Source organism: Acinonyx jubatus, chromosome B2 (genome assembly GCF_027475565.1).
Source record: "Acinonyx jubatus isolate Ajub_Pintada_27869175 chromosome B2, VMU_Ajub_asm_v1.0, whole genome shotgun sequence".
Lineage (NCBI taxonomy): Eukaryota > Metazoa > Chordata > Mammalia > Carnivora > Felidae > Acinonyx > Acinonyx jubatus.
In genome coordinates, this window is record NC_069385.1 from 34,136,041 (window position 1) to 34,424,398 (window position 288,358).

At 39.9% G+C, this 288,358-nt stretch overlaps 2 protein-coding genes and 1 long non-coding RNA gene across 13 annotated transcripts; 2 read left to right on the plus strand and 1 right to left on the minus strand.

The window, feature by feature from the left end:
* Positions 1-33,953: 33,953 nt before the first annotated feature.
* Positions 33,954-90,808, plus strand: SAMD3 (sterile alpha motif domain containing 3). Of its 2 annotated transcripts, XM_053222250.1 has the most exons (11): positions 33,954-34,084; positions 34,344-34,443; positions 35,115-35,304; positions 38,664-38,771; positions 55,622-55,807; positions 56,057-56,141; positions 64,260-64,427; positions 85,376-85,576; positions 89,121-89,292; positions 90,021-90,103; positions 90,331-90,808. In XM_053222250.1, exons 2-11 carry the CDS (start codon positions 34,365-34,367, stop codon positions 90,613-90,615), a joined length of 1,557 nt encoding a protein of 518 aa, XP_053078225.1. In that variant the 5' UTR covers positions 33,954-34,084; positions 34,344-34,364; the 3' UTR covers positions 90,616-90,808. The 2 variants fall into 2 exon arrangements, with proteins under 2 accessions (XP_053078225.1, XP_026912723.2); XM_027056922.2 differs by having other exon boundaries at positions 34,004-34,443.
* Positions 90,809-93,267: 2,459 nt separating this feature from the next.
* On the minus strand, positions 93,268-220,971 carry L3MBTL3 (L3MBTL histone methyl-lysine binding protein 3). 10 transcript variants are annotated; one of them, XM_027056923.2, is made up of 24 exons: positions 219,178-219,313; positions 218,802-218,986; positions 217,185-217,250; positions 196,373-196,489; positions 189,559-189,670; positions 189,112-189,186; positions 187,465-187,624; positions 185,967-186,099; positions 183,810-183,894; positions 181,568-181,659; positions 179,322-179,426; positions 173,629-173,764; positions 171,607-171,698; positions 168,902-169,053; positions 157,116-157,192; positions 152,257-152,342; positions 149,858-149,968; positions 139,374-139,488; positions 137,954-138,056; positions 127,501-127,650; positions 115,012-115,091; positions 100,425-100,597; positions 100,144-100,206; positions 93,268-95,091 (listed from the first exon to the last, which is right to left on the minus strand). In XM_027056923.2, the coding sequence occupies exons 4-24, from the start codon at positions 196,472-196,474 to the stop codon at positions 94,948-94,950; spliced, it is 2,346 nt and encodes a 781-aa protein (XP_026912724.1). In that variant the 5' UTR covers positions 196,475-196,489; positions 217,185-217,250; positions 218,802-218,986; positions 219,178-219,313; the 3' UTR covers positions 93,268-94,947. The 10 variants fall into 10 exon arrangements, with proteins under 10 accessions (XP_026912724.1, XP_014928202.1, XP_026912725.1 ...); XM_015072716.3 differs by lacking the exons at positions 218,802-218,986; positions 219,178-219,313 and adding an exon at positions 220,835-220,919; XM_027056924.2 differs by lacking the exons at positions 218,802-218,986; positions 219,178-219,313 and adding an exon at positions 220,001-220,125.
* Positions 148,791-161,530, plus strand: LOC128315524 (uncharacterized). Its single transcript, XR_008298341.1, has 4 exons — positions 148,791-149,369; positions 155,556-156,453; positions 158,162-158,280; positions 160,994-161,530. It is a non-coding gene; the product is annotated as an uncharacterized LOC128315524 (long non-coding RNA).
* Positions 220,972-288,358: the final 67,387 nt, after the last annotated feature.

Sequence of the window (288,358 nt, forward strand, 5' to 3'; positions counted from 1 at the left end):
CAATATGGGTCAAGACTCATAATTTTTTGAAATTAGTATAGACTACGTCACGTATCTTTTGAGCTTATCATATTACTGCCTAGTCAGCGCGTCCCCTCTATTGCTTTCTCACTTTTGTTCCTTCACCCTGTCTAATAGGATCAAAACATATACCTTAAGGTACAGGTGGGTCTGCTGCACATACATGTGCACGAACCGCTGAAAGTACAGATGCTGGGGTCGCAAGACTCCAGCCGTGCTCAGGACGTTCACAGCTGCAAAATGATAAGCTAGAGTAAAAGCATCATTGAGCCTCTCTTCAGAGGCCCCAGACACCACTCCTCATAAAGGAGGTTCTGATGTATTAAAAAACAAGTCAAAGCAAAGTTATCGAAAAAAAATCTGTTTTTACCAGAAAAAGACAAATGGCTTTGGAAGAGATATGATTTGGGCAATTAGAGGATGTAATATTAAAGTCATGAAGACAAGGAAGACCTAAATCCAGGGCCTCATGTCCAAATCACACTATTAGCTAGGCCCTAACCTTTTTATTTCCTTTCCTGGGGCATCAGATAACCAGCATGATCCAGACATGGCTGTAAGGCATGCATCTGGTCCCTGCCCAAGCTGTATCACCAAGTGTTCCAGGAAAGGGAAGGAGGTCTGCAAGGACAGATATATGAACAATTAGCTCCTGGATGAGTTTTATTTTGTCTTCTTATTGTTGTTAATGTTCATCTATTTATTTTTGCAAGAGAGAGAAAGCAAGTGGAGGAGAGGCAGAGAGAGAGGGAGAGAGACAATCCCAAGCAGGCTCCACACTATCAGCAGAGAGCCCCACACGGGGCTTGATCTCATGAACCCTGAGATCATGACCTGAGCCAAAATCAAGATTTAGTGTCCCAATTTGTCTTTTCAAAAGTCCCCAGTACAATCTGGTTTTTAAAATCTAAGAGGCGCTTGGGTGGCTCAGTCAGTTAAGTGCCCGACTCTTGGTTTTAGCTCAGGTAATGATCTCACAGGTTCTTGAATTTGAGCCCTGTGTTGGGCTCCGCAATGACAAAGCAGGGCCTGCTTGGGATTCTCTCTCTCTCCTCTCCCCCATCCATGCTCTGTCTCTTTCAAAATAAATAAATAAACTAGTGTATACATATATGTATACATATATATGTATATACATGTATATACATATATATATATATATGTACACACACACACACACACATACACATACATATATATAAAATCTGGTGTTGAGGGCTCAGTCGGTTAAGCATCTAACTCTTTATTTTGGCTCAAGTCATGATCTCACAGTTTGTGGGATTCAGCCCCATGTCGGGCTCTGTGTAGACAGCATGGAGCCTGCTTGGGATTCTCTCTCTCCTTCTCTTTCTGCCCCTCGCCTGCTCCCATTCTCTCTAAATAAGTAAATAAATAAAGTTATAAAAAATCTGGTATTAGTTCTATCTCAGATGCTCTGTGAGCCAGACATAGATGATATCTTTGTCCTTGAGGGCTGGTTTTAATCAAATTTTACATTGATGGCCACCTAATAACTTAAAATTTCCTGATGCTCCAGGATTAAGAGCAGGATTCATTGCTAAGGCTTCTAGAAGGCATCTTAGCCAAACAGCTTATTAATGAAGCCCAGATTCTTTCTCTAAACCCTTCACTCCCTTACCCCCTCCCCCAAGGAGAGGCTGGCTTATTACTGCAGAGTTCTGTCCATTGGTCGAGTCAACCTTAATCTCTCAGTGCCAAATACTGCCACGCTTGGAGTCTCTTCCTTGCCTTTTCTTCTGTAGTGTGTCCCTGCCGGGCCCTTGGTGATGAACAGGCTGAGCGTGGGACAGACAGAAGCAGTGGGTAGGCCGGCACCCCCTGGTGAGAAGTCATGTACTTCCTGTGTATACCTCAGACACCCAACATTTTCCTTGTTAACAAAGTGGCCCCAACTCCTCTCCGTTGATTTTGTTTCCACACATTTTGTAACTATCAGGGGTATTCGTGAGATGTAAGAAGAGATTAAGACGTTGAAGAGGAAGAACCTGAGGGGAGATGATTCCCTGCAGGACAACTTTGATCCAGGCATTAGGTGGTCACTTGTTGGGACCACTGCTATGGCGTTTGAATAAATTTTAAAATACTGTGTTTTTTGTTAATAAAGGCAAAAAAGCAAACAAATCAAAGCCTTCAGATTGCATCATAAAAGATACCTAAAACAAAATGGTTCGTAGCAGTTCAAAATAACATGGTAACCAAAAGCATACCAAAACGAACACTAACAAAGTGAAAACCTATCTACGAATCTTAATGTCGGCCAGGTTGAAATATGGCCAAGATATTAAATTATGAAGGACAGTTGATAATACTACAGGACTTACTTCCTGCTAAATATACTATGAATTCTTTTGAATCAAATACTATAGCAGCAACAATCATAAAAGAAATGAGATACAAGCAGAAATGTACAGACACACTCCAGAGATAGACAATCGTGATGCACCCACTCATACTACGATAGATACAGTGGTCAACAAATAAGTAGAGGCATGGAAATGCTGAAGAGGCTAGAAGTTATTCTTCAGGTACTAGCCAAATATTTCTATAAAAGAAACTTACCAACTACACTGTTATCCTGAAGTGTATTTCATACAAGAAAGATGAGATACATACCTGACTTTGTTGTTGTTCTCTTATTTACCAGTTTTCAAAACATTGGGTTGTTCCCTCAGCATCTTCTAAAGGTGACTGACTCCCTGGGGTTTTCTTTGTCATTAAGAATTTTTGGTTTTAGGGGCACCTGGGTGCCTCAGCCCATTAAGTGCCTGATTTCAACTAAGGTTATGATCTCTCAGTCGGTGAGTTTGAGCCCCGTATTGGGCTCTGTACTGACAGCTCAGAGCCTGGATCCTGCTTTGGATTCTGTGTCTCCCTCTCTCTCTGTCCCTCCCCTGCTTGCACTCTGTCTCTCTTCTCTCAAAAATAAATACACATTAAAAAAAAAGAATTTATGGTTTTAATTATACTTGATGTGTTTCAATCCATTCTAGGTATTATTCATAGTAATGTTCAAATTGCCTCATCTTTGTTCATTGGGAGCATTTTCAGGCTGATTCCTGAGTCCTTCTGATAGGACAACAATAATTTTTAATAGCTCCTTCAATTTCTGATATGATAGGATGACTCAGGCTCATTTTATTCACTTCATGCCCTAGGCTGGGAGTCAGTCATTTCCTCAAGGAGAACTGGTTCCTTTGGAAATAGTTTGTATGTACGTATGTATGTATTTTTATTTTGAGACAGACAGAGACAGCACAAGTGGGGGAGGGGCAGAAAGAGAGGAGAGAGAGAATCCCAGGCTGACTCCCTACTACCAGGGCAGAGCCCGATGAGGGGCTCAAACCCACGAAGCCAATGAGATCATGATTTGAACTGAAAACAAGAGTTGAACGCTTAGCCAGCTGAACCACCCAGGTGCCCCATTTTGGAAATCATTCTTAGAGGTAATAATCTGGGTTCTAGGAGTGCTCAATGTTTCTAAGCCTTTACAGTGGTCAAAATTATATGTAAATATAATAAATTGTGAGTTCATAATGGAACTTCTCACTCAAATTTATAAGTAGAGGGGTTTTACTTAACCTTTCCAATCTCATGTTTTTATCTGCTCTCTCTCACACTTGAAATCCTATTTTCCAACAGCAACATAGTTACCCATTTAGTAGAAACATAATGGTCTTTTAAAAAAAACCAATACCAACACTGCCAATAAAGATATGATTACTGAAAACAGTTTATACATTATCCTTCTTTTAAATTTTTTTGTTCTTAGAGCATCTCCACTAGTGGTGGATATACTGTATGGTCAAATCAAGGCGTTTGGTTTTTGTTTTTGTTTTGAGAGAGAGAGGGCACAAGTGAGTGAGCGGCAGAGAAAGAGAGAAAGAGAGAGAGAATCCCACGAGGGTCAGAGAGAGAGACAGAAAGAGAGAGAGAAGTGGGGTTCACTCGACGTGGGGATCACGTTTTACCCCATGCGGGGCTCATGCTCACCTGAAGCAAGGCTCAAGCTCACTCAATGCGGGGCTCAAACTCACAAACCATGAGGTGATGACCTGAGCCAAAGTCAGATGCCTAACTGACTGAGCCAACCAGGCACCCTCCAGTTAAGGTGTTTTAAAGCCATATGAAATAATTCCACTGTGTGTAGTTATGCAACCAACTTGACATACTATTGTGTTCCTTTGCTTCATTTTGTTTTGAGTTTTTAGGGATGGCTTAAAATTTTTTTTTATTTTGTTTCATAATTACATAATATTACATGGTTTCAAAGTTAAATCTACAAAACATAGTATATATGTACTTAAAATACTTCTGTGTATAATGATTTCTTGTGTAGTTTCTAGAAGCTTAGCCTTGATCATGGTTCTCCAAAACTCTCAGTGGTTCCATAAGCCACTGAATGTTTTTTAAAAAAAAAAAAAAACCTCTTTTTCGGGGCACCTGAGTGGCTCAGTCGGTTGAGCGTCTGACTTTGGCTCAGGTCATGATCTCACTGTTTGTGGGTTCGAGCCCTGCGTCGGGCTCCGTGCTGACAGCTCAGAGCCTGGAGCCTGTTTCGGATTCTGTGTCTCCCTCTCTCTCTGCCCTCCCTCCCTCGCTCGCGCTCTGTCTCTCTCTGTCTCAAAAATAAATAAACATTAAAAATAAATTAAAAATAAAAACCTCTTTTTCTGCTTAGTCGACTAGAATTGACTTCTGTTGCTTGCAACCAAAAACCTCGCCTGACATTGGGGAATGGCGGTTGGGAGAGCAACCAGCTCCATTTGCGATTGATTCGTACTTCCCTGAGACTAACTCTGCTCGAACAAAATCTCCGTAGGTGTCGGTATGGAGAGTTATTCAAGGGCCTATTACACCTTTACCACCCTCCTACCTTGTCCTGGATTCATGTAACTAGGGGATCCCACTCAAGTGATTTGCCACAAAACAGAAAGAAATGTTTCAGGATAACTTTGAACTCCACCTCTGGACACCTCTGGAGTCCAGACACGGGAGATGCTGGACTAAGTTTGAGGTATTCACCTCACTTGTCTCCTTATATAATTCCTGCCTCACTCTGTCAGGTACCGTTTTACACACATTTTAAGAGGTTCATCATATTCCCTAAGGCATCCTCATGGCTCTGCTCCAAAGGAAGGCTGAGAAGCTTATATTCATCAAGAGTCTTCTCTTACTGTGTAGTTGTGCCCTTCCTCCTGGCAGGTGACAGTGACCTCCGATCTAAATAGAATACCACTTGCTTGCTTCAAGTCCAGTGTTAAGTCTGAACTGAGACATTACCACAGAGAAGCTGTGAGAGAAGCACCTTCTCTCATCTATACTTAGGAACGCATGGTACACTGAAAAAAGAGGGGAAGGTTGGAACACTATGCATTGGATCTGATGGAGAAATATACAGATGTTATTATCAAAATGGCATTACTTTCTCTTTCCATGCTAAGAGTCCTGCACATCTCTAGGCATTTCTGATCACAGTGTATATTTTCTACTTGTTCTTTGCTAACAGAAACACTTTTTAACTACTCTTCAAGTTACTCTAGCAGCTTCCACACAACCTTAGTTTTTATAGAAAATGCCTATGCCTGGGCGCCTGGGTGGTTCAGTGGGTCAGGCGTCGGACTTCAGCTCAGGTCATGATCTCACAGCTGGTGGGTTCGAGCCCCGTGTCGGGCTCTGTGCTGACAGCTCAGAGCCTGGAGCCTGTTTCGGATTCTGTATCTCCCTCTCTCTCTCTCTCTCTCTCTGCCCCTTCCCCATTGGCACTCTCTTTGTCTCTTAAAAATAAATAAATATTACAAAAAGAAATTTAAAAAAAGACAAAGAAAACGCCTATGCCTTAGGCTGTAATTCCCAATGTTCTGTGGATTATTTTCCTGGAGGCATTCGTAGGCATGCACCCAAACCATTCCAAAATCACATGGATTTGGGAACTTCTCCGAAGACTTTGTTCACCCTGTATGGGAATTTACACATCCCTGGAGCACGTCAGAGCATTTCAGTCACAATGCTGCCTTCCAAGCACGTATGCTAACATTCTTCATATCAGCGCCCCCCTAGAAACTGGTGTGGATGTAAAAATAGCGAATGTTTACTGAGGACTCACAAGGCGCCAAGCACAGTTCTGTAGCTTCATTCTACACCATCATCTTGGTTATTCACAACAATCCTATAAAATTGGTACTATTTTACAGATGAAAAAACTGGGGCACAGAGATATTAAATAATTTACTTAGTACTATATAACTGAGTGTACATTATATCGTAAATGAGGGAGCCGAGAATCCATCGTAGACATAATGACTTTTGAGGCCATTCTTAACTGCTACACTTGCCGCCTTCCAAAGGAAAATGCTACCAGAGAGCATCTCAATCATTTCTATGTTTTTATGACACATCTTATGAGGTCAGTGAGGCTTCAAATTGTCTGTTGTATAGAAGGTTTATCCTTTGTCAAAGGCATGAAATATTTCCCTCTGAATCAAATCATCCAATAAAACTAAATTTGCAACCAAATTAAAATATACTTCCAATGTATTAGGAGCAAATTTAACAGCCTCATTTATACAGGAAAGAACCACTATTCGAAATCTATCTCCTATTTTGCATTTGCAAACTGATTAAAATTTTGTTAGTCATTTATCTAATGAGAATTTCATGGTTACCTACTCTTTTTATCTAAGGTCATAAACAAAGAATCCAAAATCAAGTTGCAGACAATATATATTCATGAGACTGTTAGAGAATAAAACAACATTACAAGTAGCAGCAGATGAATTTTTAAAATTCTTATTACACCGTGAGTGGTGTAGTTTGTGAGTACGTGTGTGTGTGTGTGTGTGTGTGTGCGCGTGTATTTGTATGTATGTACCATGGACAGGAGACAACTTGCTCCCCAATTATTGGACCTTGGAGGAAATTACTAAGATTCATTGAGCCTCATGGTCTTTAAAAGAATTAGTGGGCTTATTTAATGTCAAGAACATAGTCCGTATTTTCCAAGGTTGAAAGAGCCCAGAATTTGGTAAGAACTCAGTTCAAATCTTGGTTCTATACTTACCAGTTTCATGACTTTGTACTAATCATTAAAACCTGCTGAGCCTAAGTTTCTTAACCTGAAAAAAAAAATGAGGATACTACCTATCTTGTAAATAGTTCAGATTAAGTGAGGTAATATATGTAAAGTACACAGCATCTCACATGATAAATGTCAGTTCCAATGTTCTGTTCCCCTCTGTCTTGTATTCTCTTGTCATCTCTTAGAAAGGAGTGGTGGACGTGGGAGTACAGGTTGGAGACAGAGGGGCCTCCTACTTGGGAGAAACCTTTGCCTCTGAAGAAACCCAGCCAAGCTTGGTGGGCTCAGAGAAGAGGAAGCAGAAAGCAGAGACCTCAGGTTCTAAAGTTTAAGGAAGAGAGGAAAAGAGGGCTTTAAAATGTCTCTCCACATATCCAACCCAACTCACCATGACAGCAAAGTAGTTCGGGATTCAAGTGGAGACATAATGTGTCCCTTCCCATGGGGGGGAGCTGTGAAGCAAAACTAGGTTCCTGAAATTGCAGGAAGGAATAACTGGTGGGGAGGCAATTGTTCTTTACCTCTGTGATGAGACGGAACCACAAATGCCTCAGTGCCACGGTACTGAGATACCCCAGGCCCTGAAGGAGCCCCGCTGGTGCCATACTGACAGCCTGCTGTGTTTTGCCCCTGACCTATCACCCCAAAGTGCCTGACACCAGCTCAAGGGAGGCTTGCTTAGCCACCAGAGGTAAGCGTGTCACCCAAGATGAAGGAAAACTATCTCCACCGCATTTTCCCATATTTTACTCCTCACAGTGTGTAGTCCGTGTCCTTATGCCTCAGCTTCCTGATTTGGACAGATGGAGTGAGTGCTCTTTGTAGGGGGGTGGTGGTGGAGGGGGTGCAGCTCCAGGCATTATTCTACAAGCCCTTCCTGGAAACTCAGCCTGGAGACTGTGCTTCCCAGATCTTTACTGACCCAGCTCCTTCTTGTTATTCCTGGATAGACAGGAGTCCTCATTTGCTTGTCATTCTCTCTCAGAATGCCTGTTTCATTTATTTTATAACACTTTTTACTATTCAAAATATCTTCTATTATTTGTTTGCTTATTTATGAGTATACTTTCCCCCACCTGAAAGCAAGCTCTAGCAAAACAGGGACTTTGCCTACTGCAGGCCAAATCTGGCCTGGTTGTTTTGTTTTTTGTTTTTTGGTTGTTTTTTGTTTTTTGTTTTTTTTTTTTTTGTAAATAAAGCTTTATTGAAGTACATCCATACACATTTATTGACACATCATCTGTTGGAGTTTTGTGCCCCAACAGCAGCATTGAGTGGTTGAGACAGATAACCATCTGGCCCAGAAAGCCTAAAATTTTCATTTTCTGGCTCTTTATAGAAAAAGTTTGCTGTCTTGTAGTTTGGTTCATTGTTCTTGCAATAGAACAGTGCTTGGTAGAGAACTGGCACTGATTAATATTTGATGAATAAATAAATAAGCACTAGACAGAGAAGTGAGGGCACCTGCTTCAGGGAAAAACTTTCCCCTTGGTAGGCTTCAGATGCTGTTGCATCGAAAGGTCACAGTAATGTAAGCAGCTGAAGAATCAGAGCAGATACTGTTTACATTTCTTTTTAAAGCTATTTTCCACTGTTTTCTATAGTTGTTGGTGGTGGTTTGGTAGGAATCAAGACTAAGGTTCCGATTATATTTTCAGAGCTACATTAAAAATCACTGGATTCGATCCAGGAATATATCAGGCTCATTAAGCAGAATTATTTTCCTCTAGCTAAAGTTATTTTAAAAGATAATGTATATCCATTATTGAAAACGTAGAAGAGGAAAAAATTACCTCGATCCCATTTCTCAAAGGACAGATGTGGACGGCATCAATGCTTTCCTTTGCAGTCTTTATCCCAAATGTGAGAAGTTTTTCAAAGTTGTATTTATATTGATATGAACATTTTTCTGCTTTGATTTTCAATTTATTTATTTTTTTTAATTTTTTTAACGTTTATTCATTTTTTGAGACAGAGAGAGACAGAGCATGAATGGGGGAAGGTCAGAGAGAGAGGGAGACACAGAATCTGAAACAGGCTCCAGGCTCTGAGCTGCCAGCACAGAGCCCGACATGGGGCTCGAACTCACGGACCTTGAGATCATGCCCTGAGCCGAAGTCGGACGCCCAACTGACTGAGCCACCCAGGCGCCCCTGATTTTCAATTTAAAATTAAAAATATTTTTGTGCGGCATTAGTGAGGGTTCATTGGTTGTGAGCCTCAGGACCAAAGAAACAGGGCATAAGTAAAAAATGAAATGCATTAGAAAGAACGGGGGTAGCAAATAGAATCAAAGGGAAATTTGTGTCGCAGGACAGGGTCTTCAAGCTGCAGCTGTTTCTAGTCTTGTGTCACTCTGATCAATGTTCCAATTCTAGACCAATAGAATCTGACTGGCCCAGCAGGAGTTCTAAGGCCCCTTCCCACTCTCCCAGACCTGCCAGGGCGCCTGGCTGTCTTTATTGACAGTTCACCAAGGGTGAATACAATAGGAAAAAGGAAGTGTGCCCCCAAGACTCCGAGGTGATGCTACCAAAAGAAGAGAAAGGGATGCAGACAGACAGATGTCCACTGTACGATGTTGTTATACATCTTCATGAATAAGTTTCTTTTTTTTTTTTATGGGATGCTTTATTGGAAAGTTATTGTCTGTTATCGTGAATTCTTTGCAAAAGGTTAGTTTTTTTTGTTTTGCTTTGTTTTTAAGTAATCTCTGCACCCATCATGGGGGCTCGAACTCACAACCCTGAGATCAGGAGTAGCACGCTCTACCAACTAAGCCTGCCTGGCGCCCCACTCTTCACAAATAAGTTTAGACTACTTTTGAAATTGATGTGAGAATCAATGACTTAAAATGCTAGAAAGAATTTTCCTTTGCCTCTGAGCCCACAGATGTCTCTGATTACTCACCTCTCTGACATTTTGCCATCTCTGAGCGTTATAGCTTATGCCAGGTAGTCCCTCTCTGACCCTCTTTGGTCACGTGATTATTTTGTTAAGACACTTTGGGACACTGTTCATTAGGTGCGAGTTATAGTGCCTGTTATACCAGCTAGCGTCATCAGCATCCAAGTCCCAGGGCTCTGGAAGAGTCCCTGCGTCCTATAGTATGAGTGGAAGAACACACTGTTTGGGGGAAGAGGAAACTTCAGGAGCCCAGATCAGCAAGAGAAGACAATGCGGAGAGAATCTCTTTCTCCTCCCATTTCCTCATGGAGAGGCACGCTACGGCCAGGCGCTGTGCTGGTAACACAGGCAACGTGGGATTGCAGTGCAGGAGAATAACTCTGCCTTCGTACAGAGCAAATGTGAGAACGGCTTTTATAGAGAAGGCGTTTGCACGCTAATTGCATTCAGGGTGACAGCTGCCCAGCACCAGAGGAAGCCAGTTGTGCTCTGGGGAGCAAACTAGGGTACAACCCCTCCTATTAAGCAAATGGGCCCCTGGTCCCAGCTAGCTCGTCATATAGCCAGTCTGACAGTCAGTATGTAAGGTGTCATGTACTTTTTTCAGGTCCAGGGCCCAAATGTTTGCTTTGTGCAAAGAAGAGAGGAGAAGTTCAGAGCAAAATTTCCCCCTCAAAACTTAAACCAACCTTTGCATATACATGTGTGGTTTTTCCCTTAGACAGTGGGATGTGCAGGCTTTTCTGCACATGTAGCGTGTTTTTCTGCCACTAACCGTGAGACCTCAGACAAGTCAGGCTCTCTTTCCTTCTGTCTGTGTCTCTGCCACGGTAATCTCACCTATAGTAGAAGTTAGTTGGACTTGATAAATCTTAGGCCCCTTTTGATCTTAACTCCTTTAAATCTGTAGCTCTGTGATGGACAAACCCTGAAATACCTCCACTGGCTAAGTTTTCTTTTCCTTCCTTTTCTTTTTTGTTAATCTTTATTTATTTATTTTGAGAGAGAGTGTGTGCACGCACAAGCAGGAGAGGGGCAGAGAGAGAGGGAGAGAGAGACTATCATGCAGGCTCCATCGGGAGCCCGATGTGGGGCTGGAACTCACTACCGAGAGATCCCAACCTGAGCCAGTATCAAGAGTCAGTCGCTTAACTGACTCAGCCACCCAGGCGCCCCTAAGTTTTCTTTAATTATGTAATATTTAAAATTTTCTTTCTAGAGTTTTACATTAAATCAGTCTAGTCTTAGAATAGCTTATAACAGGGGCGCCTGGGTAGCTCAGTCGGTTGAGTGACCGACTTCGGCTCAGGTCATGATCTCACAGTCCATGAGTTCGAGCCCAGCTCGGAGCCTGGAGCCTGCTTCAGATTCTGTGTCTCCCTCTCTCTCTGTCCCTCCCCAACTCATGCTCTGTCTCTCTCTGTCTCAGAAATAAACATTTAAAAAAAAAATTTTTTTTTAAAAGAATAGCTTATAACGTACCTCAGTGCACCTACTGACAGATACTTGCTGTAGCTGGTTTACGGCTTTTGCTCATCTCTCAGTCATGGTGACAAAACAAACCCTGCAACACTCCACACCACCGAGCAATAAGGTGAAAAGGGCGAGACAGTGGGAATCAGAACACAGAAGGCTGCAAGGGAGCTGTGCAGCTTCAGGACAGTCTCGGACATCGTCTGCTAGGGGTTTCCCAGCCACTCTCCTCTGCCTCCTACTACCTGAGAAACTGAGGGGAGAACGTTCCTCACATTGACCTCCAGCTCACACCTCTTCCTGGCCCAGACACCACGGGTCAGTCATGAGCTCCCTGTGTCCACAGGGGCATGAGGACGGCACCTGCTCAGGTTCCCCTCCATCCCATGTCCTTCCCTAGAGTCCTCTTACAGCCTTGTAGTCCTTAGAGCGAGTTTGTGTGTGTGTCCTTTTTCCTATCTTTTGCTCTTTCTTCACAAATGCCAAAGAGTAATTTCCTCTGTTGTTTTTTTTTAAATTTTTTTAAATGTTCATTTATTTTTGAGAGAGAGACACACAGAGTGTCAGTGGATGAGGGTCAGAGAGAGAGAGGGAGACACAGAATCTGAAACAGGCTCCAGGCTCTGAGCTGTCAGCCCAGAGCCCGACGCGGGGCTCGAACTCACAGACAGTGAGATCATGACCTGAGCCGAAGTCGGCCGCTTAACCGACTGAGCCACCCAGGCGCCCCCCTGTTGGGTTTTTTAAAAAAGACTTTAACATGGTCTCTGGCTTTTGTGCCTCTTTACTCACATTAATTATTTTAGTTAAAGAACTGATTTGATGGAACCAAAAGTAGTTATTTTTTATTTCCAAGCATCATTACACACTATCTTTTATAAGGAGATAAGAAGAAATACTGATATAATAAACTACCTGCCATCTTCCAAAAATATTTCCATTTTTAATATCAATTATTTGCCTAAACCGTCAACTTTGATCACATTAACATTGAGTCTCTAATTTGAAGACTGTTAGGCTTTTGTTTCTGTGCATATGGTTTTAACTGAATAAGATTAATTTGAAAAAATACTGAGATTGTTGACAATTTGGTTGTGTATATATGTGTAAAATATAGTCATATATATGACTATAGTGGACTTTATGCTATAAAACAAAATAAAAAAGTGGTGATTTAGAATGTTTTGCATCTTTAATGCTAATTAATTCCCATTGTGACCTATATGGGAAAAATCAACTAAACTGGGATTTCTTTTTTTTTTTTTTTAAAGCTTTGTAGACTTGGAATTGAAACTTATTACATAAATGTTTCTATGCACTTAACTGCATTCCATGTAATGAGCATTTTTACAAAAGTTAAATCCTCTAATCTTCACAACTAATAAACCTGAAATATCACCCAAATCAATGTTTTGGGGGTTGTGTTTTCTTTTATAGGTAGTGCCTTGTAGGGATCAGAATCAGATCTTGGTTCAAGACATGTATTAGTTGTTTGTGTTGGAAAAGTGTTTTACCTCTCTGAACTTTGCCTTTCTTATCTACACGATCAAGATGACAGCATTGATTTCAAAGGATTATGGTAAAGTGTAAACGCATATGTATGTGAAGCGTCTGGCAATCAATAATCAATAATGCTGTTATTCTTGTCGCTTAGCTACTAGTCGTTTTTAAAGCAGTCCAAAAGTCTGACCCCCATCAAAACATATCTGTATCATTTCTATCCCGTGTATGATCACTGGTAAAAGTAGGCAATTCAGAACCTCTCAGAAATTTACATCGACCCCCATTCACCCAAGTACTAAATGCCAAGTGCTTGGTGACACAGTAGGGAGGCCAGAATAAGGAACAGCAAGGAAAGAATGATACACAGGGCTGGTGCAGTACAACAGGGCGGGAGGTGATCTAACAACATGCCACTAATACCTGTATCTAAAAGTAATTTGGGGGGCGCCTGGGTGGCTTAGTCGGTTAGGCGGCCGACTTCGGCTCAGGTCATGATCTTGCAGTCCATGAGTTCCAACCCCGCGTTGGGCTCTGTGCTGACAGCTCAGAGCCTGGAACCTGTTTCAGATTCTGTGTCTCCCTCTCTCTCTGACCGCCCCCCCCCCCCGCCCCGTTCATGCTCTGTCTCTCTCTGTCTCAAAAATAAATAAACGTTAAAAAAATTTTTTTAAGTAAGTAAATAAATAAATAAATAATAAAAGTAATTTGGATAATAATAGCACAAGCTACCAGTGAGAAATTTCACGTCAAACACAGTAGTAGACTCTTGGCATACATTATTTTACTTTATCCTCACTAACCACACCTCTTGACCTCAATAGTCCATAATCAACAGATTATTGCTGAACTGCTAGGGATAGAAACATTGAAAAAAATCAATATAGGTTATTTTTTATTTAATGGGATACGTGTTAGCCGGGAACTATAATAAAACCATAGTAAAATTAAGAATTATGATGAAGATTTCTTATATTAATATTGAATTTATTTGATTTGCCTTGTTACTAGGACTGGATAAAACTGGGCAATATTTTTTTCAATCTCGATATTAATACTAACGGCTGAATCTTCTCTTAGTCAAATTCTTGTTTGTGTTCATATCAAATTTATACAAGGGAAAAGTCCTCCAGAATAACATCACATCAAAAAAAAAAATCACAAGACTTAAAAAATACATAAAAGGTATCAGGCTACCATTATTGGTTATGTAAATGAGAATACCAATGTGTTGATCCAATAAAATAGGTAACTAAAAGTACTGATTTCATGTAACCCAGCCATAATGCTTGGCGTAATTTTTATTTTTTAATTTAATTTTATTTTTTTTAGGAAGATAATTTCTTTCTTTCTTTCTTTCTTTCTTTCTTTCTTTCTTTCTTTCTTTCTTTCTTTTTTACTGGTCATCCTTTTATTTTTTTTTCAATATATGAAATTTATTGTCAAATTGGTTTCCATACAACACCCAGTGCTCATCCCAAAAGGTGCCCTCCTCAATACCCATCACCCACCCTCCCTGCCCTCCCACCCCACCCCCCCCACCCCCCTCCACAATCAACCTTCCGTTTGTTCCCAGTTTTTAAGAGTCTCTTATGCTTTGGCTCTCTCCCACTCTAACCTCTTTTTTTTTTTTCCTTCCCCTCCCCCATGGGTTCCTGTTAAGTTTCTCAGGATCCACATAAGAGTGAAAACATATGGTATCTGTCTTTCTCTGTATGGCTTATTTCACTTAGCATAACACTCTCCAGTTCCATCCATGTTGCTACAAAGGGCCATATTTCATTCTTTCTCATTGGGGTAATTTTTAAAGGCAATCATTTTCTTGGTTTCTTCTTAGTTGTAATTTGTTTAGGGTGGGGAAAGAGACCTGAGATCTAACTTCTACTTTCTAGATTTCCGGCAGGTCCCCTATTTTCAGCTCTATGTCTGCCTTCCAAGAGAAACTCCAGTTTCTAACCTGCCTCTCTTCTGCCGTGTCCAGCAGCTGGCTTCTTGCTGTCCTCTCGTACTAACACACAAACACTGCAGACACTTCAATTCTGATTCCTCTCCTCCCCAAAGTCGGTTGCCATTCACTGCGCGTCTCCATCCTTCAGAATGTGTGAGCGAGCATATCCTCTGTCCTCTACCATCTACTTTTCTGTTCTCTTTAATCTCCTGAGTTTAAGCCTGTTTCTTTACTTACTATTAGTTTTTGAGTGTTCCAAAGGCAGCAAAGGTTAACACAGATGTGTAATCTACCATATTTAATTCAAAGTTTGCAGCATAACGTTTACAGTTAAATGGTTAAAAATGGTTTGCTATTGCATTACATTTATAAATAATTTGCTTACATAGACTTAGAGAAATGAAATCAATGCATTCATTTAAAAATCCATAGTAGGGGCGCCTGGGTGGCTCAGTCGGTTGGGCGGCCGACTTCAGCTCAGGTCACGATCTCGCAGACCGTGAGTTCGAGCCCCGCGTCGGGCTCTGGGCTGATGGCTCAGAGCCTGGAGCCTGCTTCCGATTCTGTGTCTCCCTCACTCTCTGCCCCTCCCCTGTTCATGCTCTGTCTCTCTCTGTCTCAAAAATAAATAAACGTTAAAAAAAATTAAAAAAAAATCCATAGTATATGTAACTAATCGCTGATTTTGAGCATTTTGAAAGTATAATTAAAACCCCACAATTTGGGGCAGCTGGGTGTCTCAGTCAGTTAAGCGTCAGACTCTGGATTTCAGCGCAGGTCATGACTTCAGGGTGGTGAGATGGAGCCCTGCATCGGGCTCTGCATTGACAGTGCAGAGCCTGTTTCATGGTCTCGCTTCCTCCGTAAGCACCACCCTCAAAAAAAAAATCGCATAATTTAAAAATTTTTTATATTATGTGCATTAGAGTTTGACCTCTGAGTTTGAAAGCCAGCAACTTTACTTATTGGCTATTAAGCTATTTACAAATCTACATCTCAACTGCAAAATGAACATAATAATAGTACTATAAAGCTGATAATTATATGAGATAATGCCTATAAATCATTACACTGTTCCTACAACCTAGACATTTCTCAATAAATGGTATCCTTATTACTGTTACCATTATTAATTACGAACTGAAAAAAAAAGGCTCTACTGCATAATTTGAACTTTAACCAAATTTACATTTACTTGTGTTACAGACTTTTTCAAATACCATGGAGTAATTACTTTTTTCTTTAATTTTTGAGGAAACTGACTTAGATTCATTTAGAATGTTCTCTGTTTGGGAGTCTAAAGGCATGTAGTTTTAGCTGTATCTTTTGTAAACCGCAGGACACAGTCCTGGTGAAAAATCTTCCTTTTAATTTTTTTGACTACTGATATTTTGTGTTCATTCTAACAGTGACCTTATACTTAACAGATCTCAGTTTTAGATCAATGAATAGGAATTTAAGAGAAAGATTATATCATTAAAGAAGCCACTATTAAATTCAAAACTCACCACAATGTGCAAGCCCAGTAGGAAATCAAATTACTGTTTTCAAACTCAATACAAACACCTGGAATTGGTTTGTAAAAAGCATTTGTAAAAATATCAGCCTTATATTAAGGTTGAATAATGAGAGTACTGAAAGTTAGAAAGTGTACATAGAAATTGCCTTTTGTGGCATCATATACATTGTTGCCAGGCATAAATATATACATACCTTGCCAACAGAAGCTCATTTAACTATTAAAGAAAAACATTGGTATTTCCATATTTATTATCATAAAGGCAAAGTAGAAATTCAATTTGTTATTTTAAGAACTATAATTTCTACATTTATTTTCTTTAATTTTTTTTTAACATTTATTTATTATTGAGAGACAGAGACATAGCGTGAGCAGGGGAGGGGCAGAGAGAGTGGGAGACACTGAATCTGAAGCAGGCTCCAGGTTCTGAGCTGTCAGCACAGAGCCCTATGCGAGGCTCAAACTCACAAACCGTGAGATCGTGACCTGAGCCGAAGTCAGACGCTCAACGGACTGAGTCACCCAGGCGCCCCTCCATTTCTTTTTAAAGCTTACTGAAATTTCAGGGGCACGTGGGTGGCTCAGTCGGTGGTTAAGCATCTGACTTTGGTTCAGGTCATGATCTCACGGCTGGTGAGTTCGGAGCCCCACATCAGGCTCTGTGCTGACAGCCTGGAGCCTGCTTCGGATTCTGTGTCTCCCTCTCTCTCTCTGCCCTCCCTTGCTCACATTCTGTCTTTCTCTCTCAAAAATAAGTAAACATTAAAAAAATTGTTTTTAAACTTACTGAAATTTCAAACAGTTTAGAAAAATATACACAGACAAGAAAAACAAGCTTTCAGGCCCATTAGAGTGAGTGAATCTGAGACGTGGATCACCCCTTCTCATCTAGGATAAGAGAACAAGGAGGAGGGTAGAATCCAAGCAGGGTTCTCCTGTGTGATCAGGAACAACCACCTTCAAGTTTAGGTCACATCTGTTATGCAGATTTGGTAGTAGTCAGGGACATGAAACTTTTGGGGTGATGGAAATATTTTCTTGATTATGGTGATGGTTTCATTCATACACATATACATATGCATATATGTATACATATACATATATCTATAGAGTATACCTCTCTCTAATGTGTGTATATGTATACATATAGTGACATACACTCATAGACGTATGTGTGTGTATGTGAAAATCCACCAAGTGGTGCTCTTTAAATATGTGTGGTTTATTAATTAAACTTTAAGAAACATCAATTGATTTAATAAATAATTTAGTAAATATCAATTAAGCTTTCATAAAGTTGCTTTTAAAAAACCTCTTTGATACTGGGAGGAAAGAGTCAAACAATCTAATAGAGGAATATGAGCTTCACATAACAATAAATACAAATGCATCTTGAACATATGAAGAAATGATTATACGTATACGAGAAATACAAATTAAGCCTCAGCTAACTACAACACAACAGTGACAAAATTCCCACAATTTGGCAACACACAATGGTAAGAAAGGGTGAGGGTGAGGAACCACTCTCCCACATTGCTAAGAGAAATTTAAAAAAATGATAAAACCCTATGAAGGGCAATTTGGTAATTTCTCCCAAAATTTCTAACAAAATGACATGCATTTAATTTTGATCCAGCAATCATTCTCTGGGGAATATATTCAACAGATTCCTTTGCTCACAATAAATGTATGCCATTTATACATTACTATTATACACATAATTAGTAATTATATAAAGTGCAACATTGTTATCTATTAGCAAGAGTTTGGGAACAGCCCATGTGAATGAATCACTATGACACTGACCAATGAAACAATGGTGCTACATGGCTGTGGAAAAGAATAAGGATGCTCTCTGCTGTGATAGGGAAGTATTTCCAAAACTTATTTTTAATGAAAATAGCAAGGTATTTGATGTACTGTTTCTACCAAAATAAGGATACATAAGATTATATATCTGCATACAAAAATAACGAAAGAGTAGAATAAAATAAACAAGGTCACTTGCAGAAAGGGGGAATTTGGTAGAGGGAGATAAGAATGGGAACAAAAGATTTCTCTGTATTTCTTTTAAAATTATTTCAATTTTTAAGTGGATGCATTTCTAATTCAAAAATATTAGAGTATGTTTCTTATTTATCTAAAACCAAAAAACACCCTGATCAGCCTTTTTATGTCATATGTTTGTCACATGGATTTGTCAGTAAGCAGGGCACATTGTCTGATCAGCAATGGTCCAAAATCTGCATCATTGCAATCTCTAATGGAAGATTTCTTTCCCAAAGAAACTCTAAGAATTTAGGTATTTTGAGGAACATATCTGCATTTCTATCTAAATGTAATTAAACATCAAAACTTATTTCCAAAAAACCTATCAAATTATCCTAAAATGACCCTATGAATGAATGGGGTGTATTCATGTTACAGAAGATATCCATGAAGATATACACGATATACATAGAGGATATGTATATAAAGATATACATATCTTTTCATGCTAAAAAGAGATTACCCACAAACCCCATTAAAAAAAAATTTAATGTTTTTATTTTTAAGAGGAGGGGTAGGGGCAGAGAGAGAGAGAAACAGAATCCGAAACAGGCTCCAGGCTCCAAGGTGTCAGCACAGAGCCCAATGTGGGTCTCGAACCCACAAACGGTGAGCCAAATTTGGATGGTTGACCAACTGAACCACCCAGGTGCCCCAAACCCCGCTTTTTAAAGGTAAGTAATTTGGTCTTAACTGCAGAAGCAATTAGCTTATACCAGGGAGTAATGTTCCATAAAATTAATTTTTTAAATAAAGTTGAAATAAAAAAATACATTAAAAAATCAAATTAAATTTTGAAAAGTTTAAAATAAAATAAAGGATTTTTTACACCTCAAGCACTAGATTAATCTTGTATTCAGCAAGTCAGCTTCCTAGTGATAGCAATCAAGTGATTCTACTTCAGTGTTTTGATTAAAAAAGAAAACCCAGCAACCCCCAAAGGCCAAGGTCACCTTTCAGCCAGTCTTGCCTTTTAAAGTGATTCCTTCCTACGAAATGGCTGTTGAATAGAAACTCAAGCAGATGCTTGACATTTATCCTTCCACTCAACTCGGAATCCTTGATGGCCTCATTTAGTTTTCTTTCATATCGCTGGATTACTGGGAGGATGGGGTGAAGCTTTCATTAGTCTGAAAATTAAATCAAGTCATTTCCATTTTGAGCTCGAAATTTAAAGTGTCAATGATCGTTAACAATCAAGTCAGAGAGTTAAGGTTGTCTAATAATCAGGGACTTTATACAAGATGACAAATCCATTTAGGGACAATTTCCCTTTCTAGCAGCTCTCACAGTGCAAATCAAAACTCCTAACCAGCCTGTGTCATCTCCATAGTAGGCCAAAATTAACTGAGAATATTTTTTTTTTTTGTACAGGAAACGTTTTATATTTTTTTAATGTTTATATATTTATTTTGAGAAAAAGAGAGAGAGAGAGAGAGCACAAGCAGGAGAGGGGCAGAAAGAGGGAAGGAGAGTGAGAATCCCAAGAAGGCTCCACACTGTCGGCATAGAGCCTGGCGAGGGTTTGGAACTCACAAACCGTGAGATAATGACCTGAGCCAAAATTAAGAGTCAGATGCTTAACCGACCGAACCACCCAGGCGCCTCAAATTGATAACAATTTTTGTGCTGACATGGCTCCTAGCCCCCAAAAGGGACGAGTGGCCTCCGGATGACGTGTGAAGGTAAATGCCTCATTAACTCAGCTGATATCTCAGTTTGATTTTAGAAATGAATAGACAGAATTTGGCTGCAGGGGTTTGTTCTTCGGAAAGAAGTCAGACGGAAGGAAAAGTTCCTATTTTGCTCTCTCCTCTTTCTGTTTCTCTTCTTGTCTGTTTTCTCCTTTGGATGCAGAGAAGCAAAGTCAAAATTGGGCAGTGGAACATAAAACACGGCTGTCACATCTCCCCAGCCCTGCAGCCGGTCAGTCAGCTGGAGTGTTGTTGCACAATCAGATCATTTGGGGGAGTCTATGAAGAGTTCCATGACTAGGTTCTGCAGTCGACTGTGGTTGAGTTCTCCTTATGTTATTTCCTTTTTAGGCTTTGAAACCCAAAGCTTCCCAAGTGACCAGAGGGAATGAGGGCACGGGGCCCACACACCATGCTCTATGTCCACAGCAATTGCGGGTCTCACGGACTCACTGTACTCTACTCCAATGACTATCAGGATCATAAAGGATCCAGCTGACCTTTGTCCTTGGAGGATAACTTCTAAGCCCTTGGAATTTGCCAAGTGATAGAATTGTCTTTGTTGTGATTCAGTCAGGAAGCCTGCCTGTGTAATGAAACCTCAATAAAACTCTGGACGCCGAAGATTGAGTGAAACTCTCTGGTTGCAATACACTGAGTATTGTCACTCCTGGATACTGAGAGGGGACCATGTCCTGAGAGTGTGGCAGAAGCTTTGCTTCGATGTGTCTCTTCTTTGGGCTGTTGCTAATGTGTATCCCTTCCCTTTACGATAATAAAACTGATAGTACATAGCACTTTCAGTGAGTTCTGTGAGTCTTCCTAGTGAAATATTGAACCCAAAATGGTGGTGGGACCTCCGTGTTTGCAGTTGGCTGGTCAGAAGGGAGGGTACCTCTGAGGACCTCTATCTACACGACTGGTTCTGAAGTGAGGTCAGTTTTGTGGAGGTCTGACAAACGCACCGTTCTGAACCTTCCAGCCACGCCTGCCTTTGCCTGTCAGAAACTTAGCACCATAAGCTCAGCTTGTGTCACAGGAAATGCCCTGAGACATGTGTCACACCTGAAATGCCCTCTTTGTCTTCCCACTTGCCAGCCGTTCTGGTGAGCATCTTGGAAGATATTCCAGTTTGTCGTAAACCAAGAGGGCACACTTAGGAAATAGCGCTCCATGCCATTATTAAAAACACAATTAATAAAATAATCATAGGGGCTCCTGGGTGGCTCAGTCGGTTAAACTCCTGACACTTGATTTTGGCTCCGGTCATGATCTCACAGTTTGCCCATCTCATGATGGGCTCCGCAAGGAGCCTGCTTGGGATTCTTTGTCTCCCTCTCTCTCTCTGCCCCTCCCCCACTCGCACTCTCTTGGTCTCTCTCAAAATAAATAAATGTTGAAATAAATGAATAAGATAATCATAAGTGCTGAGCACCAACATTTGCTAGTTGCTTTTCGTGCACTATCACCGTCTTATGAACAGGCACAGTTCCCTTCCTTTTTACAGAAGAGGAAACTGAGACTCAGGTTATATAATTTGCCCAAGGTCATACATCCAGAGAAAGGAAAGGCCAAGCTTTAAACCTTGTCTGTCTGACTCCACTACTTGAACTCTCAGGCTGAATGCTTTCCGATCATAGTGTCTCCAATCATTCCCACAAGAAGGTATATTTCTGGAACCTAACCGCACTCAGTTTCGGTTTTTCAAGAAGCAGTTCCTGAGGGAACTCGGGAACAAGGAGACACTAGGAGAGAGGTGGAGAGATGAATCAGGGCAGGTAAGACAGCCCGTAACATGGGCTAACTAGCCTGTCACCACAAAGGTAATAGAACTGGATCCTGCCTGGCAAATCTTGAAGTTGGAGTACAACTTCTGAGATACCCACAGAGGTTGTCCCTGACCTCACAGGGGTATTTTGACACCAAATCCTGTCAGTCCATTGTTAAGAACGTTCCATTCCAGCCTGCCCTGGGCATCATGGGATCTAATTGTAAACAGAGCCCATGGGCAGTGGAAGAGAGCCTTCCCTCCACTGGAGTGGTCACACTTGAGAGGTTCTGGGGGTGCTGACAACTTGAGTGACCCCTTTCTCATGGTTAAGGGTTCAGTGACACAGAAAGGGTCTACCTGTGCTGTCCAACACAGTAGTCAGGAGCCACATGGAACTATGTAAAATTAAGTAAAATTAGATAAAATTAAAAATTCATTTTCTCAACCACATTTCATATGTTTGTCAATCATATGTGGTTAGGGACTACTACATTGGAGAGTACAAATATAGAACATTTGCAGTAATGATAAAAGTTCTATTGTTCTGCACTAGTCTGTGCTGTTATGTAAGAGGGTTTGGGGAATATCCCTTCTAGGAAGTAATTTAGCAACACACACACACACACACACACACACACATATAAAACCTTGTAATTGTTTTTGTTATTATTATTATTATTATTATTTTATCTTAGAGTGAGAGCTAGAGTGAGTGGGGGGGAGGGGCAGAAGGACAGAGAGAGAGAGAGAGAGAGAGAGAGAGAGAGAGAGAGAGAGAGAGAGAGAAACACTCAGCATGGAGCCCAACATGGGGCTCAATCCCATGACCCTGGGACTGTGACCTGAGCCAAAATCAAGAGTCGCACTCTCAACTGACTGAGCCCCCCAGGTGCCCCAGTTGTTTATACCTTTGACTGACCAACCCTAATTGGTCAAGGAACTAATCCTTGAACTATCTATGAGCCATCTATGAACAAAGATGTTCACTGTAGCATTATTTCTAATAACACATACATACAAAACCAGAAACAATTTAAATACCCAACATTTGGGGTGGGCTAATTAGATTGTGCTTCCATAAGCTGAAATGCTACCCATTAAAAATTAGATTTTAAAAAGTCGAATGAAGTGGAGAAATTCTTTTGGTATTGAAAGAGCAGACCTAGGCCCGCTGACTAGTGACTATGTCCCCAACATGGCCGCAGAAAGAAGTTCCTGCTCAAACCTCAGAACACGCCTCCTCCCCTTAAGTAACTTACCGATTGATGCATTCTTCCGAAGTCTGAGGTGGGAGGAAGGGGAGTGTGAGAGGCGTGGAAAGTGTGAGTAGAAGAGGGAGGGCTTCTCTCAGGTAGGGGCCAGAGGCAGGAGCCTTCAACCCTGTCCAGGCTTAGAATGACCTGGCAGCGTTTTACCCCTCCCCAAACCAATTAATCAGAGTCTCTGGGGATGGTGTTTGGTGCTAGGTATTTATATAGCACAGCAAGGCTGACAGCCAATGGTTAATAGGTGACCAGTGAGAAACGTTCTGTATACACTGAGGCCAAACATGTTAGAGATCCTCAGACACAGTGGTTCTTAAACTTCAGGTGCATTAGAATCTCTTGGAAGACGTGTTCAAACACAGATTGCTGAGCCCCACCCCCAGAGTTTCTGATTCAGTAGGTCTGTGACCACCAGGCTCAACATTTGCATTTTTAACAAGTTCCAGGTGACGCTGATAATTGCTGATCTGGAACCACACTTTGGCAGCCAATCAGCTGAGTCCACGACCCTTCCCCACCCAATCGGGTAAGGCCATGATCCCTATAAAACCTTTGTGCTTTTGAAACTCGCTCTCTCTCCCTGGTATCTCACCGCTGCATCGGTGCAGGTAGGGGATTGAGCTCCAGCTACCTCGAATAAAGGCTCTTTTGCTTTTGCATTGGACTCGGCTCCCTGGTGGTCTTTGGGGATCACGAATTCTGGGCATAACAGTATCAGGAGAAATGACAGAAGTAAAAAATAAAAATAACCGTGCACTATATTAAAACATTTATTACACAGTTTAAATATTTTTATCACTTACATATTTTACACATTGCCTATACCGGTCATGTTACCCCTACAGTCATAGATAAAATTTTAAAAAGTACCCACATACACAAAATTCTTGAAGTATTTGAAATCTTTATTTTCTTATCTAAGTCACTGATAATGCTCTTGAATGGATCATGAGTATGGGCTGAATTGAGAAGTGAGACACTGAAGATCTCCCCCCCAGGTTCTTACCAGAATTTTTCAGGTTTGATTATTCAACCAATTTTAAATATTCCTATCTTAGTACCTAATCCATATTTCTTTATCTTGACCACAGGATGGTAACAAGACTTCCTTAACCAGGACTGAACTTGTTTGTTCATTGAATTTATTCAGCAAACATTTGTGGGGGAGCCATCCTCCCTCAAGCAGGCAGGGTCCCCCAGGTGTGCAAACAAACAAGAGGCAGACAAACATCTCTCCAAGCTGTAAACTCAGCAGATGCCGCATCCTGGGCATGAGTAGGACAGCCCAACAGTCTCCCTGTCCCTTGTCCCCTGTCCCTGCTTGGTTCCAGCCTACTGAATGTTCCCACCAGAAAGTCCTCTGGGTTGTGACACAAATGCTCTAAGTGCAAAGAGTGTCAATATAATAGTGTTCTCCTGACGGGCTCAAAGGAACAGCTTCAGCATTTAGGTTCTCAGGATCTCTTCAGGGAACTTGGAGGAAATAAATCTGCATCCTTTTTTTAAGCTATTTAATCAACAATGTTCCGCATCACAGCTTATACTACGTGCGCAAGAATACCATACCATCGAGTCTTTATTTTAGACTTCACTTCTTAAACACAATGACACGATAGCATTTGTACAAGCAGGTACTTGTCTGATGAATCACAAGTAGAAAAAAAGAACTTCTCCAAGTATGAAACTTGCCTCCATTTCAGAGTCTACAGTAAATCTGTTTGATAGCCATTAACACTGTCACTGTGCTGAGGTTTGCTGACTCTTTTGCTTTGAACGCCTCCCCTACCAGCTACGCAATTCATTTACTCATAAAGAGCTATGCAGTGTACCAGCTAGGCAGTTTACTAGCTATGAATTTGGCCATAAGGAGCTCTTCATGTACTCATCATTGATTGATGGCTTGGTCTGTGCCAGGCATAGTAGTGAGTGCTAGAACTATAAAGTTGGATAAGATACAGTCCCTAGCCTCAAAGACGTTATAGTGGAGAAAGCCCAGGTTTATAATCAAACAGTCATATTTCTCTGTGATGAACGTCATAGCAGAACCATAACATGATGCCATGGTGCACTGAACTCATGTTCTGCCACCCTTGGTCTCTCTTAACACCTAGAACTTAATTAATTTTTTAAATAGTGTCCACACTAGGTATAAATCTCAGTCCAATAAATCAACAGTGTCATATATCAATTTGTCATTTTTTCATAGCAGTTATATATCAGTCTCTGAGTCCCTGTTCCACAAGAGTAAGGAGAAAGATAAGCAAGCTCAGTTCTTCCTAAATTTCTCCCACTCTTATTCCCTAGGGCTCTGTAATCGATACCACGACAGGGGCATTGCTAAAGTACTAAGGTTGGATGGTGGGAGAGAGGTGACATCTGGCGTTTGGTTATTGGACACACAGTTTTCCATCAAAATATCCACTGTCTTGTTGACACGGTCCTTGGGTCCAGAGGCTCACTACTACATCTGGGCTGTGCTTAAGCACAGGAAACTTGACCTTAGCCTCCCAGGTTCCCATCTGTGCCGATCACAGCATAGCATTGCTATCTCAGGCGTTGCTGTCTCCCAGAGGTGCTATTGAGAAGGCACAGGTACCTCCTTGGAGGACCCTCTAGCCTGAAAAAGTCCTCCTGCCTTTCTGTCTTACCCAGATACTCTCTCTAGGCCCAAGGAGGACCGTGGAGCACGGCCTTGTGTTTATAATAACCAGAAACACCACACTCGTTTCTGGTTTCTGCGCTGCTGTTTCTCCCCAGTGACAACAAGCCCAGAGTCTACTTGGGAAAGGGGTGGCAGTGAGGAGGGACAGTCCCAGACACATATGGGAATACTCTGCTGAGTACTGCCAGCTCACACTCCCTTGGCAGGCCTCCAGAAGAGCCTCCCTTGAGCCGACTGCCTACAGCCAAGAGGAGCCTTAAAAAGGAGATGCTTCCACGGCAGTTCTTCCTTGCTTCTGGATGTTGGTTCTGTCTGCCTCGCTTTATACTGTCCCTTCTCAGCCCTGAAGCACATCGCAATTACGGGGGAACTTAAAAAAATACTGATGCCTGTGATCCCCCTTCCAGAAATTCTCATTTAATCGGACTGTCATGGAAGCTGGCCACTGGTTTATTATTTTAAGCTCCTCAGAGATGAGCATTCAGCCAGAGGTAACCACTGGACCCTTGCTGCACCCATCCCATCCTGGTTCCCCCAAGATCCATCTTGCTATCCCGGCCCTTTGCTTATCAAACTTTTCACATTACAGCATGCAGAGAAATGTGTGTATGTGTGTGTGTGTGTGTGTGTGTGTGTGTGTGTGTATGCATGTGCACAATAGCCTAAGTAAACGAAACCACCTAAAGCCTCTGTAACCTAGAAGAGGTTCTAGTACACCATAGGGAGGGATGTAGTTCTTATCACCTGTCAATGGGTGGGAGGCAACCAGTGTGCCCACTGGGGTTGGGCAAGTCTGGATTAAGATAGGCATCCGTCCCTGGGGCGCCTGGGTGGCTCAGTCAGTTGAGCGTCCGACTTCGGCTCAGGTCATGATCTCGCTGTTCATGAGCTCAAGCCCCACGTCGAGCTCTGTGCTGACAGCTCAGGGCCTGGAGCCTGCTTCGGATTCTGTGTCTCCCTCTCTCTGCTCCTTCCCCGCTCATGCTCTGTCTCCCTCTGTCTCTCAAAAATGAATAAACGTTAAAAAAAAAAAATTAAAGATAGTCATCTGCCCCTCAGTACACAACCTGTATATAATTCCCCTCAAAGCATATTCACATGTGTATTATACATGTGTCTCTGAATTGGGATATTTGCTCAATAACCTTTGAGGTCCTGCTATGTGTCACTAGCACTCAGCACAGGGAATGCAAAGATGAAAAGACCGTTGTCATCATGCAAGGGCTTCTAGTCTCTATTAGGATGAAGGTGTTTTATAGGCCAGTATCATTCAATACTTTACTGAGCCCAGTGAAAAGTGCATTCTCATTCAATTAGCTGTGTGTCCTTGGGCAAGTCACTTAGCATTTCTAAGGCTCTCTTTTTCTCATCTAGGAAATGAAAGGATTTTGCCAGATCTGGAAGATCCATTTAAGCTCTCCATGTCTACTGATGATGTAGCAGGAAATCTGAGTTTGTTGAATAATTCCTCTGACTTCTATAACCATGAAAATCAGCTTATTAAAGCAGGGATCTGAACAGATATTTGTACAATCATGTTAATATTGGCATGATTTACAACAGTCAAAAGGTGGGAACAACCCAAATGTCCAACAAGTGGATGGATAAACAAAATGCCATATAAACATACAAAGGAATATTATCCAGACTTAAAAAGGAAGAAGATTCTCAGGGATATAGGAGAGCTGTTTCAAAGGGACACATGCACCACAATGTGTATAGCAGGACTATCAACAATAGCCAAAGTATGGAAAGAGCCCAAATGTCCATCAATGGATGAATGGATAAAGAAGATGTGGTTTATATATATATACATTGGAATATTACTTGGCAATCAAAAAGAATGAAATCTTGCCATTTGCAACTACGTGGATGGAACTGGAGGGTATTATGCTAAGCAAAATTAGTCAGAGAAAGACAAATACCATATCACTTCACTCGTATGAGGACTTTAAGACACAGAACTGATGAACATAAGGGAAGGGAAGCAAAAATAATATAAAAACAGGGAGGGGGACAAAACATAAGAGACTCTTAAATATGGAGAATGAACAGAGGGCTCCTGGAGGGGTTGTGAGAGAGTAAATGGACTAAATGGGTAAGGGGCACTAAGGAATCTACTCCTGAAATCATTGTTGCACTATATGCTAACTAATTTGGATATAAATTAAAAAAAATTTAAAATAAAAGATGGAAACAATTATCCCCCTCCCCCCCCCCCAAAATACTAGCTTTGTATGAATGAAAAGTTTGAACATCCCTGCCTTGTCTTCAGAAAAACCCAGGGCTGACAGAAGGAGGAACATTTGCCACTCGATACCAATCTTGTAGGAGAACTACAGGGTCCCTTGGCTTTCTCATCCCCACACGTCCCACGCGTGGTTTGAGCTCCACTACGTTAAGAAGATCCACCACCTTTGTGTCTTTTCCTGCCAGAAAGAGTCTCCAAAGTCAAACTGATACTCTGTGTCACAGTTGAACAGAGCCCAGCTGGACCCACAAGCTGAGCCTTAAGGGAGGGTGCTATAATTCACTGTCATGTGCTCTAACAGATGAGTGGCTCTGAAGAAACAGTCTAATAACCACAATATTTTAGTAACAGAAGACCTTGCCCTCATTCAGAACTACAAAACAAGCAATTCTCACCTGTGCTATCACATGCACGTTGAACTATGTAATAAACAGTTCACTACGCCAGTGTCTATGCTCAATAAAGGTTTGTGCATTTTCCTTCCAGAATGTACTTACCAAGAAAACAAAAGCCCCAACCCACGAGGACTTTGCATTTTTATTTACTTATTTATTTATTTATTTTTAATGTTTATATATATTTGAGAGAGAGCGAGACAGAGATTGAGAGGGGGCGGGGCAGAGAGATGGAGGCACAATCGGAAGCAGGCTCCAGACTCTGAGCCGCAGAGCCTGGAGCAGGGCTGAACCCACAACCAGTGAGGTCTTGACCTGAGCAGAAGTCCCACGCTTAACCCACTGAGCCACCCACGCTCCTCCCCCACCCGTGAGGGCTTTCTTAGACACAAAGCTTTGAGTCCTTGACTTTTGAATCAACACCTAAATTCTACTCTGTGTGTTATCATCTCTGCCTGAAACTTGCTATGGCAAGTGTTTTTCTGATCAGTATAATTTCTTCTAGGAGTTACAAAAATGTTAATAAGGAATTAAACATATTCAAGGAGATGTCACTGTGCACATACACTTACATACAGACTTACATGGGTATATCATTTTTTACCTTCTATTTTTAAAACCCCAACTCTCCTGAAAATAAAAGAAAAATTCTTCATTGAGAAAATGTTGAGAGTCATAAATTAGAAAACAAAATGCATTAAACCACTTTTACCTTTTGGTACACATTTTCCCAGTCTTTGAGCTACCTGTATATTTAGTTATATTTTTACTTCATAGTTCCTAGTATTATATTATTATAAATTATATTATAATTTATATATGATATAATATACTTATATATATTATATTGTATTATAAACTTACATTCACTTATATTTCATGACTTTCTCTGTATTGCTATTTCTCTAAAACATGATCTTTAATTACTGCATAGTATCCCATTTTAAATACAAGTTACCATAATTCAGTAGTCAATCCTATTTCTGGAAACTTAGTATGTCCAATTTCTTTGCTATTCTCACTATTGCCAGGGTGCCCATCTTTGTCCTCTTTTCTGGTAATGTCCTCAGGGTAAATTCTTAGAAATGTTATTTTGGGGTCAAAATGTAGGAGTATTTTGATGATTTTTTATTTATCTTAGTAGCCTTAAGGCTGGAGAAATTGGGATTCAAAGCCACTCTTTCCATTTACAAGCTATGGGACTTTAAGGCGAATTACTTCTATACATTACGTCTATAAATGACTTCAGCAGTTTCATCTGTAAAATGGGAATAATACAACAGAATTAGTTGTAGCAATTTATACTTCCCTGAGCAATATGGATGAGAAAGTTAGATCTCACACTCTTGCTAATCTATTTTTTTTCTTAATTTTTACCTTTTCCAGTAGAGTAAATTAAAATTAAACTTAATCATTTTTATTGTAAGAATGTTGAGTATTTTTAGGTTTTTAATTATTTAAAATTTTGCCCATTAGTTGCCCATTCCTATTTTGTATTGGCATATTTAACTTTCTTTTAATGTTTTTATTTAAATTTCAGTAATATTGGTGTACAATTTAGTGATTCGACACTTCCATAAAAACATTATATTCCTTATAATTATATATTATATATGTATACATAACATTTTTACTTTTTGGTAGCCAAATCTATCTTTTATTTTTATTTTATAATCATACTTTAGATTATTATAATTCTATTTTATTTAAATTTTATATTTAATTATTTAACTAGGAGCAATTTATCTGGGAGGTTAATCAAACTAATGAAAACATAGCAATAAGTCAGAATCCCCACACTTTGGGGACTTTTGAGTCACAAACACCCAGGTCTTTTGGTCTTTGGGTCAAATTTATGGTTTATCCTTGCTTCTGCCTAGTTGACTGTCAGAGCTAATGGGTCAGCAACACAGACTGTGATCTTCTGGGTTCTTGCTAGAGATGCAAACTGTGAGCTCTGGCTGTTAACTTGTAACAGAAGCTGTTACCTTGTAACTGAAAGCACTGGCTAGTCTGAAGATGTCAGTTCTTTCAGAATTAATTTATGAATTCCAATTAATGTTCAAACACTGTCATATGTTTTTACTTAACTATGGTACTAGTGTTTATCTGGAAGGACAAGTGGGCAAAAAGAGATAGAAATTCTTGGCAAAAGGTTCGCATTCCCCGATATTCAAAATTCCTATAAAATTACAATAAATATAGAAGCACAGTACTGGAGGGGCGCCTGGGTGAATTAGTCAGTTAAGCGCCTGGCTCTTGCTTTTGGTTCAGGAATATACAACCAAGTCAATGGCTTCCTCAAGCTTAAGTATACCTGTAAACTGAGAACTCAGTATTCCCAGCTCTCCAGTGATCTTTCAGACCTTGTCTGCTATTATTTCTTTCCATGCGTTGTCCACTCACAGGTCCCAAGACATGACTTGTTTTGGCTATTTACTTGTAGTGTATTCTATTGATTCCACCTTCTCTGCCTCCTTCACCATCTAAACTGTACTTTTTGTTCAGATTCCAAATTAAGATTCATTCAATCCATTTCCAGAGAGCGGGGAAATCTAGCCTATAATGCTTTCCGCGGCACTATCATAATTGGCTCTCGATTCTATCCTGCTTACAGACACGTCTTATGTTCTTGTGCTTGGTGGGGCTTCTAACTTCTTTATCACCATTCACCCTGCTCTGAGCTCTCTAGACAGTAACCATTTTGATGACTAAGGCAGGCTATGTATTCCAGTTGACTATTCCAGTTTTCATACCTTCTGGTCTGGTGATGGCTGGAATGAACAATGGCACAGAGTGGATGAGACGGTCTGCTTCACTGGAGTTCAGTGGTGTCATTTCTTCATGCCATGGCAAGGCTCCACTGACGGAGTTGCCTGGACACTGCCCCAGGTGACTGCCATATACCTGTTTTTGTTCCTCCACCTTCCTTCTTTTTCATGAACGGGATCTGATTTTTTGCTAAATGGCTTGCTCCTTCAAGTACAGCCACAGTAAGAGATGTTCTTTGCCAGAGCAGTATGAGATGTTGATCCAGGAGAGGACTTAGGCCACCAGCAAAGCTTTTAAAAATCCTTTTATGGGGGCACCTGGGTGGCTCAGTCGTTTAAGTGTCTAACTCTTGATCGCGGCTCAGCTCATGATCTCACAATTCGTGGGATGGAGCCCGCATCAGGGTCAGTGCTGACCACTCGAAGCCTGTTTGGGATTCTCTCTCTCTCCCTCTTTCTCTGCCCCTCCCCAGCTCATGCGTGCTCTGTCTCTCACACACACAAAATAAATAAATAAAACTTAAAAAAACATTCAAAAAATCTTTTTATTGCCTCAGCTCTGGGCCTCTGGGAAAATAAAAGGAAGAGTGCAAACGGCAAGAAAAATGAAACGTTTTCATATTTTCTTTAAAAGTGCTTATTTGTGGTTGATGCTGTTATATGCCACATCACTCTTGACCACCACATTCACGGCAGTTTGCACTATTTTCCTCTGGAGCTTTAACAAATTTATCAAATAAAACTTGCCCTTAGGTTGCTTTAGCTTACCTCTTCCTGGCTTTAATTAGATGTGATCCTGTAATATTTAATGGAAATTTATTTTATTAAAGTATAATCTAATCAAATAATGAAAATAGTTTGACCAGAGTACTCACACATAATGTTGTCTTACTCTTTCTTTATTATCGTGCCTTAAAATATTTAGTGATAACACTTGCCTCACATTATGAAATTTTTTCAGATGTTTCTGAAACTGCTGGATACGCAGTTAAGCGGCTGGATACATGTTTTCTCATTTGACTGTGTCTTCTATTCCCTTATGATGTCTAAGATCATAAATAATACACCATTGTTTATGTGAGAGGAAGTTGCAAGGTTGCTACTTAAAGATGTTACATTGTTGCCAAAGAGATATTATTTTCTTAAATATTTAGAAAACCTAATGATCAAAAACTATACTTTAATCTGAGGATGTATGTAAGAGATTATAATTTGAGAACTGTTTTGTTTTTCCCAGAGGTAGAATTAGGTAAATATCGGGGAATTTACACATATGAGAAGATTTCCAAGTACTTAGTGTATTTTCCTTTTTTTTTTTTTCCATTGATAGCCATCAATGGACAGTGCCTTCTGCTTGGCATACCTTTTAATCTTGGAGTTTAGAGAATTGTGGGTTTTTTCCTTTCCTTTTCTATTTTTTTTTAAGTCTTACTCTTCACAAGGAAGTCAGAAGTGTGACAAGAAGGTGTGATTTTTAATTTACACCAGAGTCTCGCAAATAATGACTTTTCACACCGAGCTAGTGCTGCTTAGCCTAGGGGAGGAGCTTTGTGGCTACTGTTGTCTTAGCAAATTAAATCCACTGCTGTAATTCAGCAAGACATCCTTCTATATTTAACCCTTGTTTTCGGCTTTGCAGCTCGGTGTTTGTGAATGCTTATTACTTTGTAGTGGACTTGTCTTCTAGGAAATGGATTTTGAAGGCTGTTACCTTTTCAGATTGTGCGGAGTATGAAAGGTAAACATGTTTTCCCTTTCCACCATGCTAACTGCGATGTTGGAAATTATAACTGATTCAAATGCACAAACATGAAAAATACAATAATAACAATTTTGAGAACTTCTAGCGATAAAATTGACATGCATGATCTAATAAAAATTTCTATCTTTCCTTAAGGCTCCAATTTCTCTAAGAGAAGCTTTGTCCTGTCTTTATAGAAGAGCCAGGGTCTTACTGAACACCTACCTCATTTAGATCAAGAGTTAAAATAGGAAGTAATGTTAAAAGATGAAAAGTTTTAAGTTTTTTCAGTTCCTCCCCAGTCCATTTAAAGTAATTTGGATTGAATTATAAAACACAGGGAATGAGCTGTTAAGAGAAATTTTAAAAAATTATTGAAATTGCTATACTTTTATGAGGTTTCCTAAGCAGTTGCAGAAGAGTGGCCTGTAAAAATAACTGAACAGTAAAGGAACATAACTTGCAAACTTTGTATGCACACACTCATTTCTGATTATGAACGCACTTAGTTATTTTCCCACTTTGAATTTGCCCGACACAATTTTTTTTTAAGTTTTCAATCAATGTGCTCATTTTTCCTAGTTATCTTACCAAGCATAAAGTTCTAGCACTGAATAGAATATAGAAGAGTATTAATGGAAGGAAGGAAAGAAACATTCAGATTCTTCTGAGAAATCTGGCTTCTACTTCCTCCTCCTGCTAAAACAAAGTCCTCAGAAACACTACAAGCTAGCTCTCTTTCCTAGCTGGGAATATCAAGGGGTTAAACAATCTTGGTTTACTAAGTATCTTGTCAGGCTTTTATCTGATCCTTCCTCCCTTCCTCCCTGCCTCCCCTGCCCACCCCTTTTGTAAATGTCAACCACTTCCTGATGAGCCTAGTAGTGGTGAATTTCACACCTTTCTTTTCTTTGTGAAGAAACCTGGGTGTTAATGGTACAGGATTGGGTACCATTGTACGGCTTTGGCTGTCTGTTAGTAAAGCTGAGGGATGCCTGTGGAAAAAAAGTAGGAGAAGGTGAAGAAATTTGAGAAATGAGACTAGGAAATAGGTTCAAACCGGTCTCATTTTTTTAAGAGAGTATTTGTTTTATTAGTAACTTTTAGATGTGTATTCGGAAAAGAGTAATTTTCAAGAAGCTTAGTATTGAGAGTTTAAGAGTCTGGCAGAGGGAGGAGCTGAGATTAGAGAGCTGATTGGAAAACAAAATAAAAATAAAAGAACAACAATTAGAGAGAAAAACTGAAGAATCCTTCTCTGACCTTTTATTCTACAGGTGTATTTACAGGACACAGCAATGGAAACTTGGTCAGTTGATCAGGTCTGCAGTTGGTTGGTGGAGAAAAACTTAGGAGAGCTAGTTCGTAGGTTTCAAGGTGAGTTGTTTACACTTTGAAAAAATCTTAACACAGCAGCCTAAATATTGAGTGTCCTCTCTTAACTGCTAATTACTCTCGTTGCCTAATGCATGTGAATGGGGGTGTGGAGTCCTTGCAGTAGGGAATTTTCCTTTTTCTACTGACCCTGGTAGAGTTTGCATTTGACCTAGCCTCCAGAGGAGAATGTAGTATTTCAAAAAGAGCTCAAATAAAACAAAGAATTAAGAGTTAAAATACATATTTGATATATGCATTTGGCAATTGCTTGTATCTTTAATGCAGCATGTGTTCTGTTTGGTGTGGGATTTACAAGTTTTGGATATTGCCTGGGTGGTACTAGTAAGAATGATTCTCTGAAAGATTTTTTTTTCCTTATAAAAACAATGCCTGTTGCAGAGAAATTGGAAGGGGCAGGCCTTAATGTGGAAGTAAAAAGTGTTATCGCGACTCCATGTTCTGAGACTTTCCTAGGAGCAGAGAGCAGCTGGGAATGATGCGGTATCAGTGTTCTATCTTTGTAAAACTAGAGATAATTTTGTAACTTCAGAGGACAGGTTTAGAGGATCCTTTTAACCCCAGATACAATTTTGCTTGTTCAGAGTGCTGTGTGTTATTACAATGCTTTACCAGGCAAGCGTGCAGAAACATTTTTTTTTTCTTTTTCCCAGAGGAAGAAATAAGTGGGGCTGCTCTTCTAGCACTTAATGATCGGATGGTTCAGCAACTGGTAAAGAAAATTGGGCACCAGGCTGTTCTGATGGATTTAATTAAAAAATACAAGCAGAAGAGTCAAAGACTGGAGCCCCCTGGAAGCCCTAGAGAAACAGCCCCTCTCCAGCGAGCAAAAGCTGTCTCACCGTAAGTCTGGTCCTGAATGACCTTCATGTTGAGGCTGTGCTTTCCCCAAGCACAACGTTTGGGGTTTAAAACTCTGAAAACTGGGACCATTTTCAGCTAGATGGTGTGTACAGTATTTCTAATATCTGCATCAAGGACACTTTCGCAAAGTTTTATGAATCAAGATACTTTGATACTTTTTTTTTAATGCACCACTTTTAAACACCGACTCCAGTTGTTAGGGAAGTCCTGTAAACCGGCGTTCCTATACAGAAGGCTCTGTAGCAGGTGGTTGAAGTGAAGTGTCCATACAGCAGGAGTGCGAATGGACTCCTGAAGCTTGGGTCTTAAAATCAGGTTTGGGGAAAGGTATCTCTTACTGTTCCTTTGCTTTTCCCCAAACTTGTTTATTTATTTATGTATTTATTTATTTGCCAAGGATTTCTTATAGTGACTAATTTATAATCTCCTCTAGAGGCTTGCACGGTATAATTTGCTAAAGACTCTTGCCACAATGAGTTTCTAATTTCTCCCTAGAATGCTAAATGCTAAGATCACATCCCACAAAAATCATGTAGAAAAAATTGTGGTGCCTTTGAGGTTCAGGGATGGTTTTGTTGGTTTGTTTGTTTGTTTGTTTTTATCACTGACTAATGCAGTGAAAAGGAATGATAGCAGGAATTACAAAATTAAGATGTTCACTTTACAAATCTCCGCCCCAGGATCATTTCAAGCATTCTGACTTTTTTTTTCCCCATATTTTGAGACTTTTTGCAGTTTCTAGTATTAAATAATTATTCATTAATTTTTAACAGAAGATTATGATGTTGATGAATACCAGTCTATGTCTTTAGTTTTTCAGATCGTATCTATAATAATATGTATTCCTGTCTTGTTCTTTGATAGGGAATACAATGTTAGGGACATGTGGCCTAAGTAATTTTATTTCTAGAATATTTGGTTATTTGGAACATGGAGGGGAAAAGGTAGTCTTGAAGGAATGGTCCACGATCAGCCTGAAGATTCTACCATCTGATTTATTTGAAGGATTTCTCTTAAACATTCTTTTGACATATCTATGTAAAATCACACTCATCAATATGTGACTTTTGATGAAGTTCCCATTGTATGCTTCTATTCCTTTCCAGCAAAGCGTGGGTGTGAACCTCAAACAGCTCTCAAAGTAATTCCAAGCATTCTTGGATGAGTTGGACTTTTGAGCTGGAAGTTCCCTTCAGTTGATTGGAATCTTGATATTGCTTTAGGCACAGCTTGGAAGAAAACAGACAGCCTTGTTTCCACTGCAAATCAGTTTACAGTGTTCTCTAGTAAATGAGAACTAGCAGGACTTCCAGGAAATCTGGGCTTAATTCCTGGTTCTACCACTGCCTTGCATTAAGTTAAATGTTGATACTCCTGTTGCTTCTTCTGTATGTTGTGAAAAGTAATTCAGTACCTAACTTCATGTTAATTCACTGATGTTGGTTGTAACCTAAGCTTTGAGAAAATCTTTCCTCCTTCAAATAGTCTCATTTCTTTGTTAACCTGGTTAAGGAAGCCAGTTTCAAATATTGCCAATACTTGGAACACTGGTAGTCCAGGGATTTTTGAGTGGGGGCTTTCACTCTACCCAGGAAGTAGCTTATTCACTTTAAGTATTGGTTAAATTAATCTGGTACAAAACCACAGTTGCTGGTGGGGTTATTGGTTATATTTGGTTAAGCGCTTATTGGCTATATTTGGTTATTGTCAAATATGTTGTCATTTGACAAATGTATTATCACATGGGAATCATGATAATGAAGAGTGGCATGAGAATATGCTATTTAATTAAACCCTTTCAGGAAGTGCTAAATAAAGAAAGGAACTTGGTGCAGTAGAAAGAACCCTAAAGCTGGGTATCAAAACACTTGATTTCAAACCTCTCTTCTGATGATAGCTACTCCTCTAAACTTGGAGATTTGCTTGGCTTTTTTAATTTTTATTTTTATTTTTTTGGAGTAAAGATTTTTTTTAATATGAAATTTATTGTCAAATTGGTTTCCATACAACACCCAGTGCTCATCCCAACAGGTGCCGTCCTCAGTACCCATCACCCACCCCCCCTCCCTCCCACCCCCCATCAACCCTCAGTTTGTTCTCAGTTTTTAAGAGTCTCTTATAGTTTGGCTCCCTCCCTCTCTAACTTTTTTTTTCCTTCCCCTCCCTCATAGTCTTCTTTTAAGTTTCTCAGGATCCACATAAGAGTGAAAACATATGGTATCTGTCTCTCTCTGTATGACTTATTTCACTTAGCATAACACTCTTTCCAGTTCCATCCATGTGCCTACAAAAGGCCAGATTTCATTCTTTCTCATTGCCACGTAGTATTCCATTGTGTATATAAACCACAATTTCTTTATCCATTCATCAGTTGATGGACATTTAGGCTCTTCCCATAATTTGGCTATTGTTGACAGTGCTGCTATAAACATGCTTGGTTTTTTTTAGATTCAACTGCAAAATGAAGTGGGCAGAATGAATAATGCTTAAGACTCCTTCTAAAGAGTCTATAGTGGCATTCTATATTGGAGATTGCAGATGGGTTTCGATGTGAGTGCAGATTTCTTTTAGTGGCTAATGGTTGTCTAGTATATTTTGAAAAGTATTTGTAGGCCACATCTGGAAAGGATATTTGGCATCCTATTTAGATGTGAGCAAATCATAGGAATATGTACTAGGTAGGAGTATTTACAGTTGCTCTTTGGTTGTTGTTCTTGTTGGAGCTGGTAGAAGAATCACAGGCCGCCGGAAAGTTCGAAAACCGAGCTCAGCTCCCGGCTCTGCTATTCAGTAGCTTGTGGTGGTGAGCAACTTGCTTCTCCTTCTGGGCTTCAGTTGTATCACACATAAAGTGAGGGAGTTAGTGGACTGTGGTTTGAAAGGTGTTACATTTCACAGATAATACGCGATCTCCCAAAATGGCAGAGAGTGGAGAAGCAATCGGATGGAGTTAATCACTTTTTTTTTTTTGCAGGCTAAGGATATTAACCCATAAGGATATGTTCAGTTATCGCCATCATTTCAAAGAGGACTAGATTGCCGTAAGACCATTTATAAATATGACCAGCTGGTGAGAAAAGCACTGGGAAGTGGCGTCAGCCTACCTCCTGGCGCCTATGAACCACTGCGTGAGATGACTCCAGTGCTCCCGTGTTACTTTTATTTTTTATTTTTTTCCGTTCTCTTAGTCATACCCCCAACGTGGAGCTTGGAGGTGGACACAGATGAAGGGGTCGTTATGGGCTGTCTTCTACCCTCCGTAATGGGCTGCCAGGAGATCCAGTAGTTGTGGCTCCCGTTGAACAGCTCCTAACCCAACTCTTCCTTCTTGGTGACAGGGATGAACAGTCCTCTAGCCCAACCAACCGTGGGAAGCACACACCATCTTTCTATCCAGCTGAAAACCTTGATAATGGACTAATTGACCAAAGAGTACTGAAACAGAGGTGGGGTTGCTAACTTCTAAACATTTTAAAGCCAAATGATAATATTTGTCTTTATATTTTGAGATTTCATCTGTTTCAGTGTATTTCGAAAGCGGAAACTTTTCGTTTTGCTGCAAGGGAATCTTTTATCAAGTGATGAAGAGATTTGGTAAAAGGTGACGATGAAAATTTATGAGCTTTATATTGAAAAAGTGAAGTTTTGAGATGATACCTAGCATCTTTCAAGTACATGTTAAGGAGAAAGAAGATTTCTCTGTCATAAACTGGGGTGATTGGCAATAGCCACGAAAACAGAATTTATTTAGTGAATCGTGTCCTCTAGCGTATGCCTTTTGTGGAGTCTTTGTTTTGGCTCTGAATTTTATAGTTGTGGTTGTTTTTAACTTTACTGCTCTTGATGGAGACACTGCTTTGGTAAACACTTCCATATATTCCTACGTTGGATTTTATGTGGTAGTGTATTTCAATATATGGGCTACGTTGGAACAAAGGGAAACTATAGACCTAGAGAACTAGACCCAGGAATATGAAAGTCAGACAAAGTTCTGGGGGCAGTTGCAGGTAAGATGTGGTGCAAAAGTCATGATAGCTTATACAGAATTTCCAGTTCCTGGCCTATGTGGTTCATGCACTAGTCGTGATGCATATGGTTTTCAGCCACCGACCAGCAAATGTTTTCCTTTAAATGTACTGTCATTGAAGGGAGAAGATGTCAACTTGCGTAGGAGAATAATCAGGCAATAATCAAGCTGGGGTGTGGCCCTTTATAGTTTTCACAAAACTTTTACATTACTAACTTCTTTAGTCCACAGCAGTCTTGCAGGGTGGTCGTTAGTCTCTCTTTTTTGTAAATCAATAAAACTGAGATTTAGAGAAGTCAAGAGGCTTCTGGAGAGTTTTCCCTAATATGCTATTCTCACCTCAGGCAGGATCTAGGGCCATCAGGGCAGGACCTCAGGGGACGAAGGGCTGCAGCCTCAGACCTCAGGTGCCTGGTCCCAGTAATTCCTCAAAGGCAGGAAAAAGCTGCACCTTTGATCAGGAGCGCTTGCAAAATGGGCCTCGGATCTGGGGTGCCCTCTCTGTCCTCTTTCCTTCTTCACCGTCTTCAACCTTGCGTCCCATCCCTGGGACGCCAGCTCCTGAAGATCTCTCAGCGTTAGGGCCCATCGCCTCCCCGTCTGGGGTGGTGAACAAGAAGGTGGAAGGCAATGACCTAGGTGAGACTTAGTCCCGATGGTCTTCCTATGGTTCAGAAGATGTAAATCCATTTTAAAGGTGGCTTCATTCTCCTGCTTTCTGCTCATGGGTGCTTGTTGATTTCAAGGGCTTTCCTTTGATGTGGCTCTGGGTGTATGGAATAAGCCATGAGTTCTCAACTACTCTTTCCGTTAGCTTTAGCCCCCAAAAGCAGCAGGCAGTCCCTTCTATAACTGTTCAGGTGTGAGTAGAGAGAAGAGGAGAGATGATTAGACCCAGTAGTGCGACCCTAGTACCACGGTGAATCAGTATCCAAATCTGCATGATGGGAATAATAACAATAATACTTTCTTCATGGTACTTTTGTGAGAACCATCATCTAACAAAGCCTGCCAAGTGCTGAGCACAGTGGAAACACATGGGAAATACTCAGTGTAGCACTATCACCGCTCCGGGAGCACTGTTCCAGGTGGTATTGCCACTTGCCATAGGACTTTTCTCTCCCTATTTGCTGCCAGTGGGAGGTGAGGACACAACCTTTTATGGGTTCTGTAGGTCTTTTCTCTTTTTCTAGGCCTTCTTGTGACATTTCATCCTCGTAATGGTTCTGTGATACCTGCAGGGCACGATGATTATTGCCATTTTTTTCACACGGTTGGTCAAAGGAAAACTTCCTGGACCTCATGGTAATTCTCATTCTTCATAGAACTTGGCAAGGGGGAGAAAAAAACAGACTGGCTGAGAAATGGAAAGAAATAGGAGGGTTTGGAAACCAGAGCCAATATTCCTAGACCTTTCTCTGTAATCAGTAAGTGTCTCCTAAGCTATATGACTGCCCCTCACTATCCACAAGCACCTCAGAGCTACATATGTTCAAAAAATGAACTCGTGTCCCCTGCCTTAGTATGTATTTGAGTGCAAGAGACACAAATCCACTCAAACTAACATAAGACAAGGGGGGTTTATTGTAATAAAAAACATTTCACAACACACAGAGGCAAAACATGTAAATTCTCTGGGCCTGGAGGAAGCTGTCCTTGCACTCACGGAGCCATGCGATGGCCATCTCTGTCTCTGTTCTGCTTTCCTTGTCTGCCTCATTCCCTTGCTTCTCCCTAGGAGGGTGGATTTATCCTACTACTCATGGCTGCTCTGCCGTGTGCAGACTGGCTGGCATATGAGTACCTTGCCATAGCACTGACTCCACATTAAATTCTCCCTGAAAACAGCTCAGGTTATCCTAGTCAACCAATTCAGTCTTTCAGTGTTGCTTAGTTCGGTACCCAGGGAAGGGAAACTAAGGGGTCCAGCATGGATCAGCTGTCTCCTCTTGGGCAATCAGTTGTGTTGTGGGTAGAGACAGATTAAAGACAATGTACCTAGTTTAAATATTTTCACTCCAGTTCTGCCCTTTATCTAGAGCCGTGCCTGGCATGGCACAGATTTTCTCCCTTGCCACAGCCTATCTCAGACAGGGGCTCCATCATCCAGCTCCATATCAAGGGAGCCACCCTTGATCCCTTCCTCCTGCCCATCTGCCTAGCATGTTATTCATTCAACAGGGGTTGATTAAGGGCTGTTGCATGGCTTTTGTATCAGGCTGTGTTGTTCCCTTCCCTTCCCTACCTGCTCATCTTTGAAGATTCTGCTCAAAATCCCTCTTTTAGAAGAACCTTCCATTTTGTTATTCCAGGCCGGGCAAAGAGCCCTGCATCTGTGTAGTATCCTCTATGTGTCTCTTGCTTGACTTTTAAAAGTAGTTAACGGAACTGGTCGCTTTAAAGTCTTTATTCTCTCATTAGACTGAAAGCACCTTCTGGGCAAAGACCATGCCTTATTTGTCGTTATAAACAGCGCTGGCATAGTCCTTGGCACGCAGAGTCTACGTAGGAGTTTTTAAATTGAACTGAGGGTGTGTATGATCCAGCGAAAGACTGAATGTATCTTCGTGGGGCAGGATAAATGTTTGAATAACGTCAATTTCTTTTGCGATCTGTTGATACAATTCATACTAAATATGCTGACTTTTTCACAGGGTTCAACTCCAGGAGTTTATAAGCCACTTACACATAACAGGCTAGAAAGCTTACATTGTTTGGCTCGGAGGCTTTCGTGAAGCCACGTGCTTTTAAGAGACAGGGAGGGACAGTGGAACAATTGCCCACTTTGGGCATGCACCTGCTCTGGAATCCTGCCTCCACTTGCTTGCCAGGTGGTCTCGGCACAACAGAGGGTGGGAACATCCACCTGCATGTGTAGTTCGTGAGGTCCAAATGGGACAACATATTCAAGTACCTGGCATCTATTAACACACTTTACAAGGTGGCTGTCGTTCTTGTGATATTTTTTCCATGAACACGTGCTTTCCACTCAGATTATTTGCAAACAAGAAGAAAAAGAAGGCTCCAGAGTCAAGCTGTTCACCTGACCTTGGCTAAGTCTCTACTAGAGATGTGTGTGTCCCAGGGAAACACTAGGGTGCGGTGACGTAGTGCAGGTTTTTCTGGTGATAGGTGATACCACGCTCTTTCCTGAATTGCTTAAATGCGCGTCTTTGATGTAAGGAAAGGATTATGAGGATCCATCTTAGATGTGCTCGTGACCCTTTGGAAAGAGATTTTTTTTTCAATGCCGTCCTTTGTTTTTCATTTGTACAATTTGCTTCCCTTTTAGTACTTAATAAGGCATGAAATCAAATAAAGAGGTAGAGGTTTCTTAAATGTTACTTTAAAAACACTTTGCTTAAACTTTAAGCATATGTGTGCAGATGTTTTGCTTCTCCCTTAGGTCATAATTATAAATTAGTCATGGTTTCAAGTGTATTTAAAAATCATCTTAATGATTTTTTCCTTGGTCTACATTTCCTTGGAAATGCTCAGTGATCTTACCCATCTGCCTAAGCTCAGTAAAGCAAATGGCAGTGGGTCCACACTTGATGTGTCGTCCGTCGGCTCTATCATTCAGCTCAGATAAGGACACCACAGTCATATGTGCCTCTTATCCAGTGCGCAAAAAAAAAAAAAAAAAAAAAAAGGAGGTTCAATGAAGCGCACCAAAGACAACAGGTGATAAATCGTCCCACGTCAGTGGAGCGAGGACCCTTCAGAGGGAAATGCAGGATCGCACCATCTCCCACCACAAGGTGTATAGAATCTGTACCTAAAGCATCTGTGCTTTGTAAGTATTACATTCTAACTTTAGTCCTTAATTGGAGACTCCCACAGTGCACTGAGACAGTAAATGCTATGAGGAGACCTATAGACAGAAAACTCATTTCACTTTGTTTGACCCAGAATTCTTTCTCCGTGCAACATCTGTTAATATTACAAAAAACACCTTAGGAAATACGGACTTAAAGATTTCTTCGCTAAGCCAGCATTCATTTCATATGTAAATATTTCTGTGCCAGGTACTTTGTTTAGGCACTGAGGATACAGTAGTGAACAAAGCAGACCAAACCTCCTATCCCACAGTCTAATGGAGAAGAAAAGTAAAAAAAAAATGTGACACTACATTATAATATATTTAAGTGCTATGGAGACCAATAATACAAAGGAAAGGGAGGGGTGGATAGAGAGTGAGTGGCGTGAGTGTGTGTGCGTGTGTGTGTGCACGCGTGTATTCAGGAACGTTCTATCTCAGCACTTTCAGGGAAGTCTTTTGACTTTGACCAGGTGATGCTGGAGCACAGACTCAAATGAAGCGAGGGATACTGGCTCACTAAGCTAGAACTTGGTGAGTTTCCTTCAGTGGAGGATATCTGTGGGCCCAGCCAAACAAGAACTACAGAATCAGGGGAAATTGGGCTGTCACACTGATAAATAATTCTCTGACTCCTGCGCATTCCCATTAAATCTAATATGAAGTCTTTAGAGAGCTAAAGTAAGCTTGAGTTCTAATCTTTTTTCCCTCTTTGTTCAGTCCAAAAGTTACTGAATATACATCATGAGCTAGGTGTTAGGTAGACTGTGGGTGAGGTGGAGGGCAATTTAGTCCTTACCTAGCGGACCTCCGAGTCTAGTAGGCAAGAGATATGGAAGCTAATAACTGCAATATTGGGAAAGGGATGGAGAAGTAGAAATTCACAGGGTACAGAAATAGCACAAAAGAGGGAGAAATAGGACTTCCAGGGAAGTGAGTATGGAGAAGCCCTCTGTGGGGATTTTGGACGCTGACTAGAAACTTATCTAAAGCAAAATAGGGCAGGAAAGGAAAAGGACATTCAGAGCAAAGCAAACAGCATGCACCAAGGTACAAACACCTGAAATCGTATAGGGACTTCTGTGGAGTCGGTAGTTTTGGACAGTGAGAGATAGCAGTGGAGACAATGGAGTTGGTGGAGATGGTAAGAGGTGCCATTCAAGAGGTAAGGAGGTTCCGGGCTGTGTCCATGAGCAGAGCAACTGTATATTAGGTTCACCTGCAAGATTTAAGCAAAATATATCAACGCCCTAGACCACTGCTTCTCAAGCTCTTCTGTACTTGAAAATCACCTGGGCGTTTTGTTAAAATGCAGATTCTGATTTAATAGGTCAGGAGTGGGGCCTGAGAGTCAACATTTCCAATAAGTTTCCAGGGAATGCCAGTGCGAGAGCCACTCTTGAGTAGCAAAGCACTAGACCAACAAGAATTTCTGGTGACGATTTGGGGCGCCTACGTGGCTCAGTAGGCTAAGCGTCTGACTCTTAGTTTCAGCTTAGGTCATCATTTTACAGTTGGTGAGTTCAAGCCCCATTTGGGCTTCATGCTGACAGCACAGAGTCTGCTTGGGATTCTCTCTCTCCTTTGTCTCTGCCCCTCCCCTGCTTGCTCTGTCTCTCTCTAAAAAAAGAAAAAAAAAAGAAGAATTTCTGGTGATGTACAATAGGCTAAATATTTGTGCCCCCCCCCCACATTTCATATGCTGAAACTCCAATCCCAATGTGATAGTATTTGGAAGTGGGGCTTTGGGAGGTAGTTAGGTCATGAAGGTGAATCCCATCTCATGGATGGGATTAGTGCTCTTGTAAGAAGAAGCCAGAGAACTTTCTGGCTCTCCTTCCACCATGTGAGGACAAGAAGACTGCCTGCTGTAAACCAGGAAAAGGGAAATCACCAAGAACCGAGCTGTGCCAGCACCCTGATCTCACACTTCCAGCCTCCTGAGCTGGGAGACATAAATGTTTGCTGTTTAAGCCGCCCAGTCTAATTTGTGACAGCAGCCCAAACAAAGACAGGGTGGGACCTGTACATCAGTATTTTTGAAAGTTACACACCCAATTCTAATATATAATGAGAATTGAAAACTACTGCTATGGATTACAGGGGTGTTTCATCATGTATTGAGGCAGTGATGTAGAGAAGGGACTGGAGAAGCATGAGAGAAGGAAGATGCTAGGGTGAAGTTTAAGCAAGAGATGATGACGGTCCAAGCTAAGACAGTGGTAATAGAGAAAATGATATTTAAATAGAAAATCAAGAGGACTTGATTAATTAATGCAGGTGGAGGGAAGAGTCTTGCTAGGTGGTAAGTTTTTCCTTGTATTTCAGAGCCTGAAATAATGGTGGTGCCATATCCAAATTATGGCAGAATTGCATCGTGAAGGAGATACTTAACAGTTTATTCAATAGAATTCAATGGAGTGAAGAAAAATAGATAAGTCCAGAGCTTCTTCTTACTACTTTACATATTAACATTACATGGAAGTACACACCTGATGGGAGTGAGCCTGAACGCCTGTTCAATAACACAGCCTGTCAAAGAGAGGGACTCACTATCTTTGTTCAGAATTGTCTACATTCCTCAGTGAGCCACTGAATGCCCTGAACTACTGTGACAGTCAGTGACAAATCAGATTACCTGAATCCTTACAAATGTAAAACTGTGATCTTTATGAAGCTCCATAGTAGAGGAATTGGCCAACCCCAGGCTAGATGAGCAGGTGAACAGGGCTGCTGGGAGAAGACCAAGTCACTAAAGGTCTTGCCCAAGAGGCACATGAAACAAGCACTCTGATCAGATTTGAGAAGTGAAATTTGCACAATACTCTGCACACCGCACCCCTCCCCCACCCCAAAAAAAGATGCTGTAAGGACATGACATATATTGTTCTCTGGGAGGTCCAGATCCAAAGGTCTAGTCGTATGAAGGTGGATTTTTTAAAAAGCTGCCCTGGATCCACTCAATCCTAAGTGATCATATTTTGACACTTCTAAACTACAAAATAGTAGTACTGAACCACTTTGCAACAACTAAGTAGGTAATGTCTCATTAATTTTGCTTATGTATGAAAGAGGAACAAAAATGAAAAAGGGACTCACGCATGATAGCTCTGAGACCTATTTATGGTTTTTGTGACTATCATGCTAGTAAGCATAAATATTGAAAGTATAAGCTAGAAGTTCCTGGATTTTTGTAGGGCTGCCAATAGCAAGAGGAATTGGATAATAGGAAGACGTAAAATAATTATTTACATTGGCTTCTTTTTGTGATTAGTCAAGGCCCCAAAGGCTCCTGGGTCTTTGACACTCACACTGGCAGCCAAAGACAGGGAGAATTTGAGAGGAGTGTGTCTACACTACAGCACAGGCCTGATGCCATTCACATCTCTACCCCCTTTTTGTATCTGAGTATGTGTTCACACATGCACTTCAGAAACTAAATTCGTCTGGAAGACTCACGGATTAAATGGCAGATGTGAAAGCCTGCCACTATAAAACATAAATTAAAAGCAAACATCAAAATGCTGAGAGTGTGGAGCAAGCTTTTTCTGAATGAGTGGTAGGTACCATCATTTCCGGCAACAAAAGAACATTTCCGTCACAGTCCATGTATGTCTTGCAGTGACACTGTTCACTGTTTTCAGAGGTGGCGTCTCACTTTGCTCATTGGCATGTGCCTCTTTAGAGAGTTTTGCCAAACTTCTTGTTCATCTTGTGTTCTTAGCAGTGGAAAGTCTTGCCTAGGTAAAGTAAAGCAGGCAATTGCCAGAGTACTGGCATAGAACACAGAGCAATATTTCTGTTTAACTTGTAGTTAGGTCAAGTTTGATCATTATTTTGAAGATATATATTGTAACATCCTTTTCTTTTCTAGGCTAAAGTGATAGCAGTTTCTTTAAATAGATATCTAAGCTGCTATAGCTTCCTCCCTCTTCTTCTATGTTCCAAAAACATTTAAGCTTTTAGATGTTGCTGTGGTTACATGCATTTAGTTTCAGAGTTGATCATGTAACACTGGGCTTGCCAATCTATACCATTCTCAGTGGATAAAGTCTGTAAGTTTGGGTGAGGAGAAGAAGAAAATGAAAATGAGATCTCAAAATAAAATGGTTTGTGGGACACAATCTTTCAGTCCAGTCCCTGGAAAGCATTGCAGTTGTCACAACTTTCTCTTCCCATGATGGCAGTACTACCCCTGTGCTACTTCAGATGTGAAGACCAAGCCCATTGGCCTGAATGGCCATTCTTCACAGCCACGTGATCCAGTTGTCCTTGGTTCTTTTTTCTGGAGGACCAGAAAGCTATACTATTTTATAAAATTAGAAGAGCCTCACAGTCCCTGAAGTAGTAGATTATCTCTAAATAGATGCTCCGGGAGAAGGGTGCCATTTGTTCTCTGAAGTTTAAGATAGCAGGGATGATACATGAAATGACTATGGCTCCAGAAGTCAACCAGGATTCAGATGAGTGTGATGGGAAGTTTGCCCCTGGTTCTGTAGCGAAGCCACATGGGATGCAGCTGAAGCTTGGTGAGACACTGAGAAAGTTCCTTTTTGGGAGGCTTTACTGGGGGGGTGGGGAGAGGACATTGATCATTTTGCAATTCTCCCCAGCCAGTCTAATTCTTGGATACCTTTTGTGCATACAGAAGACTCCACTCCAATCCCAGATCTGCCTCTCTAGCATTTCGGTCCCACTGGTTTGCATATCTCAAACAGAAGGACTTAGTGATGTGGAACTTCTTTTTGCTGGCACATTGGCTTGATGCCTTGCTAGTCAATGGTTCCTTTGAGGTAGGGGGGCTGTTTTTAATATAACAGAACTCTCCTTCTCGAAAGATGGCGATTTTATGTGTGAAAACAAAAATGTATGGAACTAAAGACCGTCTTTATCTGTCATAGAATATTACATTTAATATTTTATATCTCTTTCAAATGTTCCTAAATCTTTTACATTTTTGTTACAAACTGTTCCACTCAGCAAATTCATAGGGAAATCAAAACAGATGAGGAGCCAAGACAGCTCAGTACTCATGGGGCCAACATTGGACGAGGCCATGTGGGGGATTCAGATAAGGGAGACCACCTGAGAGCCAGGAGAATGGAGGAGAGTTCACCAGAAGTGCTTAAGATGAGCCTAGGAGTATGAGGAAAGCTCAGGGATTTCTGGGTGAGAGAAGCAACTACTGATACATGTATAGGGTGTTCTGCAAATATAGAAGGCTTGGTTTTTGGCTGGATCTGAGAATTCACATTGGATAATAGCTGATAATAAGATAGCACAAAATTGGACCATGTTATGAATTGTCCTAAGTATTAAGTATGATGAATTCAAATTTGGGATGTTAAGAAGTTACACACCATGAATTTTGTTTTTGTTTATAGAATCTAAAAACCTTATCACCTGCTTTATTTGTGGAGATAAGTAAAGGGAGAATGGGAAAATTTCTTTTTAAATATGAGAGTCCACTAAATTGGAAGCAAAAGCTTTGGACTCTTAAGGTGTTTTAATTCACAAAGAAATGCTGACACTTTTTGGTCTGGAGGTTCAAGAGTTTACAGTCTCCCTAAAGCAAGAGTGTCTGCTTTCATGGGGATAAAATAACTGCCAACACTCAATGGCTCTAAATGGGGTTTTTATTGCAGGGAATAGTTCCAGGTTTTTCCTTCCAAACATACATTTTTTACATTCAAATATGTTAATAAATCAGTTATTTTCTTCTTCTTGGAGAGTTCCAGGAACCCACAGGGCTGATAACTTAAGAATAGGCCCGCCTCAGGCTGCCCTTAGAAATAGGACTATTCTCAGCAAGACCAGATACTGGAGATGCTCTTGGTCGAAGAGATAAACACAGCACATTGGGTCCCTGATGGCCTATCTACCGTGTTCAATGCATAGTACATGATGGCTAGGGACAGGAGAATCCTGAATCACCCATGTCACTCAACATGTGGGTTACCTTGTAAGGAAGAAGGAAGATTATCATGCCTATAACAACTGGGAAAAGGGTGAAGTTCACATGATGAATCACAAAAGGCAAAACATCTAGTACAGTCAGGTCTCACAGGCAAAGTTTCAGCTTTCCCATACACTTGGTCTTTAAACTATGGGACTTGTAGATTTTCAGTGAAACTTCCACAGTGGCTTCTGTCTAATCCCAGCAATCTTTCAATACCTGAGGTTTTTTTTAAATTCCTTAACACATTGGGAATAGTCCCTAGAAATGTTGGATTCTTGAGTGTTTGGACTGCATGTGGCTTATACATGATGTGCAGTTATCAGATCACATCACATGATATACAGTTATCAGATCATGTAAACCCAGAGACAGCTGAGCTCCTCTGTAGATTCCAGTCATAGAAACAAAGGTAACCAGTGAGTGTTTCTTCAGAATAAACTGCTCCAAAAGATAACAGTTGAAGTGGTAGCCCAAGTGTTCATCAAATTAAGGCAAAATTTGTTATATGATTAGGACAAACATAGGAGGCCAGCAACAGTCCACTGTCCATGCAATATGTTTCTTGTCCAGCTCTGTTTTTTGTTTATACATCTTGTTTGTCTTCTCTCTAGAGACAGTAGTCCTGGGTATCCGCTTTATTATCATGGCAGGGCAACTGAGTCCTAGGAAGGGCTTCTCCATAGGAACCCGGGAGCCTGGCAAGCTACAGAGAGATGTTACTTTTGAATAGCCTCATTGACAGCTTTCTTAAGGTGTCCTGACCTCAGATAGACAGGTATGAATTGGCATAGTTTGATATGGTCATTCAATCAGACCAGGATCCAGGGGCCTAGAACTTGAGTTGCTTCTTTTTCTTGGGCATAGTTACCGTGTCAATCAAGACTGGTTTAATGTACTGGGTACCTGGGTTATGTCTTGGGTCAAAGAGCACTTGGAAGTCATTAGCCAGCTCTTTCTGGCTCTTCTACAGATTGACATGACGATATCAGTGTTTATGTAAAATTAGATAGAAGGTCAAAAGGAGAAGGTTTTATGACTCTCTAAGGGGATAAAATATGGCAACATGGAATTTAAAAAGTGAACTATTACCCTATTTTTTTTCAATCTATTTTCTCCTTATGTTTTTTGGACTGGATTATTTCTACTGTTCTGCCTTCAAGCTCACTCTATATAGAGTATATAATATATAACCTCCATTCTACTGTTTATCCTGGCTAGTACATTTTTTTTATTTCAAATTTTGTAATTTTCTCTCCTAAAATTTCTGTTTGGTTCTTTTTAATAATTTCTATTTCACTGCTAAAATGTCCTACTATTTAAATCATTCAAGCACATTTTCCTCTAAGTCACTGAACATTGTTATGCTAGCTATTTTAAAGTCCTCATCAACATCTGGATTATCTCAACATCATACTCCGTTAATTGCATTTACTCTTGAAAATGAGTCACACTTTTCTGGGACTTTGTTTATGTCACATAATTTTGGATTATATCCTAGACATTGTGAATGTTACAGTGTGGAGACTCTTGATTCTGGCTTATTCACCTGAAGAGTGTTGATTGTTGGTTAGTTTGTTTTAGCAAAACAACAAAATTTGTTGGGCTCACATTTAAAACTGTCTCTTAGGGATCGGCTCAAATCCAAGTTTAGTTCTCTTATTTGCAATGGAGCTATGCACATGTGTGGTTCCAGATCAGCCAAAGATTTGGACAGTTTAGACACAGAATTTGTAGTTCCCTCTCATTAGATGTTTCCTTTCTGAGACTCTCCTCTCCCTTTCCAGAGATGAGGTTGCCCAGACTCTGCCCACTAATTCAGCAGTCCAGAAAGATGGTGGGTTTGCTCTTAGAGTTTTAGCAGCCCTGCCTGAGGCCTGCCTTCAGGCCAAAAGTCATAAAAAGGAAATTCATTCCATGTCTTCTTTTTTTTTTTTCCAAGTGTAGACTCCTCTTCAGAATCTGCCTGTTTTTTTTTCTACTTGCCAGTGTTTTCAATTCATTTTTGTTTGCTTGTTTATTTGTTTTTGTATTTTGTCTAGTGCTAATAGTTATTATTCGAAGGATAGCTGGTTCAGTGTGAGCTAATTAGGCCATTCCAGAAGCAGAACTCTGCTGGTCAATTGCTGAAGTAGCCCACATTTGAATGCCTGGGTAAATGTAGTAACATGAACAATGGAGAGAAGTAGGCAAATACAAGAGATAAGATATAGGGAAATTTTCATGATACCCAGATGTAAAGAATTAAGATGAAAAAGACAGTGAAGTGTTAAGTCTGAGTTGCTAAGAGAAAGCGATACAATGAAAGAAACATGGAAATTGGAATGGTGTCTTAGCCCAGCTGCCATAATTAAATTGACTGGGTGGTTTAAAAAACAAATTTGTTTCTTACATTCTGGGGGCTGGAAAGTCCAAGATCAAGGTGTCAGCCAATTTCTGGTGAGAGCTGTCTTCTTGGCTTGCAAATGGCCAATATGATGGAGAAAGAGAGTGTGCTCCCTGATGTCTCTTCTTATAAGAACACTAATCCTATATATCAGGGGCTCATTTAACCTTAATTATTTCTATAAAAGTCCTCTCACCACAGCGTCATTGGGAATTAGGGCTTCAATTGTATGAATATTGGTGGGAGAGACACAATTCAGTCTACAGTAAATGGAAAACTGGTTTTGAAATGAAAAGATTATAAATCATTTTGGACATGTTGAGTATGAAATGAATAATGTACAAGTTGCTGGAGATGGAGGGCAAAGCATGGAAAAGAGATTATTGAGTTCTTGGAGAAACGGGAAGACGGGAAGCAAGTAAAATAGCATATAGGAAAATGAGAATGAAAACAGGACTGTGAAAAAGTGGTCAATTGTACTACATGTGGTTAGAAAGATCTTGAAAAAGCCATTGCCTGAAGGTCCTGAATTTGTAAATTAGGAAATCATTATCAATTTTCAAGGAGGCAGTCTTAATAAAGAGATTGGGAGGAGGTTAATGTGCAAGAGATTAAGGAAAGGCATGATGGGAGTGTTATGAGGGACATATTGGGAGCATAAATGGTGAGTTGGATTACCAGGGTAGCAAATGCAGTGAGGAACCGCTGAAAGGTTAGATATATTGTTGAGACCAAAGTGAATTCAGCCCTGCTCAGATAACCACTCCTTTCAGTTGACCACATTCATCCTCCCATCAAAGTCGTTGTGCATTAACTCTACTAAGCAAAATTATATATATTGGAGATAAAAGAAATGGTCCCTGTCCCCGGATAACACATATGCCTTTTTGGTCATTTCCAAGGCTCAGTCTCTGTCTTCTGCGCATTGAAATTTTTCCTTAGAGAGCTGGAGCTCAACTTGACCTGTTCTTAATACAGCTATCTTCCTTCCCATAGGTGAGCCCCCTAGTGTCTGCAGAATTAGATGATTTTTCACCCCAAAGTCAAACAACATTTCAAAACCAATGAACTTTCTTTCATGAGAACCTCATTTCATAATTTTTTAAAATTAATGCATATTGCAGTGATGATATTGCCATTTATCAAATGTGTCAACTTAATTGGAAGTTTTTTTTATTACAAAATAAACTCTACATATAAACTCTTTAGTGCAATAGACTTTGATTCACTTAGACTGGGATCAATCCTAGCCACTAACATTGTCTTAAAAGTCTTATAAGCTTTTCAGTTGATTTTATTGCATACCCAGGATTGAGATCCGTTGGATCAGAGGTCTTTTGTGGTGTTTTGTTGACAAGCCCTGGCACTGAGGTGGGGATAGAAGTATTAGTGTCCGCTCAGTTTGGGATTGCTTTCTGCTCTTTGCACTTGCTTAAGGGTGACTTCCACTGGTATTCTGCTCAACTCTGCCTCAATGAAGATATTACGAATAATCTTAACCTCACAGTAAAGATTTTTTTTTTTGGTTCAATGAAAATATCATTTTATGAATGGGAAACGATTGTGCCGTTATCTGCTTCTAAATTAAAGTGTGTTTTTCTTTTTTTTTTCTTTTTATTTTATAAAAATGTTTATTTACTTAATTTGAGAGACAGAGACACACACTTGTGCACTCACACAGAAGTGAGGGAGGGGCAGAGACAGGGAGAGAGAGTGTCTGGGCTGATGCTATCAGCCCAGAGCCCAACTCAGAGCTCAATCCCATGAACCACAGGATCATGACCTGAGCCGAAACCAAGAGTCAGACGCTTAACCGACTGAGCCACCCAGGTGCCCCTAGAGTGTATTTTAAATTTCTGATGAGTCCCTTTACTTGTGTAATACTTGTCTGGATTTGTATTAGATTGCATAACTTGTATTCCTCTCACTTCCAGAATACCTTGTTAAATCGCTTCAATGTAAAGAAAACAAAATGATGCCTCTGATTTTGCCTAAGAATGCTATTAAAAGCAAGCTGTAATACCTAGCTTCGATAGAGCTTGCATATACCTAGCGACAATTAGGGCATTTGACAAAAATAATACCGTGGTATATAGTCCCTACCCTTATTTTGAAGAAAAGAGACATACCGAAAAAAATATATAGAACAAGAAGGTAAAAATTGTAGCAAGCCTTATCTGCTAGCATTGGAATCCTGAAGCTACCCTCTGATGCAGTACTAAACAAGAGATCACAACCTGAAAAGCCCAAAGACGTCATGCAGCTACTTCAGCTACCAGAAACTCCTGGGGCAAAGGAGATAGAACGTACTGAAACCAAGTTTAACACCTGCACAGTTACAGCACCTTTTAAAAACTTAGAGAAGGCACAAAATACAGCAAACAAAACTTGCCTTTCTTTACACTCTTGGTCTGAGTGGGTAAGGGAGAGATCATGGGGAAAAGAAACAAGTTGTTACAATAGGAAAGGAAATCAGGATTATAGAAGAGTAATTGGCATACCATAGACACCCCCCCTCCACTCCCCCAGTTACTTTGGGTTAAATGATTGAATGAAATGAGAGAAAAACATACTGGAAATAGTTTGGGCTGAAGCACAAATGTCATCTGGGAATTGCCTGTTGCTGCGTTGGATCAAGTATTAAATTATCCATGTGCTTATTTCTGCCGGGACATATTTTCACCACTGATACAGGACTGCCAAAGAGGGGAAACAAGCAGAGAGCTTATCATGAAAAGAGAGGACAGTGCTTTCTCCTCTTTTCTTTGTCCCCCATGCTTCATTATAGCTCATGCACTTTTATAATATATGACCTCGCATTCTAAAGGAAGCCCGGCCTTTCAAAACTCATCAGAAGTTTGTTTGGACTGCTAAGGATTCCATGGGCGTGCCAGAAAATAAATCTACTTAGGCTGATTCAGGAAATCCTTCTGTTCTTTGTCTTCTACTTGGCTCGCCTCTCCTACTTCACTTCCATCCCAAAGCAAGCCTATTGCCCCTGATAAGTTGTGTGGAAATTTTCCTATAGATTCTTCTTTTTACACACTTAATGTTCAGTTATTGACTTGAGGGTTTTCAAGTGGTTCTCATATTTAATTCTATAAATAACTTTATTGGAGTATCGTTTATGTAACATGAAGTTCATCTATTTAAAATCTACAGCTCAGTTAACTCTAGCACATTTGTACAGGTGCACAGTCATTGTCACAGTCCATTTTGGAACACTTCCATCCCCCTGAATAACTCCCCTTGCGCCCCTGTGCCGTCAGTCCCCTCTCCAACCTGCAGCCCCCGGTAAACACTGATGAGCTTGATTTGGTTTCTGTAGCTATAGTTTTCTGTAGCCTTTTGTAGAAACTTCATCTGAATGTAAGTATCTGACATGTACTTTTAATTCAGAAACTACGCTTACCTTATTAGAATAGCCAAAGACTGGGGTGCCTCAGCCAACTCTTGATTTTGGCTCAGGTCATAATCCCAAGGTTGTGGGACTGAGTCCCTGTCGGGCTCTGTGCTGAGTGTGGAGCCTGCTTAAGATTCTCTCTCTTTCTCTCTCTCTCCTCTACCCTTTTCATCAGCTCACTCTTCCTCTCTCTAAAAAGAAAAAAATAAATAAAATTAAATTAAAAAATAAAAATAGATTTAAAAAGTAGCCAAAGACCAACTAAATTAAGTGGATCCTGTATTTCACTATAAACAGTAACAGAATAAATTAATTAGAAGAACTTTCTTAGTCACGCACCAAGACTTTATTTGTGTGCCTCTTTTGCTTTGCTGAGTTGCAGCTTACTCTCTTTTAGTTGGTATCTTGTTCAGTTTTGAGCCATGCATCACATGTCTTCAAGATATATGGTTCAATCTTCTTTCCAACTTTAGGCTTTATTCCAGTCTATTTTATTAAGATATTTTTTCCCCAGAACTACAAATTATTTATGTGTGTGCAAAGGGAAAGAAAACAGAGATAGCTAATGAGCCCTCCCAGACATTTGTGGCTAGATGAACGGGTGTGAGAAGGATTGATTAATTCCACATTTCTTGGGATGTAGAGAATTCATAAGTTGCATCTATTTGAAATAGAATTTCACTCTGTGTGTTTTTATTTAACAGAAGGAATGTGAAACATGTTCTAGCAAGGAATAAAGAATTGCAATGGACTAAGTCGTATGTTTTACCAGAGTTTCCCTATGATGTCAAGTGCATGTTAGCAGAACAAAAGTGTCCCGATCACAGCATGAGGATAAGGATCATTGAGTTTCTCCAGGCCGACATGACTAAGTATCTGGAAGGCTCACTGTGAGTAATAATAGGCCACACTTCGTGCTCTGGGAGAGGGTCTGTTTTCGGAGTAGAGTAGAATTCATTTGGAACCTATTTTCCTTAGATTTTGGATGACATATTAGTAATAAGTCCAACATTGCCCAATATTTGAATGTCTACATTGTTATACAGAAGGATTGGAAGAAAAGTGAGTATAATTTGGACTCATAGGAAGGAAATTGGGCTGCTTGAAGTGAAAAATGTCCTTCTTGTTGCACTGAACAGGTATCCCAGCACCCAGCAATACAATGACGTGGTCAACGCCTTGCTGCAAGCCCACCCTTTCTTGGACGAGGATGGCTGTGGCTTTGTAAGTGACCACATGGGGCCCTTCCATCCATCTCAACCCATCTTAAAATAATAGCTTTGTACTGTCCAGTCATTGTATGCCCCATTTCCCCCTCCCTCCGTCTCTGTCTGTCCATCTGTGTCTGTGTCTGTTTCTCTTTCTCTGTCTTTTCTGGCTAGTTGTCTCTATTTTGGTCTCTCTCTGATTCTGTTCCTTTGGCTCTGTCTCATTCTGTCAGTCCCTGTTTTTTTTCTTAGCTTTGGTCTCTCTCTCTCTCTGTCTTTCTCTCTCTCACCCTCCCTCCCTCCCTCCCCCACCTCTCTGTCTGGCTCTGCTCTCTTTTAAAACCTTCTGTATCTCTCTTGTATTCCTTTGCCTTTTTATTTTTAATCTTTATTTATTTATTTTGATAATAATACTTGTAACCCATATTCTCATTTCTCCAATTATTTCAAAAAGTGTTTTTAAATGGAGTTTTTAAGTGTTTATTTCTGAGAGAGCAAAAGAGAGAGAGGGAGAATGAACACAGGAGGGACAGAGAGAGATGCAGAGAGAGAATCTTAAACAGGGTATGCACTGTCAGTGCAGAACCCGATGCAGGGCTGGATCCTGTGAACCTTGAGATCATAATCTGAGTCTAAATCGAAAGTTGGATGCTTAATCAACTAAGCCACCCAGATGCCCCCCCCCACTTTGTCTTCTTTAAAAAAAAATAGACTTTTTTGATCAGTTTTAGGTTTACAGCAAGAGGAACGTACAGAGATCTCTCATGTAGCCCTGCCCCCACATGTATAGCCTCCCTCCCATTATGAATATCCCCCACAAGGGTGGTACATTTACTACAATGGGTGAATCTATATTGATGCATCATTATCACCCAAGTCCATAGTTTACATTAGGATTCATGCTCGTGGCTGTACATTCTAAAGGTTTGAACAAATATATAATGACACGTACCCATCATCACTGTATCTTACAGAGTATTTTCACGGACCTAAAAATCCCCTGTGCTCCACCTGTTCCTCCCTTCCACATCCACTTCCTTTGTCTTCTTTGTCTCTCCAACAGCATCTTTCTGTCTCTTCCTCAAAACATGTGTAATGTGGAGTCTCTAGGAAGGGTCTTTAAGGGATATAATACCCAAGTGGCACCTGGGTGGCTCAGTCAGTTGAGCGTCCAGCTCTTGATTTCAGCTCAGATCATGATCTTGGGGTTGTGGGATTGAGCCCCATGTCAGGATCTGTGCTGGGTGTGGAGCCTGCTTGGGATTCTTTCTCTTTCTTTCTTTCTTCTTTCTTTCTTTCTTTCTTTCTTTCTTTCTTTCTCTCTCTCCCTCTCTCTCTCTGCCCCTTCCCTGCTTGTGTTCTCTCTCTCAAAATGAATAATCTAAAAACTACATTAAAAAGTAAAATGTTTTTTAAAAAAAGAGAGATGTAATACCCCAAAAGAGAAGGATGTGGGGTGCCTGGGTGGCTCAGTCAGTGAAGCATCCTACCTCTGCTCAGGTCATGATCTTGCGGTCTGTGAGTTCGAGCCCTGCTTCGGGCTGTGTGCTGTCAGCTCAGAGCCTGGAGCCTGTTTCAGATTCTGTGTCTCTCTCTCTCTCTGCTCCTCCCCTGATCACGCTGTGTCTCTGTCTTTCAAAAATGAATAAATATTAAAAAAAAATTTTTTAAAAAGAGAGAAGGATGTGACACCTATACCAGGGCTATCATCACTAGAAGGAAGTGCCTTCCTTCCTCCTTTCCTTCCTTCTATTTTCTTCCTGTATTTTCAAGAAATGTTTATTATGTGGGGATAGAATCAGAATTTTCTGAGTGGGAAAGTGCCATATATATTCTTTTTTACCATCCAGCCTCAGGAAAGAGATTGGATTCCATGTCTGCAACTAGTAACTATTGAAGCCCAGACTGGAATTGAGGTATTTTTGGTTCTCGTATGACATCCTTTCTAAAGTAAGCTGCTGCATATAAAAGCATACTGCAAAATAAACCTAATTTTCTCTAAAAAAAAAAAAAACTCTATACAAAAATCCCAAAAAACTACAAAGAAAACAAACCCAGAGTCCTAACATTGATAATCACACTGATGTGGCTAACAAAATTGATTCTAAGAATGTCTTCTACACTCAAGTAGCCTATCTGCCGATGAATCAGTGTTACTGTGCATAGAGCTAGTTGCATTTTTAGAAATAATTTAAATATGCTGTTTGAATAAATTATATACTCACAGAGTTCAAAATTCAAAAGCTACAGCAGGCTATGAATGGAAAAGTCTCCCTCCCACCTCTTGTCTTCCCCCTAATTTTCCTCCCCAGAAGTAACTAATGCTATCAAAGATTCCATCCAGAGAATATTTGCATTCATGTAAGCAAATATATATTTATCTATTTACATTTTGACCTTTAGTTTCATGATTATGAAAGTGAGTCAAATAGAAAGTAATGAATAATGCTTACTTCAATTTTGTGTGCATTTTAGCCACCTCCATCCCAAGTGGCATTAATGAAAGATGGTTAACTGATATGGAGACCTGAAAAATTGCTTAGCATGTTACAGCCCATGTTTGCTTAACATGTACAGCCCATGTTACATAGAATCAAAGGGGAAACTCTGGTGCATGGTAGATATTTACCCAAATTCTCCCTGCAAGTGTGCGTGAGGTTATGTTTCTAATGTTACAGTGGAAGACAGAAATTTTCTGAGAATGTGAATGTGTGTGTGTGTGTGTGTGTGTGAGAGAGAGAGAGTGAGCACAAGTGAGCAAGCTCTTTGTCATTTTTAGGGCTAACTTTATTTGCAACTTTTTATTTTCGTAAGTCCAGACAGAAGTTGAAAGAATGCTACAATGGGCACCCATATACCCTTTTATCTAGATCAAGGTTTCTTAACCTTGGTAGTACTTATATTTTAGGCTGGATAATTCTTTGTGGTGGGGGCTGTCCTCTGCACTGTAGGTTAGTTAGCAGTATCCCTGAGTAGCCCCACCCACTCACCCAAACCATTATGACAACAGCAGTGTCTCCAAACATTGCCATGTGCATTCTGGGAAGAGGACAAAATCCTGATAATTAAGAATCACTGGGGCAGCTGGGTGGCTCAGTTGGTTGAGCCTCCAACCCTTGATTTCGGCTCAGGTCGTGATTCCAGGGTTGTGATTGAGCCTTTGAGCCCCATGTTGAGCAATGGGTTGAGTGCAGAGCCTGCTTGGGATTCTCTCTCTCTCTCTCTCTCTCTCTCTCTCACCCTCTTCCTTGTGTACTCTCTCTCTCTCTCTACAAAGAAAAAGAAATTCTTTTAAAAAGAATCACTGATTTAGACTCAGTAAGTGTTAATATTTTGCCACATTTATTTTTCTTGTCTCATATTTCTTTATTTGTTTTGGCTGGGCATTTGGAAACAAAAAACAAGTTTCAGACACCATTCCTAAATACTTCAGCATGTATCTTGTAAGGATACGGATGATCTCCTCTACAAGAACGATACCATTTTTATACCTAAGAAAATTAGCAATAATTGCATAATATGATATAATAATTACATAATAATATATATAACCCATATTCCCATTTCTCCAATTATTCCAAAATATGTTTTTGGAATGGATTTTTTACTATAAAATCTAGTCAAGGATTATTCATTGCATTTGTTTATTATGTCTTTTTAATTTCTTTTTTTTAAATGTTTTTTAAATTTATTTTTGAGAGAGAGAGAGAGGGATAGAGCATGAGCAGAGGGGCATAGACAGAAACACAGAATCCGAAGCAGGCTTCAGGCTCTGAGCTGTCAGCACAGAGTCAGACGTGGGGCTCGAACTCATGAACTGCGAAATCATGACCTGAGCCGAAGTTGGCCACCTAACTGACTGAGCCACCCTGGTGCCCCTTTAATTTCTTTTTTCTAATTTCTTTTATTTTTTTCCCTGATACTTATTTTTTGGACAAGTCTAGTCCAGTTGCCATGTAAGATGTTTCATATTCTAAGTTTGTCTGAAAGTTTCCTAAACATTATATCTGGGCTTAAAATGTGGAGCCAAAACCTGCTGGTGATGCCAGGGACTGTTTCATGTACTAGATCGGGTGCCCATAATGTCAGGACTATTTAAAAAATTTTTTTTAATGTTTATTTATTTTTGAGAGAGACAGAGACAGACTGTGAGCAGGGGAGGGGCAGAAAGAAAGGGAGACAGAATCCGGAGCAGGCTCCAGGCTCTGAGTTGTCAGCACAGAGCCTAATGCGGGGCTCAAACTCAAACCGCCAGATCATGACCTGAGCTGAAGTCAGATGCTTAACTGACTGAGCCACCCAGGTGCCCCCAGGACTATTTTTTATTTCAGAAGAATTAAAGGAGAGCTATATCCATATAGCTCTTTCCACTCTACTGCCCGCTCCCCCGCCCACCCCCCCCCGCCGCAGCCCCCAGGTGGAAGAGTATGGCTAAGGAGGATGATTATTCAGTGACATGGGATTTTCTACTGAGGCATCTGTGTAAGGAACTCATGGTGCCAGGCATGTATATGATATTATGTATATACGTATATGATATTATGCAATTATTGCTCATTTTCTTAGGTATAAAAATGGTAGATGCTCAGTAAATACTTGCCAATTTGTCTTTTCCCTGTTCCTATCAGACAGTTAATAAGAAGAGAGGGGAGAGGCTGGGAAAAAGAAATTGGCAATTGAAAAACATCCTGGGGGCGCCTGAGTGGCTCAGTCAGTTAAGTGTCCGACTTTGGCTCAGGTCATGGTCTCAAGGTTGTGAGTTTGAGCCCCGCATCAGGCTCTGTGCTGACAGCTCAGAGCCCAGAGCCTGCTTCAGATTCTGTGTCTCCCTCTCTCTCTGCCCCTGCCCTGCTCGTGCTCTAAAATAAATAAACATTAAAAAAAAATTTAAAAACCAAAAAAAAAAGAAAAAAAATCCTAACAGTTGAGTGCTATAATACTTCCCACCACATCAGCAGGTTTAGAAGGACTTCAGAGCTGTAGGAAACATGAGGGGAAAAGTGTGTTTGCATTATTTCATATTTTAAGGCTAAGAAGAATATAAACTATCCATTATTTCTGTGCTGTTGTAAAACAGTGGTGGCTGAGGGCAGACCCACAAGCTTGTGGGAGGTGATGAAGAGTCTCTGACTCATACATAGCTAGGAGCTTAATCAGAGTCAAAGCTGTCGGCTGACCTCAACCCACAGCACTCCTCTCCAGGGCTTGGAAGGTTTTATGAACAAACGTCACTTTACTTTACAAATAACTTCCATGAGTAGCTATTCATTTCAGTCTCCCAAAGCCCAGTGCAGTTTACGGCACCGGTCTGGTTGTTCTATTTTATAGCTGTGGAAACTAAGACAGAGGTTACTTGCTGACGGGTTTCTTGGCTAATACACACGAGGCCTAGACCCTGGGCCCTCCCAATGGAAGTCTTTCTTCTGAAGGGTAGGGAATAACCCATAGAAACTTAAGCCAGGGAACAAGGAATGGCAAAATCTAAGTGCTAGCCACGCTACTAATGTGATTTCAGTGGCATTCCCATTTGCCCGTGAGGAAACAGAGCTTAGAAAATGTGCCCAAAGTCACCCAGTCTTGGGCCTATTCAAGCATAGTGCACTGCCGGAAGTCAAGGGGCTGAGGAGCAGCGTTGAGGTTCAGGTTTTAAGTGTTGGGCTACTCCTCACGCACTAAGTTCCTCACCAAGCAAGGCCAAAACTCTGAGTCTTGCTTCTAGTCTGTTCCTTTGACACCTGGGTCCCTCTGCATCACAGAGAACTGACACAAGGTGTCCAATATTTGTAGTTTCAAGATGCATCAGGCACTGTGCTGGGCTTGGTGGGCAAAGCAGACATGAACCTGCCTTTGTGTGCTTACAGCCTAATGGAAGGAAAGGAAAGAGAGAAGGAAGGAAGGAGGGAGGGAAGGAAGAAGAGAAGGAAGGGGGGAAAGTAAAGAGAGGAAGAATGAAAAGAACAGAACAGAAAAGCATCACAAAGATGAAGGTAAGGCCCCAGTGTGGTAAGTGTGGACAAGCAAAGGTGAGAGCTGATGACCAAGGGAAATGAGCTTCTAGGGCCTGAGAGGTCTCCATAAAGAAGTGATGGCTGAGCTGAGATCTGGAGGCAGAGCAGGGTTAACTAGATACTAGCAGGGTCAGGGAGGACAGGGATAGAGGTTTCCAGGCCAAAATCAAAGGCCCAGCAGAGGAAGAGCATGTTGGCTCGTTGAGAAAGCCCAGTTGTGTCCCTCAGCTATTGCCCATGTCTTTGATCTCCCAAACACTGCACATGGCAGACAGATTCTGTCAGAGCTCAGATCTGAACATCTGCTTTCTCCCTCAATGTGGCCTAGGAGGACTTCTTAGCCTGGCTTTGCTGCTGGATTACCTATAAAGCCTTGAAAAATACAGACATCCAGGCTCCACTCTGACCTACTGAATCAGAATCTCTAGGGTCTGGGCCAGCAGCATTAGTGTCCTTGTGAACCTGTAAGAAATGCAGATTCTTACATACCCTGACATACCCAACCACAGACTCTGAAAGACTAGCCCAGCAACCTGTGTGTGTGTGTGTGTGTGTGTGTGTGTGTGTGTGTTTATTTTGAGAGGGGTGGGGGAAGAGCAAGCATGAGTGGGAGAGGGGCACAGAGAAAGGGAGAGAAAGATAGTCCCAAGCAGGCTCTGCACTGTCAGGACAAAGCCCAACATGGGGCTTGATTCAGGAACCGTGAGAAATCATGACTTGGGCTGAAATCAAGAGTCAGACACTTAACCGTCTGAGCCACCCAGGTGCCCCAGCAACCTGTGCCATCCTGGAATTGAGATTCGGGTTAAAGTTCGAGAACCATTGCTTTAGAGGAAGAACCCAGGACAAAAGTTCCCTATGAGATGCCGATGTAACCTATCCACTGACAGGGGTTTGAAAAGATCTGGTTCTGGATTACCATGAAGCTCCTTTATGGGGTAAGCGTGCCTTTTAGGATTGAGCTCACTTCTCTCTCTTGCCTTATTTCCTAGCCTATTCTCTGCCATTCCCCATGGTGACCTCTGCTTCCCGGTCATGCATAGCTCTTGGCAGCTTTCCAAATGGCACAAGCTATCCCTCTGTCCACTGCACAGGCTGCTTCCTCTGCCTGGAACTTCTATCTACCCCTTACCAGGCATCCCACCTGCTGTCTCCAACCCCCTGGTGTAGTTTTCTGACACTGAGATCTAAACCTCAGCTCACATGTGCCTCCTACAGGAAGGTTTCTGTGGTCTCCTAGCACAATGTAAGATAATGCTGTCTCTTCCCCTGTTATAACACTGTTCACTCTGAATTGAAATTACTCATCCCTCTGCTAGACTGAATGCTGTGTCTGCCTGAGCCCTCCTCTCTCCCAGGGAAGAAACCTGGTCTTTGTGTTTGAAAGAGCACATGCTCCACAAATATCTGGGGAATGAATGCCAATAGTATTCACCAATGGGAATTTCAAGGGATGACATGTTTAAGAAGGGAAAAAATGTTTAAGAAAATGCATCAATTCGTATCTGCATAAGCCAGTATCAGTTCTTTCTTTGAACCCAGTGGAAAAGTGGCATGTGTCGTGGAGACAGCAAAGTATGGTAGAAAACATCCAATTTGGGGCGCCTGGGTGGCTCAGTTGGTTAAACATTTGACTTCGGCTCGGGTCATGATCTCACAGTTCGTGCTCTGCATTGGGCTCTGCATTGACAGCTCAGAGCCTGGAGCCCGCTTCACATTCTGTGTGTCTCTCTCTGCCCCTCCCCTGCTTGTGTGCTCTTTCTCAAAAAATAAACAAACATTAAAAAATATTTAAAAGAATGAAAAATCAGAAATAAATCCATTTAGTTCATTATTAAAAAAAAAAGAAAACATCCAATTTTGGGAATTAGAAAACCCCAGTGTGGCATTGGGGGATATATTATTATTTTTTCGACTCTGTTTCTTTAGTTATAATTTAGAGATTATAATTTTTATGGCAATATCACAAGATTGTTGTGAAGATAAATGGAAGGATAGTTCTATTAATTTTACTATTGTGAGGTGAAAAGAGTTGCAAACCCAAGAGTGACAAAGACTGTATTGTTTATGTGGGATTATTCCAATCTCCTTGAAGAGTAACTGTCTTGTTTTGTTAATTTATGCAGTTTTTGTGGAAACGAGCTCTCAAAGATCGCTTTAAATATGTTCGAAGACCCATAGAAGATGATGAACAGGTGGTGAGAAATAAATGTAAATTTGGACACCGAAGAGGCCAGACCAAGAAATTTCTTCCTGATACAAACTCTGATGAGATTAAAATTGTCCGGATAAAAGTAAGATTGGATATTTAAATATTCTGTTTATTTGTTGACTGGTGATTAAGGCTACTAAGTAACAGCATCTACGATCACTAAAACAAAATCAGATATTCTTTTTGAAAATTGGAGGTAGGGAAATCTGTTCTGTGTGACTAATAATATGAATGATAATATTTCCAAAAGAGGGCTTCTAAAAACAGTTTGAGCAGAGTGTGTTATTCATCATCTCATGTTTATTCTTTCGCAACCTTCGAAAAACCTGAAACGCCCTTATGTTCTGGGTCTTTGAAACATTTCTCTTCCTCTCATCATAAAATATATCTTATGTTCCGGCTGTTCTTATGGTTACAGACGGTTTTAAGACTCATCTCATGGGGTAGCCTCTATCCCCAAGGTTTCAGGGAGGAAGGTAGGCCACGTGCATAGATATAAACCCCATCTGGCTCTTCCCTTGCCCAGAGAGTCCCCCGTGCCAACCCTGCAGTGCCCCAGGCCTAAGGGCCAGGCAGCGCCTGTAGATCTATCCCTCAGCAGGGGGGTTTGCTGTAAGTAATGTGCATGCAGGTCCTAATTATTGAGATCCTATAAATATCCCTACCTCAGGGCCCCCAAATATGGTCAAGAACAAAAAATGGTCCCTGCTAATAAAGTGAATGAACTCCTTAAGGAAGGATGTCCAAACTACCAAGTATAGAAGAAGTCAAATCCCATGGTGGCCAATTGTGTTTCCACCCCAATCCAACATGAATATGTAATCCTTACTCTTCGCCACAGATGCATTGATGTTAGTGATTGTACTTGGTGTAAATATTCCATTTTCGTTCTTAGCTGGTATATTTATTTGATCGAACTAGAGTAGCCGATCTTGGTTGTCTCAGTTTTATTACTACTACCTGTAAGCTCCAGGGAGCAGGAATATTTTTAAACATGTTTTGCAAAACATTCATCCCCACATCATAAAAAAGAAAAAAAAATAGATGAAGGTGTGTACATTTTAAATATCTTATAATTTTCAGTAAGATTTCCAAGTCATAGGCCAGTTAAGATAATAAAACTTCTATGCCTGCTCTTCAACGAAAAGACAGGTGAAAGGTAAAGATTTAGTGGTGTAACTTTTTAGAAGTTTTGACTGCAATATTCCAGTTATAAACAATACTCATGATAGAGGCACCTGGGTGGCTCAGTCGGTTGAGCGTCCGACTTCAGCTCAGGTCATGATCTCATGGTTCATGAGTTCAAGCCCCACATTGGGCTCACTGCTGTCAGCCTGTCAGCGCGGAGCCTGCTTTGGATCCTGTGCCCCCCTCTCTCTGCCCCTCCCTCGCTTGCGCTTTCCCCACCAAAAATAAATAATTATTTCTAAAAAAACAAATAAATAAATAATACTCATGATAACACAGAACTAGATTTATTTTAATTATCTTTTATCCTCTTAAAAATAAAAAGTCACTTTGTAAAGGGACATAATTATGTTACACATAGATTGGCTTTTTCACAAAATTTGATTTTCAGTGTACGAAACATAGAGCTCCTTTCGAAATAAATTAAAGGTCTGCAAATTCAGTTTTCCTTTTTGTTCTATGATGCACGGCCTACCAAAATTCAATGGAATGAATTAATGGTAAATCGGAAGATGAGCAATTGTCGCTAGCACTGAACTCAAGGGCACATTCGGGGAGTCAGGGATCACACAAACCAAATGGCAGCTCCTCTCTTTTGTTGACACATCATCACTGAACCAATCTCTACACTTCTCTTTCAGTTCCCTCTCAACACTTCATGTGATGACACCCTTCGCGAATCTTCCCTTCTTTTCTCCTCCCCCAGGCCCTCAAGACAAGCCTGAATCCTCAGATGAATCCTGCTAAGATCCATGCAGGGGATTTTGCTACAACACACACACACACACACACACCCAACACAGATGAATGTACCAGGGTCCGAGATGAGTTAAGTTACAACAGAATTTCGTTTTGACCTTCCTACCAGCCAGCTGGGGCAAAAAGAGATTCTAAAGTGGTCATTGTTCACACCTGAAGACACAGTGTTTTTTTCTGACAAACATATCTAATCGGTCAAGATTTACTTTTCTCCTTCTTACAAATGGAGCCACAGATGACTGATTCTTTCTAAGACTGTAACATCCGTGTCTGTGACCTGCTGTTTTCTAAAGCCCAAACCTTTAAGGAATGGGAGAAATTTTACACTCGAATATTACAGAAACAGTGTGCTTCTGTATTTTTTACCCCGAACAGTGATTAAGCGAATGGAAAAACCCTAAGAAGAATGGAAAGATAAATCCACTGAATATACCACTTATCTCGTGGAATTTTATACTTCAGATAAATTGCCTAAATTACTTCCCATCTCCAGCTTGAACTTCTGATAGCTCCTTTTCAATATCTTTAAGATTTCTGAAAATTAAAGACATTTGGATTAAGATACTTTGGTAACTTTCACATCTTTTAAACTCTCTTGCCCGGACATAATATTTCCATAATACAGAAAACAGTTATTTCCTGTGCGACAGAGCTGGAAAATGCTGATGGACGCAAGAAGTCAGGAGTCAGGCTATTTTCTCAAGGGCAGGGAAGTGGGTTTGGATGAAATAGAGGAAGGTTTTGGAAAGGAATAAAGGAGAGGAAGAGATTTTCATTTGCTTTGTTTCATTTCTGTTATTTCTCTTTTGATGGTTGGGAGAAATTTACAAAGAACTGAAGGTAGATGTCTCTGTGAAGGAAAGTGGTTTTCTTAACTTTGTCTCATGGGCTTCTGCAGATAACCCAGGCCGCTGCTGAGTTTGTTTGGGTCTGAGTATTGGCCACGGACGTTTTATCCCTAACTTTCCTCCCATCCCAATCTCCCAGGCCAGTTTAGTGCTGCTTAAACTACACTATGAAACCCAGAGTATCCACAGTGTTAAAGTGTCCACCCATGAGTCCTAAATATACCCAGGTTGCTCATATTCTGCTGCTAAGACTTATCACCACGTTGTATGGATGGCTGTACTTGTGAGAATCCCAGACTATGTTTTCAGACCAATCCTACAAAATATTGCACGTTTTGCAATGTTTAAAAATCTTTTCCCAACCCCATGACCTCATGTCGCGGCTGCTTGTATGGTCATGAAGCCAAACTCAACAGCTGTGTTATCGCTCTTACGCATCTGACTTTTAGTTTTAGGTCTAAGCAATTTGCAGCCCTGTGAATTGATAAATCTATTTCCTTTGCTTAATTGTCTTTGACTATACTTTGTCTTATGTTTATAAACAGAGGTATAATTAGATTCTCAAAATGGCAGACTTAACTGAGTAATTACATAAGTTGCTGACATCTTGTTTAAATGACGACGACACTGGCTTTAAAAGCTTACACGAATTGGGGCACCTGGGTGGCTCAGTCAGTTAGGCATCTGACTTTGGCTCGGATCATGGTCTCGCAGTTTGTGAGTTTGAGCCCCGCGTCTGGCTCTTGTGCGGACAGCTCAGAGCCTGGAGCCTGCTTTGGATTCTGTGTCTCCCTTTCTCTCTGCCCCTCCCCTGCTCGTGTTCTGTCTCTCAAAAATAAATAAATGTTTAAAAAAATTTTTTAAAGCTTACATGAATTGTATAGAGCTGCGTGGCAGGGTAGTGGAATTTTACCTTGTAGTATTTGGGTGTGTGTGAAAAATCTCAGGTGTAAATTAGAGTTGAGGGAGTCAAACTCAGTTCATGGTGTATCATGGTCATTGTCCTGTGTAAGCCTCGCTCTTGTTCTGTACATTTCTTTGTGTTCTCCTCCCTATCTGCTCTTCCCTCACTTCTGCCCTTGGGCCACCAGTCCAAAGCGTTCCGTATGCATCTTTTTATCTGTAAGTGTTCCAGTTGGGTTTATATATATATATGACTTAATGTAAATGGTATTCTAGACTTCATTCTTGTTTCACTTTTTTCACTAATACTCTCTGAGACTCTTTCACATTAGTGTATTCTAGCCCATGATTGCAGTGATTATAACGTACTGCTTACCTCAAGCCCTGTTCCTCCCCCACCAGGAGCTGTGTGGTAGGGAACACCGTCATACATGTCTGCTTCTGGCCCTACCTGTGTGTTACCTCTCTGGGTTGTGTACCCAGAAGTGGAGCTGATGGGGTGGAGGGTGTGCATTTACTGCATTTGACCACTTCCTTGCCAGATGACTTTGTCTTGTTACCACAGCCATGCGTCCCCTTGTATTCCTGCCAACCCCTGGCATTATTCAGCCTTCTAAACTTTGCCAAGTCTAAGAAGCATCAAGGGTAATCTCATTCTTGCCGTGATTTGCATTTCCCTGCATAATTAATGAGTCTGAGCATCTCCCCACATGTTTGTTAGCCTTGTGAATTTCTTCTTTTAGAAAATTCTCTCTTTAGATCCATTGCCCATTTTTTACACGAGTTAGCATCTTTTTCTTGTTAATTTGTAGGAAGCAGTCTTTCCCATGCCCTAAGCCACAAAGACGTTCTCCTACTCTTTGGTCTATTAAATTTATTGTTTTCACTTTCGTGTTCAGACCTTTAAGTCATCTGAGTCCATCTTCTGTACACTATTAAGTAGGGATCGCCACATAACGAGCCGCTTTCTCAATACCAATTACAAAACAATCCATCCTTTTCTTATCGGTTTATGGTGACACTTTTATTGTATATTAAGTTCCCAAATAGACATGGGTATGTTCTGGGCACTATCTCTATTCCATTAGTCTATCAGTCTGTTTTTAATGCCATTGCCACATTACATTTGATGACTTGGTGTTTATTACTTAGTATCGTTTAATGCTTAGTGTCCAGACATTTTTTGTTCCCTGTGGAAGATGTGTTGGGTCAGGGAAGTCCCTCAGTAGAGAGGTTTCTGATCAAATTCATCCTCATTTTTTCAGAATAAGGGGAAGGACAGGAGATCCTTCTCTCGGGAACCAGTCCCTGGGACTCCTCTGTCACATCTGCCCTCCCACAGGAGAACTAGAGCCTGGGCTAGTGGTGCCACATTCAAGTGGGAAGGCTGGGCCAAAAGAAGGTTCTGGGCATCTGTCAGCACAGGCAGCTCCGGGATAAGCTCTGTCTTGCTCACGGGGAAAGCCTTCTGTGACATGATGGGGATTCCCAGCTGGAGGAACCCTGCTCCTGTCTTCCTGGGATGGAGGTAGCGGCGGCATCTGATCTGCCTGAGGCACTGAGTGTGGATCCTTACACGGTCACAGCCTGATGCTCGTCCTTTCTTGAAATCTCTACACCAGAGGATTTCTTGGCGGTCCTCTTGGGCCTCTGCCAAATGCCCCATTTGAGACACTGGGATGTCAATAAACTTTCAAAATGCTTCAATTCTTCTTTACCGCTTTTTTGACCAATGCATGCATTTCCTTTTAGTAAGTAATTGGGGTTTCTTTCAGCCAACAGAGCCCTCAAACTATTATAAACTTTTTCTCATGGGATATAAGCAACTTTGATAATAGCCAATGCTTCTTTCAAAATTTCTTAAAAAAAAAATGGCTTCCCCCTTTCCGGTGTCCAGTTCTTTACCTTTATGGCTGATCTTTTCGTTTACTTTGAAAATCTTCTCCTCTATCTTTGTGAGGTAGAGTAACTCTAAATTGGATAGTTGGTGAAATTTTATTTTGTGTTCTTGAAGCAGGATAGAAAGGACTCTGAAGTTTCTACAGGAGCTTTGCTTCTCTCTTTCTAATTTTTTTAAAATTGCAATGAACTTTTCTCAGTTTGGGAATTTTTAATGTGATCTTTAAGTGCATAAATTATTTTATCTTTGTTAGTTAATTTAACCTGCTTTTAGTTTCTTTTTAATAGTTTTCAATAAATAACTTAATTCTATAAATCACTTTCTTCAAAACTCCCTTCAATATCATCTTCTAGGGGTCCTCATTTTATGAGGTACTTGTTATATCCCGTTCCGAGTCCTTACAATCCATGTTATCTTCTCCAGGAATAGCAGCAGTTCTAGACTTCTAGTCCCTCATTTATCATCTGCTTATTGTGGTTCTGTTCATTACTGAAACTGCCCTGTATTGAAGTCTCCAACTTTTATGATGACTGACTTGTCTCTTTCTCCCCTCAATTCTGTCAGTTTTTACCACATGAGTTTTGGGACTCAGTTATTAGGGGTATATCAGTTTATAATTGTTGTATCTTCCCAATGGGTTGGCTTTCTTCCCATTAAAAAATATCCTCCTTTGACTCTAGGAACAATTTTTGTCTCAAAGTTTATTTAGTCTGATATTAGTAGCCATTCCTTCTCTCTTTCGGTTTCTGTTTGCATGTTATACCTTTGCCCATATTTTTATCTTTAAGCAATTTGTGTCATTAAATCTCAATTAAGTCTCTAGTAGATGAGATGTAGTTGGATCATTTTTACAATCTTGTCTGCCAATCATTAAATATAGCTGCTGATAAGATAGAATTTGTGTCTCCTGTTTTGATATTTGTGTTTTATTCAGCATCTGTTGTTATTTTATTCTTTTCAAAAAAATTTTAGGGGCACCTGTGTGGCTCAGTCAGTTAAGTGGCTGACTTCAGCTCAGGTCATGATCTCACGTTGTGTGGGTTTGAGCCCCGTGTTGGGCTCTGGGCTGACAGCTTGGAGCCTGGAGCCTGGAGCCTGCTTCAGATTCTGTGTCTCCCTCTCTCTCTTTGCCCCTCCCCCACTCACACTCTCTCTCTCTCTCTCTCTCTCTCTCTCAAAATATAAATATTTTAAAAAATTAAAAAAAATTTTTTTGATGTTTATTTATTTTTGAGAGAGAGGGCAGAATGTGAGCAGGGAAGGGGCAGAAAGAGAGGGAGACACAGAATCTGAAGCAGGCTCCAGGCTCCAAGCTGTCAGCACAGAGCCCAACGCGGGGCTTGAACTCACTAACTGTGAGATCATGACCTAAGCCAAAGTCAGATGCTTAACCGACGGAGCTACCCAGGTGCCTCCATTATTTCATTCTTTAATTACTGCCTTCTTTTGTGTTAAGTAAACATTCTCTAGTGTAATAATTTAATTTCCCTTCTTGTTTACTTTAGTGTATATACATTTTTAGTTATTTCCTTAGTGGTTTCCTGGAGAAATAGAACTAACATCTTAAATTTCAGTAATCTAGTTCGGATTAATATCAATTTAATTATAATAGCATATAAATCTTTGTCCCTATATGGTTCCATCCTTCTCCCCTTTTGTGCTGTTATTGTCACATAAATAACATTTTATACATTGTATACCCAACCACATGGGTTTATAATTACAGCTTCATGCAATTGTCTTTAAATTAAGATAGGAGAAAGGGTTACAAACAGAAAATGCATTTATACTCTCTGTTATGTTTATGACCTTTGCCAATGTTCTATTTTTTCATGTGGATTTAAGTCATAGCCTAATGTTCTTCCATTTTTCTGCTAGTGACCAATTCTCTCAGTTTTTATTTTTTTGGGAATGTCTTAAATCTCTCCTTCATATTTGAAAGGTGTTCTGCTGAATATAGAATTCTTGTAGTTTATTGTTTTCTGGTTTGAGTATTGGATGTTCTGATATCTCAGTTAAGTGGTTTTGACTGTAGCCAACAGAAAATCCTTTCTAAAACCGGCCCATATTATAAGGACAGCTATGCTCTCACATTATAAAAAACTCAGAGGTAGAGGAGGGCGGGCGTTATGACTGCTCACCATTTTAACCATCTTGTCTCCTCCAGACATTCAGCACGATTGTTGCTTCTCCACTCCCTTGAAATCAGGAAATCAGGCGTGGCCACGAGACTGACTTTAACCAAGGAATATGAGTAGAAGTGACATGTTCGTGGACGATCCAGTGTGCAGTGCCCCGCTCCTCCCTTTTTCTTTATGCGCGATGTCTAACAACATTCTAGGTGGTGGAGCCAGGTCCTTGGGTGAGGAGGATGACGAGTTGGGCCCCAATATGGACATATCACAGGAGTAACAAATAAACTTCTGTTGCTTTAAGGTTCGGCCGCTGTTAGGCACAGCAGCATAACTGTGCCTATCCTGAGTGATCTCAGGGGCTCCCAGCACAGAATGTTAGGCTTTGGATCCACATCTCAGTGATTCTCTCTGTGTTGGCTTCATGAAGTGACAGGCATTTTTGAGGATCCAGCTGATCCTGCCATCCTTCCCAGGGATTTCATAGTCTGTATCTTTGTTCTATATCCGGATTTCAGAGATCTATGAGAAGTATTACCATATGTCATAATAAAAGTGCTTACAACATAGGAAAACTTTGCTTTATGTAAAAAGTACCTAGTTTTCACATATTCAGTGAATCCATTTGGAGATTCTTTCTAGTTCCTCAATACAGAGCAGATCATCTCCATTGTGACCTTGTTAAGGGCATTTCTCAGAGTCTGAAACATGGAGGAAACAAAGTAATATTGCCCCATCTGATGTGGAATATCCTATCAAACATGTCTTGGCAGTTTCTTTCAAGAGATTAACCTGTGCTTTTTATTTATTTATTTATTTATTTATTTATTTATTTATTTTAAATATGAAATTTATTGTCAAATTGGTTTCCATACACCACCCAGTGCTCATCCCAACAGATGCCCTCCTCAGTGCCCATCACCCACCCCCCCTCCCTCCCACCCCCCATCAACCCTCAGTTTGTTCTCAGTTTTTAAGAGTCTCTTATGTTTTGGCTCCCTCCCTCTCTAACCTCTTTTTTTTTCCTTCCCCTCCCCCATGGTCTTCTGTTAAGGTTTTCAAGATGCACATAAGAGTGAAAACATATGGTATGTGTCTTTCTCTGTATGACTTATTTCACTTAGCATAACACTCTTTCCAGTTCCATCCACGTGGCTACAAAGGCCATATTTCATTCTTTGTCATTGCCAAGTAGTATTCCATTGTGTATATAAACCACAATTTCTTTATCCATTCATCAGTTGATGGACATTTAGGCTCTTCCCATAATTTGGCTATTGTTGAAAGTGCTGCTATAAACATTGGGGTACAAGTGCCCCTATGCATCAGCACTCCTGTATCCCTTGGGTAAATTCCTAGCAGTGCTACTGCTGGGTCATGGGGTAGATCTATTTTTAATTTTTTGAGGAACCTCCACACTGTTTTCCGGAGTGGCTGCACCAGTTTGCATTCCCACTAACAGTGCAAGAGTGTTCCCGTTTCTCCACATCCTCGCCAGCATCTACAGTCTCCTGATTTGTTCATTTTAGCCACTCTGACTGGCGTGAGGTGGTATCTGAGTGTGGTTTTGATTTGTATTTCCCTGATGAGGAGTGACGTTGGGCATCTTTACATGTGTCTGTTAGCCATCTGGATGCCTTCTTTAGAGGACTGTCTATTCATGTTTTCTGCCCATTTCTTCACTGGATTATTTGTGTTTTGGGTGTGGAGTTTGGTGAGCTCTTTATAGATTTTGGATACTAGCCCTTTGTCCGATATGTCATTCGCAAATATCTTTTCCCATTCCGTTGGTTGCCTTTTAGTTTTGTTGATTGTTTCCTTTGTAGTGCTGAAGCTTTTTATCTTCATGGGGTCCCAATAGTTCATTTTTGCTTTTAATTCCCTTGCCTTTGGGGATGTGTCAAGTAAGAAATTGCTGTGGCTGAGGTCAGAGAGGTTTTTTCCTGCTTTCTCCTCTACGGTTTTGATTGTTTCCTGTCTCACATTCAGGTCCTTTATCCATTTTGAGTTTATTTTTGTGAATGGTGTCAGAAAGTGGTCTAGTTTCAACCTTCTGCATGTTGCTGTCCAGTTCTCCCAGCACCAATTGTTAAAGAGACTGTCTTTTTCCCATTGGATGTTCTTTCCTGCTTTGTCAAAGATTAGTTGGCCATACGTTTGTGGGTCTAGTTCTGGGGTTTCTATTCTATTCCATTGGTCTATGTGTCTGTTTTTGTGCCAATACCATGCTGTCTTGATGATTACAGCTTTGTAGTAGAGACTAAAGTCTGGGATTGTGATGCTTCCTGCTTTGGTCTTCGTCAGTATTACTTTGGCTATTCGGGGCTTTTTGTGGTTCCATACATATTTTAGGATTGCTTTTTCTAGCTTCGAGAAGAATGCTGGTGCAATTTTGATTGGGATTGCATTGAATGTGTAGATAGCTTTGGGTAGTATTGACATTTTAACAATATTTATTCTTCCAACCCATGAGCACGGAATGTCTTTCCATTTCTTTATATCTTCTTCAATTTCCTTCATAAGCTTTCTATAGTTTTCAGCATACAGATCTTTTACATCTTTGGTTAGGTTTATTCCTAGGTATTTTATGCTTCTTGATGCAATTGTGAATGGGATCAGTTTCTTTATTTGTCTTTCTGTTGCTTCATTGTTAGTGTATAAGAATGCAACTGATTTCTGTTCATTGATTTTGTATCCTGCGACTTTGCCGAATTCATGTATCAGTTCTAGCAGACTTTTGGTGGAGTCTGTCGGATTTTCCATGTATAATATCATGTCATCTGCAAAAAGTGAAAGCTTGACTTCATCATTGCCAATTTTAATGCCTTTGATTTCCTTTTGTTGTCTGATTGCTGATGCTAGAACTTCAACACTATGTTAAACAACAGTGGTGAGAGTGGAAATCCCTGCCGTGTTCCTGATCTCAGGGAGAAAGCTCTCAGTTTTTCCCCATTGAGGATGATATTAGCTGTGGGCTTTTCATAAATGGCTTTTATGATGTTTAAGTATGTTCCTTCTACCCCGACTTTCTCGAGGGTTTTTATTAAGAAAGTATGCTGAATTTTGTCAAATGCTTTTTCTGCATCGATTGACAGGATCATATGGTTCTTATCTTTTCTTTTATTAATGTGATGTATCACATTAATTGATTTGTGAATGTTGAACCAGCCCTGCATCCCAGGAATGAATCCCACTTGATCATGGTGTATAATTTTTTTTATATGCTGGTGAATTCTATTTGCTAGTATCTTATTGAGAATTTTTGCATCCTTATTCATCAGGGATATTGGCCTGTAGTTCTCTTTTTTTGCTGGGTCTCTGTCTGGTTTAGGAATCAAAGTAATGCTGGCTTCATAGAATGAGTCTGGAAGTCTTCCTTCACTTTCTATTTCTTGGAATAGCTTGAGAAAGATAGGTATTATATCTGCTTTAAATGTCTGGTAGAATTCCCCTGGGAAGCCATCTGGTCCTGGACTCTTATTTGTTGGGAGATTTTTGATAACTGATTCAGTTTCTTCGCTGGTTATGGGTCTGTTCAAGCTTTCTATTTCTTCCTGTTTGAATTTTGGAAGTGTGTGGGTGTTTAGGAATTTGTCCATTTCTTCCAGGTTGCCCAGTTTGTTGGCATATAATTTTTCATAGTATTCCCTGATAATTGCTTGTATTTCTGAGGGATTCGTTGTAATAATACCATTTTCATTCATGATTTTATCTATTTGGGTCATCTCCCTTTTCTTTTTGAGAAGCCTGGCTAGAGGTTTATCAATTTTGTTTATTTTTTCAAAAAACCAACTCTTGGTTTCCTTGATCTGCTCTACAGTTTTTTTAGATTCTATATTGTTTATTTCTGCTCCGATCTTTATTATTTCTCTTCTCTGCTGGGTTTGGGGTGTCTTTGCTGTTCTGCTTCTATTTCCTTTAGGTGTGCTGTTAGATTTTGTATTTGGGATTTTTCTTGTTTCTTGAGATAGGCCTGGATTGCAATGTATTTTCCTCTCAGGACTGCCTTCACTGCCTCCCAAAACGATTGGATTGTTGTATTTCCATTTTCATTTGTTTCCGTATATATTTTTAATTTCTTCTCTAATTGCCTGGTTGACCCATTCATTCTTTAGTAGGGTGTTCTTTAACCTCTATGCTTTTGGAGGTTTTCCAGACTTTTTCCTGTGGTTGATTTCAAGCTTCATAGCATTGTGGTCTGAAAGTATGCATGGTATGATCTCAATTCTTGTATACTTATGAAGGGCTGTTTTGTGACCCAGTATGTGATCTATTTTGGAGAATATTCCATGTGCACTCAAGAAGAAAGTATATTCTGTTGCTTTGGGATGCAGAGTTATAAATATCTGTCAAGTCCATCTGATCCAATGTATCATTCAGGGCCCTTGTTTCTTTATTGATCTTGTGTCTAGATGATCTATCCATTGTTGTAAGTGGAGTATTGAAGACCCCTGCAATTACCACATTCTTATCAATAAGGTTGCTAATGTTTGTGATTAATTGTTTTATATATTGGGGGCTCCCGTATTTGGCACATAGACATTTATAATTGTTAGCTCTTCCTGATGGATGGAACCTGTAATTACTATATAATCCCCTTCTTCATCTCTTGTTACAGCCTTTAATTTAAAGTCTAGTTTGTCTGATATAAGTATGGCTATTCCAGCTTTCTTTTGACTTCCAGTAGCATGACAGTTCTTCATCCCTCACTCTCAATCTGAAGGTGTCCTCAGGTCTAAAATGAGTCTCTTGTAGACAGCAAATAGATGGGTCTTATTTGTTTATCATTTGGATACCCTATGTCTTTTGTTTGGAGCATTTAGTCCATTTACATTCAGTGTTATTATTGAAAGATAGGGGTTTAGAGTCATGGTGATGTCTGTAGCTTTAATGCTTGTAGTGATGTCTCTGGTACTTTGTGGTCCTTGCAACATTTCACTCACAGAGTCCCCCTTAGGATCTCTTGTAGGGCAGGTTTAGTGGTGATGAATTCCTTCAATTTTTGTTTGTTTGGGAAAATCTTTATCTCTCCTTCTATTCTGAATGACAGACTTGCTGGAGAAAGGATAAAGGCTGCATTTTTTTTTTATTTCTGTTCATCACATTGAAGATTTCCTGCCATTCCTTTCTGGCCTGCCAAGTTTCAGTAGATAGATCTGTCACCAGTCTTATTGGTCTCCCTTTATATGTTTGAGTGTGTTTATCCCTAGCTGCTTTCAGAATTTTCTCTTTATCCTTGTATTTTGCCAGTTTCACTATGATATGTCATGCAGAAGACTGATTCAAGTTACATCTGAAGGGAGTTCTCTGTGCTTCTTGGATTTAAATGCCTTTTCTTTCCCCAGATCAGGGAAGTTCTCAGCTATGATTTGTTCAATCTCTCTCTCTTTCCCTCTCTCTCTTTCCTCTTTCTCTTCCTCTTCTGGAATTCCTATTATATGGATATTGTTCCATTTCATTGCATCATACTCTCCCCTCTAATTCTCTCTCTAATTCTCCCCTCATACTCCTGGATTTTTTTAATCTCTCTTTTTCTCAGCTTCTTCTTTTTCCATAATTTCACTTCTAATTCCCCTATTCTCTCCTCTGCCTCTTCAATCCGAGCTGTGGTCGCCTCCATTTTATTTTGCACTTCATTTATAGCATTTTTTTAGCTCCTCATGACTATTTCTTAGTCCGTTGATCTCTGTAGCAATAGATTCTCTGCTGGCCTGTATACTTTTTTCAAGCCCAACGATTAATTTTATGACTATTATTCTAAATTCTTGTTCCATTATGTTGCTTAAATCGGTTTTGATCAATTCGTTAGCTGTCACTACTTCCTGGAGTTTCTTTTGAGGAGAATTCTTCTGTTTCATCATTTTTAGTAGTTCCTGTGGTAGCTCCAAACTGCAGGGCACTTCCCCTGTGCTGTCTGGAGTAACATGTGTTGGTGGGCGGGGCTGCAGTCAGACCCGATGTCTGCTCCCAGCCCACCGTTGGGGCCACAGTCAGACTGGTGTGTACTTTATCTTCCCCTCTCCCAGGGGCAGGACTCACTGTGGAGTGGTGTGGCCCCTGTCTGGGCTACTTGCACACTGCCAGGCTTGTGGTGCTGCTTCGATGGGATCTGGTATATTAGATGGGGTGGATCCACAAGGTGCGCAGAGGCAGAAGGGACAGGCTTAGCTAGCTTTGCCTATGGTGGTCCCCTGCAGGAGGGGCCCTGCAGCACTGGGAGGGAGGCAGACCTGTCAGAGGGATGGATCCACAGAAGCACAGCGTTGGGCGTTTGTGCAGTGCAAGTTCGGTGATGGGAACTGATTCCCTTTGGCATTTCGGCTGGGGGGGTGGGAGAGGGAAATGGTACTTGCCAGCGCCTTTGTTCCCCCACTGAGCTGAGCTCTGTCCTCCGGGGCTCAACAACTCTCCCTCCCGTTGTCCTCTAGCCCTTCTGCTCTCTGAGCAGAGCTGTTGACTTTTAACATTCCAGATGTTAAGTCCCGCTGGCTGTCAGAACTCACAGAGTCTGGCCCCTCTGCTTTTGTAAGCCCAACTCGGGGGCTCTGCCTTGCCCAGTGGGCTGCCCCTCCCCCCCTCCCCCCCCACCCCCCCACCCTCCCCACCCCCCCACCCCCCTCCCTCCCCACCCCCCACCCCCCCTCCCTCCCGTCAGTCCGTGTAGCGCGCACCGCCTCGCCGCCCTTCCTACCCTCTTCTGTGTGCCTCTCGTCTGTGCTTGGCTCCGGAGAGTCCGTTCTGCTAGACTTCCGGCGGTTTTCTGGGTTATTTAGGCAGATGTGGGTGGAATCTAAGGGATCAGCAGGACGACGTGAGCCCAGCATCCTCCTATGCCACCATCTTCTTCTATAGTTTGCTTTTTATTTTTTTAATGTTTATTTAATGTTTATTGTGTGTGTGTGTGTGTGTGTATGTGTGTGGGGGGGGGGGAGAGAAAGGGCGGGGGAGGGGCAGAGAGAGAGGAAGAGAGAGAATCCCAAGCAGGCTCTGTGCTGTGAGCATAGAGCCCGATGTGGGGCTCAATCTCACAAACCCTGAGATCATGACTGGAGCCGAAACCAAGAGTTGGACGCTTAATCAACTGAGCCACTCAGGCGCCCCAACTTGTTCTTTTTTAAGAAAAACTGCATGATGTGCAGGACAGTGACGCGGGGTTTTAATAAATCTTGTAGGGTGTCCTCATGTCCTAAAGTCCTCCAAACATTTGCCAAGTAAATCAATCAATCAACAAACTTCCGGGTGTTCAATTACTAACACTATACTTATAATTCATTTCTATCTTAAAACCTTTTCTTTTCCCCCTTATTGGGTATACATGTACTTCATAGCTTTCAAAGTCATGAAGTCGTTTTGTGTGTTAGCTTTCCTTGGCTTAGAAGTGAAATGGAATCGGAAGTTATGCAGAAACTACTGACAGCCAAATGCTAAGAATATCTAGTTAGGTTTCTTTGGGTTTCTTTTATGGCATTTACTGTTTGCTTCTTACTGCACCTGACGCATGATGACTTATTGAACAAATACTAATCATTTTTATAGGCTTTTGCACAGATGTTTCTCTCATGGTGCAAAACTGAGCAAAACAGCCAAAGTCGAAGAAAAATGTTGACAGTTAATTGCATTCTGTATATAATGCAATTACCGCCATCAGCAGGTGGCAAATGCACTAATAATGTGAAGTTTTACAAGTCAGCTGTGCAATTGGAAGTACAGGGCAAAGTTGCTGCCATTTCTCTGCTGGTTGACTGAGCCACACGACTGAATGCCAAGCAAAGAGACTGTTCAAGTTACCTAGAGAAGCATCATTTCCAAAGCCAATTTGTTCACAATGGAACTGAAAACAGGGATGAGTGGAATTTGATATGAAGAAAACCCTAACATCTAGCCATAGCACTGTCCAGCAGAAATACCGTAGGGACCACATATGTAATTTAAAATTTTCTAGTAGCCACGTCAAAAAAAAAAAAAAGTAAAAAGAAGCGGATGGAATTGTTATACTAGTATATTTTATGTAATGCAATGTATCCACAGATTTATCATTTCAACATGTAATCATTGTGAAAACTTGTTAATGAGATGTTTACTTATTTTTGTAGACGAAGTCTTTGAAAGTCAGTGTTTCAAAGCATACATTTCAGTGTGGACTAGCCACATTTCAAGTGCTCAGTAGCCTCTTGGGGCCACCAGACTGGAACACTCAGGCAAACACACCCTTACAGGAATTGGAAGGTGAGGTGACACTCTATAGGGAACACCATAGCTACCGGGGAACATGACCACCTATTTGCTAGTGATGTTCAGAGCTACAGCCCCAAATCTTAGGTATAGCACCTTTACATAGTGCCTTTAAGTCGATTTTTGAAAAAATCTCTTTTAATGTTTATTTATTTTTGAGAGACAGACAGAGTGCAAACAGGGGAGGGGTAGAGAGAGAGGTGGGGGAGACACAATCTGAAGCAGGCTTCAGGCTCTGAACTGTCAGCACAGAGCTGGACGCGGGGCTCAAACCCTGGACAGGGGAGATCATTACGTGAGCCAAAGTTGGACGCTTAACCGGCTGAGCCACCCAGGCGCCCCTAAAGTAGATTTTTTAATGATGTACTTACAAGAATTATTAAGTTTATATAACAAGATACTTTTTTGTAAACCTACTCAGATTGCAGGATGCAGAACAAAATTATGTTTAGTAAAAGTTGAAGTGAGTTTTTATGTATCTCTGGACGGAAAGAGTTAAAATTACATCTTAAACCACTGTGTCTTACTACTTCAAAAGCAGTCTCAAGTTTCCATCCATAGCTAACTTAGAAATACTGTCCTTGGGGCACCTTGGATGGCTCAGTCGGTTGAGCTTCTGACTTTGGCTCAGGTCAAAATTGCATGGTTCCTGAGTTCGAGCCCACGTCGGCTGATTGCTGTCAGCACAGAGCCCACTTCGGATCCTCTGCCTCCCTCTATCTCTGCCTCTCCCTTGCTTGCACTCTCTCTCTCAAAAATAAATAAAACACTAAGAGAGAAGAAAAGAAATCCTGTCCTTATTTCCGTTCCAGGTGTCAGCTTACGTAAATGAGCTCTTTGCTATTCTTCCCAACTCCCTAGGAGCTGTAGGGCTGTAGGTGACTGTGGCTGGTATTGGAGTGGAGTTGCCGGGACTGGTGTGGCAAAGGAGGCGTGGCACAAGTTCATTATCCAATTTGTTTGGAGCCAACTCATGTTCTGCTTAATTTACTCTGATTCTGCTGAAGTCACAAGTCCAACACATGACCGCTACGCTTCCCTTCAATATATTGCTTGGCCAGGTGCGATCCGTTCCCTGCTTCGTGACTTTCCGTTACTTCCTGAGCACGTCCCCCCGCCCCCCACTATCTCTGCCTGCCGAGACAGACACCTAGCAGCCAATTCCTCGGCTGCTGTTCTGGACGATCCAAACTTTTCTCATTCACTGGTTCCCTCTTGCCAATGTGGACTGCCAAGGAAACCAGCCTGTCAGTACAAGGCCATCCGTCTTTTCAGAGATGTAGGGGCTACACTAAGACAGGACCCCTGGCACCTGGCCATCCACGTGCTTGAGAAAGTCACTTCCCCTTTGATAGCCCCAGTTTGTTGTGAAGCTAGCCCCAGTTTGCTCATCAGTGAAGTGAGAAGCACAGGGCAGATGATTTCTAGGTTTCTTCCGGCTCAAACAATACATCATCATTAAAAGGTGAAATTTTAAATTCCCATACAGCCCGCTCTTCCTTTGAATAAGGTACTCCAGTCTAGGATATGCCCTCCCAACATTATGTTAGCCCAATCAGGTAGGAGCTTTCTAGAAACTCTACTTTCTGTAACATTTCATGGATCGGGTGCGGGTGTTAGGGGAACACAGGACATTATGTGTATACTTGTCTGTAAATGTTGATATTAGCAGGGACGCCTGGGTGGCTCAGTTGGTTGAGCATCCAACTTTGGCTCAGGTCATGATCTCCTGGTTCGTGACTTTGAGCCCCACGTCGGACTCTGTGCTAACAGCTCAGAGCCCAGAGACTGCTTCGGATTCTGTGTCTCCTTCTCTCTCTGCCCGTCTTACTTGTGCTCTGTCTCTCTCTGTCTCTCAAAAATAAATGTAAAAAAAAATTTCTTTAATGTCGATATTAGCAATTATAGAACTTCTACATTTGAATAAAAAGAAAGCTGTTTATAGAGTTAAAATTTTTTCCTGTGCTTTTTAAAAATGAGGATTCTTTCTATTTAAAAACTTGTCATCATAGGCATTTGAGACTTACAGAAGAATATGCACAGCATTATGTATAATTTATGAGAGAAAATAAATACCACGAGGCCAAGGTTCCGCTTTAAAATTGGAACACTGTCTATACACCTTCGTATCTGCCTTTCTCTCCTCTCCCACCACCCACTTTTCTAACCCCACTGCCCTGTACTTTGAATGTTATCATTCGCCTGTTTTTGAAATCTATGTTTTGTATATGATGCCACATATGCAAGGTATCTTATGTTATTTAGTTTTGCTTCTTTTTGCAGTTTACACAATGATACGGAAACAGTATATCATCCACAACTTCTCTCTCACTCAATATATTATTGTCTCTGTATAGTTTACTTGTATAGTTCATTCTTTTTATATTGGCCTAAAAATCTACTATGATAGCAAAATACAATTTATTTGGCTATTCTTTTTTTTAAACGCTTATTTATTTTGAGAGAGAGAGAGAGAGAGAGAGAGAGAGAGAGAGAGAGAGAAAAGAGAATGAACACAAGTTGGGGAGGGCAGAGAGAGGGAGAGAGAATCCCAAGAAGATTCCCCAGTGTCAGAGCAGAGCTCAACGAGGGGCTCGAATATTATCAATGCTAATAATTATATGTACATCATTCTGAGTTTTCTCTAAAATGGTCAAATCGCATCATCTATGAATGACGACAATTTTGTTTCTATCTTTCCAATTTCTACGCCTTTTGTTTCTCTTTCTTATTGTACTATTCTGGCTAGGATCTCTAGTAAAAGGCTGATAAAGAGTAGAGTAGAGCATCTTTATCTACTTTCTGATTTTTAGGAAAATTCTTTTAACATTTCACCATTAAAAATGTGAGCCCTTGGGGCGCCTGGGTGGCTCAGTCGGTTGAGCGTCGGACTTCGGCTCAGGTCACCATCTCGCGGTCCGTGAGTTCGAGCCCCGCGTCCGGCTCTGGGCTGATGGCTCAGAGCCTGGAGCCTGCTTCCGATTCTGTGTCTCCCTCTCTCTCTGACCCTCCCCTGTTCATGCTCTGTCTCTCTGTTCCAAAAATAAATAAACGTTGAAAAAAAAATTTTTTTTTAAATATCTCTTATTTTGATGAAAGGTTTCTTTAATTTTAAAGGGGTGTTGAATTTTATACAGACATTTTTCTGCATTGTTTGAAAAGTGGTCATTTAAAAAACCTTAATGGGTTAATGCAGTATATGATATTTACACATATTTTTATAATCCAAGTTAATTATAGCACTGTCAATAGGCCACATTTCTCAAAACCTATTTCTTTTTGGTCCAAATCTTTCTATCACAGTGGTCCTAAAATTCAGATTTCACTATGAAAAGTATGTGAAATGTAATGGATAAGTCAATCATACCTCCTTTTAGTTTACATAGTCCCCTTAGTAATGTCAGACCATTGTACTTCTGGGAATAAACTGAAGTTAGTTGTTTCCTGTTCCCAATATTCATAATTTTGTTCATGGATGAAACTGACTTACAGTTTTCCTCTTATAGTGATTTTTTTCAGGTTTGGGGATTCATAGAATGGGTTGGAATCCTTCATAGAATTCCTTTTGTTTCCCCCCAAATTCCTGAAAAAAATTGCATAAATTTGGAACACTCTGTTTTGAAAGTTTAGCAGAATTTGTCTATAAAACCTTCAGGTCTTGGCAAATTCTTTGTGGAAAGACTTATGTTTTCCAGTTAAATTTATGTAACACTATAGGAATTTCTTTTTGGTAAATTATACTTATCTAGAGGTTTATTCACATGGTTTATCTTGCAAATCATCCTCTGTTCATAGAAAGTGGGTCTACCTAAAGATTTCCTAATGTTCTTGGAAGAGCCTTTATGTAGATACATTTTAGGTGATTTTTTTGTTGTTTTCATTTTTACAGGTGACATCTGCTCACATTCTGATCAGCTAGACAGTTTATCAACTTGTTAATTCAAATGCAGTTCAGCCAACTGTCACTTCAACAAATTTTTCTAGAAACACTTTTTGGCTCCTCAAACTGTCTTAGACTTTTTTTTTTAAATTTTTTTTTTTAACATTTATTTATTTTTAAGACAGAGAGAGACAGAGCATGAACGGGGGAGGGGCAGAGAGAGAGGGAGACACAGAATCGGAAACAGGTTCCAGGCTCTGAGCCATCAGCCCAGAGCCGGACGCGGGGCTCGAACTCACGGACCGCGAGATCGTGACCTGAGCCGAAGTCGGACGCTCAACCCACTGAGCCACCCAGGCGCCCCTGTCTTAGACTTTTAATAAAGATATGTGGGGTACTTCTTAGCCACCCCACCCCACCCAATATACTCAAATTTATAGTAAATATAATTGATAGTTTGATGATTTAGCATCACAAAATACCTACTGTTATTATTTTGAATTTGGATTTTATGGCATGGTGGTGCAGCTATAAAAAGGCATTTAAAAACAAAAAAATACATGGGACGCCTGGGTGGCTTAGTCGGTTAAGCGTCTGACTTCGGCTCAGGTCACAGTCTCGCGGTCCGCGAGTTCGAGCCCCGCGTCGGGCTCTGGGCTGATGGCTCAGAGCCTGGAGCCTGCTTCCAATTCTGTGTTTCCTTTTCTCTCTGCCCCTCCCCCGTTCATGCTGTGTATCTCTCTGTCTCAAAAATAAATAAACGTTAAGAAAAAAAAAAATTAAAAAAAAACCAAAAATACAAACAACAGCAACAACAAAACCTTAATTTAAAATCTATTTTTCTTTTAATATTTTGTCTTCTGAAATTTATATGAGTAGAAATAAAAAAAAATTCCTGTTAAGTGTGAACCTTCTGGATAATCTAGGTTTCCACGAAAAGGCTATGTAGAAAATGAAGTTAACTCTTAGATCTGTCAAGAGAACAGATTATAGTCCCATAAGTAATGAACTATCTGATTTGTTAAAGACTGTCCACTTGTTAACCACATTCAAGGCCACATGTAACCACAAGTGGTAACACTCACCTTAGGAGTGCATTAAGAGTGTGCAATAACAGCCTATAATTCTGAAGTGTTAAACTGCCACTTGAAAAATGGAGCATATTGATATTTTGAAAATATTTTGCAGGAAGAAACTGTTTGTTTAGATTCTGAGGCAGATGAACATATTAACTGGTTCCAGCAAGAATATATGAAGACAGAAAAGGACTGGGGAGAAATCGATAAGAGAATGAGCCGGACTTTGGAAATAAGAAGAAAGTTGATTAGCAGCAGAACACCTCTGAAGGACATTCTTAAAATGTTTCCTTTCTTAAAGTGCCCTTATCAGGTATCTTTATTTGCTTATAACACCTTCTGATTTTAATGTCCAAATTGATTTTTCTCTTTTCTTTTGGAGTGTAACAGAACTATGTAGCAAGATGGTGGGTGTGAATCTTGGTAGGGTGTGTAAGGCTCCACGGGCTACAACTAGGACCATTACAACTAGGTAAGAATTTCTGGAACATGCACTGCCTGCCTTCAGCTTCAAAGATCTCTCTGTCATTACACATATTGTGGAGGCTGGGAGACCACTACTTAGGGCTATTTTGACAGTGTGAAACATTTTCCCTTTGCATTTATTTATTTATTTAAAAAAAATCTTAATGCATTTTATTTTTTAATGGTTTCAGGAATAAAATTTAGAGATTCATCACTTACATATAACACCCTTTGCATGCAGTTAGACAATCAAGAAAGTTTACTAAGGAACTGTTAATATGCAGCTTTGCCCAATATCTATTTCCTTTATGATTCCCAATAATTTCATAAAATGGTTTTAAAATACATAAAGTTTAATAGGTAACTCCAATAACCTTCCATTTAGTTTACCTAAGGTGGCCATTAAAGGGTCCTATTACAATTTTAGTGTAATTTTATCTGTAGTACATAATGAAAGATTCACCCAAGATTTTAGCCAGTATTATTTAAGAGTAATAGCCAGGAGGCTTTGGCTATTAGAAGAGTATGCCAGATTGACAACCTGCATATTGTTTTAAATCAAAACCATTTCCAACTGAGAGCCTATAAACTTCTTAAATGTAAGCAGCATATTTTAAACATCTTCGTATAAGTTCTCCAAGTGCCCAGCAGAACAGTCTCCATGCAATACAAATGAAAAGTTGATTTTTTTGAATGCTCTGTGAATTAGTGGATGATTGGTGTCTCGGTCTGTTTGGGTTGCTATAACAAAACACCATAGACTAGATGGCTTATGAACAGCAGAAATTTACTCCCCATTGTCCTGCAGGTGGGGTGATCCAAGATGAAGGCTCTGGTAGATTTGGTGTCTGATGAGACCCTGCTTTCTGGTTCATGGATGGCATTCTCTAGCTTCTCTAACTTCACGTGGCTGAAGGGGCAATCTGGCTCTCTGGGGTCTCTTTTGTAAGGGTGGGAATCCCATTCATGAAGGCTGCATCCTCCTAACCAGGCCCTTCTCAAAGGCCTCACCTGTTAATACCATCACACTGAGCATTAGGTTTAACATAAGAATTTGTGGGGTGGGGGATAAACATTCAGTCCGTAGCAGTTGGTAAGGCTGCTGTGGACGCTGGAGTTGCAGCCTTACGGGCCTTCACTGGAGTGCAGCCTGCGCAGGTTTGTGATTAAAATACCTAAGCTATGGTTCAGCATCCTTTCAAAGAACGATAGATGAGAGTGAGTCTGAGTGGGGAGTGGACAGTGGATTTTAGACCTGAGACGGTCTCTCATGCTTTGTCTTAAGTCTCTTTTTCTCCCAACTCTTCAGGCATTTCACCCTTTATATCCAAAATATGGATTGGGATATGGTTTTTGTAATGACTGTACTACTTAATGAATAAAGTTGACTATTTTTTCAAACAAAAGAGTTGAACAGGGGGCGCCTAGGGGGCTGAGTCGGTTAAGCATCTGACGTCAGCTTAGGTCATGATCTCATGGTTCATGGGTTTGAGCCCTGTGTAGGGCTCTGCGCTGACAGCTCAGAGCCTGGAGACTGCTTCAGATTCTATGTCTCCCTCTCTCTCTCTGCCCCTCCCCTGCTCGCACTCTGTCTCTCTCGCTCAAAAATAAATATAAAAAAAAAAAAAAAGAGTTGAACATTTTAGCTTTCTTCAGGGAGTACCTCCCAAACTAAGCCTTGTGTGGCCAGCTGGGATTTACAAAATTTGTAAAACCCTTGCTGTGCTTCCTAAAATAAAAGCAAACTTGACCTTACTTACAAATACCCAGTTAATGAACAGTCCCTATAGCCAGACAGCTGCTCCTGCTCCAAACTATTCCCACCACTTGTTGCTACTGATACTACCATTGTGTAGCGCTATGAGCTTAGGGAGCTTATGGCACAGGTATGGCCGAAGAGAAGTGGCCAGTGTAGGACACTGGACCAAGGAGTTTACATGGACCCTTCATCACCATCTGCACTCATCAATCTCCTCCTGTGAAAACACTGTCTTTCAAGAGAAAGTGGGATGCTAGTTAGACACTAAGATTTCAGCCCTTGGTCTGCTTGTTGCTACAGAGGTATTATGGCTCTAAAATTTCTCACTGAACAAAGCGAGGATATATACCTTTGCAAAAATGTGTGCGTGTGCACACACACACATACACACATCTGCATCTGCTTATGTATCTATACATAAGTATTAAACACCATGAGTTCACATTTATGCCTTCAATTCCAACCCAAACCACAGGGCTTATTCTAACCTACCCTCTTTCCATACATTCGAACTCTCTTCAACAGTGAGAAACCTGACACCTATTACCCTCAATGTATTTACTTATTTCTATTGATCAGTCTTCAAGTTCATGAACCTTTCCTTTGCATTTTCCAGTATGCATTTCCTTAACCAGTGATGTTTCCATTTCAGTAAACGTTATTTTCAGTTCTGAATTTCAATTTGGTTCTTTTTTGATTTATATCCCATTTTTCTGCTGAGATGCTCCACGCCATGATATGAAATTCGCGGGTCTTACCATGTTCCCCACCATCCTAGCTTAGTGGTCCACTGAGGGTTGGCTGGTAACAGAGCCTAATGGGCATTCCAGTTTTCTGATAACTACTTCTGGACCAAATTTTTGGGCAACTGATGATCTACCAAAATGTTCAAGAAATGAACATTTGTGGGTAGTATGTAACTATTCTTTACAGAGTTTTAGGGAGAGTGATGATTACATTAATTCCTACTAGTGTGAATGATGATAAATGGTCTTATAATGCCACTCTGTCAAAAAAAAAAAAAAAGCAGGGAGGTGGCAGCGGTGGTTGGTGGAATTCTCAGAGGGAGAGTACTTAGGCAGTGGCAGGAAAAGGTGATGTTGAGTAAAGGGGTTTCCATATAGGTAAACTGGTTTTGCTGTCACTTTGTAGTCAGATCTCCTACACTTACTATTCACCACTTACTCTTGTTTCTAAAGCTCTTCCCTTTCCCTTTAGAATGCTATGGTTAGGTATTTTTTGAAGGTTTGCTTCCTAAAATCTAACAATTTTCTTATTTTGCCTCTTGTTGGGTACTGCCTAAAGAAAGAAGACCCTAGAATCTTAGCTGATCAAATAGCCAAAATATGCATACAGAAGTTGGAGCCCTCATTTAGTTGAGCCTGCATGCAAAGTTTTAATTCTATGGGCATAGAAATTTGCCATATCCATTATTTATCTTTTCCTATTTACTTCAGCCTTGCTTTCTTTTTTCCTCCTGTCATTACGTCTTTATTTCTCCACTAAAGCTACTCATGTATCTTGTATAGATTTTAAACTAGCACTCAAAGTTCAATAAAATCCTAAGGAGTTATTTACTTCCTTATAGTCAGTACATTAGCTTTTCTTGTGGTCTTTTTCTTCTTTTTTCTAGATGTTCAGAGAATTCCAGCTTCTTACAAGAATAGATATTTATAAGAAAACAAGGCACATTTTGGAATCCTATTCGGAAAATATACTGACTTCTTTTTCAGTGGTGCACAATCCAATCAATATTGCATTGCAAGAAAAACTGAAACAGCACACAGATGAAGACATGTTGAAACGTTAGTAAACCTGGGGGTGGGGCAATCTAGTCAGTTACCTGTTTAATTCAGGATAGAGAAGCTCTGTTTTGGAAATAAGTAATTCAGTGAAACAACACACAGGATAGAAAAAAGAACTTCTCAAATAGGAGGAGCCTAGGTACAGAATTAAAAGTACACTTGAGGGGCGCCTGGGTAGCTCAGTCGGTTAAGCATCTGACTTCAGCTCAGGTCATGATCTCGCGGTCCATGGGTTCGAGCCCTGCATCGGACTCTGTGCTGACAGCTCAGAGCCTGGAGGCTGCTTCGGATTCTATGTCTCCCTCTCTCTCTGCCCCTCCCCCACTCATGCTCTGTCTCTTTCTCTCTCAAAAATGAATAAACATTAAAAAATATTTTTTAAAAAAAGTACACTTGATTTGGTAAAATCCTATTTAGGGAACCAGTAACCTGTTAATTTCATAATACAATCACAAGGTAAAGCATGCTAAAATCTTCCTGGGTGATGGACAGAGAGTACAGGACTCTGATCTTCTCCTGGCCATGATCTGGAGAGCGGGACATGAGACGTAGATGTTTATTCGAAAAGGATGTTGGTTAAATGCTTGTGAAACACTGGTTCAAGAAGACTGGTTTGTTCTCTGTAGAAGCAAATGATTAAAAAACAAATCCACATTTTAAGACTGGCTTTGCTTATAATTGGCAAAAGCTTATTTTTACTTGGACTTTAAGCATGTTTACTTTGGCAGATATGAAGATGACAGCCACATGTTTGCTCCTACCAGATGTTTTTGGGGACGATCCCAGTCTTTTTGTCATCGTGAATGAGAAGGTATGTAGTATGTCAATGATTGGGCTTGACAGTTCATGTCTTCATGTGATCATTTATTCGAACGCAGGGTGGTGGCCCCTTTTGAAGTATGGTTTTGTCATATTTACCAATACGCTGCACAGCAACAAGCTCATTTATTGTAACACCACGGTTAAATTGAGGCACCTTTATGACTTAGCGATTTTCCATATCACAGAGTGGTGACTCCATTATCTATTTTTTTTCAGGTGCAAGTGTCCACACCCGTGTTAGAAGTCAAGAACCCTTTCAACACTGATGTCTGTGAATTTTCTTTGTATTTAGAAAAAGAGAAGCTCACGAAGGTGGATGACTGTGTTACGGCCTTGGCTGCTCTCATAGCTGCCTTCCATGTATTTGGAGTTGAGTGTCCAAGAGGACTGTCCCAAACCCTCAACTTCCTAGAGACGTTGATTTTTGACATGCACAGTCCCCATTTTCCTTCTATGAAAGAAAAGGAAAAGGAAATAGCGTTTCGACACCCACTTACCTAATGAGAGGCCAAATATTGCATCAGAATTGATTTCTAGGGAAACCTAAAACTTTGCAAAAAATTGTTTTGACTTAGGGTTATGGTAGAGGTAGGTATTATCTTGTGTCAAAGGATGCAAATGAATTTCAGTACCTTCTTTCTATACACTTAGATACTTGACATTCTTTGTGAAATTCTGTAATAAAATACTATTTAAGAGCAGTTTCTTTTGATTCGAGTTCTAAGAAATTCCATAGCCCAAGCTACACTTTTTTTTTTAATTTTTTTTTAACATTTATTTATTTTTGAGACAGAGACAGAGCATGAACGGGGGAGGGTCAGAGAGAGAGGGAGACACAGAACCTGAAACAGGCCCCAGGCTCTGAGCTGTCAGCACAGAGCCTGATGCGGGGCTCGAACTCACAGACTGTGAGATCATGACCCGAGCTGAAGTCAGACGCTCAACCGACTGAGCCACCCAGGCGCCCCCCCAAGCTATACTTCCAAGGGTGCGTTAGTTTTTGAAAAGCCCTACGTTTCAGATACACTCAAGTCCTTCAGATTAGAGTATGACATCTTACCCTTCGCTCAATGTGCCCAACTTTGGAAGACTTAATGCCCAGGAGCTGTACATTTGTGGCCTGTGGGCGCATACTCCCCACTTCTTTCCCCCTGCTGACCTGCCTGGCTCCAGGCATTTTGGTTTCCTTTGACCACGTTTGTTGAGAACCAAGGCTGCTTCATTCCTGGGCTCTTCTTACTGCTTGCTGAGCTCACTGGCATGGGTCCTGATCACCTGTGACCTGTGTAGCCTTCCACTGCTCCCCTCTCTTGACATGTAGTGATGGCCCTGTTCTGGTCTCCTCATAGTTTCCCCTTTTCTCTGGCTTTGACCTCCGGTGTTGGTGTCTGTCCTGGCTGCCGATCAGGTTTGTCTGGGTCTATAATATGGACCTGGCCTTTCTCTGCCAGAACCTCGTGGGCACCAGTTTCTAGACTCACTCTCCTGCCCGTCTCAGAAGTCCAGGTCCTGGTTCCTCATCCATCCAGCCCAGAGTCCCATGTTATAATTCCATTTGTTCTGTTCCTAAAGATGGTGCATAAGTAAGTACTTCTTAGGTCTGGCAAGACTTGCTGTACTCTTTTCAAGTACTTTATAAGGAAAAATGATAACACTACAGTTTCAAGGTGCCTGCCCCTTGATATCATCACCACAGTATCATCATAACTTACCAGTTTTGACAGAACAGATTGATTTAGAGACTGAAGAGATCTAAGTGTGCTAATACTTGGCAATGTGATGAGCATTTCTGGGGTTACTTCATCAAATTATTTTTTTAAAGCTTAAGAAGGGGTTTGTATGAATTATTCAAAAAATATTTTTATGACCTACATCTCTGGAAATACATTTATTCTGCAAATATTTATTCTAATATCTTTTTCTCTATAAGTTCTGTTTATTACAATGCTTAAGTCAGTGAGACAGAAGATGAAATTTCAATCAGCTGCTCCCCTTTACAATGACTGTTGACTAACTGCTTCCATGAGACTGGACAGGCAGAGGACCAATTTGATAGATGTCATTTTCACATAAACTAATCCCTATTCCATGGCTTCCACTTATTCCATTTCACTGGAATGTGCCTTTAGTTCCTTACGAACTTTATTTCCCTAAACCTCCCCCCCACCCCACCTTTTTTAGTTTCACAAGCTGTCTTATTCTTCCTCTCCCAAATGAATTTACCAAATTCTTAAAGATTCCTTTCCTTAGGAGCACACAGTGTCTGTGGCTAAAGGTCAATGAAAACTTCTCTTTGTCTCCACAGGCTGGGGAAGACAGGTAGGGGGTGGAGCCACAGGAACACTGCAGTGAGGTCTGGCTCTAAATGTGACAGACATGAGCTGACCATGAGGGCAAATCCACATTAAGCTTTATTGTCTGTTTCATTGGTACATTGATCCCCAGTGCCCAGCATGACCTTGCCACTTGGTAAATTTTCATATTGCTTCACTAACACAACCCTATTTTCTTTGGAGCCTGGGTCTACTGAATCTAGAAGTTGCATAATGGCAGCCTGTGGTCATTATTTCAACCTGCAGACGGGTCTCATTTGGTTTACACAGTGAAACTTTTTTTTTAATGTCTTTAGATGGGAAAGTCGTATCAATTTCTACATTCCCTATCCCTTTGTTTGCTTTATCCCAAGCCTGTGTCTCTCACTTCAGGGACCTCCCTGTCATCATGGTCCTATTTCCTGTATGAAACCTTAGACTACATCCCAGGGAAGGAATGGTGAAAAGGTTTCCCCTACTTGAGGTACACTGTTCCACCTAAGGATGCTTAGAAGCCTTGCCTCTAACATATAAAACCTGCTGCTTAGAATGAATATTTTAAATAACACTTAAAATTCTCTTTGTTAAAACATGCTTTAAATGAGAAAGAAAAAAATCCCCAATAGGTGTGAAACCTACTTAACCAAACAACTTATTTACTTAGGTACTTATTTATTGTCATTCTTTGCATCATCTGGGACATAACTTGACAACTTTGAATCCTGCAAATACATCCCCCATAGCTTTGTAATGCCCAAATCTTTGACACTGTTCCTGCTCTCATGTGTGAGACAAGCTTTCTAAAAAAAAAAAAAAAAAAATCATACATGTGTAAAAAAAGTATCTGCAATTAAGATTTTATTTCATTCGTGTCAGATATAACAAGTGCAACTTGAATGTACAAATTCTGAACAAAACAAAAAAGAAAAAAAACAACAACGAAAAACTTATTTCAGCAAATTCATGCAAAGAAATAAAAGGGAGGCTGCAGATACCATGGCCTTTTGAATGCCGACAAATGCAAAGGACCACTAACAGACTCCCAACGGGGGACGTCCCAGGAAGTCCCACATCAGAAAAAATGAGAGCAAGGAAGGAGAGAGGTGGAACTTGCCCCAGAATTCAGACAGCATGCTATGAACTGACTACTGACTTTTATCTTCGCCCTTGAATAAATGGCCAATTCTAGAAGTAGACATTGTCTCCAAAGGCTAATAATTTACCTTTTGTGTTGGAAAGGCAGTCTCACGAAAGAAACACTACAGCTAGCAGTTTATGGATAATCCAGGGCTTTCATTTAAAGTGCATCTGTACATTTACAGAACTTAGGGGAACCGTTCTACAGAGAATCTTTCCAAAACGGAGGTTCTTGAATAACTGCTTTGGGAAACCCCCTCCTGGATCTGTGAGCATTTACAATCTTTGTGCTGACTGGTGTTGCTCCCTCACACTCCGCCCTTTCACTAAAATCCACATACTCTCTCTTCGGCCAACTCTAAGAAAACCTTTGGGTCTGGAGGAAGAAAATCTGGGACAGAGCTCTTTATGGATTAGTGTTTCCATCAACAGATGAGCCCTTCGGCCCCTGAAAAGCACTACAGTTACGTCATGGACAATCGGAGAGAAGCTTAAGATCATCTCATAAATAGTTCAAGATCCTTACAAACAAGCCCCCCCCCACCCCGCCCCCAATATAATTGCATATTCCTTGGATACCACTGGACTCTTGTAGATACACAGGGCACCACAATGTAGAAGCCTGGATGCCATTCAAATACATCACCTAATTTATTTATATATTTTATTTTTCAATTCCATTATTTATATACACGTTTTTGGTAATTATAGTAATGATGCTGGTGAAAAGTAATTTAACATTTCATAATGCGTGCAAAAGTAAAAACACTGATTTAGAGAAAAGTAATTTTTTACATCTATTCAGCCCCAACAGATTATGACAAGCAGTTAGGCAATATCATGACTTGCAAAGTTATACTTAGCATAATGTTGCAGTTCAAAATATGGCACAGAATTAACAATACAGGTAACAGTCCCACTGGCTAAACTTGGCCAGGTCTTGACTAATTTGGTTTAAGTTGAAGTTGGATTATATAAAAAGGTTTCTGAAAGTACTGAAAAAGAAACCGTGTACATGAAAGAGGACTCAACAATGTTTACAAAATGCCAAAAGTTCTTATCCTGACCCCCCCTTTACCATAAATAATTAATGAAGTTCCCTTTCCCTCCCACCCCTCCCCCAGCCTCAAAAAGATTTACAAAGATAAATTTAGCTCAGTGAACAGAACCAAAGGATGAGTGCTCTTAGACAGTACCTGGTTAAAAGCTGAAGCACTTTCATAAGGATTCATATATATTGTCTCTTGAGGAATATAAATAATCTGATAGCGTTGCTCTTTTGAGTTTTGGAGACTTCTCGCTTAGGAGTTAGAACTGTCCTTGTGCTTTGAATAAAACATGAGCTTTAAAGCAGAAAGCTGATGGTATTCAAAATTCACCATCTTCAAAGTTCATTGTGAGAGTTCTTCTCTGCAGCTTTGAACATCAGGATAGAATTGAAAATTTTGAGAGCAGGTCCCAACTTAATGCTCATAATTTTAACAATGTCTGTTTGGGTCATGAGCAGAAAGGCTTCTCCATCAATTTGCTAAAAGGGGAGGAACAGACAAAAAGATTATGAATCGATCAGATGTAGTGTTGGGCAAATATCCAAAGTTAAGTTACCAGCTGTCCTCTGCGGAGCAGACGAGAGCTCATGTGTGCAAACATTTCCTGGTTGATGAACCTTTCTTATCTACAATAACCAAACTGGAAGCAATGTGGACTGGAAGCAAACATAAAACTCGGTCCTCTGAAAAATCAGCTCACAGGAAAATGGAAGGTGCCCGTATTTTCCCGGGATTGCTCTGACTTAGGCAATGAGTCCATAAGAATTTGGATAAATCTGGGGTGACTTAGATCCAGTTCCCATTATGGTAGATTTTAAATGCGAGTTAAGCACACAAATGTTTGTGGATATAAACAAAGGAATTCAGGCAAACATGTCAGCTGTGTGCTAACATTTTTTTTTTATTAGCTTTCCCCAGTGAAGGAAAAAAAGAAAACAGTGATAACATTCATTTTTAGAGTGGCTACAACCATTCTTTGTATGCAGAAAAAAAAGGAGTTACTAACAAGGGCAATCAACAGTGTAGATGGAGACACAGGAAATGAAGGTGATGAACGTGGTGTGGAGAGCTGTAGACTGGGTGACCACAAGAAACATCCTTCCTCCCCCTGGGTCTCTTCCAAGGCTAAACTTCTGTGCTTCTACCAGAACTAAACTTCTGGTTTAGTGGACAGAACAAAAGAATAGTCTTTTTGGTAAAAATTTTCGGGTTTGGGGACATTCTACCACCTTCAAAAACAATCATTCATTTCTCTTTCGGTTTTTCCGTTTTACACCACAAGTGAAAGAAAAGTAAAACACACTTTTGCTCTCTGCCTCAGAGTACATCACAAACCTTGACAGCAATGTACTGTTTTGGGTTGATGGTGTCTGTCCCAAATTCACCTGCTGAAGTCCTAACAGGGCCCTAAGAAGCTCAGAACGTGACCTTATTTGGAAACAGGGTCACTGCAGGTGTAATCGGTTAAGATGAGATCGTACTGGAGTAGGGTGATCCAAGATGATGGAAGTCCCTAAAAAAAAGAGGACATCTGGAGCCAGAGGCAGACACGTATAGAGGGAAGACACTGTGAGGAAAAGGTTTAACAGCATCTCCAAGTCAAGGAGGGCGGCCTGGAACAGAGGTTTTCCTCTGACCTCAGAAGGAAGCTATCCTGCTGACAACCTTGCCTTCTTGCCTTCTTCAGACCTCCAGCCTCCAGAACTGGGAGACAATACATTTCTCTTGTTTAAACTGCTGGTTTGTGGTTCTTTGTTATGGCAGCCTCAGCAAACTCATGCCACTCTAAATTCTGTAGACAGTTTACTAAATAAAGGCTGAAACAATTAAGCCCCTGTTTAAGATTTTCCTCTTTCCTCTAATAACAAAGCAAACCTGTAAATCCTTTTAACCAGTACCAGGATCATCTTATGCAACTTCAAGCAATGATTGTTTGGAAGAAGTTTCCCAATTTTCAGCAAGGAAGCATCTTAGTGTCTGTCATACCCTAGAAGGAAAGGCACTCCCACGTAAATTTCCGAGTGAAGACAAGTTCAGTGGCAGATAAGAGAAATGTTCTGTTGCTTCTTGGGGAGCATTTGCTCTGGTCTCATTTGCTTGTGCTCTGACAGTCCTCGGGTCAAGCGAGGCCAAGCAGAGAGGCAGATCTATTAACACTTCACTCAACCAAGGCAGACCTTAGTAGCATAAACGGTCTGATCGAAGTCTTCTAAGTCATTAATGAAAAGGTCAACTAACACACCGGTTCCCAAGGAGCTCATTGCAAAGACGGAATTGTTTATTATAACCTCGGGCCCTACTGAGTCTCTTGAGATTATATAAGAGTTTAACATGACAGATGACTGATGAAAAGAAACATTTAGAGAATGGCAAGGCTGGAACCTGAAAGCTAGGAGTGGGGTGAGAAGGTGAAGTTTTGGTAGATTATTTTTAAGGTTACACTGGAAAGAAAAAGTCAGCTTGAGGCGGGTGCCAGCCAGTATATTTCACACAGGCTGCTCCAACGTGTGACCATATGGACAAGCCTCATTTGGAAGGAAGTAAACTAAATTTGAGAAAGCACTTTCTAAGCACAGTGATCACCGCAGTGTAATACTGGGTTTGCTTCTGTTTGCCTTTGTGATGTATATAAACTGCTCTAACTCCAGAGATTAGAGATTAAGTATCTCGCTAACGGCCCAAAACTCTGAAGGAGGGTTTGGAACTCAGGATTCTGGCCTTCCATTTCATTACTCTTTCCAGCACTCCTGGTTCTGCTCCCCATGTTTTAACTCTGCGAATCACAGTGACATGCTGTTTGCGTGTCTTTCTCAGAGGGTAAAGGTATGAACGTGCTCACTCAACACACACTTATTAAACATCTATCACATTCCAGACACTCTTCTTGGGCCTGTGCATACAGCAAAGAATAAAAGAGATATATAAGCAAAACCAAGCAAATGAGTAAACCAAAACTCCCTATGAAGTTTATGGTCTAGTAGTGGAAGAGAGACTGTAATCAAAAAGTATGATAGGTAAGCAAATTAATTAGTAACGAACTGACAGTAATAAATTCTAAAAGGTGATCAGTGCTATGAAGAAAACCTCTGGGTGGGGAGGTGGCTGCACAGCAGGGGCAAGGATGGATGACTGAGAAGGTGGCATCTGAGCAGAGGGAGCACGGCATGTGAACGTCTGGAGGAACAGCATCCCAGGCAGGGCAGACACAAAAGGCGCCTGGACAATACGAAGAATGGCAAGGAGGTCAGTGTGTGCAACAAACAGGGTAAGCCAAGGATGGAGCAAGCCGAGGTCAGGAGGTTCTCGCCTCTCTAGAGGTCATGGCAGGCCCTTGTGAGGATTTTTGCTTTTATTCTGCTTTATTTACTGGAAGGCTACGAATGGAAGAGTGACATGATTTGACTTATTTTGAGCAGGATCATTCTGGGTAGGCTGGGAACAGACTGTAGAAGAGCAAAATTAGAAGCAGGGAGACTGGTAAGGACGTTACAGTGTTGATCCAGGTGAGTGAGGATAGGGGCTCAGAGCATAGTGGCAGTGATGAAGGCAGAGACACAGCCAGAATCCCTGTATGTTTCCAAAATACGCCCAATAGGATTTTCAACAGATTAGATGCAGAGTGTGTAAGAGAAAGTGAAGTCAAGCATGGTTCAAATCATAGCCCGTCCTAACACCTGTACTTTGCCTCTTAGAGATGACTTACCAGGGTTTAGTTAGATTTGTTTTATGGTTTACTTCTAGGCCTTAAAACCAACACCTGCTGACCTTGTGAGACATGAATTTCACAGGAATTTATAGGATGAATAAATAAAGGAATGAAGGACTATGCAAACAATCACTGTCTCGTTCCTCACAAAGAAGATCTGGCTTTGAGAACACTGTTGCTCTGTTATTTAATCTCAGTAAGATTCAAGTTCAGGTTCAAATATGTTCTTTCTTTGAATACACTTTTCTACGCCATGAAAGCATATTCAAAGAAAGAACATATTTGAACTTGAATCTTACTGAAACTAAGTAACAGAGCAAATCCATATGGATTGTCTAGATATCAACAGAACAAAAAACAGTTCTAATATAGATGTACTATAAACTTATTTTAAAAAATGTTTTATTATCTCAGGTAACAACTACATGACTTTTTTTTTTCCACAGAAAGAACAACAGCTCCCTGCAGGTGTCTAAATCTGTTCAGGGACTGAAAATTAACTGAGTGTGATCCACGAAGAACTTAGAATTTAGGAGTTAAGGAAAGAAACTCAAAATCTGAGCAACTATCAATTAAAGACCAACTAGAAAGAAGATGAAACATTCCTGAAACAAGAACATAAATCAGAAAAAAAGGATGCTGAAAATCAGATCCTTGTATACTTTAGCAGGCTTCTGTCTAAAACAAAATAATACTAATAGTATAATGATGCTGACGATGCCTGGATCCTTAGCTGTCTTGATACTCTTGCCAGGCTCTTTTTTTTTTTTTTTTTTAATTTTTAATGTTTATTTACTTTTGAGACAGAGACAGAGCATGAGCAGGGGAGGGGCAGAGAGAGAGGGAGGCACAGAATCTGAAGCAGGCTCCAGGTTCCGAGCTGTCAGCACACAGCCCGACACGGGGCTCGAACTCACGAACCACGAGATCATGACCTGAGCCGAAGTCGGACGCTTAACCGACTGCGCCACCCAGGCTCATCTTGCAAGGCTCTTAATTGAAAGTATGCTATTCTTAGCAGCTGAGGCTACACAGAGGCAAAGAAGGCATATATACTTGTAACTATAGAAAAACCTTCTGAGATTACTTGGGTCTTCTTTCGACCTTCTGGTAGCCAAGATGAGAGTGAAAACAGACTGCTCTGCTTGGAGGCGCTGACAGGCTAGGGGCTTATTTTTAAAGGGCTCCAGTGAGAACAGAGTCTGCTATACTCAAGCAGCATTACATGCACGGTAGTTAAAGCCAATTTCTTTTTTGTTTTAATGTTCAATATAGGTCATAACATTATTAAGCATCTCTTATCTTGATGTTTTGGGCAGGCAGAGGATAAACTAATCTCCCAAATGCAGACGGTAATGACTATCAGTTATTATAAACATTACTGAGATAGGTATAAGATCTAAAGGGTTGTTTTAGCAGTAACAGTAATATTTAGTATAACATTAAATGAATTTAATCTTGGTGTTGTTAAAGTGATGTTTGAAAATAAAATAATGGGAACTAATTTCACTGTATTAAAAACAAAATGTTGCTTATCTCTCTCTTTGGTTTCTTTCTGTGCTATAAGAAAATGCATGCTATTAAGGTTTTTGTGTGTGGTTTGTTTTTTAGGAACGGGTCTGGTGCTATTGCTGTGGAGCATCATAAAATGGTACAAACACTTCTGTTACATCCGATCTCATAGAAAGACATCTGTGTACAAATGACGAATGCTGCTTGTTAGACAACGCCATGCCAATCTGTTAATTTCAACACCAGCGCTCTCTTCCCTCCTCTCCCAATTCAAAACATCTAACCGTTCACTGCATTTCAGTGGGACACTTACTTCATCTTTAAATACCTTTCCGTGTTCTTCACAGCCAGGTAAGCTCTGTATGAATTCTGACACCTGTCAAAAATAAGGTAACAATTCCAGTTGAAAACAGAAGCCCGAATCTAAGTGCTACAGGTTCAAAATGTTTAACCTGCATGCGTTAGTTGTTTCTCTCAGAACAATTTCTTCCCTTTCAGGAAGAGAAACTAAGCCCCACACACATTCACTGTATCTGCTCCTGAAGCCAGAATTGCTATATCCAGTTCCTGGCAGACAAAGAAAATGAAATATACCTCATCTGTGCTCCATTTGGAAACTTTACTGGCAGGAATTCCAGCTACGGTAGGGAGAAGTTTGCTCTGCTGCTCCCAGCGCAAGGGCAGACATGGAATTGGTGATTTAAAGGACAGAAAGACAGCCGACCGGCGCTGTGCTTGTTGTAGGCTAGGTTCTTCCCGGGCACCTGCTGGATTGAAACAAACCGGAACTCACGCTCTGAAAAGGCGCAAAGACAGCCCCAAGTGCCAGGTGTCTCCCCCAAATAATGAGTTGGTGGGCGGCACCTACTTTAAGCATGCTTCCTTTCAACATTATTGCCAGTGAACAATTACACTCTCCTTTGTCCTTACAGAAGGTTAGGTCACGGTAAGAAACAACCTGTAAATTCAACTTACACGTTTGCCACATTACCCTTTATGGAAGATGTGTCACGTTAACAATGTTGCCTCTTTAATGTCTCATGAAAGATACTTGCCTCCCAGCTTTAGTGGCAAGGAAAAGGACTATCTAAGCCTCAGGAAATGGTTTTGTGTCCCTTTCAGTTGTGGATGTCCTAAAAGTAATCACCAAATTGTACATGCTCGAGTTCAGCCACTGTGGTTACCCTGTGTTACTAGACCTGTTCTTTCCTTTTAGCTCAGCCCTGGTTTCATCTTTCAATTTCTGTTTACCAATCCCATTGGCTTTTTAAATAGCCTACTTAATTTTTTTAAAGGGATATGAAATTATTGCAATAAAAATAAAACAGAAAGGCAAATGCTTTTGTCATTCTTGTATTTGTGAAGATCAAAATTAAAGCTACAAAATATTCCATTCATCTGCCAGATCTTCTGAATCCAAACATATTTACTGCTGCTCTCCTAAAACAGCCATTTCTTAGCAAATGATTTTATGTCACTGGGACTTCTAAAGTTTGTCAGTAATTCTCTCAAGATCCTTTAGAAAAGAAAACTTCTGAAAACTACTTACTCAAAGCCCATCAGAAGAAAGGCTCCTCCTCTACATTTACTCTCCTCCACCCCTACACCATCTCAGTTACAATGCTACTTCAATTTCGGGGCACCTGCGTGGCTCAGTCAGTTAAGCATCTGACTTCGGCTCAGGTCATGATCTTGCAGTTCACGAGTTTGAGCCCCACATCAGGCTCTGTGCTGACAGCTCAGAGCCTGGAGCCTGCTTTGGATTCTGTGTCTCCCTCTCTCTCTCTGCCCCTTCCCCTCTCACACTCTGTCTCTCTCTTTCTCTCAAAAATAAACATTAAAAACAATGAAAAAAACAAAAACAATGCAACTTCAATTCCACCACAAGTTTTTGCCAAATGGTTACCCAGTTTAGGCTTTTGTGTCACTGAGACTATTTCAAACTGGCTTGTATCTCTAAGATTATTTTAAGGTTTTTTTTTTTTTTTTGAAGAGTAAGCTTTACAGAAAAGTAGACAAATCGTTAAGTGTACAGCTCAAAGAATTTTCACAAAGTGAACACACCAATGTACCTAACACCAGGATCAAGAAACAACATGGCGGCACACCCAGAGCCTCCTGTGTCCCCTTCTAATTACACCCCGGCCAGCAAGGGCGACAACCACCTTCCTGACTTCTAATACCACAGGTTCTTTACCCTGCTTCTGAATTACATTCAGACAAAAATCTTGGCGTTTCTGGCTTCTTTCTCTCAACAGCAATGATTATGAGATTCATCCATATTGCTCGTTGAATGTGCTCTTTGCTGTATGGTTTTTCAATAGTTATGAACATTCCACAAGTAATTGGGAGTTAATGGACATTTTAGTTGTTTTTAATTTTTGGCTATTACCAACAGTGTTGCTTTGAACATTACCTGTACCAGTCTTTTCTTGGACACATGTATGATTTCTGTTGTGTATGTGTATATGTATATGTAGTGCGTGCGTGTGTGTGTGTATATATATATACAAATTCTGCCAGTTTTCCAAAAACAGTTATGCAATATGTATCCACTAACAGTGTAAGGGGGTTACAAATGCTTTCCATCTTCAATAACATGTGGTATTGTCAATCTTTTTACACTTTAACCATTTTGGTGAATTTGTTGTGGTATCACATGTGGTTATAATTGCAGTTGTCTGGTAACTAATGAAGTTGACAATCTTTTCCTATGCTTATTGGCCATATGGAGAACCTCCTTTGTGAATTATTTATGTTTTATGCCCGTTTTTTCCATTGGGCCATCTTGCCTTATTTCTTACTGATTTGTAGAAGATACACACACACACACACACACACACACACACACACACACACACTGGATAGGAATCCTTTGTTGGAAATAGGTATTACGACAATCCTTTGTTGGAAATTAGGTGTAAGTGAAGTTTAACTTACTTTTTTTCTTTTATGGTTAGTGCTTTTTGTAGGTCTACTGAAGAAATCTTTGCTTACCTCAAGGTCCTAAAGTTAGTCTCCTCTGTTTTTCCCTAAGTACTTTATGTTTTACCTTTCACTTGAAATTTCAATCCACCTGAAATTTATTTTGGCATGGTATGAGATAAGGATTGGCATTCCTAATGTATTTTTCCACATGGATTTCTAATTGCCCAAACATGATTTTATTGAAAAGACCACCCTGTTCCCACTGTACCACAGTGCCAGCTTTAACATAAATACGTGTCTTCAGATCCTCTCTTCTGTCCCACTGGTTTCTTTACACCAACCTACAGGTTTTAATTACTATCACTTGATAAGTGTCCTGATGTCTGTGATCTAGGTCTTTTTCAAGACTGCCACAGCTATCTTTAGCTCTCTGCACCTCCATATAAAATTTAGGATAAGCTTGTGGAAAAAAAAAAACCCGCTAGGATTTAAATGGAGATTACCACTAAATACAGACCAATCTGGTTTTGAAAAACGACTTCTTCACAATATCCAGTCTTCCAACCCAAGAACAGGGTATTTCGCTCCATTGCTTTGGAACTTCTTTATGACTTCTCTTTTATCTTTTGTCATTTTCATGTAGAGGTCTTGCTCATCTTTCGTTAATTTTATTCCTCTGTATCTCAAGTTTTCAGTTTCTTAAAAATTTTTTTCTTATTGTTCTATTGTGGCTCCTCAAAAACTTTTAAACTAGCCTAATCTGAATTTTGAATTGCTCTATTAGAAAGGAACTTAGAACTATTTAAAAAAAAAAATCTATCTGGGGCGCCTGGGTGGCGCAGTCGGTTGAGCGTCCGACTTCAGCCAGGTCACGATCTCGCGGTCCGGGAGTTCGAGCCCCGCGTCGGGCTCTGGGTTGATGGCTCAGAGCCTGGAGCCTGTTTCTGATTCTGTGTCTCCCTCTCTCTCTGCCCCTCCCCCGTTCATGCTCTGTCTCTCTCTGTCCCAAAAATAAATAAACGTTGAAAAAAAAATTAAAAAAAAAAATCTATCTTACTGAAGCTAACAGCCACTGGTCCTCGCTCTCTACCTGAGTTGAGCTCATACAGAAAAATCTACCCGCTCCACATGAATATATATATATTATATAATTATATGTATATGTGTGTGTGTGTGTGTGTGTATTCTTTTTAAATTTCCCAGAGTTCAAGATGCTTTTGTTTAGCATATATAAATACAGGGTAACTTAAAAACATTGCTTAATCTCAGACATTCCCAAGAGTTCAGCTAATTATTTGAAATATAATATTTGTGCATCTTTCATTAGGCAGGCTACTGTGAAATGGTAAGATTTCCAGTTCCACACCAGAGTAAAACCGTAGAGCCTACTCTATGGTTTGTGCTCTGATTGCTTGCCACATAAGTGTCGGTCTTTTCCAAAGCGATACATTTATTATATAACTGTTTCTATTCTATTAACACTTGCCACTGTTCCCTCCTTCACTGCAGCTCCATTCTATTTGCTGCTAAAGTTGTCTTATTCGCGGTTCATTTCTAATGTTGCTACATTATTATTCTTTAGAAAAACAACGGAGCCATTCTTAAAGAAATGACTAAAAACCATAAAGCTCCCCTATTTCTGGTGGCTCCTGCATGTCTTTGAAGCAGATAATATAAACAGGTCTAGACACATACATCATTCTAAACCTAAAACCAACTTTGCATCTTTCACTTAAGACTTTCCTTCCTTTTGCTGATTCTTTCAGGCTGATTGATGTCCTGAGGCCCAATGGTGTTTTCCAATGAATGAGGCAAAACTAGTGTTTACCAGCTATATAGAACGTTCCATCTCTTCTGAAAATAACAGTGTGTTAGCTATGATCCCAGTCCCAAAAAGAGAGAAACAACTTTACTTAAGTGAATGTGTATCTGAGTCCTTGAATGGCACACAAATGTGACTCCAGGTTTTCATTTTAACATGCGATCAGACTGAAATAAATGTGAAAGACTTTGGCTCAAGTAGGCGGCCCAGTGCCAAGAGTAAGGAAGAGGAGGTTTGAACGTGCACAATGTGCTCCAGAAAACGAAGCCCTTGTTCCAGAAGACATTTCTGCTACCACCATTTTATCACTAGGGTCATATTTCTTACCGCCCTCCTCTCAAACTATTTATCTGCATGAAAAATAACACTTTTACAAGAGTTTTCTGTATGTTTGAAGTTCCCTGAAATGAAACGTTCCCAAAGGCATACGATCTAACGTCCTTCTCCCCCTCCCCTTTGGTTTTGTGCTTCCACAGTTCTTCAGGGCTACTCAATTCTATACCACTGGGCACAGAACTGCCCGGGGATGATTTCCAAGTCTATTTCTCACTAATCCTTGCAAAAGTAAAATATTATGAGGAAAGGTTATACTTTGTTTAGAAACTGTCTAAATGGCTTTTATTGTTTTATGACTATCAAGGATATGTATTTCTGGTATAATCTGAGAAACTGAAGGAAGGATGAACAGTGAGGTGCCTGGCTCAGTCAGAAAAGCATGTGACTCTTGATCTTGGGGTCGTGAGTTCGAGCCCCATGTTGGGCACAGAGACTACTTAAGTCAATAAATTTTTTTTTTTTAATTTGGGATTTAACATTATTTTTTAGCACCTGGGTGGTTCAGTCAGCTAAACATCCGACTCTTGATGTCAGCTCAGGTCATGATTTCATGGTTTGTGGGATTGAGCCCTGTGTCAGGCTCTGTGTCAGCATGGAGCCTTCTTAGGATTCTCTGTCTCCCTCTCTCTGACCCTCCCCCTGCTTGCTCGCTCTCTCTCTCAAAATAAATAAATATTTAAAAAATAAAAAAAATAAAATAAAATAAATATTAAAAAAAAAAAAGAATTGAAAAGGGGCACCTGGTTGGCTCAGTTGGTTGAGCGTCTGACTTTGGCTCAGGTCATGATCTCGCAGTTCATGAGTTCCAGCCCCGCATCGTGCTCTGTGCTGACAGCTCAGAGCCTGGAGCCTGTTTCGGATTCTGTGTCTCCCTCTCTCTCTGCCCCTCCCCTACTGGTGCCCTGTCTCCCACTCTCTCTCAAAAATAAATATTAAAAAAAAAAAAAAGAAATAAGGAGTATACTCAACAAAAATAAACAGGATACTGAATATCTTCAAAGTGGCTCTTAGGAAGGTAAGGCCACCAATATCTCCCCTCCAATGAAAAGCAACATCTTTTTTCTTTCTTCAAAAAATGTTTCCATTCTAGTTTTCTTAGAATATACATAAATTAGGACAGAAATATTTAAGCAAATGTAAGGTAAAAATTTTTTAAGCTGGCTGAAAATGCCAAAATTACTATAGAGTAGTAATTTTAATTTGTCCTGATCCTTGGTCCAATAATTGATACATTTTATTTGCAGAACTGGGGTGTCATCCTCAAAAGTAGCAAGGTAAGAATTAAGAGAAATCTTATGGTACATTAAAATGAGAAACATAGTTCAAGGCAGAGATAAATAACAATATTCACTATGTTCATGAACAAATCAATCTACTCTCATAGTCAATCAAATGATCGCTATTTTCTCTTCTTTTTATTTATTATTATTATTTTTTTAAGTGAAACATGTATATATGTATGAGAATCAGATTGAGACAGACACTGAAGACCTCCTGGTCATGTAGAGGAGGCATTAGGACCAGAATGTTCCATCAGAAAAGAGGCAAAAGGAGAAGATTTTGTAATGCCAAATTTGAAGAGTGAAACGTAGGCAGAAATCACACAAGGGCCAGCTGCAAGTAGCTGTCAGTCTTAGAACACAGCAGCACGAAGATTCCTGACTCAACGAGCCATAGACATTGCACAGTACGGGGCTGTACTGTTAGGATCTCCAAGTACACTGTAATGTCAAACATTCACTCCCTGCACAGGACCTGCACCCCCAAGGTCAGCAGGATGCTGTGCGTCAGCAAGATCGCACCTTTTGGTGAGCCAGAAGGATGCTTTCCGTTCTCATCATTACCATCACTATGAAGTAACTACAAAACACTCAGCTCTGATGAACCTGGGGCAAGTCTTTTCTCTCACTTGAAACAGGTTCCCTGTGAGTTACTATCCTTTGACTCGACGATTCCCAGTCTCAGAGTTCATCGTAAGGACCTAATTAAGTGTAAATGTTAGCCAATCCTCTGTAAGAAAGTCACTATGGGGGTTCTCTACTGGGTACATAACTGTATCCAGAATGAAGACTACCTGTCCCAGTCACTCTTGTGGCCAGATGCGGTCACGTGACTAATGGGATATAAACAGAAGTGGTATCTGCAACATGTTGGAAATGCCGTTAAAGAATGAGAGCCCGGTAAGGGCGCCCACTACTACTTCCGTGCACTGACCCTCCTTCTGCCTGGACACAGCGGTGGTTGAATGACTAGCTCTCCAGAACCACTTCTGACCAACATGTGGCCTTGGGAGTAGACACTCTGCAGGACAGAACAACAAAACTGGATGGAGCCTGATTTCCCAGTGCTGTTGAGCACCATGAAGTCTTGGCCCACCTACCTCTGAACTTGCTCTATGTGAGACAGAAATAAGCAGCTCTTACTGGACAGAAGTCGCTTATGAGTGTTTTTTGTTTTGTTTTTTTTACATTTATTTATTTTTGAGACAGAGAGAGAGCATGAACAAGGGAGGGTCAGAGAAAGAGGGAGACACAGAATCTGAAACAGGCTCCAGGCTCTGAGCCATCAGCACAGAGCCCGATGTGGGGCTTGAACCCATGGACCGCGAGATCATGACCTGAGCCGAAGTCAGACGCTTAACTGACTGAGCCACCCAGGCGCCCCCCGCTTATGAGTGTTTTATGTCACACTCACACACAGACCTAATCCTAATCAAGACTAAGGTTTATTACTCCAACACTGTCTTATAACAGTGAGAGAGGGGAAACTCCTAGCCTAGATACCCAACAGAGAGGGGTTCATTAAATGATGCTATATTTATCCACCGAGGAAATAGTTGATATTATCTTTTAATTAGTATAAATATTTATGTGAAAATGGTTGGGATATTATAAAGTTAAAAAAACACAGGTTGTAAAGCAGTTTGTATATTACTTCAGATATAAAATGCCCCGCAAAATAGATACCAAAATTCAGGAAATTTTGGTATCTTGGAAAATAAAATCACAGGTGATTTTGGTTTTCTTTTTAATTCCCTGTATTTGCTAGTTATTCCATAATAAACATGTTATTTTGATAACGAAAGTTATATAAAACCAGAAGCTGGTAATATATAAACTAAAAAAAAAGTAACAAAAACCAGAAGCTACTTTGGTGACTTGGAAAGCGATTTACTGCCTTTTGGGGAAAGTACTGTGAAAACATCATCAATTGCTGGGCTTCCTTAATATCAGAAATAAGAAAATGTTACGTGGCTGTGGTGCCAGAGAAATAACTTGGTGAATTAATGGTTTTACTGTGATTGCATCTGTCTAGACAATTATCAAATGAGGAATATTTTCCATAGGTTGCTACCTGGAGAATGGAAAGAAAGGCCTGCCTCTACTATTCACGTCACAATTTACTATATGGAAATCATATTCAGCACTTACACTGTATCAGAAACTGTGAAAAGTCTGCCAATACGGCATATCTAGCAGACTTTCTTTCTTTTTTTAAAAAAAAAATGTTTATTTCTTTTGAGAGAGAGGGAGAGAGCTAGGGAGCCCGAGTAGAGGAGGGGCAGACAGGGAGAGAGGGAATCCTAAGCCCCGATATGGGGCTCAGTCTCACGAACTGTGAGACCATGACCTGAGCCGAATTCAAGAGTCAGGTGCTTGGCCGACTGAGCCACCCACGTGCCCCACCTTGCAGACTTCCCTGAAATGGAGTTGCCCAAAGTAGGAACTTGCAACGACAAATTTGCCCACCATGTCTCTCCTCTCAATTCTGGTTGAGGGCACAGCCAAAGCCTTGCTTTGGCTTAAGGTAGGAAAAAGTGAAGTGAAAGATTAATCCTCGTAAGAAGACCTTTCTGATAAAGGTGATCCTGAAAGAAATATCCTCCGATGTTTCACATAGAATCAAGACAATAAATCTTCAGTATGGGAACATCATCTAAACCAGCCATGAAGTCTCCCAGTAGAAACAGACTACTTTCCACTATGGTGTCCTCCCCACCACAGAGTGTGAAAACCTGCTTCCTACAGGACCGTTCCATTAAGACCCAGTAGAACCACTATATGGTGGGCTGGAGAAAGGAAGTACTCATGCTCTCTGCTACTTTCAGACTCGGCTACTTGCTATACTCTGAGTGGGGTTCCTCCTACTTCCAACTCTGCAGATGCTAAATTGACAAGCCAACAGCATAAGCTACCACTGACCTGTTGCTTGACTCATCCCTATTCCTTTAAGCCAGCGACAGAAGTTGAGACCAAAATCTCCAAATGCTTTGCTTCATTTTAGTTTCAAAACCGTGCTAGGAGGTAACTACCCGTGAGGTGAGGAACGATCCCAAAGCCACCCTGTGAGAGAGTGGCAGCGTGGATCTTTCGCCTCCTAGGGTTATAGTCAAGAGGGTGAGTTTAAGAGTCTGATAAATGTGGATTCAAATTCCTGCTCTGCCACTGGCGAGCTCTATCTTGGTGAAATCAAGGTAACAGGATCGCTGTGAGGATTACATGATATTTTTAAAATGCTTATCCCGATGTCTGGCAAATAGTAAAGTCCGCAAATGAGAGAAATTATTCCTATCTTGAAAGAAAGGCATATCGTGGAGAGTGCATTTGACATAAAAGGCAAAAATGAAAAGGAGGCAATATGCTTTCAGGCTAATATTCCATGAGTCTATAATGCTCTTAATTGTGAAAAGAATATGGCCAGACAAAAGAAATGAAATACATCTGTCAACTCCCCCGCCCCCCAATTTTTTTTAATGGCGTTACTAACTGATGACTGAATATAAAAAGGTGAACAACAGCAGTGATTGGGTAAGATAAATGGATCATAGCATCAAGGAATGGAGGTAAAATTAGCTCCAAGATACTTAATTCGGGCATGAAAGACACTTTGAGGGTCATTTCAAGGTTAACAACCAAAATAAAAAACCAACTGCTATGGAAGCAAAAAGCAAGGTTGATTTTTTATGGGAGAATCCAGCACATTACATTACAAAATAGAATTCAACTCTTTCTGCATTATCAGCAGCCCAAGAGAAAGAATACTTGCAGGAGAGAAAACAAAACTGTACCTTTCCCAGGATTACAAGAGTTTAAACATGAAGGCCAATTTATAGAATCCTTTATTAAAGGTCTTTACTACAATGATGGGAATGAATTATTAAAAAAGATAGAAGTTTAAAAAAAGGAAAAAAGTGATAAATTATATTCAGTGAAAGTCCCCAAAGGTCAAATTCAGTTGCATAGTGAGAATCATAAAAAAATAAAAGAGCTCAGGGATGCCTAGTTGGTTAAGCATCTGACACCTGATATCAGCTCAGGTCATGATCACCCACAGTCATGGGATCGAGCCCTGCGTTGAGCTCTGTGCTGAGCCTAGAGCCTATTTGAGATTGTCTATCTGCCCCCTCCCACTTGTGCTTGTTCTCTATCCAAATAAAATCAACTTAAAAAAAACAAACGGGCTTATAATTACACATATTGCAAGGAATTAACCTGAGTTAACTGAAGAAACAGGGTGGGAGGATTTTTTTAGGAGGAAGTTTTTTTTTTTTTTAATATCAATTTGCTCCCAGACTCCAAATAAAATAGTTCTCATGGACCTACTGAGTCTTAAATCCTGTTGCCGTTATAAAGAAACTTAAGGTGGCTTTTTTTCAGTCTCCTCTATCCTAAATAATACACAAACTGCACTGATCTCTCTCCTATCCCTTGCACCACCCCCCAGACAGGCTAGATTTGGGAACGGCTCCTTCCGCCACTGGAGGGATGTGATTGGGAATGACTGCTGGTGAGCATCTATGAGGTTCAAGAATGTAGTTCCGGGGTGGGGTATAGCTACCTGACCTCTAGGCTCATGTTTGAAAGAAGAATTCTACTGGTACCCAAATGGGAGTGTCATAAGTGTTCTTCACAAAAGACCTGGGAAAAATTCTCTGGATTCAAAAACGTTAAAATAGGGAACAATCACCATGGGGCCTCTGACAAAAACATCGGAAGAGGAGCACTGATTTATTTGACAGAGGAATTTCATGATTTTAGTGAAGCACAGGGGGATATGACCCCTACAAAACAAAAAAGGCTATGAAAGGGAACAAGTCAATGTAGCAAATTAAAGGGAAATAAAAACTGCCACTGCTAAAATTCATGTTAAAGACAGTAAGCAGTAGACTTGATAGAGCAAGAAGCTGAGTAAGATATTTCAACTTGAGAAACATGAGTAGAACATCAAAAAATATTTGTTATTAAAATACTTCCATATTGGTTGGTAGAGTGCCCCCTTCCAGCCCCCAATGCAGCCATGTCCTTACTGGACTTCCGAAAGATCCAGCAACTAAGCATAACTCTTGGTATAGTGGAGAGCTTCCAGAACTCTCCTCCAGAACTAAGATCAGTGTTGATGCTAATTGTCTTGTGCAAAAACCAATGGTTAAATATTTTGAACACAAATATAATCCCTTGGCTCTAACTCAAGAATAATTGGTATTACCAGTCAACAGAGAGAAAACATAGAGCATAATAACCAAAATTAGAACTGAAAGAAGTTCCTGGATTTAAAGACCAGCTGATAATCACAACATGATTTCACTATAGATGGAATTAGTTTTATGAAAGTTTTATATAAAATGTTTCAAAAATTTGATAATGAAGGAAAGATAGCAAGTTCATTTTAAGAGGCTAAAAATGGATGAGATATTAATAGTCAAATCTCACTTAGGAACATATAAGCAAAATTTCTCAAAGTGGGATGACTGGGTGGCTCAGTCAGTTAAGCATCTGACTCTCGACTTTGGTTCAGGTCACGATCTCACAGTTTGTGAGACTGAGCCCCGAGTTGTGCTCTGCTCTGGCAGCATGGAGCCTGAGATTCTCTCTCTTCTTGTCCTTCTTCCCCTTGCTTCTGTTCTCTCTCTCAAAATAAATAAATAAACTTAAAAAAAATTCTCAAATCAACTTATTTTATCAGGCCCCTTTTCTTTTACTAATAAAAAATAAGATCTTAAATAACATATGCATATTGCACTGTAGCTTTTGTAGGTGAGAGCAATAATTAAGAGCTATATGTGAACCCTAGTAGTGTTTCTGGAAAGAATAAAACAGAAAAACTCAGGCAATTCAAACAGAGAAAAACAGGACGAAAATATACAAAGTTTGAAAAGATAAAGAGAGATCACCATGCGTATCATATGTTAATCGAGCCAAATTCTCTATTAGAGAAAAATAATTCTCCAGACTCTTTCCAGAAAACAATTATTAAAATCAGCTCAGCAGATCAAATAAAAGGTTAATTCAATCACCAAGTTAGGAAGAGACTGAAGAGCTTATTAAATTATTACTCTCTCCAAAAGTTCAGAGCCTAAGATTCTATTATGAATCTATCTGAATTTTCAATGAGACAATTCCATGCAATAAACAGTCATCGCAATACTATTGCCCTCCTACCAGCGGCAGCAGCAGCTGATGCATTTAATCCTCATGACAATCCAATGATGTGGCTACTATTACTACATTAACTTTACAAAGGAGGAAAGTGAAACAGAGAGCCAGCCACACAGCCAGTAAGTGGTGGAGCCCTGACAGTAATTAAGGCTGTGCTCCTAACCGCCAACCACAAGGAAAGACAAACCTTTGTTCCAGAATCCAATATACCTTGATGACACAACCCTCACAAAGTAAATGTTTTTCTTCCTTTCTAAGTGGCCAGAAACATTTAAAATAATCAAATACTTGCATAGTGCTTACTATGTGCCAGGCACTGTTTGAAGCGAGTTGCAAATGCACTTAATTGTCACGACAAGTGGGAGGGAGTTACCATCATTATTATCCTTTTGGGTAGATAAACAGGGAGGGGGACAAAACAGAAGAGACTCTAAATAAGGAGAACAAACAGAGGGTTACTGGAGGCGTTGTGGGAGGGGGGACAGGCTATATGGGTAAGGGACACTAAGGAATCTACTCCTGAAATCATTGTTGCACTACATGCTAACTAACTTGGATGAAGAAAGAAAAGAAAGAAGGAAAGAAAGAAAGAAAGGAAGGAAGGAAGGACGGAAAGAAAGAAAGAAAGAAAGAAAGAAAGAAAGAAAGAAAGAAAGAAAGAAAGAAAGAAAGAAAGAAAGAAAGAAAAGAAAGAAAAGAAAGAAAAGAAAAGAAAAATGTTTTGAAAAATATGGCCAAGGTCACGATCTCGCGGTCCGTGAGTTCGAGCCCCACGTCAGGCTCTGGGCTGATGGCTCGGAACCTGGAGCCTGTTTCCGATTCTGTGTCTCCCTCTCTCTCTGCCCCTCCCCCGTTCATGCTCTGTCTCTCTCTCCCAAAAATAAAATAAACATTAGAAAAATATGGCCACATAGAAGAGTGAGAAAGAGTCATTAAGCTCCAATATTTAATCCTGGGTCCATCTTAGCGTCTGTTTTTTGAATTAAGGACTACATGTGTTTATTGAATTGGTTAATTACCAACAATAAATTAAAAAAAAAAAAGAAAAGAAACTGTTGAACTGATTTTCACTGCAGATTTCACTGAAACTCAATGGTGGAACCAGGATTCAGAGAGACAGAAACTACTGCTCCTAGAAGATGGTAGATGCGGGCAGGAGTGCCACGACAGACATCTCTGAGATAAGCATAGGAAGAGTTTGAATGTTAAGCCTGTGAATGTATGGAAACAACAGAGATTTGTTTAGAATTGGACTTTTTTGTTTTTAGCTGGCTCAAACTGCACTCCTATTTGGTTGGGAACCTTTAATTTGTCATCATGACTTGCTAATAAATGAGCTGAGAAAGTTTAAAAAAAAAAAAAGAAAAGAAAAGAAAAGCAGAAGCACTGAGAGGTTTTCAGTGAAATGTCCACAATCGCGCAGCTAGCAGGTAGCAGGGCAGGGATTCAACCTCTGGCCGTTGGTAGGGTTTGTATATAGGGCTACATTAAACACACCAGAACATGCTGAAGACAGCAGAGACGGAACTTTTAAATTAATCACAAATTACTGCCTTCTAAAAATCAGACATGGAAATCAAAGCATCACTTATGGAATAGGACACGGCGGGCAAACAGTCATTAGGTGCCATTCTCAAATCTTACATAATAATCTAAAGCAAAAAATACACATGAAATGCAAAGTCCCCAGGGACAATCATTAAACTCACAGTCAGGCTAACACTTTCTCATAAAAAATAATAATTTTGTGTAAATTATAAATACAATCTATACTATGACTAACAGTCATTATGATTTCATTACTTAGTTAAGCCATCATTATGTCCTTTTAGCAAAGATGTAAGACAAATTACTTTCTCCAATACGACCTAAAATATTTGTTCAAATGATTTTCTTTTCATTTTGTGGTATTAGATTAAGACCATATTAATTCCATTTGGCTTTCAATACACATTCTAAGATCAGCTTTAAGCATATGAAGCAAATGACATCAACAATCCCAATAGAAATATATGACAAGAACCAAATGTAGTATTACCCAAAGTTTATATATAATATATATTGTACAGTATGTGAGAGAAGCTGTAAATACAGATCACAGATGAATCCATATCATGATAAATTACATACAACAGCTGACCCTTGAGCAATGCAGGGGTTAAGGACACTTACCCCTGGATAGCCAAAAATCTGTGTATAACTTTTTTTTTTTAATTTGTGTATAACTTTTGATTCCCCCTGCCCCACAATTTAACTGTTAATAGCCTGTTGTTGACTAGAAGCCTTATCAATAACCTAACCAGTTGATTAACACATATTTTGTATATTATATGTATCTAATACTATATTCTTATAATAAAGTAATCTAGATAAAAGAAAATGTTATTAACAAAATCATAAAGAAGAGAAAATACATTTACAGGACTGTACCGTATTTACTAAGAAAAAAATCTGTGTATACATGGACCCACATAGTTCAAACCCATGTTGTTCAAGGTCAACTGTCTACCCTGAACAGTAAACTTTTATAGCCTGTGATAACACAACAAATCAACTAAATGAAGTTTATCTTTAATATAAAAGTGACTGCTATATTCCACTAGATTCTGATGAGTATTCATAGTAATATGCATCCCTAATACAAGATGATTATGGCTACCTCTGGCTTCATGTGATGTCCTCATTTCACTTTCTGTTCTCTCTTCAAAGTCTTCTTTGACATCATCAGGATGCTGGTCTCTGAAAAAAAATAGGTGTTCAGCACTGCATCTCACCAATTGTCTTTCTTAATTTAAAAACAAACATTACCACTACTGTGAGAAAGGATTTTTAGTTCTACTAAGATGTAACTCCTACTAATAACATCTATAAACATCCATTTTCTTCATTACCAATTTTCATTTACTGTTCTGAAAAGAGATTTTTAAAGCTAAGAACGGTATTAAGGTGAACCATGTTACGTGTTAGCAAATGTAGCTACTGAATAATTCAACTTCAAATTGGGGCATGTTTTCATGAAGAGTTTCACTGGTTACCGAACTACAATTTAAGGAAAGAAAATATTTTGAAACCCCTACCATTTAATCAAGTAGCATACAAACTACCTTAGCTCTGGGATTTGGGATTGACACTGACACTGGCCCAGGAAAAGCAAACTCAATTCTGGGAAGCTCTTCCTGGCTTAACCACGTCAAATGTGTAGGCTGTATTGATTCCGACTCTTTCTGACCAGGAATGACCTGATGCTAATCTAAACATGCCAACAATGCTGTAAAATGGAATGGAATCATTACAATCTTAATTCAGAGCTTTATCCTTAAATCAGGGACAAAAATGGCGTTAAAGGGAACTAAGCACAGACTAACTAACTCTATTTTCTTTAAAGCTAAATTTGAAGTATTTGAAATTTTTCAACCTAATCTATTCCATTCTCAGAGTTCAAAATATATCCCACTCTCCAATTTCCTGGAACTATCTAGGCTATGATACCTGGTTTACACACTTCAATGCTTTATAATACTCTATATTTATATTGTATTGTTTCTTATGTATTGTTACCTTTATAAATATATCCTGAGTTTCTTAAAGACCCTGATCATACTTCTGTTAAGTTTTAATTAAGAAAAAGGCAAATACACACGAAACCAAATGTCCCAACAAAATATAAAGAAGTTGTATTGTCTTAATTAAAAAGGCACTAATTTCATTCTCTAGCTGAACGGTGATAACACAATGATGCTAACACACTGTAAGTCTGCAATAAATACATGTTCCCTACTTCTTAGAAAGATCATTTCCAGTGACACATGTACAATTTCATTGAGATCTGAACTCCCTGGCTAAGTTCATACTAAAAACAACTTATCACAAATGCTAAAGAATACTGCTTATTTGAGAATGGGGAAGAATTACTGTTATTACAAAATAAAAACAAATCTTTTTCCAAGAGTAATAGAATTAAAAGACATAGAGGCTCTTATTCCATAAAAGTTGGGAGAGGAGGTGTATCACTGATGATTGCAGACAGAACATTAACTGAAATGATAATAGAAAAGTTTGCCTTCTCTGTAAAGACTGTGCTAAAGTTATACTTGGTAATTAGAACATGCCAAAGTCAGCTTACTATGCTTAAATTAGCTTATGTGATCTTCTAAACTTGTTTTATGCTAAATTAGAAATAATATTATTTGAGTCCATAAATCTATCCCACTAGCTATCTATTGTGACCACTGAAAAAAGTTGTTTGTGGATAACTATATTAATATTTATTAGGAAGAAAATCATACACTGCCGTGGCATAGTTTAAAATTGGCATTTTTCAAAGTAATAAAAAAAATCCCAATTACATTATTGTAGATTTCCTAAAAGTTTTAACGAATGGTTTGTGAAAGGAAAAAAAGAAAAAAAAAATAAGACAAACTTCTTTGTCTTTAGCCTTTGAGGTCAAAGGTTAACATTAAGTCTCAGAATTTTCTGAATAATTCAGCTTTCATGATCAGAACTGCCCACTAATGATAGTTTTACATTTTTGTGGTTTCAATAAAGCACAGTTTTCCTTAAAGTAAAGTAAATTTTATTAAAATAAAGTTATAAGACTTAAGTATGAAGAAAGTTCTGTTGTATTCTTATGCCCAAATACAATGCCAATGATTTATTTTATGAAACGTAAGAAAAGGACCATTTTCTAGAAGAGAATAGAGAGAGAAAAAGAAAATAAGACCTTTGACCCAAAATATTTCTTCATGCCTGGATCTGCCATAATCCATCCCAACAGAAGCAAAATGGAAGCTATCTATTTTCTTACATCATTTATGTTGCTTCATTATAGAAGGATGTTCGCTTTCCACTTTCCCTACTTTAACTCATAATATTTCACTGAATTGAACCTATATAAAACTTGGGAATATATAAACATGAATATTTATCTTTACCAAACACAGTTCAAATAAAGGACTGTAGAAGAAACGTTCACTGGATGTTTTTATTTCTACTTAATATGTTGATTCTGCTAATTCCTTAAAATTAAAAATGACTAAAAGTCCCTTGGAGGTTCTACATGATATTTCATTTAGCTAGAAAGTTGGAGGGGTGGGGCAGTGGGGTCATCTGAGCAGTCTACTAGAACAAGCATTATAAAATAAATGGATGAACAGAACCACTGAAGTAAACAGAACCCTAATTAAGCACATCCAGAAATGAAGAAGTTAATAATAAGAAAAATTTTAAGAACATACTATGTACCAAAGGCTGGCTGAGCTCTTTCTATGTCCAATATTTCATAACAATCATTGTAAGAAGGTTCTGTTAACATTATAACCCTGAAACTTAAAGAAGTCAATGCCAAATCTGTAGAGCAAGTATCATACCAGGTCTTACTGACACTAAAATCCACAATTAAATTCAATTACCTTGAAGTAGAGTCAAGGTTTCTACCCTTGCATTTTTCCAGAATACAGTACATCAGTCTCCTATTGACAATGTCAGGCATGAAGATCTTATTCTTATTTTTTTTGTATTTTATTTAAAATAAAAATTGGTTTCTCAATTGGGCAACCAGTATTTCTCTCTCCTACAAGGTTAGGATTTTCATTGCTAATTCTGACTGACTAGGTGCTGTGATGGAGCTCTTTCTCTGTGCAAAAATGAAATCCTTGATCTAGGATTCAGTTTCCTAAGCACAAAGTTATTCTAGCTGTACAGGTCTTCCAATTATGGACAAAGTACTTCCACAGTAGAACATCCACGCTCTGTGATAACACCATAATACTCTCTGGAATGTTGTACAAGATATGCTTCCTGACAGATTTTCTTCAAAAAAAAGACGACCAAAAATATTTTTATGCTGTATTTTAATACCACTGTTTTGCTCTACATAAAAACTCCTCTATTTTCTCCTCTTGATCAACACTTTCTATTGCCAACAGTTTTATTCAGGAAGGAGGTACAAGCTGATTGGGCATGGGGGTAGTGAATCGTAACACAGAGAAAGCGTGGGTACATGTATGGTCTTTGGAAGTGAACAGGCTTGGCTGCAATTTTAGCTGTGCTACTTAATTCTAAACCATCTCTAGCAAGTTCCTGAACTTCCCTACTTCTCAGCTGCACCAACTGAAAAATGAGGAAAATCCATCCTTGTCCTCATAGGCATTTTAAGGACTCAATAAATGGACAGAAAGTGCTGCACACACAGCAGCTTCCACTATTGACTAATTACTTCTATTTGGTGATAAAATTATCTACTGTCACTTGTTTTCTTTAAGTAACCTGTTTGCTTCAAGTTTTAAACTAGCTTTTAGAGTAACAGTTACCACCCAGACAGCAGCCAGACTGCCTGGGTTGTAATCCAGGTCTGCTATTTAGGTCTGTAGTAATCCAATAATCCAGTAATCCAGTAACAGACTGTAATCCAGGTCTGTTACTGTTATTTACTGTTGTGTAATCTGCAACCAAGAGAGGTTCTATGTTTTGTAGAATGGGTGTCTAATAATAGCACCTACCCCACGTGAGGTGCTAGGAAGAGTAAGTGAGCTAACGTAGGTTCAAAACACCTAGAAAAGTACCTGGAATACAGCAATTTCTCTTGAGATTTTAGAACTGTGGAGAACCCATATATTTCAACATTTCTTTAGCTTGAACTGAAATACAATCATAGGTAAAACCCTACTCAAGAACACTCTTTAGGCTTTTAATTAAGACAGTGGAATCCACTCAAGTGAAAAAATGTATTCTTTATGAGTCAGCATCCTCTTTTTCTCTGTAATTAACGTGTCATGCTTTAGCCGTCTTACTATCTTACTCTAAATATGCTTTGTAGTAATATTAGCAAAACAAACATCAGAAGGGTAAATACACAGTAAGAGGATGGCATGTGAATGCAAATAGCTGTATTTCTAGTTTGTTTATTTTTCATTTAAAAACAATCCCTAACCAATTATGCCTGTCAGTCCCCAGTAAGTTAAAAAAAAACAATATTGAAAAAAATGTGAACCGATGATTTTGCTTCAATTCAGGGATTTCAGCCATCTCTCTAAATCCAGCATGAGTCTGGTTTGGCTCCTAGCTTGAAATAACCCCGCCTTCTCTCTCCGCAGAGTTTATTCTAGTCGCACAGGGGTTTTGTTAGAGCTGAAAAGTACCTGTACTCCCCAGTAAGAGAGGAGACACAAGGAAAGTAGCAAGAGCTATAAAAAATGTAGGGATTTCTGTTTTGGACGTGAAAAGGAGGTCTCTTTGCATGCCCCCAGCATTCTTCTGCTTTTTTTAAATTTCTGGACCTAGGTCATTCACAGGTAAAAAAATCAGAGAAAGAGAATCTTAGGGTTTGTACTTTAGAGGACTCCTAAGAGTACTTGAACGGTCTCCAAATGCCTCCTACAATTGAAGAAGCAAGTGTGCGTGCACAGCTTCAGGACAAAGAGGTTACCATCTTCAACTCAGAAAAGGTGGCAAATAAAACCAGCGGGATTAAAACTTTTATGTCTATGGTTAAGATTTGAATAAAGAGTATTTTACTTTAGGTTTCTTTATTTGGTGGGGGGGTGTAGGGGCAGAGAAAGAGGGAGACAAAATCCCAAGCAGGCTCCACACTGTCATCACAAATGGTAAGATCATGACCTGAGCCAGAGATATGACCTGAGCCGAAATCAAGAGCTGGACACTTAACTGACTGAGCTGAGCCACCCAAGTGCCCCAAATTCCTTTTGGGATGCCTGGGTGGCTCAGTCAGTTAAGCATCCAACTTTGGCTCAGGTCATGATCTCGTGGTTTGTGAGTTCTAGCCCCACATGGGGCTCTGTGCTGACAGCTCAGAGCCTAGAGCCTGCTTCAGATTCTGTGTCTCCCTCTCTCTCTGCCCCTCCCCTGCTCACACTCTGTGTCTCTCTCAAAAATAAACATTAATTTAAAATAAATAAATAAATAAATACATAAATAAATAAATAAATAAATTTAAGTTCTTTTTGAGATTATACATTAGCAGTGGTTTTTTTTTAATTTAAACTTATTTATTTACTTTTATTTAAATCCAAGTTAGTTAATATACAGTGTAATCATGATTTCAGGAATAGAATTTAGTGATTCATCGTTTAAACATAACACCCAGTGCTCATCCCAACAAGTTCCCTCCTTACTGCTCATCCTTCCACCCAATACCCTGCTAGAAACACTCAGTTTCTTCTCTGTATGTAAGATACCCTTATAGTTTGTCTCCCTCTCTGTTTTTATTTTTGCTTCCCTTCCCCTATGTTCATCTGTTTTGTTTCTTAAACTCCACATATGAGTGAAATCATATATTTGTCTTTCTCTGACTGACTTATTTCTCTTAGCATAATACACTCTAGCTCCACCCAATGGCAAGATTTCATTCCTTCTGAGATGATACATTAGCAGCTGTTTTAATAGTGTTTTCATAAACATGGCCTAAGAGAGGTAAACATGGTCTACTATTTATCTAATGACTAAAAATAAAACATTTTGATTAATAAGCCTATTAAATTATTATTTAGCATAAGGAACATATGTTGGTGAAGAAAAGTAATAGAAGGAGTCAATACAGTGGATGTTACCAAAATGCCAAGGAAAAATCCTCCAGAAAACAATTCAGCAATCATCAATCAATCAATCAGTCAATCAATCCTCTTATGAAATGAAAAGCCCTAACCAGTAAGGTGAGCATTATGCAATAAAGACCCTGTATTATAGGAAGAGCAAGCCTACGTTACTTTCATGTCGCCATAGAAAAGAGAACAGATTTCATTGCTTTTCCACTATATGTAAAAGAGTTTCCTGAGTCAGAAATCAATGCCATTCGAGGAGATAAAATGAGACCCTGTTACACTACTGTTCCAGCAACTTCGCAGGCATACAACAATGACACAGTCACACACCTTACACTTTGAATGGCTGCCCTGGCATCGCAGTGGTTGGCACTAACAACTGTGAGTGTTTTAACCCAAAATGAGCTTCTCTCTGGTGCGCACTCACAACTGCACGGATTTGACTCAGATGTCCAAGAGCTGGAATACTTTTGAACTTCCACAGCTCCTGCTCCACATCTGGTAAAGCCCATTGACTGAAAGGGGATACAGGCTTTCCGTAGCCAGGTAATGGTAAGTCACCAAAAGGACTCTCTCCAGTTGCTGACGCCAAACCCTCAGGCTCAGAAAGTCTCAGAAAGCAAAACAAAGTTCGTAAAGATTCCTAATCGGCATTTGTCATCTTTTAGAACTTTTGGCTCCAAATTGATGCTATTCTCCTTGATCTTGCGGTTCTGCAAAGTAAAGAGATTTTTATATGCTTATTGTCTCACGTTTATGTCAGCTTGTTTCCCCGTCTGTATAACGAAGCGCTCCTCAGCGACAGACTAGCTCTTGGCGTGACTCGTAAACCTGATTCAGCCTCGAAACAGAAATCAGATTAACAGTTGCAACTCCTGCAACTGCTCAATGTAATTCTGAGTAGAAACGCTGGTCCTACAATTTGAGAACCCATTTTAATGGCCTATAATGAACTGAACAGACTGAAATTTTTCAGGGGATTTAGGTTAGCGATAGGCATTTGCCTTGCAAGGTAACACAAGCATTTGGCAGATATTTAAAGCATGCTTTATTACGTTTCTGGGGTTATGTCTAAGCAGGCTTCAACAACACGGGAGCTTGAAACATTCCATGATTTTTAATAGAGATAGCACCTAATTTAGAAAGGCAATTACAAGCAGCTGCAGAACAGATTTCATGAGAATAAGCCATGTGGGATAGATGCCGACGTTCCCCAATTGGCAACATGCTGAATTATTACTCCAGAGAAAGGTGTTTATCTTCAGTAATAATTCTCAAAACCTAGTATATCGATCACTTGCACCCATCTCCTGGGTGTGCGTGTTAAAAATGAACTGGGACTGGCACCTTACATTTCCTGAATTAGCATCTCTAGAGGTGATCATTCGAAAGCTGCATTTTAACAAACATCTGATGATTCTGATGCAAAACGAAGTTTGAAACCCATAGGTTTTATGAAGATCCAGAGAGATGTACACATACTTCTACCGAGCGGTAGACGTGCAGGTTACGGTTACCAGTCCTCAGGCAAGGTCCGCCATGGACTGGGAGGCCCCTGCCTCACCATCTGGCCGCCAGGAGTGCTGTGAGGGCAGAGATGAGCTGCTGCCCGCCCCCTGGCCCCCGCAGCGAGGAAAACCTCTTCCCACTGAAAACACGAGACACAACACACTCCTCACACTTCTGATGAACCAACATACAACTGAAAAGGACTGCAGACTCTCCACGCTGGGAATGCACTCATAACCCAACCATCCATTTGACGAACTGCTACAGGAAAACGGGCCTAAATATTCAGCGTGCCTACAAAAGGACTCAAGGTGATGCCATCTTAATGTGGGGCAGAGCTTCCCAGCTCGGATACCGCGAATCCCTGAGAACAAGTGCTCTGAGTTCTACAAGTTCCCTGTAGCCCTCCCAGAAGCCAAGGCCACCATCTGGTCATCCAGAGGCAGCCCCGTTCACTCCCTTGGTGCGCCATATAAAAGCGTCGTCACTTCTGTGGTATTTTCTACATGAGGCAGGAGTTAAAACGACAACAGTGTTGGAAGCACTGCCTCATTCGTAAAAGAGTGCCAGTATGTATTTGGGGGATTCATCTCATCATTTAATAATCAGCCACAGAAATCTGGTGCGGGAATCTAACAAAGTTGAGAATGCAGGTGTTTCACCAGAACAAAAAACATTACACAGCTATTGCCTTTTAGGTCATAAAACTGATAGGTCTCCTTTGAAGGCTGGTGGATGATTCAAGGTCACCCTGCATCCTTACTGTGTGCCAGGTGGTGTGCTTGGTGCTGAGGATATCTCAGGACCAGAGAAGACGTGGACTCTGCCCTTGTGGAGCTTACTGTCAAGCAAAGCACGCAGACTCAGAAGTACTGACACAAACTGTCTACAACATCGGGATGTGTGCTGTGAAGGTATGTGATGAGGAACGTGAACTACTCTAGAAGAGCAGACAACGCTTCCCCGAGGAAATGACAGTGAACCTGAAGCCTGCAAAACGAGAGACCAGCTAGGAGATGGCAGGCACGGAGACTCTAGGCAGAGAGAAAGGATGTCTGAGAACCAAGGTGGTTGAAGCGTTAAGTTTAAAAAGGAGCCTGGCAGAGAGAAGGCTGGAGAGCTGGGCACGGGCCAGACAACACAGGACCTTGCAGGCCACGTTCAGAATTAGGGTCTCAATTTCAGGAGTAATGGGAAGTCACTGAAAGTGTCAAGCAGGGAGACAGACTTCCAAAGAATTGTTTTAAATGCAGACTCTTAGGCTCTAGCCCGGAAGATTCTTCATGGGCTGACCTGGGCTCCCAAATCTGAATTCTGAGGAGGTCTCTGGGAATCTGATGCAAAGTCTAGGAGCTACTGCTGTGGAACGAGTCATCTATGGGCCCAGCCTGAGCAGACAGCCTGTGAAATAGCCCTTAAAAGAACAGTTATGGGGCACCTGGGTGGCTCAGGGGGTTGAGTGTCCAACTTTGGCTCAGGTCATGATCTTGCAGTTCATGAGTTCGAGCCCCACATTGGGTTCACTGCTGTCAGCCTGTCAGCCAAGAGCCTGCTGCAGATCCTCTCTCCCACCCCCACTTGCACTCACCCCTAAATAAATAAATAAATAAATAAATAAATAAATAAATAATAAAGGTTATTGCACGAAAGGAACACATGTTCCTCACATTGTTAATTTATCTGGCCTTGTTATGTCAGCTTCCAGATCAAAAGCAATGCCAGCAGAGCACTCATTCTGGTGACCCTCTGGCATCCGAAACGGGTGAATGGAATGGCGGAGCAGATGCTGTCAGGACAGTCGTGCTGGGGGAATCGCCGTGTGCTCCCTCCCCCAGCAGCCTCACTCTGCGGCTGGAGGTAACCAGGGCTTAAATGGCTCAGCTCCTCCATCCCTATGCTGGGAAGACTCGATGTGTGCTTTACACGGACGCCCAGAGTGTTCGCAGCAGGCCCACGTTCCTGCTGTCTCCAAGCCGTCATCGGTAACACGACAAGGCTTTCACTGCCCGTCTTCCTTTCTCCATCTCACTTCCTCACTCCCCTCCTGATGTCTGCCTCACCTCCCAAATAAACCACATGCAACCGAATCTTTGTCTCAGGGTCATCTTCTAGGCATGCAAACGGTCTCCCGCTGGGAGTGCATTTAAAAGTGCACTTAAAAGAAAAAATACAGTGCAGTCTGGCTACCAAATTTAGTGAATTATTACAAAGGATGCAAAGAAAATGTGTTAAAACCTGAATAAAAAGTTCCATCCACGTGAGTGACGAATATGGGAAAAGAAGAGAGAACATAATCTGGTATTAAGAGAATCGTCTTGACTGCCATATTCAAAGTTTAACCTAGGAATGTCAAAGAAATGGCCAACCTTTCTTTTACTCTTTTACAGTTCTTATACGGTGCAACAAGTAAGTAACCTTGCAACATGAATACAAACTAACATTTACTGAGGGCTTACTACTTACTAGTACTTACTAGTACTTACTAGAACTACTTACTAGTTCTTAGCATTGCACAGCTCACTGTTTCATCCCTAAATCCAGGTTAAAGAGATCATAATCCAAAAACTTTATATTTACTTTTAAAATGAAAAAAAATATATTAAATATGTTCATACAGATTCACTTACAGCCGAGAAGCCAGCTAACTTTTACCCTGTTAATTCTACCTTAAATCAACCACTCTCAAGCCATGAGATACACTTTTTGTTAACAACTTTTCTTTTATTAACACCTACTATATGTTGCCATCTCATGATCATTTGTATCTAAAATACCAAGTGCCATTCTGATTGGTGGGAGAACTAGTGACTGCCTGCAGTAGGAAAAACCAAAATAATCTGAAGCCAATTTTTTCAAGAATTTTAAAGAAGAAATTTAAAAATTTAAACAAGTAAATAAATCTGTGTTATTTTGAAACATGTTGTTTTTTCAAACATGCATAATGAAGCATTTAGGTTGAAATATCAAAATGTCTGCAAGCATCTCTTAAAAACACTTCTGCATAAAAAATACAGTGAGAAGAAAATCTTGGTCAAAAATGTTCACCTCAAAACCTATGGGGCCGTTTTGATTGTGTCCCTCACGTTTCCATTGACTGCATGTAACTAATCAAATCTCTCAGGTCACTTCTACTTATGAAAAAAATAAAATAAAAATAGTAAATCTGGGAGGAGAAAGACATGAAGAAATCTGAACAAAGTCTCTAAAATCATGAGTAATGGAACACTCATTTACCACAACCTGGCACCCAACAACGAAAGCAGACAACCTAAAGAAATTAATCTGAAGACACGTAAGTGTTCATTCACACAAAGTAATGGCAGGTCAGAATTCACAGACTCAAAAGACAGTATGGGTTAAAAATCCATGACGTGGAAGAATATTTAGATATGAAACATGTCATAGGTTATACAGAAAACTAAAAACGCCTCAGGTGATTCCATGAAGAACCATGAGCACACCTCATACAAGACAGGTCCCTGGAATGGTCAGATCCACTTTGATGGTTTTGACGTGACTTCTGAGTTAGAAAAAGACCCCAGAAAACCAACCCAGGAAGATTCTGCTGGGAGGAGACTCTGGTCCTAGGAATCTGGCCTGGAGCCCAGTCGGTCAGCAAAAAGCCTGTGAGCTAGGCCTGCTGGCACTTCGGAGTATTCTGCTGATATTTTAAACATTACCTTGGCTTCTGAAATCTAAACACTAGGTACTTTCACCATCTTGTGAGTCAGAATCAATGAACTCTGTATCTGTAATTATTACTATATGAATTCGTACTTTATTTGTCTTAAAGTTCCTTATATATGATATGATCTCACTTTGGAGTGCTGGGTTGGGTAAAATGAGTTTATGTTTCATTAGTCATGGATTTAAGGGTAAAAACAAAAAATCCTCTTCTTGTTATTAATTAATTAGCTCCCCCCCGCCATCCAGAGGATAAAATTGCTTTCTCTAAGAATACTGAGACTTGAAAGGCCATTACTCCAACAGCACTGCTGTGGATTTAGAATCAGATTTATTAATTAAAATGTCCACCTATATCTATCATCTATAAGAATGGAAGTTACAAAATATTTCAATAAAAAACTACATAGCCTTAGGTTTTAAAATACTCCATAAAAGAAACTTCCAAAACCTAAGTACTAAGGCATATCTTTCCACTAATCTGCTTTGTTTTTTTTTAAGTAGTGTCCTCAGTTAATGTAAGGGCACAACCTTACTTAGAGCTTAAAACATACTAACTCAACTCTACAAGTGAAATCAAAACTAAATGCCTGAGCTTATACAGTTGACCCTTTAACAACATGGGTTTGAACTAAGCAGGTCCACTTATACATGTTGTTTTTTTTTTTTTTACAATAAATATACATACACTACTGTAAATGTATTTTCTCTTATTTATGACTTTCTTATTAACATTTTCTTTTCTCTAGCTTAGTTTATTGTAAGCATACCGTATATAATACATATAACATATGAAATACGTGTTAATGAACTGCTTACATAACTGGCTAGGCTTTCAGTCAACAGTAAACAGTAGGCTATTAGTAGTTCAGTTTCTTTGGGACTCAAAGGTTATACTTGGATTTTCAACTGTGTGGGGGAAGGGGTCAGTGCCCCTAACCCTCATGTCATTCAAGGGTCAACTGTACTACAATTAACATCTTAATAATTAAAAGCAATAACATATATGTGAGTACTTGGCATGGGCATGAAAAAGAACACCCATTTTTCACAAAAAATCAGACATCTTCCTCATAAAGGATGGCTCTATATACCGACCAGTTCATTCAGAAACATGAACTGGCATGAAGTAAAATGACTGGAATTTCTAAACTTCTAACACCCTCAAAGTGTGACTAAAAGATGAATAAATAAGAAAGCCTGTCTGATTTACATATGCTTGTATAAACTCTCCATTGTTTTTTAAGTCCAACCACTTATCTCCACCATTTTACATGAAATGAAATGCATTTTCAATAATGCCCAAGAAAAGATAACCATAGAATACACAGCATCTGAGATAGAAAACCTCTTTCAACCAGAGTACTTCTAAACATCATTAATATTATCACTTTAATTACCTGATTTCAGGAGATGAAGAGATTTCATTTGTGTCTGCCCTTTTATTTCTTGGAAATGATGGACTAGCCGGAGGCATCTCACCACTTAAGCGGTCTGGGAAAATTCGGTCTTTATTCAAATTGATTTCTGAATAGGGACAGTTGGCAGCACTAAAATATTAAAAGAAAAGCACATTCTTAGAACATCCATTAGAACATACTTTAATTAAAGTGACAGGCTACAGAATATAAAACTCTAAAACTTAACTGTTATGTTTACATATGTATATATGTAGAATTAAACATACATTGTGAATATTTTTGTTTCTATTAAGGTTTATCTATTTATTTTGAGAAAGAGAGAAAGAGAAAGAGAGAGAGAGAGACAGAGGAGAGGCTGCAAGTTGGGGAGGGGCGGAGAGAGTGAGAAGGAGAGAGAAAGAATCTCAAGCAGGTTCTTTGCTGTCAACAGGGAGCCCAACGTGCGGCTCAAACTCACAAACTGTGAGATCATGACCTGAGCTGAAATCAAGAGTTGGGCACTTAACCACCTAAGCCACCAGGTGTCCCTAGTGTATGAAATATTTTATCTCTGAGACATAATTTAAGTCTATTCTGATAGAAAATATGTCTTTGCACTAGATGTTCAGAACACAACCTGATGAAATCTTTGCAACTGTGCAATGATCACTGAAGGATTCTGTCTGTATACGGTCCAAGGGCAGAGCCTGTGCGTATCTGTAGGAACAATCAGCCCCAGGGGAGAAATGCTTAAGACATCATAGGAGGGTTGGTGTCAGAGGTAGGACAGAGAAAGACTGATGGACAGATGGAGCAGATCTGCTTCCTAAAGTGATCCTTCAGGCTCAGGGTCACCATAGGCCATTTCATTTTCTTCATTTCATTTCCTGTTGGCCTCCAAAGGAAGGAGATTCCCCCATGTTCCTGTCTCCAAGCCCTGACGTACACTTGATATGCTAAGCAATACATATATTTATCTGTAGTCAATCCTGTTTCTGATAGGAAAGGAGACCAGATGCCAACTTGGATAATGACCCATCTATCTCACTTCCCTTCTATCGGTGACCCCTGGACTCCTGGTTGGTCTCTCAGATCCCATGTGGGGATTATTTCTGTTATTCATGCAAAGGAAATCTAGGTCACTAATTGTTAAATCAACATTAAGTCAGTATAATCCTCTGCCTAGGCTTCAGCTTTCCATCTTCAAAACAACTGGGCAACCTCTGAATCTCAGGCCTCCAATACATAATGAACCCCTCCAACTAAATGCTCATCCTGCCCCTCTTTTTTAGGAAGTCTCCTTGTATCTATAAGTGGTTTGGATCTTGGATAAATTATTCTAGTGTCTTATACGTTCTTTTCTTCTCTCTAGGTGATAATCACCCAGGGAAAAATTTTAAACTATGTATGTCTATTTCCACCAAGAGAACCAGATACACTCTCCTAGGAGAAGGAGGGAAGAGTTTGAAAATGCTCCTGATTCTGATAATGGCCTATGAAACCTACCACAGGTATCTTGAAAGCTAAAATACAATCTTAATTTTATTTAACTAAACATTCTGCTACACTGATACCTATGCAAAAGACAAAAATAAATAACATATGCTTACGTGTTGACAAAAATGTATATAGTGCTAACCCAACAATAAAAAAATAACTAGTAATATTTATGGAGCACTTACTATATATCAAGCACTGTGCTAAGTACATTCCGTTCAGTGTTTTACTTAATTTTCACGACACCCTATGAGGAGGGTTTCTCATGAGACAAACTAAGGCTTAAAATGCTTAGGTGGCTTGTCTTTAATTATTTCATTAATTTGTTCAAGTATTTATCAAGTATCTATTAAGTGCTAATTATCTTTCTAGGCACTGGAATCACAACAGAAAATACAATGACAAGATCTCTGCTCTCATGTCGCTGATATTCTAGGGGAAGTTGGGCACTACACAATTGCAGATATAAAGCAGACAACTTTACACAGTGACAAACGCCACTGAGTATGACTGAAGAAAGAACATGGGGCTGTCACAGGGGTCACGGGGCTGTACAGGAGGAAAGGGCTCTGTGAAGCAGCAGCCTTTGAGTGGTGCCTTCGAGGTCAGGAAGAAGCCTGCTCTGTCAACACAGAGGAAGAGCATTCTAGGAAACAGCAAGGGTAATGCCAACACAGGGAGAGCTAGGCCTGCCTGGGGGGAGATCAGCGATGGCCGAGTGTGTGAGCAAAGGGAGGGCACGCACTCGTGGCAGGCAAGGGAAGTATTGTGTAGGGCCCGGTAGGCCCTGGTCAGGAGTTCCGATGCTTGGTTTAAGTCTGAGGTGAAGCCACTGGAGGACCTTCAAATGAGGAAATGATATGATTTGATGTACAATTCAGAACAATCCCTCAGGATGCTTTGTGGAGAGAAGATTTCAAGGGGCCAGAATCCGAGCAAGAAAAGTGATATAAGAGTGAAGATATCATGGTGACTTCGATTTGGGTGGCTGAAACAGAGGCAAAGGGGCCAGTCATGGTACCTCTGCGATCCCTTCAAGGGAGCCCGTGTGTAGATGGGAAGTAAGGAATGACCTCAAACAAGGATTTAAGAATGGCCTTTAGGTTTCTGGCTTGAGGAACTGGATGGAAACAGGAACGCCTTTTCTTTTCTTTTTCTTCCCCCCTGAGATGAGAATGACGAGGACAGAGGCAGATTTGGGGACGAGATCAAGAATTGTGGCATGTTTATTAAACAATCAAGTAGACATGGTGCTTAGTAGCTCAATAAGATAAGCATACTATTTCATTCGTCTTACTCAGCATGGGCACACTACTGTAACTCATTTTTATTCATTTAGAAGTGATGGGAAGGAAAATCCAGCTCCAACCAACGTCTCTTTGGAACAATAATCCTTCGAGTACTTCATGGACCCCTTCGTGGGATTATGTGTAGTCAGTGTTTATGGACACAAGCGACAAAAACCGATTCTGCCTACGCTGAGCCGAGGTGAAGTTACTGCAAGGGCATCAGACCGCCCCCAGGAAGGCTGGGTCGTCAGGCCTGCCCAGGAAGGAAGGTCCAGCCAGCACTTGCTCCCAGACACAGTCTGCACACGATGGGGCTGCTGGGACTGAAGCCCTCACTCTCTCCGCAGACGCTCAGCCCTTTTCTATGTCCCGCCCAACCCCCAATTCCACAGCAGGTGTGATCTGCCTTCCCATCACTCGTCCTGATGGAAGACCCAGGTGACAGCCTCCACTCAGGGACATTTTGGGTTTTCTGTCCACACTGTAACTGCCACAGGCCTGAAGAAGGGGAGGAAGCCCTGTTCCCCAAGGCTCCCCTGAGGGAGGGGGAGCCCTGCCTTACTTTTACCTTGATTTCAGGCAAAACAGAACATAAAAAAAATAAAACTCTTAACAGATTTCAGGCCAAATATTATGAGGGTCGCCTCATAATAAATACGTTTAAAACCAAATTCATCATTGGGGCGCCTGGGTGGCTCAGTCGGTTAAGTGTCCGACTTCCGCTCAGGTCGTGATCTCGCAGTCCGTGAGTTCGAGCCCCGCATCGGGCTCTGTGCTGACAGCTCAGAGCCTGGAACCTGCTTCGGATTCTGTCTCTCCTTCTCTCTCTGCCCCTCCCCTGCTCGTACTCTGTCTCTCTCTGTCTCAAAAATAAATAAAAACGTAAAAAAAATTTAAAACCAAATTCATCATCTTCAATGAACTCCCTTCTTCTGAAGAAAAAAGAGAAGAAATACAGCCAGCTCCTCCCGCTATTCTCAAATCTCTGTTCCCGAGAAAGGAAACATAGTAGCCAAGCCTCACATTGTCATCTTTAACTCTGTTCTATTCTTTTTTCTTCACATTGTGTATTTTTATTGCAAATTTGTCTTCTTAGCATTTTGTGACAGCAAGAAAAAATCCACATACAAATCTTTTGAGTTCTTTTGGCAAACAAGCAGTATACTGCTATCCCTAGAATCCTGCAACCGTCATGTTTCCCTCACAGTGAAGCACCTGGCTTTCCAATTACTGAATATCTATCTGTACATCTACCTTAAGGTTTTATCAGATACGAAGAAAGTGAGGAAAATGAGAGTCCTGTTCTTAACCCCGCCCGCTCCCACACTGGGAAGATCCATGGTATTCTTAGATGGGCTACGTCCCCAACTACAGACTAGACTAGAGTCATAGTTGACAAGTCTTGGAATGTAAGATCCAGGAGAGCAGCCCCTTTACCTATCTGCTGAATAAGTGAAGGAAGAATCTCTCTCTCTCTCTCTCTCTCTCTCTCTCTCTCTCTGAGATCCCCATAGATAAACTTGGACAGCTCACAGACTGGCAAGACTGCAGACCAGGAGAAGACTTACTGTCTACATAATCTGCCTGTTTTGATTTTTAGGGCCAGAGAGGAATTCGAAACTCTCAACCTGAAGTAGAGGAAGTGATCGCAGCCCTCCACACAGGGATTTACTAATGGGTCAGGAGGATCTATCAAGGCAGGACCTATCAGTTATCGATTTTACATTAACACCCTCTCTTCTCTCGAACCCAGCATTCTCTCAGCACCTAGCATTCGGACACCTGCTATGGGATAAAGGGGGAAGCCAGTGGGTTCCCAAAGTGGGAGATGATAAAAAACAAGGTGGGTGGGGGGATGCCACAAAACGCAATTGAAGTGTGCTCCAGGGATAGGGGATGACCATCCAGAGGGGTGACCAGTGCCCTGGACAGAAATCAGGAACCTGGTCTAAACATGCTCTGCTGCTCCATCCACTCCTGGCTGATGAGTAAGCACAACTTGTGAGGCTCCGTCTTCTCACTCATAAAATGAGGATACTAACAGCAGCAATTTCCGCGGCTCGAGCACATCACACACACACGCTAGGCACTTTTCTTGCACTTTCTCACTTAACTCCCACAACCCCAGGAAGCTGCTCCTCGTCTAATGATCGTTTTGCAGATGTAGAAACGGAGCTTAAAAAAGGGAACTTGCTCAGTGTCAGTCCATCGGCTCTTGGCAGAGTCAGATGTTGAACTCTGGCTGTCCCCTGCCACACTGGATGGGGGCAGATAGTACCCTGCAATAGCAAAGAATGTCCTTATCTTTAATCTGTGACAATCCAAGCCATCTCAGTACCATCTTCTAGCCAGATGCTGCTGTCCTCTAGCTAGTATGTATTCTGCCAATACTTAACCTCTTGGCCAGTTTCCGTGTTCTCACATTTACAAAGTTCATACAGTTTTGAAAGCCAGTAACTTCACAACTCACCAGTGCCGATCAAACTTCTGTGGAGACAGTGGGTTCCCATCAGGCTTCTAATCATCTCCAGTTTCTCATGTACTAAGCAGCGTATGTCACGTATACATGGGTACACACATGTATACATATACACGCAACTCTTTACCATTACGTAGTTCCTCAGGGAGCAGAGGAGGAGATTCACGTAGGATTACACAACTATCTACCATACGAATTGAATTAGAGTACACGCTGTTCTATTAGCAAACAATTCCCTGTCAGCTCTACATACAAATATCCCACCAGCCCCTCTAAAGAGGCAGTTTTTCCCAGGAAAGACGGGTCCAGCTTATTAGAAAGGTGGAAGGACGGTCTTCTTCACTGCTCCCCACGTCACCTTTAAAATCCTTTTCATTGTGAATACGTTTATTTAAACAATTAGGTAACACCTGTGGTTTTCTAAATGATCGCATAGTCATTGTCACACTCTGTCATGACAAAAACCTGTAAAAAACATGACGCAGGCTCTATCAGGCCCCTGTGCTTTACGCGAGAGTCCAGGAGTTACAAGTAGAGACTTAAGAGCCACACAAGCCTGGGTCGAATCCTGGTTCTGCCACTGTCTGACCCTTGGGCGTGCACGTAATGATTCCAAACCTGTGTCTTCACTGGTAAACCAGAGATGACAAGAGTACCTGCTTCACAGAGCTGCTGTGAGGATTTAGTGAGATCACACAGGTAAGTGTGGCACACAGCCTGGAACACAGGAAGTCCTCAATGAACCTCACCTGTTACGATTACTCAAAAAGGAGAAGAGGAGTAACACTTAACCCCTACAACGTAAACGTGCATCAGCAAAAATAAACCACAACATTAAGAGCTCTGTAACACGACTCATCTGTGAAGCCTCTCCGCTTCCTACAGGAAAAGGGTGCTACTCCATTCACACCTCTCCAAAAATCTGTTTACACCAGACTGGCCTCCTTAGAGGTAGGGACCCTCCCTCTGTGCAGCCCGTCACCTAACTGAGCACTGACACGAAGCAGGCACTCAGTAAGTGTATGTTCGATGCATGGGTGGATGGATGCTGAAATAATATGCTGTTTAGAGTGTGCAGGTGTGTGTCCAAAGGTACTAACTTTTAAAACTTTCCATGGACTTTACCAGTACCTTTTAGAAGCTGTTGGAAATACTCTCCATTTTTTTTTCTTGTTTATTTTCTCCAAGATCAAATCTTATGTAGAAAAGATTTACTTCTGAAGGCACTAGATATGCAGAATATCTACTTTCATATAATGTTAGTTCTCTTTTCATCACTTCCCATTCTTTGACCTTTCAGTAGCCCAAATGAATGAATCACCAAAGGGAAACACCATGATAAAACCCAGATTAATGCTCCCTTGCTAGAGACAGGAGTAAGCAATCTGACTACTGAATATCCCTGGGGATAAGAATAATGTCCACATTCAACTCACTCACTGATTATTTACATTTCAACATCTGAAAACATAACACTCTCAAATTTCACTGCCGAGACACATGTTCTATTTCTAACACCTCTTACATCAAATTCAACTATTATAATTTTTCAGAGAGGCAAACAACAACTGCTAGTCAAAACATAGCCTTTTGCTTACGTGTTCATAAAATGGATTATTCTTGCTAAAAGAGCAACTTTCCTTGTTATCTAAGCAAAGAATGCATGTTTTGATTTATGTAGTTTCTCAGTAAATTAATCCAAAGAGAATTTTCTCATTATGTTTTCCTAAACACAGCATTCTCAGCAAGGACAAAAATAAGTGCCAGTGAAATGAACCTTTCAAAGAATATCCATGATGTTGCAGCTCTTCCACAGTCTACTAATGAAATGGAAAACCGGCTGTGCCTGTGAAGGATTAATATCCTTCCACATACAGAGCTCTGAGTGTTGTAAACCGGACAGCACAGCCAGGGAGACTCAGGAGAGCCAGCTGAAAGGGCCAAGAAAAATGGAAGAGACAATGCAGCAGGACCTGACAATGGCTGTTGGGTGCTTTGAACGGCATCCCGAGGCTCTTGTCAACCAATAACTCTGTCCTGGACTCACCCACAGAACTGCTAGTTGCGCCCTCCGTATGGCACAGAAACAAATGCTGCTTCTTTATCAACACATGTCTTTGAAGCCATGAGGTCTACTTCTTTGAGTGGAAGAAGGACTGGTTCCAATTCCACTGAATGGTTTCTTTTTCTTTAATGTTGATTGTTTTCTTTTGAGACAGAGTGCAAGTTGGGGAGGGGCAGAGAGAGGGAGGGAGAGAATCCCAAACAGGCTCCTCACTCAGTGCAGAGCCCGATGTGGGGCTATATCTCACAACTGTGAGGTCATGACCAGAATTGATATCAAGAGTCGAATGCTTAACTGACTGAGCCACCCAGGTGCCCCCACTGAAAGGTTTCATTACCACATTTCTCCATAAAAATCTTCCATGATTCTCCTTGTAATTTCCCCCTTCTTTTAACAAATACAAAACTGCATATCTCTGAAGAAATGCTCCAAACATAATCACTTAAACTTTGTGAAATGGCTGTGGCCCAGCTGAGGAACCCCCAGAGGTCAGTGGCACAGTTGGGAAAAGGTGGCCATAATGAGCGCCAGTCCATCAGGCAGGGGACAGGATTGTCACCAAAGACCCTGCCGTGACAGCAAACCTCTCTGTTCAGACCTAAAGCACTACTAAAGAGATGATGGACATTGCTGCACGGTGGGTTTCCTTCCCAGAAGGCCAAAACAATTCTTTTTGTAATTTTCAACTGAACCCCAATAGCGTGATCTCAATTTTCATGCAATTTTAAGACTTCTTTATTCTTTTCCTTCATAATTTAAGCAAACTACCTTCACCCCAATGAACATCTTGGGGTTGTGCAGTAGAAAGGTACATTTGACAAAGGTTCAATATTAGTTACTGCTTTGTATCTTATGTTTAAATTAAATTCTGTGTAGCTTTCATATTTCCATTAGTCCTGGAGTTCTTTGAAGGTTGGGTCTATAACTAATTCATGGAGCAGTGCCTTGTGAGACAGCCAGAGGGCAGTGGTCAACAGCACAGATAGACTGGGTGCCATTCCCTGTTCCCCTCACACCAGCTATCTCTCCAGTGCCACAGTGGCCTCATCGAAATTTGGAAAAGGCACCCCTGGGTGGCTCAGTCAGTTCAGCATCTGACTTTTTTTTTTTATATGAAATTTATTTTCAAGTTGGTTTCCATACAACACCCAGTGCTCATCCCAACAGGTGCCCTCCTCAATGCCCATCACCCACCCTCTCCTCCCTCCCACTCCCCAACAACCCTCAGATTGTTCTCAGCTTTGTTTTGTTTTTTTAATTTTAATGTTTATTTATTTTTTTTTTCGAGAGAGAGAGACAGAGTGTGAGTGGGGGAGGGGCAGAGAGAAAGGGAGACACAGAATCTGAAGCAGGCTCCAGGCTCTGAGCTGTCAGCACAGAACCCGACACGGGGCTTGAACCCACAAACCGCAAGATCATGACCTGAGCTGAAGTCGGACGCTTAACCGACTGAGCCACCCAGGTGCCCCATGTTCTCAGTTTTAAGAGTCTCTTATGGTTTGGCTCTCTCCCTCTCTAACTTTTTTTTTCCTTCCCCTCCCCCATTGTCTTCTGTTAAGTTTCTCAGGATACACACAAGAGTGAAAACATACGGTATCTGTCTTTCTCTGTATGACTTCTTGATCTCGGCTCAGGTCATGATCTCGCAGTTGTGAGCTCTAGCTTCACATCAAGCTCTGTGCTGTGGGCGCAGAGCCTACTTGAGATTCTCCCTCTCCCTCCCTCTCTCTGCCCCTCTCCACTGCACACACAAGCACTCTCTCTCTCTCAAAACAAATAAATGAACATAAAAAAAATCGGAAGAAAATAATACTAAAACTAATAGGGGTTTTTTGAAGGTTATTCATACTTGTAAAACAATTACAGCAATATGCCGTGTGGAGTAAATACATGCTCAATAAACATGAGTTATTATTGAAAAAGACTCAAAAGTATTTACTGCAGGAAATAATTTATTAGTATAAAATGGAAATTTAGCATGCTAATGAGTTATTTCTGGCATGTAGACTTAAAACATGTCTGAAAATAATCCAGCCACCTTCACTCAGCAATACTGAACAAACTTTTAAGACACGACATTTTTAACACTCTTCCAACTAATCATGTAACTCCAGGTTTGCAGTTATACAAACACTGAAAGGGATTTTTAAATGGATATCTGCAAATGTAATCAGCACCCTATGTTCACACTATTTACTCTGGAACAGACTGAATCCCATATAAACCCCACAAGGAGTGTTGCAGAAGGAAGATAAGCAATATTTGAGGATGCAGAGATGAAATAAAGAAAGAGGAGAAAATAATTACACCCATTTTACAATTCCTATGAACTCCTGGAGGCACAGGCAGCACAATCTTCAGATTTTTCAAAAGACCTGGATTCACAATGGGCACAAACTAGATAAGCAAGGGATCCCCTTCCTCACTAGGCAATCCAATTAACTTGCAGTTAGAACATTTACACTGACAAAGGATTATTTTAACACATCTCTAAACAGGTGATGCTTTTGTTCCTTGAAAACCTCAGTGTTCAGTAATATATTTTTAAATGTCTGCAAGGACCCCCACATTGCCTAAACAGTACATCAAATTTCTAATGTATAAATTTGGTTTCTTTTTGAAGTTCCTGAGGGGGTCAGAGAAAAATATTGAAAAATATTGTTTTGAATCAGTGCATAGTTTGACTACTCATATCTGTACTTCTTGTGATCTGTGCTGATAATCTGTGATAATCTCAACTCTCATTATTCAAACTGTTGCGTCCCCCAATCATACCAGATTTTACCAAACAGGGCCTGCCCTCTTCTCATTATTAACAGTCAACCCAGAGTGACTCTTTCAGAAGGTAAGTATCTATACAACTAGTCTGGCTATCAAGAAAAGGCAAATAGCTAGAGCAAACCTATTTTAAACTGTGAATGCATTTTCTCCCAGAAACACTTAACTAAAGACATACTCCTCGTTTTTCCAGGATCACCATGGTAACCACATTTTTTTTTTTTATAGAAAACTACCTCACATGTATTTAGCATGCATGGAAACCACGATCTTATACACAGGTGGGACAGGCACTCTCTATCTGACCACGTAAGGAATTCCCACTTCAGTGGCAGCACCACATACCTGTGAGGGCCCAGGTGTCTCACTCTCTTAAAATGACCAATCCCTTTACATCCTGGGGTTGAACATCCGCCATGTTCTGAAGCTTCCATTAATTCTAAGGAGCCTATAAGAAAGCAAGGGGAAGAAAAAGCGAGAAGAGAAAGGAAGGGGCATAAAGTTAACCAAAGGCTGTGAAACAAAAATTACAAATATCTTAAAAGTCTTTAAAGATTTTTCCCTATGCTTTTGTTCACACTATTGATCTTTCTTCAACAGCGAAATGGTACACTTTGATCTAACCCTCTATCAAGGCTATAAATTCCAGAAATACCTAATTGTGAATTAATGAGGAGATGCTAAACGATCTTCAAGTAAATAACATAATTAGTTTACGAATACTTGTACACTGAAAATTTCAAACATGCTACCCCCTCCGTGTTTTATAATGCTCCCTTATGCTGACCACTTATGTCCCTGTGTAATGTGTTAGACTCTGTTCTAAGCATTCCCATATATACCTCTATGAATGTATATATACACATGTATCAAGTCTTTGGTCTTGTATCATTTTGTCACATACCAGGGATAGCACCAATGTGCACTATTCTGAAACATTTTTTTCTTTGGTCTTTAACTTCATGTCTTAAAAATCTTTCCATCTCAATGATAATATTCTTTATGATTGTTGCACAGTGTCTGTATCATGAGTGCACCAGAATTTAACTAATCTTTGTTTCCAAGGTTTGTTATTTTAAATATACTGCAACAAACAGCATGCATGTGGATTTCTTTACTTTTATGCAGCTTGCACATGAACCTGGAAACAAGTGAAGCCACTAAAACAGGGGACTGCACACTAAACTTTTAAAAACCCCACGATAATCTACTGTATTTTCTACATATTTTCTGCTACAATGTATATGCTTTCCTTCAAAGTTGAAATCATAGTATGTCAAATTCCCAGTGCACATTTAAAAAAAAAAAATTGAACTTAAAGGGACTCTGCACTGAGGTTACTGTAAATCACATGCAGTTTTAAGCAACAATAGATAGGGAGAGCCCTTTTACACTCTGTCCAGTTTCTCCCAATGGTAACATTTTGCAAAACTACAGTATAAAGCCACTACTGATACATTAGACTTTAATAGCCTAAGAGAACTGTCTTCCAAAAATTCAGTACCAATTTTGAAAGGTGATGAGTCCTTCTAAATAAAAGTTTAAAAATCTACATAAACTGTGCTTTTCAAACATTATTTTTTTTTCTTTTATGTTTTTGTGACTACCACATAATGGAAAATGTGGGAAGAAGAACAGGATTCATGGAGAACAAACGTACAGGAGAGAAAACAGTAGAAAGAAAACGACAGGAGCAAAGAAAATATTAAGCACCCTACATAAGAAAATGGAAACATTCAATTTAAGTTATCCTTGCGTCTCTTACTCAAAGGAGGCTGAAGAGGATGCCCGGTTTTTGAACACCAGCCCACAGGGTGAATATCAGGGCAATCCGCATCTACCCAGTAATCATAGCAGCTGTTCCAGCCGTCAAAGTGAACCTGGAAACAAAAGGAAATTACCAGTACAATTCATAGAAAATTCCTACCATTAAAGTTCTAGCCACCATATAACCATTTTTATTTTCTTCTAAAGTATGTAGATTCAATACCAAATAACATTTTTTTAAAATTTATTTAAATTGCTTCATTTCCCCTATGCCAAAAAAGGGACTTTCGACCTATCTTCAAATGATCTGTTCGTCAATAAATGTCTTGCCAAAGACATCATTCCAGCGGTACTTTTATAGATATGTGTGTCTTCCAACACACACACAACGAGTTATGAGTACATAACGTCTTCATATGAGCCACACCAAAGAGCCAATAAATATTACTTAAGTAACAAATAAATCAGGAAGGGAGGGAGGATGGGAGTGGAGAGGAGAAAGGCAGGAGTACCTTTCACTTAAATGTCAACTCTCCCAGAATTATGCTAAAAAGGCTGTTTATTTTTTTTATTTTTATTTTTTTCAATATATGAAGTTTATTGTCAAATTGGTTTCCATACAACACCCAGTGCTCATCCCAAAAGGTGCCCTCCTCAATACCCATCACCCACCCTCCCCCCCCTCCCACCCCCCATCAACCCTCAGTTTGTTCTCAGTTTTTAAGAGTCTCTTATGCTTTGGCTCTCTCCCACTCTAACCTTTTTTTTTTCCTTCCCCTCCCCCATGGGTTTCTGTTAAGTTTCTCAGGATCCACATAAGAAAAGGCTGTTTAAACAGGGGCACCTGGGTGGTTGACTTTGGCTCTGGTCAGGATCTCATGGTCTATGAGTTCGAGCTGGCATCAGGCTCTGTGCTGACAGTACGGAGCCTGGAGCCTGCTTCGGATTCTGCATCTCCCTCTCTCTCTATCCCCACCCCCCCCCCACCCTGTTTGTACTCTGTCTCTCTGTCTCTCTCTCTCTCTCTCTCAAAAAGGAATAAACATTAAAAAAATATATTTTTAAGTCTGTTTAAACAAATTCAATGTCCTATTAGAAATACACCTGGTTTATAAAATATCTCTCCATCAAATGCATGTCTAAGTATCATTTTTTTCTCTCAGAAATAATTACACTATCTCTCGAAGACGTTTTATATGGTGGTCGGAGCCATCTTTACCAGCCACCGTGTGAAAGAGCCATTGGTGTTTCAGGCAGGGTCACTAAGGATCAGCTATGTGTCTTTTAAGTATTACATGTATTTTATTTTTTAGGATGAAAGGATATACTGAAAGGCTATATATATTTCACTATTACATCAAATTTGCCAGCTAGACCTTTTTAAGTCTGTGAATCCCTTACTAACAAGACAACAGATGCCAGATAGATAAAAAATACAAACATGTAAAACTGAATAAAAGTTCCAGAACAATGCAGGAGTGAATGTATGTAATCTCAGAGTAGGAAACCATGGTAGGCAAGATACCAAATTCAAAACTCATAAAAGACTGTTCAATTTGACTACAGGAACATTGAAAAAAAATTTTTTTAATGTCTATTTGTTTTTGAGAGGGAGAGACAGAGCGTGAGTGGGGAAGGGGCAGAGAGAGAGGGAGACACAGAATTCAAAGCAGGCTCCAGGCTCTGAGCTGTCAGCACAGAGCCTGAGGTGGGGCTTGAACTCATGAATCATGAGATCATGACCTGAGCTGAAGTCGGACACTTAACTGACTGAGCCATCTGGGCGCCCCTGACTACATGAACATTTAAAACTTCACAGTGGCAAATGTTACCACAGAAAAGGAGGAAGATCCATGAGAAACTTGAAAAACACAGTTATTATATATGTCACAATGTACTCTGTTCTTTAATTTATCCAAATATCATATATCAACATAGGAAGATTAAAAGCCCAATAGAAAGATGAAAAATAGATATAAATTGCTCATAAATAAGAAACTAAATATAAATGATTAGTAAAATATAAAATGATAATCAATTTCACTTATAACTAAAAAAAAACCCTACAAATTAAAACCACAAGATGCAATTCTTTCAACCTGCCAAAAATGTTCCATCTTGGTGATTCCCAGAGCTGGTGAGTATGAGCATAAAAAGCTTTCTCAAGGACTGCTGACAGAAGTATTAACTGGCAAGTATTTCTAGAGAGTTATTTGCAACAACAGTCACTTAAAATATATCACTTTTGACTTAATAACCTCAATAACCCAACTCATTGTAGTAGAAAACAACCAGAGTATCTACCATGAGGAGACTGGCTAACTAAATTATGGCATGTTTGTATGACAGAATAGAACAGAGTTGTTAAAGTGTGTGTGTGTGTGTGTGTGTGTGTGTGTGTGTGCGTATTTAAAATAACATCCTTTGCAATGAATCCACTTTCTCAAGCTTAGAAATCAATTAATCCTAGAATCAAAGCCCACTGAATTCCACACCTGGAAGAAACCACACGTATTATCTTAAAGAGAAGAAGAGTTCACACAGCTAGTTAGGAGGAGTAACCAAACCTAAAATTCAAGGACCCAAATAAAATTGATCATCTTCCCATACACTGAATATAAAAGCAGCACTTACAGAAAAGTACTTAGGGGTGCTGGGGTGGCTAAGTTGGTTAAGCATCAGACTTTGGCTCAGGTCATGATCTCGCGGTTCATGGGTTCGAGCTCCGTGTCAGGCTCTGTGCTGACAGCTCGGAGCCTGGAGCCTGCTTCGGATTCTGTATCTCCCTGTCTCCCTGACCCTCCCCTGCTCACACTCTGTCTCTCTCTCTCTCTCTCTCTCTCAAAAATAAACACTTGAAAACAAAAAAAAAAGTGCTTAACTCAAAGTAACCCTTTCCTTTCCCCTGATCAAAAACAGTGTTCAACTAACAGTGAGAATGACATTCATGGTAATTTTGTAAAAATATCCATTTATGCTATCAATGCCATCAATAAACGAGCAGACACAACTTAGAGTGTTTAGTAAGTTTTAAATGTTCTAATTCTCAGCTAATCAAGTGATTATTTTACTAGAAATGTGAAACTCTCATGTTTTCCAATCTTACTATTCCTAAATTCCATTTCTTTTATATTGGAATCAATGTTCACATAACCTATGTTCCATTTGTCGTATATAAACCGCTAAATTTTTAAAAATTAGGTATCTTCCTACAGCAAACATACTCAGTCCTAAGAAATAAATGGTTTTCCACCCCAGATACATTTCAGAATTACCTATGATGAAAAGGAAGAAGAAATAAAGGAAAAAGAAAAAAAAAGTGCTGAGCTTACCTAGGAGATTTTAATCCACAGCTTTGGTTTGGATTCTAGGCACACAGAGGTCGTTTACTCAACTTGTAAGTAACTCTGGTGTGCACTCAGAACTGAGACCCATGGATATCAAATTGTATACTACTGGGGCACCTGGGGGGCTCAATCTGTTCGGCATCCAACTTTTCTGGGGGCTCAATTGGTTCTGCATCCAATGTATATAAATAGTACATTATTGTACATCGATATAGTCCCTAAAACTGTTGATATCATCATAAATAAAAGGATTATTTTTAAAGTTTCCTCACACATACCTTTAAAAATGTTTATGGTAGATCTATCATATCTGGTGATGATGCCACAATGTTTCCTAGTTTTCATTAAAACTGACATCTCAGTTTGGCAATGAGAAGTCATCTGTCTAGGATTAATACACTTTAGATACTATAGATAAATCTAATACCTTCTATAATCTAGGTTGGTAGACAATCTGGAGAACTATAATAGTTTAAGGGTTCAATTTCAGAGATAAAATTTAGTTTAGATATTATGAACAGAGGTAACAATAAAATTCTGAGAAGTACCAAATATACTTAAAATGCTATTTGAAATTATGTAAAAATTAATATATGCAAACATTGATATTAATCCTAATCGAAATTCTCACTGTAGAACCTCAGATGAAATAATTGATTTAAACTTTCATCTTTCGTGGGGCATCTGGGTGGCTCAGTTGTTTAAGCGTCCAACTTCGGCTCAGGTCATGATCTCGCAGTTTGCGAGTTTGAGCCCAGTGTCAGGCTCTGTGCTGACAGCTCAGAGCCTGGAGCCTGCTCTGGATTCTGTTTCCCTTTCTCTCTGCCCCTGCCCCGCTCACACTCTGTCTCTGTCTCTCTCAAAAATAAACAAACATTCGGGGTGCCTGGGTGGCTTGGTCTGTTGAGCATCTGACTTCAGCTCAGGTCATGATCTCCAGGTTCGTGGGTTTGAGCCCCACGTCGGGCTCTGCACTGACAGCTCAGAGCCTGAAGCCTGCTTCAGATTCTGTGTCTCCCTCTCTCTCTGCCCCTCCCCCACTCATGCTCTGTCTCTCCCTCCCAAAAATAAGTAAACATTAAAAAAAATAAAAAATAAATAAATACTAAAAAAAATTTTAAACTTCATCTTTTGTAACTTTTACTTTTCAGGCACTGACATATTAAGAAGTTTTAAACAAACAAAAAATCAGACACTTGAGTAATGTTAAGTGATAGTTTTGCTCTTGCTGGGGACTATTTTGAAAAGAAATCAAATGCCTAATAACAACAAGGAAGGAAGATAAACATACAACATGAAATATTTAAAAATCTTACAAACCCCAAAAAGACACACAAAATATTTATAATACAAATGTTCCACTTTAAGTATACTTATACATAAAAGCAATTCAGCAATGATGTATTTAATAAAAATTCTAAAGAAAATAAGAGGATTATGGATCGAAGTATAGTGAAAAAGACTTACTCACACATATTTAAAATTATAGCTTAGGAAATTGGATACATTTTCACCCAGAAGCATCATTTGGACCCTTTATCAAACCTTAATACATGTTCCTGACAGCTTACCAAGAATGAGACATATAATATTTTAGAAAGCACACTATTCCTTAAAAAAAAAAAAAAAAAAAAAAAGGAAAGAGAAAAAAGATTTGGTTGGATTTTCTGTTCATGTGAAAGGCAACTCAGTAAAACACATTTTAGACCCCGGGGCTTATCTCCAATCTGTTCTGAAATTAAAGCTATATTTGAAAAGGTATAAAGCCAGAAGGACCAATGGAGAAGAAAAGTGGCTGACAGGTGAGAAGGGACAGTGATGTGTGTGGAGGGCGGAAACAGGAGGAGTGTTGACCTACAGGACAGGGTGGGTGGGTCACAGCCCAGGGGTCTGTAGAACAGGCCTGGAGCCCACTGGCTGCAGACCCCAAGGAGGACTCACTCTGGAGGCAGCACACAGGAGAGAAGGGTCCTGAAACACAGCAGTACTGACTTACAGTCAATATGGAGTAGTTACACGCCCTCGGGCTGCTCCCCCACTCCACCCACCATGGTAACTGCCCCTTCAACAACCCAGGCAAAGAGCAGACATTTATCTTGTAGAGAAAAAAATTCCCAAGGCTCTCAATTCTAGAACAGACCTGAACGGGCAATGGGCTGGACAGAAAGCACAGGCACTTGTACAACCAAGAGCCGTATATTCCCACCCAGCCCTTCTCTTTCTCGCACAGCGACCGCCACGTTCACTCTTCCCCAGGGAGGACTCTGGCAGAAACTGACAGGCTCCAGAGAAGGACCCAGATGCCAACAAATGGGAACGTCCCTGTGAAAAAGCTGGCTCTTCTGCTTTCTTACAGTGAAGTCTGCTGAAGTCTGCTGTAAGTCCCACCCATGAAAAACAGTTAACTTTATGAGTGCCTTTTCTTAATGCAGACGGTCAGTCAAGGACTTGATATTTGAGGAGAGGCTCCAATATGACAGCAGAAATTTGGAGGAAATAAGCAGAGGACAGAAGAAAAACCATCACTAGTATCCTCAGATAAGAAACAATAGTGCTTCAAGAAATAAAAAGATGATGCCATTTAAAAAGGGGGAGGAGACTAGAAAATAGGAAAAAACTCTCAAAAATTAAAAAAATCAGAATTGTAATTAAAAATGCAACATAAAAATATTTTTTAAAACATGGGGTGCCTGGGTGGCTCAGTTAAGTGGCCGGCTTCAGCTCTCTGTTGTTAGCACAGAGCCCCTTTTGGATCCTCTGTCTCCCTCTCTCTCTGCCCCTCTCCGCTCACACATTCTCTCTCTCTGAAAGATAAATAAACATTAAAAAAGTTTTTAAAAAAAGCAACCTAGGTTTCGAAAAATAGAGTAGATATCTCTCTAAACAGGTAGAATAAAAAAAATCAGAGAAGCATAAAAAGAAAGTATAAGAAAATCAAGGGGTCAATTCAAGAGGTTTAACAACCAGAGCTGCAGGACTTCCAGGAAGAGAAGACACAGGATGACAACAGGGAGTCATCAACTAGTAATACAAGAAACATGTGCAAAAACTGGAGGACATGAAACTCCACAGTAAAAAGCCTGAGTACTCTGCATGACTACTCACCCAGAGCAGAACAACTGGTATGGCCTTAGAGGTCTAAGGTCAGTCAATATGGATGTGAGAAGACAGCAGAACAAGGCTTTCAATTTCTGAGGGAAAATGGCTCCCTACCTAGAATTCTACACCTAGTCATAGTATGAATCAAATGTAAGACTAGTAATATTGATATTTCCAGATGTGCAAGGAGCCAAAAGCAGATGCTTTTCATATACCCTTTCTTAGAAAGTTACAAAAAGATGTGTTTCAACATGATAAGAGAACACTAAGAAAAACAAGTATGTGATTCAAAAAAACAGAAATAAAGAAAGAAAGCAAGAGAGAAAGAAAAGGAAAGAAAAGAAAGAAAGAAAGAAAGAAAGAAAGAAAGAAAGAAAGAAAGGAAGGAAGGAAGGAAGAAAGAGAAATAAAGAAAGAAAAGCACAACATAGTCTGCCAGCAAAGAGCAGTCTCAGGATGAAAGTTCAGGATAAGGCTTAGAGAACTACCCAGATGACCATAGGCGACTGCTAAGTTGTAGGAAAAAGAGTCAAGAAAGAAAAGATACAGACAGAAGGCTTATTAAAAATACACTTGGAGGCGCCCAGGTGGTTCAGTTGGTCAAGCATCTGACTCTTGATTTTGGTTCAGGTCATGATCTCAAGGTTTGTGGGTTCAAGCCCCAGGTTGGGCACTGTGCTGGCAGTGTGTAGAGCCTGCTTGGGATTCTCTCTCTCCCTCTCTTTCTCTGCCTCTCCCCTGCTCGTTCTCTCCTTCCCTCCCCCGCCCCCCGTCAAAAATAAATAACCATTTAAAAAAAAATACACTTGGGCTTTTGATAGAAAGACACATCAGATTTACTGGAGCACTTGTAAACGTCTGATTCTATGAGCACAGAAAATTTAAAAAACCAAAACACAAGAAATTACTGACTCCAGAAAAAAAAAAAATGTCATAAGAAAAAAACTGTTCTGCTCAGCAGCCAACGGGATTTATTTACTCATGAGAAGATGAATACAGAAGACTGAGAAAACATTTTAGAAACATGTGAAGTCGCTAGTGAAAAGATACAGTGAAGGAACGGATATGGTAAGAGCTTAATCCAGAACTACCCTAACAGGAAGGAAATACACTGGACCTAAAATTGATGGGGCTGAGACAACAGCAGAACACAGATATTATTTCAGAAAATTAGGAATAAAATGTCAGAAGCAGCAGCTAAAAAAAAAAAAAAAAAAGAAAGTTCTTGCCTGTGAGGAAGCAGAAGTGAGTGTGGGGAGGGACGGGGCCTGTAGTATGTTCTAACTCTCCCCAGAACATACAGATGAGAGCAAAAACATTTTGCTTGTTTTCTTTCAGCATCTGGTGAAATACATGAGTGTTTTAAAATGTTTACCTGTAATAACTTAAGGCATAAAATATATTATATCATGTAGCCTAAAAGGTTGATCTTATTTAGCTGAAGAGTTGATTCTATACCCGAGAAACTTAAAATATTAAGCTGCGCTAAGGACTTAGTCTCTATATACTTGCTCCTCCTGAATAATAAAGATAGGCATTCTTGCTTCGTCATCTCCCACAGCATTAGAAAAACTCCTACTGATGAAAGCTTTTTATAGTCTCAGAAGTCTGATGAATCCTGAAACTGGGTCATCGTCACCTGTTCGCTGATCTTTTGAGGACTTCATAAACACACAGGTACGTGTTCAGTGGTTCACCTTTAGCTATGAAATTTATACCACTAACAGTGAAAAGATAATTGTCAACGCCTCATAGCCAGCTCTGTTTTGGGTGTTAAACAACGAGGATGTTGTATTGGAAAGAGAATTTGGCTAACTAAAAAGTTAGTCCACACTTTTCCTATTAACTAACTGAATTACCCACTTTAGAGTACTTGACCTCTCCAGGTCAAAAACGTTCTCACATGTAAAATCAGAGTTAATCTAATTTTTTTTTTTTACTATTACAGTAATTAATATGTGTTCCTGAAGCCAGGTAACTAAAAACAAAACAAACAAAAACAAAAAACAAAACAAAAAAAAACCACACCAAAAACCTCATCATTTATAATTCATTTAGAATTATAAAAAATCATTTATAATCACTCATAATCTTAGCACCCCAAGAGAAGAACTGTCATTATTTTGGTTAAGTTTCTTTCCGTAATATTCTTTAAAAAACAATACCAGACATCATACAGAACAGTCAACCTGAGTTTTTTCACTTGCCAATATTAAATATTTTTCTTAAATATTTACCATCATATAGAGTAATTTACTTTACCTACATCTTACTGTGCTTGTTTGCAATCTTAAATACTATAAACTGCTATGTTTTCCTTATAGTTTTTATCCTTGCATATTCCCTTTGGTTAATTCTCCTAACATAAATTCCTAGGGCTGAGATTCTTGAATTAAAGGGTGAACAACCTTCAAGACTTTTGTGCTTCACCAAACTGCTCTTTAGGGGCCGAGATACGTTCTGTTCCTACCAGCTACACATGAAGAAAAATACAAGGAAATACACGAAAAAAATAAACTTTCCATGCACCTAAACCAAAACACTTATTTTCTGTTCAATTCTGACCAATTTGATTTTTAAAAATAGTATCTTGCTGAGTTCTACATTTCTTTGAATCACTAGCCTAGGTTATCTAAAAAATACTTCTAGTCCTAAAATACTCTGATTGCTTTATGACTTCTACTATCACACCAAGGACAATTAATAGGAAAATACACTTGAAAAAGGTTAACAGACTCTGCACTGTTTATAATTTCCAAACCACTGCATGATTATACAATCTTAAAAATAGCTAATTAAACATTAAAATTTCTGTTTTATACAAAACCACATTGATACACGTTTTCCATGTTCTTCTATAATTTTTTATATATTATTACAGATAGTTGAATATGTGATTTATTTTTTGTTTTTAAAGTTTTTAATGTTTATTTATTTTTGAGAGAGAGAAAGAGAGAGAGCATAAGTGGGTGAGGGGCAGAGAGGGAGACATAGAATCCGAAGCAGGCTCCAGGCTTCGAGCTGCCAGCACTGAACCCGATGTGGGGCTGGCTCTAATCTATGAACTGCGAGATCATGACCTGAATGAAGTCAGGTGCTTAACCAACTGAGCCACCCAAGCGCCACAATATTTATTTTTTTAAAGAGCATAAATTTCGACTCCTAGAGTTTAGGGCTGTGACTTAGTTCTGCCACTGCCAGAATTAATAAGTAATTCATCAACTCTTCCTGAGCCTCTGCTTCCCAGATAAAATTGTGATTGTCACATAAACCCCCTGCACTGTCACCACCACATATGTTGAATAGTGGAAGAACGCTGTTAGCTGGTAAGGGCCGGCAAGACACCACGTAGATCTAACATCTTGCTGTTTTCACAGTGAAGTAAGTGGAACGAACAGGGCTCTCATTTGAGGGCGAAGGAAACACAGAAGCCAGAACCAGAGATAACTTCTAGCTCCTCACCTGGAACCACTGTTACACTTCACTTCATCACCCGGGACACGACAGACCGAAGCCACCTTCCTGAACATTCGCTTACCCTCGGAGAGGTACTTCGCTTTTATTAATCCAAATCTGATTAAAACCTGACTTTCTTATACAATCATTTCTCTTTCCTTGTCCTATATGAAAGGGCTATCCTTCTTTACTTTTCTTCTGAAAATTCTACATCTAATATAGCCCCATCAAAATTAATCTTCAAGTTTTCAAAAAAAGAGCATTGTATTGGAGAATGACGCACTGTATTCAGAAGAAATCCCTTTCTTATCTATGACTTTTCACATTCTGAGTGTGTGCTCGGAAAAAGAAAGTAGATACAACATATTAAATGTCAGTCATAACTAAAGAGAACTTCTTGCATAGATTAAAGGAAAACACTGGATAAATACTGACAAAGATGAACAGCCACTTTATTTTCATATTCCTGTAGTCTTACTGATTTAATTCTAGGACTTCACAAATTAAGTATCTGCCGAAGTTTCCATCCAAGTTATCTTGTAACAAAAGACAAAACAGAACCACAACAGAGAACACTCACTTTTATTCGGTGATCATCCGTGTCTGCAACTGTTGCTACTCTAATAAACATAGGATTTCTCTTGTCTATGACTTCAAGCTTCATTTTTTTCTGGAATCCATGTGGAGGTTTCTGCCATACAGAAAATTTTACATGGTAAGATTCAGAGGAAGAGAAAGTAGGCTCTGTGTCACAAAGACAGAATAATAAGCTATTTACAGAATCGACCTTCAAACTCCCAAGTTCCTACAGTAGCTTTGGACCTCATTGTCCTTATCAAAAAAAACACAATCCCAAATCACACGGCCAAACCCTGAAGCAAGAGAAACAGCCTGAGCACCCAGCCGGAGGAAACAGAAAGCAAAAGACCTTAAGAGAAAATGCAAAATATTGTGGATATTTGATTAGGCATAGGGAAGGCAAGAAGTTTTTCTCATTAGTTAGAAGGAGGTGTCTTGAGGGGCGGGGCGCCTGGGTGGCTCAGTCGGTTAAGCCTCTGACTTTGGCTCAGGTCGTGATCTCACCGTTTGTGAGTTTGAGCCTTGCGTCGGGCTCTGTGCTGACAGCTCAGAGCATGGAGCCTGCTTTGGATTCTGTGTCTCCCTCTCTCTCTGCCCCTCCCCTGCTCATGCTCTGTCTCTCTCTCTCTCTCAAAAATAAATAAACATTAAAAAAAAATTCTTTTTACAAAAAGGGAGGAGGCATCTTGGCAAAAATCAACAAGCATAAAAATTATTTATGGAAACAGAAGAAAGAACATTAAAGTGGCAGAGATGTGACAGAGACTAGAAATGGCCATGAGAACAAAAAGCAGGAGACGTCTTTAGAAAAAGAAAATTAGCCATCAAAACGTATGGGATGAAATCACTCTTGTAAGAACAGGAATGAGAAAGGATACCTCTCCTCCCACACCTTAGCTAGCTCCACCTCAGGACTCAGCAGAAACCTGTAAACCTCCGGAAAAGTTGCAGGATGTCGAAGGCAAGCTCAAGGGTATGTTGGGTAAATTGCTTAAACCATCTGAGCCTCACACCCCTGTTCTGTGAAGTGGTTGTAACAAAACTGTGGCTCGGAGAATTAAGTGTGAAAATTACGCAAAGGATAAAAATCAATGCCAGGCACCTAAAGGCCAAACTAAGGAAATCGTAGTTTTCTCTCAGGTCTCAGTGTGACACGAGATATGCAGACTGATCTCGATACGATTTTATCGAGTTCAAGCAAAGAGCGATGCGGTTCTTTGTACAGCTTGAGATAAAGTTAGAGAGTCAGGTAAAAATTCCTAAGTAAGGCAGAACTCTAATTATCCATTTTTAAATCCTAAATTTACTATCAGATGGAACCATACACATTCTTTTACATGGCTTTTCTTCACGTAATATACTTCTTTTCTCAAAAATATTTCATGTTCTTTTTTTTCCTATTATTTGGGCCCATATCCCTAATTAATTCTATCATTAGAAACCCTAGCAATTTATACACAATAAATCATTTTAAAAAGTGTTACTTACGACAGACTATGCTACATTAAAAACATTCTTAAAATTCTTAACATATTCTTCTTTAAATTTATGAAAAATAGAAATAATTAAGCAAGCTGTTAGAAAAACGAAAAAAATTTAAAATGCCTCTCATCACTTATTCTTCCCTTGCCGAGAAATGAGGTTTCCTTTGAATCTTAACAAGTTATATGTAAGATGCAAGGACTCTGGGTTAGAAAGATACTACAATAAAAGCAAATGGCCTTATATTTTGATAATCAAACATGCTGATTAATAGCAATAAAAAGAAAAACAGCATGTCAGCTTGCCATAAACAAATCCAAAGGAATTCTCAAACACAATTTTTATTTTTAAAAAAAAATTTTTTTTCCCAACGTTTATTTATTTTGGGGACAGAGAGAGACAGAGCATGAACGGGCGAGGGGCAGAGAGAGAGGGAGACACAGAATCGGAAACAGGCTCCAGGCTCTGAGCCATCAGCCCAGAGCCCGACGCGGGGCTCGAACTCACGGACCGCGAGATCGTGACCTGGCTGAAGTCGGACGCTTAACCGACTGCGCCACCCAGGCGCCCCTCAAACACAATTTTTATTAGAAAACAATGTCCTGTCTTGTTTCGGTTTTTCGGAGTATCTAGCTGGAAAAACAGAAGTTCGCTGTAAGATCACAACAACTCATTCCACACCAACTCAAGCAGTTATTTTCCATGGAGACAAGTTCAAAATGAGGCCAACGACAAAAAAATCTCTGTAATAATTTTGACTTTCAAAATTGTAAGAAGTCAAAAACATCTTTTGTGGTCTTCTGTTTCCCTCCTCTTCCTCTTTCTGGCTCAGTAGTACCGTCTCTGTTCTGCAATTTCAATGAATGAACACTATTGCCAACACAAATGAGTGAAATAGTGCAAAATGTATTAACTCACCACTTTGAAAGCTCTTGCAGGGGCAGGTAAAGAATTGGTTTCTTCTAAGTATTTATCCCAAGAAAAATGTTTCACATTTGGATAACCTAAGAAAAAAGCAAACCCTGTTAGGTTTAACCAGAATGACAGAACCACAAACTGACCTATAAAATTATGAGATATTGTTACCATAATCTAGGAAATTACGTTCATGTTCCAAATAACTTTAAAGTGAATAACACACTCAGACCTAACTGTAATAATTACTTTCATCTTGATCATGACTCCTATCTTCTAAATGAAAATATAACATATACGTATATGTATAATTTATATTCTTGGTAAGTCCTATATACAGATATACATACACTAACAAAAATGCCCTTTAATGTGCAATTCTTCTTCTACTAATATAAAATCTCATGCACACAAAGACAAATGCACAGCTGTCAATGAAAAAGTGTAAAAATAAGTTTAATAACAATATAGAAAATGTGCACATATATATATAGTACATATGAAATAGAAAGCATTTATTAAAAAGAATAAAGCAGACTTACATACACTAATATGTGAAATATTCCAGATATGTCATCATACTGTTAGGTCAAACAAGCACAATCAAGTCATGGAACACTATTCATAAAATAAAATATGCAGAAAGAACTATCCCTCCTTCCTCCTGCCCCCTTTTGTTTCCTCCAGAGTCCAAAATCCATTAGGCAGACATGAGCAGGAATTAATAGTGACTCAGTGTGGTGGGAAACTGGCTACTTAAAAAGGACTGAAAATATTTGTAAATATACTGCAGATAAAGGAAGGCAGATTTCTCACTGACCGAAAAAATAGAGAAAGTAGGAAACTAGAATAAACTTTGTGGTCTTGGATATGAATTGGAGCTAAGGATATAATTCTTTGTTTTCAATGTCGAAATAGGTACAGAAATATGCATTAATATAACTTTTTTACATGAACGTATTTCCTAACTATATCCTCCGAGAGAACAGAGGCAGCGTCACCCCGTAGCCATCATCACATCCACTGTTTAGATTTTAGCTTGAATCAGGGAAAGTACGAGATAAGCCTTGCTGTGCCAGAAAGAATGAAGTTCTCAAAGAACATGTCAAAGGACATGGTAACTGACTTAAAGGGACTCCCACGGACCAAATCTGGGAAAATCGGGACATGAAAGTAAGCAATGCTGGTTATGGCTTATAACCCCTTGATGAAAATAGTAATATATGAATCCATGCAGACGGAAATAAATTAACCAATGAATAAAGAGGAAGATGAAAAAGCTATTCTTTGCAGAATAATAACAACTGCTTATGTACAAGGAATGATGGTATAAAAAATTAGCATTTAGCAACTGTCAGAATAATAATTCATACGAGAAATATCAACAGATGTTAAAACTAGTGAGTGACATGGGGATGAAGCACAGGGTATTTACACAATCTCCAAGTATCTCTCCACAAAATACTTAGTACTTACAGAGAAAAAAATAACTATGTTAGCGGAGAAGTGAAGAAGTAATTGACCACCTTGGTCAATTAACGGTAAAAGATCAATAGTGAGACAAACTGACATCCGCTCAGGATGCAGGGAGAACATGGTGCTGTTTCTGTGATGTTCCTGCCCAAATACAGAACCTGGATCCAATCACGAGGAAACGCCAAGCATACCCAAATTCAGCAGCATTCTACAAAATGACTAATCTCAAATTCCCAAACACACTGACGTCATGAAAGTCGAGGAGAGCCTAACTGAAGGAGAGTAGAGGGATATGACAACCGAGTGCAATGTCTGATCCTTTTGCTACAAATGGCATCACTGATATAACTGATGAACTTGAATGAGACTCTGGGTCAAGGGTATCGATGACTTCCATCCTATTCTTTCAACTTTTCTGTACATTTGAAATTATTTCAAAGTAAAAGCTTAAAACTTTTTTTTTAATGTTTTATTTATTTTTGAGAGAGACAGACAGAGCGCGAGTGGGGGAGGGGCAGAGAGAGGAGGAAACACAGAATCCGAAGCAGGCTCCAGGTTCTGAGCTGTCAGCACAGAGCCCAATGTAGGGCTCGAACTCACAAACTGTGAGATCATGACCTGAGCCAAAGTCAGTCACTTAACCGACTGAGCCACCCAAGCACCCCACAAAATAAAAGTTTAAAAAGTATGCAAATATATTTCTATAAATACAAATATTTTACAACATATTTTTAAGGAATGTATCTTGCCCAGTTTAAATAATATTAAAGCTGATTGTACACATATGGGTGTTTGTGTATAAACAGAGGCAGAATGATTTTTCTGGAGAGATACAAGGACAAACTCAAACTATTATGAGACAGAACAACTGTTGTCTCTATTTTCAGTCTAAATTAAAAAAAAATTTTTTTAATGTTTATTTTTGAGAGAGAGAGACAGACAGAGAGCAAGTGGGAAAGGGGCAGAGAGAGACACACACATACAGAATCCGAAGCAGGCTCCAGCCTGAGCTGTCAGCACAGAGCCTGACACGGGGCCTGAACTCATGAGCTGTGAGATCATGACTTGAGCTGAAGTCGGACGCTTAACCGACTGAGCCACCCAGGTGTCCCAAACGTTCTAAATTTTTAAAACAAGCATGTATTAATGCATAATTGGATAATTCAAGATAAAATCATTTTAAAAAGTCATAAAGGCTTTAATTTTGGAAACAGGAGATAATGCTACATATTTGGGAAAAAACATGAATGTGGGGAGTCCAGCAGGGCTGATCCATGAATTAACGGGAGGGGCAGAAGAGCTGCTGTCTAGGAACAGCAAGTGACTAGGGTCCTTCTCAGACGGGACATCAGAGACCCTGCCAGGAAGCTGCCCTCAGGGACAGGGACTGGACAAAGGGCATCTTTTTTGTCATAGCACCAAGGTAATATCAGCATAGGCCTTACAAACCGTTGACAGTTTCTTTTTAAACTTGTGTGTGTGTGTGTGTGTGTGTGTGTGTGTGTGTGTGTGTGGTAAAATATACAGCATATAAAATATATGATTTTAACCATTTTTAGGTGTACAATCAGTGGTGTTTACTCATATTGCTGTGTTTGGCACTTTTGAACATGTAATTTAGATTTTTTAAATGTGTCAGAAAGCTATGTTTTTCTTCTCTTCCGCTGATATGAAAGTCCACAGAGGGAGACAGAGGACTTGGTGATCGGCTTCGCGTTGGAAGTCAGCAATCATGCCTTACACCACCCGTTCCCACGGTACTTAAGCCAGTGCTGTGACGACATAACCAAGCACTGTTACTCACTGGTTCTGTGTTTATATACCAGACTTCTGATTATGACCATAAAGGTGGTGAAGAAAAAAAAAAAAATGGACCAATACCAAACTGGGAAATCCTTACAGCAACTCCGATGGCAACAATGACACCAGGTAAGTGTGCGATCGACATTCACTGACTGCTAACAGTGTGTGAGCCACAGGACACAGGAGAGCTGTCCAGGAAAACCTTCCAGGCAGCTCCATGTCTGAGCCAGGCATCTGTTAGTGTCTTGCTTTACTAACACTTTATGGTTTAAGTTAAAGCTCTTTCATCTTCAAAACAGCTCTACAAATCAGTGAAGGACAAGGGCTTTGGTTCCTTAACCTAGGAGAAAACTCAGAAAGCCGAAGGGACTCATCTCAGGCATCCCTGGGACGGTTGGTCCCCTGGCTGAGGAAGTGATCAGACACAAAGACACAGCACCACGGAACTGGAAACAAGCTTCCCCATGAAATCAGCTATTCAAATGGAATGAGACAAGTATCGGAAGCTCTAAACTGAGGCTTTGATGCATCTGTGCTGCTGGCAACATCCACAAATTAGCTCTTAGCCAGCCGAGGGGCTACCCTTTGCCTGTGATGACGGAAGTTTGCATCACTCACGTGAGTACCCATAAGCAACAGGGCAGCTGATGCTCTGTATCAGCTGATGGCCCTGTCTTTTCACCCAATGATAGCCCTGGCACCTTCAACAGCGACACACTTGGAAACTCACTGTCTTGGTTATGATGAAGCCAAAGAATCCGTTCTTCGGCATAAGAAAATAAACTCAACATGACATAAAACAAAGAAACAATTCGTCAGCAGGTACACTGTTCTCCATCAGAGACAGCGAAGCTGAGAAGGGGCCGCGGGGCCAGAGGCAGACGGCTGAAGTACCTGGAAACTGCAGAAAACGAACAAGAGGTACGACCAGCATAAAGGTGCAAAATCTGTTTTGGAGACTACACTCCAATAGAAAAAGGAAAACTGAATGTGTAAGTTCTGATCCAGGTTAAAAAAAAAAAAAAATCTAAAGCCTCAAGTACTCACTTAAATGTGAACATTGTACTTTTGTCACAATTGACTGTGACATGTGGGTCAAGGCTCCACCCACAAATGCGGTCCCCTATGTCCACTTCTCTACATTCACTAAAGCTTTAGACACCTGACTTCTGTGGTCAGATAATATATTTAAATGTGTATGAATGAAAAGTCTAAAAATGAATGACAACTTGGGAAATAAAGATCTTTTTAAAAAGAACTTCTCATTTTCCAAAGAAGACAACCTTTGATACTCTGTTGTGGACCAAGCCAATGTATATACTTTCAGGTGTATCAGGGGACAGCAAACTACCACCTGACCAGCTGCCTGTTCTTTGCAAGTAACGATTTACTGCAACGCAACTATGTTCATTCATTTCTTATCGTCTGGGCTGCTTTGTGCATTACAACTGGAATTGAGTAGTTGTGACAGAGATGTGTGGCCTACAAAGCCAAAGTTATGTACTATCTGGCCCTTCACAGAAAAAGTTTGCAGACTCCTGATGCATATGAAGAATAATATTAGACACATAATAAACACAAACCTGGAGGAGTAATGAGTGTCCTTCTATGTTCTTTACACCACCCGACTGGATGAATGTGTGGGCTCGATGCTTCACACCTGTAGGTTATATAAATCACAAAACTGTAACGATCAGGATCAATTCTCAAATACAAATAAATGTGTACATAAATAATCATATACACAGGCAAGCTAAAGTTATTTCAGCATCTCTAAGGGCAAACGTGCAAGAAGCACGAAGCTCGATCACCCTGGAAAAACAAACACGCTTCTATCATCTGTTAGAATGGCAGCGGCCAGGTATTAAGAGGAGGTATTCCTTTCCTTTCCTCACCTCTTTCTTCTCCTCTCTCTCATCTTTCCTTCAGTCAGGCATGTATTTTTGCAAGACCTCTTTATCACTATGCCTTATCTGGCATCTGATTCGTTGCTCCTAATCAGACTTGTTCCATGTATTCCTCATCGTACACACAACTCATTTCATTCATTCATTTGCTCACTCACTCATTCAAACACTGAGTGCTTATAATGCACCAGACACTGGGACAGGCACTGAGGAGACAGCAGCACATAAAACACATACGAAGTTCCGGCTTTTGTGGAGGCTGCGGTATTCCGGGAAGAGACAGGAAACAAATTAACAAAATAAATACTCTGGTGGCACAACGCGATGCAGACAAGAGGTGGAAGAAGGAAGCAGAGAGCAAACATGGAAAGATACTCCTTTACACAGCACAGTCACAGCGGCCTCTCAAATAAGGTGACACCTGAAGAAAGTGGAGAAAGAACTGAGCCACTCAAATGCACACTAGAAAGCCAATCCATGCAGAGAGGACGCAAGTACAAAGGCTGTGTGTGAGGTGGGAGTCTCACAGCTGGGTCAGGAACACACTGAAGGAAGCAGAGAACAGGAAATACTTTCAGGAAGGGCCTTTAGGCATGGTAAGGTCTTGGGATTTTATTCAGAGAAAAATGATGTTTACTACAGTATCATGTAGGGGGTTTTAGGCAGAAGAGTGGCATAATCTAATTCATGTTTTTAAAGTAATTATTGTGACTGTTTTGCAGACAACTAACCACATTGGAAACCGAGATGAGGCTGTGAGGAGGCTTTTGCAAGAGTTGATGATGGAGGCCTGAACCAGAGTGCTGGTGGTGAAGATAATAAGAAGCGATCATGTTTTTGGGTCTGTATTTTCAAGGAAACACCAACAGGATATACTGGTAGATTTGATACAGAATGTGAGTGATGTGAAGAAGTCAGGAACATCCCAAGGTTTGGGGCAGGGGCCACCAGAAGAATGTAGGACCATTTCCTGAGATAGGAAGACTAGAGACACAGTCTATGGCATTCCAAATGGTGAATGGAGAGGTTTTTTGCTTTTTGTTTGTTTTATCAATATGTTTGACAAACAGGTAAAGAAGCCGAACAGATAATGAGCATGAAAATCTGGAGTTCAAACACAAGATCAAAGGTAAAGATGTAACTGTGGGAGCATCAGCATTTGGGATGATGTCTAAGGTCATGAACAGAGATGAGGCCATCCAGAGAATGAGTATAGAGAGAGAACAGAAGAAGTAGGAGGCAAAGAAGCCCAAGAAGAAATGACTAGAAAATAAGAGAAGGAAAGCAAGAAGAAAGAAATCAACTAAGTTAAATGCTCACGCTAGATCAAAGAACAAGAACTGGTTACTGGATTTACCAATGTGAAGTTCATTAACATTCTTGGCAAGGGCTGTTCTGGTGGAGCTGGGAATAAGAAAGGGCAAAAGCTGGAAGAGGGTGGGTTTAAGAGAAAATGGAAGGACAGCAGACAGAGTCAGCTGGTACAGAAAACATATTCATTCAAGTAGCTGTTTTAAAAGGAAACAGAGACCTGTAACATTAGATAGCAAAAGGAAACTTTTGTTTTTTGTTTTTGTTTTTTCAAGTTGGGAGATACTCAGGGGGAAGCTGAGTGAAGAATATATGTAAATTCTCTGTACTACTTTTTTTAAAGTAAACTCTATCCCCAACGTGGGGCTCAAACTCATGACTGTGAGATCAAGCATCGCATGCTTTACCGACTGAGCCAGCCAGGCACCGCACTCTACACTATTTTTTAAGTTTAAAATTACTTTAAAATAAAACTCTTTTTAAAAGATGGGAAGTATTACTTCATTTATTCAAGAAATACATGCTGACCAACCATGATCAGTGTTCTATGTGCTAGGGCTCCCCCAGTTATCAAAAAAACCTGCCAAATCCTTTCTCCTGTTTGGATACTGGTAGAAATAATCAACAAAGAGGGATGACCTGGTGAGGAAATGGAACCCTGTGTGTGAGACTGGGCCCCTGAGGCAGGGGCAGGCACACCCACCGTCACACAGAGGGTCCTGTCGATGGGTAGAGATCAGGAATACACCCACCAGACGACAGTGGGAGCACGAGGACGCCTCCCCTGACTGTCTTTTTCTTCAATGACCAGGACACAAGGCTATCAGCGGAGAGAGAGGGTGGGAAATGGAGGTTAAGAGACGTCTGAGGGAAAAAGGAGTGGAACTGAGTGGTATGGAAGAACAGACAGGAGTCTGTTTAGTAGGATTGTGGGGCAGGCCTTAGGGCTCACCAGAGGTTAGCAGTCATGAATGTGAAGTCAGACCAGTGAGCATGTCGTGCCTTTCTCTAGCCACATTCAACCACTCAGGCACAAGCATGAGGTAGGCATAAAGTTAGTTGAACCAGGGTTGGGGTTTTGCCAGGCAAACACAACATAAGGCAGTGGAGGCTATAGTTACAAAGGAATAGTTATAACAATACTACAAAATAAATGTAGAGGCATCTAGAGACAGATCACAATTAAAATCTGTAAAGGACAAAAAAAAGAAAAAAAAGTTGGTAGAACAATCCCCATTGGTGTCCCCAAACATAAAGGGTGTAATGGAGTTAAAAAAGAAAATCAGGGCCAAACGGTCAAAATATTTAATGCATCATTAGCATACTGAAGACTGTGAAATTATACTATAAGCAAACAAGTTTCAAATTGTTTAACCTAGCATTTCCTAAAGATACTTAACTATGAAACACTGCTTTAGTGGGCAATCCATTAACATCACGTGGAACACCAGTGTTCTGTAGAACACACTTTGGAAAACAGTGGTCTAATGGATGCCAAAGAGTCCAGTGCGCTCTTTTAACCAGATCTGTTGAGTCTATCCTGAAAGATCAGCAAGTCTCAACACAGCCCTCTGGATGGAAAACTAACAGATAGAAAGCCAGAAAGGTAACACAGTGGTTAGAGTTTCTGGTGAATAAAAAACATCTTATGACTAGTGAAAAACAAAGAACATTCTAAAAAATGCTCTAGGTGAATGGGATATAGTTACCTCTTTCAAACCACCTTACACATTAGTAGTCCTGAACAGTAAGTAACAAGTGAGATGAGACAGCTCCAATTTAATGTTGATTTTTCTCGGAATTATTTCAGTGAAAAATATCTTTAAATATTTATAAAGGTTTCTTCTTTCCTCTCCCTTTATTCACTTGTTCTCTCCTACCACCCTTCCTCACACTATTATTTTTCTTAATCTATGTATTAGGGTTATGTATGTATGTGTATGTCATTATTTTAGAAATGTGAAAGGAAAGCAAGCACTGCTAGGTCAATGTGAAGTTCATACAGCAATTGGTACATTTCTTACAATGATACATTTTCATAAAATGTTAATATAATTCCTTAAAACGCATTCTGTTGTGGGAATGCGAACTGGTGTAGCCACTGTGGAAAACAATACGGAAGTTCCTCAAACAATTAAAAATAGAACTACCCTATGATCCAGTCATCATATTCTTGGTTATTTATTCACAGAATACAAAAACACTAATTCACAAGGATATATGTGTCCTTTTGTTTATTGCAGCATTGTTTACAATAGCAAAATTATGGAAGTAGCCCAAATGTCCATCACTGGATGAATGGATAAAAAAGATGAATGGATGAAGAAGGTATCCCATGATACACAATGGAATATTACTCAGCCATAAAGAAGAATGAAATCTCGCCATTTACAACAACATGGATGGATCTAGAAAGTGTAATGTTAAGCAAAAGAAGTCAGAGAAAGACAAATGCCATATGACTTCACTCAAATGTGGAATTTAAGAAACAAAACAAAGGGGAAAAAAGAGACAAACCCAAAAATGGACTTAACACTAGAGAACAAACTGATGGTTACCAGAGGGGAGGTCCGGTGAGGGGATGGGTGAAACAGGTGAACAGGATTAGGGACACATTTGTCATGATGGGAGTAATGGGTAGAACTGCTAGATCACTATATTATGCACCTGAAAGTAATATAACACTGTATGTTAACTATACTGGAAATGAAATGAAATGAAATGAAATGAAATGAAATGAAATGAAATGAAATGAATTGAAATGAAATGAAATGAATTGAAATGAATTGAAATGAAATGAAATGAAATGAATTGAAATGAAATGAAATGAAATGAAATGAAATGAAATGAATTGAAATGAAATGAATTGAAATGAATTGAAATGAAATGAAATGAAATGAAATGAAATGAATTGAAATGAAATGAATTGAAATGAAATGAAATGAAATGAAACAAAATAAAAGTATTCTGTTATAAACTGTATAAACAAGGCTATAAAGCTCTATTTCTAGCTATTCTATTCTTTTCGGAGACAATCACTCATTACAGATTATTACTCATCATGTATTGCATAAATTTCAGAGAGATTGTTTTTCTTTTAGAGAAAGGTGTTAATTCACGTAGGGCTCATTAAAAATAATAATAAAAAATATACAACATTTCTAATATTTTTCTTCAGAGTCTAATACAGCCATCAAATAGTTTTTATAATTACCTGCCAGGCTTGTGGTGATTAAAGTAAGAACATGTGACATTGCTAATTCCTTTGATTTTATTGTGTTTCTCTATAAATCGCAATTTAGGAAAATACCGTGGTGTATCTCGGCCACACGCTCCTGTACTACTTGAATCTTTAAGGTTTTAATGTTGCCTAAATATCGATCAAAGGCACCATTTAAAATAAACAGGAAGCCATCTCAAGAGAGAAAAGAGAAATAGCCCTGTTTTCATCTACTCTGTCCATCAGCCAACAACACTTCATTTAGAATAAAGCTGGAAGGCTGGGAAATCCTTTCTGCTACCAATACTGTAAAATAAGTCATCTCTTAGTCCCATCTAGTGTTCAAAACCAGAAATGTAACCAGAAAGGATTGTAATTACAGAAGAACAACTAATGGTGAAAAGTTCGGTAGTCCATCACTGTTCCTTTCTTTTGGGTTTTTAGGTATATCATCAAAGAAGTCCTGTCAAACATATTTTTTTTTTAAGTCCATTTCACAAGTACGTGCGAATTATTCATGAAGGCTGCAAAGATCCAGTCAGTCAACTGGTGGACTTTGAAAAAGGTCAGAAACCAAAGAAAGAAATCATGAAAAGCCCATGTTTATAAGGATGAGGTGAGCAGATGCTAAAATATATTCATTTCATGGAAATCTAAAGAGGATAAGTGATTTTGCCAAGCCTTCCAGGTGAAAAGAAAGAGATCCTGGTTTTATCAAGTCTTGGCCAAAAGCTGAACACAATGCACACATGCTGGGTTCTGCAAATCTAGGCAGAGAGTCAAACAAGAACAGTTCAAGATGCTTCCTTAAGGAAAATATCCAAGTCCTCATTTCAAGCCATAATGGTTTCGATTCTTTGAAGAAATACAGGACACTTGGCCTCGCCTGCTCCCTAAATCCAGGGCATGACTGTCAACTTATTTCCCAGGGACACTTTCCTGGCTCCAATATGCTAACTCTTAGGGCCTCCGTTACTCTGTGTTTCGCTGCTAAACCCCAAACCTCACAGGGCTGAGTTATCTGGTTCTTCCTTTCATCCCTAATTCATGTCCAATCCCATTCCCCACAGTGGCTGGTTTTAATATTATTAATTTGCTTCAAGCTTAAAACCTGATTCTTCACTAACACACGGACTCCGTGGAAAAGATAAAGGACATGCCACCTCATTACCCTACTCAAATTTTTGTCATTTCTTCATTTTCTCTGGGTTGAGAGGGAAGGGAGCTCATTTCTCCCCGTTAGCCCCTCCTACAGGACCAGGCATCCCAAATTACCATCCTCACGGTGGCCTCATTTCTTCAGCCTGAAAACCAAGCTCAAACCTCTCCTTGTGCAGAACACCCTGCTCTGACTGTGGACTCCCTCCGCCCTGCCACCCACCCAACAAGCAATAATCAATTTTCACCTTCAGGGCCAAACCTCTTTGCCTGAAGTCCCATACAGTCATCTCTTCAACCTTCTACAAAGTCACTCAAATAGACTAGCTGCCATTCCCCAAACATACGTTTGTCTGCTCCCTTGGGGCCTAAACACAAGCAAATACTTTCTTTGGCCAGGACTGTTCCATCCCAACATCTAAGTACCAATTCCTATCATCCTTCATGGTCCAGCTCAAATCCTACATCCTCCAATAAGCCTTCCCCAAGAACCCTCCAGTGAGTCAGTCAATCCTTCCTTCCACGTGCCCCCTCAGACAGGAAGTGGTGGGTTCTAATAACTAAGCACAAACCACCTACCCTGCAGCCTAGGCAGTGGTGTTTATGTTTCTACCCTTCCGCAGACCCTGAGCCCCTCGGGGCAGAAGTGTAGAGCTACCTACATTCCTTTCATCTCCGTAACTCATTACCTCCATCAACCCATGCTTCCCCAATGATGACAAACCTCTTAACTTTGACATTGCTCTCAGAAATTGACAATACAGGGGGTGCCTGAGTGGCTCAGTGTGTTAAGCGTCTGACTCTTGATTTTGGCTCGGGTCATGATCTCATGGTTTGTGAGTTCAAGCCCCGAGTAGGGCTCTGCACTGACCGCATGGAGCCTACTTGGGATTCTCTCTCTCCCTCTCTCTGTGCCTCCTCTGCTCTCTATCTAAATAAATAAGTAAATTTTTAAAAAGTATTAAAAAAAAGAGAAATTAACAACACGCTGCAAACTCTTCAACACTACTTTGAGGAGACACATAATATTGCTATTACTCTCAATTTATAAAGGTAAAAGAACTCCATCGCTAAAATTAAACTGAAGTTTGGAGTACACTTAGAGACAATCAGGAAAAGGTCCTAGCCCCATGCTTGTTCTACTTCGGTAACTCAGTACTTCTCGTTTTCATTGATCTACTTGTTGACTTTTCTGCCCTGCCTCACTGGGACACTGGACTGAGATTCAGGGAAAGCTGAAGCTGTAATTCCGTTGTGACGGCTATTCTACTCGATCATCTGCTAAGTCCTGCCATGCCTTCCCAGTTCCCAAAAGACCAGATCACATGCAAGTAAGAATTCCCCAAGGAAGGTTCCTTGCCAGTGTTTGGGGGAAGAGAGGGGTGCTCCTTCACACAGCATGCTCTGTCGTGGAGTCCAGTCCTCGGGCAGCAGGTGTTGAGGACAGCCTACGCACAGGGGCATCCTCACCTCAATGGCTGCTTTCCTCCCCATCTTTCAAGCCCTTTCTAGGTCTATTCTGAGATACTTAGGATTATTAATTAGTCTAATGACTGTCAAGGGGATAGAATTAAGCCGCTAACAATTACCAGGAATAAAAGCACATAGGAAACCTAGAGGTAAAGCAAGTTTTATTCTAAGATACAGTATTTTCCTTTCGTAAAAAAAAAAATGACTTCAATCCTGCATTAAGTTTCCATTTTCCTCTATGGAGGGAAAAAATGTTTTATTGCAACTAAGTATGTTTTACCACAAATGTACCCAGACTTATACAGGTGCCCCTTGAACAACAGGTGTTTGAACCGCACGGGCTCACTAACGTATTTTTTTTCAATATAGTACACTACTGTAAATGTGTTTTCCTTATGATTTTTTTACTAGCATTTTCTTTTCTCTAGCTTACTTTATTGTAAGAATACAGTAAATAATACTTTTACAAAATACAAGTTCATCAACTGGTTATGTTATCAGTAAGGCTTCCAGTCAACAGTAGGCTGCTAAGTATGGGGAGAGTCAAAACTTATACACAAATTTGCGACTGCACTGGGGGTGAGGGCTCCTACCCCCCACACTGTTCAAGGGTCAACTGTATATGTTTTCAATATCCCACTAAGGTAAAATGAGGTAAGATCACTATCCAATTCAAAGGGGAAAAAAATCTAAATAAATAAACTTTAAAAAAAAAAGGGGGGGATGCCTGGGTGGCTCAGTCGATTAAGCATCTGACTTTTGATTTCGGCTCAGGTCATGATCTTGTGGTTCATGAGTTAATGTCCCACATCAGGCTCTGCACTCAAGCCTACTTGTGATTCTCTCTGTCTGCCCCTCTCTCTGCCCCTCCCCCACTCTCACTCTCTGGCTCTCTCAAAATAAAGAAAGAAACTTCAAAGGGAAAAAAACAATCTCACTTCCCAACTATTTTAAATTGGGAAAGCGATCCAATTTGTAACCTCAATTACATACCTAAACAAGTAATTTATGCAGATAAAAACCATTCCAGAATTCAAAGATCAAAGAATATACTATTTACTAAAACTAGAGAAATTCCAGTGCACTTTAGCAATTTTCAATGTGCCTTAATTGGATATTGAGAAAGAGAACACACTGTACTCTTCTGACAATTAATAAAATATGGCTTCATGTCAATAGTATAAGTAATTCCTCAAAGTACATTCTGTCCTAAAAATAATTAGTTTGTGCTCATAAAAGTATAAAAATCAGTACTAAAAGAGATCAATTTTCTTCTCTGCTCTTTCTAAAAAAAGAATCCAGGATCTTTCCTATTCCCCAGGCATTTGGAATCAAAGAAAACTGAATGTGACAAAATCTTCCATGCTTTTCATTACTTTTTTCTAGAAGAATGTTTTTATTTTTTTATTTATTTTTTTAGAAGAATGTTTTTAAAGGAAACACACCTCATGTCAAATAAATGACTTACACTTTTAAAATTCTCTAATACTTCTAAGACCACAAAAATAACACACTAACATTTACCCATTTTGTTTAAATCAGACAAAAGCTAAAAAACAAAAATCTCCCTAAATGAATCAGAACTTTAAAACCAAAAGTGCTCATTTTAACCAACAAGTGCTTTAAAGTATCATTCTTTTTTTAAATTATAATTTATTTGAGTAATCTCTACATCCAGAATGGGGCTCAAACTCATGACCCTGAGAAGGTCACAAGCTCTTCCAACTGAGCCAGCCAGGAGCCCCTAAAGTGTCCCTTATTTTTTTTTTTTTTCAACGTTTATTTATTTTTGGGACAGAGAGAGACAGAGCATGAACGGGGGAGGGGCAGAGAGAGAGGGAGACACAGGATCGGAAACAGGCTCCAGGCTCTGAGCCATCAGCCCAGAGCCTGACGCGGGGCTCGAACTCACGGACCGCGAGATCGTGACCTGGCTGAAGTCAGACGCTTAACCGACTGCGCCACCCAGGCGCCCCTAAAGTGTCCCTTATTAATGACAGGATTGGATCTGGTCATCACTCTGGGACTGCCAACATCACAGTACATCCAACACCGGAGGGGAGAAACACATTTGACTCCAGAGCAGATTTGCAGTGTTACTAAATTTAAAGTTTTCTCATCCATTCACTCATTCAAGTTAGGTATAGATAATTTTGAATGAAACAAAAACCACCAAGAAGAACTATGAGCAACAGGGGCTCCTGGGTGGCTCAGTTGAGCGTCTGGCTTTGCTTAGGTCATGATCTTGCGGTTTGTGGGTTTGAGCCCTGCGTCGGGCTCTGTGCTGACAGCTGGGAGCCTGGAGCCTGCTTCAAATTCTGTGTCTCCCTCTCTCTCTGCCCCTCCCCCGCTCACACTCTCTCGATCTCTCTCAAAAATAAATAAACATTAAAAAGAAAAAGGACTATGAGGAACAGATGAACATGGTAAGCAATACAAGAATTCAATTAGCAAATCCAGACTATAGGAGACTCAACAGGACAAACGACGTGATATCTTCAATAAAAGTTACAAGGGGAGGGGCGCCTGGGTGGCTCAGTCAGTTAAGCATCCGGCTTCGGCTCAGATCATGATCTCGAGGTCTGTGGGTTTGAGCACCACCTCGGGCTCTGTGCTGACAGCTCAGAGCCTGGAGCCTGTTTCAGATTCTGTGTCTCCCTCTTTCTCTGACCCTCTCCTGTTCATGCTCTCTCTCTCTGTCTCAAAAATAAATAAATGTTTAAAAAAAAAAAGTTACAAGGGGAAGGGATAGAGAGGAATAGGAATCTATTAAAAGAGATCAAGTGAAACATCAGAACAATCACAAAGTGTATACCTTATATAGGACCTAATACTACCAAGCCTCAAAACAAAAACAAAAACAAAACTAAGGCAATTGGGAAGAATGGTTAAGTATTTAGTGACATTATGGCATTCATAACATTACATATTTGAAGAAAAAGAATCCTTATCTTTAAAAGATACATACTGAAATATACACAGATGAAGTGCTATGATACTGAAATCTGCTTCAGAACAATCCTGGAGTTAGGATTTTAGAAGGAATACAGAGAGAATAAGAGTGAGAAACACAAATGGTAACGGTTGTGTTAAATTGATAACCGTTAGTGTTGTATAATGGGTGTGGGTGGGTCACTATTATTCTACATTTTTTTATTCTACCTTTGTACATGCTTGAAATGGTCTATATTTCAATAAAAATGTTTATGGCAAACTGAGTAAAAAGACATCTTATGGGGAGATTATGCTTTGCAGAAAAAAGCTGAGGAAAAACACACCAAAATATTCAAAAGTACTCGACTCTGTGTGGTGTAATCATGGAACTACTTGTCTACACTTAAAAAAAAAAAATCTGTAAAAAGCATGTATAATGCATAATAGAAAGCATTTTAAAAATGTGAATGGCAAATGGCTTTCAATGCCTCTCCTTTTTAAAACAGTGTAAGGAAAACTGATGAGTGTCTAAGAATCCAATTTGAGGGGTAATGGAAATTATTGATGGTTCTACTCAATTTTTAAACGTATGCATACTAAAAAGTAAGGTTAGGAAACAAGCTTCCCTCAAATGTAGCAATACCTATACAAATTAATATTCAGTTAATACTGTAATGTTAGCCATATTTTATAAAGATATCTGTCACTGCTCTAAAATGTTCTCATCGCCAGTGTCCTAGGAAGAAATTAAACACTTCAGAAATGCCTTTCACCAGGAAACTGAATAGTAATGATCAATCAACATGAATTAGATATGGGAATCATTATTCCCATTGCTTAATCAAAATATGATGACTTTATTTTAAGTACAGTTATAGAAGTTTATAATATATTGTTCCTATTACTTAATGCAGTATATCCCAAAACTCTAAGGATTAAAAACAATATTCCTCAATTAATAGATTTGTATTTGGCAATTATAAATGGTTAAAATTGCTACGGGGAATAAAAATATGAAGGAAAATTCACATGTCTTCTCAGAAAACAATAAACGACACCCAGGATGAGGGGGGAGGTACGCACCTGCATGCACTTCTACGTGCACATGTGTTGGGAGGAAGGTACACTGTACTTCCGCAGCAGGAAGTGAGTGAAAATACAAGGCACAGAGTTAAACTGAAGGCTGCTATTTAGAAATACATGCCATGTGAAATAGGGAAAGAGTGAAAAATCTGAAATGTGAAAGAGTGGGACAGAGCACTGCTCTTTTTTGTTACAAGCTCTGCATCATCTTTGTTTTCCAACCATGCACCAAATTGACCTGAATACACCTGCGAACCAAAGCACACAGCAATGGAAAAGGTCTCACCAATAGTCATAGCTCTCATCCCAGTTGTCAAAATGTACCAGGAAACGATTGTCCACCATATCTGTCACCGTAGCAACACAGATGAACGCAGGATTCTTTTTGTCTACGGCTTCAAGCTTCATTCCAACTCGAAAGCCTGATGGGATCACTGTCTACGAAACGTGCAGATTTAATTAGAGATAAGCACACACTTAACAGCAAGATCTGCACCCTCTCTACACGTCCTGCTCCAGGACCCGGCATGCATCAGCTATGTTCACGTAATTTAAAGAGCATGTACCAGTTTTATGCCAGGTCAATTTCCAACAAGCAGCAAGAAGGGGGAAAAAAATGCCTCATTGGTACATCCAAATAACTATCTGGACCTCAAGACTAAGACACCCACAACCTCACAGAGTTTAATTAAATTTAATATGTGTTTTGGACCGCAGTTAGACAGCTATACTAGTTAGGCAAGTTTTCTTCGCCATTTAGTTCACTTTTTGTTTTTCTTCTTCTTGATTACAGACTTAACAATGAAAATTATTTCATGCAAAATATGCACTTCATCAGGCTAGAAATGCGTATGAGTCAGTACAAGTTCACTCCCATTTCTGAAATGCTCTCTCAAAAGAGTACTCTACTGAAAGTAGGTCATCTTCATACATGAGAGGCTGCAAATTATTACAACTTTTACCTAACACTACAGATATTATTCACAATAGCACCAAAAGAACTGGCTGGATACATACAGCCATTCAAAACAGTTGGTAATATAAGGAAAGCCAAACATTACCAGCCATCTGGGACGTGGAACTAAGACAATAATATAGCTCAAAAAGATTTAGTGCTTGAGGTGCAGTAAAATGTAAGCATTCCTTAGAATCTCGTGTGAGGAAATCTATCTGAACTCGGAGAAATGTACTCGGATCAGTTATGCCAATCATAACACACGAGTGTTATTTCTATCCCTCTTAAGAAAAAGCTCTGTCCAGACTTAAGTATACAGATACTATTCTAATTACTTTAAGCAGAACAGATGTTATCTCTCATTTTACTATAATTATGCAGCTATCATTCCAAAAATGTAGACAGCCACGTACTGAAAATGTTAGCATACATCCCACATGAATAGAAGGAGCAGGCGTTAATGCTGCACAGACACTGGGACAGTACATTTTAGTCCTGAAATTATTTACCAGGGTTCTGACCACAGATATTTGAATATTCTGAGGTAGACGAATCCAGAAATAGAAAAATTAATTGCTTCTTGGATACCAAACACAGAGCCCAAGATTCAGTTGTGTGCTAGCAATGCACAGAATTGAAGATGACGGTTCAAGGCAGTTAATCAAATCCCTGACTGATCTCAACATCAGAGATCCAGACAGGGATTAGGAAACGTGGAGCGGGCCACTTAAGTTTTCCACCTAACTGACCTTCCTCCCTCGTCTTGACAGAGAATAGCTGCTGACAACGCAGTATTTACATTTCAGCAATTAAGCTCTCCTCTCGATTATGAGATTTTAAAATAATAATCTGGCTCATTAGCTCTATTAGTTACCTAAGCGCGCGCGCGCGCGCGCGCGCACGCACACACACACACACACACACACACACACACACACACACACACACCTTCAGTTCTCTAATTCAACCTGGCTATGTCTAATTTGATCAGAGAATCTTTCAGCCATTAGACAGATGCTCAAAACAACTGGTTAAAATCCTTTCCTAAATGGAAGGTGTTTGGAGTGGGTGAGATGGTCTTGCCCACCCCTGATATTCATCTCCTTTTGGAGAGAATCCCATTATTGAAACATGATCGTCTCTTTCTGCAGTCTCACTCACTGTTACCTGACTGGTGAATCTGAAAGGAGGAACTCATCGTACTCTTAAGGGTAAGCTGGCCTAGAGGGCACGGAGCTTGCACTGTGCTCCTCTAGGGGCATGCTCTAGACCTGCAAGAGTGCAGGCCTGCCCTGCTCTAGTGCTCCTGGGCCTGGGTGATGGGGCGGAAGGGCCAGTACATCTCATTAATTCTAGGTCTCAGAATCAAGAAGCTCAATCGTCAGCAGACAGAGGCCATGTGGGTACTCCAACTGAGCCTTTATCCGCTATAAAAGAGGAGATTTTGGCTTTGCACCTGCTTGCTCTCTGTTAATTCCAATTAGACCAAACCTTGGACAAGGAAGAAGAGTGGAACATGATGGGCCTCTTCAGAGGTGCAACAGGGAACATGCAATGGAAAGTGGGAATACAGGTCAAAAATGGTAGGAAATACATACACATTCAGACTTTGCTTCTGTTATAGGCAAAATAAAGCTACAAGCCGGGGTGAAGGTAAATCCTCTTCCCCAGCAGTAAATCCAAACTGGGCTACATTCATCTACCACATGAATCCCATTTCAACAGTACTTGAAACACGTGACAGTAACAATAAAATATCCGAGTCAATTTAATCTGTTATGCACTTTCACTGCAAATTACACCTGGGTTTCAAACTCTGTAGCCTTCTACCATTCAATAAAACACAACAACCATGATATGCCTATAAAAAACATTGATTCACAATGATTTTAAGCTAATTTTAAAGTTTAATGAAGACTGCTCTATTTACCAAAGCAATAAAATATATTTAGTCTCTTGTTATCATTTATACTTTATCCTATCAAACACTCAAAAGTCACCTCCTTTAAAAGGAAAAGTATCTTGGATGTACTTACTATATTCTGATTTTCAAATAATGACTTGGGAGCAGCTTGGGCTTTGCATGTCTTTAGATAGGTCTGCCAATTAAATTCTTCTTCTTTATAACCTTGGATAAGCACATATATACAGATTGAGTAAAATATCAAAATATTTCACACTTAAGTTTCCATTCCCACTTTTACCTACAACTCCAACATGCTGAAATCAAATAATTGATTTTTTAAACAGACAAAACTGAACTCATAATTCAGAACTATGGATTTTTTTTTTCTTACACAGGCTGTGTTTATTCCCAACAAATTGTATTATATTTTCTGTGCTGAATGAATGATAATAGACACAAAGAAAAGGCAAAAGGAAGCAAATATGTATCATACCCAGGTACACTTCTTATTGCCAGGCTGTTTCTATCAGTATTTAGGCAGAACTACTCAGCAGTAGACTAGTGAACTGGAGGAGTCAAAATCTGGGGAAATTTATTTTTCCTATTCTATTTTGGGAGGCTAACTTGTCAGAACAAGTGGGAAGCTGGAGAAAACAGTAATAAAAGAGATAAAATCTTTTCAGCCTATCAGCACAAGAATGACAATTCAAGATTTATGAAGTAAGCATGCTGGCAAATTACAATAATGGAAATGTGCTTGCCTTAATGCTCACAATTTCACATTTAATGCTGTTAAAGCCAACATTTCCTTTAAAAAGGAAATTGAGCATTTTATTTTATCTGCTCATGTGCTCTCTTCTCCTTCCGTTACAGTTCAGAAGGCAGCATGAAAAGAATAGCTAATAATTCGCCATATACAAGAGGTCAATTTATACAAAGGCTTACAGATTTTCTTTTTCACCCTCATTTTTTCTCATTTTTTCCTCAGCCATCTGAAAATGCTAGTCTGACATTATTTTTCACTTAAAACCAAAGGATGGCTAGTCCATTAAAAAGTAACAGCCCTGAGACAGGCCAAAAATATCAAACCAGTCACCTGGATCTTTGACATCAAGTAAACAATACCAAATGTAACCCTTGAAAAGGAAGGAAATAAGATACTATTAAATACATTAGGGATGGACTGAAAAAGATGGGATCTGTTATTCTTGGATCTTTATGTAAACACGAAACAGGCAAAACCACTGGCAGACTGTATTACAAAGAACTCAGCAATAAAAATGTAATTGCTATGAGTTCAATCCCCACTTAAATCAACTTTTAGCACTACATTCTCCTTTGTAAGTGCCTAAATATTAAGATCCATAAGTTCAATTCATAATTTCTCAAGATTTTCTATATAATGAAATATCAGTAGATAAGCTCAGTCATGTAAACACGTTGGGACAAAGTTTTCAAATCTGTTTTTTCAAGGATATGTATCTTTGACCCTGAACAACACAGGTTTGCACAGTACAGGCCCACTCATCCTTATGATTTTCTTCATAACATTTCCTTTTCTCTAGCTTACTTTATTGTAAGAATACAGTGTGTAATATATGTAATTTACAAAACATATGTTAATTGACTCTGTTATACCAGTAAAGCTCCTGGGCAACAGTAGGCTGTTAGTAATTAAGTTTTTAGCAAGTCAAAAGTTACATGTGGATTTTCAACTGTGCTGGGGGTTGGCACCCCTAACCTCTGGGTTATTCGAGGATCAACTGTGTGTAGCCCCGGTTAGAGCCGGTAGGTGGGGGACTAAATGAAAAAAATCTGTAACTAAAATTTATACTCAAAATTAAGCATCAGTCAAATGTTAATTTGTATACAAATAAGTACATGGACACAGTTTACTCTCTTACGTAGGGTTCTACTTTTTACATTTCTGTCACTTTAATACACGTTTTTGGGTTTTTTTTCATGAACAATGAGCTTGAATTTGGGCCTATGTGCATCTTAACAAAGTCTGAATTCCTAAAAATTCCAAATCACCATGTAAGAAAAAAGGTTTTTTGACAATAAATTATATTTACTATAAAAAATAAGTTAACTAATAAATTAAAAAAAGTTCTTGCAGAATTTAAAGTATGAAACAAAAAAGTGACACCACCTTTTGGAGGATGGAGTTTGTGGCCAGTTTTCTCACACCACCCAACTGGGTGAATATCGAGAGCATCTGCGTTTACCCAGAAGTCATAGCAATCAGAATATCCATCAAAGTGCAGTTTTATCCGATATCCACACACCTGAAATAGGGAAGCACGAAGACTGACTAAAGGCAAACAACACCCCCCGCCAAATACCCAGAATATCTGTGTAAAATTTATTTACAAAATAAAATAAAATGTATTAATCTAAGTGCAAAAAGAAACTAACATGGACATCAAGTATGACACGGCCTATGTTAATCAAAGTACGCTCACTAACAGCCACAAAATCCAGTGAACAAACTGCCAACCTCTAAAGGCAAAGGCAACGCATTGGGAAGAGCTGAGCCGCATTGCTTTGGCCTCATTCCCAGTTGTGTCAGGAGCACACAGATCCTGGGAGAAGAATGATTTCCCCACATGTACATGTCCTCTCTCCATTCTTGATATTGTACCAGCATAAGTCACCAAGGTGAGCCGGCCGGGATGGAGCCAGCCCAGCACGGGTGCTCAGCTCCAGCAGAGTCCCGGGGTGGGCGCCCTGCCATACACCGTGTGAATGCTGGCTCCTATCCTGTATAAAGCTCTGCAGACAGGGATATGCAGCCAGACCAAGGCGGTACACGGAGGGATATCAACAGATTCTCCTCTCCACCAGTAGCTGGGTTGGGAGAAAGAAAGAAAAGCCTTCCTCAATTCACAGGTTCCCTGGAATGCCAGTAAGAACCCACTTCACGGAATGTGGGTTGAATGCTGAGGCCATACATCTGCCTAAAGGGTCCCTCTTGAGGAAGTTCTGACTTAAAAAGGTCACATGGGTTTTTGAGGCTTCAGCTGGGTCACACTCTGCCTTGGGCTCTTATGAGAAGTTCAGCCTCTCAATCTACTTCCTACTAGCACAGCAGATGTGTTCAAGTGGAACCACACAACGCACCAGACGTCTCAACACGCCAGGAGCACCTGGCCCTGTAGAAGCCGGAAGAAGAAGCTTGAGACTAGAGCACAGAACCAGGGCAATTAACAACCCCCAGATAATAAGGCAGCTGTCTATTTCCTGCCATGGCAAGTTCTCTGAAACATACTGTTAAAATTCAAGTGGCGAGGCACATGGGTGGTTCAGTCAGTTAAGCATCGGAGGGACTCTTGATTTTAACTCAGGTCACGATCTCACAGGTTTGTGAGTTCAAGCCCCAAGTCAGGCTCTGCGCTGTCAGGTGGATCCTGCTTGGGATTCTCTGCTGCTCTCTCTCCTCCTCTCCCGCTTGCATGTGCACGTGGGCACACATATGCACACGCATTCTCTCTCTCTCTCAAAATAGTAAACTTTACAAAAACTCAAGCGGTAAAACAAACTGCACAGGATGAGTCCGTTTATGAGAAAAATTACTTCTGTGTGAATCTATGTAGATTTTTATGTGTATGTGTACACGTGCCATTACGTGTGCACATACATATACGTGTAAGTATATGTACTTAAACATGCACATTTATGTATGTACTTACACGTACGTCTATAAATGTAAATTCACAGTAGTAAAACGTCTGGGAATATATGCCAAAATATTAACAATGATTTATTCTGAGGAATGGGAGTGAAAAGGGAAAGGTCAAAAGGAAATGATGGGCTTTTTATAGTTTATCTCATATGTTAGTATTTTTTCAATTGGAATGTCTTGATACGTTACATATATAAGATTTACGAGTGAGCGGACTCCTCTCCAGGGAGACTAGAGTCCCTCTGCACAGCCAAGGTGGGGTTCCAGGCAGGTACAATCCCTCGTAAACAGTAAGTGACGGCCCCCGCCCCATGTCCACCCCGTGTCCAGAAGGAGCTCGGCGGCCGCTCCTCTCTTCAGCCCCAGAGCTACGCCAACCTACTCTGGTCAATGCCCAAGAAACAAGCCTCCTGAGTGCCTTAACCCTCTAGTCCCTCTGGGTTCGACTGCTCTGAGCTTCCCCTCCCAAGTCAACCTCTCCCTCCTGGCCCCACAATCTCTCCACTGTGTCTTGTGCTCTCTGGAACCCTCTGGTTTGGTACACAACTTCCTACATCCTCAGCCTCCTTGTTCAAAAGCGTATGTCACACATCCCTGTCAAGGCTTCCCTCAGGTGGAGACTGCTCCTTCTCCCCCTCCTTCCCTCTGAGACCCAGGCGGGGTTACTGCCTCAGGCCGCGCCACACTCCAGGGTCCCTGCTCCTCTGAGTACCTTGAAATGTGGCTGCACCACCTCGTCCTTATCAGCCCACATGCTGTCCTCCCCAACATCCCTTCTCACTCATCAGACACGAAGCTCTGGCTTACTCTCTTCATCTCCATCCTGAGTGGTTCTGCCATACACACGGATGACTCATCCTCTACCTTGGCTCCTCTGCTCCCTGTATTTCCTCTCCACTTCAAACACTCTCATGAATCTTGTCCCAGGAGAAACTACACTGCCTCTCAACTATGGAAGCATCCAGCCCTGTGAAGACATCCTCCTGTTCAGCTGGCTAACCCAGCTACTCCCTATACACTTCCTCCTCAACCTCAATGAGAAGTCCAGCATCTCACGCTGGTTCTTGTGCTTTTCCCCTAGCATCCCCCGGCCACCGTGGGCCTTCCGTCCTTAGCAATCATGGAAAACATTTTCTTGCCAACATCTTTAAATTGTTGCCCCGAGGTCCTTCCCTCCTTCCCAAAATACATGCCTGACAAAATTCCATTATCCCAAGTACCCACCTAGTCTGCACCTATACCTGGTCTAGGGAATGTTGCTGGGGGGCGGGGAGGGGGAGAAGACACACACTTAACCCTTATTATTCGTGACTTCCTAGCTGCGATTTCACCTACGTGATAACATCTGTACCCACAGTGTCTGGGAACAGATGCACGCACAGAGTGGCGAAAACTGTGAGCCGCCTATCATGCGAGTTCCCGGCTCAGGTCGAAGAAGGCAATGATCTCTCTGCCTTCTTGTTTTACATCTCATTCTGTACGCCGAACATCCTGTGCACAATCTACTTACTGCTACATTTTTCACATTTGTGCTTCCTGTGGGTGATTCTGCTATTTGGAACGGCCCCCGAGCACAGTGCCGAAGCGCTGGCTGGTGCTCCTAAGTGCAAGAAGGCGATGACGCGCCTTAAGGAGAAGATGTGTGTTAGGGCAGCTTCATCAGGCGTTGAGTTATGGTGCTGTTGGCTGAGCCCCATGTTAATAAACCAACAACAGATATTAAAGAAGATGTCACTAAACACAAATATACATGAACAAGGTTACATATTGTTCGGCTGATGGAAATGTGACCAGAAGCTCCTGGGAACCTAATCCTTGAAGCAACGGTCAGGATTTGCAATTCATGGCTTACAACTACCACAAATGAGAATCACATGCACGTGGACGGCAGACACTCCCTGTTCCATCCCTGCGGTGTGGCAATCCTTCTAGATGGCCCTGTCCAGTTCTACTCCCATCCTTCACAACAGCCCTTTCACCCTCCTTCAGCTACACCTTCACGTGACCTTCCATGACAAAGAAACTCCCTCACACATCTGTCTCCAAACTAGCAGACCTGCCTGTGCATGTGCACATCCTCCCCACCCCCCACCCTGTTAGAACCTAACAGGAGAGTCCTGCTCCTGGCTAATGGGTGGGCCTCGTCATGTACTCTGGATTTCATCTTCCCATATCCCCTCCTTATCAATGATCTGCTCTCTCTGAACCTTCCAATCTTCTGCTCCCTAGTTGCTTTTTTTTCAGAATTCACTCTCCAATCTCTTCCCATTGAAAAAAAAAAAAAAAAAAAAAAAAGGGGGGGGGCGGGGAGGAAGACAAAGAAAAGTAAATAGAGACTATCTCTCAGGCTTAGGCAAACAAATTCTCATACAACTGTTAAACTTTTTTGTAACAACTGATAAACTTTTTGGAACAACAAGTAGCTGTGTGCATCAACAATTTCCATTTTAATCATGCTCACAAGGCACTGTTTGTAATAATGAGAACAATGAGAAAGTAAAGACCACTCATTTGTTCATCCATCTGAGAGAAATTAAATGAATAACAGAAAATAAGTAAAATGCACTACTACTGGATGGTGGAAAACAATATGCATGTAAAATAAATGATACACCGTCATAAAAGCAAGCTTCAGAATTGTTGTGCAATTTATATGTAAAAAAGAGAAAAATGTACATATTTTTACAAGCAGAGAAAACATTTGGAGGGAACGCAGGAAACACATAAGAGTCATTAACTCTGAGATATGGAATAAGGAAAAGAAGGTGGTGTGATAGAGAACTTTTACTTTTTATAATAAATACATATATTTATATATTTATATATATTCTTACACTAGTTGAAGTTTTCATGATGAGCAAACATTACTGTTATAATAAAAAACTGGACGAACTAAAATAGATCTCCTTCAAAATCAAGAGTTGAAACACACACACACACACACACACCCCTTAAAAAGATCCCCTTCTTTTTTACAACTAAACTTCTCAAAAGCAGTCCACACTTACTGAATCTGCTTCTACATTTACTGAACAATGCTGTCTCAACTGTTTGTGGGGAACTAGCGAAAATACTAAGCACGGTATTGTCCTATGGTACTCTCTACGTAACTATGTATCATTATTTACTGTAACTGTCATGGTCCATGTAGGAGATGTCACTGTGTTCCACAGGAGCCACACTTCTTATAAATTCCCTAAGCTACTATAGGAATACTATGATAACTGAAACTAACACACAAGACCACCTTACTCTTTTGGGGGGAATTTTCAAGTGATACATACCCCTGGCTCAAGGGAGGAAGGAAGTCGGACGCTAGCACAGGAAGAAAAAAACAAATTCTAAGAAGTGCTCTCAGGAATATACTAGACTAAGCTATATATAAATAGACTTGGACAATTTTTCCTGAAAAATTTCACAGAGATACCTCAAAATACTAAAAAAAGTATATGAGCTAGAGTATTATGCTAAGCGAAGGAAGTCAGTCAGAGAAAGACAAATACCATATGATTACACTCATATGTGGAATTTAAGAAACAAAACAGATGAACATAGAGGGGAAAAAAAGAGAGAGGGGCAAACTGTAGAGAACAAACTGAGGGTTGCTAGAGGAGAGGAGGGTGGAGGGATGGGATAAATGGGTGATGGGCATTAAGGAGGGCACTGGTTGGGATGAGAACTGGGTGTTATGTGTTAAGTGATGAATCACTAAATTCTACTCCTGAAACTAACAGTACACTATATGTTAATTAACTGGAACTTAAATAAAACTTGAAACAAAAAAACCAAAAAATTAAAAAATTAAAAGTTTATAAGTACCTATTAGTCTGTTTTTTTATATTAAGGAACCACAGTATGACCAAAGCTATGGAGTCAGATAGTGTGGGGTCAAATCCTGGTTCTACCACTTTGAGGCTGTGTGACCTTGTATATGTCACTTAGCCTCTCTGAACCTCAGTTCCTTTATCAATAAAACAGGGATGAAAAAACAGGACCTGCAAAGCTTATAAATGAATCTTACAAAGATTCAATGAGGTCACGTACAAAGCAATAAGCATCATGCCTGGTGCAAAGAAGTACTCAACAGATGGCACTTGTCCCCATTATTAAAATCCCATAACCACCATTTTATTGCAGAAATAAAGACAAAGCAAACTTACCTCAGCCACAGTGAGGACACAGTACACGGACTGATGCTCGGGGTCCACACCTTCTAATTTCATGCCAACTTTAAACCCATTTTTGTTATATGGAAAGGATTGATACTAAAATGCAAAATGACAGCAGTTTTAGTATGTTATCCTGAAGGCCTAATTAAAGTGTGAATTATTAACGTTCTTAAATAAAGACTAACCAAATACATAAACAACTCTTAAAAACCCAAAAGAAAGGGGACTTTCAACCTCACTCGTAAGAGTCATACAAAGTAAAATTACACTCAAATATATGTTACCTAATCAGATTCATAAAGATCACAATGTTTGATTACACAGTGGTGGCAAAGCTCTAGAGAAACAGGCACATACGTACATCACGAGCAGGGATTAAAGTGGCACAACCCGTAGCAATTTCACAATATCTATAAAACAGGACGTTCTGTTTGTCTCAGGAATTCTAATTCTAGGAAATCAGTGCACAGCGATATCCACATGTGTGCAAAATGACAGGTGTACAAGGCTATTCACTAAAACATACGTGTGTGTGTGTGTTGTGTGTGTGTGTGATATATGTGTCCTATACTAACACACACACACAAGCCAACCAATAGGGAGTAGCTTAACTTGTTACGGAACAGACCTAAGATGCCATACGATGCACTATTATAGAAGAATGAAGAAGGGCATAACGAACTGAGATTTCCAAACTAAATTAAAAAAAAAAAACAAAGTCTAAAAAAACACACACAGTATGTGTGACATATGCTACCCCTTGGTTGACGACAGGGAGGACAGGATCTGTGTCTGTCTGTGCTGATCTGGACACAGAATTTTGTAAGAAGGGAATATAAGAGCAAGCAATGATAATCACTTCAGGAGAGGAAGACCTGGGACCTGGAGGGTAGGGCTCTGAGGGACATACTGCATATTCTTCTGGTACTTTTATAGTGTCGATTACATGACTGTGTTACTGATTCGAGTAATTAGCTAAATTTAAGCTTTTTTTTTTTTTTACATGTAAAAAGGTCTAGTCTACAAAGAATCAAAATTACAGAAAATAATTATATAGAACAAGTTCATATGTAATTACAGTTATGTTTAAATAATATTCTCAATGTAGATGTAATCATTATAACATCGACTCTTTGTTCACTTTTTTAAAACTCCCCATGTCCGGGCACCCGGGTGGCTTAGTTGGTTAAGCGGCCAACTTTGGCTCAGGTCATGATCTTGTGGTTCGTGGGTTCAAGCCCTGCTTCGGGCTCTGTGCTGACAGCTCAGAGCCTGGAGCCTGCTTCTGATTCTGTCTCCCTTTCTCTCTGCCTCTCCTTCCCCCATGCTCGCTCGCTCTCTCTTAAAAACACATAAAACACTAAAAAATATAAAAACAAAAACTCCCTATGTTAATGCATATATACCAAGGTATCAACAGATTTATTATGTACCATGATTAAATATAATTAAATAATTTAAATCAGGGTTCAGCAAACTATCCTCTCTCAGTCAACTCCAAACCTCAACCTGTTTTTGTAAGTAAAGTTTTAGTAGACTACAGCCGTAGCCCTTCATTTATATATCGTCTATAGCTGCTTTCATTACAACAACATAACTGAGTCACTGCAACTGAGACCTGATGCCCCACAAAACCTAACACACACACCTTCTGGCTCTTTCACAGAATAAGTTTGCTGACCCCTCCCCCCCACTGCCCCTTCAGCCCAGGGGCAGCAGCCCCTACTCAGAACTTCACTTGGTGTCTATAATTCGAACTGATTTTAAATCACTTATGACAAAATGTTTTTACTACAGTTAATGTAACACGGTAACTTGCTTTTAGGTTTTTCTTGGAGAAATCATATAAACCTCAGTCACTCGTTTTTGTTTCTCCCAAAGCCATAATGTTGACACGAAATTTCATGCCGGTTTTTCTTTATCTACTAGCTTTGCAGCAATAGTAGAGGTATCCCTCTTAAAAGTCATGAATGAAATCCCAGTAAATATCGAGACGAAAGAGCATGTGCATCTGCATGTGGGCCCATCCGTGTGTGTTGGAGGACTGTGAGTACACATGCACGTCAGTTGCCCTTGGAGTTACTCCTCCGTGTAAATACACTCATGGAAACAGTATGCTTGAGAAATGATCCCAAGTCACATTTCCCAAACACATACTGGAAACATCAATGCTAATTCCAGATCAGAATTCCAGAGTCTTCTCTCTTATAGACAATGCTTTCTAGAAGCACCCATACCTCCTTGAACAGCTTTGCTGGCACTGCCACAGCTTTTTCCTCTTCCAGGTAGGACGCCCAGCACCAGGCTTTCTTTCCCTTAGGAGGCAAGCCTGAAAAGCAAGTGAGACGAAGATGATAGGGTTTCCAAATCTAGGAAGTCAAAGGGGTATCCTGTGAAGTCTCACTTCCCCAACTACTACCACGCCCGGTATTTCTCAGCCTCTTCCCAGGCCTCCCAAAGAAGCAAGAGCTAAGAAGTAAACTGTGGTGTACAACCAGTTACAACGGTAGCTGCAGAAGAACCTAGAATAAAAGAAGGAGACACAGCAGGAAACCGAGATAGAACAGTATCATGAAATGAGATGATCAAAAAATGCCTCCTGAGGGGCGACTGGGTGACTCAGTCGGTTAAGTGTCTTACTTCAGCTCAGGTCATGATCTCGCGGTTCGTGAGTTTGAGCCCTGCGTTGGGATTCTCTCTTTCTCCTTCTCTCTTCGCCCCTCCCCAACTTGAGCACATGCTCGCTCGCTCGCTCTCTCTCTCTCTCTCTCTCTCTCTCTCGCAAAATAAATAAACTTAAAAAAAATGTTTCCTGGGGCACCTGGGGTAGCTCAGTTGGTTAGGTGTCCTACTTTGGCTCAGATCATGATCTTACAGTTTCTGAGTTTGAGTCCCACATCAGGCTCACTGCTATCAGCACAGAGCCCGCTTTGGATCCCCTGATTCTCTCTCTCTCTGCCCTTACCCTGCTTGCAAGTGCTCTCTCAAAAATAAATAAACATTTGGAAAAAAAAAAAAGTTTCCTGAGATCAAGAAGCTGAGGACTGGGAAGAGGGCAGTGCACTGAGTACGTAGGGAATGGCTGCTAATCTGGGGGCGGCAGGGGGTGGGGGTGGATATCAATTTAGCAAGGGCCAGATTTTGAGCAGCAAAAGAATACAGAAGTGATAAAGATATGCAACCAGCCAGTATCACTTTTACTCTGGGTTAATTTAACAGATAATGGAAATGAGGGAAGAGTATAATAGCTTGATGGGTAGCAAAACTGGGAGAAAGGTATTTAGGGGATGAGATGTGAACGGGCTAAGATGGAGCTCGAAGAGAAAAAAATCTGAATACCTAACAGGGAAAAATAAATGACTAAAGGAACAAGGTTCCAGAAGAGTCAGGGCCCTGAAGGTAGAAGAGAAGAAGGTTAAAACATTTGTGAGGCAGAGAGCAGAGTGAGAAATTTACCCCCCTCTAATCTCAGTGATGTAAAACAGAAGGTCACGTCCCCCGAGAATGTAAACGCCAGGCTGTGTGCCTGAGGCAGGTGGGAGTAGTTCATGCTTTATTTGAGAAATGGAGGGATGAACAAGACAGGAAGGCATCCACGCAGTGAAAGGCGCACTGGGTTCATGCCCCAATCTGCAGGGACAGCATGAACAGAGAAGTCGGCAGTGGGGCTGCACAGAGTGGCGTGACCTCACGTGACACGCTGGCAGGCAGATGCTATGGGTCAACAAAGCAAGACAAAACCTGATGGAGGACGCTGAGGCCTCCATGGAAGTGGCCAAAGGGCCATGATGCACATGGAGTTCAAGTTCATCCAGTCAAGTACAAAAGGAAAGGGTCCGGGGACTGGATTTGTCATGAAAACAAAGTGATGCCCGAGGAACAATGAAAGAAGCAAAAAAGGTTCCACATCAGGAGTTTAAAGTTTGAGATCAAACATTAAAAACTTAAAATCTTAGGGGCGCCTGGGTGGCTCAGTCAGTTAAGCGTCCGACTCTTGATTTTGGCTCAGGTCATGATCTCATGGTTTGTGAGTTTGAGTCCTGGATCGGGCTCCACGCTGGTAGTGTAGAACCTGCTTGGGATTCTCTCTCTCCCTCTTTCTCTGCCCTCCCCTGCTTGTGCTCTCTCTCAAAATAAGTAAACTTAAAAAAAAAACAAAAAAAAAACCTTAAAATCTTAGGAAATAAGGACACAGGTTTTAGAAAATGCACAGAAGGAGAAAAAAACCTACTCAACAGAAAAACATAGGAAGATGTTTTCGTTTGCACTGACATTATTCAAAAGTTACTCATTTCCATTTTTTTCTTTATCTACTTCTTCAAACCCTGATTTTTATGGACAAAATTTAATCAAAGAAAGATCCAAAACAAAACCTTAATGGCCCTTGTGTACATTATAATTAAGACTAAAATGTCTACCTTTGTGAAATATTTTCCATTTCATAAAGTCACAAGTAAACCATTTCTTTCGTCAACTTACCCTGCTTTATTACAGTCGAATCACCTCGCCTTTTCCTTCGGGCTCTCTGCGAACCCCTCAGGATTCTTCCATCTTGTTTGTTTTCCTACAGCAAGAAAGGGAAATTACGATTTTACAAGCTCATGAAATTGGCACCAACGAAAAGTTAGAGAGTTGTCAGAAAGCATTATTCTTTTTTGTACTTTTCTTCAATTTCACTTTGTAAGTTTTAAAGAAAGTAAGAATATAGGTCATATGAGAACTGTGTTGCTTTTGGCCTGAGGTCATTACCAAATAAGAACGTTTCCAAGAATTACACTCTGGAACTGCACAGATACTGTTCCTGCCTTCTTGAAGCACTTTCTTCTTGTAGCTCCTTGACCACTTTGTTCTGATTTTCCTCACACCCCACTGGCCCATCTTTCTCAGTCCCTTTGCTGATGTCTCCTCCAATCCAGTCCCTTTCTCTTCTCTATCGAATCCCTCTTCCTGGGTTTTAAACATCATCTGTCTGCCAAATATCCACAGTCATATCCCCTGACCTCGTCCCTGACTCCACACTCACAAACCCGACTGCCCACCTGGGATCTCCACTTGGAAGCCTAATGAGCATCTCAAACTCCTGATTCCAAAGGACTCTAACTTCTGTACTCCAGTTTTGCCTTCCCATCTTCAATAAATGGCATCGTTATCCAGTTGACTATTCAAGCCAAAACTTGAGTTATTCCTGACTCCTCTTTCCTGATGACCCTGCCTCTAACATCTACCCTGAAATCAGTGACTTCTACCCTACACAGCCCTTTCAGCTAGTCTACTGCAATAAACTAACAGCCTTCCTTGATTCCCTTCTGTCACACAAAGCTAGAGCCATCACTTGGAAACATAAACCCTATCAACATATTCCCTTGCCTTCAACTTTCCAGTCCCAGCCCACACAAAACAGAATGAAACCCCATTATTCTGGTTTATCATAAAGCATTACATAGGCTGGACCTCTTCAGCTTCACCTTACTCCACCCTCCCTTCACCTATAAGGGTCAACCATATTGTCTTTATTTCCTCAACAAAACATATTACACATGTTCTCACCTTAGGGACTCTTCCCTAGCCACTCCATTGCCCAGGGGGCTCCTCACTCCTACTTTTACAAACCTGGCTCCTTCTTATTATCAGGATCACACAGTTCATACCACCTTCTCTGGGAGGCCTCCCTGAGAACCCAACTGGAAGCAGTGAATCAATTCTCATGCCCGCCTGTACTTCTCACCGTAGCATTTATCATAGGCTGACAGGTCTCCTGTTTATTATACGTCCCCTTAAAAGAATGTGATGTCCCTGCGAGGAGAGACCCTATTCTCCTAATGCTGTTCATCCCTGTGTTCCCAGCTCCTAGAAGAATGACTAGCAAATAATTGGTTGCTCGATATTGATCTGAAGGGAAATGCTTCAAGACCTCAAAGTTCTCTTTTCGTATAGGACCATTAATATGTACTTTAGCAATATTTATGTTTTAATTAGCACATTTGGAATTAGTTTCCCCTAAATATACCTGACATTTATATGCCATTTTGTACCTACTCACATAGTTTTATGAGATCTGTCTGCAATTTACCAAAATGGGATTGACATTTTTTGCCATCAAGAGGAATTAAAGATTCATTTGTACAACCGAAGGTTTTGCTGTTGCCTTTTCTCTCCAGTAATAAATTTCAGCACATCTTACTTCCTCACCCTAAGGAAGGAGTATTATTATTTATTATTCTCATTTTGAAATGCAGACAGTGACATACCAAAGAGGGTAGACAGGTAATTTGTTGATGGTAACACAGAGAGTCATGGAACCAGCCCTGGAAGTCAGATAACTGGCTGCAGAGCCAGCACCTTTGACCATGGTGTTACTCTCTTAAGAAGTGCCCCTGTATCAGAGCACCTGGTGGCTCAGTCGGTTAAGCGTCCAACTTTGGCTCAGGTCATGATCTCACAGTTCATGAGTTTGAATCCCACATCGGGCTCTGCACTGACAGCTCAGAGCCTGCTTCAGATTCTCTCTCTCCTTCTCTCTGCCCCTCCCTAGCTTGCCCTCTCTCTCTCTCTCTCTCTCTCTCTCTCTCAGAAATAAATAAACAACAACAACAAAAATACCCTGAGTTCTTTGGTAGTTGCGTCAGAGATACTAACCATTTCATCATCCCGATCTTCTCCATCCTCCTTGGAGTCAGCTTTCAGAGATAATTTTGGTTTCTTCTTCCGACTACACTTAGGATCTTCTTCCTCATTGTCCTCTCCTACGTCCCTTTCTTCCTTCTGATCTCTGTTGTATTTATAAACCCAAAATAATGACAGGAAAACAATACCTGTCAAACATCTACATGGTGACTATCATGCAACTTAAAAAAAAAAAAAGTCATTTGACCACCAGGAGAAGGAAAAACATTTAACCACCAGGAGAAGAGTGTAGGCATTAGGATATCATAGCTAAGGAACACCTAAAACCATTATCATATATGACTCTTCAAAGCAGAAAATGGAAACTAGCTTATATATTAATTTCAAAAGGGGATCAGTACTATATGTGAAACAGGTTCTAACAAGTTTAGAATGATTGGTGTTTCACATCTGCCATCCATACTAATAAAAGAATCAATTACTTAGAGATATTTTAGTATTCGGGGCAATTTTAATGCAAAGATCTAGCAATTATTAACAATGACAAGTGCAACTAAAAAAGGCCAAGTATAACTTTGTAAAATAAAAGTTGGCCAGCAAAAACAGACAATTCCCAGGCCTACCCTGGTTAAAATACCTGGGAAATTCCACTAAAATGTAAGTGTCAAGTCACTTATTTGTGTTATACAATTATGTGAAGAAATACACCTCGGTGATAAGCTGAACTTTGTCAGACAGTCCCCAGATGGCCGAGTCACATAGCACCACCAGCCACAGCGGACGTCCCTGTCTCGTAATCTTCAGTCTACAGAAATCTACAGTATTGTGACTCAGTAAGCCACTCTCTATGGCCATCTTCAGTCAGCTGGTTCCCAACCTGTGGAGTTTTAGCTGAGTTACTGAAGAACCCCCCCAACATAAAAACAAAACTCTGTTTCCATAAACATCAGTGCCATCAAAATGTACGTAGCCCAGAGAAATTTAAATATTCTCTTGCTAGGGGGCACTCACTGGAATCAAAAGGCTAAAGAAAGAGGCAGAGGTTGTACTTGTAGGTAGGACTTAAGCAGTACAACTAAGATCAGACATGACTGAAGTCAGGAGGTCCAGTAACAGGATCAGGGTCCATAGATCTCTAAAGGAAAAGTCTCTGGGGGAAAAAAGGAGCATGAAGGTGTGACACATGTCAGGGAGCCTCTGTATTCCTTAGCACCTTGGACTCTAAAACCCATTTTATAGGGGCGCCTGGGTGGCTCAGTCGGTTAAGCGTCCGAATTCAGCTCAGGTCATGATCTCACAGACTGTGAGTTCGAGCCCCGCATCGGGCTCTGAGCTGACAGCTCAGAGCCTGGAGCCTGCTTCAGATTCTGTCTCCCTCTCTCTCTGTCCTTCCCCTGCTCACACTCTGTCTCCTTCTCTCTCAAACATAAACATTAAAAAAAAAAAAAAATTAAAAATAAATAAATTAAAAAAAAACCCATTTTATAGATGGAACAGGGCAAAAACCTACTTGTCTTTGATATGCCGGGCACAATTCTGGCTGCAATAGTTTCCTCCAGAAAGACACTCATCTACATTGCCATACTGACAACAGTTCTCACAGAATTGAAGCCCTTCTACTTTCACTGGATCCTTCAACCTGAAAGGCATCCCAGTCTTCTCTGAAAAGACTAGAAGATGAAAAGGGGAAAAGAACAAAAACAAAAAAAACACACACAGAAAAAACAATTAGAACCATGACAGAAAACACTGCAAAACACAGTCAAACTTTTCCTTCTAATAATTTTGTTAGCAACACAATAAAAGATAATATTTGCTGAATGAATGAATGACCAACCTACTGTGCTTGGGAGGGAGAAGAGGATGGGCTTGGCAGGAACCACTCAAATCATTTACACAACAAAAAATACTCTGCAGGAAAGATAAAAGTTTGTCTAAGGCTTTTTCTACAGAGTTCAAAGTAAAATAAAGAAAATTTCATTATACTTGACTATACTTGAAGTACAGTATACTGTACTTCACTATACTTGAAGATGAAACTGTTAGTAATCTGCAGAATCCTATTTTATGGATGTATCTGACAAAAAAGGCTTATGTATGTTATTTCATGTTTACAACCTTCTGAGGAGTGGGTTTTTTCTACTAAATTGGTTAAATCGACACCTAGTTTACTTTGAAGGTAGCAGATCTCCTAAATCGTAATTATCCCAAATCATTTAGGAACTCACACCTCCTTTCCCCTGAATTGTTAGGCTCCTCATGCATTCAGCAAACATTAGGTGCCAATTTACGCTAGACACTGATAATGATAGTATAGACCTTGCCCCAGAGAGCTCACAGTCTAGAGAAGAAGACAGACAAGAAAACCAATACTTATAATAAAATGTGATACATGCAGTAATCAAAGCATGAACAAGTTCCAGGAGTAGTACAGAGGAAGAAGTCATTCACTCGGCCTGGGGTGAGGTCAGGGAAGGATTTTCTGATATAAAGCCTCAACTGGGTTTGGAAGGCCAAGAGAAATTAACCAACTGGACAAGGAGGGAAATGGCATCTGAGCCAGAAGCAGCAGCAAGAGCAAAGGCAAGGGAGTGTGAAACCACATGATGCATTGAGAGAATTCCATGGAACCCAGTGCTGCTGGCACTGCCAGAACACGGTGTACAGAGAACAGAACAGAGAGCGAAGAGACAAGGCAAGCAGGTGGGCGCGTGCCACCCAGATCCTTGTAGGCTCAGCTAAAGAGACAGTACGAAGTCAGTGAAGTGTCAGAAAAGCAATCTACAAAAGTTCCTCTGACTTGAAGGTGCGGGATAAATTAGGTGAAATTAGAAGCAGAGTGATTCTCTAGGAGGAGTCTGCAATAGTCCAGGTGAGAGCTGCTAAGGGCCTACATTAAGGCAGTGGCAGTGGTCATTAGTAGAAGAAGCCAGATCTGAGACATATTTAGGAAATAAAAACCAACAGGATGGAGCAACAGGCCATGGGGCTGGGGGAGAACGAATTCAGGATGACTCCTAGATTTCTTGCTTGTCCACTGGGGGGATGGTGCTACCATCAACTGAAATATGGGTTACAGAAGAAAGAGCAGGTTTGGGGGAAGGGGAGAAAGAAATAGAAAATGAATCGCATTTCAGACATGTGGAGTTTGAGGTACCTGTGGGACATCCAGGTGGAGATGTCCAGTAGGCAGGTGGAAATACGGGCCTGGAGCTCGGGGGAGAGGTCGGGGCTGGAGATATAGATTTGGGAGTCATCAGCATATAGGTGTTAGTTACAACCATCGGAGTAGATGAGAAAAAAGTGGCAGGCTTTTGGCTAAATCACCTGGGTAGGCTATTGCAACACTGGATTTAGTTGGTAATAATTTCCAATTAACCTTGTGCTATTACAGATCTGGCATCAGGAAAGAAGACAGTTTATAGTTATTTTAAAATATAAAAGTTGGTTCCATATGAGTTTTGTTATAGAAATTCACCTAAGAACACGTGACATGAAAATCACCCAGGATCTTCAAAGTTCCAGCCTATTGTAAAACCTAGGTAATTCTTATTTTAAAACTCTCAAAGGAAAGAAAATGGCAATGCAGACGACCCAGTCTTACCTTCCTGAGCAGTTGGTACCATCCAAGTTGTGGTAGCTGTTGCTTTTTTAACATTTTCCATCTCGCTCTCATCTGTGATAACTTCCAGGGCTCCAAACTCGTTTACCCGAAACTAGCGACAATATGGTAGAAAGAGGCAAAACTTACAAAGGTGCTCAGGACAGTAGTCATTTCATGGTGGACACAGAAAGTCTTTAAGCAAATTAGTTATACTTTAAACGTTCATTTGAGCAACTGTATCTAGGTAAGCCCTCTACCAGCAGTAAGCCCTCTGCATTTTACAGATTTGGGGATTCGGGGAAGTAAAAACAGAACAAAGCAGCAAGGTACTTCTTAAGGTACCATACAACCAGCCCTGCACTGTGCTATAGAGATGCCAGCTCACTTAATGTGGCCTATCATTCTGAACACCAGTTGTTGCTAGGACTTTTGTTTCCTACTTCATATTACTACTTCCTTAGTAACCAAAATTACTAAAAGGAGAATTACTATCTTCCCAGGAATCAACTTATCTCACCCGAGCTCACCTAAGTCCAAGAGAAGGAAATCTCTATTCTGGAAATAATGACCTGCACGCCTATATCCTTATATTCCCGGAGGTAGGTGAGGAAGGCTGAAGTGTGAGCCATGTGACCCCCAACTCTCCACTTCTTTCTCTCACTGCTCTTTGGAATTCTCCACCCCATTCACCTCTAATCCTCCAAACAACTGGTAACGTCTACGAGATCTGAACAAATCTGCTAGCTACAGGTCAATTCTATCACCAACAAGTACAGGCGTTTTGACTTCATGGACATTTTGACCCCAAATGTTGAAAATTTCCTCTCACCTCATGACAAGCTGCAAACCTAGTATGTTTCTCTAACAGCCTGGCCGTACTGTGTGTGCATGTTGAAGGCTTACCCACTATCTATGTGCAGGGACCCCTCCATCCTCTTTGAAACAACTAGGTGTACTCTCCTATTGATGAAGTTCAAAGTTTTCCATATTCCTCTGTTTTCCCATAAAATAGAATGATATTAGGGATCCACTAATTTTGACAGTTGATGAAGAACTGGAAAGTTCACAATTCAAAAGGATTATATGACTTTTCGCTTAACGTTTTTAGAGCTTTCACAGAAATATGAGTATGCAAATATGTAGCAGTTAGGCTTAAGACCTTCCATTTTGTAATCTAAAACATCTATTTAGTCAACATGCCAACAGAATCATTCACTTAACCAAACTAGATTCAGAGTACAAGTCAGAAAAAGCTGAAACAAAAATTACTAATTATTCTTTCCACCAGATAAAAACAGCACCTTAAGTAACTGTATGCACACAGTGTACAATAATTAAAAGCTTTTTAGACTGAAGAAGTTGAAATAGTTGAGGAAAGTGAAAATGGTTTCTTCTATTACATATTTCAGATACAAGTTCCCAGGTAACATGTGTATACTATACTGAGTGTGTTCGCCTAAAAATGTCAGGCTAGGAAGTGGCAAAAAGTTAAGTGGCAGGAAAGGAGCTAAATATAACTTTACTTTTGGGGGGGGAAAATAAATTTTTAAATGATCCACTCTGAAAACAGAATATTTCAAAATAAAGCTGACAGTACCATCTACTGGGCAAGAACAGAAAAAACAAGCCATAATGATTACTAATTAATGATAGTAAAGAAGAACACAGAAAATCAATTCTGAATCAAAGTTTAAAAAGGCATTAGGCATCACCTTTATAATTCAGTCCAGGTAGGTAATTTTACTTTTATTAGATGCCAATATTAATTGATACTTATTTGAAAAATACAAAATGTGAAAAATAGCACCATTTTCATCACATGCAGAATCTCCTGTGGTGTAAGTTTCCAAATTACTGCTACACTGTAAGCCACCCTGCATTTCCAACAATGAGAAAGAGAACACCACCGAGTGGAATCTTTGAATAAAAATCCAGAGTTATGACACTTGGAAGCTTTAAGCTCAAATACTTTCAAAGTTAAAAGGTAATATCCCCACAATACAACAATTAATCCTAGTTGTCTTTTCCTTATAATGTTTATTGACAGTAACTGACCTATAGCCAGAGTACAAATGAAAGATGTCATGACACTTAGGGACACAATTAACTCCTGTAAGTCAGGTATCTATAGTTGGACTTTAGGGGATTGAAGAATCCCATGAAATTCATACAGAATGATGTCATGGACACATACATATTTTTCTGGGAATAGGGTTCTTCAGTTTCATCATAGTCTCAAAGGCATCCTATAACCTTGAAAAAGTAAAGAACATTATTCTAACCAAGTTACTTTATCTCAAAAATTAACCGCAAAGTGTTTTCAAAGTATCCTGTCATATGCAAAAAAAACACAGGGATCAATTTTTTTTTTTTCTGGCTTCTCAACTTGGATTTACTGTCTTTCACAATATTAGTACTGCTGAAAATGCTGGACAACATCGGTTGTTAGGTGCTGTTAACATTACTGGAGTTCCACAAATAGCATTCCAGAAAGACTGACACATTCCCTAACATTTTTCCCCCCAATAAAACACTCAGAAATGGGTAATGCTTTCATGAATGGTTTTGGAGCCATGGAAACTTGAAATAATCACTTTTATTTCTTTTTTCAAAGTTATGAGTTCTTTTAACCTAGACATCTAAAAAGCAGCATAAAAATCTATTGAGTGACTCCATTCCAAATCAAGAACATCAAAATTATAAACTCTACAAAAGAAATTTATTAAATAAGCACATCAAACACATCAGCTGACACTGTAATTTGTTCTACTAGTGGAAACATCTAAGTCAATCAGAAAACAATTATGCCTGAAAGATACAAGGGATTGCAAAGGTTTGTTTGGCCTGGCTTGAACTACCTTTAATTGATTCAATTCTCTTTATTTTTGCTTGTAGAGGCAAAGGATCCTTTGCTTTTTGCCTATCTTTAAGAACAGATCCTTAAAAGGCACTGCTGAGGTTAGTATTTTTGTTTTATTACTTTCAATGTCAAAATATGAGTTCTATTTACCAATCTGTTTTAAGGGCAAAGATATTTGGTAACTAAAGTTTTCTGAACATTAATCACAACGAGCAAAACTGTGCACTATGAGCACAGTGTTTCCAGTTGGGTTTCTGCCCTGCTGCCGCAGGGTCTTGCTCTCAGTTAAGTGGCAACTATTCTTACTAGATAAGATGCTATCGCTCTCAGGAGTATATCTGCATTTTACTGAGGGATTCCAAATGGCTAAATCCTTATGACCCAGAGGAATAATCCTCTGTGGATAAGTTTCAGACATCATTACAAGTTCAGAGAGAGAGATTGTTTAGGGACAGGGAGCCCCAGCATGCACCTTCCCGCTACCGCTCATTGCCTGCCTGTTCTTATGGCTGGCCCTGAGATATTAGTCTACAAATACTAATTTGCCATTTTATAGAATAATTAGGCAACGGTGCAGTTTCCAAAGCTTGCTTAAACAAAAATGTCTTGTTAATGACTATAATATTCTCAAGGAGGCCCCTGGACACTTGCTGTTCTCCCCTAACACTATACTTTCTTATGCTAGTCCTTCTTTTCGATGCCCTTCTCTTTCTTGCCTGCTGTCCCTGACCCACAAAATCTTCATATAGATGCCGATCTATTTTCGGGTACCTGAAGCTCATATGACAACTACTTCCCCGAAGCCTTCCTGATCCCTCCAGCTAAAATGATACCTCTTCTAAATCGCTATAACATTTTCTCTGTATCTCTTTTGATATGAAAACATTTTCTCTCTTTAGACTATAGTATACTAGTGGTAAGAGAATCGATTCCAGTATCAGAAAAGCCTGGCTTTAGACCTAGTTCTGCCAATTATCTTGACCTTGAGCAAATGATTTAACCATTCTGGGCCTCTGTTTTCCCATCTGTAAACTGACAACAATGATAGGAACTACCTCAAAAGGATTAAATGAAAGGATTAAATACAAGGATACAGATAAAGTGTTCATCAGAGAGTAAGCTTTCTATTCTTTCCCCTACTGCACCTGAATGGAAAAAGTTTTTGCGCTCTGTTTTATATAAAAGCTGTTTAGCCTCCCTGAAAAGGGGCGAGGGAAACAGTATAAAGGAACGAAGGTTTGAAGCCTTCAACTAGACAGTTGGGCTGGAAAGGAAACAAGATGGCACTGAGGAGTGAAACGAGACACAGCCAGAGGGAAGTAGGGGCCAGACCACCAAAAACTTCTGGGGTAAACTTAAGGGGATTGACTTTGCCACGAAAGACAGGAAACTGCTAAAAGTTTTTAAGCAGAAGAGTGATATAATTTGGCCAGCAATCATGAGGCTTTTACAGAGAAACGTACTTTCAAAATGGTAATAAACCAAAGCATATAAAAACCTGTTTACATGATAAGAAACTGACTTCTATATAGTAGTTGATTGTACTGGCTGAACTAACCTGAGCTTCTTGTCTTAGGATAGCACCTTGTTTATTAGGAAATCTACATGCCTACACCCACTACAAAAAAGTAGCTTCAATAATGTAAAGTAGGGGGGCTCAGTCGGTTAAGCGGCCGACTTCGGCTCAGGTCATGATCTCGTGGTCCGTGAGTTTGAGCCCCGCGTCGGGCTCTGTGCTGACAGCTCAGAGCCTGGAGCCTGTTTCCGATTCTGTGTCTCCCTCTCTCTGACCCTCCCCCGTTCATGCTCTGTCTCTCTCTGTCTCAAAAATAAATAAACGTTAAAAAAAAAAATAAAAAAAAATAATGTAAAGTAGGCAAAGCATGATGTGAAAGAGCAAATTTCATGCTTTATTCAAAGTTCTTTTTAATATCTTAATTTTGTGAAAAATCAATTTCTCAATCAGATCTCTGAAGCAACTCAGATATTAATATTAGGAGCAACTGATTCTGAAATCCTAAATTAACACAATCAACTGACTATCTGAATCTCTTCAGATAAAAATGGTTATGAAGTAGAAATTTTTTTTCATTTTTTTTTTAGAAGTGGGGTTTCATACTGTCTACAGTACATGAAGTGAACTGGATACATGGAAATTACCCACATAATTAGATGAGCCTAAAAGTCAAATAAAATAAACCAGATTGTAATACCCACTAAGTGGCTTAATTACCTGATTACCTTAATAAAAGTAATAGGCTAATTCCTAAGATCTATTGCTTAGAAAACCTTCAGGCAATTTAAATTTCTTAGGGATTGAAAGTTCAAAACCTAACTGAACAAAAATTATAAATTTCATCATCCACCTGACATCAAAAAAAAAAGCAAGTGAGAAGAAGGGACAAAAATGTACAAGCAAAATATGAGAATAAAGCAATTTTAAAAAGGCAATTTACATAATATATCACAAAGCCAGAAAAAATACAATTTGTTAAATGTTTTCCATATGTTATATTTTTCAATCCTTATTACCACCTTGTGACATAGATTCTATTTCCTCATTTTATACATAAAGATTCTGAAACTTAGGGAATTTAAATAACTTGACAAAGCTCATATAGCTACTATGAGGCTGACATTATGAGCGTCTGGAACGGTTTTTCTTTCTAAAAAATTTCAGCACTCAATTCCCATCATATCTAATCCAGATGAACATTTGGAGAATGTTAGAGCAGATAAAGTCCTTAGCATTCATTTAATTCCTTATTTTACCAAAGAGGAAACTGGCCTGAAGAGATTGACTGACTAGTTCAAGGACATACAAAACTAAAACTAAAAACCGTATCTCCTTTTCAGAATTCACTGAACCTCACTGTGATATTTTTGTTAAGCTTAACAGATAGATATGTTGGCACATTGCACTTAATTTAACCTAACCCAACTAAAATCTGGGTATTTTTCCAGTGACAGACTGTCCAAATCTCACCACTGAAGATGAACTAGGTTGGGCTTGGCTGAAATACTCGTCAAGTAGCCACTGGATTCCAGGAAGCCAATTATTAGGGGGCAGGAATTTCTATTCGAGATAGGCCAGAACATCAAGCACTAGAGGGAAAAGCCAACTGACAGCCAGTTAGGGTGATTAGAGGTTCAAAAACCTGAGTGACCAAGTACAAACAAAGTCTAAAAGGCCACAGACAGGTTCAAGGTCCCAGAGATAGGATTAGAGCAAAAGCAAATTAGAATTGAGAGGTGGGGTGGACTGGCTTCCTGGATGAGTGCTTGCGTAACTGTTTCATAGGGCAGCAGAGGTGGGCCTAGAGTGGGTTCGGGAAGCCTTGGGAAAAGGGGCAGGATAAGCACATAGTAAAGAGGCACACTGAAGCATCATTCTCTGAAGAGAGTTCTCCTCTATATAAAAGCAGCCTGGTTTACAGGAAGGACCAGCTTTTGAACAAATGATTATATAAAAATTCATATTTATCGTATAAATAATTTAAGGGAGGAGAATAGTCCTGTCTATTCAATATTTTAATATTATCCAGTTTTCAAATGAGAAAACTAGGGCACAGGGAATGTGGTTATTCATTTAAAGTTCTCAAGTTCATTATTACAAAATATATGAAGCCAGGTCTTCTAAGCCTACCATTTCCATATTTATTGTCCGTCATGATAAAGTCAAACCAAGGGTGATCCCCTGGAAGCTATAATTCGACTTCTGCAAAATAAGCACATGCCAAAATATTCTCATCCACCACCCCAAGTGACAAAGACTTCGGCCAATTTGTCAACATTCCAAATTGTCTTGAAAATTTACTGTAGAGGTCTAAGTATCATATAAGACCTAAAGCATTATGCTTAATGCTTTTAATTCTTATTTTATATATGTAGTCCTTTTAACAAATAGCACACAGATGCACACACAGATAATTGTATTTAATAAAGACAGCTTACCTTTAAGTCACTTCCTGGTAGCGTGCCTACTCCATCTTTCCAGTCCATAACACTGAATACATCAAATTCTTGACCACTTGTGCTAGAGGCAGATTCAGTCATGATTTATTTTGGAACCTGGAAGGGGGAAAAAGGCAGATCATTAAATACTGTACGTACAGATCAGTTTTTATTTTAGTGGTCACTGCTTTGGTTTCCCTTAATTACATAATTTTCTTGATCACAATATCCTATATCCATAGATCTAGAATTAAGTGCTTTGAAAATATCACTAACATTTTTTCTAGTACAATCCCTGGTAAATTTATGTATTTTTTAAAATATTTACTTTGAGAAAGACAGAGTGTGCATGCGCACATGAGCAGGGGAGGGGCAGAGACAAGGAGAGAGAGAATCTAAGCCGGCTCCGTGCTGTCACTGCACAGCCAGTCACGGGGATCAATCACGCTGATCGTGGGAACATGACCTGAGCCGAAATCAAGAGTCACTTAACTGAGCCACCCAAGCACCCCCTAATCCCTGGTAAATTAAAGAGGAAAGAATATACCTAAAATTTGTAAAGTGTCAATGTTTCTATTCTTAAAAAAGGAATTCACCGTTTCATAGCACATTCACTTAAAACAAAAAGTCATGATATATATCAACAGAATTTCTTGCCCACTAAGTAGGGGGTTTTGTTGTTGTTTGAAGATATTGATGACAGAGTGGGTATGGATAAAGGACAAGACATTAAATGTTAATAAGCAAAATGAAACCTTTTCGATGATAAAAAAGAACAAGAAAATTCCAGTCCATTAGGACTATCATCTATGCTAATTTGTCAGTTAAGTTTGTTGTATCAATTCACAACAAATACATGGTGTGATTGACTCTCTCAGTGAATTGATTTTTTGAATTCAGTTGAGATATCCACCAATTTGAGGTTCTGGAAAATAGGAAAACAGTCTTAAAATATACAGCAAACACTAATAATAAGGCTATGTTAAGAAAACCAAGTCAACTAGCTAAACTGTGATAATCTGTTTAATTTTCATTTTTCTAAACTGCAAAACAGTTTTCCATAATCATATTGTTAGTAATTGTATTGAGACTGTTATTCTGAGACTGTTGTCTATATGGTATGGGATAAAAGAAGTAATTATGTTGGTGTCATTGATAAGCAATGGAAGATGGATTAAAGTCCTAAATTTGATGCATTTTTAAACTTTTTTTTTTTTTTTTTTTTTTTTTAGGGGCACCTGGGTGGTTCAATTGGTTAAGCGTCTGACTTCGGCTCAGATCATGATCTCATGGTTTATGGGTTCGAGCCCTGCATCAGGCTCTGTGCCAACAGCTCAGAGCCTAGAGCCTGCTTTGGATTCTGTGTCTCCCTCTTTATGCCCCTCCCCCCCTCACACTCTGTCTCTCTCAAAACTGAATAAACATTAAAAAAAATTTTTTTACAGATTTTTGCACGCAACTGGTGGAGGAACAGAGAGAGATGGAGACTGAGGCTCCGAAGCGGGCTCTGCGCTCAGAGCTGAGACCCAATGTGGAGCTCAAGCTCACAAACCATGAGATCATGACCTGAGCCAAAGTTGGACCCTTAACCAATTGAGCCACCCAGGTGTCCCTAAATTTTAATCTTTTAATGCATTTTAATCTTAAAAAAATTTGCATATTTTCTAGCCTTGCCCACTGACAGAATCCAGAAACAACCACCAATCAACAGTGATGAGCAGCCAAGTGCTCAGACTGTGGGCTCTAAATAGCACTTCTCTGAGGTCTTCCCAGAGAAGGGGCTGATTTCTGTTCAGTGGCAGGAAATGTGCAAGATGAGTCTGGAACTTCTTGTCAAAAAAAAAAAAAAAAAAAAGCAAGGAAGCTATCAAAGACAACAGAGATCATATCAAAGGAACTTAGAAACCAATCTGAAGAGGCTCCTGCTGGCCAAAGAATAGTAGCTGCATGAATTGAAACACATCAAATAAGTTTAAATCTGCGAGTTCATACTGACATTGAAAACAAACAAACAAACCAAGAACACCTACTGATCACCTTTTAAGACTACACAGCAACCAACTCATTATCTGGAAAAAGAAACAAGGATTTATCCTGTCTATATTGCATGAGATCCATGCAAACTGTATTCCAGGGTAATGCAAATCAATGGCGAGAGGAAGTTTCAGTTTAGAAAGAATCCTGCTAATAAATAAAGAAGGAATGACAGAACTGAAACATTACCATTTTCAATCCTTGATACGTTAATGGCTGCAGGCAATGGCTATCAATGACTACTAAGAATACAAACCCAACACCATCTAGGAAGTAGTCTTGCCACGAAAAAACAAAATCAAACCTAATCTTATCAAGTCCATTTGCAGGAAATACCTGAGACAAAGGAACACGTAAAAATCACACCATAAAAATATACAAAATGGGGCACCTGGGTGGTTCAGTCAGTAAAGCATCCGACTTTGGCTCAGGTCATGATCTCATGGTTCGTGAGTTCCAGCCCCATGTCAGGCTCTGTGCAGACAGCTGAGAGCCTGGATCCTGCTTCCAATTCTGTGTCTCCCTCTCTCTTTGCCCCTCCTCCCACTTGCACTCCCTCTCTCTCTCTCAAACATAAACAAACATAAAAAAAATTTTTTTTTAATATAAGAAGTAAAATTCAGACTGTCAGAAACTCTTCAGCAACATTCCTCAAAGTGTGGTCCACAGACCCTGGGAAGACCTGAGACCTTTTCAGAAGGTCCAAGAAGTCAGAATCATTTTCATAAAAATACTAACACATTATCTGCCTTCTGCACTATGCTGACATCTGCATGGATGGTACAAAAGCAACAGTGGGTGAAAGTGTCGGAGTAGCGGCTCCCAAGTAGGCAGCAGTCATTGCAGCCTTTACCGCCAGGTACTGATGGTAAACAAATGCTGGTTTCGCTAAACAGCATCCTTGATGAAGCAAAATAGTAACTTTCATTAAGTCTGGATATTTGAATACGTATCTTTTTAACATTCTGTGTGGTGAAATAGAAAGCACCCATAAAGCGCTCTGGTGCGTCAGAGTACCAAGGGAAAGCACCTGTGAACTGTCTGAGATGCAAGTTGAACAAGCGGCTTTTTTCATGGAGCGCATTTTTATTTAACAAACTATGTTTCTTCGGGTTTGGCTATGTGGCAAATATTTTGTCAAGAATAAACGAAGCGAGCCTGTTGACATCAAGGAAAACACTGACAGCATTTGTTGCTGAAGATCCATTTGAACATTCCAGGGATAATCATGATTCCAGAAAACGTGTATCCACCACCATGAGCCTGACAGCTTCCCAGTAGCCACATATTTTCTAAGGAGATGGGTGGTGATATTGATGAGCGGGATTTTTTAAATATTTTATATTTGACCTACGTCAACATCTGGGAGATTTGCATAATTCAGTGATGCAGTATTTTCCAAATAACCAATGCTTGACATCACAAAATTATGCATGAGTAAAGGATCCAATCAAAGTACGTGACAGACCGATGGATTTTAATATAACACAGTATGAAAAGTTCATTGTTAGGGTTTCAGACTACCCACTGCAACTTACCTTTAAGAAACTACCACTTGTCAACTTTTGGTGTAGTATCATAGAAGAATGTCCACCATTAAATGAAAAAAAATACTCCTCCCCTTTTCCAAACTCACATCTGTGTGAAGCAGATTTTCTTCACACACTTCAACCAAAACAACATACTGCAACAGACTGAATGCAGGAGCAGATATGAAAATCCAGCTCTCTTCTATTAAGCCAGGCATTAAAGAGATGTGCAAAAATGTAAAACGCTGCCATTTCTCTCCTTTTTTAATTTTGGAAACTATGATTACATTTCATTTAAATTGTGCAGACACATGTTAATATAATCAGTCTGCTACTGTTATTTTTAAAAGTAAATACATAGTTTAAATTACCTATTTTAATTTTGAATACAGTAGATATTAATAGATATAACCCATACAAACAACAGCTCCTTGGGGTTTTCAATCATTCTTAAGAGTGTCAAGGAGACTTGAGACCAAAGAGTATGAGAGCCACTGCTGTGTAGGATAAAAACTGGCTTTGGCCACATGGACACATACATGCACAGAAGGCACAGAGTAAAACAAACAAACAAAAAAATAGATGGAAGAGGAAATCTAAAATTTAGATTAAGAGATTTAAAAGACATTAATAAATCACAATATCATAATTTATAGATCTGTTTGGACCCTGATTTAAACTTTTTTTTTTTTAATTTTTAGGTTTTGAGAGAGAGAGAGAGAGAGAGAGCGCACATGTGCACGCAGGAGGGGGGCAGAGGGAGAGAGAGGGAGAAGCTGAAGTAGGCTCCATGCTCAGTGTGGAACCCAACCAATGCCACAACCCTGGGATCATGACCTGAGCTGAAATGAAGAGTCAGATGCTCAACCAACTAAGCCGCCCAGGCATCCCTAACCTATTTTTTAAAGAAGATGATGATGGTTAGACAGGAAGGGAAGCCTAAATGCCAGTGGCTATTTGATGATATACAAAGATGCTGCTTTTTCTAGAGGGATGATCACGGCATGCACTTTTAAAAGGAGACTTCATGCTTGTCAACTGAAATTGACAGATGGAATGATTAAGTTAGGAATTTGCCATAAATCAGTCAAGAGCGTGAAGTGGTAAAATAAAGAGGCAACGTGCTGGTAATTCTCAAGAAGTGTGAGGGACCCAGTTTATTATACTACATCTTACTTCTGTGTGTGCTTGCAAAATTCCATAAAAAAAATACATTTTAAGAGCAGTCTCTTTAGATATAGAATATATTTATTTTTAAATGGTTAATAGAAAAAAAAATAAACCTGTGTTTCTCTGAATTATAGCTATCTTTTGTTGAAGTTTATTAGACATATTCTTTCTTCCTCATTCTTTCTTCCTTTGTCCTCTTTAAATGAGCCAGTGTCAAATGTTATATATTAAGTCTGTTTCTGATCATTTCAAAATTTATACAGTCCGAATTTGAAGACGCACTAGATTTCACTACCATTAGGACTTAATCCTTAAAAGAGGAACTAAGATGTGAAGGCTTGAAGGAGATTAATTTAAGAAACAGTGAATTAGTAAGTGAATTACGACTTGTCCTTACGGTCTCTAGGACTCCTACCTAGCTTGAGATCAGCAACAAAATTGACTTCCCTTGTAAGTGCTGTAGGAGGGGCAACTTTTTCTTGATAGACAGTAGAGAGACAGAATAATTTTTCCCTTGGTGGATAAACTGGGTAAAACCCAAATGATCCATTGAAAAGCTTTACTGTTCTTTTTTAATTACAATAACATTTATTCACAGGTACTCAGTGTCAGACATAATACGTATACTTTGTAATTTATTAATTCCATTTCACCTTCCAGAAAAGGATTCAAAGCACAATTTATATATATTATTTCATTTATTTCTGTCTCACAAAAAGATGGGTTCTATTATCCTTCCAGTATACGTTGAAGAAAGTGAGTTGCAGAGTTCAGTAATTCACCCAAAAGCATATTTGGTGGCATACCCAAGATCTGAATCCAGGTCAGTCTGATTCCAATCCTGGGCTTTTTTCCCCCCAACCACTGTCTTGTCTTGTCTCAGTCTTATCCCTCTAAGAATCTGGCTAAAACCAACTTTTCTCTATGTAACTACTCAGGCATGACAAATCCAGAAACCAGTTTACTAGGGTCAAAGTGCTTGATTTATGTATATCAGTGCAATGTGTATCCTTTCAATAAAATATTATCAAATACACGCGTATTAACAAATTGTCATTAAGACACATATGCAACAGGAATCGAATTTCCCACCTAAAACACAAATGCATAAAATTCACAACAGCAAAATCCTGTCTGTGACTAGAAGGAGCAGAAAGAAGAAATAGGAAAGTCAGCACTGTACAAAACCTGCAGTAAATGCTCATGACACGTTTTTGGAAATACAAAACACTGGTAATGCTATACAGTGTACCTTATGTATAAACACATATCTAAAATTTATTAAAAAACTGTTTCCCTTCATTGTTCTAAGGTTTGTGAATATTTGTATAAAATATTTTCACATAAGAATATTTACCATGTGGTCTTTCCCATTATCTGATTTTGAAGCAAAAGGGCTACTTGCACTACCACATGAAGTCTGAAAGGCTAGGACAGATTAGGTATTTTTCTATCATCTCTTCATCAGACAGAACAGCCATCAACCAGCATGATTTTCACAGAAGCTGCTTCTTCATGACAGCCTAAGTCTCCCTCTCTGGTTTTCAGCCTCCATAAGTGTGCGCACTTGCATATATACAAAGTCCTTTCACTGCAATTAGCTGGGTTCCTAAGAATGAAGCACATTTTTTAGAAGCACAGGTTTTATGTTTTCTTTGTCACCTGGCACTATTCCACAATCCCATGGATAACTATATTCCACGGACCATAAAAAGCAGGTAGGTAATAGAGTCACTCACAGTGCAGGTCAGACAGCATTTCTCATTCTGCAGAAAATCTCATCCCAAATCTCTTGTTAATGATGCCGAGGTTTCCTAAGAAGTACCTTAAAAGTGCCCCATGAGGGATCCTCTGTGCTATCAGCCAAGATCTACCACTTTCCTCCCAATAACCTCTTCTAAATCCTAAGGATCTCCAGCCACTGCTGACGTCAAAAAGGACCACTTTGGAGTTCACATATCCAGCAAATACACCAATGCAGCTTTTGATTCCCACTAGCTTTCATATCATGGCCGGAAATGGCTAAAATCAAGGCTTCTGATGTCCAATGTGCTTCTGTGGACGCCCATTGTTAGGAGCCACCCATCGTTAGGAGCCATTGACTTTCCTGAAGGCAGACACCATTACTGCTGGCACCTATTCAGATGTATTCTACTTCCAAAGCCCCCCTCTGTGAAACAGTTCACTGTCACTTTGACTCATTTTTATTACAATCTTCTTGCCCTAAGCCTCCAACAAAAGGGCTGGAGGACAGATTAAATGACATGCAACACTGTACTCAGAATTACCTTCTGTATCTTTCTCCTGCAGGATTCCTTGTCTCCAAACCAAAGCTGTGCAACTTGCCTTTCCCTCGGGACACTGTATCTAATGGATGAACTTCCTCAGTCTCTGGAATTCTCAGCCTACCATATAACACTAGTTTGCAAGAAACATCAGGCAGTGAGGAGATCAGTTAATATTTTCAAAAATTCTGTTACGAGAATATAGGGAACCAGGCCCCCTCATGTATTGATAGTGGCATTATAAATTAAAACAACCTCTCTGGAGATCAATTTCCAAGAACGTATCCTCCAATTCAGTAGTTCTACTCACAGAAATTTATTCTATAGATACTCACGTGGGTCTGTTTGTAATGTTAAAATAACTGGAAAACAATCCAAAAGTCCATCGATTAAGGACAACTGTGGTACATCAATACAGTATATAATGCCATTAGAAAAAACAGTGAGGAAGCTCTTTACATTCTGATACAGAAAAAACTCGACGACACAAATACTCTAATTTTGTGCAAGGTATAAAAACTGCGTGCTACCATTTCTCTTTTTCTTTAAGTTTATTTATTTTGAGAGAGAGAATAAGAGAGAAAGAGAGAACAAGAGAGCAAGTGAGAGAGACAGCGCATGTGCATGCACTTTGGGGAAAGGGCAGACAGAGAGAGAGGAAGGGAGAGAGAGAGTTCCGAGCAGGCTCTGTACTTTCAGCACAGAGCCTGATGCGGGGCTCGATCTCACGAACCACAAGATCATGACGTGAGCCAAAATCAAATCAGACGCTTAAGTAAGTGAGCCACCCGGGCACTCCTACCATTTGTATAAAACAAAAGGGGAGGTGTGTGTGTGTGCGTGTACATACATACATATATGGGTGTATACATGCGCGTATATATACGTGTGTGTATTACTTGTATACGCATACGTTTTCTCTGTAAGGATTCCTCAAAAACTTCTAACAGTGGCTGCCTCCAGGAAGGAGCAATACTTTGCTGAAAAGCCTGGCATGGGAGGAAACTGTCTGGACATTCTTTCACACCTATTGACTGTTTAAATGTTTTTTAAAAGAAATAAATTAATGAAGAAATGTTTTAAAATCCTTTTCCAGGTTTATTTAGCATAGTCCACGTAATAAAAGGCATGTCTTCCCATGAAAATAGTTAGCTTGTTATTGCTGCCAACAACAGAAGCTTTAGCACAGAAGTCACTAAGGGAAGTCAACTTCCCCAAAGCTCTTGGGTAATTTAAATAGCAGGTATTTAACGATATATGCAAATGCACCAGCTCTACAGATGGATGAGAAGAGGAAGGATAGGGTTTGCTTCTCTACAATTCAGGTATCAGAAGTATACAGTAGATTCCTGGCATTCACAGACTATTTATGGTTTCTACCATTCCTGAGTAGCATCTGAAGTTCCCATGACATTTAGCAATTTGTCATTTTGCAAAGCCACAATTCTGAATGAGACATGCATAAAGCTGAGGGACGAGGACAAGCCGCTGGGTCAGCCAAGGTCCAGGTAGGCCCTTACTCACAGCACTCAGTCTTACACTACGGCCACTGTGAATAAAGAGATAAAACTCTGTTTCTTGTTAAGAAATGAAACAAACACAATTAACTGCTAGTTGATTCTAGTGTTGATGACAGAATGAGGGGCGTATGGAAATGTTTATGAAAGTGATAGGCCCTAGCCACAAAATAGAAGTTTCAGATAAATTAAAGACTGAAATGTCAAATGTAATGATGACTCAGACACATTGTGTGAACAAAACTACCAAATGCTCCAAAAGGAAGTAAGTAGAAAAGATGTGTGAATTTGTTTCAATAAGTGCTCCAGACAGTACAAAAATTGCTCATCAAGCAAGATAAGTAGTTCAGGTCTAGAGAGATCATTTACATTTTTCAGTTATACTTTTGCAATCTGAAGGAAGGAATTGTATGTTACAATGATTTCTTTCAATTTGGGAATTGGCGATTGCCTTGGGATGTATTCTTCACAGACGTCAAGAATCTACCCTTATCTTATTGTGACAAGAGATAAACAGAGTTTGTGTGTCCTTCATGATCCCCCCTTCATACAATCCCTTCATTCATCTCTGCCCTCAATGGATAAGGCGGTGGCTCTGAGTGAGGGGCTTGGACTCCCCCCGTGCTGAGCTCCTACAGCACCGGCAAGGTGATGAACCTACCTGGGGCTGAGATGACAAGATTAACAGTCCTGAGAGATAAGCCACCCAATCTAGGATGCTCAAAATAAACTGAAAGAGTGGGCACTGCCTATAAACCAAAAGTCTCAATCTGCAGATAAGGTGGGAAATAAAGATTATGAAGAAAGGCAGCTACCTATAGCCAGGCCATTCCTGCTCAAACCACAGTTTCAAAATATTATTTCTAGAAGAATGGCTAGCTAATGTTCACTAAAAGCAGTTAAATTGTTTCAATAATGCTACAGTTGCCTTTTTTAGGGTTGTATTTTGTAGCCTTATAGTTAATAGGCACATTTTTCAAAAATAAGGCGTAGAGATGATATGGCTATGAATTGGAAGTGCTTATAAGGATAAACATCACCTCAAAAGCAGAATCGGATTAAAATTCTGTCAGATGACAGAACTGAGATATCAGCACCTGGTGTTGATCAGTTTGGGTTAACAGAGCAACCTATCTTCTGTAAAGAGTCAGGAATGTTAACCCTAAAATCGTTACTGCGAACCAAACAAAAATGCAAACTATGCAGAAGAAACACAGCAAAGAGATACAGAGCAACGTGTATCAGTGAGAAAAGTCCATCTAATGCCTTGCTGCTAAGATGCCCACTTTCATACCATCAACTGAAGCTGGCTTTTTGTTTACTTTGTAGAAATCATCAGTCGCTAACCAAATGCTCTATCTGGCACACTGTGACCTACAAAAAGTCCTAATATCATTATTCGGTAACATCACCTAAAAAGCTGCTTTCCACTGCTAAACACCTTCTTAATGTGGCTTAGGAAACTGCTTTGAGCCTCCCTAACCCCACCTACCCAGCTCCTCGTCACCCTTTCACAGGTGCTCATCAAATACTTCACGGATCATCCTTAACACCTGCCATCTTCTCACCAGTCCCCCCTTCTATCCCTCAGCCTTTCCTCCACCACTTCCCTCCCTTCCTCCGCTTCCTTTCACTTGGCAAAATCTGATAATTACCTAAGGGTAGCTTCTGAGCAGTTCATCTCTGGAAGTCTCAATTCCCCCACCTATAAAGTGTGGGGAATGGAGGAACCTTTCTTAAGTGGGCACGGGTGGGGATTCCACAAGATACATCAGGTAATACCTTAGCATACTGCCTACCACATAGTAAGCGATTAATAAACTGTTCGCTTTTTATTATAATTATCTGGTTTAACAATTGAGTTCATGAAAGCTGCTCAAGTGACCTTAAAAAAAGCTAGAATTACTTTCGTTTCTTTCATTGAATTTTATTTCTATACTAGCTCTTACGGTAGAGCACTTACTCAAAATCTGCATCACAACATTCAAGATCACTACATCAAAGTAGGTATTTTATTGTTAATAATAATAATATCTCATATTTACATAGCTCCAGAGAAGACTACTAGCTTTTTTTTTAACCTTTTAATGCCTTTCATCTATTTTGCCCATCCCCTCACCGTCCTCCCCTTAGACAACCAGCATTCTGCTATTTGTACAAGACTGTTTTTTTGTTCATTTGTTTTTAGATTCCACATACAAGTGAAATCATGTGGTACTTGTGTCTCTCTGTCTGACCTGTTTTACTTAGCATTATATGCTCTGGGTCCATCCGTGTTGTCACTAATGGCAACGTCTCATTCTTTCTTTCTTTCCTTTTTTTTTTTTTTTTTTTTTTGGGCGGGTAATATTCCACCGTATATATACCACATCTTCTTTATCCATTCATCTATGGATGGACACTTGGGTTGTTTCTGTATCGTGGCTATTATAAATAAGGCTGCAATAAGCACAGGGGTGTATGTTATCTTTTCAAATTAGTGTTTTTGTCTTCTTTGGGTAAATACCTGGTAGAATTACTGGACATATATTTTTAATTTTTTGAGGAGTTCCATTATTATTTTCCACAGTGGTGGCATCAAAATGCATTCCCACCAACGATGCATGAGGGTTCCCTTTACACTACATGCTACTTCTTGTCTTTGTTATACTAGCTATTCTGACTGGTAAGAGGTGCTATCTCATTGTGGTTTTGATTTGCATTTCCTGAATGATTAGTGATGTCAAGCATATTTCATTTGTCTGATGGCCATCTGCATGTCCGCTTTGGAAAAAAGTCTAGTCAAGTCCTCTGCCCGTTTTTTAATCAGATTGGGATTTTTTTTGTTGTTGAGTTGTAGAAATTCTTTCTATACTTTGGATATCCCTTATTGGATATACCATCTACAAACATCTTCTCCCATTCAGTAGGATGTCTTTTTGTTTTGTTAATGGTTTCCTTTCTTTGTAAAAGCTTTTTATTTGTAGTCCCAATAGTTTATTTTTGCTTTTGTTTCCCGTGACTATTACCTTTCTTAACAGAACAATACCTCTGAAATGATGGAGAAGGATCCGCCATAAGCAGAGGGGGTTGGGCCTAAGGCCAGGCTCTCCCTGCCACCAGGCTGGTCTGACTACACACTGCAGGCCAGGCTAAGGCTTCGAAACAAAACTTGATGAAAGGCTAGGGCAACGTACCCCAGTCTGTCCCTCAAAACGCAACTTTTAGGAGACCATTGATTCCTGCCCTGTGATAACAAGTTTTTTGTTGGAAGAGATGTGGGATCCCCTCAGGGTCTCCAGGAGACGTACAGAGTACCTCAGCAGCAGCGCGGCAAAGCGTCCCACAGTCACTTGGCCTTGTGACTCTATTATCACAGAACATCGAATTCCATGGAGCCCTCCCACCCCCCTGCGTCCGACCTTTGGGAAAATGCTGAGCGATGGAAAATAAATTCAGGAAATGACATGAAAGGAGGTAGTGTTTTACAGGATAAAAATGTATTCATCTTTAGGTTAGATTCCACTACAGATGCCACCTTCTGACCTAGTTCCCAACCGGCATCCGAGTATTGAGATTCATAGTATCTACAACGGGGGAATGCCCTCAGGACTTGTAGCCCTTGAAGTCGAGGCTAGAGAAAGTGATTCTGAGAAAGATACGGCCTCTGACTCCTAAGGCCTGTCTACAGTTTTCTGATTCACTCTCCGATGGCCGATACCTTCGTGACATGAGACAGGTACACAGCCTGCAAGGGGAGAATGCACATACTCACAAACACAAGGCTACAAAGGGGTAATCAGACAAAGGCCATCAGCCTAATGTGCACGAAGGGGACAAAGACACACTGGAGCAGCCGGTCTCTTCCATGCTTTGTCATTTTAAAGGATCTCAATAGGGGCGCCTGGGTGGCTCAGTCGGTTAAGCAGCCGACTTCAGCTCAGGTCACGATCTCGCAGTCCGTGAGTTTGAGCCCTGCGTCGGGCTCTGGGCTGATGGCTCAGAGCCTGGAGCCTGCTTCCAATTCTGTGTCTCCCTCTCTCTCTGCCCCTCCCCCGTTCATGCTCTGTCTCTCTCTGTCTCAAAAATAAATAAAACGTTTAAAAAAAAAAATTAAACGATCTCAAGAATACCAACCAATCTGACCCTCACAACTACCTCTTAAGACTGATTACATTTTCCAGACCAGAAAACTGAAGTCACCCAGCCTAGAAACAAACTTTTATCTCCTAAGACAGTGTCCCTCAGACTATACCACAGTGCCCAGTATGTTGTATTTCAGTCAACACAGAAGCCAATCTAGGCTGGCAAGCACGGGTTCTGGAGCCAGAGTACCCATGTTTGAATCCTGGCTTCACAATTTACAAATTAGTGCGTATTTCTGGGTAGGGTACCTCACCTCTCCTGAGGCTTTGGCCCCTTCATCTATAAAATGGAATGGGAAGAGCTACTTTACAGAGATGTAAAAACTTTTTTCCAAATCATGCACGCTAAGTAGGAACAGCTGGGTGGTTCAGCTGGTTGAGCGTCCGTCCGGCTCTTGATTTCAGCTCAGGTCATGATCTCATGGTTTGTGATACTGAGCCCTGCATAGGGCTCTGTGCTGATAGTGCGGAACCCCCTTGGGATTCTCTCTCTCCCTTCCTCTCTGCTTGCGCATGCTCTCTCTCTCGCAAAATAAACAGACAAACATTAAAAAAATAAAATAAAATAAAGTTAAATTAAATTATGCATGCTGGGAGTGTTTTGCACATGGCAGACACTCAATACACAGAACTGTGGTTTTCTGAAGAAAAGAAAACAAATTGCTCTCCAGTGTCCATATTCCCTCCAAGTACCAGTTCACCCAATATCTAAAGCATACCAGCACAGAGGAATGGTAACTGCAAGGGCCAAGACCTTTGCACCACCACGCCCTACTTGATTTCTCAGGAGTCCAGAGGTAAAGGTAAAGTAAAATGGGAGGTTAAGAACAATGGCAAGGCTCTGGATTTCATGGACATGTACAATTTCCAAATGAATCTGGGAAACTGACACAAGGTCAGTAACTATTAGTTCTGCCACACTCTTATAAAGGAAAGAACATTTTAACAACCAAAAAACGTAAGAAGAACATAATCTCCGAATAACGACCCAAGAGTAGGCCATTGGCAACCTTAAGGATATTTTTGCCGAGGAAGTACAAAAGCTTCCTCACATATTAACTGTGGTTCCAGGACCTGCAAAAGGCTGGGAGGAGAAAGAGAGATGAAAACTAGAGATGGGATCCCCCCTCCCCAACCCCCCCACCCCTACCAAAAGGAGACTAGAATGAGTCTCTCTCTGTACAAGTACTGGAGTATGTGTAAGTGACATACCAGAAGTGGGACTGGGAAGAGAGAATCTATACCCCAATCACAACCCTTGTTACACTGTATCATGATGATCTACTGAGAGGAGGCTTTGGAAGAAAGAGACCTTGCTTTATTCATTTCCTTATGCCTTATGAATATCCACTGTAGGTATCAATGAAATGTATCAAATGAATGAATAAAAAGAGAAGGGGAAAATGCAACAGACTAGTTGTGGGTGGAAATTTGGGACGGGGAAATCAGAAAAAAGATCTTTATTTGTCCATCTATCTCATATTCTCCGGTGAAATTCTAACAGCTATGCTGCTAAGTATTTATTTATCTCTTTGGCAGAAGCGTAACATTACTGCTCCAAGAAACTCTCCTTATTTAAGTGTCAGTGGAGAACACATCAAAAGAAGTTAAATTCAAACCTCTTAAACAGGATTATTCAATAAGGATAAGAGAAAAATCTAAACTCACACTTGAAGCATCTCTCAACAAACACATATTGCTACAAAGAAAAATTTTCCTTTCAAATCAAGCATGACAGATACCAGCTTTGATATCCCTACTCACCCGCCTGATAAGAACTCTGAATTGCACACATCCTGGAATTGAGATCCTTTGTGGAGAGATGTGAAATTTTGCCCCCAGGGCCCAAGTTCATAGATTTGAGGCAGGCAAAACTCTAGATCATTTCAATGTGAGAAATGAAATCTCTGTACCATCAAGAACAAATCCTCTAGCATCTGGGTCTTCTGCCCACATCTATCCTTATATAGTAGATGCCTGATCTATGCTTCCTTCAAACGTGAAACTGGTTATTAGGATGGTTCCTTCTTACTGATATTTTCTCAAAACCTGTATGTCCTGGTCATGTTTTAGTGCGAAAGACCCTATGAATGCAGCCATGGTTTATCTGATTTGCTACCTTTTCTGCCATGAAGATTCTATGCAAAGGGGTAGTCACTGAAAGCAAACTTGACAAAAATCTCAACTTCCTGCCTTCCCGCTTGTTACTGTAAGAAGGATGAATTATTTGAGATTCTGTGGCCTAACCTACTTACTTCCTCTAAAGGAGGAACAGAAAATGAAAAATGCCTTTCAAGAAAAAAAAATGTACATAGAAAATGAAATCACAAACTGACATTAACAGGCCTATGGCATATTTAACACACCCTCATCAAATGCTTTCATTGGTAAGTTCATTTTCAATGTACAGAGTAGAAGATATCTCACTTTGAGGCAAAAACATCCTGACAAGTGCTATCATATCATCAACATCACTACACTAATAGGGTCATAATACAAATTTTACACCCATTAAAGGGACTCAAAGGGCATAAAAAGAACAAGAACCTGTCTGACATAGATATGTCCATGGTTATGCAAAATATGCATGAACTCAAAAAAGAAAAACTAAAAGTAGTATCTTGTTCTTTTCTCTTATTTCATTTCATAATTTTTTAAACGCTAAAAGTAGTACCTTCTTTTTTCTTACTCTGCTTCGTATTTTTTATAGAACACAGAGCTAAAATTAAGATTTACACTTGATTTCTCTTTTGTATCTAATAAAGTAGCTGTGACCAGATTTTATTTCTTTCACAGAAGTCAAGTCTACAGGTTTATGTTGATAACCATTGGTAACTAAACTCCTTATCAACAGACTGAACAGCTAGGCCTCAAATCTAGCTAACAGGAACACAAAGTGGATCTCAACCACCTGACCAGACTGACCTCTTAGGGATTTCAATTCAGAGTTCAGGGTTCAGTCAGTGTAACAGATGGGGGGGGGAAATGATCGAATGATTTTGGTGCCTGAACAATCCTACTCAAAATGTTCTCCTACCAAAGTAGTTTAATTCTGCAAAATTACACATAACGTAAAGCTACTGTCCAATCTTAAAACAGCCTGGCATGTAGTAAATGCTCAAAAAAATTTAAAGGGTGATAGAGCTTCCTTAGAGGAGAAGCAGTCCATTACCCCTTCATGAATGCATGCAGGGGTAGCCTTCTAAGTCAGACTAAAGCTCTGCCCGACGGACCGTAACTCACACACTGGAGATACTATCTGACTCCCGTTGCAACACAGAACTAGCCAATGAATAAATAGAGACTCTTCACTTCATTTGGCAAACATGAGCATACTCTTCTGGTTAAGGAGTAGAACAGTAACCATAGCACTGTTGTTGAATATATTATTAGTCATATTTCCTGTTGTTTTTTTTTTTTAATTTTGATTCCAGTACGCTACATTCAGCCCTGCCCCAAGTTTCTCACCACCAATTTCTCTCTCCCTCAATTAAATTTTCTTCCTTCCTTCTACAATCCTGCCTTCTGAGTAAACCCCATCATCTTTCAAGTTCACTTTAAAAAACGTAGGTCCCATTCTACTGACTGATTGATCTACATTTTTTTCAGAACTAACCCTGCTGCCTCATCCCATCTCTTCCTACAAAGAACAAGTGAACCTCTTTATAAATAAGCCCAGTAATTCTCAACCTAATCTGAGTTATGTTTTCTTAACAGTTTGTGATCATTTCAAGGCCATGAGCTAGGCCAAGGTGTTCTTTTCAGTACTACTCAATAATTGGTCTTTTTCTCAATGCTTGGTTTAAAAAAGAAAAAAAAAAAGGGAAAAGGAAAGAGATAGAGTTCTCTCCCCAGTATTTATTGTGATACCTGTTTGCTATTGCTTATCTTAGTAAACAAATGTGTAAGAGCAAATACATTAATCTGGAAACGTGTTTTCTTAAAACTATTCAAAGAATTGCTTTTTTGAAAATTGGAAACCTTAACAAAACAATCATAAACGAGTATCATTTTCCACGGCTCCACCCCTTTCAAACTGCATGTTATGAACTTAGACAAGTTACTAAATATCTCTGAGCACCAGATTGCTCCAAAAGTGAAATAATAATACCAAATGCTCAAAGTTTGTGAAAATATTAGACAGTACTCAGAGCCTAGAACAGTACCTGGGCAGACAGAAGGCACTCAGTATTTGTTGGATGCATGAATGGATGGATGCATGAACGAATGAATATAAAAAGTGCCCAGTTCAATGCTTGACATTCAGAAGGCACTCAACATACAATTACACCTAACATACCAACACTTGACACTGTTTTGCAGACAACAACCTCCCTCCCAGGTCCTTCCCTCAGCAACAGGTTGGACACTACACCCAGTGGTACTACCACAGTACTTACCACGTTCACCTCGACCTTTCCCAAGCACTCAACCCCAGCTTTGTTTTGTTCATCACTGTATGTGTGTGGGTTCTCCCCTCAACCAGATTTATGAACACGCTGAGGCCAAGGACTGCTGCTTTCTTTGGAGCCCTAACCCATTCGTTCATTCAACTCTGTTCTACGTGTTGATTATGTGAAGCACTCCCTACCTGAGACTTCTAAAAAATAGGTGCTCAATAAATATTAGTTGACGGACACAGAACCCTTACAGAAATAATAATAAAGTAAGCATTTTGCTACTATGTATAATACACAAGTAATTCTTCCAATCACGGTTCAAGTCACCAATTCTAGGTCCACTTCTGAGGAAGAAACGAAGACTCACGAGAAGTTCTCTCAGCCAAGATCAACCAATTTCGCTTAAGTTCTTCTGAAACATCCTTCTTCTTTCCCCCCAAGCACCCTGTCTCGTAAATGGGGAGTTTTTAAACGTCTTTCTCGATTTGACTTCATCAATCCGACTCAGTTGCATTGCAAGGGTACCTTTCCTGGTGTTTTGCTTTCCTCCCCTTGTTGCATAGCTATTGCTACAATCAGTACAAACTAGTTCATAGTCTGCCACCATTTACTCATATCCTCAAGTGTCAGTGAAATAATTTACCTTAGTAAAAAAAAAAAAAAAAAAAAACCTGAAAATATTCCCACTGGGTAATGAAGTCCTTTACAAAATATATCTTCTACGGATGCCCTGAATTTCAGTAGGAAATAACAAAAGCGATCAGCCTAATATGCATGAAAAGGATACAAACATACTGGAGCAGACAGTCTCTTCCATGCTTTGTCATTTTAAAGGATCTCACTCAAGAAAGGATGAGCTATATTGTGCCATGTATATACAATTATATGGCACTGTCCTGCATCAGTAAACCCAGGAATCTTGTTTCCAGACTCGCTGGTTCCCAAGAGTGCTGGGTCCCTTGTTTTTTCCTACTGGTACCAAGTGCAGCTGCTATACTCTTATTAACAGAGCTTAGAATTAAGCCCAGTCCTTGGGGTTAGGATCTAGGGAACTCATGGGCAAAGACCTAGTCTTTTGGTGTTCAGCACTTTAAGAGCTCACTAAAAATTGGTTAACTAGTAGAAACACTGCAAGAGGGATCACTAAGGATACCCACCCTTAGGACTCCAAGGGTACACTTGTCCCACACCACATGAAGCAAATTCTATTAAAAATTTCCCATCCTAACCCTATCTGCTACAAAGAACCTTGGTTGAAATATATATTTCTTGGAAATAAACTACCAAACAAACCAGTGGAAATTATTCAAGAATCAATCCTCAATTATTCAAGGACTAATTCAACAGGACACTTATTTCTTCTCTCCAACAGTATTGTTTTTGAATTCTTAGAACATTGATTGGAGAGTCTACAAGAGAAGAAAGATGAACTACAACCAACAAAAACTTGTCAGGATTTGTCAAGTTCACTATCAGCGAGTTTAGAATAATGACAGAGAGTAGTTGTGACTTTTTTTTTCCTATCTAGGTAATAGTTGGTTATAATTAGAATAAAGTGGCAAAGGGGTCTGGAAAACATAAGTGGGGTAAAGGGAAAACCTGTGAGGACCTTTCCCTAAATCCACAGTCACGTGCAGGACCCATTTTCCCACCTCTAGCATGTAAATCCTCCCTACCCCAGTTACCTATTTTCTCATCTCCATTTCCCAGCAGATTCATGCAACGAAAATATTAATTACAGCACACGAATTCCCTTCACACCAACCTTTCTACTATCACCACCCTCCCATTTCCACAATTAGGCATCATTTTAAATTTGATTTATTTCACTTACTCCTACCTATTAAATGACTAGGTTGGGATAAATAAATTTCAGTTTATATTCAGTACCATATTAAACCACGGTCCCTTCCTGCAATGAGCCGATGCTATTAAAGATAAACTACCTTTTTCCTAAAGAAAAGAAATATCCCCTGGAAATACTGTGACGAGTCCATATAATATATACACCAGCAACTAACCTAATAATTTTAGCTAGGAATTAAATCACTCTGTTCTGCCCTTGACAACCTCCTTCCTGCCCTTCACAAAGCCTGACTAAGGTAAAATGGTAATACGACTACCAAACATTTGAATAACTCTTTGTAGTTCTCAAACCCTTATTTTATTTTATCCTTTCAACAAAGAAAGCAAGACAAGCACTCCTGCTCCCATTTTCCAGATGGGGAAATCTAGGCTGGAAGAGGTAAAGTGACTTACACAACGTGATACATTTAGAGGCTAACTCGTCTTCTGATTCCCACTCTACCACTCTATCCACAGCCACAATGACTCCCCAAATGAAGAAAAACTGTCACTGTCTTCCACTCAGCATGCCTGAACTCACCATCCTAGGAATCACCTTTTACTCTGCCTGCTCTCTACTTCTGTCTACATGATCTTCTTGGGGTTGTTCCTGCCTCGCTGTCTCTACTGCATCATATACATGGACCCCAACTACTTGTTTTGCTAATTACGCCATTCAAGACTATCCACAAGCAGAAAATGATAATAAATTCCTGTTAATGATCATTTTTACATCAGTAATTATTCCGTTTTGACATCTAGATCATGCCTATCCTGGTTATAAGGTAGTCCAATGAGGGTTATTAGTCCTACTCATAAAAAGTAAGGCTAACTGCTTCTGTACTGTTTTTGCCAAACAAGAATCAGTGACTCCTTTATTACTTAAGATAGAGAAACAGAAGGAAAAGAAGCAAAAAAAAGGAAAGGAAAAAATTAAAAGGAGGAAAGAAAACAAAAAGTAGAAACAGGGGCATCCGGGTAACTCAGTCAGTTGAGCATCTGACTCTCAGTTGCAGCTCACGTCATGGTCCCACGGTCTTGAGATAGAGCCCCACGTCAGCTCGGCACTGAGCATGGATCCTACTTAAGATTCTCTCTCTCCCTCTTTCTCTCCCTCTGCCCCCCTCCCCCCGCTTGCACGTGCTCTATCTACAATTAAAATTAAAAAAAAAAGGAGTATAAATAGAAGAAAGCAGTACAGTAGCGCGGACATACTTTGATGCTTTATTTACGAGGACTGACCCTTTTGCCTGAGGACAACCTTTGTCCTGAAAACAGGCCCTGCATGACTGGAGACAAACCAGCACCCTCCAAAATTACCAAAGAGATCTTACTTATTAGACAACAGCTATAGTCTTTGCAGAGGTATGTCCAAAAGTTGACACGTCTGTGCTAACATGCTGGAAAGTCACTACAAACCTTTGACGTGACATCTGGCACAAGTCGGCCCATGTTGGATTTGAGCCACCGAAGTTAAATTACTTAAATGCCCCAAAGCTCTCACTGTAAATTTCACCGACAAAATTTTAACAAGTTCCAGAATCTTCCGTGTCACTGTGTGATAACAGTTACATTAAATTACAAGTGCTTGCTTCTAGTTTTCCCATTTTTTCAATTCCAAAGAATAAAACTATTTACTTGCCGTAGAAAACAGGTACAATTGAGATGCAAATTAAGAGTCTAGTAAAAGGGCCTGTCCAAAAATTATCCAGGACAATCTCAACTTTTAGTAATGTTTTATTTGAGCCTCATCACACTTAATGTCAAGACTTTCATGCATTCAAAGCAGCACCCGCAAAATGATATCTTCCTGCCAACCCTGTTCCACGTTCTCCTTCCTGACCCCCAACTGCAGCTTTTAACAGCTGCCAAGTATACCAAGCAATTTGTTTAACAAGCAAATCTTACCTAGTGGCAGTGAAGAAATAACTGTCTGGTGGTCTTTGGGATTGCTGTCCACCCCCAAGACTTCTCCTAAAGGTCCAGCATTAATTTAAAGAGACGAAAAGTAAAATCAATGCACTGTCGTAAAAAAAGAAGACTTCACATCCACAATTAATACGTTGAATTTTTGAATCGCTGATTTATTGCATAATTGCACACAATACCATTCAGTACACTAAAAACAAAATAGTTCTGGATGAGATGAACTGGGTTTTATCATTCATATTATACCCTTATCCTAAATTCCTAAAGTTTTCCCCCACTGTACCACCCACAGGTGAAAGTTACAGGGATCATTTAATTCAACTTTAATTTCTCTCAGTGCCTTTATGTTTAAAATTGAAGTTACTTTGCACAACACACATTGGCAAATGAATAGATATTATGTAAGCAGTTTTTTCCCATATATGTAAATATTTAAATCACAACTTACACAAAGTATTCTGAAATAAGATCTTAGTGAAACAAAATTACACTCCTAGAACTAAAAGATACTATTTATTTTGTGACTATATGAAACTGCACGGTTAAAAAACTAAATAACAGCCTTTAATTCTATTTACTGGCAAATAAAATGATCAGTTTATATAAAAGACAAATTTCAACCAAAGGACTTTTTCATTTTTTTCAGAGTTGTAAACACTTTGCGTTTTTATTAATATTCAAAATGGAACGACCCGCTGTGACTCCTGATGAAAAGCTGATCAAAGGTAAAGGCAAGGATAAATATATAAAAACAAACAATTGTTTCTAACCCAGTTTATAGACCCATCTCAAATCACAGATAACAGCAAAGTGTTTTTCCCATATAAACAAATAGGGATCCGAGTCACCGGGTCTGGGTCGTCAGAACTTATCTGCTCTCCGATACTAAAACCTTGTATTTCTGATCGGCATCCATTCACACACATCTGGCTGCTCGCTCAGGTCGTCTAATTACTTCCACGTCTGAACGGACTACGTAGCTACAAGCAAAGGCCAAACTTTGCTCTCGGCCTTCCGAACTTAAAGAAGCGTTTAACCACTAGAGGTCTCCCCTTGGCCAGTTTTGCATGTTCGCTATTTTGCTGCACTTGAAACTTTCCGGAGAAATGCTCTACTCGAGTCAGTGTTTTTCTAAAAACTTGCGCAAAAATCCACGCGACCGACTTGCCAGTACAGAGACTCTCGGGCTCCCAAAACCAATAAAGATATCACAAACAACGCTCCAGGAAAATCAAAATTAAAATTCGACGCACTCGCCCCAGCCGTCACCCCCCACCCCCCCGCCCAAAATCTTATTTCTCATCTCAGTTTCCCTTAACTTAAACTTAGAACAATTAAAAAAAAAATCTATTTTTGTTTCCGTGGACTTTGCATGATTTATAATGCATTTTTCTGGCGGTGGACCCGAGGTGGGAAAGGAGCGGGCCAAGGGATGCAAGGGAGGGGGAAGGGCTGTGCTCACAGCGCCCGAGGAAGTTGCATAAGGAAAGAGACTCCGTTTTTTGGGTCCCCTCAAAAACTCGGCGGGGAGGGGGAGGAAAAGGAAGCGTGGGGGGGGGGGAAGGCGGGGAGGAGGGAAACTGAAGCGACGTTTACCTTCGTCTCCCCGTGGAAGGGTGGGGTAAGGGCCACGGTCTTCGCGACCCCGGAGAGCGGCTCGTTACCCCCCACCTCTCTCCGAGCGCAGACGGACAAACAGACACCCCCACCCCTCCGCGAAGAAGGCGGGGAGGAAACCGCCTGCTTTTAAACTTTCTCTCACGGTCGCACTGTGGGCCATGCTTTGACCAGAAAGGGGGGGGGGGTGGAGAGAGGAGGTAATCAAAAGGCCTTTTTCTTTAAAGGTAATTAAAGTTTTACCACCAGCACAAAAGTTGCGTCCTCCCCCCCGCCCGTACCACCGTGCCCCCCCCAACCGCCTCCAGGGCTCCCAAGTTTTCCTCCCTCTCCCCCCCCCCCCCCCACCACACACCAGCTCGCGGGGCGCGCGGCGGATGCCTCGGCTCCTGCGCTTCCCGATCCCCACCCCCGCCGGCCTCTACTTCCCCCCCGCCCGGCCGCCGCGGCGCGAGGACGGCCCGCCGGGCCCAGGACGCGAGTGTGCAAAACCCATTATTCCGGAACGGCACACGCACGCGGCGCGAGGCGGGCGGCGGCCCGCCCCGGACCCCTCCGTGTCCCCCCAATATAAGGGCGGCGTAAACAAGTTGCAGGAAAAGCAGCCCCGCGCCTCCCCCCACCCCGCCCCGGCGCGGCCGCCGCCGCCCGCCGCTACCGCCGCCGCCTCCCGACACACGCCCGCGTCCGCACCCCGGCCGGCGCGGCTCGGCACGGAGCGGGGCGAACGCCGCGACGGCGCGGGCTCCCGGCCCGGCCCGCGGCCCGCGCCCTCCCCCGCGCGGACGGCCGCGGCGGGCCCGCGCCGCCTTGCTTCCCGAAGCACTTTCCTGCCTCGGGCAGAAATAAACCGGAGGGTTTATTTTTGTGCAACTTTCCCAAAATGGCGGAAATTGGAGCTGATCTATATGAAATTCTCACACAGTCGGTCGGGAAGGGGGAGGCGGCGAGGAAGAAAACGCAAACTCTCGGCCGCCGAGCCCCGCCGCGGGTCCGCGAGTGTGTGCGTGCGTGTGAGTGTGCGTGTGCGCGGTGGGAGTCGGGGAGGCCTTTCCGCCGCGCACACACACTGCACACGCCGGGGAGACGCGCCTGCACATTCAACCAGTCCATTCTCCGCAGCCCGAGCGGGGAGAAAGTGGCCCGGCCTCTTTTCCCACTGCCTCGGTCTCCCGTACTTGTACTTCTCGCGCTCGCTCGCTCACTCGCTCGCTCTCCGGTGCGCGCCCGGCACAAAGGCCACACGGGCGGAGGGGGCCGCAGGGGCGGCGCGCGGGGCTCGCGCCTCCCGCCGCACCGATCCGCCGCCCCGGCCGCCCCCGCGCCGCCGCCCCCCCCCCCGGCCGGCAACCTCCCCCCTCCTTCTCCCGCCCCAGCCTCGGCGGCCGCGCTCGCCGCCCGGGGCTGCAGCTCCGCGGCGCCCACTCGGGCACGCACCCCGGCGGAGCCCGGCGCCGCCGCGCTCCCCCACCCCGCGCCCGGTGTCATGAAAGCGACCAAAGTGACAAGCTCGGGGGGCGCGGGGGAGGGGGCCCACACGCATCCCGCCGCCTGCGCGCCGGCGAGAGCCCGACGCGGCCGCCTCGCCCCGGCTCCCTTCCGCACGGCCCCCCACACCCTTCCCCGTGTGCGCGCAAAGAAAAAAATACAAGTCTCTCCTCCCCCCATTTTTTCCTTTCTCTTTTCTCTCTCTTTTGTTCCTCTTTCACACTCGCACTCACTACTTGAGAGTGAGATGCCCAGAGACTCCCCCTCCAGCCGTTTCCGAGTCACTTGCCCACTTTTTTCCCCGGGATTAAGTTTTCTCCTCTTTCCCAGAGGCGCAGAGAAGTGGGGGAGAAACCCCTTCTGTCCTTTCCCCTCCCCTGATCTGTTTCACAAGACGAGGGTGCGCTTCCTTCTCTCTATAGGTCTCTTAACTTTCATCCGCACCCAGAAAAATAAATGAATGGCTTTGGCACGGACAAATCTTCTGATTAATTAGAGATTAGATCCGATCAACCGCTTCTTACCCCCAAATTTTCTCTTTTTTTTTTTCTCCGTCTCACGAGTAGTCCTGACAAATGGTCCAGGGCTGCGGGCGCAGTGCGCATGTGCGCGTAGAGTCAGGGCTGGGGAGAGGGGAACTGCGCTGGTGCCGCCGCCGCCGCCGCCGCCGCCGCCGCCGGGGAGGCTCGCTCTGGCTTCCCTGTTTCTGCTGCTGCGCCTTCGCCGCTGGAAAGCAGCAATAAAGCCGGTTGGCAAATGCAGCTGCCCGCAGATACTGTTTCAGGTGCATCTTTTCAGTATCCTTGTCCCCGGCTCAGAGCTGGTTCGGGAGCAGTCAAAGCAAATATGAAAGACTGCTCAGGTTATAGATTTCTTTGTCTATTTTTCACTTTACTTTTTTTTTTTTTTTTTGAAGGCAATTCTCAGAGCAGCTAATCCAGCACGCACTGTACATGTATTCATTCGGCCATTAAAGAGTGGGCCTTAGTCTTATACAAACACTACCCAAAGGCTTACATGCATGCTACAGGTCATGAAAAATAAGAAATAAAGTTTGAAGCTTTTACGCGGTGGAACCTCCCCCTATTTGGGGACTGGAAGCATGCATAGGAAAGTGTGTGTGTGCAAAACTTGCTTGATCTTTCGGTTCCTGAAGTGCTGGTCTTTATTGATAGCTTCAACATGTTAGGCCTCTGTTGTGAAAGATCTTGGAATTGGTTCATCAACTTAGAAGGCAGTGTTACCCTACCCTGGCAATAAACCCATGGAGGACTTACCCTCTTCGCGTACCCCGTCGTCGTCAAGATGGCTGAGTCTCCTAAATAGCAAAACCTGTCTTTGTTAAGGCGTCAAACCTAGATCAAGGGAGAGTATTGTTTTTCAGTATTGACGGCCTTCCACTTATTGACTGCAGGCCTCCTTTCGGCCAGCTCACCATGCCCCTCTTCTACCAGACACAAGTATTGCAAAACAATTTGAGTAATTGAAGTTGTGATAGCCATTTTCATGTCAATAACAGTTTGCGGTTTGAGGGGGGGGGGGGGAAGAGTAGCATGTGTGATTTCAAGAATGGCAGAGGCAAGTCTTACATTTTGCACGGGTGGGAAAGTGAGGGAAAGGCTCCACCCCTCAGAGTGGACTATTTATTTTGCATCTCGTAAAAGGTAAAGGAGGCCTTTCCCCAAAATTGCTGCCTGAGGCCTAGAATTTAAATATATCACAGATGGAAATGCCGTATTAAAAATCCTTCCTCAAAATGTAAGTAATATTATTTCTTGATTGAATTTTCTTACTTCAGGAATGTTCCTTGAACCAGTTTCAGAAAATAAACTGTTAATTTCTTTCTTTAGGACCATAAAATTACCCTAGAGAAACTGACCACCCCACAGTTTCTTCCGTTGGTATAGTGACTAAATTCTCCAAACTGAAAATCAGGACATGTGGCTTGCCATGTACTCAAGAACAAAGGAACAAACCCAGGAAGTGAAAATGAGCTTAGAAAATATGCTTCATCCGTTGGGCAGTCCTTGGTTTAGGGGTGTGAAGTGCAGCGGGCTGGGTTAGTGAGAGCTATAGATAATCTCAGACGGCCAGTTAACTATTGATTTCACCCTCCACATCCAACCCTTTTCAGGGCTGCTCCCAAACAGCCTAATTAACTGATCTGAATTTCAGCTTCTCTCCGTTTCTCCCTAGCCCTTGAATAATAAGCAGTGAAATGGCCAAAGGCAGACTATAGGAGGAGCAGGAAAAAAAGGCCATGAACTATGTGCAAAACTAAGACCACAAAAAAAAAAAAATAATAATAATAATGATAATAATAATAAAATAAATAGAAATCTTAAATTTGAGATTTTTCTTTGTGAAAAACCCATTTTCAATTTATTTTCTCTGGATAAGTTTTGGATGATATTTCTGTTTCACATATATTTTCAGAGATGATGGTTCATCAGTGTGTAAATTTATCTTAATGGCCTACCTGTGCTAAGCACTCTGCAAGGTGCTAGGGAATAACAGCAGACAAAAACTAGGCCACAAGGAATTCAGTCTGGCAAGAGAAACGTCTGGCAAGCTGGGCATTGCATTCTAGTACGGTGTGTTGTAGTAAGGTATGCGGAGCAAGTACGTTTGAGGAGCACCTGTGGCCATAAGGACCGGCTTTCCAGGAAAAGTCATAGCTAAGCTGATGCTTGAAGGACAACCATCCTTGCTGTGTGGTTCCACTTTTCCTCTGGGAAAGTGATCCAAGAAGAGGAGTCTGAAGGCTTAGCTAGGCTTGGGAGTGCCTGCATGGCTCAGGTGGTGAAGCCTCTGACTTCAGCTCAGGTCATGGTCTCGGGGCTCGTGAGTTCGAGCCCCGCATCAGGTTGTCTGCTGTCAGCACAAAGCCTGCTTAGGAGATCCTCTGTCTCCCTCTGTGTGCCACCCCCCTCAAAAATAATAATAATAATAATAAACATAGAGAGCAAGGCTTGCCTGGGACCTGTGCACTTACTGAGGTTCACTAACAAAAATAAAGATGAGTTGAGGCTTTCTGCAATATATTGCTTTTCTCCTCCAGAGATCATCAGTAAAACCTCAAAGATTTCATCTCAGTTGTTCCCAAGATGTAGTTCAGGGTAGGAGATATTTTGAAGGTACTCACATGTAAAAATAAGACTGCTACCACATTTTTCTACAAAGAATCCTTTAGTGCCACCACCTGAGACAGAGGCAGAATGCAGTATTAGAATCTAGATAACTGTGGTATTCTTCGTATACACTGGTACTATTTAAAGGACCTCTCTCCATCTGCTCCCTAAATGGTAATATACTAGTAGAAGCTTCTTTGCTGTTCCTTCACCCTTCCACCATTCAGCTACTGGCGAATAATTCATGATGAATCCTTTCTTTCCAGTTTCACGTAGTGTCATCATCCTCCGCCATTCCCCGCTTCCCATACCACCCTGCTCTATTCCCTCACACCTACATACCAAATCCATCCTTCCGATGAGATTTCAATTTCCTTCACACCTCAAACTAAAGTATTAGCTCAGTCCTTTAGTATTCTTTGTATTGATTTATCTAAACACAGGCTTATTCCCCCAAAATGACTTCAGGGTGCTCCATTCCTAAATATTCTGAAGCTAAAGTTATTTGACATAGAAAATATTTAAAATTTTATTATTATTATTATTATTTTTAATTTATTTTTGAGACAGGGAGAGACAGAGCATGAATGGGGGAGGGTCAGAGAGAGGGAGACACAGAATCTGAAACAGGCTCCAGGCTCTGAGCGGTCAGCACAGAGCCCGACGCAGGACTCGAACTCACGGACTGCGAGATCATGACCTGAGCCGAAGTCAGCTGTTTAACCGACTGAGCCACCCAGGCGCCCCAACAGAGAAAATATTTTAAATAAATCACTGCATTCGTTCTTCAGAGAGTTTTTGAAGCTTCTCACTACCGCCCAGTGAGGTCATTTAAAACCTCTCTCACTGTACTCTATTCTGTTACCTCTACTCTGTGTAAACTTTTATTTAAAAACCTAAACTCCCTTTTCCTAACACTAAGCTTGTCTGCATTGATAGGACTCACTCTTCCTGTCCTGGAACAGGTCAAGGATCACCTCCTCCATGGGCCAATCCCTCACAAATTGAAATTAGAGTCAAGTCCAAGAGATTTGTGTTCTAATCCAGTTCTACCACCGCCTACTGGAAACCATTAGGCAGGTCACCTCACTAATCAGGGCTTCAATTCTGTCACTAGTTAGATAAAGAAAACAGAGTAATTGAATTCTGAGGCCTCTTTGAAAGCCATGGTTTGAAAGCCATGTCCTTTCCCCATCGTTCCCACAGAACAGGAACATTGTCGTATTTTGGCACAAATAATATGGAACCAAAAAAGGAATTTTAAGGAGTGAAAATCCCATCCATCCTCTAGGTATCAGAATGTTATCAGTTTATAGCTCATTCCATTGGTTTAAGCCTGGTACTAATGAGACAAAGGTCATGAGTTCCATTCCCTAATGGCTAGTTTTGATCTGCTTCATGGCCACAAACTGCTTTTCTGACACCAGCCCTCCATGTTGTAACGTGTGCCATTGGTCACAAGTCTTGAGGTAAAATTGAATCTTTCCATAGAAATGTTCTAAATGAATAATACTTGAAATCATCTTTTTAATGTATTATCTTAATTTTAAGTATGAGCCAAGTTATTGATTTTTTTTAGCCTACATAACTGTGTGCTCCATGTTTTCCCAAGTATAAAAATGACGTTAACATTGATTTCGCCAAAATTCTTATGACTGATATTTGTAAGAGCTGAGTTTGATGTTCTTGTTAGCGTTCTAGATAACACTGAAATGTTTATTAGGGGCTCTCATTTGAATCGTGGTTATCTTTACTGTGATACATCTGCATACATCCTTAACACGGGGCTTGTGATGATAAAGTGTAATTGAAATGCTGAGGGTAAAAGCAAAAGGGTATATTACTCATCAGGTAAGGAAGGGATTATAATGTGTATCACATTCTCAATATCCTAAGGAAATTAATATAGAAACAGCTTCTGGATAGATGTGAATATATATTATTTTGTTTAGATACAAAAGTAAAGATAGAAATATGACAGACATATCTTAAAAAGTAGAATAATATGGAATGGTAGACTGCCTTGTAAATTCAAAGGAAAAAGATAATTTATGATTTTTCATAATACACTAACTCATTTAAAGCCTAAATCCAGAAGCCTTATAACTAATCATATTAGAAGGCACCTGCCAGACTTCAGAACATGTCTGTGATGATAGCTCCTGATACCCTTAGCGCCTGGTTCTAGAATGTTCTTTCCATTCGACCTGGCCTCCCGGCCACAGTTGATTGGTCTAGGAAAGGGCATTTAATCCAAGGACTGAATTGAGTAGCAAGCGGTGGCCTATGAGTCAGCAGGGAGTGCTTTCCCATATGAATAAAAGTGATGAAATGGACCAGTCATGTTCTTAAACTTGGCCATATGAGCTGGGAATACCGAAGATAAAGTTAGTTGATAGGTATTATAAAAACTAAACGATTCACAAAGGGAACCAGGTAGAGTGCAGGCTCATTAGCTATTAGGCATTAGAAACTATGCATAAATAGAAATCATAAGGTAGAGCAGAGCAGAAGTTAGCCAGCCAGATAAAGATAAAGTTCCCAGAGCTTTAGTGGGCTCTGAATGACCTCGTATTTCCAAAGGTCATTCTAGTCTTGGAGAGGCCAGGCTGCTCTGTGGTGACCATTAAGACCTACCTGCATGGCTATAATTTCTGTCTTCACTACTACTGTCATAATAACTCCCCATCCCTGGAGTGGCTCAGTCGCTTAAGTGTCTGACTCTTGGTTTTGGCTCAGGTCATGATCTCACGGGCTCGTGAGTTCAAGCCCCTCATGGGACTCTGTGCTGACAGCTCAGAGCCTGGAGCCTGCTTCGGATTCTGTGTCTCCGTCTTTCTCTGCCCCTCCCCTGCTCATGCTGTGTCTTTCTCTCAAAACTAAATAAACACTAAAAATTAAAAGCAATAGTAATTCCCCATCCCTTATGGAAAATTGAGTCATTTTTTGAATTACATAGATAAACAGAGGAACCCAAGCAACAGCAAGATGTATGACTTGTTCCCATTCGACTTGCAAAATCAGAGACGAATTTTACCTCACTTTCTAGATCTGTAAAATGGGGATATGAATGGCACCTAGCTAATAGAGCTGTTATAATGATTTCATGGACTTATGTAAGACTAATCTTTGGCACATGGTTTAGTAATCAGAAATGTGAGCTTGAGAGTTGGGATTTTACCCTGTTTTTGTTTCCTGCAGTATTGCTAGCATCCAGAATTGTGCCGACACACCATTAACTATGAGAAAAATATGTATTGAATGACTTAAGGAAATACTAATACACAAATTAGTACACCTGTTCTTTTACTTGCCTCTTCCCCAGCTGGTAACTGGGCCATGGGTGTCATGTCGCAGACATGCTCATGGGTAACATCCTCCTAAAAGTTCCTAAAAGCATGTAAACAGAGAGTGCTAATGGAATTCATAGGCCCTATTTCAAAGGAGCCTGCTGCTCAGAATATATTATCTTTATTTAGCATATATATTACACTTTTACATTTTCAAAGCCCTTCTCAGTTTTTTAACTAAATATTTGTTATAACATCCCTACATTATCTTTCATAAGGGAGGTAACTGAGGCACAGTTCCCATCGTTAATACCTCTATCTGGAATTGAATTCATCACATAAATACAATAAGTGTAACTGTCTATAAAAAAAAATCTGGAACATGACTTGGTTCATGGAGAATGTCGAACGGAATGGCAGTGTTTGAGAAGAAGACAATCTTAAATTACACTAGCAATGCCTTTGCCCTGGTTCTCTTTCAGAAACTACAATCAATAGGAAGGTTTTTAAACTGAGGTTTCTCAATGGGTTTGAAGTCTTTAAAGAACAAAATTTTGAAATTCAGTATTGAAGTATTTTACAATATCTGAGTAGTTACACAATCTTTTTCTATTTTTCTGTGAAAATCTCTGCAAGAAAGCGGTTCTTTCCTAGTGTCAATGTGTTGAGGGTTTCTGTGTGTATGCCCTTAGAATTTGTAGAAAGTGAGGACAGAAATGGATAAAAATCAGTATGCCATTGATGAAATCAGTCAAGAGTAATCTAAGTTAAGCATCTACAAGAAGGCTAAGGAGATTTGGAAAACACCAAAATCCAATCAGGTGTCCCTGTGGAGTTTCAAGAAAGTCTGAAATGTATTGGACCAAAAATAGATCCTGAGCTTTGGTCTCTATTTCAGTTGACTGACTACAGAATTACAGTCAAACGTTGTATTAACTTTGTAATACATTGTATGATCTTACTGAAATATTTCGTATTGTGATAACTTTGTATGGCAACTGATGGTAACTATACTTATCATGGTGAACATTTCACAGCGTGTATATAATTGCTAACTCAGTATGTTACACATCTGAAACTAACATAACATTGTATATCAACTAAACTTCAATAATAAAACAAAACAAAACAAAAAATCCTAACTCAGAGGGGTCCCCAGCTAAGCTGGATAATTTATTCATCTGTCTCTAGTTGACTCCGTCTTTCATGGCCAAATCAGCTGTTTACTCATCTCAAGGTCAGACTCCGCTCCAGCGTTCTCTCCCAACACAAGCTCCTTCAACTCTTTCCTTCGACTTCCAAATCTCTCTCCTTTCCTCTCCCATCTCCAGGGGAAAACTTCCCTACTCCTTCCCCAGGCTGTGCCTCTAACTGCGCTCTTGGTCACACTGTCTCTAGTACTTCACGAATTTTCATGAGTCTCCCAACATTTACAGTCCGTTATTCTGCCCTGGCTTTTTCACAGCCAAAAAACATACTCATGCTTATCTTCCCAATCCAGAAAAAGAAAACCTTCTGTCAACTCTATGCCCTTTCAAATACTGTGCCATAATTTCTCCTTTGCTTTGCTGCCAAACTTCTTAAACAAGTAGTTTACATTCACTTTCTTCATTTCTTCACCTCTCATTCATTCTTCAATCCATGGGCATTGCTATATATTCCCTCTTCTCTGTAAAGTCTCCAATGACTTCCTAAATGTCAAATCTACTGACCACAGTCCACTTTCTATTTAAGATTCTAGATTTGACAGTGTTGACTAATCCCTTCTCTGAAACTGTCTTTTCGTTCGAACTCGTTGCCAGTTCACTGTTCTCAATGTTCTCTTGTCCCTCAGGCTTCGTCCTTTTTCCCCCTCCCACTTGATAAATATGAGTGCTTCTGGAATTAGCTTCTGGCCTTCCCTTCTGTCTCTACATTCTCTCTTGAGTGAACTCATGTACTCACCCAGCATCATTTGAAGAACTCATCACTGTGTAAAGAACTCCTGGACTATATTTTTGTATGTGATCATTCTACTGAGCTACATTTATGATTTCTTGAGAGATGAATCCACACGTATATTCTATGTGTTTGAAGACAATGGAATGGTGTGGGGGTTATAAGAACAAAGCCTTCAACTTTGGAATTCCAACTGAGTGAGGGTCCCAATTCTATCACTTAACCAGATCTTCATAACTTAATCTACCCAAACTGAGTTCCCCCCCAAGTATAATAACCCCTACTTCAGGGACCATTATCAAGATTAAATGAGATAATGCATGGAAGGCACCTAACTCAGAAGAGCTTAATAAAGGGTAACTATTGTTTTCGCCTGCTTCTTCCTTCCACATTCTTCATCCCAGTTTATAATGTCACTGTTCTCTCAGTCACTGATTGAAGTGCAACTTCCTCTTCCTGCCACCCATGTCCAGTTGTCGACAGATCTTATTGATAGTTCCTGTGTAATAATCTCTTCTCTACACCCTCTCCCGCCTTTTACTACTTTGTCTCCTGCCAGGATTATTACCCTGTATCTCTACCCATATCCTTTCCACTACAATTACTTTCCTCAGGTATAAAGTAGGTAATGTTACTCCCCTGCTCCGAATCCCTAAATGGTTCCTCACAACTTTAGAAAATGTTCATCTTAGTGCCCTTCAAGCACTGGAATAGAAGGATCTTTCCATCTTCAGGTACTATACCCCACAAAACCACAAGGAAGCCATGCAAAGCAAGCCCGGTGCCTTGTTACTTGTCTTTGCTTCGGCCCATGCTATTTCCTAAGCTTAAAATGCCCTGTCTCTGCCCCCCCATGACCTATCAAAATTTCTAACTCACTTGAACAGATATTTCATATTGCATATTCACAATAGCCAAAAGGTGGGAACAGCACAAATGGCCATCAACAGAACGGATACATGAAATGTGACATATACATACAATGGAATATCAGTAAGCCTTATAACAGGACGGAGATTCTGACACATGCTGTAACATGGATGAACCTTGAAGACAGGCTCCGTGACATAAGCCAGGCACCAAAGGACAAGTACTGTAGGATTCCAGTTCTATGAGATACCCAGAGTAGTCAAATTCACAGAGACAGAGAGTAGAATGGTGATTGCCAGGAGCAGGGAGGAGGGGAAACGGGGATTTATTGTTCAATGGGTACAGAGTTTCAGTTTTACAAGATGAAAAAAACTCTGAAGATTGATGGTGGTGATGGTTTTGCAACAGTACAGATTTACTTAATACCACTGTACTGTACAATTAAAGATGGTTAAAACGGTCAATTTGGGGGCACCCGGGTGGCTCAGTTGGTTAAGCGTCCAACTTCAGCTCAGGTCATGATCTCGTGGTTCATGAGTTTGAGCCCCGCGTCGGGCTCTGTGCTGACAGCTCAGAGCCTGGAGCCTGCTTCTGATTCTGTGTCTCCCTCTCTCTCTGTCCCTTCCCCACTTGTGCTCTGTGTCTCTCTCTCTCTCTCAAAAATAAATTAACATTAAAAATAAAATGAAATGGTCAATTTTATGTTATGTGTATTTTACAATTTAAATTTTTTTCTAATTCATATTTTTAGTCACATATATTAAATGCCAAGGACTATTCTGGGTACTGGGAATTCAAAAAGTAAGTAAGTACGTACATAAATAAATAAATAAATAAATAAATAAAGTGCTAACTGTCCCAGAGGGACATATAAACTGAAAAAGGCTCAAATTCTACCTCTACCATGAAAAAGTCCAGGTAATTACACTGGAAATTTAAAGGTTTCCTCTGTCTCTGTATCTATTTTAGCACTTGCCACATTCTGCTCTATATTGTGTCTGGTCCTTGTAAACTTTTGTCTCTCTTTTGAGATAATAAAATACCCTAAGGGCAGGAGCTCTGTCTCATCTATTCATTTTTTAAATCTAGCATAGCCCTTAATGCAGTTCATTGTGCATAATGGGGGCTCAATAAATACTTACGAAGGAGAACAGAATGGAACGGAAGTTAAATTCAGCTGTCAGTGCTGTTCCAGGCTGGAAATGACACCACCCGATTAGATGGGCCTCCCTCAGAAGGGGTTTACTGACCAATGGCATTCACCAACTGAAAGGTCAAAGGAAAGCCCACCTCAAAAACACTACCACATCCCTCAATACCAGGTACTCACAGCTGATACAGATTTTATTTATGGTCCTTAGTAAACATGGCTATCATCTCATATTGGAATTAATTTTCTAAAATTTCAAATTGAAAGCCGTAATTTAAACATGGATGGTTGGGCTTAGACACTGTCCAGCATATTTACAAGCAGAGCCATGAGCCAACCATTGAGAGTTTTGTGAGAAGACATATAGCCACCATCAGTTGGCTTCCCTCCCTGACCCACAGAGTCTGAAGCAGTCTGTCTCATAGCTGGTTTGGTTTTGAGTACATGGCAATAATCAGCACAAATAGCACTTAGGAATCTAGAACTTTCTATCCTCTGATAACCCTTTAATTATAAATCATCAAGGTAGCAACAGGCACTTAAGCCTGTCTTCTTGAGTGCTAGGGAAATTTTTCCCTCATCAAGATGGGATTTCTCTTTTCATCTTCAGAGACAGTGTTCTTAATTTTACTGTCAACATGAAGTTCAGGCCCCCTCGTGCTTCATAATTACGGTTAAAATTCACTGAGTGATTACGGGGCGCCAAGAACTGTGTTATGCACTTTATCTGTATCATCTCATGTCTTCTCAACAACGCTATAGGGACCAAGGTGCATTTATTTTGTTTGTGGCTTCCCCAGATTCCTTTCCTCTTCTTTCGTTAACATCACCACATGGTCCCCAGGGAACTCCCAGTCTTATTCCCTGTGGTCTTGGGGGGGGGGGGGCAGTCTGTCAGTTCTAACACGTCTTGACCTCAAGGAAGCGTGGGTAATGGAAGTGAGGCCAATTACACTGTCAGGCGAATCTGATTCATGGGCCAAGTGACAAAGGTATGGTGGTTGGAGGTAAGTTATTTCAAACCACACCCCCCCCCGAAAATATCTGAATGCTAACCTCAGAGTAGCCCTGGTCCCTGTTACCCCAAGGCCCGATCATCTAATTTTTCCTTCAACCCTTTGACATACCAAATTGTGTTCCAATATATTCTGCTTTTAAAAAAATCTAATGTTAGCCAGAATCAGTTGCTTATAACCTAAAAACTTTCCCCATAAGGTGGCCTATTTGTTTCCCTTTGTTGTATAACAAATGGCCATGTAGCTGCTGACAAATAACACGTGTTTATTATCGCAGTTTCTTTGGGTTAGGGCTCTAGGCATACCTGAGATTGGGGGTCTCTCAATGCTACAGTCAATATGTCAGCCAGGGCTAAGCTCTCATCTGGGGCTTGGAGTCCTCTGAGGTTTGCATGGTTGTTGGCAGAATTCTGCACCTTGTGATTGTAGGACTGAAGTTCCCTTCTCTTGCTGGCTATCAGCTGGAGGCTGCAGTTTCTGTTACATGACCCTATCTCTAGGCCTCTCACAACAAGGCAGTTTGCTTCTTCAAGCAGGGCAGCAAAATCTCTTTCCCTTCAAGAAAACCCTGGACTCTCCTTTTAAGGGCTCACCTAGTTAGGTCAGACCCACCCAGCATTATCTCCCTTTTTGATGAGCTCCAAGTTAAATGATTAGGAGCCTTAATTTCATCTGAAAAATGTCTTCACTTTCATCACACACCATGCTCTAATCACCAGAGTAAAATTCCATCACAGGTCCCTCCCATAGTCAAGGAGAGGCAATTATAATGGGAGTGTAGGTACCAGTTGGGGGAAACCTTTGGGGCCATCTCAGAATTCTGCCTAACATAGGTAGTTGCTCTTATTATCCTCAGTTTACAGATGAATACACTAAAGTTTAGAGAGGTTAAGTCCTCTAGCAAAGAATACAGACTGACAAATGTTCATGTCAAGATTTGAACCAGGTCTGTCCCCAGTGCTTAAGTTAAGCTGTGATGTCCTTGAAATGATTCTTACCCTCTTCATTTAAATCCTCTTGTACTTGCTGAAACCTTTCTGTATTTTTAAGAGTTTGGCTTCATATTTCCACCTGCTCTGAATACCCTGGTTCTCTACATCAGATGTCCACATAGACAATAGGGCAAGTCACCGCAGAGATGTAAGGCATCCAACAAATACCTACGGACCATCAGCATATGTGAGTCACTGTGCTGGATCGCTCAAGAAAACTCAGGATGGACCCCCAAGAAGTGCATTTTCTGCCCAAAGACACAAGATCAAACACAGAACTAGGGACATAGGTGAAAAATCCAGGAAAGGGAATAACACGTTCTGGCTGGAATGGAAGCACGGGAGAAGTCTTCTCAGAATAAACGAATAGGATTTGGCCTTTCAGAAAAGTGGAGAGGTAACAAGGAGCATCTTCCTGACACTTCGTCTTTTCAAGAGTTTCTCCTCACTTGATCCTTGATCACAGTAAGTTGACACATGGGAAGCTTTTTTGGAATTAAAAGATGATAATAAGTTACCCCATATCTTGAGATTCTATTTGCTTTGGTTGGCCTAAGGTAGTTTAGAAACCAAACCAAGGAAAATAAATCAATTTTGGTCAATATGGAAAAGTAATCTCATACTTAATAGCGCCATTTAAAGACTGCTTTCACCGGGCTGTTATGTGTATATTATACTAACTTATTGTTTGCTACTTTTCTTAAGTGATTTATCCTATTGCTTTGTGGAGAATTCATTTTCCTCTTCTTTGGCTCAAAGTTGCATTGATGGCAAGTAAGGCAAATAGCACTAATATCACTAGGGAAAGTAGAGACAACAGAGAAAAAAATAGCTTTCTTCTTTTTTTAATTATTAAAAAATGTGTACTTATTTTTGAGAGAGACAGAGAGAGAGCGGGGGAGGGGCAGAGACAGAGGGAGGCAAAGAATCCCAAGCAGCCTCCACACTGTCAGCACAGAGCCTGATGGGGACTTGAACTCACGAGTTGTGAGATCATGACCTGAGCCAAAACCAAGAATCAGAAGCATAACCAACTGAGCCACCCAAGTGCCCCGAAAACAGCTTTCTATATTGTACCAAACCATATTATATCCACATTAGAGATATCATGTGTATTTATTTTGCTAGAATTTTACATGAAACAGTAAAACAAATGATGTGAAAATATTGCTATTTAAAGTAGCTGCTATGAGGGGCGCCTGGGTGGCTCAGTCGGCTGAGCATCTGACTCTTGATTTCAGCTCAGGTCATGATCCTAGGGTTGTGGGATTGAGCCCTCCCTCAGGCTCTGTGCTGAGCGTGGGGTCTGCTTAAGATTCTCTCTCTCCCTCTGCCCCTCTCCCCTGCTCACACACACACACTCTCTCTCTCTCTCCAAAATAAAATAAAATAAAATAATGAACTAATAAAATACAATAGTTGCTAGGAGATTTGGGGCCTTTAAATGAAAATTTCCAGATATGTTGAGCCCATGTTCTAGCTAAATTAATCCTTCTGTTTATTCATTAATTTGACAAATATTTATTGAGTGCCTACTATATGCCAGGCACTATCCTGGGTTCTAGGAAAAAAGCATTGAATAAGACACATGTCAGCACTCCCATTAGGATGTAAGATGTAGTGTAAATCTTGTAAATAAATAGGCAGTTATAATACATCATAATATATGCTATGGCAGAGAAAGTAAAAAGTCCTATGGGAGTATGAAGAAAAATAATTTTGTTGAGTTCAAGGGAAACTTGGGACGTTTTCTGGAGGAGATGGCATTTAAGTTGATATCTGAAGATGGAATGGAAGATATAGGGCACCCTGTAATGAGCAGAAGATCAATAAATGCCAAAAGAAAAATTGTGATGGTTAGTTTGGGGACAGAGGGGAGGGAACTAAGAACTTTCATTTCTTTAAACTATTTGAAAATGTTAAGATTTTAAAAAAAAATCCACCCCCCCCCCCAGAGTTATTTCATTATATCACTCACTAGCCCATATCTATGAGCTGTAAACACCTGCAGTATCCAAGCAAGAACCCAAGAACTCACCTTGTCTGTCTCCATCAGTCTTTGCCTGGAATACAGCTCCACCCCACTCTGAAATCTTGCCTCTGTAATGACAAGCACTATCTCCTCCCATGGACACCATGAACTTGGAATTTAGAAATGGTGAGGCCTTGTGTTCACTGGTGCAGTCAGTGTCAGCTGCCTCAAGGCCTCACGCAAAAGTTGTCAAATTATGTCAACTAAATACTGAACAAATGCCCAAAACTTATGGCCTCTCCCAAATTACTTTCATGATATAGGAGACTAATGGACAATCAACAATATATTTTGTATATTGTAATAGAGTTTACACCCTTCTTTTTTTTAAATTTTTTAATGTTTTATTTTTTTGAGAGGGTATAGAGTGCAAGTGGGGGAGGGGCAGAGAGAGAGAGGGAGACACAAAATCCGAAGCAGGCTCCGGGCTCTGAGCTGTCAGCACAGAGCCCGATGCAGGGCTTGAACTCACAAACCATGAGATCATGACCTGAGTTGAAGTTGAATGCTTAACTAACTGAGCCATCCAAGTGCCCCAGCTTTACACCTTTCTTAATTTTTATTTTTTTAAATCAATTTTTGCTCCCAAACATGTAAGTTGCATATGTGTGTATGTACATGCCATTTAACTATGTTATATTTACCTGATCACAATTTAATACAACATTGATGCAATCTATTTTTATAAAGCTGTCATAAATTACTTACTTTGTTAAAAAAAAAAAGCATGAGTTTGTAAGTTTTGCAACATATATCAAAATTACAAATCCACTTAAATCTTTGACCAGCATTTCTAATTCTGTCCTATGGATTTGCCCCTGCATGTGTGACATAACATAGATACAGGGTCACTTACTGCAGCATTGTTTAGAAGAACAAAATAAGTTGCAAAAAATGTATCAGTATGGGACTAGTTTTAAAAATTATAGTTTATTCTTACAAAGACATAATATATAGCCATAAAAAGAATAAGGAAGATATATATGTACTGATATGGATTAAGATCTGGTTTCTCACAGATAAGAGGTTGGAAAGCAGACAAGTATTGTCAACTTTTCCAGATAATTGTAGGTATTCTTCTTTGATATTATACCAAAACTCAACAACTAGTAGTTTCTTAAAGGTTAATTGCAATCTAGTATCTGAAACTCTATCAAAGAGCTATTCATACCCGGTTATGTTGAAATCCATTGTCTGCCTTCCACTTTGGATGGTTCTTTTACCCATGCATGATTTTTTTAAGATTATGCATTGGTCATTTGGGAAATATTAGTCCACTGAGTTATACAGATCTTTTAAATGTTAACACATCTCATTTTACCATATCAAAAAATTGCATTTGCCAGTTCACCAGCAATTCCACCAGAACAGTTTATAGATACTGAGAAGCTATGGAGCTCACAGTGGTGGATACAAGTTTTCCAAAACTCTAATTTCTATTTAAAAGCTCAAATTTAGTAATTTGCAGCTCATACCATCATTTGTTTTTCTTGAAGTAACAGGCACACTTTGTTCATTTTCAAGGAAATGTTCGCCAAACACTTGTATGAATAACCATAGTTTGTCATTCTTTCAAGTAAAAAATGGCGTTCCATGAAAAATCAGCCAGTTGGGTTTGCAAATCCAACAATCAGCAAGTGCATTTCCTTGAGCTAAACCAGTACTTTAGCATGCAGCAAAAGCACTTTTTATGTACTTTGCTTTTGCATCAGACTGACTCAAGAGTCAAGATTTAATAAAATTATTAGCTTTTCTTGCTCAGCAAAGACATTAAGTGAAATTTGAATGTTTTCATCTGTGAGCATGTGGCTCACACTACAATGGTTCCTGGTACAGTGTAGTGCACTGTCTTGGTTCATGTCAAAGTTCCAGTGATTTTGTCCACCGTTGCTTTTGCGCCACCAGGGCAAATGCCCACAGTGAAATGGCAAATGATGTCTCATTACCATTACGAAGTGGTTTTGATCTCACAGACCCCCTCAGTGCAGCGTGGAAACCCCCCGGGGTCCACGGATCACACTTCGAGAAATATTTGCATAAATAATTTTTGAAGTGATATATTAGAGGCTGGTGATATTATTTCCCTTCAGTGAAGAGCACTGGATGATTGAGGGACAGGTGTGGGAGGAAGACGTTTCACTATATGCCCTTTTTACTTTTTGAATTTGAACCAAGGGAATGTATTAGTCATTCCAAGATAAATTTAAAAATAATTTTAAGAACTGTAAGGAAGTTGAAAGCTGGACCAAGGAAAGCGAGGTGACAACTCATACAAGGATAATATCTCACATAACTGCGTAGTTGCAAAGTGGTTGGCTGGTATGGAACTCAGATGATTTTGGAACCACGGCTTATAAGGATGCTTAGCCTGGAGTCACCGGTGAAGCTCACACACAAACTGCTAATTGGCATAGTAGTTGAGGCATGGAGAGTAAGCAGGGAACTTACAATAAATCACATCAGAGGGGCGCCTGGGTAGCTCAGTCGGTTGGGCGTCTGACTTCGGCTCAGGTCATGATCTCACCGTCCGTGGGTTCGAGCCCGCATCGGGCTCTGTGCTGACAGCTCGGAGCCTGGAGCCTGCTTCAGATTCTGTGTCTCCCTCTCTCTCTGCCCCTCCCCTGCTTAAGCTCTGTCTGTCTCTCTCAAAAATAAATGTTAAAAATTTTTTTTAAAAATTAAAAAAAAAATCACATAATTTGATAAGAGTAGAATTCAGGGAGGAAAGTCAGCAAGCTATATGTGACTGCAAACAACTAAAGACATCCAATGGTCCCTTATTACCAAGGACTTTTCTCCCCCCAGGAGTCTCATCCCTACTCCTAAGCATCCTTACTCCTACATGACAAAGATAAGTACTGGTGACATGGGAGGAACTGTCCTTTTCTACATCCTACCATCATGTTTGTGTATATCCTGATCTTGACCTACCTGATCCACCTTGCCCTTCTAAAGAAACAGTCATAAACTCAGGTGCTCAGAGTTTCCCATCAGGTAATATCAATAAGTGAAGGAGGCTATGAAAAAGAAATCCATTATCCTCTCAGTTTATCTTGCGTGTCTTCACTTATGGTAGAGGTAAAGCCTAGGAGGTAGGTCATGTTCCTCTTGACTTTACTACAAGAGACATAAAAGTTCCAGTGTAACCGTAACTGGGAACTGACCACTGGCCTCTGTATCGCGAGGATAAAAACTGGTGGGGACCCTGGTGAACTGGGGAGCACAGCCCCATGTCAAAAGGACACCTACTTCTCGGCTCTCCTTAGCACCTCTGGATCTGGTGATGCTGTTGGAAATGTACACTTGGCATGACTATCATATCTCATTTTACAAGAAAAGGTGGAAATCTGAAACTTTACAGGCCATTTCCTAATTTTTTTTACATAGGTAGCTAACTTTTAAGAATTCTTGAATTAAATTAAAGGGGCTCAGTACCCTGAGATACATCCACACCTCACTTACAAGCTGTGAGTAGCTCTTACACACTTGAGAACTGGTCTTGCTTCTGCAGAGGGGAGCTCTGTATTGCTAATGAGAGACAGGAGCCTCAACAACCACAAAGACACTGCTCTATAAGGCACAAGACCAGCCTATCACAAGAAATATTCTAATGCAAACCCTTTGTGATCTTTCAGCCTCTGTCAGAGTTGAGGAAGACAATCCAGGGAAGCCAACCAATGCTTATATGCACAACACTTACTCAGGATCCAGAGCCTCCAGCAGTATGGTCCAGTGATAGGTGAGAGACTTTTTAACCAAACCAACTAGATACGTGTGTTGGCATAAGACGCACACCCACAAATGCGATCCTTCCTCCATATACAGGCGCTGTGGCCCACTAAAACTATTTGAAATGATCCTCTGGAATTTCTGATGACTCTAACTTTGCTAAATCCGTGTCCAGTATACACGCTTTTATGTCACATGCATACAGGCAAAGTAGATCTAAGGATCTGGAATAATTATTTTAAGCCCCTTGACCCACAAGCACCTCTGGCATAATATCACCTGTTATTTTATTACTGGATCTTCCCCTTTTCTTTCCTAAGATACAAAACCCTCTTGGTGGAAGTAGTTTCCCTCAACAAAATGACACAAATTATTTCTGCATGGGAGGCCTATGCAGAAGTATTTTGCCTTCATGGACTCCCAACCACCTCATCTACTCATTCTAGAAAGAAAATTCTGTTCAGACCCTTCTATCCATATCTATCTATCTATCTATCTATCTACCTACCTATCGCAAATCACAGACCATTGGCCAGGCAGAAAGAATCTCACAAAACTCATTTCCAGATAATACATCTGGTCTACCACACTTGCTATGTGCAGAACTCGCTACAACCCTCCACCAAAAGCACTCTCCTCCCTAGTAACAATAATTTCTACTCCTGTTACTTCTTTACATCATCTTTTCAGCAATTGTTCAGTGCAGGGAATTACTTCAAGCTACCCAAGAAGAGCTACAGGACTTATCTGAACACGAAGAAGAACAAAATCCAAAGAGAATGGAACTAGAAACAAAATCAGAATCAGTGACAGCATCTGGCATTCTTCTTGCCACACTCATAACCCTAACTTTTCAAAGTTGCTGGAAAACTCTTTCTCAGGACTGCCAAAGTCATGATAGCAATAATTGTACCTCAAATTGTAATAAGAATAAAAATAATTAGATAAGGAATTCTCCGTTCCAGGAAACTTCTGGCTTACTTGTTGAATTTGAAAGTATGGAAAGTATAAAAACGAATAGTCAGATGAATGGATAAAAGAAGACATGTATATTTATATTATAGATTATAACTATATATTATAAGGATTCCATTGCAGCTGACCTGTTTCTTTTGTTGTTGTTGTTAATTTTTTTAATGTTTATTTATTTCTGAGGGGGGGGAGGACAGAGTGCAAGCGGGGGAGGGGCAGAGATAGAGGGAGACACAGAATCTGAAATAGGCTCCAGGCTCTGAGCTGTCAGTACAGAGTCCGACGCAGGGCTCAAAGTCACGAACCTCGAGATCATGACCTGAGCCAAAGTCGGACGCTTAACCAACTGAACACCCAGGTGCCCTGCAGCTGACCTGTTTCTCTTCATCAGGGAAGCTCATTCCCTGCTGGGAACTCCCCAGTCAGGGCAAAAGAACTACTGAAAATTAAAGGCATTATAATGCATTATAAAGGCATTATAAATGCATTATAATGCCTTTAATTTTCAGTAGTTCTTTTTCCCGGACTGAGGGTCAGGGAATATATAATATATATTATACTATATATAATATAATAGATGATTAACTGTTATATATATTGTATATATAATGGAATATTACTCAGCCATCAAAAAGAATTAAATCTTGCCATTTGCAAAAACATGGATTGAGCTAGAATGTATTATGCTAACCGAAGTAAGTCAGTCAGAGAAAGACGAATACTGTATGATGTCACTCATATGTGGAATTAAAGAAACAAAACAGATGAACATATGGGAAGGAGGGAGTAGAAAGAGAAGAGAGGGTAACAAGTCATGAGAGATTCTTAATGATAGAGAACAAACTTAGGGTTGATGGAGGGAGGTGGGTTGGAGATGGGCCAGATAGGTGATATGTATTAAAGAGGGCACTTGTGATACGCACTGGGTAATGTATGTAAGAGATGAATCACTGAATTCTACTCCGGAAACTAATATTGCACTGTATGTTAACTAACTAAAATTTACATAAAAATAATTAATTTTAAAAAATAATCTAATATCTAGGCAAAAAACACAAATAATCGACAAAAGAAAAACAACAACAACAACAACAAAAAGGCTGGCATCTCACTTCTGTCCACAGCAATAATCAATACCAGAGACCATGGAGAAATGTAAAAAGTTCTGAAGTAAAGAAAGCAGGATCAGAGAACATTTTTCCAGGCATGGTGTCATGTAAGTAAGAAAAAACATAGTTAAACAAGGAAAACTTCAGGGAATATACTTAGTTTTCCCTGTAAAGAAAAATATACTTATTTGATGACAAAAATCGAACTGTATAACAAAATGAGTCAAAATAAAAAACCGAGGAATGGATAAGTAGATGGCAAAAGAACATGTGCTGAGCAATTAATCCATTTCCATTACAGAATACTGGAAAATGACAACCAAACATAACTACCAGAAGTCTTGACAGGATAGAAGGAAAACAACGCACAGATATGACAAAATTGAGAGGAGCAGGTTACAAGAAGTTTAAGAGTGCTCAAGTTCTCATGTCTCGTAGCACTGAGTCTACTGATAGTGTCTAAAACCAAACACTTAGTTGAAACAAAAAAAGTAGCAATTTTTTGGGGGGGGGGCGCCTGGATGGCTCAGTCGGTTAAGCGTTCAACTTCAACTCAGGTCATGATCTCGCTGTTCGTGGGTTCGAGCCCCACGTCAGGCTCTGTGCTGACAGCTCAGAGCCTGGAACCTGCTTAGGATTCTGTGTCTCCCTCTCTCTCTGCCCCTTCCCTGCTAGCACGTGTGCGCTCTCTCTCTCTCTCTCTCTCTCTTTCTCAAAAATAGATATTACAAAAAATTTTTAATAACAATTTTCATCTCTTGTTTTTTTAATGCTAGGGTTTTTTTTTTTACAGAGGAAATTACGTATTTTGTGATGAAGAGACATCTTTGAAGTCATTGATCTAACTTTTTCTCTATTGATTAAAATCAAAACTGTTACTTTTATTAACATGAGACCATTTCACAAAAGTCCATCCATCCATCAATCCATCCGTCCATCTAGTCGTCTACCTTTGTAACGTGCATTCTATATGAATGGTGACCTCTGGAGCAGTGTGATGTGGCAGTCCGGACGCTTCTATCTGTCAACATATGTACGGAGTTGGTTAGAATGATGTTCTGCTACTGTTAATGGCCATTTCATAGGGGCAGGATTTGAAGCGATTAATGTTTAAACTTTCTTGTCTGCATTTTTCAATATTGCTTACGTTTTTAAAGTTATATATCCTTTGACAAAGAAGACTTTCTTTAAGTGAAAACAAAGAAATAAAATTGCAAATGAACTAATTAACCTTGAATACTTCCCCCTGTATGAGGCAGTCATCTTCAACTTATGCTTTTTTTCACACTCTTTGGCTTCAGTTCCATCTGCCCCGTTACAAAACTCTTGACCCACACCCTTGAGCCCAGCCCTGTCCTCTCTCTTCCCAGTATGTGGAACCTAACTTTTTCCTCTGAATTCCTATTCCTTCTCCAGGAGTCCTGGAAGGAATCTATGCTGCAGTGATTGCTGCCTGAAGACTTGAGTCAGTTGTCACAGGATGTAGTGAATGTTGTTATTTTACTCAGGAATTAATTTAACAGAACCCTAGGATTTTAATTAATTTTACCATTTTATAATATTGTATAAAATTAGAAATGAATTTTTTTAAATTGTCTACCCAGCATCTGAACTCCTGCCTTTATTGGAAGAATTCTCCAAGGTTTGAACCTTTGTTGCACATGCACGAAGTCCAGAAGTATGCTTTCGCTGCACCCTGTCACACACACCCCGACCTAAACCTGTCCAGTCACTAGAACCCTTCTGAGATTTGAATCTGGAGTGAGGGAGGCAAGGACTAGGAGAAGTAGAGAATTCATTTTAGCAACAGCGGCCTCAGCAACAGTTTCTGGAAGCTGTGCCAACGGCATAATCGTGCCCTGTGCTGGTAGAGACAGGTGTAAGAGCTGCAGCCTCCATTGTTCAGCAGTGGCTGTGATTCTAGCCGCTCAGCCTCCCTTTGTTCTTGCCTGTTTCCAAAAGCTGGCATCTTAGTCTTCCTGGAAATTCTGTCGGCTTCCCAATAACCTTTCAGTACATTTCTTTTCCATTCCAATCAGCCTGTATCAGTGTCTATGACTTGCAATTAAAATTTTGACTGACACTGTACTTACGCTATGATTCTCTCTGTGTATATCTGCTTGTATTTTAAATTGTTGTTAGTATACGACCTCCAGCCTTAAATTCAAATTCGGATAGTTGTCTGTATTGCTAAATCTGCCCAGGCTTTTGACAACCCTGTTTACTTAATAATGGACTCCTCTGTTTACATTTTCTAGTAATGCATACAACAAACATTTATTATGCAGAACATTGTGCTGGAATCTGGGGATAAAAAGAAAAAGAAAACCAAGATGTAGTATGTATCATCAAAGAATTCAAATTCGAGTGGGGAAGTTAGATAAGAAAATAACAAGGTGGCAAATGGTGGAATACGGATGGGCGCGAGGTGTTGTAGAAATACAGAAGAGCACAGAAGAGTGGCACCTGAAGAGTCAGGAGACTCCACCCCATGAGGGGCCCTTCGGGATAAGTAGAAGTAAGCCAGGTGGAAAGGCACAGACAAATGACACAGTAGACATGACACAGTGTAGTTTATTCTGGAAACCTCATGCAAATTGGCTTTCTAAAATGACAAGAGGAATGGGAGTGTCTGAGGGCTGGGTTTCTCCATCTTGTGAGACCAGCAGAATCAGCTAAGGCTTGTTAAATATTAGATAGCTGGGGCTCTTCCTCCAGGGAATCTGGTTCAGGTCTTGAGAGGGGTGCCAGGTGATTCACACAAAAGGGAAACTTTGTCCTGAGAAACTGAGGCTGAAGGCAAAACTCATGAAGCGCTTTGTATGCTAGATTTGAATCTAGCTGAGATTTGAAGAAAGCTGAGATTAGCAGTCAGGAAATCAGCGGGCAGAAAGATCAGCTAGGTTATTAAAAGGTCTCTGGTTGGGAGATAATATGGATCTAAAATAGATTATAATCTGCAAAATGGAGAGAACCAACAGGATAGAATTTAGTGCAGCAGACTTAGTTACTATTAGCTGTGGGCTTACGAGAAGAGAATTCAAAGATGGTGGCTAGACTTGGGACTTGTACACCAGTGTAGATGAGGGTGATACTCACCTGGATGAGGCAGAGAAGAGAAATACAACACAAAACAAAAAATTATCAATTCAATTATGGCCATAGTTGAAAATGAAGTGTACATGAGATGACAGCCAAATGTCTTCGGGATCTTATATACATGAGTTGAACGCAAAAACATGGATCAGAACAGAAGCTATAGACCATTCTCCAGATACAGGGACCAGTTATGTTATGGTGCCATTCAAAAAACTGGAATGAAGACAGTAGTAATCCAGCCATAAAGGCCCACTCCAAGTTGCATGCATGGCAGGAAGTCAGTCTCAGTATCCGTTCACCAGAAGACTTCTACAAACTCAAGATTGCTGAGTACCACTGGCTGAGGTCTAAGGTAGGACTCAGAAATCCACATTTTTTTTTTAAGAAACTTCCTAAGTGTTTCCATTGAGTAACTGGGTGTGAGAACCACCAAAGGATGTAGTAGTTTCCAAATTTTGTTGCACATTAGGATCATATGGTAAGCTTAAAAATTTTTTTTTAATTTTTTTATTTACTTTTGAGAGAGAGAGAGAGACAGACAGAGAGACAGAGCGTGAGCAGGGGAGGGGCAGAGAGAGAGGGAGACACAGAATCTGAAGTAGGCCCCAGGCTCTGAGCTGTCAGCACACAGCCCAACGTGGGTCAAAATCACGAACCATGGGATCATGACCTTAGCCGAAGTCAGATGCTCAACTGACCGAGCCACCCTGGCACCCCCATATGGTAAGCTTTTTTAAAGTCCAGTGTCTAAGTCCCACCACATGCCAATTAAATCAGCCTGTCTGGGGTGGAGACAGAGTGTCAGTATTTTTTTTTTTAAGAATCCTTAAGTGATTCCAATATGCTGTAAAATCTGGGAACTACTGATATAGATTCCTAATAACTAGATTAGGCTACATAAAGTGTTTATGCATAGTAGCTGAAAGCAGTGCAAAAGCCTAAGCATGAATGTAGTCAAGGAGCCAATCATCAGACCCGCTGAGAAAAGGAAGTAGGTAAAGTCGACCCATGTGACCTTCTCAGAAATGAGTTCTAGCCAAAGCTATATGAATATTACAAGCTTACTATGTTCTCCAGAAGGAACATAGTGAAATAAATAAGAAGTTTAGGTCCTCTTATTTCTGGAAATTGACAATGAAAAGATTCTAAGTGAATTTATTTGAGATTGTACCGGAAGCAGACAAGGGAGAATCGAAGGATGCTGAACAAACCATGGGGCACATTGGTCCTTTAAGAGGCAGGCAGGTGAAGGAACAGACCATGTTTAAGTGGAATGGAAGGGCAAGTTAGAGAGGCAGGAGGATGTCACAAGCACGCTCTGAAGGCACACACACGAGTTGTGTCTTTCCACGGTGTCAGCTTTATTCAATCATAAAGCAAGGTTAATGTAAGGCAGGTTCAGGGTTCCAAACTCAATGGCATTTCCCTACACATTTAACTTGGCGTCATACGCGTCATACCAGGCGAAGCCCAATACAAAGTCATACAACAAACAAGAGACAATGAAGGGTGAGGAGTTGACAAACCAAACGCGAAGTCAGTCAGTGAGCATGCAGTTGGGAGGAGGCCTGGGTCTGGTCCAGGCCAGCTCTCGACGTGTGCTGCTTATCATGTTGAGGCAGTGGAAGATCTCTGCTACATTCAGAGATCAATTGGGCAGAATCTTGGGTGGCAGTTGCTTTTTTAATGCCATCAAACATAAAAGGGTCAGTGTCTGGAGAGACTTGACAGTTTGCTGCAAAAATCCTCCCTTTTTAAAGGGGTTTAATCAGTCTTGGGCCTTTGCAGTCGTCCTCTGGTTCTGCTTGCTGGTTATCAGTTCTGGATGTCATCAGCCTGTGACGCTTTCAGCGATATCAGGTCTTGGCTGCAATGCCCTTGGCTGCTTACGTCACAGCTTGGCATAAGTCACTGCTTGACGTGAGTGACCCCATCTTGCTCTCCACAGAAGAAAATCAGTAAGACTAGTATGGTAGAAGTTAGTAGGGTTTCAAGGACGGAATAATCCGGTGTGTCAAATGCTGCAGAACAAGTGTTAGGATATCTGGAAAATATGTCACTAGGACCCACCTCTTCATTCTTGTTAGAAACTATTGGAGGCTAGGAGGCTATTTCTCTTGCAACCTGCTCGATACCCCCCACCCTGACCTCATATGACTGGTGCGTGATTGAGAGAGGGAGGAGAACTATTTGATCTGCAAAGTTCACCAGCACTGTCTTTTCTCAAGCCTACGCTGCACAAGAGTGATTGCAAAGCTAACAGAAGCATCCGGAAACAGGCCTCTAAAATAACCCAGAGGAAAGGAATGTAAGGCTACCTGTGAGCTGTGATTTTTAGTTTAGGGAGGTGAAGGCTGAGCAGGCTGTGACTGAGGCACCCAATTAGTCCTTGGGTCTTCTCTATTCTACCCCTGCCATGTGTCTCATTCCTGCACACTCATTCGGCTCCCACCCACACTGGCCCTGTTAAATCCCTCGTGAACAACTCCCTTACTGGTCACTGTGCTTCCAGAGTCTGGCCCATCCGAGAGCCATCCTTTACACTGAGGCTCAAGCAGTGCTCTCCTCTTCTGGTGACTCCCCCCATCCTGTTCCCTCCCACAGGAATCGACAAAGGGGCTCTGAATCAGATTGCCCCCCTGTGCGTCCCTGCTCTGCCACTTGTCTGTCCTGTGACCTTGAACAAATAAGTTAAGTCCTCCATGTCTTATTTTTATCACCTGTAAAAGGGGTAATAGCAGTGCTTACGTCAGGGGAACATTATGAGATTTAAATGAGCTGGACATGGAAGGTATGGGGCAACAACTGTGTGACATTAAGCAATTAAGCTTGCCCAGGTTCCATTTTCTTATTTATAAAGGCCTATGCAATTCTTATCTACCTCGTATGGTAATGGAGATTAAATTAGAAGATGCACTTAAAGTAAATCGGCATAGTGTGTGTGGTACATAGTAAGCATCAACAAACTGGAGCTTTTTGTTTTTAAAACCCCAAGTAAAATGGCACCTGTATTGTGCAGGCTTTCCTAAGCCCAGTGGAAACACATCATTTCTTCTTCCATGTTCTGCTCTTCATTTTAGTTTTAGCATGGAAATCATTTCTCCTTCTTTTTCTTTTTCTTCCCTCTTTGTTTTATTGTGTTTTGTTCTCATCTTCCTCCTCTCCTCCGGATTATTAGATTGAAGGCAGAGGCTGAGAATCGTATCTTACTGATCTCTGTTATACAAAGTGTAGTATCATGTCGTGATTTTTCTTTTCTTTTATTTAAAGTTTCTTTACTTATTTTGAGAGAGAGAAAAGTGTGAGAGAGGGAGGAGCAGAGAGAGAGAGAATCCCAAGCAGGCTCTGCACCATCAGTGCGGAGCCCTATGCAGGGGTAGAACTGATGAACCGTAAGATCATGACCCAAACCAAAGTCAGATGCTTAACCAACTGAGCCACCCAGCTGCCCCTACCATGTCATGATTTTTAAGTTCACCTAGTACTTGCTCATTAATTGGAAGTTGAATGACTTCATTTACATTTTTAAATTGGGCTTTTTTTCCCTTTTAAATATATAGTGTAAATTTTAATGACACTCAGTATGGATGCAATAAAAATGTGGGAAAACTCTATAAATTGGAGTGTAAATTGGAACAATTTTTGGAAGCAAATATAGCACCCAGAGTTCCCAAAAATAGGGTACTTGTCAAATAATTTAGAATATATCAATATGATGGAACAATGTGGAATATTATCTATGTCATATTTTAAAATGTGTATATAGCATATACATATACATATATATGCTGATTATTGAAAGAGCTCTATAACGTATCATAAGTATAAAAAGTTATAACACAATGTAAACTGTATAGTCCTTTGTGTAAAATTAAAATAAAGATAGATGTGAATTTATGCAGATTTATGCCTTTTAAAATTAGGAAGTAAAAAAGCAATTGTTCATATGGAGAGGGTAGTAGGGGAGAGGAAGGAGGGAAATAAGGCTTTCCCTTTCCATTTTGTAACTTTCTGCACTGCCTAAATTTTATAACCTTCTATATGCATTACTCTTTATTAAAATGTTGATGGGAAGGGAGATTAAAGGCTACCCCATTTTGGTTGTTTTACTCTTTGTACCTCAGTTTATTAAAAAATTGCATCGCAAGAATTTGCCCATATTAAATTCTTTCCAAAATCATATTTTAATAGTTGTTTAAAATTCCATTATATGGTACGTAATTATGATTTATTAACCCTTTTTGTTGAGTATTTAAATTGTTTACAATGTTTGGGCGATTATCATACTGAAATAAATATTTGATTATTTAGTTCTGGGAATGAAATTGCTGAGGTAGTAGTAAAATTTGCCATTGATAATAACGCTTCCAGTAACAGTAGGTCTTAGAATACTCTCGGTGCATGCGCCGAAGGGTTTAATATGCAACTATGGAACTGGAAAATATGGAAGAGCTGGAATGCTCTGCACAATAGAGAAGAATTTTAAACCCCCTGAGGTAATGGGTGGTGGGGAATAAGAGAAAGAAATAAGATGTAAGACTGTACTCCAAGGATGTGACCCCCCCCCCTCCCTTTTAGTGGATTTTTTTGGGAGACTCTTGAAGAAGCTGAATTGTTGGAAAGAGAAACAAAGACAGCATACAAACACAGGAGCCCGAGGCCAGTTACACCACAGAGCATAAACCTAGAAATTAATAGGAACCAGGGGGAGGACCCAGGAGTTTCACCAATCAGGGAACTGAGGATGGAGTCAAATGTAACTAACTAGCAGGACTTTCTACTCCCTTTACAGCACACACGCCTCCTCTGAGGACCTCTGTGTTACTGGCATCATAAAATCTTGTGATTCCTATGACCGAATTGCCTCCTGGAGATGATGTATATGTTCTGCTTTCACCAGACATGGAGGTATAGGCCTGATTCACTCGCCATTGCCAATACTGGGTATTACAGTTTTTAAATCTGTAGCAAGTTAACAGGAAAAAAAAAAATCGTCTCATTGTTTATTTGCATGACTTTGAGCCTAGAGAGGTTAACACTGTTTTTGTATTTGCCCCATTTCATGGAGCAAATAGAAGTCAACAGGACCTTCTTTATCATCCCCACAATAACTACCACCTATGCCAGATATTTTTTAAGGGCTGTTATAAATGTTAACTCACTTATAAATTCACAAATCTATAACAGGGATAATACTTTTCCTCTGTTTTAGAGATGAAGAAATTGGAAGTCCAGAAAAGCATAACTTGAGCAAGCTGGTAAATGGAAGCGGTTGGATTTGAGCCTGTCCCGTAGTCTGGCCCCTAAACTTTCTATCATGCTGCCTCTCTCCTTTATCCATCCTTTACAAACCCACTGCATAGTTTCACTGCTTTCAGCCTCTTTAAAGTGTCAAAGACAAATCCTTCCACTCTCCTTTGGGTTACATTGCTCAATGTCTATGAGCTCTCATTCATCAATTCTCTCTTTCGTTCATCATCAACTTCCCTTTAGCCCTGATATCACAAAAGACAGTCACACTAAAAAGCAGATAAACAATAGCAACAAAACCTGTCAAAGGTATATTTCCTTCCAACTACCACTTTTCTCTATGATATTGTCCACTTACGTTTTCAACTTGTTCACCCCCCATTACTTCTCAACACTTTTCTATCTTGCTTCAACCCGCCCACCAAACGTGCATTTGCCAAGTGCATCAATGACCTTAATCTTCCCCAAATTCAGTGGGTCCTTCTTTCACTTAATTTGTATCTGATACAGTTGATCATTCCCTCTACTTGGTATGCTACACTCTGGTTTTCATTCTGTCTTTCCCGTCTCTTCTTAGTCTGATTTGTTGGCAACTCTTCCAATGCCCAATCTTTAAATCTTAAAACTTTCATAAAAATTTAGACCGTGATTTCTTTCCCTCCCACTGTATGTGCTCGTTCAGCTCAACCACATCCAGCCTCGTGGATTTAAAGAATATCTATCTGGTGATATCTCCCTGGGTTATCCCACATGCCATTTCTACTGGGCTGTATCTCAGACATCACCTATAAAAATGGAATTCTTTATTTTCCTCCAAAATCGAAAGACTTTTGTCTTAACTCCTGTACCTAGTAAATTCTATGAGGTCAGGGACTAAGATTGGTTTTTTGTTTGCTTGTTTTTTATTTTTAGGGACCAAGATTGTTTTGATTTTCACTTTATATCTAGAACTTAGCATAGTTATTTACACATAGACGGTGCTCAGTGAATATTTAATGAGTGAATGAATGAATAATTTTTTTGTTTGAGATGATAATTCACAATCCAAACTCTTCTAACCTGCAGACCTATAATTGATTAATAATGCACACCCAGAATTAGTGGAAAAGATAGTCTATGTAATTAATGATTTTAAAAAACAGGAAAGGACTTTAGACATTTTTCCATCCGAAGGTCTCAGAGTTGAAAGGTGACATAGTTCAAATCTCTTTTGTTCTATAGATGAGAAAGCTAATATTAGTTCACTTGTCCAATATGACATCAATTTTGGCAGAACTGAAAGTAGAACCCTAGGGTCTTGTTACCATGCAGAATACTCCAAGATGTTTCAAAATTGTGTGTCAGTTCACTATACTTGATTTGTGTGTAGAGAGATAGATAGATAGATAGATAGATGGATTCATACAATGATATACATACCACTAACTAAAAACATTTTAGTTATTCCCTATCTACTCCCCCAACAGTATCCTCGGAGACTAGAAAAGTGCTTGTTACACACTGGGTGGTTAATAAATATTGTTGGCTGAGTGACAAATTTAGTGACAACTAAAATAAACCCTAAATTTCTCACTTCATAAACATAGTCACCTATTTTCTTAAACAAATAAATAAACAAAAATCCCAGGATGCATAGCATGAGGAGTCTGAATGAGATTATAGGCATACCTTATTTTCTTGCATTTCACAGATGTTGTGATTTTTACAAATGAATGTTTTGCTGCAGCCCCGCATTGAGCACGTCAGCACTGTTTTTCCAACAGTATTTGCTCGCTTCGTGTCTTTGTGTCACATTTTGGTAATTTTCACAATATATTCAAACTTTTTCATTCTTATATTTGTCACAGTGATCTGCGATCAGTGATTTTTGATGTTACTACTGTAATTGTTTTGGGACACCATTGGATAACTGACCAGCTAGCCCCCCATCTCTCTGCCCCTCCTCAGGCTTCCCTATTCCCTGAGACACAAAAATATTGAAATTAGGCCCATTAACAACCCCACAATGGCCTCGAAGTATTCAAGTGAAAGGAAGAGTCACACGTCTCTCCTTTTAAATCAAAAGCTAGAAGTGACTGAACTGAGTGAGGAAGTCATGTTGAAAGTCGAGATGGGCCAAAAGCTAGGCCTCTTGTGCCAAATAGTTAGTCAAGTTGTCAATGCAAGGGAAAAGTTCTTGAAGGAAATTAAAAGTGTCACTCCAATAAACACACTAATGATAAGAAAGTGAAACAGCCTGATTGCTGATAGGGAGAAAATTTGAGTGATCTAGATAGAAGATCAAACCAGCCACAACATTCCCTTCAGCCAAAGCCTAGTCCAGAGAAAGGTGCTAACTCTCTTCAATTCTATGAAGGTTGAGAGAGGTGGGGCAGCTGCAGAAGAAAAGTTTGAAGCTCGCAGAGGTTAGTTCATGAGGTTTAAGGAAGAAGCCATTTCCATAGCAGAAAAGTGCAAGGTGAAGCAGTAAGTGCTGATGTAGAAGCTGCAGCAAGTTCTCCAGAAGATCTAGCTATGATCATTCATGAGGGTGACTACACTAAACAACAGATTTTAAATACAGACAAAACAGCTTGAGATTGGAAGATGCTGCCATCTAGGACTTTCATAGTAGAGAGAAGTCAATGCCTGGCCTCAAAGCTCCAAAGGACAGGCTGTCTCTCTTGTTGGGGGCTAATGTAGTTGGTGACTTTCAGTTGAAGCCAGTGCTCATTTACAATTCCAAAAATCCTAGGGCCCTTTAAGAATTATGCTAACTCTACTCTGCCTGTGCATTGTAAGTGGAACAACAAAGGCTGGATGACAGCACATCTGTTTACAAGATAATTTACTGAATATTTTAAGCCCACGATTGAGACCTACTGCTCAGAAAAAAAGATTCCTTTCAAAATATTACTGCTCATTGACAATGCACCTGGTCACCCAAGAGCTCTGATGGAGATGGGCAATGAGATTAATGTTGTTTTCATACCTGTTAACACAGCATCTGTTCTGTGGCCGAGGATCAAGGAGTAATTTTGACTTTCAAGTCTTATTATTTAAGAAATATATTTAGTAAGGCTATACCTGCCATAGGCAGTGCCTTCTCTGATGGATCTGGGCAGAGTAAATCAAAGACTTTCTTGAAAGGATTTACCATGCTAAATGCCATTAAGAACATTCATGATTCATGGGCAGAAGTCAAAATATCAACATTAACAAGAGTTTTAAAGAAGTTGATTCTTTTTTAAAAATGTTTTTTAACGTTTATTTATTTTTGAGAGAGACAGAGACAGAGTGCACGCCAGAGAGGGGCAGAGAGAGAGAGGGAGACATAGAATCCAAAGCAGGCTCCAGGCTCCAAGCTGTCAGCACAGAGCCCGATGCTGGGCTCGAACTCATGAACCATGAGATCATGACCTGAGCCAAAGTCGGATGCTCAACCAACAGAGCCACCCAGGCGCCCCTGGAAGAAGTCGATTCTAACCTTCGTGGATGACTTTAAGGCGTTCAAGACTTCAGCAGAGGAAGTAACTGCAGGTGAGGTCACATAGCAAAAGAACTAGAATTAGAAGTGGAGTTTGAAGATACAACTGAATTGCTGCACTCTCATGATCAAACTTAAATAGGTGAGTTGCTTTTGATGGTTGAGCAAAGAAAGTAGTTTCTTGAGATGGCATCTACTGTTGGTGAAGATACTGTGAAAATTGTTGAAATGACAACAAAAGAATTTAGGGAGCACCTGGGTGGCTCAGTCGGTTAAATGTCTGACTCTTGACTTAGGCTCAGGTCATGATCTCATGGTTCATGGGTTCGAGCCTCACGTTGAGCTTCACATCGAGTCCCATGTCATTCTCTGTGCTGACAGTGTGGAGCGTGCTTGAGATTCTCTCTCTCTCTCTCTCTCTCTCCCTCCCTCCCTTCTCTTGCCCCTCCTCACTCGCTCTCAAAATAAATAAGTAAATTAAAAAAAAGAATTTAGAATATTACAGAAATTAAGCTGATAAAGCAGTGGCAGTGGTTGAGAGGATTGACTCCAGTTTGAAAGATGTTCTACTGTGGGCAAAATGCTATCAAACAGAAAAATCATTCCTGAAAGGAAGAGTCAATTGATGCAGCAAATGTCATTGTTGTCTTATTTTAAGAAATTGCTACAGCTACATCAACCTTTGGTGATCAGTCAGCAGCCATCAGCATCAAGGTAAGACCATCCCCAAGCAAAGATGACTTGCTGAAAGCTCAGTTGATGGTTAGTGCTTTTCAGCAATAAAGTATCATTTAATTCAGGTGTGTGTGTTGTTTTCTTTTTTCAGACATAATGCTATTATTATATAGTATACAGGATAGTTTACTTAATAATATACAGGATAGTGTAAACATAACTTTTCTACGCACCAGGAAACCAAAAAATTCACTTGACTGTCTTCATTGTGATATTTACTGTATCACTGTGATATTTACTGTATGGTGGTCTGGAATTGAACCTGCAATATCTCCAAGGTAAACCTGTATAGGTTTCATGGGACGTGGGGAATCAAGCTTGGTTTTGAAAATCTGGTTCTTCTAAAACGGGAGGCAATCATTTCTTTCATTTCCTCTCTGTGCCACGTACTTTAAATATTTTTTTTAATGTATATTTATTTTTTAAGAGACAGAGACAGAGTGTGAGTGGGGAATGGGCAGAGAGAGAGGTGGGGGGAAAACAGAATCCAAAACAGGATCCAGGCTCTGAGCTGTCAGCACAGAGCCTGATGCGGGGCTTGAACCCACCAGCCACGAGATCATGAAATTATCACACTGTTTTCCAGGGCAGTTGTACAATTTTTCCTGAGAGCTGTATTTGTTTCATATCTTTCTAAATGCTTGCTGTGGTCAATCTTTATCACTTTAACTATTCCAGGGCATGTATGTATAGTACTATTACACTATGATTTAGTTTGTATTTCCCTGATGCTTAATGATGGTGGGAATTTTCCTATGTTTGCCACCTGTACATCTTCTTTTTATTCTTACGTAGTATTACATCGCATGAACACACCATAGATTTTTGTACATTCATATATTTTGAGGTTCAGTTATTGGGTGTGTACACATATGTTTCTTCCTAACCAAATGTCCTTTTCAACATTATGAAATATTTCTCTTTATCTCTGGTAATAAACTTTGTTCTAAGGTCTACTTATGTTATTAGCATAATCATTCCAGTCTTCTTATGCTTATTCTTTTCACAGTATGTCTTTTCTACTTACTTCCAACCTAATTTTATATTTATATCATATGCTTTTATATTTTAAATGTGTCTTTTATAGGTAGAAGCTAGTTAGATTTTTTTTTGGTCCAATCTGATAATATCTTTCTTTTAATTGGAAATTTTTGGCTTCAATTAATATCTCATATAATTACTGATATAGATGGATTTAGTCAGCCAATTTATTGATTTCTGGGCTTTTTTTATACTCTCTTTTTTTATTCCTCTATTCCTCCTTTTCTGCCTAATTTTGGGTCATTTCAATACTTTTCAGTATCCCATTTTAATTTATCTATTGGTTTTTTTTAGATATACATTGAATATTTTTTAGGGTTGATCTAGGGATATCTATCTATCTATCTATCATCATTGTTCACAGTCTGCTTAAAGTTAATATTGTACTAACAACATCATGTAAAATATAGAAAGCTTTCAACAATATAGATTGCTTACCCCCCCTCCATTTTGTATGTTGTAGATATTATTTGTATTATATTTACATACATTGAAAACAACACATGACAATATTATATATTTTTTCTTTAAAAAGTCATGTACATTTTAAAACACTCAAGAGAAAAAATAGACTTTTATATTCATTCAGATATTTATCATTTCTAGTATTTACTATTTGATCTGAAATTCAAATTTCAGCATCACTCGTTCAGGCTGGAGGGCTTTTTAGCATGTTTTATAGTGCAGGGCTGGTTTGCAACAAATTTTTTGTTTTCCTTTATATGAAAATGTTTTCATCTTGCCTTAATCCTGAGGGATATTTTGGCTGGGTATAGAATTCTGGGTTGATTTTTTTTTTTTCCTTTCAGCTCTTTGCAAATGTTGTTCCACGTCATCTGTCCTCCATGGAAACCATGAAGATAATAAATCTGCAGTCTTTTAAATCACTGATACTCCTTATGAATATGTCTTTTTAAAAATTTTTTTAAGTTTATTTATTTATTTTGAGAGAGAGAGAGACAGTGAGAACGAGCAGGGGAGGGACAAAGAGAGAGGGAGAGAGAGAATCCCAAGCAGGCTCCACACTGTCAGTGAGGAGTCCAATGCAGGGCTCAAACTCACAAACTGCGAGATCATGACCTGAGTCTAAACCAAGAGTCAGATGCTTAACTGACTGAGACCCCCCCAGGGACCCCTGAATATACCATTTTTAAATCACTGCTTTTTAGATTTAAGAAGCAAAGTCTTTGGTGTTTATGGAGTTTGATTATGATGTTTCCAAGCATGGTTTTCTTTGAATTCATCCTGTTTGAAGTTCCCTGAACACCTTGAATCTGTTTATGTACATGTTTTACACAATTTAGGAAGTTTTTGACCATAATTGCTTCAATTATTTTTTCTTTCCCAATCTCTTTTTCTTATCCTCCTTGGATTCCAGTTATATGTACATTTAACCTTTTGATGTTTTTCCACACTTAGATCCCTGAGCATCTTTTTTTAAATCTTTTCTTCTCTCTGTTCTTCATATTGGAAAATTTCTATTGATCTAGAGTTCAAAAAATTTTTGTCATCTATATTCTGCTATTGAGCTTATCCAGTGAAATTTTTACTTCTATTGTGTTTTACTTCTAAACTTTCCATTTGGTTATTTTTTGTAATATATTTCTCATTGAGATTTCCTTTATTTCATTAACTTCAGATGTGTTCATCTTGATTTCACTGAAAGTTACATGTACTACTATAAAAGCCTTATCTGATGACTCTGATATCTTGATAATCTCAGAGTTGGTCTCTGTTGATTGTCTTTTCTCCTGAGAATGTATCATATTTTTCTGATTATTTTTATAGCAAGTAATTTTGGATTGTATCCTGGACATCATTACTCATATGATGTGTAGATTTTGGGTTCTGTTATAGTCCTCTGGAGAATATTGATAGTTTTATTTTAGCAGACAATTAACCAAGTTGGGTTCAGATGGTAACCTCTTCTTACCTTCTTTGAATGGTAGTCCAAATCTCAATTTATTTCTTTGAGCTTTTTTGATGCTGTCTTGGGTCTGTTTCATGCATATGGGGATTGGCAGAGTCTTCATGTATTCATAGGCAAAACTAGGTAATTCTCTTTTCCAACTCTTTCCTGCTCAAGATTCTTCTTCACTTGCTAGCCTGCTTAGGCTATTTTCCATCTTTTCTTTCAAGAACTATATCAGGGTTTCTCTGGGAAATTTAGCTGCTCACACTGTTTCATGACTGTGGCTCTATCTTGGGAAAGCTGCAAACAACAACAACAACAGCAACAACCATCACAGTAAACTGGTCCCTGTGCCAGGTACTTATCGAAGTTTAATTCCTCTTCATTCTATGTTTGTTTTTCTCTTACTATTCAGAGCTCTCAGGTAGTTGTTTTAAATATTTTGTTTATAGTTTATCATTGCTATCAATGTGAGGGATGGGTTTTTAAGGGATTTACATTGTCTTGGTAGAACTGGAACTGATTTGAATGATGTTTTTTGAAGATCAGAAGATTTTAATTTTTATGAATTCTAAATTATTATTATATTTAAATTTTATGTTTGGCAGGTTCTATATCTTGTGTTATCTTTGCCTACCCAAAATATCATGAAGGCTTGCATTTAGATTTCCTTCAGAAGATTTATGTTCTGGGGTTTTCTTGTGATCTGTTTCAATTTGCTATCTATGTGTGGTTCAGGCTCAGGATCAAGGTTCATTTTTTTCCACCACATGGGTAATCAATTTTTCTTTTTTTTTTAATTTTAAAATATTTGTTTATTTATTTATTTTGAGAGAGTGAGCGAGAGCGAGTGGGGTGGGGGGGCAGAGGGAGAGGGAAACATACAGAGAATCCCAAGCAGGCTCCGTGCTGCTGAAATCAAGAATGGGACACTTAACCAATTGAGCCACCCAAGCACCCCAGATATTCCATTTTTCTAACATAATTTGTTAAAAAGACTTTTCATTCTTCATTAAACTATTTTTGGAGCTACTTTGGGAACCTAACTGATTGTATATGTATGGATCTCCTTCTGGACTCTATTCTGTTCCTTTACTCTATATGTCTATCTTTACACAAATTCCTTCCATTTTGATTCATTTAACTATTATTAAATCTTGAAACTAGGAAGTGGAAGCCCTCCAATTTTCCTTTCCTTTTCAAAATTATTTCAGGCTATTCTAGGTCTTTTGTATCTCCATAGAAATTTTAGAATGAGTTTATCAAATTCTTTTTTAAATCTTTCAAAGCATTTAGTGGGGCTGCATTAAATCCATAGATCAATTTGGGGACAATTAACATAATAATAATATTTGATTTCGCAGTCCATTAACATGGTTTATCTTTACCCAAATTTAGGTCTTTTAAATTTCTTTCAGTAATGTTACACAGATTTTAGTATGTAGGTTTGGCACATATTTGATTAAATATACCACTAAGTATTTTACTTTTTAAATTATTTTTTTAATGTTTATTTATTTTTAAGACAGAGAGAGAAACAGAGGTCCAGCAGGGGAGGGGCAGAGAGAGAGAGAGAAAGAGAGAGAGAGAGACAGAATCCGAAGCAGGCTCCAGGCTCCGAGCTGTCAGCACAGAGCATGAAGCAGGGCTTGAACTCATGAACCATGAGATCATGAACTGAGCTGAAGTTAAATGCTCAACCAAGTGAGCACCCAGGCACCCCAAGTATTTCTCATTTTTTGACACTATTGTAGACTGTATTTAAAAAACTTTTGTTTTCAAATGTTATTGCTAATAGACATTTTATTGAGTTTTGCATATTGACCTTGTATCCTGCAATATGGCTACATTAAACTATTATTACTAATAATTTTTTTGGTGGGTTATTTAATAATTTTTGCGTACATGAGCATATAATTGTGTCATTTGTGAATTAAGACAACTTTGCCTTTTTAATCTGTATACCTTTTTTTTCTTGTCTTATTGAACTTGCCAATAAATGTAATAATACATTATTAAATAGTAATGGTGAGAGTGCACAGTTTTGCCCTGTCCCTGATCCTAGAAGGGAGGCATATATCGGCAAGATATATGATATTAGTTGTAGAGTTTTATAGAAAACCTTTATTAATTTAAAGAAATTCCCTCTTGTTGCTAATTTGCTAAGAGTTTTTATTTCCCTAATAGGTGTTGAATTTTGTCCAATGCTTTTTCTGCATATGTTGAGATGATCATATGATGTCTTCTTTTTTATTCTAATATGGTAAATTCTCTTGACTGAGTTTTGAATATTATATCAACCTTACGTTCCTGAGATAAACACTAATTTGCCATGATAGATCTTTATCCTATGTATTACCACTTTTGATTTGCTAATATTTTTGTAAAAGATTTTTAATTTGGGGGAAGTTATGTTTACAAGGAATATCAATGTGTAATTTTCTTATCTGGTAATGTCTGGTTCAATATCAGAAGAATACTTTCTTCATAATATGATTTAAGATGTGTTCTTTCCTCTTCTGTTTTTTGAATGAGTTTGTCTAGAATTGTATTATTTCTTTTTAAATGTTTGATGTAATTCATCAGTGAAATCACCTAGCCCAGAGTTTTTGTGGAAAAAGTTTAAATTACATGTTTAATATCTGTAACAAATATAGAGCTATTTAGAATTTCTATTTCTTCTTGAGTCACATTTGGTAATTTGCATCTTTCATGGAACTTGTTTACTATATATATATTTTAAAATAAATGTTTATTCAGTTTTTAAAAGTTTATTTATTTTCAGAGAGAGAGACAGTGGGAGTGGGGGGAAGGCAGAGAGAGCGGGAGACAGAGAATCCCATGCTGTTAGCATGGAGCCTGATGCAGGGCTTGAACCCATGAAACTGTGAGATCATGACCTGAGCTGAAAACAAGAGTCAGATACTTCACTGATGAGCCACCCAGGTGCCCCTGTGTTTATTCATTTTTGAGAGAGAGAGTGTGTGTGTGCATGCACACATGAGTGGGAGAGGGGCAAAGAGAGAGGGGGACAAAGGATCAGAAGCGGGCTCATACTGACAGCAGTGAGACCAATGTAGGGCTCTAACTCACGAACCATGAGATCATGGCTAGGTGGAAGTCAGATGCTCAACCCACTGAGCGACCCAGGCACCCCTGTTCATTTAATTATCAAATTTCTTCTCCTAAACTTGCTCGTTAGATTTCCTTTTGTCTTTTTTTTTTTAAATCTACAGTCATTTGCTTTTACTCCTGATATTTCTGATATTGGCGATTTTAATTTCTGTTGTGATTTCTTTTTTTCTTGCTCAGCCAAATAGTGGTTTGTACATTTTATTGATTTTTTTTTCAAAGGACTAGCTTTTGTTTCACAATTTTTTAATTTTTTATTGTTTGGCCCTTTCCTATTTCATTGCTGCTGTCTTTTCTAATTGTTACTAGTCCCTTCCTTCAGATTTAGTCTTGATTTAATTGTCTCGTCTTTTACTAGTTTCTTAGGGTAAAAGCAGAGATGATTGATTTTAGAGCTTTTTTCTTTTCTAGCATAAGCATTTAAAGTTATTTTTTTCTAAGCATTGATTTAGCTGCATCATATAAATCTTGTTTGTTGTATTTACATTTTTTATTCAGTTAAAATATATTGTAATTTCTCTCGTGGTTTCTTTTTGACTATGAGGTATTTCTGTGTTGTTTATTTCCAAATAACTTGAAGTTTTCCACATATTCCTGTTACTGATTTCTAATTTAATCTCATTGTTGTTAAAGAATATACTACATATGTTTTGTTGTTTTTGTTCTACTTCATTGAGATATGATTGACATATAACACTGTGTAACTTTAAGGTATGTAACATGTTTATTTGATAAATGTATATTGAAGATGATTACCACTGCAGCATTAGCTAACATATTATGTATATTTTCAATCTACTTACATCTCAGAGCCTTCTCTTATGGCTCAGCATATCATTTATTTTAATTAGTATTGTTTGTACACTGGAAAATACTGTACATTCTGTATATGTTTAATATAGCATTCTCTAAATATCAATTAGGTCAAGTTGATCGATAGTGATGTTCAGCTTTTCTATATTCCTGCAGAGTGTTTTCCTATTGAATTTATCAATTCCTGAGACAATAGTATTAAAGCCTTCAACTTTCGTGTGTTTCAGCTATTTCTTATTTTACATCTGTCGGTTTTGGCTTCATATATTTTAAGTTCATTAATATGTACATACATATTTAAGATTTGTATATATTTTGACAGTTTGCTCTTTTATCATTTTGAAATGTCCTTCTATCTTTGTCAATATTCTTTATTCCATGAAGTATTTGTTCTGATATTAGTATTGCTACTCCAGCTTTCTTATGATTAGTGTTTGCATGTTATACTTTTTTACTTTCAACCTATCTGTATCTTTATATTTAAAGTGCTTTTATTCATACACACCACATAACTGGGTCTTCTTTCTATCCAGTCCGACAGTGTCTGCCTTTTAATTGCAGTGCTTAGACCATTTACATTTAATGTGATCAATGCAACAATTAGATTTCATTCTACAATGATCCGATTCCTTTGACTCTTTATTCCGTCTGTTCTTTGTCTTGTTTTTTTCTTTTCCTGTCTTCTTTTGCATTTTCACTATTTTGTTTTATCCCCATGTTTGGTTTTCTTTATCTACACCTCTTTATTTATTTTTAAGTGGTTGTTCTATGAATTACCATATACATCTTTATTTTTTCACAGTCTTCTTTCATATAATATTATAACACTCCACCTTTAATGTAAGAATGGTACACTTCCATTTCTCTTTCTGTCTTTTTATTATTTTCATAATTTCACTTTTGCCTAACTAGATATGTTATAATACGTTATTTTTTAACTAGTTGATTATCATTTGATAACATTAACACATGAGAAAAAAGTCTTTTATATTTACTGACATATTTATAATTTTTATCATTCTTCATTCCTTTGTATAGATATGTTTCCTTTACTGTTTAATATTTTTGCTGGATGTAGAATTCTAATTGTTAGTAAGTCATCTATCTGTTTTTTTGTTAGCTGTCTTTTTTTCAAACCCTTTGTTCATTTTAAGAATTGAGCTTACTATCCTTTTATTATTAGTTGTAGGAGTTATTTATAGATGATGATTACCAATGTCTTGTATGCTTTGCAAACATTTCCCTCCAGTTTGTGGCTTTGCCTATCTATTTTAATAATGTCTTTTGATAAACAGTTATTTTTAAAATTTGGTCAACATATTTTTTTATGCTTATTGCTTTCTATGACCTCAGAAAGCTTTGCCTACCATCAAATTACAAAGATATTGTCATATTTTGGGGGCACCTGGTTGGCTCAGTCGGTTAAGCAGCCGACTTCGGCTGACGTCATCATCTCATGGTTCGTGAGTTTGAGCCCTGCATCTGGCTCTGTGCTGACAGCTCAAAGCCTGGAGCTCACTTCAGATTCTCTGTCTCCCTCTCCCTCTGCCCCTCCCCCGCTTGTACTCTGTCTCTCTCTCTCTCTCTCTCAAAAAAAATAAATATTTAAAAAACTAAAAAAAAAAAGATATTGTCATATTTTTCTTCTACAAACACAGGGATTTGATTTTTGTGTATAGTCTATGATCCATCTTGAGTTAATTTTTGTATAGGGTGTGAGATAGGTATATATTTAGTTTTAATTTTGCTTTTTTCAAGTTGTGGACAGTCTATATCATCTTTTCAAATCTGCACTTTCATTTATAAATTTCTCTCTTTACAGATATCTTCAAGTATTTTTTTTTATTTCTTTAAACATAGTGAGTGTTGTTTTAGATTTTGTGTTTGATAATTCTAATATCTGAAGTCTTTGTGCATCTGTTTCTGTTGTTCGTTGTTTCTGTTGGTTCTCATTCATAGAGTTTCATTTCCGTATTTGCCCCTTTAGCATTTATCATGTATGGAATAGTATATTTGCAAAATTTTTGTGGAAATAGCCTGAGACTTACGATGAAGCTACCTTCTTCCAGACAGGATTTATATTTGCTTCTGTCAAACACTTGGGGGCACTGCCAGACTATGGCTATATTAAACCACTTCAAGTAATTTGAACTTGGGCTTTAATTATACTTGGGAGTTTTAACTTCTGGTTCACCCTTACCCTGATGGTATAGCCCAACAGGAGTACCAGCTTCCCAATAGGAAAGCTCCTCTCTAGGATGAGTTATAGGTTTTGGTTTCCTTTCCCCTCACCCCATCAGTTGTCAAAACTAAGCTACATTTCAAGGATCAGAATGTGCTCTAAGAGCAAAGGCATTTTTGAGTTAATGAAATTATCTTGGTTCTTATTTTCTTTCAGTTTGGGCCTAGAAATTTTCACTGTCTCATCATATCTTCTATGCGTTGAGAAAGCTATTTTTTACATTTTATCTAGGCTTTTTAGTTATTTCCATCAAGAGTTGATCTATTCAGAGTTCGTCTGAATAGCACAGTCTGCAATTGCTGTCTGACCAGTTTTTCCCCCCAAATGTTTAACCACTTAGTCAACAACACTTGTTGAAAAAATGCATCTTTTCACACAGATTTCAAATAACATATTTATGTTTTACTCAGCAAATGCATTGGTCTGTTTCTGACCCTTTTCTCTACTGCATTCATTTCACATTATTCCCAGTAGACACCACCACAGGAAGCCTGCCTATCCCAACTCCTTTTCTTGGTTTTCTCTAACCAATAAACTAGATTTTTCAGGTGATAGGAAAGTACTTGTCTCAAATGTTGGACTAGGACAATCTCATAAATTGCTCATGGGAATGCAAAACAGTGTATGCTTTATAGAGGAGAGAGTTCAACTATATCTTTAAAAAACTATGTATGCACTTATGCTTTTTTGCAGAAATACCACTTATAAGAATTTATCTCGAATTTACACCTCAAAAAATAAAAAAAATGCATGCAATATTATTTATTGCAGCATTGTGTGTAATTGGAAAATATTGAAATGACCTAAATGCCCATACATTAGAAATTGTTTAAATAAACTATCATATATTCATGCAATGGTGAACTATTAATCTGTCAAGATGAGAAGTATCCCTATGAGCCTATATAGATTTCTATGGAACATAGTTAAATGGAAAATGCAAGGTACAAAAAAGTTTGTATAGTGTGCTACCTTTTGTATAAGAAGAAAAATAAGACATATACACATATGTGCTTATTTTTGTGAAGAGGAACACAGGACGAACAAACTTGTAAAATTGGTTTCCTGAGGAGATTGATGGGAACTGGATGAACCATATAATATTTTGAGTATTCAAAACATTAAAGTTAAAAGACAAAAATGTAAATCACTAACTAGTATGAAACAGGAAAGGGGCGCCTGAGTGGCGCAGTCGGTTAAGCGTCCGACTTCAGCCAGGTCACGATCTCGCGGTCCGTGAGTTCGAGCCCCGCGTCAGGCTCTGGGCTGATGGCTCAGAGCCTGGAGCCTGTTTCTGATTCTGTGTCTCCCTCTCTCTCTGCCCCTCGCCCGTTCATGCTCTGTCTCTCTCTGTCCCAAAAATAAATAAACGTTGAAACAAAAATTAAAAAAAAGAAACAGGAAAAAAAACTAAATGTATGTCAAAATAATAAAATAATCACTCAGAAAAAACATAATTCAAGGAACTTTGAACACAGTCCTTTATATATCTTCAATAGTCTATTAAATAAACATAAAGAATTTTTAAACTTTATTCAGTAACAACTTTGTTGCTCTTTGTGGCATCAGTGTGTTAATTGTAACCATTGCATGTATTTATATGATAGAGCAGATAAGTAAACATGTTGATTCTGTTGGGGGCAGGGTTTTCACTGTGGGAGAAGGGAGATAGAAAACGTGATATTGGGGAAGGGGAGAAACAGGAAAAGTACACAGTCCCAGAGTATTTCCCCAGATACTTATTAATTACAAAGAAGAGAAATGTTAACTTTATATGGAGAAACTGACAAACACCAATTTAAGAGATTAAAATCAACATTACTGGGGTGCCTGGGTAGCTAAGTCAGTTAAGTGTCTGACTTCAGCTCAGGTCAGGAACTCGCAGTTTGTGGGTTCGAGCCCCACGTCAAGCTCTGTGCTGACAGGTCAGAACCTGGAGCCTGCTTCAGATTCTGTCTCCCACTCTCTCTGTTCCTCCAGAGCTCGTACTCTGTCTCTCTGTCTCTCTCAAAAATAAAGATTAAAAAAATTTTAAAAAGTCAACATTACCAATATTAGAACAAACTAATATCAGGGGCCTTATATAAGATACAAGGCACTGAAAAGAACATACCATAATTTCTGTACTATTTCTATCAAAAATGAATAACCTGCATCTAATAATAAGGAAACATCAGACATACACAAGTTGAGAAATAATGTATGAAACAACTGCTGTGTCTTCTTCAAAAATATCAATGTTGTGAAATACAGAGAGAGGCTGACGGACTGTTCCAGATAAAAGCTCATTGAAGAGACATGACCACTGGGTGCAGTTCATGACCCTATATTGGATCGTGGAAAGGGGAAACACAGGAGACTGTTTTAAACAAAATTTTTTTAATGTTTAGTTATTTTTGAGACAGAGAGAGACAGAGCATGAATGGGAGAGGGTCAGAGAGAAGGAGACACAGAATCTGAAACAGGCTTCAGGCTCCGAGCTGTCAGCACAGAGCCTGATGCAGGGCTGAAACTCGTGGACTGCGAGATCATGCCCTGAGCCAAAGTCAGCTGCTTAACTGACTGAGCCACCCAGGCGCCCCACTGGAGGCTGTTTAAATATTGACTATATATTGCATAACAAAATTTACTCTTGTTAAATTTCCTCAATTTTATAAACGAACTGTACTATAATCACAGAAGTTATTGTCCTTGTGTTTAAGTTATACACACTGAAATATTTAGTGCTAAGACGTATGATGACTGGAGCTCACTCTCAAATGGTTCTAAGGTAATAAAATATGTATAATATGTATGTCTATATTTATATAATACATATGTAAGCGTACCTACAGACATATATGGAAAGAGTGCGTGTGCTAAAGCAAGTGTGCAAAAATGTTAACAGCGGTAAATTTGAGGTTTTTAAAATGTAAGCCATAGCAATCTGAGTCTGGCACGGAAATCAGATCTGGGCCTAGAATCTTTAGTTTATGAAGAACATGCCTTAGTGCTTTGATGTACTTTGTGTACTATATTGTCTAGAAGATGATTAACTAAAGCCCAGAGGAGACAGACCTCTGGCTGGTATACCAAAAACATGGTGCAGATACTAGTTTAGGAAATTGGTCCAAAGGGACTTCTGGTTAGAAATAAAGATATTAAAGATTCAAGGAAATATAATTTAAACTCATCAAATGGGCAATTATTAAAAATCTTCCAATTCAAAGAGTTGAAGAAATGGAAATTCTCATACACTGCTGGTGTGAAGTGGTAAATTTGTGCAATCATTTTGGAGATTCAATTAGTTATGAATCAGTCTGAGTTTAAGCAGGCTAGAGAAACCTCACAGTTATTTGAACGAGGCAAGTGTAATATAAAGAGTCGTTACTCCCATCCTCAGAATCAATAAGCGATTGGTAGTAAGAAGTGAACTCTAAAGGAAGGGCAGATATAGGAGCAGCCACTACCCTTAGGGCTGAGATAGATGCCCAAGAGCTCACACCCTTCAGACCAGAAATCCAGACCATGTTGGAGAGGACACAGTGTGGCTAACTGGATGGCAGAGAATTCATTCTGATGCCACACCAGTGGAACTTGCCAGAATTTTGCCCTCTGGAACCTGCCAGGAATCCACCCTTGAGAGTGCTGAGGAAAGCTGTTCACAGGGAGAGATGTCTTGCCAGAGTCAAAACCACCTGAGGGGTTTTGCAGGGGAAGCTTCTGGCTACTAGGTGCTGCAGGCTGCAATGCACCACAGGAGTCTGGTGCTGGAGAAGCTGTCCGTGCTGCAGCAGCCAGACGCTGGAGAGGTTGCCCGTGCATTAGGAGCTTGGTGTTGGGGAAGCTGTCTACACTGCAGCAGTTGCCAAACAGGCACACCAGAACCAGGAAGCAAAATCCTCCCCCCCTGCTCTGCCTCTCTCTTGCTGTCTACCGATGGAACTTAATTAACATGAAGTACCAATACTTCTGCCAGTACCATCTGGCAAAGAAAAATATTTAAAGATCCATTTTCATAGTGCAGGCAAAAATTATGAATTTGGACTTCTGTGATAATAAACAAGCTGGCACAGAAAAGCTTACGATGTGTATCTCATACTATTGGGAGGTAATTCTCCAGAAACGAATGATCTTACCTGCTTCCTGGGTCTAAGTAGCAGGAACTATTGGATGATCTCTTTTGGGACCACCACGGAGGCATAGGTATTCTAAGTCCTTTGGTCACTTCACTCAAGAGCCAAATTTCTGGGAGAAGATGATCCAGCTTGGTTCATCCTTTGTCAGGGTATCATGGTGTTCATGGCCCCACTAAGACTGCAATAAATGGAGACCAGAGCAATTTCCCTCCTCTGCCTCCCCCAACATGGAGGGGCAGTTATGGGTAAGTGTCATAGATGCTGGGTAGAAAAGCTAACAGATGCCTTTAGAACAGGGGACCCGCAAACTACAAGCCTATGGGCCAAATCTGGCTTGCCACATATTTTTGTATGGCCTGTGCAGTAAGAACAGTTTCTACATTTTTAATGGTTGGAAGCAAACAAAAGAAAAATAATATTTGATGACATATGCAAATGATATAAAATTTAAATTTTAATGTCCACAAATAAAGTTTTATTGGAACAGAGGTACACTTCTTTAGATATTGTCTATGGCTTTGTGTTCTCGTGCTACGACGGCAGAATTGTGTAGTTATGACACAGGCTGTATGGTTCCCATGGGCTAAAATATTTGCAATTTGACCCTTCATGGAAAATTTTCCGTATTCTTTCCTCCTACTCTAGAGTATTTCTACTCCAAGTATGGTGTGTATACCAGTACAGAGGCCCCACTCCTTATCTACTGACTCAGAGTCTACAGTATTACAGGATTCCCAAGTGATTCACATGCACATGAAAAGTCAGAGACGCACAGCTTTAGACAAGATAAATTTAGTGGGGCTTATTTTATTCCTGTGTTTATTACCATTTACCCGCTGCCAATATGAGTGAGACAATACGCTTCGCAGTCATTGTTCATTAGGTTCTTTCTATTTTCCAAAGTCGCAGGTATGTTAAACCTAACCTGGATAATAGAACTTTATTGTAAGGATATTGAGGAGGGAAGGAAGATCGAGATACTGTCTCAGCTGGCCTCATGAAGGTCTGTGGGAGGCATTTATCCTAGTTTGGAGATCTGAAAGTAGCCCTACTGGTCCCTAGAAGCTATTGTAGATGGATGTGATGTTTAAGCCTCCGCTACTCCCTCTCCTACTCCACCCTTGGGTTTCTGCTTGCTCAGAATTCCTACTTTCTCAACTCCTGACCATCTTTAGGGGTCCCCAAGGAGTGCAGGTATTTTCAGTACCAGAATAGAATTGGATAGCAAAGACCAGCATGCATTATATATAGAAAGAATAAGGTAAGCAGAGAAATAGAGAAAATTTTCTTCACCTCCCACCTCTCATTTTCTCTTGAATCTACTCTGGTCAAGACATTTAAGGCAGAGATAATACCTATCCTTCTCAAGCTATTCCAAAAAATAGAAAGGGAAGGAAAACTTCCAGACTCATTCTATGAAGCCAGTATTACTTTGATTCCTAAACCAGATAGAGACCCAGTAAAAAAAGAGAACTACAGGCCAATGTCCCTGATGAATATGGATGCAAAAATTCTCAATAAGATACTAGCAAATCGAATTCAACGGCATATAAAAAGAATTATTCACTATGACCAAGTGGGATTCATTCCTGGGATGCAGGGCTGGTTCAACATTCGCAAATCAACCAATGTGATACATCACATTAATAAAAGAAAAGATAAGAACCATATGATCCTGTCAATCGATGCAGAAAAAGCATTTGACAAAATTCAGCATCCTTTCTTAATAAAAACCCTCGAGAAAGTCGGGGTAGAAGGAACATACTTAAACATCATAAAAGCCATTTATGAAAAGCCCACAGCTAATATCATCCTCAATGGGGAAAAACTGAGAGCTTTCCCCCTGAGATCAGGAACATGACAGGGATGTCCACTCTCACCGCTGTTGTTTAACATAGTGTTGGAAGTGCTAGCATCAGTAATGAGACAACAAAAGGAAATCAAAGGCATCAAAATTGGCAAAGATGAAGTCAAGCTTTCACTTTTTGCAGATGACATGATACTATACATGGAAAATCCAATAGACTCCACCAAAAGTCTGCTAGAACTGATACAGGAATTCAGCAAAGTTGCAGGATACAAAATCAATGAACAGAAATCAGTTGCATTCTTATACACTAACAATGAAGCAACAGAAAGACAAATAAAGAAACTGATCCCATTCACAATTGCACCAAGAAGCATAAAATACCTAGGAATAAACCTAACCAAAGATGTAAAAGATCTGTATGCTGAAAACTATAGAAAGCTTATGAAGGAAATTGAAGAAGATATAAAGAAATGGAAAGACATTCCGTGCTCATGGGTTGGAAGAATAAATATTGTTAAAATGTCAATACTACCCAAAGCTATCTACACATTCAATGCAATCCCAATCAAAATTGAACCAGCACTTTTCTCGAAGTTAGAACAAGCAATCCTAAAATTCATATGGAACCACAAAAGGCCCTGAATAGCCAAAGTAATTTTGAAGAAGAAGACCAAAGCAGGAGGCATCACAATCCCAGACTTTAGCCTCTACTACAAAGCTGTCATCATCAAGACAGCATGGTATTGGCACGAAAACAGACACATAGACCGATGAAATGGAATAGAAACCCCAGAACTAGACCCACAAACGTATGGCCAACTAATCTTTGACAAAGCAGGAAAGAATATCCAATGGAAAAAAGACAGTTTCTTTCACAAATGGTGTTGGGAGAACTGGACAGCAACATGCAGAAGAATGAAACTAGACCACTTTCTTACACCATTCACAAAAATAAACTCAAAATGGATAAAGGACTTGAATGTGAGACAGGAAACCATCAAAACACTGGAGGAGAAAGCAGGAAAGGACCTCTCTGACCTCAGCTGCAGCAATTTCTTACTTGACACATCCCCAAAGGCAAGGGAATTAAAAGCAAAAATGAACTACTGGGACCTCATGAAGATAAAAAGCTTCTGCACAGCAAAGGAAACAATCAACAAAACTAAAAGGCAACCAACGGAATGGGAAAAGATATTTGTTAATGACATATCAGACAAAGGGCTAGTATCCAAAATCTATAAAGAGATCACCAAACTCCCCACCCGAAAAATAAATAATCCAGTGAAGAAATGGGTAGAAAACTTGAATAGACACTTCTCTAAAGAAGACATCCAGATGGCCAACAGGCACATGAAAAGATGCTCAACATCGCTCCTCATCAGGGAAATACAAATCAAAACCACACTCAGATATCACCTCACGCCAGTCAGAGTGGCCAAAATGAACAAATCAGGAGACTATAGATACTGGCGAGGATGTGGAGAAACGGGAACCCTCTTGCACTGTTGATGGGAATGCAAACTGGTACAGCCGCTCTGGAAAACAGTGTGGAGGTTCCTCAAAAAATTAAAAATAGACCTACCCTATGACCCAGCAATAGCACTGCTAGGAATTTACCCAGGGGATATAGGAGTACTGATGCATAGGGGCACTTGTACCCCAATGTTTATAGCAGCACTCTCAACAATAGCCAAATTGTGGAAAAAGCCTAAATGTCCATCAATTGATGAATGGATAAAGACATTGTGGTTTATATACACAGTGGAGTACTACGTGGCAATGAGAAAGAATGAAATATGGCCCTTTGTAGCAACGTGGATGGAACTGGAGAGTGTTATGCTAAGTGAAATAAGCCATACAGAGAACGACAGATACCATATGTTTTCACTCTTATGTGGATCCTGAGAAACTTAACAGAAACCCATGGGGGAGGGGAAGGAAAAAAAAGAAAAAAAAGAGGTTAGAGTGGGAGAGAAAGCCAAAGCATAAGAGACTCTTAAAAACTGAGAACAAACTGAGGGTTGATGGGGGGGGTGGGAGAGGGGGAGGGTAGGTGATGGGCATTGAAGAGGGCATCTTTTGGGATGAGCACTGGGTGTTGTATGGAAACTAATTTGACAATAAATTTCATATAATAAAAAAAAAAGAATCTACTCTGGTCAGATTGTACTCTCACCTCTCCACTGCAACTGTTCTCATCAATGCCATTGATGACCTTCACATTGGTGAATTCAACAGTCAATTCTCAAGTCCTCGTCTTGACTGACCTTTCAGCAAATTTGACACAGTTAATTAGTCTCCTCAAAACACTGTCTTCATTTGGCTTCCAGATCCTCCTTATTTTCCCCCCGAGTCACTGGCTGCCTGCCTTTCTGCAGTCTCCTTTACTCACTCCCATGGTGACCTCATTCTATCTAATGGCTTTAAATACTATCCATATTCTGATGATTCCTAAATGTATCAGCTTCTCCCCGACCAAGGATTCCTATATATGATTGTGTACTTACCTTCTCCTCTCAGATGTTTAAATGTAATAAGTCCAAAATCAAAGTCTCAATCTACTAATTCCCTCTCCGACACACTCCAAAGATTTTGTTTCTCCTACAGTCTTGCCTAATTCAATAAGGTCACCACCATTAACAAGGTGTTCAAGACAAAAACCTTGGAGCCATCTCTGATTCCTTCTTTCTCTCACATCCCCATATTTAACCCACCAGCAAATCCTATGAATTTCACTTCCTAAATGTACTCAAACTCCAATCACTACCTCCACCACAAATATTCTATCACAAGCTGCCATCACGTTTTCCTTGGATTACTGTAATAGTCTCCTAACTTGCCTTCTATTCTCCATGCAGTATTCAGAGTGTTAAAAATCCTCAATGACTTTTGTCACACTTAAAATAAAAATCCAAGGTCCTTGCCACGCTCTACAAGGTCTTCCATAATGTGCACCTCCCACCACCTCTCTGACTTCACTCTCCCCTTTCCTCACTATGCTCCAGCCACAGGAAACTTTCTTTGAGGCCTCAAACACTTTGCACCTGCTCTCTCCACAGAACCTTTGCTTTTGCAGTTTCATGTGGAAAAGCCCTTCCCTAGATAACTGCATGGCTCACTTTCTCACTTCTTTCAGATTTATGCTCAAATGTCTCTTCAGTAGAAAGGCCTTCCTTGAACACCACATCCAAAAATAGCATAATCTGGCCATTACTCTCTATCCCCTTATCTGCTTTATTTTTCTTTATGGCACTTAGCACTGACATTATATAGCTACTGAGTTTCAGCAACTCTGAGATTTTATCCGTTGAAAGATGGGCCATTATTTTATACGCCCATCAAGAAAGAGAAACTCTGACAAATAAAATTCACATCATCTTTCTTATCACTTAGAATTTTTATTTTAGACTCATTGAAAAAAACTTTCAGACTCATTTAGGCTTATTTTTTTTTTTAATCATATATCCTTCACACACAAAAAGAAAACTATAAGCAAAATAAATCAGTTAAATTATATCTAAGACATCTTTATATTCAGAATTTAATATTCTGATACAGTCTTCAACTCATACTCAATGTCAGTGACTTTCCACACAGTATCTCACTAATAAAATGTAACATAGCTTCATCTACTTGTGGGTGCCTTCCTTTTTTCAAACCCGTAGAGCAAGAAATATGGAATTGTGGTCATTCTTTAAACGATCTTACTTGCTCCCCCAATATCAAATTTACATCTCATTTCTCTATTTCTGAGCCTGGCTGTCTACACAATAACTTCTTTTTCAGCCATATAAGAATACCATCTTTTGAAGACATTTTAAGCAGTGTCTAAACTCCTCTTAGTTTCATCAGTGCACACAATTCAATCATGCTTATAGTAATAAACAGATATAACTAAGATCATGGAGGAAAACAACTCTGTGATGGCAGTCTATCTAACTGTATCTATAAGGTGTCAGTGACTGTAAGATGTATTCCGTTTTCAGAAATCTAAAGCTGTGGGGAAAAATGCATATCTTCAAATCAATTAAATACAATAATGTATTTGTCCCTCCCACCAGAATGTGAATGTTAGCAGGGAATTGGATCGTTTTGTTCACTGGCTATATTCTCATCATCTAGAAAAATATTTGGAAAATAATAGAAGCTCAAGAAGTGTTTGTTGAATAAATGAATGTATAAATTTCTGCCTCCGTTACTAACAGTGGACTCCAATACTTCATAATTAAACCCTAAGACAGAGAATTCAATTGGTTTAGTCACCATCCAGTAAAAGGCACCCCTGCTCTGGGGGGAAGATCTATTTCCAGGCACCTGATAGACTCCTAATTAGCCATCTAGTCATTCACACCTGTAGACGACCACCTTTGACATCAGCACCCACCTCACAGCTTTGCCTGCGGTAATCATGACTTCCGGGGAAAACCTAGAGAAAGACAGGCAAACACAGCTCTCAGAAATTTGTGAGACTTTTATTACAATTACCTGTGAAACCCTCAAAGAAGGCCATGGACAAGGCAAGCACTTCAAAGCCTCAAAAAAAAAAAAAAGTATAGAGAAACTGGAAGGAACTCCCCTGGTCAGCCTAATAGCCATTTGTTTTTGGTTTTGTTTTTATTTAATCCCCATGACAACCTTTTGAGGTAGAAATTCTTTTCAATACGTTAGAGATAAGAAAATTAAATCAAGAAAATTAATACATCTCTTAGTCAACGCCACATAATGGCAGATTTTAATGGAGATTTGTGTATTTCTACTTTACTATGCATTTTCCAGGTGCCAAACACAGGGCTAGGTGATTCAGTGGTGAACAAAAGCAACCATTAATCCTGAGCTCCCTGAATTTTGAGACAGTGATCAAAGGAATCTTAGTCCACATACTCAACATGCATCCAAATATGGTTCTCTAAATATACTTACTTCTGACTGTAAGCATTTATCTTATGAGGCTTAGTCACTTCAGTGTCTCTCTTCCTGACTACACACATTCAGACCCTAAGCTGGCCACAGGTGTTAGAGTCTAAGGTGACACCAAAGCATTTGGAAGCCCTTCCAGTCCTCAGATTATATTGGTTTTTGTTCAAGATATTCATTACCTTTGTACATATAGTTCCATTCTGTCAGAAAGTTCTACTTTTATCACGAGGGAAGTAGCAGCATCTTGCCTAAGCTACAAACCCATGACTGGTATCCTTCTTCCCTAGACACGTCATGTAGCCACACCTTCTTCAGACTTTTCACCTCTCCTGAGAAACTGCCACAAACTCACGGGCCCCTTTCTCCTTCACAGTCTGTAGAATTTGCTGCCCTTCTTGTCAGTCCCTCGAAATCCCTCTCCTTCTGCCCTGCAGTCACACTGCAAAAGCTCTTCAGTGAGTATTACCAAAATATGGTTGACTTCAGCCATCTTCTGCCGAAACCTCTGATTGAGGGATTAAAATGCCTGGCTACTTACATGAAGTAGGGTAAAAAGAAGACTATAGGGGAACCAGAAATTATCATTCTTCTCATAGTTTCTTCATCCAGGTGTCCCCCAAAAGAGTGGAACCTAGTCTCTGTTCTAAATTGGGTTTTCCACATTTTCACATATGAAGCAGCACCTGGTTTGAGACTAAGTGTTTGACTTTATTCCTAGCTGCTTAAGTAAGATGCCTCCCTTGTCCTGCTGCTTTATGCTTCTATGCAGTATAGGTATCCCCAGGCCCAAAGGTGTGTAATAAAGTCAGAGGAGGAAGGTCGGAGGTCTAAGGATTATCTGATATTTTGTATAGTTATCTAATATCATGTTTCCTATAACCCACATTAAGGTGGAAGAATGACATATAGTTTAATTTGATTTCATTCATACACTGATTCCAAAAGGAATGTGAAGCAGCTAAGGAATGTAAGGAAGATATTTAATGACAAACACTGAAAGGGAAAGGGCTTGCTGCCTAACCTGAAAATTCAATTTAGCAGAGTGGTTCATTCAGAATGTTCCAGTTAAGTGAGATTTAATTATGCTTTATGTTTGTATTTACTAATGCAGCATTTGTTCTTACTTATATAGTAGAGAGAGCTCTTGAATGATTTGTCAAGCTGGACAGAAAGAGGTTTTGTTTTTGTTTGTATTCTTTTGCAATGAGATAATTGGCATTCTCCTGTTACTTTTCTAAAGTTTCAGACATTTACTAGCCATAAAAACGACGGGGAGAGAAGGGAGGCAGGAAATGTCAATAGCATGATTTCAAATATATTACCTGGCCAAACATTTTTAAAACAATATAAACTAAAATATTCTACTTCATATGGAGAGAATTGGTGTTAACAGCTTTATTTTTAACAGTCTTAGTGTTGGCTGAAGTAACAAAGACCAACAATAAAACAGTGATTTCCAAAATCCCTGTGTTCTGAGGGGAGGTGCTAGACCACCCCTATAAAACCCAATTATTTAAACCCTTATGCCATTACCCACCTGAGGGCATAAATTTATTGAAGTTATTTTTGAGGAATCTCCCTACTGTTTCCATAGCTACTGCACTATTTTTTCTTAAATTTTTATTTTATTTACTTTGAGAAAGAGAGAGAAAGATCTGGGGAGGGGGCGGGAGGAGAAAGATAATCCTAAGCCCCTATGTGGGGCTCAAACTCATGAACTGTGAGATCATGACCAGAGCCGAAATCTAGAGTCGGATGCTTAACCAACTGAGCTGCCCAGGCGTCCCATAGCTGCTGCACTATTTTACATTCCCAACAGTGTAAGAGGGTCGCAATTTCTCCACATCCTCGCTGATACTTGTTGTCTGTTTTTTTTGTTGTTGTTTTTAATAACAGCCATCCTAACATCATGCTAAGTAAAATAAGCCAAGGATAGAAGGATAAATATTGCATGATTCCACTTATGTGAGGAATCTAAAACAGTCAAACTTACAGAAGCAGAGTAATATGGTGAGGACCTGAGGGAGAAGGGAAATAGGAGTTGCTGTTCAACGGTTCTAAAGTTTCAGATATGCAAGATGAATAGGTTCTAGAGATCTGCAGTGCAAAATAATGTCTTTAGTTAACAATACTGTATTGTGCACTTAAACATTTGCTAAGTATTCTTAACACACCCACACATGAGGGTGGAGAGGTGGAGGGAATTTTGCAGGTGATGGATATGTTTATTGACCCTACTTGTGGTGTACGTGGACGTCTAAACGTATCAAGTTGAATACCTTAAATATGCGCAGTTGTTTTGGATGCCAATTGCCTCAATAAAGCTAATTTTGAAGAATGAGACATACTTAGAGTGAACTCTGCAGATGAATAGGAAAACATGTTCTAATCCTACTCTAATTCCCATTCATACCAGGGATAGGACACGAGCTCCTTGAAACAATGTCAAATAGCCTTGAATGACTATATAAGTGTCTAATTACTTCTCTTTGCTCTTTTCTCCAGTTAATTGTTTTAGAATGCCCAGGCTCTTTTCTACACATAGTTCTTTCTGTCTTTGTGGTCCTCATCTGCATACTGCATACTGCAACCTAAAATGTAGATAAATTTTGTTTTTTAAAAAAATGGACTTTATTTTTTAGAGCAGTTTTACGTTCCAAGCAAAATTGAGCAGAAGATACAGAGACTTCCCATATACTCCCTGGAAAGTATATAATATATAATATATAAGTATGTATGTATTGTGTATGTATATATAATATACACATACATATGTATGCATGGTGGTAAAATATACACAATAAAATTTATCATTTTAACATTTTTAGGTGTGCAGTCAGGGGTTTTAAGTGCATACATACCGTGGTGCAACTATCCCCATCATCAATCTCCAAAATTTTTCATCATCCTTAAACTGCAATTGTACCCATGAAACAATAATTCTCCATTCTTCCTCCCCCTAGCCCTGGCAACCACCATTCTACTTTTTGTCTTAAGTTGACTACTCGAGGTACCTCAGGTAAGTGGAATCAGACAATACGTGTCCTTTGGATCTGGCCTTTTCACTTAGCATAATGTTTTCAAGGTTGTTGGTTGTCGCATGCATCAAGAGTTCCTTTGTTTTAAAGGCTGAATAACATTCCATTGGCATATATACCACATTTTCTGTATCTATTCATCTAATGATGGACATTTGGGTTGTTTCCACCGTTTGGCTATTGTGAATAAATACCGTCACTCAAATTGGGAGTCTTCCCCTGATGACTTTCTCTGAAATAAAACCTTCCCTAACCCTCTCATCCCTTACTGTCCTTATTACTGGGCTGGCTGTGGGCTCACTACAGAATATGGAATCACCACACCACACTTACTTGTTCTTAACTCAGAATCTTATAATGTTTTCTGTCCTCATCCAGAGTACAAAATCGAAAGTCTTTCTTTTCCCACAAGACTGTACACCATGGGATTTCAGAAGGAAGTTAGTGCCTCTAAAATGACAGCCATCCAAAGTTTCTCTTTATTCTTCCTTGTCTGGAAAGGAGTTGTTTGCTACTTTCCTATAACAGAAAGATTCTGTTCTGCCTCACACCATTTGATGGTTTTTCACTGCTCCTTAGATCCTACAGCCTGACCTGCATAGGTGCTGAGGAAACCCAACACTGCAATCAGGCAAACAACTCACCGTAGGATACATTTACTGTTGAGAAGCAAATTAGTAGTGCGGAAAATCTACTGGGAAAATGTGTCAGAACACACAGCAAAATACAAAGAGGAGGAATTAATGAGGGAAAAGAAAAGAGGAGACAGATCCAGGAAACCCAACAAGGGATGAGTTCAACATGTGGGACTCCTCCTGGAACTCAGAAGAAGGCAAATTGGGAGTAACAATTTAAATAATAAGATGAAATTTCCCTGAGTAGCAAGAAACATGAGTGTATGAATGAACAGGGTTTACCAAACTTTAGGGAAGATTACTTTAAAAAACAAAAAAAAGACACAACTTTGACTTCTAGCCATGCTGGAATTAGAGGAATTGGATTTACCCTCCCACATTGAGTAACTACAACACCTGACGACATATACATCATAATAGGAATCACTGAGAAAAAGGAAATAAATGAGGTGAGCTCTGTGAATGTCCCCACTTACTGCCTAGAAGAGTTTGAATATCATATTGAAATTCCTAAAATTTAAGAATAAAAAAATTACAAAACAGAGAGGACAGGGCATGTGGGAGATCGAGGAAGTAAAAACATTCTTGTTCTCAGATGTGAGGAGGAGAGAAATGAACACAGAAAGTAGGTAGGATTCGATACAGTTGTTCATATATTCTGATATTATAATAGATAAGTATGGACTTAACTATAGCTTTAATTACCAGCATAATTTAAAAGAGAGACAAAATTCTAAATTCCCAAGTTTGAAAAAGCAATGAAGAAAAATTCTGCATAGGCAGAATAGGTAATAAAGAGAAAATAGTAATAAGATAGTAAAATATAAAGAAAGCATATGACATGATGGCGGAATAAAATGAAGAATATCAATTCTCACTAAATTTCTTATCATGGCCATATTAAAAAACAATTTTATTTATTTATTTATTTTTTAATTTTTACCATTTATTTACTTTTGAGACAGAGAGAGACAGAGCATGAACGGGGGAGGGTCAGAGAGAGAGAGGGGGACACAGAATCTGAAACAGGCTCCAGGCTCTGAGCTGTCAGCACAGAGCCCAACACGGGGCTAGAACTCACGAACCGCGAGATCATGCCCTGAGCTGAAGTCAGACGCTTAGCCAACTGAGCCACCCAGGCGCCTCTAAAAAACAATTTTAAAATGAAACTCACTTGCAACAAGTTTGCAAAGATATGTCAAAAATGAGATATTGACAAATACATGCCAGGTAAATACAAACAGAATGCAGGTGTGAAAATACCAATAAGAAACTTGGTCAAGAATATTAAACAGAACTGAGACATTATTTAATGGTGACACATACCATTTACCTAGACTTAGGAAAGTGTGCTCCCATAATTTATGCACTACATTTTATGCACAGAACAACAGAGCCATCAAATACATAAAAAGGCTCTATAAGTACAGCTAGATCTTAAAAGAAATATAGTGGAAGAATTTAATATACCTTTTCCAGAACTTGATAGCTCAAGCAGACAAATAATAAGTAAGGACATAGATTATTTTAATAATACAATCAACAAGCTATAAAAAACTATGTCTTACATCAGAGAACATATATTTTCTGCTTAGCTCCATGAATAAAAATTAATCATGTTCTTGGCTACAAAGAAAACCATAAATTTTAAAAAGTAGAGATTTTACAGACTTGATTTTCTGATAATAATTCAACAAAGTTAGAGATAAAAAAAATAAATAATCCTTGAAAAAATTAACTCCTTGGAAATGAAAATATGCTAAATCAAAGAGGAAATCAAAACCAAAGGAAAAAAACGATCTAAAAAGAAACAAAACTGAGCACTCATAATATCAAAACCTGTGTAAACACATGAACACATGTGCTGGGTGTGGAGCCTGCTTAAGAATCTCTTTCTCTCCCTCTGCCCTTTTCTCCCACCCCCTGCTCGCTTGCACGTGCTCTCTCTCTCTCTCTCTAAAATAAAAACAAACAAAAAAGCACACAAATAAGTAAATAAATGAAAACCTCTACAAGCATTTGGAAAGATGATCAAACTTAACCATTTGAGAATGCACTGAGTCCATAGTGATTTTCAACTGATAGTAACATTTAAAAAACAGATAAGATGAATCTTATTTTATGCTAATACTTATCTTAGTATTAATATTATTTCACACACTTAGTACTTATTCTAGTATTAGTATTCATAAATACTAATTTTAACTATGCTAACTCATAGGGAAAAAAACAAAGCTCCTCCGTTTCTTTATGAAACTGATTTAAACTTAAACCAGCACCCATTACAGAGCATAAAGCAGCTAGAACGAAAATTGTATATGCTGAATTTACTAACAGATATATCAGTGGTCCTTGACTTAGTATGGTTGGACTTACAATTTTTTTACTTTAGGATGGTGCGAAAGCAACATGCATTCAGCAGAAACCATACCTGGGGTTTTGAATTCTAATCTTTTCCCAGGCTAGTGATGTGAAAGCCATGCTCTCTTGGTCGTGGCAAGGAGCTGTCGCTGCCATTCAGCCGTGCAATCATGAGATAAACAACCGATATGATTAGAACCATTCTTTTTTTCACTTTTAGCACTGAACTCAATAAATTACATAAGATACTCAACACTTTTTTATAAAGTAGGCTTTGTGTTAGATGATCTGGCCCAACTGTGGGCCCATGGAAGCGCTCTGAGCACGTTTCAGCTGGGCTAGGCTAAGCCATGATGTTTAGTAGGTCAAGGGCATTAAACGCATTTCAACTAAGTACGTTTCCAACTTGCGATGGGTTTATTGGAATGTAACTCCATCATAAGTTGAGGAATATCTACAGACGCAGATTTTCTAAATAAATTATTAATAAATGGAGTAGCGGTGCGTCAAAAGAATGCTACATAACCAAGTAGTTTGTTCTAGGAATGTGTGAATGATTCAAATCCAGGGAATCTTTCAATATAATCACTACATCAATAAATTAAGGGAGAAAGCCATGAATGTATCATAGATGCTAAAAATATTTTGATAAAGAACCTCCTAATGCTAAATGTAAAATAGGAATTTAAAATATTACTGAAATATGATACAGGCTATTTACCAACACAAGCACAATTATCATATTAATCAATATTAAGAATACTGCCAGAATAAGCTTAATGAAGTGAAAAGGCCAAGTCCCTCTGTAATCAATAGCTATTCTGAAACTTAAAAACCTCACTTCGTAAAGATTCTTCATGTGGTGCTCCTCTGGACCAAGACCGTGAGTACTTTATATAGCCTGAATGTATTCCTTTGACGGCTTTCAAATATATGGTATTAGTATCCCTTTCAAACTGCCTTTTTTAACTTTCCTAACTTATGATAAGGTCAATCTTCTCCTTCCCGTGGGACCTTTATACATTTATTAGATGTCGTCACATGAAGCTGCTCGTTGAGTCAGACTTGGTTACTGATCTATGCAAAAGCGTTAGTTTCATATTATAGCTTAATTGAGAAATTGAAAACAGTTTAATGCGTTAACAGCTAAAGACAGAACCTCTATCATATATACAAAGGATCGAAAAGACCAGCACAAACAAAAACACAATTTAAGTGAATTCTTTTAGCTATAGACATTTGTAGCTGCTGGATCTCTTGCTGAATTTAAGCCAATGGTCTCTACGACTGTTTTTGTGAATTCCACCAGGACATAAATGAAATTTTGTGAGCAAAGTACAACATTACAATAGAAGTAAAATAGTTCATATGATACATTCATACTCCTAGATGAGTCAGATATTTAATCATGCACCTACAAGTCTTTTTTTTTTTCTATTTTTAATGTTTTTTATTTATTTTTGAGACAGAGAGAGAGAGACAGAGTATAAGCCAGGGAGGGGCAGAGAGAGAGGGAGACACAGAATCCGAAGCAGGCTCCGGGCTCTGAGCTGTCACCACAGAGCCCAACAGGGGCCTTGAACCCATGAACTATGAGATTATGACCTGAGCCCAAGTCAGATGCTTAGCTGACTGAGCCACCCAGGCATCCCACATGCATGTACAAGTCTTTTCACCACATAATAAACTCGTATAGAATATTTGACCTAAAAGGGAATGGACATATCATATTCAATATTTTCCTCATAACTTTAGGAGAGAAAAATGAAATATGCTATCTCTCTGAAGTAAAGTTTCTCAGAGGAATTCCGATGCTTTCACTGAGCTAGAACCCTATCTAAATCTTAGTGACAGAAATATTTAACCTTATACCAACACTACCACAACCCAAACACAAAAAAAAGGAAAGTTGAAAGCACTTCTCATAACAGACATTTTATTTTCTTTGGTCATTTTTTTCTGTGTATGTATGATTCCTCAAGCCACCCCACTGTGAAGTTAAACATAGGACCGCTTCAACAAAGTCACCTCTGTTTTGCTGCCTTGGGAAAGCACCAGACCACAGAACCCCTGGAAAATCTTGCCCTGCTCCCAATGTGTTGGTATGGTTTCCAGAGGGTGTCCCTACAGGTGCCCAGATGCCAGGCCAGGTGGTTGCCCCCAGACCCCAGGGCTGTTTCTGCAGGGTCCGTTGCTTTTTACTGCTGAGAACTGCCCTAACCCGCTGAAGCCTTCAAAGCTCCAAGCCAGGGGCAGGACCCCAGACAAGCAGGAAAGAAAGCCTCCCTTCACATAGTGTCTTTTTTTTTTTTTTTTTTTTTAATATATGAAATTTATTGTCAAATTGGTTTCCATACAACACCCAGTGCTCATCCCAAAAGATGCCGTCTTCAATGCTCATCACCTCCCCTCCCCTCCCTCCCACCCCCGTCAACCCTCAGTTTGTTCTCAGTTTTTAAGAGTCTCTTATGCTTTGGTTCTCTCCCATTCTAACCTTTTTTTTTTTTTTTCCTTTCACATCGTGTCTTACATCCTGCCATGTACATGCTAAAACAGGGCTGCTGGCTGATATAGGCAAGAGCATTTTGCAAGGCTTTCCTTTAAGCAGCTCTTCCCTTTTTGCATAAAGTCCTCTGCTTTCCCACACCAGCTCCAAGTCCCTGGAGACCGAACCAGGGCGGGTGCGGGGGCACACACTCATCCTGGGCGTCTTCGCCTAGCCAACTTTGTTTTCCCTTTACACCTAGAATGAGTTATTTTCTAGGAGGTTCCTTCGTTCCCACAAGCGAATTGAAAGCAGCTCAGAAGGCCAGCCGCCAGTTCCTTAGGCCTGCTCAGACTTGCTTACCTCTGAGAAGGAAGGTGACACACAAGGCAAACTGAGAAGCCCTCCTACACAGATCGCTTTGCTGTTCATGGAAGAGGGGTGGTTCTGTCCGCAGTCTTCATCCTGCTTCCTTACGTTTAATGCCGTGTCACACGTGCTTTCCTTACCGCTTAAAACATGATTTTTTCCTTCCTACAAAAAAATTCTGTCTTACGAAGAAGTCATCATGTATTTAACTAGATTCCTATTGTTAGGCACGGAAATTTCCAATTTTCCTGTAAAACATAATTGCAATGAACATCCTTTAATTAAAAAAAAAAAACACAATTTTGGGTTTCTCTGTGGTTATTTCTACAGAATAAATAGCTGGAAATTGAATTACTTTGCCTTGGTCTGTGCATCGAGTTGCTCTCCAGAAAGTCTCAAATAATTTTTATTTCTAGCACTGTACGAATGTCTAATTTTTCTACTTTAGCCAGGGGTTACTGTAATGTTTTAATGTTTTCCAATTTGCTATAAAAATTATGTTATCTAAATGTATATTTCTTTTAACAAAAATAAATTTTAATATTTTTCCCTATAAATATTGGTCAGCTTTATTTTTTCTTTTGTTAAAAAACACGTGCTTGCACTGTTTTTTTAAAAAAAGCACGTGCTTGCAATGTTTTTTAAAAAAAACATTGGAGACAGAACAGTTTAAGAAAATTTCTTAATTTTGTTAAGAAAAGTGCTTAATTTTCTTAAGAAATTTAAGAAAATTTCTTACTTTTCTTAAATTTTCTTAAGAAAATTAAGCCACTGGGTGGCTCAGTCTGTTAAGCCTCTGACTCAATTTCAGCTCAAGTCATGATCTCACAATTTGTGGGATCGAGCCCCACAGCAGGCTCTGTGCTGACAGTGCAGAGCCTGCTTGGGATCCTCTCTCTCTGCCCCTCCCCTGCTTGTGCCCTCTCTCTCTCTCTCTCTCTTGCTCTCAAAATAAATAAATAAACTTAAAAAAAAATTAACACATATAAGGGAAAACAAAGATGTAGAAAATTAAATCAACAATGTCTCAATCACCACTTTATGCTGTATACAGTCTAAGAAATAAAAATTAACAGTAGAGTTGATGTCCCCATGATTTCCTTCCCACTCTTCTCCTTCTCTCTTCTCCAGAAAGAAGCTTTATTTCCACATGCCCATGAGTGCACACACAGACACGTGCACACATCCACAAAGTTAATACATTCATATATCTATGTGAATATGTTTAAATACTTATCATCTTTATTAGTTTTTTATTTGAGTATATTTGACACACAATGTTACATTAGTTTCAGCCATACAACTTAGTGACTTGAAAAGTTTATACCTTGTATTATGTTCACCACAATGTAGCTACATCTGTTCCATTATATCAGTAATATAATATCACTGCCTCTATACTTTATGCCGTGCCTTTTATTCCCATGGTTTATTCATTCCATAATGGAAAATCTGTATCTCACTCTCCCCTTCGCCCCTTTTTCCCAACCCCCCATCATCTAGTTACCAGCAGTTTATTCTCTGTATTTATAGGTCTGGTTCTGCTTTTTGTTTGCTTATTCATTTTTTTTAATCCACTTATGAATAAAACTTATATTTTTTATGTTTTTTTTATTTCACTTATGCATAGAACCACAGAATATTTGTCTCGGTCTGACCTATTTCACTTAGCCTGGTACCCTCTAGGTGTATCCATGTTGTCTCAAATGGCACATTGCATTTCACCATTGAGTATGATGTTAGCTGTGGGTTTTTCATATATGGCCTTTGTTATGTTGAAGTATGTTCTCCTAAACCCCACTTTGTAGAGTTTTTATTATAAATGCATGTTGAATCTTGTCATAATGCCACTTCTCTAAAGAAGACATCCAGATGGCCAACAGGCACATGAAAAGATGCTCAATGTCGCTCCTCATCAGGGAAATACAAATCAAAACCACACTCAGATATCAAAACTCACGCCAGTCAGAGTGGCCAAAATGAACAAATCAGGAGACTATAGATGCTGGTGAGGATGTGGAGAAACGGGAACCTTCTTGCACTGTTGGTGGGAATGCAAACTGGTACAGCCGCTCTGGAAAACAGTGTGGAGGTTCCTCAAAAAATTAAAAATAGACCTACCCTATGACCCAGCAATAGCACTGCTAGGAATTTACCCAGGGGATACAGGAGTACTGATGCATAGGGGCACTTGTACCCCAATGTTTATAGCAGCACTCTCAACAATAGCCAAATTATGGAAAGAGCCTGGATGTCCATCAACTGATGAGTGGATAAAAAAATTGTGGTTTATATACACAATGGAGTACTACGTGGCAATGAGAAAGAATGAAATATGGCCCTTTGTAGCGACATGGTTGGAACTGGAGAGTGTTATGCTAAGTGAAATAAGTCATAGCAGAGAAAGACAGATACCATATGGTTTCACTCTTATGTGGATCCTGAGAAACTTAACAGAAACCCATGGGGGAGGGGAAGGAAAAAAAAGAGGTTAGAGTGGAAGAGAGCCAAAGCATAAGAGACTCTTAAAAACTGAGAACAAACGGAGGGTTGATGGGAGGTGGGTGATGGTTATTGAGGAGGGCACCTTTTGGGATGAGCACTGGGTGTTGTATGGAAACCAATTTGACAATAAACTTCATATATTGAAAAAAAAAGAATCTTGTCATAATGCTTTTTCTGCCTCTATTGAAATAACCATATAATTTTTAACCTTCATTTTATTTTTTTATTTTATTTTTTTAGCATTTATTTATTTTTGAGACAGAAAGAGACAGAGCACGAGTCGGGGAGGGGCAGAGAGAGAGGGAGACACAGAATCTGAAACAGGCTCCAGGCTTTGGGTTGTCAGCACAAAGCCCGACGTGGGGCTCCAACTCAGACCATGAGATCATGACCTGAGCCGAAGTCAGATGCTCAACCAACCAAGCCACTCAGGTGCCCCTATCCTTCATTTTATTGATGTGGTGTATGATGTTGATTGATATGCAAGTATTGAACGATACTTGCATCCCTAGAACAAATCCCACCTGACCATGGTAGATGTTCTTTTTGATGTATTGTTGTATGTACTTTGCTAATATTTTGTTAAGGACTTTTGCATCTATGTTCCTATTATACTGTTAAGATACTATTGTGCTATTTGTCTTTACATTTTCTTAAGTTTTTGATTTACAGAAGTTATTTTCAAAACTTTAAAAGTCAACTCAACTTCTCCTTTCTTGAGATATTTTAGGAAGATCCTTTTCACTCCAATATCAGATACCCATCTATGCTTTGTGCCAATATTCTAATAGTTGTTTTTATACTTAATTCTTCCTATGTCTAGAACTCAAAATTATGTATGTTATGAATTAATGTTCCAACAGAATTAATCCCAAAATAGCTTCTTTGCAGGGACACCTTCAATTTTCAGATGAGGAAACAAATCTCAGAGGGCTTTTTGTTTTTTGGTTTTTTTTTTGCTCAAATAAAGTCTAGAATTTAAACATCATCCTTATTATCCCAAGTTCATTGCTCTTACCTCCTCTCATTTTTCTTTCCAAACCATAAACAAATGGGTGAGGATCTCAATGATCTGAATAATTTCCTAGCTGTGATCTCAAACATCATTTGCCCAAGTACACTAGCCTAGAATAAAAGATTATTTTCCAGAATAGGTATAGTTTTTATCCAGAAAACAGATCAAATATCACTATGTTGTAGACCAGTGGCTACAATAGAGCCAAATATAAAACACATAACTTGTTTTCTTATAAATTCTGTTCTAGTCTTCAGTGAAACAGAACAAAAGTCTCTCTAAAACCTGGTCAACAAATCGGATCCTAATTCAGTGCTTACAATGTGCCAAGTACTATTCTGAGGGCTTTGCATGCACTAATTCACCAAAGCCTTGCAATAGCACTGTGATACAGGTTCTTTCTTTTAAATCTCTAAGTTGCAGGTGAGGAAACTAAGGCAGAGAGAAAATAAGTAATTTACACAAGTTTTGTTACATGTTGCAAGCAGTAGGGCTGGGATTTGAACTTTGGCATCCTGATTATAGAGTCTGCACAAGCTGCTTCTTATAGTAATTGTAATATGTGGCTCCAAGGCAGTGGTCACAGGTGCTAATCTGGCAGAAATAGGTTTTGGAGCAATCTTGAGTTCTCCACATCTGTCAGATGTATTTTATGGTAACAGGCCAGGGGGAGATATTCTGATTTTAAACAATTCTAGGTCCTCCAGCTGCCTGTCTACACACACACGGTTCTCTCTTAAAATTATATATATACATATATACATACATATTTATTTATTTCAATGACACAGTATAATAACCTTCATAGAAAGCAGATCTGTAAAGAAAACAATTAGAATATAGGAACCATTATCTATAAAGTAGGTAAATAATGAGAGCAAGAGAGAAAGAGAGAGAGGATGGAGAGCTAGTGACACATGAAGCTGACAGTTTTATTATGACCCTAAGGGACAAGGCTTATTATAGGCAATGAACTATATTGGTTTACAGTTCAAATTTTATTTTGATCAAAAGCAGATATTTTCTCAAACAATCCCCGGCCACAGCCTTCTTGGCTGAAAGACCAAATGGCTGGCTACTTCTGTATTGTTGAATGTCTGAGTATGTTTGGACAACTGAGTGCAATAGAAAAAAGTCACAAGTCAGCCTTTTTTGCTCCTATATCAGCAGAAGAAATGAGCTTACATAATGAGCCCATGAGATCGATAGGGAAGACTCCAAGTTACAATGCTGCAGCCTGAAGTCCCATTTTGCCTTGCCCCTCCACTGAGCTGATAAACCTAAAAAAGAAATTACAGAAAGATTACTCATCAAGAGGGGAGAAAAAAGGAGTTACACTTTGTAGGACTTTCTAACCACTAATGCCAGATTATGCCCACTGGATTTCAAGCTTGGACTATGTTACACATTTCAGAAGGAACCCTCTTCTCTCCAATGCCTGTGGCTGAGTTATTTGCAGGAAGCTGTGGCCACCAGTAGCCACAGAGACCACGATCCATTTAAGCATCAGATTCCAACCTGCCATTTCATACTGAAAGGAACAAAGCTATTTCAGTACAGGTACCTTCATGAATTTGTGCAAAAATATGCAGCAGCTTACAGCCAGATACAAGGTGACAGTGAGAGGGGGAGAAATATGGCATCAGATAGCATCTTATTCTTTTTATGAGTGTTCTGGGAAATTTGAGGAAGCCACTTAACTCCTCTGGGTCTTGGCTTCTAACACACAAAGCAAGATAGTTTAATGAGACATTAGTTCATGTCTATTCTCACTGATGTAGAATCATCAAAGGAATCAAAAGGTAGTTTCCTAGTACTTAATACCACACTTTTGTGTTCTGAGTTTCTTGTCCAAGGACAAATAAATAGCTTTTCTGGGTTTTAGAAGCCTTCTCAAATATATCGCCATTCAGATCTCAGGTGGGAAGTAGTTGGATTTGCCAAACGTGTGAGAACTGGGGTGGGTGGCAAAGGACAGGTTCTAATACTTGGACGTGAAGGCAGTAGTTTGGAGGATGACTTAACTCTGGGGCAGAGCTGGATTCCCAGATGCTTAGAAAGTAGAAGAGTGTAGTGAGACCCCAATGGGGCACAGACCAGTATTCTACCACCATATGGCCCAGGTTGTAGCACGACCTCTAACTTGTCAGCATGTGGCTTCCTGGGACTGAACACTAAGGGCTGTGCTTTGAGGACCAAAGCAAGCATGACAGTGGTTGAGAACAGTGCAGAGGGAGAGGATGCCAAGAGAAGCAGAATGGTATAACTTCAAATGCAACACATGGGTAGCTACATTTCAAGGATTTATTAATCAGTATTAATCAGGGCCTCCAGAGAAACAGAATGCATATATGTGCATATGTGCTCATATTATAGAGGCTGGTAAGTTTGAAATTTGTAGAGCAGACTGGCAGCCTGGGATTTCAGGGAAGAGTTGATACTCTAGTCTTGAGTCAGAAATTGTCAAATTGGAAACTCAGGTAGGATTTCTATGCTGCAGTCTTCAGGCAGATTGCTGCTTCTGTGGGAAACCTTGTTTTTTCGCTTTTATGGCCTTCAACTAATTTGATGAGGCCCACTCACATTGTGGACAGTAATCTGCTTAATCAAATCTATTAGTTTATGTATTAATCACATCTAAAAATTACTTTCACAGCAACATCTATCTGGTGCTTGACCAAACAACTGGGAACCACAGCTTAGCAAGGCTGACATACTAACCATCACAGAAACCTTGATGGAAGACCAGATAGAAGTCCAGAAGACCTCTCCCAATGGTCTCCAGTTTGTGTGTGACCCTGAATCAAGGAAGGGGCCATACTCCAAAACAATAAAGAATAGATTTTCAGCAACCCTACGGGTTGAGGGCCTAGCAA

Bases quoted from the DNA above. Each gene is read 5' to 3' on its own strand.
- L3MBTL3 (XM_015072736.3), bottom strand. From the start codon at position 196,474: ATGACTGAATCTGCCTCTAGCACAAGTGGTCAAGAATTTGATGTATTC. The intron at 183,895-185,966 runs GTTAGTATCTCT...TTCTTGCTGTAG, and splicing joins AAGATCGGGATGATGAAATG to GAAAACAAACAAGATGGAAG. The intron at 179,427-181,567 runs GTATGGGTGCTT...TTTGCATTTTAG, and splicing joins CAGCAAAGCTGTTCAAGGAG to TATCAATCCTTTCCATATAA.
- SAMD3 (XM_053222250.1), top strand. From the start codon at position 34,365: ATGGAAACTTGGTCAGTTGATCAGGTCTGCAGTTGGTTGGTGGAGAAA. The intron at 35,305-38,663 runs GTAAGTCTGGTC...TCTTGGTGACAG, and splicing joins CGAGCAAAAGCTGTCTCACC to GGATGAACAGTCCTCTAGCC. The intron at 89,293-90,020 runs GTTAGTAAACCT...TTACTTTGGCAG, and splicing joins AGATGAAGACATGTTGAAAC to ATATGAAGATGACAGCCACA.